This window comes from Camelus ferus, chromosome 13, assembly GCF_009834535.1.
Source record: "Camelus ferus isolate YT-003-E chromosome 13, BCGSAC_Cfer_1.0, whole genome shotgun sequence".
Classification (NCBI taxonomy): Eukaryota; Metazoa; Chordata; class Mammalia; order Artiodactyla; family Camelidae; genus Camelus; species Camelus ferus.
The window spans coordinates 28,505,030-28,747,600 of record NC_045708.1 but is presented as its reverse complement, the minus strand read 5'-3'; the positions used below and the strand labels follow the sequence as shown (position 1 = coordinate 28,747,600).

The window sequence follows — 242,571 nt, the reverse complement described above, 5'->3', positions numbered from 1 at the left end:
GATTCCACATATAAATGACATCATGTGGTATTTGTCTTTCTCTTTCTGACTTACTTCACTTGTTATGATAATCTCTAGGTCCATCCATGTTGCTGCAAATGGCATTATTTCATTCTTTATCATGACTGAGTAGTATTCCATTGTGTATATATACCACAACCTCTTTATCTAATCATCTGTCGATGGATATTTAGGTTGCTTCCATGTCTTGGCTATTGTAAATATTGCTGCTATGAACATTGGGGTACATGTATCTTTTTGAATTAGATAGTCTCCAGATATATGTCCAGGAGTGGGGTTGCTGGATCATATGGCAACTCTTTTTTTAGTTTTTTAAGGAACCTCCATACTGTCCTTCATAGTGGCTGCACCAGTTAATGTGTAGGATGGTTCCCTTTTCTCTACATCCTCTCCGGCATTTGTTATTTGCAGACTTTTTAATGATGGCCATTCTGATAGGTGTGATGTGATACCTCATTATAGTTTTGACCTGTGTTTTTTGAAAAGAACTTGCTAAATGGCAAATCTGGTTGAATCACTATCTCCTGCTTAAAAATCTTTTAGTGGCTCTCCAAGATCTATGATAGTACTTTTCAAAATTTCTCATCTAGAGAGAGATTGCCTAGTCTGGTAGTAAAGCTCACAGACTAGGGGACCCGAATGACTGAGTTTATGTTCTGAGCTTTACCATTTACTATCTGTATGACTTTTATCAGGTAACTTAACCTCTCTGTGCCTCAGTTATTTCATCTATGAAATGTAAATGATAGTGATATTAAACATAGTTATTTCATAGGATTTTTGTGCAGCTTAACTGAGATAATGCTTGTAATATATAAGAATAGTTCTAGGCACATAGTGAGTGGTAATTAATGCTCTTCACTAAATGTTTCTGGCTTTCTGCCCTCTGGGCACATGGTAGGATTTTATTTCCTGGCCCTGTCATGGTTTGGTATGGCCATTAAGTTTGAGCAGAAAGGATATGTGTCACTTCATGCCCGAAGCATTTATTTACTGCTTTGAGACAGATTCTCTTTCCCTCTAGCATGGAAACCATCAATGTTCAAGATGGTGATTGTCTTAGTTCAGAATATCATAAAGAAATACCATAGGCTGGGTGGCTTATAAAGAGAAATTTATTTCTCACAGTTCTGGAGACTGGGAAGTACAAGATCAAGGTGCTGAAAGATTCTGTGTCTGGAGTCCACTTCCTGATTCATAGCAGGTGATGTATCACTGTGTCCTCACATGGCGGAAGGGGCAATAGAACTCCCTGGGACCTCTTCTATAAGGGCACTAATCCCATTCATGAGGACTCCACCCTCATGACCCCATCACTTCCCAAAAGCTGAACTTCCTAACACAATCACCTTAAGGGGTAGGATCTCAACATACGAATTTTGGGAATTATGTTCTTAAACATTCAGACTGGAACAGTGGTTGCTCTATTATGCTAAATTCCTGAGTACTTAATAAGTGAGAGCCCTCTGCCAACACATAAAGGACCTGTAGCATGAGCAAGAAATAAGCCTTCTTTGTGTTAAGCTACTGAACTTTGTTTTTTTATCCCATGGCATAACATAGCCTATCCCAACTGATACATCAAGTATTAGCTATTATTATTATTATTATTATTATTATCATTATCATTATCATTATCATTATTATTATCATCATTCTTGCAAAAATATTCCCTCTATTTCACAGTGGGTCCAATACCCAGTACCTCTATTAAAAAAAATATTTAAAAAAAAAGAAAGCCGGATAATTATGTTCCTTATGTTACCGCTAGCTCTGTACTATTTGTGACATATAAATGAACTAAGGGCCTCAAACAAACTCATCATCTATTCAAAAGCTTTCTTTAGCCAACTCTCAAACTTTTTCTCAGTGCAGAGAAATCATGATGGTTAAAAAGCTTCCACTGTCTTGAAAACATATCTCTTCTCCATAAGCCAACCCTTTGAGCCCTGGGGCTGAGTGACCTGCCCCTCCTCTCCTGCTCCAGTTCCCATTTGTTCATTTCCATAGCCTGAGACTCTTGGAAGAGCCTGGGTTTTCCATTGCTGATGGAGGGCTCCAGGAGAAAACCAGTGTCTCTGTTAACAACACAATTTCTTGTGCTCACAGCACTTCTTGGGATTCCAGTGCTGGTCCCTTGCAAGGACAGAGAGAATGGCCTCTCCCCTACTCTGTCACACATTGTCGTTTGGGCCTCAAATTACTGGTATGCAGTCTCACAAAGGCAGCTTAGCTGGCTTTTGAACCTCTCCTACTAACTTGAGCCCCTACCTCTGGTCCCTTCTCCCCCTTAGTTTCACAAAAAAACCCTCCCATGACTATTAACTAGTACAAATCTGGGAGAGGAGGCAGAGTTGTCCATACTAGCAAGTATCTGAATCCCTGACTGACTCACTATCATTGCGATCTTGCTACGTTGCCCACAGGTGCGTAATAGTGCCCAGACATCATACATGAGCAGTTGCATTGCAACTCTGTAATGATGCAGGAGAGCGGGCACCTATATTCATATTTCTTGCATTTGCAGGACCTGAAAGGGATTGAGCAAGTATACCTGGCCTACTCTGGAGACCCTGTTGTAAAATGACAGAAACTAACCCCCCACCAAATAGCAGAACACTGAGGGAGAGACAAGATCCTAAGTTTCCAGAAAGGAAAAAACAAGTCACATAAAAAGGATCAAAAATCAGATGGGAAGGAAATAGCTTAGCAGTAAAGCTATTGCTTAGCATGTACCAGGTCCTGGCAGCAACACCATTTTAAAAAAAAGGAATTAGAATGGCACAGAGTTCTCAACAGTAACTCTGGGAGCCAGGGGACAATGAAAACTGCCTCCAAAATCCCGAGGAAAAAGAGTTGCTGGAGGAGGAGGGTACAGCTCAGTGGCAGAGTGTGTGCTTAGCATCCATAAGGTCCTGGATTCAATCCCCAGTACCTCCATTAAAAAATAAATAAATGAACCTAATTACCCCCTTAAAAAAACAAACAAAACAACAAAAAATAAACTTTGAGAAAAAGTTGCCAAACTAGAATTCTATACCAGCAGAACTATCGTTCTAGAAGCAGCAGTGAGTAAAGACACTTTCAGATATACCAGATTTCAAAAATGTACTTCCTATGCTGGCTGTGTTCTGTTGCTCTCCACATCCTCTCTCCACCCTTCACCCTGTTCTGTGCCCTGAGAGGCAACCTCTGTGCACGGTATCAATCCAGCTCCTCTGCACACTGGCCTCTGGTTGGATTCAGCCAGTTGGAGGCATAAGCGGGAAATCAGAGGGCAGGGGTGAACAGAAGTTGAGTTATTTACTTTCTCTGCTTTCTCCCTGCTAGCAGAACTACCACATTCTTAAGTGACAGCTAGAGCGCCTATGAGGTGGCCCTCTCCTCTGTCTGTGGCTCTCACCAGTTCTGGGAATACAGTCTCCTCTTGCCCCTTCAGGCTTTGAGGGTACAACTTCCCACTGTAGTTAGCCTCAGGGTACATCGTGCCTCTGGGTTTGTTTGTTTTTTTAAAAAATCCTGCCCACACTTTGTAAAATTCTCTAAATTCTCTTCAATTGCCCTTTTTGTGTTGGCCATATGCTTCCTGCTGGAACCCTAGCTGATTCACCTCCCATGCATACTTTGTCAAAAATGACAGAGTAAATCAAGAAAAAGGAAAACACCAAATCTCCAAAACAGAATATTCAACAGGAAAGAGATAGAGGTTATTCCCAGGCTGATGGCAAAGGGAAATTCCAGGGTGACAGTTAGGCAGCAGAATGACTACCCCAGGCGGGAGCAGTAGAACAGAAACATTAGAATGTCCAGTGCCAAGAATAATGAAATTTGTAGATTAGCTGATGTATTGGAACTAAGAGGAAATTCTCTTCTGTCAGAGAAGAAAGGTATGCATTAGTCATAGATTCATTGAAAACTAAGCAAATAACCTATAATGAAAAAGAATATGAAAACGAATATATGTATGTATACGTATGACTGAAACATTATACTGTACACCAGAAATCAACACATTGTAATTGACCATACTTCAACAAAGAAAAAGGAAAACTAAGCAAATAAAAAATGTGGCAATTATTGACTTTAGAGAAGAAAAAAATTTTAGCAGGAAAAAATGTAATCAATGAACACAAGGCTCAGCTGTCAATAATATTTAGTCACCATATTAGAGACATTGAATATTGACATAGTGGCTGTTCTGAGACCACTGACCAAACAGCCCATAAAAATGCCCTGTTTTGGCACACACCACGTTTGAGAACTGCTGAACCTGAGGGTGAATATTCAGTAGTCTGATAAGGGCAATGAAGAATGATAGAGTCTGGGTGCTGACGGCTTTGTCAGGTTGCTGAAGCAGTGTAAATAACTGCCCGGCCTCTGGAGTTCTTGTTCTGTGAGAAAATAAATCACTATTTGTTTAAGCTAGGGCGAGTTGGATTTCTTCTGACTCACATTCAAAAGCATTACGAATTTACAGAGAGCTGGACTCTGTAGGAAGGGCAGATGGAGAGAAAAATCCAGAAGGATGCTTATCTGAGGCTAACAGCATGGAGTAACAACTGCCTCAATGGGAAATATTTTGAAGCATCGCTTAGAGTCCATGGTGTTGATCATAGTAAAATTGTGTTTTTTTAAGATATTCGGTTAACTATTTTTTTATCAAAATAAGCCATGTATAGAGTTTAAAACGTCTAGTTATACGAGGCTTATAATGACAAAAGGTCACTATAAGCCCTGCCCCACCCCTCCCCACCCTGTTCCCTCCTCCTCTGAGGCAACCATTTTCAACTCTTGCTGTCTCTTGTGGAATTTACAAATTTACCTAAATGACATGCTTATACTACCATTATATACCTTTGGGGCTTTGTTTATTCATATGGAAGCATTCAGATTTCTTTTTCTGTATACGTCCCCCTCTCCACACCACATACTTCCTGTCCCACGTTTTCCCAATATAGTTAAATAACACTATTTTGTTTAATTAATACTCAGTGTCTCTACCATAGACATAGAATACAAACTTGTGGTTGCCAAGGGGGAGGGGGTGGGAAGGGATAGACTGGGAGTTCAAAATTTGTAGATACTGACAGGCATATGCAGAATAGATAAACAAGATTATACTGTATAGTACAGGGAAATATATACAAGATCTTGTGGTAGCTCACAGTGAAAAAAAAATGTGACAATGAATATATGTATGTTCATGTATAACTGAAAAAATCGTGCTGTACACTAGAATCTGACACAACATTGTAAAATGACTATAACTCAATAAAAATGTTTTAAAAAATACTCAGTGTCTCTAATATGATGAATAAATATTATTGACAGCCGAGCCTTGTATTCCTTGATTACATTTTCTGGCTAAACTGTTTTTTCTCTCTAAAGTCAATAATTGCTACATTTTTCATTCATCCAGGTAGACTCAACAGAACTCCAGGTAACTGTTAGCACCTCAATTAAGGTGGGAATTTCCCTTGATCCAGCTAGTTGGGACCCTATTACCCAAATATATTACACAACTAGTGGCTGAACAGAAAGTGACCCAGATTTGTAAATTGCCACACAGATTTACTTTTGCACCAATAATACAGTCTTGGGGGACGGGTGGTAATTAGGTTTGTTTGTTTATTTATTTATTTTAATGGCAGGACTGGGGATTGAACTCAGGACCTTGTGCATGCTAAGTACACACTCTACCACTGAGCTAAACCACCCTTCCTGGTGGTTTTATCTCTTACTAGGAAACAAATGTCTCACCCATTTCACCAGCCTACTTTCCCCTGCTCTTGAAGTCCTCACTGATTCCTGGACCTCTTCTGGTCATGCTGTTATGGTGCTATGGGGTAGAGACCTCAGATTTGCACACTGCTTCCTGTACCCTTTGCTAATCTCCAGCAGAGTATGATGGGTCTGATCTCATTCCTACCTGTCTGGTGCTGGTGTGCTCTGAAGTACAGCTGGTTCTGTCTGGGTCATGGCTGATTCTTGTTGAAGGTCATGGCTGGGGAAACCAGTGACTTCTCTGTTGGCTTCCCTGGTCACACACCTGCTCCTCCTCACTGATGGGGAATTTACTCCCACAGCCTTTGAGGGGGATGGAGGGAACCGTCTCCCCACCAACTTGACCCTATGGAAAGGCTGGAGACAGTCTCTGCCTTCTGACTCACCGGCCCTCTGCCATTTCCAGCAACTGCCTATGAGATCCAATATTGGACAAGGTACTCCTGTGAATGACCTTAGGAAGGATGGAAAAATGGTGCTTGGATTGCAGAGAAAACAACACCATAAAGGTTGTCATGAGGAGTAGAAATAATAAAGAGCTCTCCACTTACTCTCTGTGTGACCTTAGGCAACATATTTAATCTCTATGTGTTGTGGTGTCCTCATCTTTAACATGGGATTAAAAGGGTGGTTATGAAAACTTAAAATAATATATAAGAGGTATCTGGGATATTGCAGGTGTTTAACAAATGGTGCCTATCCTTAGTATTAACTACAAAATGCAGCCCTATTTTTGACCCCACTTTATCACTAAAGTCACAAAACTTTATGCGTTAAATAACACGGCATCAACAAGAGTCAAAAACAGTCATTTAAGAAAAATTCTCCCACAATTGTGAGAGAATTTAATAAATTAAACGTCCCTATAGAAAATAAGGGTAGATAATATGAGAGGCACCTTGACGAAAGAACGACAAAATGATTGATAAAACATGGAGAATGTTGCTCTCAATGGAAATAAATACAAATTAATAGAATAATAAAATCAGTTTCACCTATCATGTTAGCAAAGATTTAAAAAATGACAATACCCTCATTTGGGCTGGGAGATAGAAAACCAAGAATCTTGTATACTGTTATGGGCAGAGGTATGTGACTTGTTAACCCAATTCTGGAGAACAATTCAGAAATATATAGTAAATGTCTTAGAATATTGCATATTCAGTCATAATGACTCCACTTTCAGGAATTTATTCAAAAGCAATAATTATAGTTGAATGCAAGGATATTCTTTAAGCACTACTTATAACGCTGAAAAATTGAAGGCACATCAAAATCAGTTTTAAATGGTAACTACCTAGAGGCTATTACCACAGGATTTTCAAAGTATAAATACCATAGAAGAATTCACATGCACAAAAAATTTAATCTATATATTTTAAAAGTCATAAATTATATGTAAAAGCAAGCAACAAGCTGGAAAAAAATATATCACAAAATTGACAAGATGTTAATATCCTAACACTACACTGCAAATCAATAAAACCCCCTCCAAGTGGGAAAAAGAAGTGAGGTTTGAATAAATGATTTCTAAGCTAAAAAAAATTTTAAAATTAAAAAAAATGCCCTCTAATAGAAAAATGGACAAAGAATTACTTGAAGACAATTCACAGAAAAAGTATAAATGGTCAATAAACATAAGAAAAATATTTAGCCTTATTAGTAATGAAAAGAAAGCATATATAAATGAGATTTTTAAAACCTTATCAGGTTAGCCAAAGAAGTTTAATTATATTACCCAGCATTGTTGAAGGTATAGGGAATTATGCATTTTCACTTACAATCGTTGGAAGCTTAAATTGGTTTAAAAAATGTTTTTCTGGAAAAACACCAGCAGTATATTAAATATCTTTTTAAAAAATCAGAACTTGAGCTCCTATTCTAGCACTATACAAAGGATACAATCCAATAAATCCACAAAGAATTATGTCTAGTAACTTTGCAGCATTACTCATAGTTGTGCAAACATAGAGACTGGTTAAGTAACATATCTCCATAGGGGTGGAGGGTGAGGGCAGGGAGACCAATTGTATTAATCTCATTATCCAGCTCCTCGATGCGTATTCTGGTGGACACCACAGACATACGAGATACACAAATGATCTGATATAAAAATGATATGACAGATACAAAAATATACTAACATATAAAAATGAATTGAAAAGTATGACATGTGATAGAAATTACAGGATTGAAGACATTTTTCTAACGTAATAGGTAAGAGAGAAAGAAAAAATTCTGCTGTCAGGCTTTCCCCCTTTTCCCCTCCAGCCTCATGCAATTTTAGATTTTCTAAGTCAGGATTCTCCTCCCTCTGGGCTTCCTTTGGCTGTTCCCCTGACCGAAGACCACACCTTACTCCATTCCCCTCATCCCCATTTCATCCCTCCTCTTCACTTTGGCCAGCTCCCACACAGATTCAGACCCCAGATCATAAGAGGAAACCCTGGAAACATAAAGCCTGATTATATTTAAAAAACAAACAAAACAAACTTCTCTCAAGAATAACGTACATTACTGTTGGGTGGGATGGAGGGTTTGAGACCTCCAAGGGTTTGCTCCAGCAACTGCCTTAAAAGAGGGTGGGTGAGTCTGGTTAACAGTAGGGCTTTTATTTTGCAAGTCTGGGCCAGAGTTGAATTGCTTAGGACAATGGTGGAGTTCGAGAATACTTCCCTCAACAGGTCTCCCTCTCCAATCTTCCTTTATATAGTGTTCAGCAGTCTGCTAAATACATTTTGAGTAAATATTTAAAGCCTGTTGGTTTAAGTGGGTGCCAAGTTAGCGTCCTGCCCAAAACACTCCAGGGCTCATCTAGCATGTTTCAGCTCATCTGCAGGTTGCAGCCTAAACATCACTTTCATTGTTGTAGTCTCAGGAGTGAGCACTCAAAAAATATTATAGAATGAATAAATCAAATAGTGGAGTAAAATGGAGACAGGGCTGATTCTTTCAGAGAGGCTTAACACGAAACTCAGAACCTGAAAAAGAAGATGGTGAAATAAGCCCGTTTGTAACCTGGGGCTTTCTGTTCCCATCCAGTTGCTTCCTGCTGTGGTGGGTGGCCATGACCTAGAGAGAACAGCATGGAACTGGGATTCAAGAGAGCTGATTTCTAAACCTGGTTCTGCCACATGTGGTACAGCTTTGGGGAACTCATGGGAACACTGGAGGTACTGAAAGCATTAGGCTTGTGAAACAGTCAGTATGATTCTGATTAAAACATCTATATTCATAAATACGGAGTGAAAATGTCAACTGGATCAAAACGGTGTCATCAAAATGTCTGGCACAATCTCCCTACTAATGAAAAGAAAAGGAATTACTTGGCTATTGCATATTTTTCCTATCACAATTGCAAACACGTGAAAGATAGATAAGGTCTGGTGTTGGTGGAAAAATGGCGAGGCTCACCAACAATGGTGGGAACATAAAAGTAGTCTGATACCAGGGTGGTCTCTAAATGTACCTACAAACAACTCTTCTGGAGATGGACTCTATAGAAACAATAGCAAAAGTACTTTAAGCTTCACATTCAGTGGCATCCACTGTAGCATTTGTGCAATACAAACACATCCAAGCAGCCCAGTCTTTGCATGGAGTCACATTCAAAGATGTCCAGCAATCATGGATGGACCTAGAGATGATCATACTAAGTGAAGTAAGTCAGACAGAGAAAGACAAACATGATAGGATATCACTTACATGTGGGATCTGAAAAATTGTACAAATGAACTTATTGGAAAATAGAAACAGACTCCCAAACGTAGAAAATAAACTTATGGTTACCAAAGGGGAAAGGGGGACAGGGAGGGATAAACTTGGAGTAAGGGATTAGCAGATGCATGCTATCATATATAAAATTGATAAACCACAACTATATTCAATGTCTTGAAAAAAACTATAAGGAAAATTTTTTTAAGAATATATATATACACACACACACACATATAGACACACATGACCAAATCACTTTGCTGTACACCTGAAACTAACACAATATTGTAAATCCACTATGCTTCAATTAAAAAAAAAGGATGTTCAGCAATCAAAATCAAGTGTAAGTAGAAAGAAATTTCAGTCTTGTATCTCCCAAAGAGCATTGAAGGGAAACTGCAGCATTTCATAAGTTGCAGCAGCACCTCTGTTACTCTCCAGACTTCTTCCTGGCCAAACCTCCAAACGCTCCACGCTCCAATCTTCTGTTCCCTCCCCCTTTCCTCTGGCCTCTTCTGCCCCCTCTCTCTACCTGTTCCTGATTTGGCATCAAAAATCTGAGAAAGGACAGAACTTTGTGTACCAGGTAAGATAGTGGCAGAGGGAGGGGAGAAACTGAGCAAAACCAGACTTGAGTTCAGTTGGGGAGAGACTGTGCCTAAGGTTCAGATCGGAGAACATTAATAACTGCAAAAAATTGGAAGCAACATCAGTGTCCTTCACTAGCATGATACAATTTTAACACTATTGTTATACAAAAGAGATGAAGATATTTTAAAAACAGGAAAATATGTACTGATTAGGAAAGAAAAGCAGATTGTGTGTGTATGTGTGTGTGAGAGAGAGAAAGAGAGACCACTTGAGAGACCAAGCATTTTTAAGAGGTAACAGTCCGGGTGCTACTTACATACTATTTTGTTTTTCTCTCTCTCTCTCTCATGCACACACACCCCCAATAAGAAATAAAAGCAAATAAATGTTACCCTTTAGAGTTGAGGAGTCTCCTTTCCATGCTCGACTGCCCTGGGGTGTGACAGTTGGGGCTGGAAGTGTTGCTTTCTGAGCTGGGAATCAGCTGAAATCACCAGTCATTAGCGAGCCAACTGTCTGGCTGTTCAATGCTCTCACTCCTGCCTCTGTCATTCACAGCTCAGCATCCCCCCACGAGCATGATGATTGCCTTGGACACCTCTGACAAAATCCGTCAGCAAATCCTGCAGTGAGATTTCACAGAACAGAATGCGTGAGCTGGAAGGAATCGTGCCTATTACTTCTCAAAGCAAACTCACGAAGAGCCTATTTCATAGTGGACCCTCGCCGGGCACACACAGAGGACACAGCAGTGGGGAGGACACAGTCTCTGCCCTTGCGGAGTTTACAATCGAGTAGGGGAGACTGAACAGTCCACAGGTCTTCCAATGCCATGTGACACACCCTGACTTGGGAAAAGTGCTGGAGGATGTCGGAGGGGGACATCTAGCTGAGGGAAGGCTTCCAGAAGAGGATGATGCCTCGACTGGACCCAAAGAATGAGTAAGGGTGACCTGGATGAACAAAGACCTCGGTGGCAGCATGGGAACTGCGCGGGTGCAAGCCGCTCAGTGTGGCTGTATTGCGGGTGCTCCAGGCAGGACGGCGGGGGAAGGTGAGAGTGTCCCAAGGGTAAGGACAGCTGGATCACAAAAGTTGCTTTATAACAGCCACTGAAGGAATTTGGTCTGTATCCTGAAGTCCATTGGGAGCCATTTAAGAGTAATTTTTTTGATTTGTTGTTTTGGTTCTTTATTGAGGTATAATTGACACGTAACATTATATTAGTTTCAGGTATACAACATAATAATTTGATATTTGTATATATCATGAAATGATCACAAAAGAAGTCTAGTTAACATCTGTCACCATATGTAGTTACAAAAACAATTGTTTTTCTTGTGATGAAAACTATTTAAGATTTAATCTCTCAGCAGCTTTAAGTTATGCAATATAGTATTATTAACCATAGTCATCATTCTGTACATTACATCCCCGAGGCTTATTTATTTTATCGCTGGAAATTCATACCTTTAGACCCCCTTCACCCATTTTACCCACCTCCAAACCCCATGCCTCGAGCAATCACCAATCTGTTCTCTGTACCTATGAGGTTTTGTTGTTGTTGTGTGTGTTTTTCTTTTTTTAAGATTTCATATATAAGTGAGATCATACCATATATTCCTTTCTCTATCTGGCTTATTTCACTAGGCATAATGCTCCCAAGGTAAAACTCATTTAAGAATTTCAAGCAGGAGACTAACATGATTGGGTTTGTTTGGAAAGACCACACTGGCTAAAATTTGGAGGGCTGTGGTAGGCAGAGTAATGGCCTCCCAAAGATGTCCACATCTTAATCTCTGGAGCATGTGGGTATGTTACACTACATGGCAAAGGGGTTTTGCAGGCATGATTAAATCAAGGGTCTTAACATGAGGAGATAATCTATCCTAATTGCGGGTATCTTAGATTAACCAGATGGGCTCAGTGTAATCACGAGCATTCTTAAAAGCAGAAGTAGGAGGCAGGAGAGAGAGGCAGAGAAGCTATGGAAGGATGATACGAAAGATGTGTCATTGCTGGCTGTGAAAAATGGAAAGTGGGGGGACCATGAGCCAAGGAATGTGGGAAGCCTTTAGAAGGTGGAAGAGGAAAGTAAATAGACTCTCCCTAGAGTCTCCGGAAAGGAAGGCAGCCCTGCTCACATCTTGATTTTAGCCGAGTGTTAGATTTCTGACCCACAGAACTTTAAGATAACAAATTCGTATTGTTTTAGGCCACTACGTTTGTGGTGATTTGTTAGAACAGTGATAATGAACTAATCATATGACCTGGTAGTGCTGTAACAGACACCCAAACAACTGGAAATGACTTTGGAACTGGACAGTGGGAAGAGGCAGGAGGTACCGAGGAGCATGAAAGAAAAAACTTAGACCATCTTAAATAGACCTTAGTAGAAAGTGAGGGCTCAGAAGGAAGTGAGGAGCATGGCAGGGAAAACATAAGCCAACTTGGAGAATACCTACACAAGCGTGACCAGACTTGGTAGCAATGTGGGTGTCAGAGGCGCTGCCGCTGAGCGCTCAGACTCAGAAGGAGGAGAGGAACACGTTACTGAAAACTGGAGGAAAGGCTGTTTCATAGTCAGAGGGAAACGCTTAGCATTGTGTGTCCTGCAGTTCTGTGGAAAACAGAACTTACAAACAATGAACTTGGATATTTGGCTGAGGAGATTTCCAAGCAAAGAGTTGAAGGGTGCGGCCTGTTTTCTGGCTGCTTATGGTGAAATGACAGGGGAAATAGATACACTGAGAGAAGAGCTGACAAACAAAAACGAACCAGGACTTGATGATTTGGGGAAATCTCGGCCTATCTAACTGGCACATGATATTGAAAAGGAAGCGATTCACTGCCAGGAAAGCTGCTTTGAGAGAAAGAGCTGAGGGCGTGCTGGACAATCTTTTGTTAACATCTCTGAACGATGAAAAGATCTGAGTACTCAGTCACACAAAGGGCTGCTTGGGGCGATTAAGCATGTGACTCATAGATTCCCCTCAGCTCTCTCATCAGCAGCCAAAAAACAGAAATGAAATTATCTTGGGAAGATCTGCGGAGGAGCCTCCTGTCTGTTTGGCGTCTAATCTTTGGGATATACGTGAGAGACCCACACAGTTCTTGAGAATTTTACACCAGGGGAAACGATGGAACTTGGGCTGAAAGGGACTAAGAAAGGATGAAATGAAAGAAGGCTACATGACTCCCAAATTCCGCAGGCAAGAAACAGGCTGATAAAACTAGCCTTAAAACTGGAACTGTCTTTCATGCAAAAGGAAAAATGATTCAAAGGGCAGAGCTGTGGGCCCAGGGGGCTGAGCCTTGAGCTACAGAGTATTATTCCTAGGCCTTGAAGCTTCACGGAGTTAGTCCAACTTAATTTTGTTATTACTTGGGACCGGTGACTCCTTTGTCTCTTCCATTTTCTCTCTTTTTGCACAAGAACGCCTGTGATTGTTATCTTATGCCAGTACCACGGTTCTATTTCGGGAGCAGAGAACTTGTTTTCTAGCTTCACAAGTCCACAGATAGAGAGGAACTTGTAACCTATCCCCCAGGACACGTTATACTGAGTGTCGCCCCATACCTAATTTGGGTGATTTCCGTGATGAGGTTTGGGACTTTTGAGCTGATGAGATTTAAGACTTTGAGTTGATACTTTAATAAGCTGAGACTTTGGGGGAACTTTTTGGAAAGAGGTGAATGTAATTTTCACGTAAGATAGACATGAATATTTATCTGAGGGCAGAGAGAGGACTGTAGTAGACAGAATAAGAGATCTCCAAAGATGTCCACATCCCAGTCCCCAGAGCCTGTGAACCTGTTACAGTATGTGGCGAGAGGGTCTTTATAGATATAATTCAATTAAGGATTTTGAGATGGAGAGATTATCCTGGATTATAAGATTGGGTCCAGTGCAATCACAAGGAAGTGTAGTTTTTAAAAAGTGGAAGAGTAAAACAGAAGAGAGAAGCAGAGAGAAATTTGACTATGAAAGAATAGTCAGAGGGACATAACTTTTCTGGCTTTGAAGATGGAGGAAGAGGATCATGAACCAAGGAATGTGAGAAGCCTCTAGAAGGTGGAAAAGGCTAGGAAATTGACTCTCCCCCCCAGAGCCTCTAGAAGGGAACACGAGAAACAAACAAGAGGGAAAACAGAGGCAAAGAGTCAAGTTCAGTGGTGGTTGTCATAATCCAAGCAAAAGAGAATGGGGTCCAGAGTTGCAGCGGGGATAGATTAGATAAATATATATGAGGTATGGTGACTGGAGCATGGTGATGACACTTCTGGGGGAGAAGAGAGGGAAGAGTCAAGGCTGACACTCAGAGTTTTGGCTTAAGCAACAGGACAGAGGAACCATCGGCTGCGTGGGACACAGAAAGAAGAGCCAGCTTAGGGACAAGCAGATGATTTCATTTTGGACATATCAGGTTGAGGGTGCCGAGGAGCATCCAAGAGGCAGTTGGATAAGTGGTTGGAAACCCCCAGGGAAAACATAGGTGATAGTTCAAGTCAATGGAGTGGATTTGATGGCCCAGGAAGGACATGGGCAGTAAGAAGAGAAGGACAAGACAGGACCCTTTAGAGTGGTAAGTAAGGGTGCGCAGAGAAGAGAAACCCACGAAGGACCTGAGAAGGGACAGCTAGAGAAGCAGGAGGAAAACCAGGAGAATGTAGCTCGTGGAAGACAGCACTGTGGTTTATCAGTGTCATACCAGAACTGGGAAAGAATCAGTTGGAAGAATTAGGGGGACGTAAGGAACCAGGACCAGGACTGGGCAATTCACAGGAGTTCGGAGGAGCTCTGCTATAGCTGGAGAAGGAATTATGGTGGTCGGCATTTCCTGCCCAGGCATATGAGGGCAGCCAGAGTCCAGGGGAGCAAACCTGCTTAAGACTGGGGCTCAGCTGAGAATGGGCAGCTGGTTCCAGGAAGGGCTTCTAGCTCCTCTCACTGTGCTATGGTTAGGAGACCTGTGCCTCCCCACCCCCACCCCTCTCCACAGGACTGACCCTCTTCCCAGCAGAGAAGAGGGATCACGTCACCTACATTGTGTTCTGAATATTCGTCCTGCTCCCTGCCTTTGCTTACAAAGTTCCTTCTACCCAAAGCCTGATGGGCACTGTGCTGAGCCCTTCATAGACATCAAGAGGCATTGGTGTTCTCTCCACTCAACAAATGATTTCCTGGAAACTGAGGCTCAAAGTGGTGAAGTGACTTGCCCAAATCATACAATTAGTTTGTGGTAGACTCAGGACCCAAGTCTAGATGAATACAAATTCTAAGCTCTAATTCCCCAGTAGCTAGGATTCCCCCCTCATTGAATTCCCACAGTGTTTTCATCTCCTCTCCCCATTCCATCTCACTAGGAATTTTTCTCCCTGAAAAAAAAAAAAAAAAAAAAGCATTTATTTACCTTGTCGTCAGCATGGTGTGATGCAGCATAGGACCACCAGGTGGCACTAGAACACCAGACAGCCTGATTAAACTGCAGACCAGGAATTGAACTCTCCCAGGGAGGGAGGAGCGCGTCGGGAAGGGAGCCTGGCCTTTTCTTCTTGACTTTCATGCCCACACCTGTTTCCCATCAGAACTGCAGAGAAAGGATCAGGTGGTTGGAAGGTTAGAGATCAGAGGTCTGAGGATTGTGAACTGGGGTGACCCAGGTCTCAAGTCAAAGAGAAGATTCTAAGAATTCTCTTCTAAGAAGGGCTGGGAGCAGCAAAATAAAAGCTATGGCAAGCTTATGGCCAGGGCTGGATTTCAGTCCACGCCTTGCTCTGTCATTCATTTTTGTGCAGAACTCAAACTGCACAACCATATGCTGTGGTCTTAGTGGAAAAGGGAGGAAATACACATTACTGGTAACTACCATGAGCCAGAAACAGTGGAAACCCAGCTGAGCATCCTCGGGGAAATCACTTCACTCCTCTAAGCCTCAGTCTTCTTTACAATTTTAGAACATTTTCATCATCTCAAAAAAAGAAGCTCTGTACCTACTAACAGGCACTCGCCATTTCTCCCCAACTACTTCCCTCCCTCAGCTCTACAGTCATTTACTTTCTGCCTTTATAGATTTACCTATTAGGAACATTTCATGTAAGTTAAATAATAGAATATGTGATCCTTTGTGACTTCTTTTCCTTAGGATCTCTTCAAGGCTTATGCATGTTGTAGCATGTATCACTACTTCTTTTCTTTTTTATTGCCAAATAATATTACATTGTATGTCTTTGCTGCATTTTATTTATCCATTCACCAGTCAATGGATATTGGGGTTGTTTCCACTTTTTGGCTACCGTGAATAACGCTGCTGTGAACATTTGCGTACAAGTTTTTGTGTCGACATATGTTTTTATTTCTCTTGAATGGAAATTTCCACCTAGGAGTGGAAATTCTGGGTCATATGACAACTGTATGTTAAACATTTTGAGGAACTGCCAGGCTGTTTCCAAATCAGCAGTAACATTTTACATTCCTATTAGCACTGTGTGAGGGTTCCAATTTCTCATCCTTGCTAACTCTTGCTATTATCTGCTTTTTGATTATAGCCTCCTTCATGGGCGTGAAGTAGTATCTCAGTGTGGGTTTGATTTGCATTTCCCTAATGACTAAAGATGTTGACCATCCAGGCACTACCCATCCTTTGGGAGAGATTAGGCTGGTAGGGTGTGGGGTCAATGTTTCCTCCTGGACTAGTACCTGGCTTCTTGGGCTCCCATTTTCAGGTTTATTCTTGCAGAGGAAATTACTATGGTAGGTGGAAAGACAAGAGCAGACATTTGAGCTTCTTTTTTTGGCATTTTGAAGTGATCTTAAACTTTACTTCTTTAATAATGTGGTGAATTTCATTAATAGATTTTCTAATTTTAAAACCGGTATGAAACCAACTTGGTCATGATGTATCTTTTAATAGATTATTGTATTCAATCTGCTAATATTTTAAATAGGATTTTTCCATCTGTGTTCATAAGACAGATCGGCCTCCAATACTCCTTTCTCTTCCTGCCCGTCATTGGTTTGGATATCAAGGTTACATTAGCCCCATAAAATGTGTTTGAGAATGTTCTTTATTTTTCCATTCTCTAAAAAGCTTGTAGAAGATTCAGATTAGGTATTCCTTTGAAGTGTTTGATAAGGCTTCTTTTATTGAATTGTAAGAGTTCTTCATATGTTATCCATATTAATTCTTTGGTAATGTATATGGTGAATATTTCCTTTCTGTTGTTTAATTTTATCTATACATTTTTATTATAAAGACATCTTAAAAGTGTTATGAAGTCAAATTTAAACATCTTTTCATAGTTTTGTCTATTGCTCAGGAAAGTTTTCATTATCACAAAATTGACATTTTTTCTGAATTTATCCTTTAATATTTATTTACTAATTGATGCTTTCTTCAATTATTTTAAATTTAACCTTTTATCACAAACTAAATATATAGATACTTTTATAATAGGTTAAATATATGTGCTAAGTGTGTGTGTCTGTCTCCTCTCTCTCTGTCTCCCTCTGCTAGTTTTGGGGCTGATAAAACACTATTTGAATAACTTGCTTTATAGTATGGTTTGATCTCCTGTGGGGAAAGATGTATCTCATTTGCTTTTAAACATTTTCTTGGCTGTTTTCATACCATTTGTCTCCTAGAATCTCTTTATAATCAGTTTTTCAAATTTCATGAAAATTACATTCTGATTTTGATTGGGATTGCATGGAATTTATAGATTAGTTTGACATCTTTGCAACACTGAGTCTTCCTACCCAGGAATGTGGATATATGACTCTCCATATATCCAGGGTCTCCCTGCTCTTTAACAGCTATTGGCTGGACCCTCTAGTCTGTGTCTTGTGTCTAAGACTTCTGTTGATCAGCTCCTGCTTTGAGCTTATGCTTCCACTGAATTGGCTCAGTTTATAAGCACAGGTGTTGTAGATTGTATTTTCCAAAGATGGCTGCACCAATATATGTCCCATCCCCCATGCTTTTCTTGAAATGTGACATTGACACTCATTCATCAAGAGATGGGGTCCTTGTTCCCTCCCCTTGAAACTGGGCAAATCTTTGTAATTGCCCGGACCAAGAAGGCGGTGAGATTGATACTGTGACTTCTGAGTTCTGGGAGGCAATTCTTCTTCAGCCTGGCATTGTCTCGCTCTCTCTGAGCTGCCATATAAAAAGTTCAGCTACCTTGAAGCTGCCATGCTGGAGAGACACTGTGGAAAGTCCACAAAGGCGCAAAAGAGAGAGCTGCCCAAGAGATTCCACTTGTTCCAGCCCCAGCTATTGGCAACATCCCAGTACAGACACCAGACACGTGAATGTGGCAGCCTTCTGGATGACCCAACTCCAGCCACCATCTGACTACAATGTCATAACAGACCTCGAGTCAGAACCAGACAGCAGAGCCATTCCTGAATTCCTGATCCAAGAAATGGTTGTTTTAAGCCACTCAGTTTTTAGGTGGTTTGTTGCATTGTGAGACACAGTTATACTGACATGTGCTGTCCAGTTGTGAAGCTCATCCCCTTTCCCTAGTTTCTACACACAAAAAGGACATGTACTCCCTGGAAGCTAGTGTGTGTTTAGCCCACAAAGAGAGGAAGAAATGAACAACATAAAACTAACAACCTTAGACATCCCATTTCTTAGAAGTAATGTTTGCATTGACCCCACACACCCCCAGCAATGCCCATCACCCTCCTCTCATCTCCTCCTCCTCATCTTACTTCCTGCAAACTCCAACTTCCCTACTCTGTTAGGCAGAGCAGTTAGGTTCCCTCAAGCCCTATTCCCCAAACTCAGCTCCAGAACACCTTTCAGAGCCCTTTGCCAACATGCCCAATGGGAGGTGGACTTCCCTCAGTTCCAGAGAGTAGTCTTGACTATTTTAGCTGCTCTGCTTGTGGTCGTCTTCCCCACATTGGGTGCAGGACAGGGAAATGGAGTCCTCCACAAATCACAATGAAAGCTGAAATGTATGAAGCACCTACTATGTGCTGCTGCTAGGTCAGGTACTTCTTATGCATTATCCCATTCCATCATCACAAAAACCCTGTAAGATAAGGACTATTCTTATCCCCTTTTACAGATGAGCAAACAGAAGCTTCATATGGATTTAGGTCCTATGGTCAAACTTACAGTTAGTGATGGAGTCAGATTCCAAAGCCCTTTATCAACGTTGCTGAATTGAATGAAAGGGAAGGTAAGAGACTCTGGAGAGAGGCTATAACTGGACAGGTGGTTTTGGAAACTCTGGTAAATAAGGTGGTGGTTGTTTCCATGAACACAGAGGAGATCACCTGGAGTGAGAGAGATGGCCAGTCTTATAGACTTTGGTGCTTAAGGGAGCTGCAGAGAAGAAAAAGCAGTAGAAGGGCTGGGTGGTGGATGGCTGGACGGGGAAGATTTCAAGGACAGAATGGCCAAGGCAGACCCAGGTGCCAACAGCTTCCTGACTGGAGGACTCAGGAGGGGTTAAGCCTCACTGGTGACCTCCAGGAGACTGGTCTCTCAGCTGGGGCAGAAGCAGGGAGAGGGAGACACAGAAGTTTAGAACTGGGGTGCAGACAACCTGGCTAGTGTTAGCAGGGAAGCCAGAGGGAGGAGGCGGAAGGGGTATTCACAGGATGGCTGATGCAGGAAGGGTTTTTGGTATGTTTTAATGTGGAAGAGGCCTGATGGTATGTGGAGAGGAAGGAGGAGGGTGGGGAGCTGGGCAGAGCCTGCCACAACGTCTGAAGAACCTGAGCCAAGCCTGGGCCCTGGAGGAGAGCGAACTGACCCAGGCCAGGGTTCACAAGCAGAAGTGACTGAGAACTTGAAGCAAGTGACGGGGCGCTTGCTGCGGGTATGGGGGAGGAGGTTGGGCCCTGGAGATCAGGCTGGACAGGGACTTCGGACGGCTCTCGGTCTCCTTATAGAGCACCCGGACCTTGGTCTCCGTCCCGCACCCCGGTCGCTCCTCAGACTACCTGGCCGGAGCCTCCGGGAAGCACCGGGCGAGGATGGAGGGTGGAGGGTGGGTGCTGGCCGCTGGACGGAGCGGGGCGGAGCTGGGCCGAGGGACCCAGCCTCCATCCCCGGGTCCTCTCAGGTGACAAACCCCGCGGGCCCCCCGCCCCGCCCCCCGCATATTGAGGAGGCCGGGACCGCCCCGTCCGAGAGCAGCCTCTGCCGCGGCGCCGGGAGACTCAGCCGTCGGTGCGTGCGTGGAGCCGGCACCCGTCCTCCTCGAACCCGCTGCCCGCCATGGCCTCTGTGACTGCCCCCCTCAGCCTCCTGGTTCTCCTGCAGGTGCTCGGGCTCGCCCTGGCCCAGATCGTAAGTCCCGCGGCCACTCCCGCGCTGGGGTCCGGGGTTCAGGATCCTGGGGTCTGGTGAAGTGCTCCTTCCTGTCCCCCACCCTCTATTGACACTCCCTAGCCCGAAGGGCAGCCTCTGACAATCCCGTGGCGCAAGTCCCCTCAGATGAGACACAAATGGGATGTATCCCGGCACCGCGAAAGGAGATGGATGAGCCGGGGAGCCAGGGGGACCCTGTCCCGAGATGCTCGGCCCAGCCTGGGACAGGCAGCGTGGGGCAGGAGCTGGCGCCGGGTCCTGGCAGCCCGGAGAGCCCAGGTGGCGGGGGAGACAATGGTGCCCATTCACGGGGCTCCGGAGCCTCCGCCCCCGCCGCCTCCCAGGGGGCGCCGGCTCCAGCCTGACGCGGCTCCCGCTCGACTGCAGCCTCTCCGCCGGGCTCGCGCGCCGGCTTCTCACTTACGAGGGCGGGCTGGGGGCAGGGGGCCTAACGGGATGCGGGTGTAGAGGGACAGGGCGCAGGGGCCGTCTGTGTGGTTAGCAGCTCGCCTACCTGGCGCCAGTCTGGCACTTCTTGGCTAGGGGAGGCACCTCGCAAGCGCGGGACCCCTGCCTGGGCCTCAGACGGCCCCGGAAAGAAGACCACCCAAGGGAGGACGGCAGAGCGGCGCTGGGAGAGCTGGGTGTTGAGCGGGAGGAGAGAATAGGCTTCCTCCCTAGGTCCCCACCCTCCAATTCCCCGTCTCTCTTCGCCTCCCCCACTTTCCCTTCGGTCTTTACATGCACCAAGGGGAGAGGAAGGGATACCTACTCACCTTCAATATCAGTTCATCTAAAAGTAATCCGAGCAACCGTTCATTGAGGACCAAGCGTCTCTAGGCCCCATCTTGCTTACCATCTGTTACTTATTTGAGCCATCAGCATCTCCATTTATTCCCACCACGACAGCGCAAGGGCAGTACGGTACATTGAAAGCTGGTGGGCAGACATAGGACAGGATTCTGGCTCCACCACTTACTTCCTGCGATCATGAACCCCTTAATATTTTGAACCTGTGTCCTCAACTGCAAACTGGGGCTCGTTCGTTTTCGGAGCACTCAGTAAGATACTATATGTAACGGTACACAATATCTGGTACACAGTGGAATCTCAATAACGGGAGTTCACAACTCCCTGAGGAGCTCCTTTTCCCCAGGGGGAGGTGCACCTCTGGACGCAGTGTTCCCTGCACTGAGGGCTGTACCCCTGTGTGTGTTTTCAGAGAGGTCCGCCAGGAGAGCCGGGGCCTCCGGGCCCCCCGGGGCCGCCAGGAGTGCCGGGATCCGATGGAATCGACGTGAGTCTCTAACCTGGGACGGGAGGGGGGAGGGAGGGGGAGGGAGGGGAGGGAGGATGCGGACAAAGGGGAACTTTGTGAGCTCTGGGAGTGGTAGGGGGGTGGCGGCCGTGGGGTTGATGTCTGGAGATGCAGTGCCCCCTGCTGCCAGTAGGCGGCGCCGGCCCGCACCACAAGGAGCCCGTTTGTTCCACAAAAACCTCAAACCAGCACCCGAGATGCAGAGCCCGTTATAGCCGCCGGCGGACAAGGAGCTGCTGTTGCGTCTGCCCGCCACAGCTCACAGTGATTCCTTATCCCCCGTCCCTCCTCCTTTCTTTTTGGGGCAGATGACGCCTTAACCCCTCGTTCTGCCCCTGGCACTTCTGGATGCTTCTTCAGGGTAGTTGGGAGCCTTGCCAGACCGCTGACCAGCTGAGGTCAGACCCGTGTCTCTTCTCTTTGCAGTTTTCTCCCCGATTTAGAACCAGCTGGGCTTGTTCTCTGTTCTCCCTACCGTGGTGAGGGTTAAATATCTCATTCTGGACAGTCCCCCAGGAGGTCAGCCCCATGTTTACCCATCTGGACAGCCTTCTATTCAACTTGGTGCCCCCAACCCTCCAGACACAGGGCGCTGGGCTCCTGCCAGGCTCTCTGGCTGCCGCAGGCTTTGAAATGCCTGGAGGCCTCTCTTAGGGCTGAAAGTGACTGCACAGGCCCTGTCTGTCCTCCACCGAGGGTCCTTTGTCACAGGGGAAAGTGGTCCTTCCTGCCTTGGGGACAGATTGAATCTGTCCCCTTGGTCCTTGCCCCTGCCCCATCTCTCGTTTTCCTGACCCCAATTCAGAAGACAGCTGCTGCCCCTCCCCTTCGCTCACCTCTCCTTTGTGTTTTTCTAAAAGCCCCAAGTTTCTTCCCACACTTGCTCAAATCCAAGAGGCACCCGCTCTCTGAGGTAACTCAGAGCCCACAGCCGCGTGTGCAGGTCTCATAATGGGCATCTTACCGACACTGGTGTGTCTAGAACCCAGGCCTGCTGGTATCACCCTCTCCAGCCTGCCTGGGGTTGGTCTCAATCCACCTGTGTTTTGTTTGTTTGTTTGGGTTTTGTTTTTTTTTTTTTTTGAGGGAAAGGGAGCTGTTTTCCTAAAAAGTGCAAGGCTGAGGGGACCCAGGACAGAAGAGAAGAGAGTGAGGGGAGGGGCATGTGGGGTGGGCCAGTCAGGGCTTGTGTGCCTGTCTGGGGTAGCACAAGCCACAGCTGCTGTCTTACCAACTTGTATCTTGCAGGGTGACAAGGGGCCCCCTGGGAAAGCTGGCCCTCCGGTGAGTGCTTTTTCCTCTTTGACCTTTGACCCTTGACCCTTCTATGTCTTGCACTCCTGTGGCTAATATTTGCTCCACCTCTGTTTTCAAGGGACCTAAGGGAGAACCAGGCAAAGCAGGGCCAGATGGGCCGGATGGGAAGCCCGGGATTGATGTGAGTACCCACCTGGGTGTCCAGTAGGGCAGGTTAGGGCTCCACCCCCTGACTTCCAGAACCCAGTTCTGGCATCTTCTCTGATCTTCTGTTCAAAGCAGGATGGAGACGCTACAGCTGTGAGCCCCCCTCACCTTCAGATGACTTGTGATCTCACACTCACCCCTAAAGTATTGATTCATGAGCAAATGGGGCAGTAGTAGCCAGAATTTAGCCTTACATTTCTGGCCTCCTAATATCAAACTGAATAGTCTGGGCAGAGCTGTTCTTATGTGCCCTCTCCTTTCCTCCTCTTTTCCCTTCTCCCCTGACCCCCCTGGCCCTTTAGTCCCAGGTGCAGCTCAGGAGCAGAACATCATTTTACTAATACCGTGGAGCTTCCAGGGGCCCCAAGATCACAGGCTCCTGGACACAGCCGGGGGAATTAGGACAATCATCTGGTTGGGGGATACACTTGGGTTAGTCCCTAAAAGATGGGGGGAAGAAGAGGCCCCCATGAGTTGCCTTTGCTCTACTGGCTCAAGAGATGCCCACAGGGTGACCAGCCACCAAGGCCCTTGCAACTCGTCCAAGCCCTGAGAAGATTACAAAGCACATTGCCTTTCATCAGTTCTCACATCCACCTGGGGGGTGGGGGTGGGGCACAACGCATGATTATTAGCCCATTTTGCAGATGAGAAGACTAAGGCTCAGAAAAAGTTGTCAAGGGCAGACATCAAGAAAATGGTTAATCCAGGCTTATGTCTAGCTCTTCTAGAACTCCTAGACTGGGAGGCGTGAGGTCTGGGCTGACAAATCTTTGGGCCTTGGTTTCTCATATCTCAAAAGAAGATAACATTCTACCTGCCCACTTCCCAGAGCTAGTGTGGGAAGTGGGAGAAAAGAAAGTGAGGTGTTGAGACCCTCAGGCCTTCATGGAGTGTGCTGACAGACAGCCTGGGCCCACCCAGAAGAGACCTCTGGACCCCACGGTTGTACCTTTTCTTTCTTCCCCAGGGTCTAACTGGAGCCAAGGGGGAGCTTGGTCCCACAGGCATCCCTGGAGTCAAGGTTAGTGGCTTGCTAGGGACTCAGGATGGGAAATCTAGGGCCAGAGTTTGGGAGGGGCTGTGGCAGAGAGGAGCAGAGACCCAGGAGACCCCAGCCTCTGAGCCTCTCCCATTGCTTTTACAGGGCCAGCCTGGGCTCCCGGGTCCCCCTGGCCTGCCGGTGAGTATAACCTGCAAGGACTTTGAGGGACCCTTTGTGGGTAGAGGGGACTTGCCAAAGGAACCCTGAACCCAATCTTTCCTTCTGTTCCAGGGCCCTGGCTTCACCGGACCTCCTGTAAGTCCTCAGGGATGGGGCAGGGTCTCTGGGACTCTCAGGGAAGGAGGACACAAAAGGACTTCCAGAGGACTGGCCATAATAGGGAGGGGTCAGCATACTGTGATGGGGTTGGAAATGCGCAGACTTACCTGAGAACTCTGGGCTTATCCACTGGCTCTGGAATTCTCTGGTCCATAAAAGCCCTAATCTGTCAGCTTCCCTGGGGTTGGTCACAAAGTGAAAGTGGGGACGGGGCTCTGGGTACCTGCTCCTACCTTTGTGCCAGGGCTGGGCTAACCAACCCTCTGAGGCATCCTAGCCAGTGACATCTCTGTTCCTAGGGACCACCTGGACCTGTTGGCCTCCCTGGTGAGATTGGAATCACAGGCCCCAAGGTGAGCCCCAGCCACCGCTCTGCTCATCCGCCTCCTGCCCTCTGCCTTCAGGCTGGTGAGCTGAGTATCTCTCCAGGAGTTCCTGGGCCTGCTTCTGGCCACCAGGGAGCTCCTCCAGGTCTGGGGCAGAAACCCCTCCTGCTGAGCCCACCCTGTGGTAGGTCTTTCAGGGAGGCCAAGGGGTGGGGCCATCCTCTGCCAATCAGGCTTTGATCTCCCCCAGATCCCAGATCTCAGGAGGTGACCTGGAGGGCAGAGTGGACAGGACAGTAGCAGGAACTGGAGGAGGGGGCAGGGGTGACCTAGGCAGGGCTGGGCAAGGGTATGATTTGGGCCTCTCTTGCTTCCAGGGGGATCCTGGACCAGAGGGACCGGCAGGGCCCCCGGGGCCCCCTGGGAAACCGGTAAGTGTCCTAAGACCTCCCACATGGCGCTGTGTGGCTGGGGAAGGACAAGGGTCCTTGGCACAAGCCTGGGGTGAGGACGATTCAGATCAGACTCCATCGCCACACTTCTTTTCTCAGGGCCGCCCAGGAACCATCCAGGGCCTGGAAGGCAGCGCGGATTTCCTGGTGAGAAGTGGGGGGGCCTGGGCGGGGCTGATCTGTGGAAGAGGCGGGTCATCTTGAGAGGGGCGGGCGAGGAGATAGGTTAGGTCACAGAGGTAGGAAATGGGAAACGGGAAGGGGCTGCGGCAGTGAGGTTCAGCCAGGTGCAGTGGGAGGAAGGATCAGGAGTCGGCAAGATGTGGGAGCACCACCCGCTTGGCCTGGGGCAGGCCAGTGACCCCGGAGCCTTGCGGGATTTTCTTTCCAGTGTCCAACCAACTGTCCAGCGGGAGTGAAAGGCCCCCCAGGACTGCAGGGAGTGAAGGTGAGTTTCTTGGCCGTAGTCTTGGTAGGGGTGGAGAAGGCTGTAGGAGGGGGAACTACACTGAGCTCTCTCCTTCCTGGCAGGGGCATCCCGGCAAACGTGGGCTTCTGGGAGATTCCGGCCGCCAGGGGAAGCCAGTGAGTCTGAAGACTGAGTGCCATAGGAGGGGGTGTGTGGCCAAGGGCCTCCTGGCATCCTTCTCCCTTCCCCTTCCCCTGTGGGTCTCTGGGGACAGAGCCTTCAGCTGGGAGACAGGAGGCCTAGGTTCTACGTCAGCGAGTCTCTGTGCAAGTCCCTTCTTGCTGGGCCTCCATTTCTGACACATGGGTCTGCATTGGGTTCTAGGGAGCCTTCCTGTCTGCTTTTGCTGCGAACAGGAGAGTGTCTTTAGTTGTCTGTATATTTGCCTCTGCATCTGCCTGCCTGTCTGATTAGTTCTTCCTGCCCCTTAGGGTCCCAAGGGAGATGTGGGTGCCTCTGGAGAGCAAGGCATCCCTGGACCGCCGGTAAGAAGCACTTTCCCTGGGGCCCTCCTCTCCTTTCCTAGGCGAACTTAGTGGAGTCATTTCCCTGCTCTGGCCTCTAACTTGTGAAAGAGGCGCCTGTGTCCAGCTGGCATGTCTCTGGGTCGGGAGGGAGGCTGAGGCTGACTGTGAGAAACTGGGGGAAGGAACCATGGTTGCAGCCAGAAGGCTCAGCTGAGGCCCAGATTCTGATACTGTCCCTTTGAGTGACCCTGGTGAGTCCCTCCTCATCCCTAAGCCTCAGTGTCCATCTGTGACAGGGACTCTGTGGCTGCCTCAGGGGAGCATTGTGAAGACTGGGTGGGGATCAGCGAAGGTGTCACAAAGTGGGCCTTATAGCTGCCATCGCTGTCATTCTTCTGTCTCTACAGGGTCCTCAGGGCATCAGGGGCTATCCGGGCATGGAGGGACCCAAAGGAGAGACGGTGAGTGGGTCTGGGGGTGTGCTACAAGAGCTGCCGTGACCAGTCCTCTGGGCCTTGGGGTCCAGCCAGGACTGACCCTCGACCTCTCCTCTCCCCAGGGTCCTCACGGGTACAAAGGCATGGTGGGCTCCATCGGCGCTCCCGGGTCACCGGTGAGTCTGCTTCTGCTCACCTCCCACGCTCACCTCCTCTGGATGGCAGCTCCTAGGGCTACAGAGAGGTGCGGCTCCCCCTTGTCCTTGTAACCTGGACTTCTGTTTGTCCTTCTGACCAGGGTGAAGAAGGTCCTCGGGGGCCACCAGGCCGAGCCGGGGAGAAGGGTGATGTGGTGAGTCCTACGGCACCCCCGTCCAGTCAGGGCCCCTGGGGAGAACTGGGTGGACTCAGCTCCACCCCAGGCTCACATGCACGTGCATATGTGCACGTGTGTGTGCACGCATGTGCATTACTCTGTGTCTGTGTGCGGTCGGGAGGCACGTCTGTGCCCAGAGCCCAGTCAGCCCCACCAGCACCACCTCCTCCCCGGCCCCCTCCAAGCTCAGCCTGTTGCTGATCAAATTCAGACTTCGGGAGAACCGTGGAATCCAGTCCCACGGTCACTGGGGCCAGACAATGAAATTCCAGCAAATCAGTCATGGGGCTAATGGGATTTGGTCCACATCCCAGTTCTCTTAATTCTTTTTTTTTGAATTAATAGCCTTTATTTTTTTTGAGCAGTTTTGAGTTTACAGAAATATTGAGCAGAAAGTAAAGTTAGTTATTTACTTAGTTTTTTATTATGCAAGTTTCTAAATTTACACAAAAGGAGAGAGAATGGTATAGTGCCCTATGTACCCGTCTCCCCAAATAAACATTTTGCCACACTTACTTCATCCTTCTTCTTTCTCCCTTCCTTCCTTCCCTTTATTGCTTTGCTTGATATTTTCAAGCAAATTCTTAATGTTACGTCCTTGTATCCCTTTCACTTTTCTGTACGTATCCCTCAAAAATAAGGACTGTTTCCTCACATAATCACAATACCACGATCACACCAACAAAATTATCATTTCTTCCCGAACATCACCTAGTCATCAGTCTGTGTTCAGTTTTCCCCAGTGATCTCAAAAATGTCTTTTCAGGGTTCTTGTTCGAATCAAGACTCAAACCAGGTCCACACATTGTATTTGGTGGTTGTGTTTCTTTGCATTTAAGTGTCGCTCAGTGCCTTGGTGGGTCTCAGTGATGCTGGCTCCCCCTACCGTGGGTCCTGCTGCCACTCCTGCTAGGTCTGCTTGGTGCTGACCCCTAATCCCTTCCCCTGGGTCCAGGGATCTCTCTTCCAGCCCCTGCACAGCATGGCCTGTGCTACAGGGACGCTAGGATCCAGAGGTCACTGTTCTCAGCTGTCCCCTTCTCTGAACAGTCAGACAGGGTTCATCCTCCTAAAGGTGACCTGATGTCTATCTCCTTTGCAGGGCAGCCAAGGTGTTCGAGGACCCCAGGGAATAACAGGCCCAAAGGGAGCAACCGTAAGTAGACTGAGGGCAGGGTCCAGGCAGCTCTCCAAGCCTCCAGAGGATGAGGAGCCTAAAATTCTAGGCTGAACTCTGTTGCCGGTGGGCTGGCTCTGTTGCTTCAGGAAATGCCCTCTTTCTGTGCCTTAGTTTTCCACCTGTAGGAGAGGTTTGGGAAGCTTGAGGCAATCTGGGACACTTGCCACCCACACAAAGGAAGGACTGTGGTCCATCCCCTGAAATCCCCTTCCCACTTCCACTCCCCTTCCCCAGTTGGCTGGTGGGGCTTCCCAGGATGACCAGATCCACTTCCTACCTGCATACTGCTGCTGTCACAGAAAGACATGGGTGGGTGGCCTGACTCCAGGTCTCCCCATTGTGAATCTCCCTTCAACTTTCCTCCTGAGCAGGGCCCCCCAGGCATTGATGGCAAGGACGGGACCCCAGGCACACCTGGCATGAAGGTAGGAGTGGGGACTGCTGGTAGATTTGGGACAAGGGTCAGGGCTTCTCCCAGCTGAAGCTCTGAAACCCACCACACTGATCCTGGAGCCTAGGAGCCTAGAATCCTCAGGCATGTCATTGACACGTTCCTTCTTGCCTCTGGGCCTCAGTTTCCCTGCCCACACTTGAGTGAGAGCCAGGGACCCTCTGGCTGGGGCTCTCATTTGTGCCTCTGGGTCTCTGTCTGTTGCAGGGCAGTGCAGGACAGGCAGGGCGGCCAGGAAACCCAGGCCACCAGGGCCTAGCGGTGAGTATGGGGTGGAGCCCTGGGGGCTGCCACAAGACAAGTTGCTTATTTTCTGCCGAGACGCCAGGCACTCTGTCTCCCACCTCCCAAAGGTGGTGTGACTGGCTGATGAGATCGATATCACACACCCAGGGCTCTAGTCCTTGTCCCCACCCAGCCCAGGCCTCTTCACCATCTCTGCCTTTGACAGTTGCTCCAGCCTTCTCTTTGGCCAATCCAGTCCTCCACATTGGCTAAGTAGAATCTGACCATTTCCCTGCTAAAGTGCCTTCCATGGCCCGCCACTGCCTCCCCGTGGGAAAAGTCATTCTGTCCGGTCATTCAGTAGAGTTACTGAGGTACAGTAAGTGGCAGGGAAACAGTTATGAACAGGACAGCTACACTCCTTGTTCTAACAGCTCATCTTAGCATCCAAGGACCACCATAATCTGAGCCCAGCCCATCCCTGCTGCCTCATCAGCCACTGTCCTCTACGTCCTCTCCCTTCTCAACACTGCCTTGGCTTTTCAACCTCCACTCCTTCAGGCCTTTGCTGGTCCCTCTGTTTGGAATGCCCTTCCCATCTCTGCCATCTCACCATTCAGACCCACCCCAATCCCACACCTCCCAGGCACCCCCATCCCTCCCTGCCAGGGGTGCTCAGGCCGAGGCCTGCTAACATGTCCATGTGCAGACTGTGCTCCTGTGTGCACTCACGTGTGCTCTTCTCCCCGTGGGCCACAGGCCCTGGTAGGCAGGCCCCTCTGTACCCACTCCTCTCGCACCAGGGATTGGGGGCTGGGCACTGTCAAGATCCTGATGCTACGGCTGGGCCTTCTGCTGTTTAGCCCCTCCAAGGTGGAGGAGGAATCTAGGAGGCCAAGAAGCAAATACACAGGACTGCCCCCTGCCAGGGGAGAAACTGATGTCAACTTCCTTCTACAGGGTGTGCCGGGTCAGCCTGGAACAAAAGGAGGCCCTGGAGACAAGGTGAGGTGACCCCAAGCTGAAGTTGGTTTCATCTGAGAAAGGAAGCCTGGGGACAGGGACCGGGGCCATGGCTTGGCTTAAAGATGGCAAGACCTGGGCCTCAGCAACTCTGCCTAGACACAAGTCCCTTGGGCCTAAACATCTCCCTCCTGCCTCCTCCCCAAACCCCTCATCCCGGCTCAGGAGACAGGATGGCATGACTGCAAGTCCAGAGGAGAAAAACAGGAAAATCAGTGGAGTCCAGAGGACCTGACCAAGAACCCTCTCCCCTCCCCAACTCATTTGGTTCCAGAATCTGTTTAGGGTTCACTGGGCTTCTCCAAGGCCAAGGGCTTGACTGGGCTACACAGACTGAACCTTAGAACTGTGTTTTCCTGCAGGGTGAGCCAGGCCAGCAGGGCTTCCCGGGAGTCTCTGGTCCCCCCGGGAAGGAGGTAAGCACCCCCTCCTCTGACACAAGGGCTCTTGCTTTGCTCTCCCCACCCCACCCCCAGGCCTGAGGACCCTGCCCTCGGGGCGTATGGGGTCTGGGTGAGACTGTGGGGCAGAGCCCTACCCCAGGGTGCCAGCAGTGCCAGTCAGGACTCTGCCACTAACCCACTGTCCAGGGAAGCTCCCTTCTCTCTCTGGGCCCCCATTTCCCTATGTACAATGCAGAGAGGGTGGGGACTGCTTCTGTCCTGGAGTGTGACCTCTCCAGATGGCCCAGCTGACTGGGGCTGAGAATCCAGCAGGCAGAGTCATTCATTCATTCCATAGACAGTCACCAAATATCTGCAACTGTGCAAGACACTGAGATAGATGGTCTCTTACTCACATGGAGTTTACAGGTTTGTGGGAGAGACAGACATTAAATAAGTGATTACATGATGGCTACAATTGTAGTGGGTCCTATGAAGGAAAAGTACAGAGACCCAAAGAACAGGAAGGAAAGGAAATTTTTCCTGATGAAGCAAATTCGCTGAGCCCCAAGGGTGGGTAGGGGTTGGCCAGGTGTGGAAAGGAGGGATCCACCAGGCTTCTGCTCACCTCCAGTTTCTCTGTCCCCCAGGGAGAGCCAGGGCCTCGAGGAGAAATCGGTCCCCAGGGCATCATGGGGCAGAAGGTAAGGGCCTGGCACAGCAGCCTCCAGGGAGGACTGGCACAGCTGGCCCCAGGATCTGGGTCCTCTCACGGCTCCAGCACCTGCCCAGTCCTGCCAGCCTGTGTGAGGCCTCCCCAGCCAGGGCTTCAGTTTGCCTGTCTGTGAAGTGGAGACAAGGACCTCCATGCTGGTGACAGCAGGAATGGAGGGCACCCTGACCACCCAGGGTCTGGGATCTGGCAGGGAGAGGCTGTCCCTGCTGATAGCTTAGGTGTGACCCTCTCTTTCCATTTCAGGGCGACCACGGCGAGAGGGGGCCAGTGGGGCAGCCAGGCCCTCAAGGCCAGCAGGTAAGTGCGGGATGGCTGAGATGGGCAGTGGAGAGCGTGTCTGGGCACCTCACCTGATTTACTCCTCTGGTTTCTTTTCTCCTCAGGGCCCCAAGGGAGAACAGGGCCCCCCTGGAATTCCAGGGCCTCAAGGCTTGCCAGGCATCAAGGGAGACAAGGTACCCAACCCGGCTGAAAAATACTAGGAAAGAAGACCCTAAGACCCTGGGGGAGGGGTCGGTGGAGCAGTGAAATCCTTGAGCACCGCAAATCTCGGGAAAAACTACTCTCTGAGGGTCCCAGAGGGTTGGGGGGCGGTGAGGCGGAGCTGCAGAGGGGGCGTGGCCAGGAGCCGGGGCTGGGGAACCCTGTGGACCCAGCCTTTCCTGGAGGAAAGCTCACCGATCCCCCCCCTCGCTTTCTCCAGGGCTCCCCAGGGAAGACCGGGCCCCGCGGCGGAGCGGTGAGTGCCAGCGCCCCGGTGGGGGGGCGGGGTGTCACAGCCCAGGGCGGTCGCCTCGCCCCTGCACTCCACGCGGGGCCACTGCGGTCTGACTGGTTCTCAATTTTCAGGGTGACCCAGGGGTGGCAGGCCTCCCAGGAGAGAAAGGCGAGAAGGTGAGGGGGGTGCGCAGGGCAGCGCGGGGAGCTGCTGGGGGCCTCTGGAACCCCACCGCTCGTGACCGCAGTCCTTTGTGCCTGTAGGGTGAGTCCGGAGAGCCGGGACCCAAGGGACAGGTGAGTTCTGCCGCTGCGCCGCTGCCTTTCCCTTCTCCCGCCTCCTGGAACCCGGCCTGTGGCTCTCCAGGCGCGCACCCCTCCCCCGCCCCCCGCCGCGCCACATCCTCCCACAGCTCTCGTGCCCCCGCCCACCACCCCCACCCCCAACCCCGCCGCTGCCGCGTGCATCCTCTCACCCCTGCTCTGCACCCACCCCGCCTGCAGCAAGGTGTCCGCGGAGAACCCGGCTACCCCGGCCCCAGCGGCGATGCGGGCGCCCCAGGGGTGCAGGGCTACCCTGGCCTCCCCGGCCCTCGAGGACTGGTTGGAGACCGAGGCTTGCCTGGACAGCCCGGGAGACAGGGCGTGGCGGTGAGTTGGCCTCCAGGGGAGGTGTCTTCTAGGTAGGACATCTCTCTGGTTATCCCCCAAAGGGATAAGTGCTGCGTATCCCCCAAAGGCTGGGAGTTCTCAGAGGCAGCTGGCTTCCCTGTGGCTGGTTCCAAGCCCCAGGATCAGAGAGGATCAGGTGCAGCAGGAAGGATTTCAGCCAAATGCTGAAAATACTTCCGGTGAGAAAATGGGAGCAGGAGCAGTCAGCCCTGGCCACCAGGGGCTTCTTCCTGAAAGGCTCTCTTTTCTTTCAGGGCCGAGATGCCAGTGACCAGCACATCGTGGATGTGGTCCTGAAGATGCTGCAAGGTGAGGGGAGAGGGCAGCAACCCCTCCTCACAATGTTAAGGCATAGCCACCCTTCAGGAACCTCTCCAAGTGGCCTTGCTGGAGAGTCTGGAGCCCTGGGTGGTCATTCCAGCTCTGCCTCCAGGGGGCTGGGGACCTTAGATACAATCCTGCCCTCTCTGGCCCTTTGAAACCTGCAAAACAGCCTGAGGAAGGAGGAGGTTAGGTGCAGGCTGTTCTGTCTGCACACCTAGGGGCCAGGGGCCAGGATGCTCTCTCTTTTCCAGTTTTACTGAGATGACACCTATCTTAGATGTCTCTGTCTCTCTTCTTCCCGCCAGAGCAACTGGCAGAGATGGCTGTGAGTGGCAAGCGGGAAGCCCTGGGTGCAACCGGGATGATGGGTCCCCCAGGACCCCCCGGGCCTCCTGGGAATCCAGGCAAGCAGGGACCCCATGGACACCCTGGTCCTCGGGGCATTCCTGGCATCGTGGGAGCCATGGGTCAGATTGGCAACACGGGGCCCAAGGGTGAGTGCTGTTCTGTGGTGGTGGTGGGAGCCAGGCAATGGCGATTTGGCCAAGGCCAGTACCCTGGGGTCTCAGTGACATAGGCTGATTGCTCAGCCTCCTGTTTATCTTTCATCATTCCCCTTCTCAGGATGAGGTACAGATACTTCCCCCCATTTGTAACTCCTGGGCATGCTTTTTCAGTAACAAACTGATGGAAATAAATGTACTATTTTATAGCTTAGGGTTTATTTGGGGGGGCTGTTTTTGTTTTAAATTTACTTAGTGGTACCCCGTAAACATCCATCCATGTCTCTAGAAGTGGGGAGACAGATTAACAAAATAGTAAAGCAGGCAGGCTTGAGTCACAAGACAGGCATGAATCCAGACTCTGTCACTTTCTCGTAGCCCTTGAACAAGTTACCTGTTCATTTCCCTGGGCCTTAGATTTATTATCTATAAAATGGGGATATTAATAGCAACAACCTCCTAGTTGTCATGAGGATTACATTTAGAGGTAATCTACATAGAGCTGGCACATACTAAATGCTGACAACTGTTATTATTACACTTCCCTGTAATGAACTTTATCAGCTGTAGTCTTCCATCCTTTGGACTTTCCTTTATTTAACCAGTTCTGCAGTTGCTTTCAACTTTCCTCTATTATAAGCTAGCACAAAACAGGAATAAGTGTCATATGTGAAATAGAAATTAAATAGCAAGCCAAGCAGGAAAAAAAAAAACACATTTTCCCATTCTGAAAAACGAAAGCTCCCTTCTTTCTCTGCAGGAAAGCGTGGAGAGAAGGGTGATCAAGGAGAAGTCGGACGTGGGCATCCTGGGATGCCTGGGCCCCCAGGGATCCCAGGTAAGACCTTGGCCCTGCCTGGTGGCAGCTCTGTCCTCCAGCTCTGGGATTAATGACTCAAAGACAACTGGGTCTTTTCCATGGAGGCCTCATGCTCAGCCAACTTAGTACCACACATCTAATGTTTGCACCCCTTCTGAAGCACTCAGGAGCCTGTGGGTGGGGCCTGGCTGGGACCTGGACAGCTGGGATTCTGAGGACTTCCTGGGTTGCACCAAAATCTGCTTCATGGAGGGAAAAGAAAGGGTATTTTCTCCCCAGACTCAGCTTGGGAGTTGTGGGTAATGGGTAATCCCACATGACTCTCTCAGAATTTCTGTGTCTGGGGCAGAGTCCCTTCTTCCTGTGGTGTCCTTGGCTTCATTTTCCCCACCTGAAAAACGAGACTTAGGAGAAGCCCTGATGTCTTGACCTTCTCCCTTTCACAGGACTGCCTGGCCGGCCTGGCCAAGCAATCAACGGCAAAGATGGAGATCGAGGGGCCCCAGGGGCCCCAGGAGAGGCAGGCCGACCTGGCCTGCCAGGGCCTGTGGGGCTGCCAGGCTTCTGTGAGCCTGCAGCCTGCCTTGGAGCCTCAGCCTATGCCTCTGCCCGCCTCACGGAGCCTGGATCCATCAAGGGGCCATGAGCATCAGGCCAAGACAGAGCCCAGTGGGCATCCTGGGGAGAAAGGACTAGGTCCCCTCTGGGTGGACATGCATCCCATCCCTCAGCCCAGGAAACTAGCTTTCCTAGGACCTTCTGTCTGGGACCCAGGAATCCTGAGGAAAAGGAAATTCTAAAACACAGGGGAAGGGAAGGGAGGGCATCGGCATGGAAAGGTGAGGCCAACAGACAGGGCAAGTATCACTGGAGAGTCTGATCTCCAAAGAGGATAGGTGGCTTTCTTCCCAGATCACCGGTCGGATGTCACCAAAACAAATGTCTCCTTAATCTGCACCATCCTCTGCTGGCCATCTTGTGCTTGGGGCAAGTGGACTGAGGTTTCTGCTGGTGCCTGATCCCATTTTCATCCTCTGGGCTTACTGGGTGACTGCCCTGAGGTGGGCATCCTTAAGCCAGCCCACTACTTCCTCCCTGCCTTCGTCCCATCTGAATATTTAAACACCCATCTCCCTTCCCTTTCTGGCATCACCCTTTCTCACCAAACCCTTAGATCCACCCAGGCCTTTCTGTAAATAAAAGCCCCAAACTTGGGTACAAACCAGGTGAGTATTGGGCTTAATTTCTTATGGATTAGGGGTGGGCCTCCACTACCTGGGCAGGATGGTCAAGGGCTCTGGAAGGGGAGGGTGCCGGGTGGGGTACCTCCTGGGCACATCCTGATTGCGAGCAAGAGGATGGCACAGCATGTTTGAGGAACATCTGTGGGAAGAACCTGCAGGTAGAGTCAGGACAGGGACCTGCTGGGTGACTTTGAGCAGATCCCTTCTCAGCCTTTGTACAGGTGGGCATGAACTCATCCACACCTTGTTTATCCAGTAGAGCCCACCCACTGTCTTGCCAAGGCCTGGCACAAAGGAGGTCCTCTGTGAGTATTGGTACCTGCTGTGTGCTGGCTCTGGGGCAGGAGCTGGCAGCCAAGATTGGAAGACCTGGCTCTCACCTTCCAGGGGTTCCCAGGCCTGTGAGAAAACCAGACCTGGATCTGGAATGATAAGAGCAGAAGTGATCTTCACTCAGGCCACTTTCACTGAGGGGACACCTAGGAGAGACTGGCTCAGATCTGATCTGTACCTCTGGGACCTCTCAGTCTCATAGCTGTGTAGGCCAGCAAGGCTGCTCCAAGCAGCAGGAGCAGGGAAGGGCATGGCAGGTGCCTCTGGCCCATGCAATGATGGGAGCTTTTGAAATTCAGGGAGTAACCAGTCCCTCTGCTCCTTTATTGATTTGGGCATTTGTTCCTCTAAATGAAGCATTCTGCCAGCTCCAGCCCCTCCTGGAGACACAGGACTCCAGCTTGAGGTTCCAGCATTTGCTGAAGCTTAGGCCCTCCTACACCTCACCCTAAACTTGGCTGTCATCCCCACCTATACTGGAGCAGAGGCGGAGAACTCCCTTCAATAGGCTCCGCTGCTCCAGCATACACACACAGACACACCACACACCCACCCTCCACTGGTGACATCTCAGCCCCCTCACCCCAATCCAGGGCAGACAAGAAGGACAGGGTAGAGTAGCCCTGAGGGCTAAAGAGGAGGCTTTGCCCTCAGTGCTCTGGCAAATCCTGAATCACAGGATTCCAGCCTCCTCAGAAGGCCCCACTGCTGCTGTAGCTGCGGGGGGAGCCCTTGGAATGCAGAGAGAGTCTGGGGCTCAGTGGAGGGGAAGAGGCTGAGGGCTGCAGGGGCAGCTGAAGGCTGGGCCCCGAGTAGGCTCTCAGGCATTTCATACCCTGTGCGGAGGGGTCTTCCCCTTCCTGAGGCCAAGTCACTTCACTTGTCCTAGTGCCTGAAACCTCGCACGTGGAGAGCCAGTCCATTCCTTGAGGTTTCCTCATGCACTGACCCTGGCCTCTTTCCTGTCCTTCTCCGTGACTTGCTCTGAGACTAGGTCCACTGGAGGATCTGAATTACGATTCAAAGATCTTATATGGAGTTACACCTAATTCCTTCTGACTCGGGCATTTGAAGGAACCAAAAGGGGGCTGACTCCTAGGGACTAGTGGCTGGTAGTCCTTCTGACACTTCTGGAGGGTGCTTCACTAGGGAAACACCCACATCCCTGCCGTGATCCACAAGTCTACAGAAGCCTCTCTGACCTTGTGTGCCCCTCGGACCCTGGTGCATTTCATTCCAGCCACGCCGGCCCCTGAGCTGCTCCTCAGACACGCTGTGCCACACATGCTATTTATACTCTCTGCTTGGAATGTTCTCCAAAATATCATGGTCAGCGACCTCACGTCAGGTCTTCACTCAAAATTTACCTCATCCCTGACCCAATACTGATGCCCAGCTTGGGCTTTACTGTCTCTCCTCAGCACTTCCCACTATACGACATACAACATGTAACATACAACCCGTAAGCTCCATAAGGGAGGAACTTTGGTCTTGTTTGTGGGTAAGGATCTAATGTAAAACATAAGTGACTACAGCTCATTTTGCTAAGAGGGTAGAATTTAAATGTTTTATCAGAAACACACACATACATAGACATACATACTATATATATATATATACACACACACATATATATATGTATTTTTCCATATATATATATGGAAAAAATCATTTGAAAAAGGGAAAAATTAGGAAACAAGTTTCAAAAACAAAACACAAAACTCAAAACAGTGCCTGGCACATAGGAGGGACTCAATAAAATAGTTACTAAGTGAGTGAATAATATATTCAGGATGCTCAAAGAAGACCACACCAATCACCAAACCAGGAAGGAAGGGAGTTGGTCTCAGTCAGTGTTGTGACTGAGGCATTTTCCAAGATGGCCCAGAGCATCCAGGTAATTCCCTCCACTGCCAAGAGCGGGTATCAGTATGATGGCACTGGGTGGGCTTAGAAGCCTTCTGCCAGGTAGGCACTGGCAAGAGCAGTGGAGCAGCAGTAGAGAGGCTGCTGTAAAGGATCCTGGGAAGGGCAGAAATATCGCCAGGATAGATGGTGGGCTGGTTTCTTATCCATAAAGCAAGGCTTCCATCGGTGAAGGGCCCCACAGCCAGCTGCCTTGGTCAATAAGCCTCTGTCACGCTGTTCGTAGGCCACAACCAACTAAACTCAAGTGGTTGAGGCAAAATGTGTCCTCTGCCCCTTTGCATTCCCTCTCTGATAAGCACCTCAAACTCAACCTGCCCAAAACTGTAGTCAAAACTGAAATCACTCCCTGCCCCTAACTGGCTCCTTCAGGGTCCCCTATCTCATAACTAGTTCTACCATCTACCAAGTGCCCAGGCCTGAAATCTGCATCATCTTTTAACTCCTCCTGCCTTCAGCCCTCATCGCAAATTCATCTCCAACCTTGTCAATCTCCTTTTCACCCACTTGTTTAGCAAATATTCATTCATTCCATGAGTGCTATTCTTTCTCCCCTGGATTGGAAAGTAAGGTCTATGAAGCAAAGGATTTTGTCCTGTGCCCTGCTGTACCTTCAGAGCCTACAACAAAGCATGGTGTTTAGCAGGGACTTAATACATAATAGCTAAACGAATGACTGTATCACTCAGGATAACATCCACTTGCTTTATTGTGGCAGACAAGCCTGCCTTCCTCTCCAGTCTCATTTCTTACTCCTAACTTCTCATAATTCTTAAATTCCCCATGTTCTCATGGTTTTGTACCTCTGTCCCCGGCATACCACCCCCTCGCCCTTGTCTAGAGATTCCCACTCCCCTTTCACACCTTGATTATGTCCTCTAGCAATCCTCTTCTCACCCCAGCTGCCAGTGGGGTTAGGCACTTATGGTTTTTGTGCTTATTTACTTCATAGCCATTATGGTGAATTATTAATATCATTATTGATGATTATTATCATTATTATTAACCAGTTACTGAGCTCTTATTATCATCAGCCACTGTGCTAAACACCCTGCAAACATGATTTCATTCTATGCTTACAACAGCCCTTTGAAACAGGTATCCCCATTCATCATGTTAAAAAATAAAATCTATCAACCCCACTTCTGCCTACAGCTACCATCCCGTATTTTTGCCCTCTTTTATGGGAATAAACAGTTGTCTAATTTGGCTTCTAGCTCATCATCCTGTCCTACTCAGATTCCTTGGCTGGTTTCTCATCTCCCCAGCATCTGAAGTCGGAGCACCACATGAGTTGGTCCTTAGATGACATCTTTTTTTTACTCCTCTTGTGATCTCATTCAGTTTTGGGGCTTTATATTCGATCAATGCATCCCTAGCCCAGATCTCTCTCCTTAACTCAATTTATTTATCCAACTGCCTACAACATCTCCACTTAGATGTCTATACACCTCAATTTTGCATGTCCAAAACGTTCAAATGCTCTGCCCCTCCAAAATCCCCCATCTCCCTTCCCCCTTCCCCATTTCTGTTACTGGCAAAACCATCCTTTCTGTTGCTTTAAATATGCCAGAGGCATCCTCTACTTCCCCTTTTCTCTGGAGCCCCACATCTGATCCATCAGCAAATCCTGCTGGCTCAGCCTTCAAAATACTTCCAGAATCCAACCACTTCCCACCACTTCCCAGACTACCATCCCAGTCTCCATTTTTACTTCCTGCCAGAAGCATTCAAGAGCCTCCCAACCAATCCCCTGCTTGCATGCTTGCTCAACACAGTAGCTGGTGATCCTGTTAAAATTTAAATCAGATCATGTCACTCCCTGGCCCAAAACCCTCTGAGGGCTTCCACTGCAGTCTAGTAAAAGCTTGAGTTCCTCCAATGGCCTCCAAGGCCCTGCAAATTCTGCCGCATCCCTACCCCTCTGACTATCTCCCACCATTTCTTCTGAGCACACCTCAACCCAGCCACTCTGGCCTCCAGGTATTTCTCAAACACACCAGGCTCACTCCCACATCAAGGCCTTTACATCTGCTGTTTCCTCCTCCTGGAGGACTCTTCCCCAAACTACCTGCTCAGATCGCCCACTCACTTCTTCCAGGTCTTTGTTCAAACGTTACTCTCAGTGACACCTTTTTATGAGCACCCTGTTTAAATTCGCAACTCCCTTCCTCCCCTCCCCCATAACACCTCGGAGTCTCCTTTTTCTCTAAGACATGTATCATCACTTAGTATCTGTTTTACATACCATGATTGTCTGTCTCCCCACATTAGAGTGCAAACTCCACGAGTTGGGGCTTTTTCTATTGTTTATTTATGAATGTATTCCCCAGCACCTAGAGCAGAGCTGGGTGCAGCGTCGGGGCACAATATTTGCTGACCAAATAATAGAGGGAAAAATAAAGGCTCAGTCAAGTTTCTTACCCAAGGTCTTCCTAGTAAGTGATGTGTTGCATTCTAGAGCCCTGCCCTGGATCTCAACCCTTAAGTTAACCTTCCCTGTTTGTCAACCATCAGGCAGAGAGCCAGAGAGGAGCTCTGACCCGAAGGCCGAGGCTTTTCTCTGAGATGCTGGCTTCATCCCAGCTCACTGGGTGAGAAGAGTCGTGGTTTCACAGGTTTTTAGAACACATGGGGGTATCTTCATACCTGCCTCTGGTCAAATTGTTTGGGAAACTGTCCTCCCTGGAAACCATCCTGGATCATAAGAGAAGAGCAGAGGTGTCCCTATCCGTATTGCCTGAACAGAGCTATACCACCCTCCTCTATGGATGATTTCTGCCTTTCCACCAAACTGTTCATAGCGTAATGACAAACATCAATATAGTGTAAAATCAGGAGTTTTGGGAAAGAAGTTCTCTGTAACAGTCTTTGGGTAGCCCTTAGGACAGAACTTGAGGCCCTCAAGTGGTAACTGGTAAGCTTTCTGCTAATGATGACAGAACGCTCAAAACAGTCAAAGCTGTATAAAGTATATATGTACAAAAGAATCCAAAAGATTGATGACAACGACTGAGTGGAAGAAGGATTCTTCAGGGAGGGGAATGCTACATAAAGGACTAGGGGTGACAGTGAGAACATAAAAGTAAAGGACAAGCTGGGTCCATCAATGGTACTAAAATCATTTAATTAACCCCAGCTCCTATTCTAAAAACAGGTAAAATTTACCAGTAGCTCTGAAACTTCAGCAAAGGGCCAAGTCAGATTAAAAATAGTATAAACACACAACAAGGACTCTGCCTTCAATTCAGAGAGCAACCCTGCTAAGGTCATGCCATGTCACCCCAGGCCCTGATCTACGCCATTCTGCCCCCTGCATATCCGCCACGTATGAGGGTGCAGAGTACCACCTCTCTCCCTCCTTGGCTGGCCTCTCTACTCCTTCCCCTGACTGGCAGTACCTCAAGAATCTACCAGTATCCTCTGGCTATCCCTATGCCTTCCATAAACTGTAGGGGACTAGATCAAAACAATCACATATTAAAAACCTAGTCACTGTAGCCACATGTAAGGAAGACCAAAGAGGTAACTGGAGCACACCAGACAGGCCCACCACAACGTGAGGTTATGAAAATGGAGAAGGAATGGTTCTGAATGACGCTTCCGAGGAAACACCAGAAAGAACTGGTGAGGCTCCGGAGTGGAGCAGGAGGAAGGCCCCGAAGGGCACAGCGATGGTGCTTCCTTCATGTACTAGCACTCGGTTCCTCTATGGAATGAGAAAACATCTAGGTAACAAACGACAAGACACATTTTGTCCAATTAAAGACAAACTACATCAATCTGCATTGGCAAGTTTTAATGTTTCACTTGTGCAGAACTGAAATTTGTATTTAAAGGCACAGAAGGAAGGAAAGGCAGTTATCACAGCATGAAGTCACAGATAAAAGATGCTGGATAAAATCACAGGACTGTTCCTTTTTAGCCTTAGGAAAATAAATAATGCAATACTAAACTAATCTTTATTTTTATTATATTTCCATGTAAAGACACCACCCAAGTATCAGCTGAGCAAAAAACCTTCTGGCCAGATAACAAGTGTGCACGGTTGATCCCACTTTGGAATAAATGCCCAGAATCACCAGTGGGTGGGAGCTCTAGGCACAAAAGCAGTTCTCATTCAAAAACTGGACAGAGATTTGAAGCAGTCAAACACATAGCTTTGAAAACAGGAAATCTTTTGTGATATTTGTTTTGAAAATAAAAATTATTGGCACATCAAGAACTATAATTTCCTAAAATGGAACCAGGTCTGTTTAAATAGTACTTACTGATAAAAATTAGAAAAATAAAAACTACAACTTCTTGAAAGAGACAGGAAATTATATTTTTTTTCCTGTAACATCATAAGAGAATCCTCTGTATTTTAACCTCATGTCTCTTAAAATGTCATTTCTTCTTCTTTCCACATTCTCCCACTTTTAAAATAGCAAAACCTGTGCAACATGGCAATTTCTGCTAAGTAAAAGAAAGTACTATTTATTGAATAAAAGAATATGAATAAGAAAAAGCTGACTTTTTGGAAAAATACTAGCTTACTGTCAATGGACTCATATCCACCAGGTGGAAAAAAAGACAAAGACTGAGGTTTTCTTAAAAACAATAACAAAACTTAATGATTTAAAACATTCTGTACATAATTTCTAATTTCAAAGCACTACTGGAAACTCCTGATCAGTGTATAGCAAGAGAGAACAGAGAAATTCGGTAGAACAGTAAAGCATATTTATAACTATTTGCATTTACATAACATCAACCTTACCAATTATTATCTTTCTTCCTTATTTAAAACACTGATTGGCCAGGTTAAATCATAACAGCTTGAAAGTAAAAATAAGTCTCAAGTTAGGTATGAGCACAGTGATTCAGGACCACTGTTTCTGCCTTACAGAGAGGATTCAGAGGTGCTGCTCCCTTTTTAAACGTATGGCCCTCAACACCTTATATGCAATTTCCATATAAACATGTAAATAAAACAAGTTCTGTATTTTCTCAAATAATTTTACAAGTTGATGGTAAACTAGATTTTAAAGATAAAAGTATGCCTTTAAAAACATTAAGCCTCAAAATTTCATCCTGTGTTTTCTTTAAGAAATGAATTATTAAAATCATTTTTGAAATGAGATAGTAAATGTATTTAAACCTTGGCTTTTCTGTACTTAATAATTTTTCTTTAAAAAAAAAAAAGTTTAAAAACATCAAGAGCCGGAACATGCTGCCAGGACAGAAATAATCAGAAATGTCTTCAGTTGCAGAGCCTGGGCAACTCAGTCTTGTTTTGAATTTTTCAAAGCTTGGAGTCTCTCTAGTAGTGGAGGATGAGAATAATGCCACATGGAAAACAACCAGTCAGAAACAGGGAATCCCAAGTTATCTTTGTTTAGTTTGATTAAAGCAGAATATAAGTCTTTAGCCTTCCCAAGTTTCTTGGCAAATGCATCAGCTTGAAACTCAAATCTGCGGCTTAGGACCGTTAGGCAAAAAGAAAGAACCTGAAAAAGTAAATAAAAGCATTTTAACCACTGCTCACCTCTTTGTTGTCAAAGGTTTCATGAATCAAGACTGCAGAGGAAGTTCAGCTCAGGATAAGAGAAAGAGCAGGCCAAAAGAAAGCCTAGGGTCAGGGAATATTATAGAGTGAGCCTCCTCCACCATCAAGCAAGCAGACCAGAAACAGATATATATCCAAATAAATGTTAATCTTACCAAAGATACACTTATTTTTGAGAATCTGCCATGTGCCAGGCACTGAGTTGGCATTTTACACATTCCCCAACAATCCTGCTAGGTAATTACTCTTATTCGAGTTTTACAGATGAGGAAGGCGTATCTCAGAGAGGTGAGATAACCCATTCATGGTAACACAGCTAGAAGGTGGCAGTGCTGAAATTCTTGATGATTCCAAAGCCATGGACACCACCTTCCTCAGTCAGAGTTTAGATGTGTGATTTGTATTCAGACTTTCTCTTTTTTAAAAAAATTCTTGCTTACTTATCTATCTTTAAAGGATAATGACAGTCTTCACTGAGAACATCCCCCAAAACATATACTACAGCCTCTAATGACAATCTCAAAATAGAATTTTCTATAGTGTTCTGAGCTATGATAGCTTCATCAGAATAAATATTCAGTCTCTAAGGGTGACCACTCTGAAGCTGTCCCCTTCATAACGCTGTACACAAAATATAAAAACACAAGCAGATACTAACCTGCACCTCATCTGCTCTGCTATAGTTCCCAAACTCTTCTTGACAGGGTAGTTTTCCCCAGGAAAATATCTCTTTCCTATGATTATCTCTTAAATACTGTTATTAAACATAAGATCTTCTGTTTAAATATCTAGTCTTTTGGAAACCAGTCTCCTAAGCTCTCCAAGGTTTTTAAAACAGTTGCTAATATCTCTGTGAATTAATCACATTTCAAATTACTCTAATACCTCACATTTACTTAGACATTTTTTGAAGTGAACTCAACCTCTCAATATAAGGAAACAAAACCAAACCCTGAGAGACTAAATTAGATGCCCAAAGGATAACCACTAGCATTACTGGTGCCTTACTTATGAGAGGACACTGATACTCAGTCAGAGTCTAGTAACTCTTACTTAATGTGTTTAATTATCTGATTTCCCAGTCTATGGTAGATTGAAGAAGAAAATTAGAAACAGATAACGACCGTAACAGAAAGTTACATGGATGATATTAGCAAGGATTATCAGCCTGACAGTGAGGGAAGAGATAAGAAAATTAGTTAAATAGTAAAAAAATTGCACAACTGCTTAAAGAGTGGAGCAATCTGGGGCATTTAGTATACACAGCTCAGTGTCCTTAAGGCATTCCTGAATTGTGAGTAAAGACAGAAATGACAATATCACTTAAGGTGTTCTGTAAGCTCTTCAAGAAATACGAACTATATACAGCATTTTATAAATATTCTCAACAAAAGTTAAAATAAAAAATCAAGACATTCAGAGCTTAAAGATAATAAATCTCAGTTCTCCAGAAAATGCATTTAGATTCTGTGGACAATGCCAGACAAATACGGTTTATTCTTCCATTTTCTTTCCTGGTGCCCTACACCCTACACCCTACTGCCCCACCACCTTTTATGAAGAAATTGCTTATCTTCAAACCTTAACTCTATAACCTGTCCCAGGAAAGAAACCTTCTGAATGGAAATAGCTCAAGACCCTCAATATTACTTCTTGACTTAATTTGGAAGCCAAATCAATTAGTATCATGACATGTTGCCATCACCAGATTTACTAATACAGTCTCATTAATCAATGTCATCATATATATGGAGTCTCCCTACTGATCAATCATGGAGAACTGGTTTTTAAACTACACTTATCATAAAACACTCATTTCTGATTCAGAGGGTCTGGGGTGGGACCCTAAGGCTATTATGAAGCAGGTGGTCAGAGAACACAATTAGAGGAACACTGTCATACAGCCTCCCTTATCCAGTCCAGTCATACATACATTCAATGATTATTTGTTTTGTCCCCTCACACACAGATTTTCACTCAAGCACTGGGGAATATGTGGTCTAGGACACAGCATTCCAATAGTTAATCTCCATCTACCAAGTCTCTGAGGTACATGTTATATCAAGCTTTTCACCACTGAAGTCTAATTCTCCATTTTTTTTTTCCCTAACAGTATACAAGCACTTATTATTTGGGATTGGGTTTTTCTGCTACTTTCTTATACTGTCCAGCAAATCAAGGGACTAAAACTTTGTTTCACCTGCCTGTTAAAACTACAGTTTTGTCTTTCTTTTAAAAAAATTTTTTTTAAATACACATTTTATTTTTATTTCCTCCCCTTAACGGAGGCACTGGGGATTGAACCCAGGGGCTCCTGCATGTTGAGCACACACTCTACCACTGAGCTATGCCCCCACCCACTCCCTTGTCTGTTTCTTTTGTCACTACCTTAAAGGTTCTGGATTTGAAACTGGCAAGAGTATATGTGAGATAATTTTAAAGATTATACCTTACCTCATTATAGGGTGAAAAAATAAACTGGAAGATGATCAATAGTCCAATTAGGGTGGGCTGACTGTCATAAAAACCAAAGGCAACAAAAAGCTCCTTTCGACCAATTAATACAGCAAACAAGAAAAAACACAGGAAAGAATTCATCTAGAAGAAGGATACAAAAATTCTAAGTTATTACTAAGCTTATTTCACTGTGGGCTCAGTAGTACTAAGAAAGTAGAATAAGACATCCTAATGTGATTTTTAAGAATGATATTAGTGTGATCACAGAAAAAGTTATTTAGGTAGTTTCATAGTTACTTTTATTCTAGAAGAAGAGAGAGCCTGAGCTGAGGACATATATACTAACTCATTGTAAGTGGGCAAATAATGGTTTGGCTGGATGATCAGGGCCTTGGAACAAACTAGAAGATGGCTAATAAGATTTGGAAAAGAAGCACGTGGAAAAACTTCCAAGATTAGCCCAGAGTCTGACAACACTTTGGTCTAATGTGAATGCTCACCAAAACAGGCCCTCAACGAACAAGGAGAGAAGACAGCTGCTCTGTGGATGTTACCCAGTTTCTCTCCCCAGCCACCCCAGGACTTGGTCAAGGGGCTCATGGCCAAAGTGGCCAAAGTGCCAGGGATGAAGTCAGTGCATTAATCAACAGCACAGCATCCCTCTAGTGGCTCTTGCTGAGTGCCCAATCTATCAGAAGAGGCAATCAGTCCCAGTCCTGATAAGCTACCTCAGGAACCAGCCCATTACCTCATGGTCTGCTGATTCCACTGGACCCTTTCCTTCATACAAGGGGCAGTGGTCTTCCTTATTAAACCGAATACTTATGTTAAACTTGGATTTGGACTTATTTAATGTCTTAATCACTGCCGTGTATCCATACAATATAGCTTCAAGCCAAGGAACGCACATTTATACTTACAGATGCAAGGCAACAGGAAAGGGCCTATAGGGGTACACAAGTCTTCCCATGTAACCCATCACCCAGTGGCCTTTTAGAAAGATACAGAGACCCATTTAAGACTCAGTTAAGGCCATGTATGCTCAGAACCAGTCAACAAAATATAGTTCTATTTCACCCAGAGCCTGAAAACCGTGGTCATTCTGTTTGGTTAGTGGTATTAATACCCAGAGGAGGAATATTACAGGAATTATTTTCTTCTTCACCACCTTTTCCAATTTCTTTTCAGTGGGTGTGTAATACTTTCAAAAGGGCAAAAAATGTTTTAAAAAAAAAAAGCATTTTAATGCCCTACTTATCTAGGCTCACTCCTTTTGATCTTCACAGCTCCTATAGCTAAGCAACTCATGTCATTCTGATACCAGTTCTATGAGACATCACCACTCAATAAGGGAATGGAGGTAGAGAGAGGCTCAGGAATCTGCCTGGGGTCACACAGGCAGTAAGTCAGGGAGCCGGGATGTGAGGCCAGGTAGCCTGGAATAGAGTCTGCCTTAACTTCTCTACTATATGAACTCTCATGCCTGCTATATCTATATTTTGACTATCCTCCCATAAAAAGAGAATTGTCACTCCAAACTTACCTGGCTAATAATGATATTTTTGACTGTGTGTCCCAACTTCCAGTGCCCCAGTTCATGGCCTAGTACAGCAAGCACTTCCTCATTTTTACATCCTTGTTTCTTATTCTGAATCAAAGCAGAAATTGAAAATAAATTATCAGGAAGCTTCAAAAAGTTTGTATCTTTTAACCCCGTAAGAGTCTGTGTTAGAGTCTAGTTTAAGGAAACAATCAGACTTTTGTACAAAACTGTTCATCTGTTCATTCATTTAACAAAACATTCCCTGAACCACTCCATGTTAGACACTGGGTTAAGCTTGAACACAGAATCATAAACAAGACAGACGTATTCTGACTTCATGAAGCTTACAGTCTAATTTAGATTAGAAAAAAATTTTTTAAATCTTTATCAATAGGATAACAGTTAAATATATCATGACAAAATCATGTGACAGCCATATTGTAAGCCCATTAGAAATTTTGCTTTCAAAGATTATGTTGTGACATGGGAAAATGGTTTATTAGGTAAATTAAGCAGGAAACAGCTAAAAATATATACTATGATTCCAATTAATGAAAAATGTGAATGGGTATGTAAAAATACACAAACATAGAAAACAGACAAAGTATATCAAAATGTTAACAGTAGTTTTTCTCGATGGTAAAATACGGTGATATTTAACTATTTAATATCCTTCCTATTTTCCAAATTATCTATAAATAAGCACATATCATTTATGACCTCCAAAAATATCATGAATTGCCATTTTAAAAACTGAGACTTCCAATTTAAAATGGCAGAAGGAACAGTCACACCTAGTTTTATTCCTTACAAAACCCCCCATAAAACTAGTCAAGAGTTTTGTTTGTTTGTTTTTTAAGATATAAACTCACAAGGATAAGGAAACACAAGAGAGGTGGCAATAGTAGCAGCATTTTGCAAGCAGGAAAGCAGATGGACAAATGATAAAAGACTAGCCATGCCAAAGAAAGTTGAATTGTAAGCCAGCAGGGGAGATAACAGAACCAGCCTGATTTACACCACAGTCTTCAAAGGGCTTGAAACTAACAATATCATGTACTTCTGGAATTGGGGGAAGAAGATGTAGTGGCTAAAATAAGATTTGTGTGAGAGCCATTTGAGAAATGGTTAAAGCTCCAGATTCCTTCTCCAACTCCACTCATCCTCATTTTCTCTGGATAGGGCAAAAGAAAAGAACCTTTCAACTAGGAATTCGACACAGTTGAGGGCCAGGGTACACTAGCAAGAGACTATGTATTTGGTTGCATTTTAGTATGGTACACTGAATACTGAGAACTTCCTCTCCCAAACTAGCTCTCTCCCAACACCTGGCTGCCCAGAACACTACCTTCCAGGCAAAAGATTAAAAGAGTACTCCCTGGAAACTCCAACCACTAGACCAGGAAAGATCTGAAGATATTCTCTGACTAAAAGCCTACCCAAGTGAGGCTCATAGGTGATAAGCCTTATCTACAGGCTCAGAGATTTTAATCAGGTTTTTAGTACCATTCTCTTCCTAAGGAGTAAACAAACAAGGGTTATCAGATATACAAGGTAAGCTGTGATGGTGGAAAATCAGACCCAGAAAAAATGCAATATGGAAGAAATAGAAATCATGTAAGAAGATTCAGACAGATAAAATACTGAACTCACTGAAACAAAAGAGGATGCTCTAAAAATGGAAAATACAGAAAAAAATTATTATTGGAGATTAAAGCTTAATTGAATGACTGGAAGATGATGCAATCTCCCAGAAAGCAGAACAAAAAGAGATAAAGAAATGGAAAAGTATGGGAGAAAAGATAAGAAAGTTCAGTGTAAAAAATCCAACACTCAAATGACAGAAACTCTGAAAAGAGGGAATAGAAAAATGGAGAGAAGAAAAATCATCAACAAAAGTTCCAGAAAGTTTTCTAGAATCAAAGGATCTCAATTTCCAAATTAAGAGGATGCAATGCACACCCAGCACAATGGATAAAAATGGACCCACTATGTTGTACACCTGAAACTAATTATCAATTTAAAAAAAGATCCACACCAAGGTATATGAAATTTCAGAACACAGAGAAAGGATCCAAAAATCTTCCAGAAAAGCAAAATTAAAGTAACATACTAAGGATCAGTACCCTGAATGGTTTCAGACACCTCCCCAGCAGTGTTGGAGTCAAGAAGATGATGGAACAATGCCTTCACAATCTTGAAGGAAAAGTATCTCCAATCTAGAAATCTACACCCTAGCCAAAGTGACATAAAAATGAATACATTCTGATGCAAGAACTCAAAAACTTCATTAGGCAACCTTTCTCAGGAAAGTACTAGAGGAAGTTCTTTACCAAAATGAAGGAGTAAATTAAGGAATAGAAAGTCATGGAAGATAGAACACAGAAGATCCAATATAGGAGAGAAGTGAAGGAAATCTCTAATGGTAAAGGACAATGCCAGAATGAGAAGTATACACCAGATAGAGAGGATAACATGTCCAGATTTGAACAGTGTGACCCAAAAGACAAGCCACCATCATCACACTCCCTGAGTCACCATACCATCTTTTTAACCTGAAGAAACTAGTAGAAGGTATACATTATCAAGAGAACACAGTAAATCAACACTTTAGGATTCCAACCTAAAGAAAAGGAAAAGGAAAAGGATGACCACAAGGAAGTCCAGCATGAAAGCTGCAGAGCAGAACTTCAGAGAGACCACCTCAAAGATCTAAAGAGAACAGAGATCTCTTGTCACCGTGTGAGAGTGATGAGGGGGACTAAAACTAGTAAGGTTAATGATGCAATTAGCCTTGTAGAAAATTATATTGAGAGATAGCAGGAGTTATGAAAAGAATTAGCAAAAAGATACAAGGAAAATTAAGCACTTTTTTTTAAAAGAAATTATTAAGCAAGAGGGGAAAAAAGTAAGGCATGCTCAGCAGTGAATAGGCACAATACTGTTTTACAATAATGTTTACAATAATGTTTTCAATAATGTTTTGATATTAATTAAACCAAGAATTGTAACAGGAGTATACTGGAAGAACTGGGAGAAGGGAGAAGTTGAGCAGATGTTAGGACAAGAGCTAAATTCTCATCTACCATAATTGAAAGTCAATAGTGTCAATAGAAAATAAAATACATATATAGAAAAAGGAGATGTGTAATTGTCAGAAGACGCTAACAGCGTTGAAATATGTGGGAGGACAGGCGTGGCAGGGGGTGAGAAGCACAGAGAAGGGAGGAACATGAAACATATTTTATTATACACTTTTTTGTACTCTGAACTTTTAAACAATATGTTTACTACTTTAATAAAGTAACATTTCATGTTAAAATTTATTGGAGTTCTGCTCCCCTAATTTTTTGGGGGGAGGGTAATTAGGTTTGTTTGTTTGTTTATTATTTTTATGGCAGCACTAGGGACTGAACCCAGGACCCTATGTACGCTAAGCACTGCTCTACCACTGAGCTATACCCTCCTCACTCTGCTCCCCTAATTTTATTATAGCCTCTCAAACCAACATTACAAATATATATATACATATGTAAATACACACACACACACACACATATATATATATATATATATATAAAATGCATATATTTTTTTTTTCCTTCAACACACATGAAGAATAGGCCAGGAAAGAAAAAAAAAAAACAGCAAAAGTTGCTAACACTTACCAAACACTATGTACCAGAACCTCTGTGCTAAATATTGTATTACCTCATGTATACATTATAATCACCATATGAGAGAAGTATACTCATTATTACCACTTTACAGATGAGAACATCTACGCACAGAGAAGTTAGCTAATTTTCCTATGGCCACACAGCCAATAAATAGAAAACCTGGCATGTGAAGCTGATGTAGTCTGATGCCAGAGACCTGTGCTGTCAACTTTTATACAACAATGAATGTAAAAGAAAAATGTTCAACATTTATCAAATAAAATAGACAATTTTTCAGTTAATAGATATATAATCATTTGCATATTATTAGAGTTCTGGATTTTTTTATAGTACTGCTTTTAAAATAACTAAACATAAATGGCAGGTGGTCACATGAAAGATAAAATATAATGTGTACAAAGCCAAATAAAATTCTCTGTTTATAAACTTCCCAGATTCAATGTAAATAATGCCAAGACACAATGAACAATTTAATCTTATACACATTCACACGTGTGCACACCCACATTCACTCACCAACACACCTACTCTGGAAAACATCTAAAAATGCTTAGTAAGGTAAAATAAATATCCTTTTAAAATATAGTTTAGTTCATTTGAAAGTAAGAGAAAGTCAAAGGTGAGGAGTTGAAATTGAGATCCCTTGCATAAACCCATGAAGGGCTGTAACTCTGAGTCAAAGAATGAGCTAGGAAAAAATATGTTGGCAAAATAACCCAACTGTGTCAAGCTCATCTAACGTGGAAAAAAACAGTCTCTTACTAAAATTCAAAATCATTATCTGCATGGTCCAGAAAACCCCAAGCTGAGATATTAAAATGCTTCTGGCTTGGTAGCACTGGGGCCAACTGACAGAAACAAATGCAAATCCTCTGTTGAGAACTGTACCCTAAACCCAGACCCCTCAGGATTCCTGAAGATTAAGATCAACAACCTATTATGAACTCACAATAAAAATTACCAAAGACTTCAGAAAACAAGCCACAATGAGTAAGATTTAACAAAAACAATAAGGAGCAGCATTAGCCCCTTAAGACTTCAGAGAGTGGAATTATCAGACACAGGACATAAAATAAGCATGCTTTATATAAAAAAGGGAACTAAAAATATGAGGAAGTAATATGAGACTACAAGAAATGACCAACTTGAAAAATAACCAAATAGAACTTTAAAACACAATGGACTGGCTAAAGAACAGATTAAATATAGCTAAAGAAAGAATCCATGAACTGGAATGTAGAGCTGAAAAACTACAGAAAGCAGCCCCAAGAGACAAATAGAAGTGGTTAGCACCTGTGGGAGCCAGAATGAGATGGTATAACATACATCTAATTGGAATTCTAGAAAGACAGAGTGGAGAGAATGGGAAAGAAGCAATACTCAAAGGTATAATGGCAAAGAATTTTTAAAACTTCAGGAAAGACAAGAGTCCTTAGTTTTAGAAACCAAAATATATCCCAGGCAGGACTGGGATAAAGAAGTCCATACTTTCACAACACAAAAATCAAAGAGAAATCTTTAAAACAACCAGAAAGAACTAAAAAAAAAAAAAAAAAAAAAAGACAAGACAAGACAATAAGCTCAGAGCAGACTTTTTCAACAGGAACAAAGAAAACCAGAACAGAATAGAATGGTATTTTTAAAGTGCTAAGATAAATAGCTGTCAATCTTGAAGTGATATCCAAGAATAAGAGTGAACTAAAGCAAGCAGAATTTTGCAAAGAAATTTCTAAAGCATATACTTCTAGAAGAAGAAAAGTGATTTCTAAAAGGAAGATGTGAGATGAATAGGGAATGGTAAGCAAAGATACAGGTAAGCACATAGGTAAACTTAATGACTGTATAAAATAATAATAATGCTAATTTAAGGAGTAAAAAAAAATCACAATAAAACTAAGATATTATATGAAAGGGGTAATTGGATCAAAATGTTTATTTAAGGTCCCTGAATTATTCAGGAAGCAATGAAGATATTGTGTATTTTAAGATTTTAGGTTATGTGAGCATAAGTAATTTTAACAGCAATCATTAAAAGAATAATAATACAAGAATCTCCAAACCTGAATGACAACCCAAATGGAATTTTTAAAAACCTTAAATCAGTTCTAAAAATAAAACAGGAGGACGTATGTGGGTATATTTGGGCTGGGGAGACATGAAAAGGATAGAGGCAAAAAAGAGCATAAAATAATATGGTAGAAATAATTTCAAATGTATCAGTAATGACAATATATATGAACCAAAAAAGCTTGTCAAAAAAAAGACAGTGACTGTCAGTTTGGATTTAAAAGCAACCATAATGACAAAGTCTATCTATATGCTACATCTAAAATATAAAAACAGTAAGGGTAAAAGTCAAAGGATGAATGTGATAGTGATGATGGTTGAATGTTATGAATATATACTAAAACCTACTGAATTGTACACTTTAAAATGGTTCTTTTATTTCAATAATCTTTTAAAAAGTAAAAGGATGGCATTTAGCAAACAATCAAAAGAAAGCTGGTGTCGCTGTATTAATATTAGACAAAATCAACTTAAAGACAAAAAGCATTATTAAAGAAGGTCACAACAGAATGATAAAAGGTTCAATTTACTAGGAGGATACATAATTCAAAATCTGTATGTACTTAATACCAACGCCTCAGAATATATTCATTCAAAATTGTCAGATTTGCAAAGAAAACCTGACAAATCTATCATAATAGAGGATGTTAATATAGTACTATCAATAATTGAAACATCAAGCAAATAAAGTATCAATAAAGATTTGAACAAAAAAAAAGCTTGATCTATTGAACACATCCTGCAACAAATAATTAGAGAATATATTTCCTACAAAGTGAAAGCTAAAGGTTTTGAAATAAACTTCAGCTACTGAAAAGGGTGAAGTACAAAAAAATAGACAAACATAGAACTGACTTTGTTTTATACATCTTAGAAAAATGTTACCTAATGGAAACACAGGCAACAACATACTGGAATCTAGATGCGCTACCACTTCTCCCCTCCTTCACCAATTCCTCATTTTTAAGGAAAATAGCCACTTAAAGTGAGGCTGGGTAGATGCATAAGAAAGAAGGATAGATTAAAATGATTGGCAAGACAGCATTTATATTTATTAACTCTTTTCCTTTTAAACATTAAAATTTAGGTCAGAATACATTCAGTAGAGAAAGAAAATGAGGTAACTAGCCTGGTTTCTTAAACGGCTAAGAGATACATGTGTACCCGTACCTTCAGGGAATGGCCATTATGAGGGAATAAAGAACAAAGCACCAATTAATAGGCACTTATTCTAAGGGAGAAATTAAAAGGTGCGGCGAAGGATTTACATATAAAAATATTTACTGCAAGAATGACAGGAACAAAGTAGAAACAATCCATATATCCAATAAGAAAAAATGATTTAAAAAAGATGGTTTAAAAAGACTCGAAATATATATAGTAAGATGTTTATGGTTAGTTGGATTATTCATGTTTTCTAATTTCTCTGTTACTTTAGTAATAAGCAAAAATATGCTGTTTTGTTTAATCATAATGGTAACAGTTCCTACTCATTAACGGCCTACACACCAGACACTGGGCTACTAAATATTTTATATACAGTTCAGTAATCTCCACTACTATAAGGCAGCTCATTAGCCTTATTTTATATAAAGTAAGACAGTCTTTAGACTTCTATTTTTACTAGTTACCTGCTTTCAAATATCAGCTATGAATTCTTCTATAAAACAACCAGGTTTCATTAGATAGAACAGTTCTTGTCTCTTGGTTTGATGTCTGGGTTCAGGAAGCTATTCAGAACTGCATGGAGTCACATTCAAAGATATGGAGACTTGTCTATTTGTGGTAGATTCTTAGACAAAATTGGGCTTTCTTTTCCTCCCACACGAATTTCACATAAAAGAACAAAAATAAGTACCACATATCTTTCACTTTTCTATAGAACTTTCCTTCTTATAAAATTCAAATGCTGACTCATTTGATCCTCGCAACACCAAGATGGGCAGGATGGGAAGTGTAACCTTCATTTTAGAGACAAAGAAAAGGATGCCAAGAAGTTGAAATGTCCTGCTTACGATCACCTTGCTAGTAAGTAGTGGGTAAAAACCAAACCCACATCTCTGGATCCTGTGCCCTTTCCATTATACTTGTCAACTGGGATGACTCACTTGCTGGGGAAATACTTGTTTTCTTCTATAAAAGGACAGCTTTTATATATAGCTTTTATATATTTAAGATTTTCCTTTTATTTAAACTGCTTTTGAGACAGGTTGTTCCAATCACTGAATCTGTCTTCTGAAGGATAAAATTCCAGGGGGTAAGTTTCCTAGACATATTTTAAAATGTTAATAGCCAATATGGAGACACTCATCAAAATGTTAATAGCAGTTATCTCTAAGAGGAGGGATTTCAGATAACTTTAGTTTTCTTCTTTAAACATCTGTTGAAAATGAAGCACTTTATCCTCTCTACCTCACTCAGGCTTAAAACCATCTTTACATCCCCCACTGTGTTGTACACCGGCATCCAGTAGTGGTTGCTGAATAATCACTGATTCCTATACTTCTGCCACATCTGTGTATTCTCTATGCGATTATTTACTTAGTATCTTTCTTTAAATCAATTTACTTTTTAAAACTCAACCTTATCTTCAATGACAATATTCATGAAATCATGATATGCTAGTTTTATTTTTTCCTAATATACATTAATACATTCATAGATACTCAATTTTCAAATATTGATATACTACCTAAAATCACCTCACCTGGGTAAATGCGCTGGAAAACAATACAGTTAATGAGTATGAGTCAACCTTTGACCTTTTCCTTCGCTCCCCATAATAGCAATCATCCAAGTATTTTGAATCCATCTTTTATGATGACTCCGCATTTATTCTGACCTCTCACTCTAGTGTAGACCGTTGTTATTTCATGCTTGTCTTGGTTATCTTGATGCAACAGGCCCCTAGAAGTCCCCCTGCCTCTAATCTGCTCTATCATATTGCTGCCAAATTTTAATCTTCCTAAAACAAGATTTGGCCTCTACCCAAATCAATCTAAACTTTCCAGGCCACTGAAACAACCACTCAATCTCTTCAGGAAGAAGTATGTTACAAAATGGTCCTGGCCTACCTTTCTATTCCCATCTACAATAATTTATTTAGTCATTAGTCTCAGAATAGCTATTGTGTCATTTTTTTTGTCTTTATAACTTTATTTATGCCATATCATCAACCTGAAATGCTCCATCTCCAAGTCAAAATTCTGCCTCGTTCAAATATCCTTTTAAGAAACCTGCCTAACCATTAGAATCTGCATCAATTTTTTAATTTCTAAAAGTCACACAGTTTCAGCCACTCATGATATTTACTACCCTCTGCCTTAAACTATGGGCTATTTGTATATATATTGTCTACTATAGGTTCTCTAGGGTAGGAGTTACACATAGACATACACATAGAACTTAACGCATAGATGCTAAAATATTTGCAGTTATTAATTAAAGCAGCCTCTTCAAGAAGCCAGCAAAATAATTCAAACTCTGTTCAACACACTTCAAAGGACAACCCCATCTTTTTTTTTTTTTTTTTAAAGATTTAAGCCAAAGAATACTGTTCTCATAGACACTAAAGGTCAATAAATTCATTATACTGCTTGAATCAGTGGACCTCTATCTAACACCCAGGTTTGGCTACAAAGTAATCCACCGTGTATGTGGATACCTCTTCATGATTCCCCAGTGTTGTCACCAGGTTACCCTTTCTAGACTTCAGTTTTCCTGTCTTCCTAGATCTCTTCCTAGCTTAAAATCCTATGACCAAAGTGACTTTTACTTCAATACCCTGACAGGATAAACCCACTTTAAAAAATAAATACAATCAAAAGAGTTAACCCTCACGCAAAGCTATTTAACCTCTTCACTGAACTTTGTTCTATCTACATATTTATAACAGGCTGGGCACTTTATTAGACTATTTTTCTAGGGTAAAACAGATGCTCAAATGATAATAGTTATTTTCTGGTACTTAAAGTATATAGAATACAAGGTATTCCACATATATTATCTCATTTAATCTTCACAACCCTAAAAAGTATTTCAGTATTTTTCAACTAAGAGTGATCTTGCCCCCTTCCTCCAACCCCTAGGGACATCTGGCAATGTCTAAAGACATTTTTGGTTGTTACAATTGTTGGAAAAGGAAGAACTGATACTGGCATCTAGTGGGGAGAGGCCCAGGATGTTGCTAAACATCCTGTAATGCACAAGATAGCCTCCCACAGCGAAAAATTACCCGGTCCAAGATGTCAGTAGTGCCAAGGTGAGAAACCCCGCTGGCATCAACTTTCAGTTAAGAAATCAAGTCTTCAGAGAGCCTAACTTACTTGCCCAGAGTTACACAGATTCCCAAATCATCTCTGAATGACATCAAAGCCAATGGCACATTCCATCATACATACAACTACTAGAAACTGTTTCTATTAAATATATACTGTTTTCTTCTCATTGTTTCCTCTTCCCCATTGGTATACTTCAGATTTTGCTAATCAGCATCAGCTGACCTCATCCAGGAGCAGATGCAGAAAAAGCTTTCTCAGACTCTCAGGTCAGATTTAAGAAATGTATTCTCTTGTGCTCTCACTGCATCCAGTATATATTGCTTCACTGTAGCAATTACTATATTAGACTGTGATTGTATGACTTTCTCCCCTTTAGACTATAAGCTCCTTGAAAGCAAGGTTTCTCTCTTTATTTTTGTATTTCTAGTGCCAAGCACAGTGTCTCAGCACAGAGTTTACATTTCATAAATATTTGTTAAACAAACAAAAGAAAACTAACCAAGTTACATGGTATACCCCAGGATGCACAGCTACTAAATGACAGAACCAGGATTCAAATTCAAGTCTCTTCATTGTCAAAGCCTATAATTACTACATCTCAGTGAAGCTAAAAATTAGATGTTTATCTCCTCCTTATCCTGCCTGTGGGAATTCTTTGATCATAAACATATCAGGCATAAAGTCCCTGTTTTAAAGACAGCTTATAATCATACGAATTTTCCTACCTTATAATTTTAATGTGTACATTCTGTGAAAGCTTGCAAGGTAGTTAGCATGTAATGATAGTGATATTGTCTCCCAAAATACCAGAATTATAAATGGGCCGTTGTGTTTTTATTTGATAGTCTCCCTGAATTCAACACTCACTACATAGAAATTGATGTTATTTTAAGTTGTCACAGGAACTGTTTATAAAAACTAAGCCAGGGTCGCTGAGGAAAAGAAGAACTCACTTTAACTTTAGCTTTTATTTCTTCACTGTCCCCTTCTCCATCATTGCGGGGTTCCATGCCAGACTCCTCCTGGATGTCTTTGTTTAGTACAGAATACTCTTCTAGTAGAGTGTCAAACAAAACTATTCGCTTGTTCTTGAAGAAGCCATAAAAATAAGCATTGCTGTGGGAAGAGCGTTTAGATCCTAAGGAAAAGACAGTTCAAAGCATGGAAAATAATTAAAAAGTCTGGGGTCTTTGGAGAGACGAGTAGAAACTAAATTACTGGAAAGGACATTAACATTTGCAAATTGTTTAATACCTGAAGAATATTGTATCAACATACATCACCACAGGCAGTGGAAAGTATCTTGACAACAAATATATATGCTCATTGCAGCTTCACAGCAACAAGTAAATAAAATCTAAATATCCAATAGTTGTGAATGATTAAACTATGGTAAAGCTATGAAATGGAATTTTAAGCAGCCAGAAAAAAATTACACTTTTGAGGAATTTTAACAAGATAGGAAAAAGCTCACCAACAGACTGAGGATATAAAACTCCATGTATATAAGGTTCCATTATTGTTATGAAAAAAATGTACATGTAAATAGAAAAGCATAAACACAAGCCTATTAAGAAATATATTAAAATATTGAACTGTTTATCATTGGCTTTTAGAAATACAGATATTTGTTCCCTCTTTTGTACTTTTCTCTCTGCTCCAGGGCTTTTAAAGTAAGTATACTCATTTCTATAATCAGAAAAAAAAATTAAAGTTATTTTTAAAAAGACTGGAAAACAAATTCTGAATTTTTAACAGTGGCTAACAGTAGCTGAACTATGGTTGATTTTTATCATCTTTTTTATATTTTTTATTTACTTTCTAAATGTTCTACCATGTGCAGGGAATTTAGTAGTTAAGAACAGACTTTGGGTTTAAATCTTGGCTCTGCCATGTATTAGTTGTGTAAATGTAAGGGATTTTCTTAATTTCATTAAGCTTTATTTTCCTGGTTAGGATGTGAGGATAGCACTTTTTGGTTTGATTGCTGGGAAGTTAAGAGCCAAACACGTGGACCAATTTTGTCAACAATATAGGATCTTCAGATCTGGTAAGCTGTGTATCTGGATCTTACAATTCTATCTCATTTCTATCTGTTCTCACTCTAATTTTTAAATTAATTTTAAAATATTTCTTAGAAGCTGCCTGAAGTTATCTATGGAAGCAGTCAGATAAATAAAACTAATTAACATCTTAGTATCTCCCACTGCTCCAAGTATCTCAATGTGCAGCCCGAAGAATACCTACACCAAAACCACCTACGGGCACTGGTTAGAAGCAAATACTAGAAACACCCATTAAGTCAGAATGTCAGGAAATGGACATGAAGAATCTGTCTTTTAACAAACTCTCCAGCGAATTCTTATACTCACTAAAGTTTGAGTCCCTGCACTAGACCACAAGCTTTTTGTATCACTGTGTCTGGCATGTAAGATTTATTCAATAATGCTTGCTTACTGAATGAATTAATGGTACCAACTTGAGGTATGAAGTAATGTACCTGAGAACTCTGAAAACAAAAATGTTCTATGCAATTGTAAGGCACTGCCAGCTGTGTCTTCATCTTTCCTTTCTATTGTCTGATTTTAACCTCTCAGCAGCATTTGATACAGTTGACTGCTCCCTCCTTGAAACACTTTCTTCTCCTGTCTTAAAAGAAACACCATCTTCTCTTGGTCTTCTTCCTTCCTCAATGGTCTCTCCTGCTCAGCCTCCTTTAATGGCTCTTCCTCCTCTACTGACTCTGACCTGAGCCCCCTTCTCTTCTCTAAATACCCTCATCTAAGGCATCAAACACCATCTATGTGTCAGATACTCTCATATCAATATTTCTAGCCCTGACCTCTCCCTAGAACTCCGGATTTATGTATCCAGCTGCCTACATCTCTACATGGATGTCTATAGCGCACATTTGCTGTTTATATTCTTCCATGAAGTTTCTTCCCTGATCAGTACTTCCTCCTGCAGAGTTTACAGAATTTCACACCATGCAGGTCTTGTAACAGACTGCTTCTTGTTTGAGAAATCTAAAAAGCTAGATATCTGCTTCCCCAGTACTCCTGGCAGCTAGCCCAGTGCCCTGGCTCAGTCGATCAGATACACCCATTGGGGACTCTGAATAGTTAGCTAATTACACAAATAAGCAGGGCAGTGAGGAATTAATTCTGCAGGTGTTAGTGGAAGGGCTGTTACGGGTACAAGCTGCTGAATCCAACAGCAGAAGCCAACAGCAGTGTCCTCACAAGACTGGATCCTGCAGAGAGATTCTGAGAACCCAGTCTCCCCATGGAGAGCTCACTTCCCAAGTTTGGTGAACTTAACTTTCCTGGTGACTTTGTGAATTATCAAATAAGGAATTTTCTGATTAAATCAGCCACAATTGGTTTCTATGTCTGACCTGCAACCAACTTTGCTGGTAGAACACTAGAACAATGTTCAATAGGTATCTCAAAATTTAATACACCCAACAGAACTCAAACCCTCACAAACCTGCTCTTCTCCCAGTTGTTTTTTCCCCCCTCATCTCAGTAACCTACCATTTATCCAACTGCTTAGTCCAGAAATCTAGGTCTTTATTTTTGATGTCTCTTCTTTCTAACCCTTCTTCCTTTACATGCCATTTAGTAGCAAATTCCATCAACTCTACCTCTAAAATGTAGCCCTAATACATCTGCTTCTCCACATCAATTACTACTATCCTAGTCTAAGCCACCATTATCTTCTCCTGAACTGCACCAGCCTCTTGCCTTTCCTACTATCTGTTCTCTAAATAGCAACCCAAGGTATGTAAAAAGCACAAACCAGGCCAAGTTACTTTCCAGTCTAAAACCTTCCATAGCTTCCCCCCTGACTTAAAGTAAAATCCAAGCTCCTTACTCTGATTTACAAAGGCCTATGTGGGGTGACTCTTGCCTACGTCTCAGATTTCATGTTGTTAACAACTTCCTGCTATGTTGTAGCCACACTAGACTTTTTTCTGTTTATTGAAACAGAAAACATACAAAGCTCTGGAAGGTCTTCCCACTGATCTCAGCATGGATGGCTCATTTCTTCAGATCTCAGCTTAAATTCATTTGCTCAGAGAGGTCTTCTCTGATGACCTAAAGTCTCTACTCAGCCATTCCTCATCACTTCAGACTAGTTTAATACTCTGTGCAGTACTTGCTGTCTGATATTTTTTGAGAGCAGGCGTCTTGGTTTTTCACTTGGTTTTTCCCTTTCGATTTACAAATCCATAATGTGTGTTGTTATTGTTAGTAACAATATTCATTCATTCAAAATATTTTTGAGGATTGTTACCATTATTAACAACAACAAAAGAACATACATTACAGATGAGTAACTTCAGTTTAGCCGAGGTAAGTTGCCCAAAGTAACTCAGGTAATTTGTGCTAGAACTAGAATTTAAACCCAAGTCTACTGGCTCCACAGTCTGAACTCTAAAATGTTACCCTCCACCTGCACAAATCTTGACTTTCCATGAACTCCCAGCTCATGTTATCACCCTCCATAAAGCCTTCCCTGACTGTTTCACCTAAAACATGTAGCGTTGATGGTATATGTCACACAGCTTCTCAATTACCTCTATTGTCATAGCATTAGCATTCATGTTACCTGATTGTAACATTAGCAACTTAGGTTGCCCCTTCAGTAACAGCCCCTCGCAGAGTGCTCTACTATACTGATCAGTGTGCTATCAATTAAAAGAGAAGTGATATCAGAGGGTAAAGTAGTAGTATGAATTGGCTTATTTTTCTACCATTTCCCCACAGACATATTGCAATTGTGCCTTTAGTTGGCCATCAAATGTCTGAGATTTCTCTACTCTTCTAGTTGCTGTTAATTCATTCTCTCCAGTTGTGACCATCTCTGTTCTCCCCTGACCCTACAATTACTTCTCAGTTTCTATTCCTTCACCCACTATAGCTGCTTCTCAATGATAATTTTTTAGTTTAGAGAAGGGACAGGCAAAGTATGGCTTGCAGGTCAAATCAAACCAGCCACTTATTTTTATAAATAAAGTTTTATTAGAACACAGCCATGCTCATTTGTTTATATAATATCTATGGCTGCTTTTGTATTATCTCGGCAGAGTTGAATAGCTGCAGCAGGGACCATGTGACCTGCAAAGCCTAAAATATTGACTATCTAGCTCTTTAGAGAAAACATTTGCCATACTATTGTTTAGAGAAAGCAAAACTGAGACCCTGAGGGGCAAAGTGACTTGTCCAGGATTCCACAGCTGGTGAGTGGTGGAGGCAGAACCGGGCTCGTTCATTCACATGGGTTTTAATTTATAGATTCTGAAAGTCATGGTTCTGCACAGTTTTTCTTTGCATCTTTGTCAGCTTTCTTGAGACTTTAGGAGTCTCATGTAAGGGAACAGATAGCTTAACTCTCAAAAGCAATCATCACAAAAGCAGAGTATAACTAACCTGAAGTACCTAATGGTACTACAGTTTTGGTTTATCTGCAGGCGAAATCAGAGTCCTGCAGGACACTGGGAGTTTTCTTGGGGGAGACAAAGTCAATAGCATTGGTTCCGTTTTGAGTCCCCAAATCAGGGCCAAATGGAATCTGACTAAGCAAAAGTCCAACTCAGTTACCTAAAGGAGCCAGGCAGGTAACAGAAGTGAATAAATCAGTCTCATATGACATAACAGGGAGGCCTTGGCCCAGAGCTGAAAACAGTACTGTAATGCCAACCAAACACAGCTGCACACAAGAGCAGGATTTAGCATCAGGCCACCAGGTGCTATCCTGGGGCTATGTCATCAATTCTTATATATCTTAAAAAGCCAAAATATAAAATCCTAATCGTTAAATAACAACAACAAAAAAACCTCCCAAACCCAACTGATTTGTTCTTTTATTAAAGTTTTAAGAATAAAGCACTCAAATAAAACAAATCACTCAAATAAAATCTTCTTACCTCACGGAGCCTTACCTTCAACAACATACACCTTAGTCAAAGGGAAGTCAATACTCTTTGCCATGACTTCAATTTCTTGTTTGAGCTTTCCCTCAGGCAGAGGTGTGAATTTGTCAAATAAAGGGGCAATGTAATCAGCATAGATGGTGACAAGCACCTGAAAAGCAAATGTGAGAACAACCTATGAATATATTCTTACAGAGAAACTACTCATTATACAGATTCAATATTAAAACAGCTATGTGATCCCAGCCCTGAGAACAGGGACCTTACCTGATTTGCTCTGGTATTCCTATTCCTAAATAGTAACAGAGAGCAAGCACTCAATACCTGTTTGATGGACCAAATCAAAATAAGGAGTCCCTAGATGGTAATGACTGAAAAGCCAAATGGTCCATTCAAAACTACCTTGGGGATTTCTGACACTTCATAAGTCCATCATAACTTGGAATTCTGCCTTTTGGGGTAATCATAATAGGCCTGAAGACTTTGCTAAAAAAAGAATTACTAGATCTTGACTGTTTTGGTTTGTTTGCTAACACTGGTGACCTGGCGTTCACAACTGTACACTTGGGTTGAAACAGCACTTTAAGCATTTTGGGAGCATTTCCTCTGCTCTCTCTCCTCTCACTTCAATTTGCCATACAACATATATTTGTAAATCCAACTAGCAGCCATTTTCTGGTCATGTTCCCACCAGTGGGACGTGAAGCACACATGCTCACACCACGTGTAATTCAGACTAAAAGAAACCTCATAATCAGTGCAGTTGTAGAGCTGAGAGGTGGTATTTTCTAGGGGCTGTGAACAGACCATTTTGATTGTGTTGTAGAGTTTGTGTTGTGAAGCAGTTAAGAATATGGAAAAGAGGAGAGGAAAAGAAGATGTGAGGAAGGGATAATGAGGGAGCAGCTAGAAGCTAGTTTTTAGTTACTTTTAATGATGCAATTTTCAGGCAGTTTTGAACTATGCCTTTGTGAGTTGCCACCGGAATGATGACTAAGTTTGACATTTTGATGACTTTTAGCTTCTAGGATCTATAAGAGTCAGTATAAGAAGAAGAAAATCTATAGTCAGAGTCAACTCTCCTACTTCTATACCTAAAAGCAGAAATCAAAAGAGTAATTTATATAAGCTTCTATTTATATTTCTTCTGCTTCTTAAGAACTGTTTAGATGCTAATGAAGATTAAATCACAGTTATCTCACCAAGGAACTAAAAGAAAACTGAGACAAAGATTTCACTTACCAGAGATACAACTAACGTAAACAGCCAGGCATAAATAAAAAAATAGTCACCACCAATTTTAATAATGTAAAGTAGAAGTGAAGACACAGGTAATAAAATGCATTGAGTCACAATGAATTTCTTGATTGCATCTTTCATGAAGAACCCTAAAGTCTGAAGAAAGAAAAGATCATCATAAGAAACTGAGAAACTGAAAAAAAAAAAAAAGAAACTGAGAAACTGCTTTTAAAATAACAAATGAATAGAAAGGATACATTATTAAAGCAATTTTTAAAATTAAAAGGCAGTGAGATTATATGGCAACAAGTAGCCTAAGACAATAAGTAAAGGTCTTGCATTTTAGAATTTAAAATAAACTCATTTAAATGTTATTAGCTGAAGAAACACTAGACATTAATGCTAGAGGAGTTTATGGCAAGACTTTATAATTTTCACTGTATCTGCAGTTCATTTTCCTCGATCAGTTCATACTCTAAACTAGCAAATTTTGTTTTTATAATTTTTGATTTTTTTACTACCAGCAGAGGACAAAAGATCTTCACATATAAAACAGAACATTTGCATTCTCTATTTTACCTGTTGATTGAAACCATGTCTTTCTTCTATCACAAAAGTATTATAAAGACTCCATGGCAAACCAGTCAATGCACTGAAAAGTGTAGCCAACAGCAGAAACACCAAGGACTGAGTGATCTAAACACAGGAAGAAAATAGTAGTTTTTATAGTGTAATATTAATTCATTCTTCAAATGAATTATTAGGGAACAAGTCGATGAGTATTTGCTGAGTACTTACTATATATAATGCAAGCAATCCGTTTAATTCTGTGGGTAATAAGACAAGGTCTGAAACATCACCTCTACCCTCTGAGTTTATTTGCAAGATAGGGAGGCAATAAAACTTCCTCTTTTACCACACGGGCACTTTATGAAAGTTACCTGAAGTCATTTAGACAAAAAATGGTTAAAGAACTCAAAAATGAGAGACAGGCACATATGCTGGGGAATTCAAGGAAGGCTTACAACACTAGAGACCTGGGATGCCACACTGAAGAAAGAGCTAAATTAGTGAAACAGGAGAAAAGAGGCAAGGAGTAATTTCACCCAATTTGCAAAAGCAAGGAGAGAGAAAAGAGTGCCCTGAAAGTGGAAGATGACAAGATGATGGGCTGGTTGGGAACAGGCAGAGAAACTAAGAATGGAGCACCAAAAAAACTGGGTCAGCACAGGTGGGGCAGAGTGTGCTAAAATTTTCACAGAGCCAAAATACAATAGAGGAAATTATCCCCAAGAATTACTTTAATTTCCTGTATAACAGGTCCTTAGGAGATTAAAAGTCAAGAACTGCCTCACTTTTCCTTAGTTTTTCTATGATAGTGGAGGACAAGGACTAATTAGTATGAAGGGAGCTGTGGGGAGGGGGAAAGGGCAACAAGGCAAATAGAACCCTTCTCCCCACCCCTCACCACGCTGTCTCTCTCTCTCTCACTCCCCAGGGTAAAACTGAATTCTTTTAAGGTAAATGTGAGTACTCCACCAAAACATACTTGATTTGGTAGCAAAGATGCAGCCAATATGTTTCTAAATACAGGCAGAGGGAGAGGAGAAGAAGAAAGGAGATCTGTCTGGCTACAACATACAGGGTGTTTTCCAGCACTTGTCCCCAAATGGGAAATGAGAAACTTTTTAAAAAACAGAGTCCAGGACCTTCCTCAAGACTACTGAATTGGCATCCCATCTTCCAAAAACACAACCATATTGTACAGGCTGTTTGAATACCTGCTCGTCTCACATAACATATCATGAACATCTTTCCATATCAAGAAATACAGGTTTACTTCTTCACTGACTTCTAATGACTCTAGAGTATTGCACTGTATATGTGGACACCTAGGCTATTTCCATCAGAACATTCATTCCAATGCTATAACGAACCCCTTTCATTCACTCCCCACAAATTCATAAAACTGAAAGGTCTGGGGTCAAACTCTGTAAAGATTTTTTATACCTACTTCCAAGCTGCCCTCTAGAAAAACTATACTAGTTTTCAGTCTGCTAGGAGCATGAGACTATTTCCATATCCCTCACCAATTGTGTCCTATCATTCTTTTAATTTTTTTTCCCAATCTGACATGATAGGCCAAAACAAACAAGCACAACTCTGAGATACTTAACTGTTGTATTAAAAATACATTTCTTTGATTGTCACTACGGATTTCTATTTTTCATGTGTTCAGTAATTGTATGATTTTCTGCCTTTGCCCATTTTTCTATTGAGGTACTCAATTTTTTCTAAGGAGTTCTTTCTATAAAGAGTTCTTTATGAAATACATTAATTTTTTTAAAAAATATTTTGTTTATTTATCATTGTATTATTTAATTATTTCATTTTGGCAGGAGTAGGGGAGGTAATTAGGTTTAGTTATTTTTAGAGGAGGTGCTGGGGATTGAACCCAGAACCTCATGCATGCTAAGCATATGCTCTACCACTTGAGCTATACCCTCCCCCAAAATATATTAATTCTTAATCAGTCACATGTGGCAATTTTCCCTCAGTTTGTGCTTTGCCTTTTAAATTTGTTAATACCAGGTTTTCCCACAGAAAAACTTTAAATGTAAATCTACCAAATTTTATCTTCTTGGTTTCTACGTTTGGTGTTATGCTTTTAAAATTTCTACATTATTTTAAAATTTATGGTCTCTTTGTTTTAGTACTTTTGAGATTTCTTTGTTTATATTCAAATATTCAGTTCATCTAAGTCTTTCTTTTTCTTTTAGCTTTTTTTTTTTTTTTTTTTTTCCGGTAGAGGGAAGTAATTAGGCTTTTTTTTTTTCTTTTCTTAATGGAGGTACTGGGGATTAAACCCAGGATCTCATGCATGCTAAGCACACACTCTTCCATTGAGCTATACCCTCCCCACCCCCACCCCAAGTCTTTCTTTTTCTTAGAGGATATAAAATAGGAATTTATTTTTTCTCAGTTAGCCTAAGGAAAGTCATAACTTACACCTTCTTCACTGATCTGAAGTGTCACTTTTATCATATAACAAGATTACATATACTTAGGCCTATTTCTGGCACCAATACACTGTTTAAGCTTTAGAATACATTTTTAATATCTAAGAGTAAAAGTTACCACTCATTATTTTACATATTCAGAATTTTTCTGGCCATTCTTTCGTCTTTAGTCTTCAGATTAACTATAAAATGTTTTATCATGTGTCCCTCACAAACTGCTCTGGGATTATAACTGTGTTCTATTCTTCTTTTAAAAGTTCATAAATCTCTTCTTCAATAATTCACTGAAGGATTTTGATAAGGCAGTGATATCAAGTTTAGCATTCTGCACAGAATCTACCAGTTTCTCCTTTTGAAAATCTAGACTTCGCTCATCTGTAATCTTCTGAAATATTCTCCATGAGCACCACTATACGCAATTAAGAAAAACTGAACCAATCTAAATGTTCATTATTAGGACACTAGTTTTATAAAAAATCTATATGAATATTCACACACACTCTTATTTACTTATGTTGCTTCATAACTGACTTTTCCATTCAACAGTAAGTTATATGAAATAACAGCACATAATACTTTTTCCCTGTCCGGCTGGCAAAAACAAAAAGATCACAAATATAATAAATATTGGTGAGGATGTAGGAAAAGGGTATTGTAGTGCACTGTGAAAAACATAAAACAAAAAGGCTGTTTTAGGTGGGAATTTGGTCAGCTATTTCCTCTATACCATGTACATTAGATTTGAATTTCACTTCCAGTGTTATCATCGTTCATTTCTTTGCTATATTTTCATCTTTATTGGCAAATTCCCTCTTTCAGTGATCCATTTTTGTAAAATGTCATGTGGATTTATAGCTGGGAGACCAGAAGGGAGACAACTGCACATTCTGAATCACTGACTAGCAGATGTGCAGTCACCAATCACTGACAGACTTTGAAAAAGGTGACGCGATTGGTCACTGTATGAGCATCGGTTATTTACAGTGATATGTGGCCTGAAGAGCTAGCAAGGAAGTTTGTACTTCATACAGTTATTTACATAACATACCGTGATAACTGAAATGTGAACCATGTTGTTGAGGGACTGTTGTTATTTAACAAACCATGGCATCTGAAATCTGTGTCTGTCAGAACTGTGCCAATGAGGACTGCCAGTACATGCAGCCATCAAAGAAACCAGAAATCTATATAAACAGACAGCAAGAGAGCTCTAAAACATTGTTAAATGCAAACATGGTTTCTCAGAACTTTATATAAAATACGACCCATTAAGGTACGGAATATTTTGAATATGTATGTATACAGATTGGGTTCATCAGTTCAAAAAATATTTATGGAGTAACTACCCCATGACTAGCCTTGTTCCAGGCACAAGTGACATAGCAGTAAAGAAAATATATAAGGTCTCTGCCCCCTTAGAGCCTATCAGGGTGATAGATAAAAAGTAAACAAATAAATAAGATAAATACAGATAGTGATAAGTGCCTTAATAAAGAAAATAAGGTGATGTGCTTCACTAAAGAGTGACAGAGGTATGTTATTTTAAATGCGGGTGGTCAGGGAAGGCCTTTCTGAGAAAGTGACATTTAAGATGGGAACGGAAGTAGGAGCCAGACATAATGTTTATATGACATCACTTTAAATCGTTTATGAAACAATGCAGAGAACATGCAAGTAATATGTAACAGCGCATATGGCGGGTCAGGTCCAAGACCATGAAGACACAGAGATATCACAGGAAGAAGACGTCTTAAAAGAGTTTGGCTGCTTTAGAAAAAGATATACAGAAAAGAGACACAGGATGAGCTGAGTTAAAGCCCAAGGTGCCTATCAATATAGAAGAGATCCTTCATTTCAAATAATCAGGAAGGAGAGAAGAGACTTGGCAATTTCCAAGGAAAAGTCAAAAGCAGTGTCTCAGCATCCATTACAGGCGGGAAGTCTCAGGTCTAAGGCTTTGATTCCAACAGCTGGAACTCCTGGAAGACTGAGGAGTCAACTCAAGCAGCTCAGTGGAGACTCCAGGAGATACACTCTCTGTCTCTGTTTAAAGTATCTGCTAAGCACGTGTGGCACAAGGTATCTAATTAGCGTGGGTTCAACAAAATTCATTCTTCCCCTTTCATTGCATAGAGTTATTCCCAAGAAGCAGCTGCCTAACCAGAGACTACATTATCCAGTTCCCTTTCATCTGAGACTAAATGACTGGTTCACCAACAAAATGTGAATGCAAAGGACAGGTATCACTCCAAAGCCAAGGGAGTTAAGAAGAGGATGCACTTTTTCTACCCTCTCATTCCATCTGCCTATTGGATGCAGAGAACTTAGGGGCCCTTACAGGATGGCAGAGCTATAGAAGAAGAGACTGGGTCTCTGGCTTACCATGTAAAAGGATGTCACCTGCTGGCACCCAAAATACTCACACTGGGCTATTATGTAATTGAGAAATAAACTATTGTGATAAGCCACTGCAATTCTGGGGTTTGCTATAGTAACCTGCATTGTCCTAACACAGCATGGGTGGATAAGAACGGTGCAGACAAAGAAGCCTCATGACAGTAGGAGCCAAAAAATTAACTAGTATAAAGCTGGCCAAAGACCGACAAATATACACTAATGAATCACATACCTCATATTCTGGTCCAAAGCCAGCATAGCCACAGAATCGTCCAGAAAGTCTCCAGAGATAAGGGATTCCTCCAAAGAGAAGGATAAGCTATAAAACAAAGTACATATTGGTCACATCTGAGCAGTACTAGAAACTATTATATGAGAGTATGTTACTGGAAAAAAGAGAGACCTATCTTATTTAGGATAAAATATACACTTAGATGAATACAAGCCAATTGAGATACTAAGTTTAGACTGTTAAAAGGCTTTTCCTGTACATTTTATTTGGATGCATTGTATAGTATGTGAATTATAACTCAGTAAAGCTGTTTAGGGAAAAAAACACAACTTTTGCCAAAAGAACACGACAAAGGCTTTAAGAATCAGGAAATGAGCTTAGAAAGGCTAAGCAACTTGTCCAAAATTCCTCAGGTAATGACAGAAATGGATTTTGAGCCAGGATTTCTGGCTCCATAACTGGCTTTCCTTGAAAGGAAACAGCCCTCTCCAGTCAGGACAGAGTATTAGTATTGGTTTAAGTAAAGAGTCAAGCTATCTGAGCCTTCTTTGAGTAAGGAAAAAGTGAGTCTTGAGGTAGGAGTCAGGGTTTCATAGAAGACCCCTTTCTCAGCACCGTTGGGCAGATAAAGTGAACACAGATATTCACCAAACCAACAAGACAATGAGTAAGGGAGCAGCTCTTAAAATGTAAAAAGAATACATGCTTACAAAACACGACTTCCCACAACAGATACTAAGTTTGTAGAATCATTTTGCCAAGAGGAGTCAATGTATTGTTTCTTCACCTGTGGAGCCTAGGAACACAATGTCAGTCACACTACTTGGTTAGAAGCACAATGTTCCCATTGGTTCAGACGTGGGCCCTTGTGGCTTTTGGGCACTGTCATATATTTCATAGGTGTCCTTGCAATCTACTTTCCACTTTTATATGTGTACCCATAAATAATACAGTGGATTATACATGCTTTTAAAGAATATGTATAAATGGCATCATGTTGTATTTATCTTTCTACAGCTTGCTTTTTACACATCTCTGTAGATCCATACATGTGAGTTTTAACTTTATTTGGTAGTATCAGTTTGTTCTCTAAAGCATTTATACCAAATTACAGTCCTAACAGCAGTGCTTGAGCATTCCTGTTTCCTCACAGTCTCACCCACACTTGGTGCTATTCATCTTTTAGGTTTTTACCAGTATGCAGGGTGGATATAATACCATGGGTCTTAAATATGGTCTCTGTGGACAGCAGCGGCAGCATTGCCTGGGAATCTGTTAGAGGTGCAGAGCCTCAGGCTCCACCCCAGGACTACTAAATCAGAAACCGCAAGAGGGGCTGGCAGTCAGTCTCCAGTTAAATCTGATGCACATAAAGTTTGAAAATTGTTGTTTTAATAAACTGCTTTTTTAAAGTCCCCCCACCCCTTAACTCTACATCCTGCTATTTCAACTTTACTATACCTGGCTCAATCTTGGATGTGAACTGTTTTCCCAGTAGACATGCTTTGGCACCACTGTATGCGGTATATGCTCCACTTGTTGAACTAATTGACTTGGGATGGCATTTCCTTCATGCTATTCTCAATACTAATAAATAATGCAGAATTAAGGATTTATAATCCTTTTGGGGAAAGGCTGGAATACCTATTATTAAAAGTCCAGCTTTTAAGTAAGCATCAAGGGTAACTTTAATATGAACTCTGAGCACATTCATGAATGCATTTGGAAACTACTACTGTAAACTTTGTTTAGCATGCTTTGGGGAATAAAAAACAAAACACAGTGAACAGTAAAGTCTCTCTGTTGGATAGGATGTCCTGTAGAAGGAGCTAATGATGCCAACAAAAACAAGTCCAGTGCTTCTGCATATATTATTTTACTTGAAAAGCAGGCAGGTCAGGGAGCACAGTCATCTGTATTTTATAGATAAGGCGACTGAAACTCAGAGAAGTTAAAGTAACTTGCCCCAGAAGACCCAATGACTAAGTAATTGCTATGCACTGAGCACTGTACTAACCGCTTCACTTACATTATGTTATCACCTAGTCCTTGCCACAAACCATAAGAAATATAGTTTAACATCAATCTACCTCTCAGCTTACAGAGGAGATAAAAAGAGACTCAGAGAATCTAAACTGCTCACCCAGAAACCAGCAGAAATTGGAGAAGCTACAATTTGAACTTTTCTCCTCTGCTCTACTTTACTCTCCGGCCATTTCATTTCTTGAGAAGGCTCTTTATTGACACCTATGAGATATCAGGAAAGTCGGTCTCGGAGAGGGGGCACACTTTATCTCTGGGTGCTCTGTCACATCTGTGTGAACAGTGGCATCTGTAACTGGTCACACAGGCCTCTTATGTTCCCTCAGGTAGGAAGTACCATAGCAAAAAAAAAAAAAAGCCTAAATTAATCTTTGTACTTGTTCTTTGTGACCAAGACAGAGGAATTATAACAGAGCATTTTTTTCAAAAAGAATATATATAATCAAGTCATGAAAAGACCTGGAAGAATCTTAAATACATATTACTAAGTGAAAGAAGCTAATGTGAAAAGGCTATATATTGTATGATTCCAATTAACTTTAATGAATGAATTAATGAACTTGTTTTCAAATAGAAAAGGATTTCAAAGTAACACAAAATGCTTCCTAACTGATGGTAAATGTAGCTTACTAATTCCCAAGGATAAATCTAGCACATTCAGGTTGTAGTCCTTAGAGTTTCAAGAATGGTTTCTTCAATGTAATTTTGAAGACTCAGAAAAGCAGAGTTTGAACCCAGTTCTCCCATTTATTAGTGTCACCTGACCATTATACGGGCTCGTTATTTAATTCCTCTGAGCCTTTGCTTTCTCATCCATAAAAAGGAAATAATAATGCCTTTACTTTCTACCTCAGAGCACTGTTGTAAACATCAAAAAACAATAAATATAAAAACAACATATGACTCACAGACATAGAAAACAAATTTATGGTTATCTAAGGGGAAGGGGGGGAGGAACAAATTAGGAGTTTGGGACTAACAAATACACACTACTGTATATAAAATAGACAACAAGGGCCTATTATATACCACAGGGAACTACATTCAATATCTTCTAATAACCTATAATGGAAAAGAATTTGAAAAAAATGTCTATATATATACAGATATATGTATACCTAAATCATTTTTCTGTACACCTGAAACACAACACTGTAAATCAACTAAACTTCAATTAAAAAAAAAAACAATGCATGAAGGGAAAATCACTACCCATACAATTATCATGATGATGACCATTACTCTTCCTGACTTTAGCCCATCAGTACTGCTTCTAGTTTGAGCCACAACACATTACAAAGCTCCCATTCTCTACATGGACCCTGCCTACCTCCATCATCTCCTGCAAAAACTGAACCATTCTCATGGTCCCAATTGTAATAACCAAGCTATCACCCATCTTTCCTGGAACTGTTTACCAGAGACAACAAAGAAGACTGTAAATATTTCTCCTGCCATTTACAATGGCCTTGTGGGGGTAAGCAAAAGAACTTCAAAGAATCAAACATCAATGAAGAATGAGGACAGTGTCTGAATTCACCACCTCTACTTCCATCTCTCTCTGAAGGCTGATTTCCTATTTGGGCCCTGACTCTAATAGAAGAAATGTTTCAGATAAATTACCAAAGCCAAATATAATCCACATTAATGCTAACTTTCCTGGCTTGGCTGGAAGGCACAGAGTTTTAATACTAATCTTCAATATCTCAGGAACTAAACCTAGCTTGGACTAGTAAAAATATAATTTAAAAAATCAATATTGAAAAGACTAATTACCAGCAAACACTGTGTACCCCAAAAGGCAATGCAATTTTATTTTTCAAACCATTTATTAATTTTTCTAAAATACCAAGATTTAACACTTCCAGAATTTTTGCCATTTTCCATTACCTTGAGGAAATGAGAAAGGTTTCTAATAATTTGGTTCTAACCACACTAGTCTTACTAGTCAATGTAAATTTTGTGACTAGCTAAACAATTCTGTAATCACTTAACAAAAATAGCCAGTTTCTTCTCTTTAACTGATGAAACAATTATGGTAGCCGATCTCAATTATTTTCACCATATGCTTCTTCGCCTTAGACATGTCTGCTGCGAACATCTTCACAGCATAACTAAATAGCTGTAAGGCAATTTTGCTGTGAAAGATAAAATAACTGGTTGACAGTTTTTGGTTTGACAGTTTGGTTTCAACTGGCTGAAATTTATTTCCTCCAGTTAGTGATGTCACTGATGGCTTACTGAGCTGACAGATGATGTGCCCCAAGAGTTGGTTTCTTATTTTGAAGCACACTACTTTGGAGGAGAAAGAAGCCTCGAGGGCCTCAGAGGTGCAGAGTTGAATCCACACTTCCCATAGAACTCTCGAACATCTATCAGTGGACATATGACAACATACCAAGAACAAACAATGGTGTAGAGGCTTCCACAATGTGATACAAAGCTCACTTACAAATATGCACCCTAGTATTTGGAAACTGATCTCTCTCTTAATGAAGGAAGAAGTTTTAGTGAAAAGGGAAAAAGTGCAATGCTGAACAATGAGACACAGGAAAAAATATGTCAAATACTATAAACAAAAGACTTGGAAAATAAGTGCTTAGGCCTAGCCCACAAAATGCAATCAGACATTTGTGCAGTACTGGCGTCAATCTACATACATTTTACGTGTATTCAAATGTTTTGATTTTGCAAGTCTTTTTAATTTTGTTATTCCCTTTTCATGTTTCATTATGTCCTTTTCAGTGTCCCTTTTAAATTTTTCATTATTTTATCTTTTACGGCAAAACTGCCTTATGGTCAATTGGTTATGTGGTGAAAATGCTTGCAGCAAAGATGTCCAAGGCAAAGATGCTTATGCTGAAAGTACCTAAAACTTTATTTTCAATTTAGGAATCTTCCTCTTAGTGGTCCTGAGGGATCTAAAAGAGTTCTGGAGGAGTTAAAACAGAGTATTTTTTCAAAAAGAGTATATATAATCAAGTCATGAAAAGATCTGGAAGAATCTTAAATACATATTACTAAGTGAAAGAAGCTAATGTGAAAAGGCTATATATTGTATGATTCCAACTATATGACGTTGCGGAAAAGACAAAACTATGGGGATAGAAAAAAGATCAGTTGTTACCTAGGATTCGAGGGAAGGTAGGATGAGCAGGTGGAGCACAGAGGACTTTTAGGACAGTGAACCTATTCTGTATGGTACTGTAATGGTGAATACATGTCATTATACTTTTGTCCAAACCCACAGAATGTACAACACCAAGGGTGATGTTAATGTAAACTACAGATGTTGGGTGATAATGATGTGTCAGTGTAGGTTCATCCAGTGGAACAACTGTACCACTGTGATGGGAGATGCTGATAGTGGAAGAGTTCTGTGCACATGTTGGGGCATGGGGTGTTAAGGGAACACTCTGTACTTTCTGTTCAATTTTGCTGTGAAACTAAAACTGCTCTAAAAAGTAGTCGATTTTTCAAAAAGAATATATAACCATTTTTCATTAATATAAATTTCTGCATTCTATTCATGTGTATATCATTTTATGTTGTACTATTTTATAGCCCTTAAAAATTTCAACAAAATATAACAACTTATTTTTGTGCCTATTGAAGTAAGCACAGCATGGTGGTTAAATATATGACAGCTATGTAGAATTAGCTACATTTCAGAATGACAGGATGGTGCTGAATTTTAAATTAAGTACTATAAAAAAAGTAAATAAATAAAGTATTATAAATGAATAAGGAGTTTTAGATCTGTCTTTAAATGTTTATTACATATTCCAGTTATTTATTGCTATTAATAAACCACTACAAAACTTAAATAATAAATAAATAGTTTTGGAGGAATAGTGATGATAATCATGATTATGATGATAAAAAACATAATGGCCAACAGTCGTGGAGCACTTACAATGAATGGATCAGGCACTGTTCCAAGCATCTTACTTATATTAACTAATTTTAATCCTCTCAACAACACTATGAATGAGGAACTATTACTACCATACAATTTTACAGTTTTAATGGAAAAGTGAGGCACAGAAGTGTTGAGTGACTTGCTTGAGGTCACACAGCTAGTATTGTAGAGCTGAGATTCAAACTGAAGCCACGAAATTCAGAGTCAGGTCTTAACCTCAACACCATGCATTTTCAATTATTCTTAGAGGTAGAAAACCAAGAATTGGTTTGAGGGGAGAGGAGGTTGAAAAAAATCTTATTCATTTTATGTGTATAGCACAGATACAAAAAACAGACATACAGTATATCTGTGGTATAAAAATTTCATGAAGGGGCAATTAGGAAAAAAATGGCTAAAAAGGTACCAGGGTCAGGGGACACAGTGAAAAGAAGGCTGAGAAACCCAGGCCTGTACTTGACAGCCTCTCTTCGTTTAGCATGGGAGAAGGCTGGCCCTGTTTTACTAAGTAAAAATGATCTGTCACTCATCATTTCATTCAATTAATATGAATTATATGCTTATTATATGCCAGGTACTAGATATAAAATGATGAACAAGACCTTAAAGTACCCTGTCTTTAAGTCTGTCAGCTAAACAGGCCAATTTAATACAATGTGGTAAGTGCTCTGATAGGAACAATGAGGATGCTGCTTCATCCGGACTTGAGGCTTGGGGAAGTTCCAAACGGTTTCTTAGAAGAGAAGATGTCTCACTTGGATCCTAATAGGAGAGGAGGGATTAATCAGGCCCCAGTGAGAGAGGGGAGATGAACTGGGGTGGGGGGGTGGGGGGGTGCTCCAGGGAGAGATACCAGCATGTGAAAAGGCTCCAGATCATAAGAAACCAAGCTGGGTAGGAGATGGACAGAAAGAATTTGGAGGAGAGAATGAAAAGATGGGGCTCAAGTAAGCAATGGCTGGTCAAAAAGGACCTCATAAACCATGCCAAGAAATCTGGACTTCCCCCTGAAGGAAACAGAGAGACAGTGACAGGTTTTACATAGGAGAAAAACATGATCAGAATCTTGCTGCAGGAATCCCTTGGCTGCATGTGCAGGAGAGGTTACAGAGTTAAGACAGAGGTAGGAAGACAAATTGGGATTGCCACAAGAATAACTTATGACATAAGGTTCTTTTTTCACGCCTGGCCTCAGGGTAACAGTTACCATATTCTACAATTTTCAACTGACTAAACAGTTATGTTTCCGTGCCTTTTGTTCCACAGTCATTACTATCAATAACTAAGGTTAAGAAAGCATTCTGGGATCTGTAGGTATGGTACCCTCTTTAGTGTCACAAAAATACAAAAATGAAAAAAAAGAATCACAAAGTACTAAATAATTTGACAGATTCTCTCTCCAAGAAGTAAATTACTCACAGTGCCTTCAATCTCCGAATACAGTCCTGACCAGAAGCTGAAAGTACTTTTATCCAGCTGATACAGTCGAGATTTCTCGAATGTTTCTGAATCCATGATCTGTCCTAACTCCAGTGGTACATGAGTTGTTGTTTTATATATCCGTCTCTGAAATATTTTGAAGAAAACACCTTAAGGAAACAGTCAAACTAACTCATTACTTATTACAGTAGCCATTTAGGATAAAATTTTGAATGGTTTATAACATTACCTTGTCACCGAAGCCTTTGAATTTGCTTTATACATACAAAATACTGTATTTGATCAAGTACACTGACCATTAAAACAACTGGAAAGTAAAAGTAGAAACAGAGAATCTGAAACTAGCTGACTAGGTGAATTTAAAATCAAGGCTGTCATCACACTTCAGTTTACACATGTAAACCAAAATTGTAACATCACAAAGGGTACCACTCATTACAGGTATAACATACATCCTTCAATACAGAAAACAAACTCATGGACAGAAGAAAGAAGTAAATGCGCTAACCATGAGTATTAACAGATATTATGGCTAGTGATTTAATTTGGTCCTAGAAGCCAATTAAGGGAAATTCGAGGCATGAGAGAAATAGATCAGGTCTTCAAGAAAGACAAACTTTCTCATTATACTAAATTCCATAAAGTAATTTCAGCCCATGGGACACAATACAAGGAACATATGCCAAACAATATAATGGATAGCATCTTCTACAATGATTTCACAACAAATGACTTCTCTATGGTTGGGCACCTTACCAAACCCTTGGTAAGAGGCATTAAAACATAAATGAATAAAGAAGACATTATCGAAAAGTAGTTACTGTTACTAGGCTTGTTATCAAAGTAAGACAGATAGTTGTTTAATATTCCACCCCCAACTTAAGCACTACTTACTGTGTGTTTACATTATGCAAAGGATCTTCTCTAGGCCTACAAGATTCTGTACTAATGAAGCTATCCTAAAGAGCTAGTCAGAGAACCTAGTACTATACAGCTTAACACCTCTTTGAATATCCTGGACTAAAAAAAAAAAAAAAAGAGAGAGAGATCTAGATATAACCCAGACATTGACAAATATAGAAAAATTTAAAATTTCAATTTAAAGATTCATACAGAATGTAAACTGAGAGAAGAAACTGCAGAGGAAAAGGATTGTAATGCTCATGAAAAAGGTTCCAGCAGTTAAAAAGAGTTTCCTCACCATCATGGTTGAAATAATTCAGTGACAAAACAGAAGAACGTAGGTAAAGCAAACCAGCAGTGAAAGAATGTGACAAAGTGTTCAATTAAAATCTATCTCATTTAAAAGTTCAAATCTCTAATCTATCAAACTGTTAATTATGATTATCTTCAAGGAACTGTTATTAAGTAACTTTTACTTTCTACTTTACTGTTTGACCAAAAACAATAAAGACGCTTTTAAGAAAATATTGTTCTTTGGGCAAAAACAAATATACTTTTTTTTTTAAAGTAAAGAGTTCAGGTTCTTGGAAGGACTGCAAAATCTTTTATTTTCAGAAAGTGATTTCCTAGTCCTGTGGTTGAGCGTGACAAGAAATGTCGAAGTTGTGATTCTAAAATATTAGCATCTTCCTTCTGAAGGCTTATGGGTGCCAAATTTAAAAGAGGTTAAGTGTGGGCCCGAGAATCCCAAGGAAGCTATGGGGCAAGTACAGAGCTCAGGCCTGACAAGGCTGCAGCCCTGCCTTCCCTTTCATTAGGCCCTAAGCGGCCTGGGTCCCAAGATCACGTTGCGGAAAACGTCCTGAGGCACCAGATCCGCTCAAGGCCAACCCGGCCATCGGGCAAGTTAGGAGGCTCAGTAGGAACCCATAAAGTCGAGGCCGGTGCTGGGGCCGCAGCAATTCATCCAGGGACTTGGGGTCGAGACCGAGGCTGGCCTACAGCTAGCTGGTGTCGGAGGTCAGGTGGGCCCTGTCTAGGCTCACCTGCCGCTGTGCTAGGAAGGTCTCCCAAAGATACACTGTCCAGGAAAAGAGCAGCACGGCTCCGAAGATACGCTTCTCGGCCGGCATCTCCCACATCGCGTCCAGCGACGCCCACACCCCCATGGCCACCCGGTTCGGCCGGCTCCTTCAGCATGCACTGGTGCCACACCAACACCGGTCCCCTCAGAGTGTCCCCGCAGTGTCACAGCGTTATCCGTCCCTTCCGACCGCCACGGAACCGACACTCTCCCCATCCTACCCACTCCGCTCAGCCGGCAGTGTTACACAAACACTCTTCCCCAGGCTAACGCCCTCTAGGGCCGCCTAGAGTCCGGAACAGGGCAAGCCCCGCCTTCCTCACTTCCGGCCTGAGGAGGCCGGGCGCCCAAATGCAGAGTTCCGTCCTCCGCCAGCCTCTGCTCCCGCTCCTCGCCTGATCACGCTAAGTTGCGTTGCACCAACGTTCTTCCCCCTCCCCTTCACCCCTGGTTCCTCTGAGGGTTCCGCTTTCCCTCCTGGGCCTGGCAGCGCGGCGAAATTCTCCGATTTCTAGCCTAGCGAGTAGCAGTTTCTTCCTTTCGTTCCGGAGCTTGCACTGGCGGGTGCCTGTGCAATACTTTCCGCGGCCAGGACCAGCCCACTGATAGACGGGGCTAAGCGGGAACGGACGGAGTGGGCCCCACCCTGAGGTAGCTGGGAAGAACGGGAGAGGAGCCGGCTTCCCAGGCTCTAGAAATCATTCCCATGAACTGGTGCTACTCAGGCCGTAGTGTGTTCATGCCTGGGATACCTTAAGACTAAAGGGATAGTTAAGAGCGGGACTGGGCATTATAAGTGCAGTGTTTTGGCCTGTACTGAATTCAGGCATGTTAGAGAGTAGATGGTAGTAATGAGAATTTTCTTTTAAAGATCTCACCTCTTCCATCCCAAGTGAAGTCAGAGGAGGCATTTTGCCCAAAAGTGTATGCCCTGGGGAAAAGCAAGGATAGCGTAGGTTAGAAATACCTTAAGTGCAAGGGCTTTGCTTTATCTAGGAACAAACTCATGTCAGAGCTCCCGTGCCATGTTTGCCTTGAAATTCAGAAATGAAATGTGGTTACAGCAACGCCTGTTTACACGTTGATTTGACTTGAAATTTTTTCTGACCTAAGATAAGTCTTATTTAGTTGATTTGACGAAGACACTGGCGTTGCTAATTTGCATACTTACAGTAAGTTGAGCTAAATCTGGAGCTGCAACTTACATTTAAATTAAGGTGATTTTCCAGTGCTAAAGATGTGTTGCAATTAACAATATCTCGAATTTCTCAACTCTTCCTAAATGCCTCTCAGTGAGAGTAATTAGTATAATTAAAAGTCACTTGAGAAAGTGGGCTCTAATGATAGGACAACAAAAATTTTTTTGCAAGTAAGATGGTTTCCAGTTCTTTGCTTTGAACGAAATTAGTGGTGGATCTAATTGAACTGTCAGCTGATAAAGGAACACTATTGGATTCCTGGCGACTGAAAAAAATGCAAAACCTGAAAGTTGAGGATTATGTTTTATTCAAGGATGCTTCTGAGACCAAAGCCTGGGAAGGCAGCCTCTCAGATAGCTCTGAGGGACTGTTCCAAAGGGCTAAGGGAGGAGCCAGGATATTGAGTTTTTCCTGGAAAAAACAAAACAAAACAAAACAAAAAAAACATGTAGTTGAACACCAAAGAGTGCTAATCACAAAAAACAAACAAACAAACAAACAAACAAAAAACCCCCAAGCATCTCGGGCCAATAATTTTAGTTCTTATTTATGTATAGGAAGATGCAAGAGTCTAGGCTCATTGAAATTATTCCTTTGATAGGCATCTTAACAGTCCAGGGTTGGTATCCTGGTTTTCTCCATCCTGAGTTCCCCACAGGGCACACCGTGAGTGTGGCTGCAGTAGGTAATGGCTTGATGGTGGGCAACATTCTTTGTTTACTGAAATGATAAGTAACATTTTATTTTGTCCACAAAACCAAATAATTGAATATATTCTTCTAACAAAATTACCAGTATTACCATCAATTTATGTGAATAATACTTCTCAGAACTGTATCTATGAAGACAAAAAATAAATAAAATTGAAAGTGAACCCTGGTTATCTAGCAGTAAGAAACAAGTCATTCAGATACATGAATTAATTGGTGGGGAGGTTCCAGTCATCTCACTGAGAGATGCATTTCCAGTAGGATTTTACCTTTTACATTTATGTATTACCAAAGTTTCTAATAGTGTCATTTTGAGCAGCTAATAGTAATGATTACTCAGTTCAGAAGAATTCTTTCTAATACATGGAGCCATGCAATTTCAGGAAATTTTTAAAAATTTTACTTTTAACACAAACATTTTTTTATGCAAGGATGTGATCAACAAAATGTTTTTCAAAAATAAAAATTATTGCATTGGGATAACATTTTATGGGGGAGTAGAGCAAATATAAGTTATAAAAGAGCAGTATAGAATTAATGAATGTTAAAGAGCTCATTCGTGTAATTTTAAATGGATGTTGGTGATTATTCATTTGTTATGTGAAGTCTGTTGGATACATTATAAAAAGCGATTTAACAGTTTTATTTTTTATTGAAGTACAGTCAGTTACAATAACAGTTTTATTTTAAACTGTCATTATTTACAACTTGCCAGAATTTACATCCATTACTACTATTTAAATTTATGTTGAAAACTTTTAGATGTCAGCTTAAACATAGGAGGGGATAAACACTTTTTCCAAAATGCTCTCTTGGACCATCATTACTGTGCCCTCTTCAGTCTTGTCTTCACCTGTCTGGGTCTATTCAGCCTGCTGCAATTAGTCCAAAGCCTCACAGAAGTTCCTGCCACCCAAACTGTGTGGGTAAGAGCACAGGTTTAGAGTCAGGTTGCTTGAGTGCTAATCACAGCTGCACCACATATAAGCAACTTAACCCCTCAGTGCATCAGTTACTCATCAGTAAAACGAGAATAGAAGTATGTATACTCCCTCATATTGTGAGGATCAATGAGAAAAATCGTGTAAAGCTCTTAATCAGGTGTCTGGCTCTGAATAAGTGCCGAATAAAGATTAGCTACTGGTTCCCCAGACTTGGGAGAATTGCATCATAGTTGATCTGTCACCATGTATCTAAGGAGGTGGGGGATCAGGAAGCTGGTATGAGGTTTCTAAGAGCCAAAGGTGGAATTCACTCATTTATTCAACAAATATTGTGTGTCTGCTAAATACCAGTGTTCTAGGTGCTGGTGATATAACAGTGAACCAAACAAAGCTCCTTCCACTCCTGAAATTTACATCCTTAGTGGGCTGTGAAATAGCAGGACCCCATGGGGATCCTCCCTGACACAAATCCTTTCTGTGTGCCCCGTTTCTTGTTTGTTACAAAATCAACTGGCTCTGGATGTCCCGACCACCTCCAGGAGGGGGCTGGAACCTGTGTAGTCATTCACACTGAACGTTGTACTTTGATTCCAGATGAAGTGCCAGTAGCACAGCATTCCTCCAAGATATGAGAAGTCAGATTCACGTGGAGATGACTCCAGTGCCTACTCTGCTGAAGCCACGTCGAGAGTCTCAAATTGGTTCTCCAATCTGTTTTCCTGGATTCCCCAGAAACTAAGATCTATTTCTCAGGGATATTTCAGTTCCTTCTCTCCCTGTTGTTATGGTTCTAGGAGCCTATTTACTTTTTCGACTTATACTTTGTTGTATTCCTCTTCTCTGTAAAAGGGCCACTAAGACCCTTGTAAAAAACCTCCTAAGAATTGGTATGATCATGTTCGTTCCTTCCATTGGAAGAATCCCCAGGTGATGCCCCAGTTCAGCAGGAAGCAGCCAGAGAAGATCAGCACCCATTTACCTTTTTCCAAAGAAATGGAAGGGATGAACTGACAGTTGGGATTTGAAAGAGAAGAGAACTAACAAAATGGCTACTGAGTGGTTCAGGCCTGTACTTCTAGCTAAACTGATCTTAAGACTAACATGCTCTCCTCCCTGTGCACTCTTTTCTTAGAATAACTTACCCTTTTAGCCTAGGAAGGTCATGGACTGAACCTCAAGAAAATGGGCAGACCCTCCTAAGTTCCTCCATAACAACAGTAAGTTCTTATCAAGATGAAAGGAATGTAGCCCCTGCTTATACTCTGATTGTTATCACCCTCCTATTCCCATTTTTCCATAAAACCCCAGGACCCTCTCCCCAAGATGGGCTCACAGTCTTTACGGCATTAGCCTGCTGTGACTCCCTTTGCTTGGTAAAGTGATAAAGCTGTTCTTTTCTATCCTCGCAAAACTCTGCCCACAACTCTCAATTTGGCTATCGGAGTACAGAGGCTGGTTTTTCGACAACAGCTGGGGTGGGTGGAGGGGTTGATAGACAATAAGCATATAAGTAACAGTAAAAGCAAAGGTGGTGATAAGTGCTATGAAGAAAAAGCAGCAAAAGAGGGATGCAGTGTGTTGGAATGAGGAGCATTATTTTATATAAGATGGTCAAGGAAGCTCTCTCAGATTGTTACCCAAAAACTGAGTCACCTCTTAGTGGGTGTCAAACCAAGAGACACAACCAAGCCAACAGGTGGGAGAAGGAAGGATTTACCACTTGCAGCAAGTAGGGAGAGCACCAGGGATCTTTCCCAAAGCAGTGTCTCCTTGAAGAGCAAAACTGGGGAAGTTTCAGGCTAATGGGTACATGCATATTTATGAAGGAGCTTGAGCAGAGGAGAACTCAGCATAGAACTGAGGCAGAGGTCCGCAGAGTCCAAGCTTCAGTTGATTGAAGTCAGAAGGGTCAGAAAAAGTCACCATCACCATTTTTTAGGTTCCAACCAGTCTGGAATCTTAGCCTGTAGCTACCACTCTCCACCTGGGAGGGGGCCTTGGTTCTTGCAGAACTCAAAGATATGTATCAGATTGTTAGGTACATCCCTTGAGGAGGAATTAGGACTTTGTTTTATTGCTAAACTATTGTTTCTTGACTGTTTTTCCTTGGTTCCTTCCTTCTTTTGTTCCCTTAAGATCATTATTACTGAGACCTGTTCAAAGATAAGCACTGTGAGCAGGCTTAGCCCACAAAATGGCTTAAGCCTAAAATGTCTTCTCTTATGTCAAGAAAGCCATGCCTGGTTCTTTCTCCAGGGACCTCCACCCGATCTGCTTACAAGATTAGCTGACATTTGAGCACAGACCCCCCACCCCCCAAAAAAGTAAAAGAAGCCACATGGGTCTGAGGAATCTGTACCTTGCACAGTGAACAGCAAGTTCAAAGTCCCGAGGTCTGACAATGCCTAGCGTGTTTGAGAAATAGTGAGTGGGGAAGGAGTGAAAAAAATTAAGAAGGAGGGGGGTACAGATCATGCCATCATACACAGTCTTTTGGTTAAGAATCTGACTTTTACTCAGAGCAAAATAATAAGCCATTGAGAGGCTCTGAGCAGAGAAGTAATATGATCCCTTGAGCTACTGTTTAGAGAATAAATTGAGTGAGGACACAAATGGAAGCAGAGAGTCCATTTAGGAGGCCATTTCATGAATCCAGGTGAGAGATGGTGGCTTAGATTATGGTGGTAGGAAGGATGGAGGAGTGAATAATGGAACATGAATAATAATGTGTTCCCCTTTGCACAAAGATGGTGGTAGCAGATGGACTGTCTGGGTGGAGACTGCAATGGGAGCCCCAAAACAGGCTCTTGTCCTGTTTTGTCAAATGTGAGAGACTGAATTTGGCGGATAAGGATTCTCCTCCCTGGACTGGTGGACACTGGTGTGACATCCCATCCAACCTGAATGACAAAGGGGCTCTCAAGTCCTTTCCCTATTTTGCCTTGATTCAAGATGTCTTTTTTCATTTTTTTGAGGGGGAGGTAATTAGTTTTACTTATTTATTTTATTTTTAGAGGAGGGCTGGGGATTGAACCCAGGACCTTGTGTATGTTAAGCATGTGCTCTAATCTACCACTTGAGCTATATTGTCCCTCCTGATCCAAGATCTCTTAATTGATGCCCTGGACATAGTGCTTTGGTCCCCCACTAGGAACTAATACTTGGTATCAGTCTCTTATGATTGTGGTGTAAATCACCCATCTTTTTGGGGGAAATAAGAGCCAGGAAAAAGGTGACCCCCATTAGTTTCTACCCCACTGCATCCCAAGAGGAGCAGCCAGCCTGTTTTATCTTTTGCATTTAGCTCATTCTATTCTATGTCTCCCACCCAGATTACCAAACTTATGTTACTCCCCTGTTTAAAAGCCTACAATGGGCCATTCCCAACAGTATGGTTTGAATTTTAAGGCCCTTCTTCTGACACTTGTATCTGATATACCTCAGAGTGGTAACCAAGACAAGAAGACTGGAACTATGCAGGAAGGCACTGAAATTTAGCACAAAAAAATTAAGGCATTGACTTTAAAAGGTTGCGTGGCACTCCTTCAGCAGCGTAGTTAACAAACTTCCCACCTACACTGTCTTAATGCACATTGTCGATAACTCCCATCTGTTCTGTTCACTACATTGTGAATTAAAGCTGATTTGAGGATGAAGTTAGTGTGTCCTTCCCCGAAGCCAAAAATCCTTCATTGTAGCTCTGGAAATAGCCAGTTCTTCAGCCACCCTGAAACTCTCCTTGTTCTCCAGGCAAGCCATCCTCTTTTTTTATATGGCTCCTTGATGACCCCGCCAGCAGGAATAACTTTCATTTCACTGTCTACCTATATAACCGTTTATGGGACAACTCATCGTTACTTCCTCTGCAAGGTTTTTCCTGGCCCCACCCTGTATTCACCTGGCACAGTGCACTATACAGTAAAGTCTTATCTCTGTACGGGGGTTGCGTTTTAACTCCCATGCACTGGACAAAAATTATGATCAGAACTACCTGTGCAGGGGGAGGGTATAGCTTAAGTGGTAGAGTGCATGGCTTAGCATACCCAAGGTCCTGGGTTCAATCCCCAGTACCTCCTCCAAAAATAAGTAAATAAATAAACCTAATTACCTCCACCCCCCCGAATAATTTTAAAAAAGAATATTTTAAAAAAAGAATTACCTGTGTAAATAAGTTTACACTGTATAGCACAGGGAACTATAGTTAATATCTTGTAGTAACCTATAATGAAAAAGAACTATGAAAACAAATATATGTAAGTATATGTTTGACTGAACTATTATGCTGTACACCAAAAAATGACACAACATGGTAAACTGACTATACTTCAATTAAAAAAAATTTCTTTTAATTTTTTAAAATAAATAAAACTAACAAAAAATTTACCTGTGGAAATCCCTTAGGAAGATGCTACTTGGGAGACTGCTATATTGTCTCCTGTTGAACAGCATAGCCAGTTTTCCTCCCCTATGGCCATAAATTGCTGTTTATTTGCACACCAAATAAAATATTTCATTTAGGTTTCAGTTACAAAGTGTTTCATTGACTGTAATCATATTTATGGTGCAAAAATGCACACACAGTATAAGGGTTGTGCCATCTGAGACCCACTGAGAGGACCATCTACTACCATCTCCCCAGCAGGCCATCTTTCTCATGGCGGGGGGCAACCATTGAGTGGAATGGCAGGTAGGTGCCTCCTCCCTTCTTCCTTCCCTGCTAACCTGGGATTCAGACGAGGAGAATTCACCTAAGTTCAGATGATATGACCCTTGCTGTGTATTACAATTTTTAATTATCCACCTGTTCTTTTTTTTTTTTTCTTTTTTTTCTTACTAAAATCCTTATCAGTGTGATTTTTTTGGGCGGGGGAGGTGATTAGGTTTACTTATTTATTTATTTTAATGGGGGAACTGGGGCTTGAACCCAGGACCTGGATGCACGTTAAGCATGCGCTCTACCAATTGAGCTACACCCTCCCCCCTACAATTTTTATAATTCCTTGTTCTGAAATTACCTGTCCAACCTGTGCTCCTGAAGCACTCAGGACAGATTCCCAAGGATTATTATACTGTTTTCTTAGCAAAACAAAAACAAAACAAAAGAAACCCACAATACTTTCTTAGCACAGTAAGAATTCGTAAAAGTCCAATAATATTAAACAATGTCCTTTATGGCCAGCCTCACCCTTTCCTACTAAATAATTTAATGCAGGGAGACTTCAGACCACCTTTAGGTCAGAGACCAGCCCACGGGCTAGCCTACCTCCCCAGGACAGTCCACTGCACCTCCCTTAATAGCACTTTATTGCTGCTTTTATTGTGTCTAATGCAACCTCTGCAGCACGGAGTTCAAGACCACGTCTGCAACCACTCACCCTTCTTTTCCCACTCTCATGGGCTCCTTTTCTATGTGGCTGTTTCTGGTCTCCAGCCTGCCAAGTGGGCATCACAGTCTCAGACATTTTTAACTACCACCATCCCCTACATGACCCCACCACAGACACAAGTGGAAGCTGGGCCCTGTTGAATAGAGAGCCAGTCCTGGCCAAGTAATTTCAATATAGTTCTCTACCTTTATTGATATACCACTGCACACATGAGTGGGGGGAAAGTGCTTTTCTGGAAAAGATTGGAGTCCATCACAGTTCAGATGTAGATGTAAACCCTGATGTAGGCAAGGGGCTCTGGCAGTCCGAGCAGCTGCAGTAGGGCTCAGAGGAGCAGTCCCTCTTCGTGGCAGGTTTTTGGGAAATGATCATTCCCTCCAGGTCCTTCACTTTGTTTTCCACCGTCTGAAGTTTTTTCAGAATTTTCTCTTGCAGACCCAAGGATAGGAAGATATTTTTGTCTTGAACTGGGAAACCAGTCCCTTCTGGGTTGACCAGCAAAGCCTGAAAAAATTCTGAGCCCTGCTTGTAAAGTCTGTAGAGTGTGATTGCAAACAACGCTATTTTCTAAAATAAAACAACAGAAGTTGAACGTTACTTGTTTATTCATGTGACGTGACACAGCTTACTGTAGGTGCAAAACGAAACCCTAACAGTAACAATAATCCCTCATTCCTATGCCAAGCCTTGTGTTTAACAAAGCATCTTCACACCTATTTTCTTTTGATCTTCACCACAAAATGGAGTGGTAGGCAGGTCAGGATTATTTGCATTTAATTAATAAACTATAATAATAGACATCGTTTGCTGAAAGTTTGCCACGTGCAAAGCACTGTGCTAGGAATTTCCTTGCTTATGCATGACCTATTTATGTAGGAACAAACAGAACTGGATAACCATTTAGATACCTTCCAGTTTGGACTCTGTCATTGTCCAAGGTCATATACTTGGAAATGGCAGAGCCAGGACTGGAATCCAGGAATTCTGACTTCCATGTATATTCTCTCAGGACACAGCAGTCTGAAAAACTAGGCATGGAAAAAAAATGTTTTTAATGTGCTATGAGAGATTCCTGCCAGGATCAGGATAAGAAAAAACTTAAAAACAATCATCTTTTTCCTTATAATAAGTACTACTATTATGTATTGAGTTTGTACATGCAGTATCTCCTCTGCTCTTCACAAAAACCCCGAGGGAAGCACTATTAGCAAACCCATTTTACAGATAAGGAAACTGGGGCTGAGAAGCTAAGTGATGGCGCTCCAGTCACACAGCAAGTGGTGAAACCAAGAAGCCCAGTAGTGTGACTCCAGAGCCTATTAACCACTCTGTTATACTACCTCTTTTTCTTGGCTGAGATGTCCGGAGGGCTGCGAATTCATCTTTCTGACTGAGTTACATAAACATTAACCAAACAAGAGCAGAGCCCAGAATTATAGCTAAGAGTTTGGTGTTTTGCCTTATACTCTTAGCTAATTGAAATGCATATATGTGAATATGTTGACACACAGATCCGTTAGGGATTTAGTTCAGCTGGACTATATTAAGTGAGATTTTTGGAGAATTTAATTTGGAATCCTAAAAATTAGGTTCCAGTCTGTTTTGCTGGCTTTGACAAGCTATGTCAACTTGAGTCAGTGGTAACTGAGCTCCCTCACCTACAAAATGGAGACGATAATCCCTGCCCTGCCTACCATACAGGGTTTTGAAAGGTTAAGCGAATGCAGGTGGCTGATTTCTCAACAGTAGTGACATATGAAAATAAGTGAATGCTACAGAATGATCCAGTATTAACTCCCCGCAGCATTTACCAAGTAAGCCAGGCATTCTTTAAGAAAGCCCTCTTCAAATCCTGCCTCCTTATATTTAGGCTGAACCTCAATGTGCCTCAGTTTCCTTGTTTATCATATGAAAATAACCTCTACCCATTTCATGGACTTGTTGGGACTCTCAAAGCATTTTAACCATGTTGTAAATAGAGCTGTTATTATTGGTGATTAAACAGAAGTATGTAAAATCCTAAATATTTCTCATAATCCCAGGCAATTATATTCCTATCCCCCCCAAACTCCTGTATATTCATGGAGCCCTATTTTGTTAAAGCAAGGAAATAATGAAAACATTACGATGACTAAATAAATATACGTGTCTCCTTATTAGTTACAGAGCAATGGCACAGTAAGAACAGGAAGGCAAAACCCAAGATCCCACTTATATGTGTGGTGCCTGTTCTATAAAAAGTACCCCACACGGTGTCTGGCACATAGTCAGACACTCAAAGATGAATACATGATCAAATAAATTTAGGGGTAAGGCTGCCTTCTCAGGTTATGAACTTCTTTGATCTATTTTATTATAAGACAAGCCAAAGATCCTTGCAAGAAAGAGCATTTTCATACCAAAATCCTAACTGGTGGAACTTTTTAAGGATAACCTAATTTCAACCAACTTCAGAGACAAGGGTTCACTCTTGCTCATCTGCATGATCTTAAAACTGGGTGGCAGCAATATAGGAGAGAATTAATCAAATTTCAGTTTATGAACTATTTAAATTTTTCCATAACAAAGGAGTATAACCTGAATTGACTGAACACTTCGTTTCCATAAGGCATATATTCCTATTCCCAACAAAATCAAAAAGGAAATCCCTAGGACAACTTGCACAGCCGGAGCAAGATTATCCAGTAGCCCCAGATTTGTTTGCTGAGGCGCACTAGTCTCTCCCAGAAGAATTGCTTGTAGATAATTCCATATCGAGCTCAGAGAGAGAGAATCTATGATGATGTTCCAGATAGAGGATGAAAATAAAGATGACATTTTTAATAAAATAGCAGCTCTGGGAACTACATGTGCAGAGGCGTCAGGAAGCCAGATATGAGTTAGGGAGGGTGGTCTGGGAGTGTAGGTGTTCTGGAGCCATTGTGAGCTGTGCTTTGTGACGTCACTGTGCCAAAGGCCAGCTTGCTTCCCACTTACTCACTGACTCTTCTCACTCAAAACCTGCCAGACCCTGGCCTGGGTTTTCAGTTCCGTCATACTGCTCTCTCTGACCTTTGGCAAGTCCTAGCTTTAGCACAGCCCTGGCCAACAGAACTTTCTGCAATAATGGAAATGTTCTGTATCTGCTCTGTCCAACACGGTAGCCACTTGTCACTTGCAATGTGGCTGAGGAACTGAATTTTACATTTTATTTTATTTTAATTAAACATGTGGCTACTGGCTACCCTCTTGGACAGTGTATAGAATGTTTCCAACAATCCATGGAATGGACAGCAATTACTTTCACACTTCAACAGAGAAAACTGAGGTTAAGTGGAGGTACGAGAAGATAGGATTTAAAGAGGGCTTCCCCAAAGAGTGAATAGTTTACTTGGTAAATGTGGAGGGAGGTTATCACTGGATCATTTTGTAGCATTCTCTTTTTCATAACGTCACTATTGTTTAGAAGTTGTGATCTTTGGAAAGCTTTTGACATATTTGAGCCTCATTTTGCTCATCTGTTTACAGATGGGGATTCCACCTCCTTCACAAGATTTATATGAGGAACAAAAGATATAATTTCCTAAGTGCTTTGTAAACAGTAGCTTGCTGTGCCATAGCCTATGTGACATGTTATCAAACCCATTATTTGCTGACTGGTACCTGCTGACTAGTCAGCAAAGAGGTATGAAAATATAAAATGTATGGTCTGTTCCCCAAAAAGGTAGTTCACACACAAGAGTATAATATAAATTGTGAGATCAGTTACAAAGACAGTAAGAATCCAAAAGAAGGTTTGCACTGTGAGGAGGGGAGGGGCATAGTAAGGAAGGAGATAAAGGGTCAATTATGACAAATAATTTTTAGAAAAATATTGTCTAATGCTGTTTTGATTTGTTCATCTGATTGACTGAAAGAAAGAACATGAATAGGGAAGCCTGGTGGAGAAGGAATAACTGTTTTGTTCTTGCAGGGAGGGAAGGTATGGCAGGTGGCTTGAGGTGTCCGGGACACATCCAAAAATGGAGTCAAGAATGCTGTTGGGGATTTAGTACCATGTCAGGGCGAAATGACCTGCTGATTTAGGAGTGACTACTATTGATGTTAAGTCCATAACTGCTAGTGACTGATCACAACCAGAATCTTTTCTAGAAAGGATGAAATTTACTCAGGTAAGACTTGGGATTTTACTATAACAAGTTGAACATAGGTTAGAAACCATTAAAGCATGATAGCCGGAAACCTTTTGGAGAAAAATCTGGTTGTGACAACTAAATCATTACGCAAGACTTCCTGCATTAGATTAAATTCGCCTGTTACACGGAGCCTGCTACTTTACTTTCAAATCACTTCACACAATTAAGGTTATTTGTGCAATTTTTGGTTTAATATGTCTTCCCTGACTATTGTAAACTCAAGGAAGACAGGGACCATATCCATTTTACTGACGACTGTATCCCTGGTGCTTGGCACATAGTGGGAATTAGAATATTTTTAAGTAAATAAAATTTCCCTAGAAGGTTTCCAAATACCTTTAAAACCTAAACTGTTCAATCAAGTGCCTACTACCATATTTACGTACTTGTTTCTATAGAAGTTTACAGAATAGCTGTTAAGAGGAGAGGCCTTTGAGAGTCTAATGGATCTGGGTTCAAATTTTGGCGGGACTATTCACTAACTCTGTTACCTTGGGCAAGTTACTTCACTGGTTGAGAGTCATCCCTACCTTGTAGAGCTACTGTAATGAGAATTCAATAATTTATGTACAAGTATGGAAATAAGGACAACTATTATTTATAGCGACGTTTATGACCAAATGCAAAGTATTGTAAATCTCAATAGGACAAGGTCCCTCAAAGAGAATCTAGTCCAAAAGACCCATTTATTGTTTGACTGTACTCTTGGACACCTGAATACCTCCAACGATGAAGAATTTATCACTATGGAAGTTACAGCTCACCTTTAGATAAGTGTCATCCATCCATCCATCCCTTCCTCCCTCCCTCCCTCCTTTTCCACATTATGCCCTATTAGGACTTTTTGATTTACACACACTGCAACTTCTGATTTAAGCAATGCCTGCTTTCAAACCTTTAATAGGTTGTTCATTGTCTTGCAAACAAAATCCAAAATCTCGAACAGGGTAACAAGGCACGACCATACCTGGCTCCTGCTTACCGATCCAATCTTCTCCCCATCCCTTTTCCATTTATTCTCTCAACCCTAGCTTTCCTAGACTCGTCAGGTCACTAACACACCAAGCTGCTGCACCACAATGTCTGAGCGCATAATTGGATTATCCTAACTCCTGTTGTTTCTTCAGGTTTTAAACACTGCTTCCTTAAGGAAGCTTTTCCCTGTCCTCTATTTTGATTCTTTCACAGTAAGGGCTTCTTTTGTAGCACTTTTACTTAACTATTTGTAGTGTTTTGCTTAACATCTATCTTCCTGACAAGACTCTAATCTCCATGATGCAGGAAATTTACCATGTCATGTTCAGCACTCCTCCCCTCTTTGGCAGAAGGTTATGTGTTTAGTAAATATTTGGCTATGGCTTTCCTGTGACTCTTGTCTTCTCTGTTCCAGGCTAAACCTGCCAAATACAGGTTGGCAGGTTTTTAAATTTCCTGACCATCCTGGTTACCTTCCTAAGTGGTTCAGGCCTTCAAATACAGTCTGTCACAGAATATATTTCTGCAAGTGTACATCAAGCAGGCCACAGCAGGGTGGGCCACTCCTTCCAGACTCGGCTTTACCTAACAGGAGGCTGTGCCCCTGCATCAGCAGTATAAAGCCACGAGGCATCAGTCTACCATGGGGGTGAAGAGGGGATTGAGCAACTTTTCTGACTTTTGTTAAGTTTCTTTCAGAAAGCAAGACTGACTTTTTCATAGGTCACATGTTATTCATAGAAACAATATGCACCAGTTTCCCACCTCTTTCTCAAACGAGGAAATGTCAACACTGAACGTATGACTGGATTTGGATCTGCATGACCTGGCTTTTACCTACGCTTCAAACTTTATTTCCCACTGTTCACTTTCATGAAAAATACACTCAACTTAATTATAAAACTGTGGTATTTTTGGTACTTTAAATACCACCTGCAACTTTCCATCTTCCTTCCTCCACATTAAGTTCCCCTCCCTGATATTTTTCCAGTCAGAAGAGACTGGAAACTGGGCCCCATCGCTACCTAGCATTTATCACCTAAGCACGACACTTCTTCCCTCTCTTAAGTTTTTATCTGTCAAATAACAAAACTAACAGTACCGACTTGCTGGTGTTATGAAAATTCAACACGACAATTTTATGTAAAGTGCTTAAACACAAGTGTAATTATCCTGAATTCTTGTAGCACTTCTCACTTTGTATTCCAAGAACTTTTCTGTGTCTGTGAATCATCTGGAGATCTTATTAAAATGCAGATTTTGGTCCAGAAGGTGGGGAGCGGGGCCTGACATTCTACAACTCTAACAAGCACCTAGGTGATGTCCATGCTGCTGGCCCATGGCGACACCTTAAAATGTTAAAGCCACCTCAGCCATCATATTAAAGCTCTATGATGGCAGATGCCTGAACAAATTTGCTGTTATTCTCACCTCCCAAAGCATCGGGGATTATCTTTAAATATGCATGTACTAAAGTATTTGGTTAATGACTGTCTTCCATTGACCATGTCCTTGGCAGTGCAGCTCAGAAGTAGGCAACCTGGGACTGAGAGGATAGGTTGGGGATGAAATCCCCAGGAAGGCTAACCAGAACCTTTCTTCTCCATCATTCCCCACCTTCTCTCTTTCACACATGTGCTCATGAACATGGGGAAACAGGAAGCAAGAGAATTCTGGGTAAAAGGCAAGAATGAAAGTGTCTGGCATTCTTGATTTCTACCTATCACTTTAGGTAAGGCACAAACTCAATGCTTCCAGGTCTGTGTCAGGGTTTGGGGACAAGTCCCAAAGAGACATCAAGTAAAAATCGTACTAGAATCTTTGAAAATAACACCTTGACCTTCTCAAATATCACATAATCACACATGCTGTTTTTAAAATAAAACCTTGTCTTCAATAGAAAAATGATCATAGGATCATCAAAGCAAACTTTCAATCAGGTTCTGAAAATTAGGGTTTGGTTCCACTGCAAATGAACTCACTTGATCCAGGGAGTAGGAGTAAGGGGTGGTTGAATGGATATAGCTGAGTGTTAAACAAATTAGCAGCTTTCTCTTGGTCTGGTCTAAAAATTGCTACTACGAGGAATTTAAAAAATGAAGTCACTGGTTGTTTCTCATGCTTAGATCACAGAAAGGAGTATTTCAAGATGATCACCCACACCTCACTTCGTAAGTGAGGAAACTTAAGCCCACAGAAGTTAGCTCAAAATCCCACGGAGTCAGTAGTCACCTCAGCCTCCACGATGGTCCACTGTTTCTGCCACTTTTTCTTTCAACAGATTCTTATTTGAGACTCTGTTACCTACTGGGATCTGAGCCCAGTAACGATTTGGGCTTGGTGGGTGCTTTAGACTCTTAGGGTGAGGAGGTGGCAGAATAAAATTCCTGAAGAGCTGTCAAAACAAGGTTTAAAGATTTGAGAAAAGGTCTTAAAATCCTAACCAAAGGCATAAGAAAGGGATGCTAGGAGTGTTTGAGTCATTTCATTGCTAACTAATGGAAGTGGCTGAAAACTTCACAAGCAACCAAGAACAAAGCCACTATATTTAAAAAAACACACTGCTTTCCCTGTCATTAGACATGGATGTCCTGCAGTCCCCTCAAACTTAACACATCCAAGGACCAACTCACCTTGGCTTTCCACCCTCTTCCCCAAAACCCATTTCTTCCTTTTGAATTCTCATCTGAACTGGTTGCATCACTACTGAACCTTAAGTTTTCCTCAAAACATTTTTTTCACTCTCCAATGCCCAATAATCCTCTTAAATTTCTCAATTTCACCTATCTTCCCTCTGCTGCAGTTGTCATTACAGACTCTCACCAAGTTTGCCTCAGTTACTTCAACAACCTTATTATCTACTGCTTCCATTCTCAGCCCCTCAAATTACACTCATTTCAAGTGATCTATAGATTATTAATATGAATGTTTTGTTTAAAATCCTCCAAAGGCTCTCAACTGCCTACAGGCTCAATCCAAAGTCCTCAGCGTCCTCAGTGCTCCCCATTTACTGCCAGCCTATCAAATTACTTGTAGTTCCCCTAAATTTGCTATGCCCTTCACATCATGGTTGACATACCCTCTCTCTTCTACCTGCAACTCCTGGACGTCCTCCTCTGGGAGCTAGCTTTATTCTCAGAGCTAATTATTCTATCTCAGAGTTTTCTTTCAACAAAAACTTCAGTCATTCAAAAAGAAGCTTTGATCTGAATGGTTTGGTTAATAAGAAGCAAAAACAAACAAACAAACAAAAAAAAACTACTGGGGTAAAACATAAGTGCACATTCCAGAAAATACAAGTGCAATTCCAGTTTATGTGTGGCATGAAAACTCATTATGAGTAAACAAGAAATGGGTGAAAAATTGTAATTTATTGAAACTCAACTCAAAAAATATAAGATGCTGTAGTGTACAATATATTACACAAAGCACCCTCAGGTGCACATTCAAGTCAAGTAAGAACTCCATATCCCTTTCCCTAGCCCTCCCACCCTGGGATCTTAGTATTGGTTCCATATACAATCATGCACACGTAATCTGAAAAAGGAAGCCCCGATATATTTTGATGTATTAATTAGCACCAAACAAGAGTACAGTTCCATTTTTTTAATAAACAAAAAAACCCAATCAATAAACCAACTGGAGAGCTAATGGACTCAGCCAATACTGCTGACATAGATATTATACATTCATGTAAATACACAGCCTATTCTACCCTAAACAACAGTGTGGCTGGTTCTCAGCCTTTGTTCGAGTTGGCAATTGTCCCCATGTTGCAGTGTTGGAGCCAGTCTGTTGTTTCTAAAACAAAATCGCTATTTAGGAACTTCCTACACAAAGCTCATCTGTCTTTTTTGTTGGAAACAAGTCTAAAATTGGTGTGGAAAACTTAGATCTTTCAAGGACAACCACTGGCCGAAGATAATGAAGCTGTTTTAAGGCAAGTTCTCCACAGTCTGTTAATGCTTTGTCCAATACGACCCTCAGGTTTTCCAAGGAAGGAACTGTTGCTGTCTCAGCTACTATTAAAGGTGGGATTGCTGTCAGGTTCTCATGAATTGCAGAGTCACTGGAAGAATGAGGTATGTCAACTTCAGGGTTATTGTCATTTACTGTATTATTTGCCATAACACTCCCTGTTAAGTCATTACTGGGTTGTGAAGAATTACTTAATGTTAAGTGCTCTGAAGGTTCCCAATCATCAAAGTCATCATCTTTCTCTTCACTTTCCTGAATAAATTTCAGAAATGAAGATTCGAATCCCATAGGTTTGTAAGTCTTCAAATCAAATGACCGGGGCTGTGGATGCTTCCTAAAATTTTCTTTTGGGACATGGGTTGAAATTTTTACAGTGTTTTCTTGCCCTGAACTTTGCTGCCCAGTTTCTGGGTCTTTGATCCTTGGTAAAGGCAGCTGGAAACTTGTGAAGTAAGTCCCACTTTCAGTCCCACTGGGATTAGGTATGGAATTTTCTATTTTACAAGGAGGCGGCTGAACTATATTACATTGTTCCAAAGTGGTTTCTGAACTATGGTTGCATTTCAAAGTTCCTCTGTAGAGCAGAGTATTTGCATCAAAAACTGGGTTGCTTTCTGTACATCCTTTCTGACCTCCATCCCTTTCACCTGGATGAAGGGAATCAGCGGTCTGGACCGGTATGTTACTGTCACCTGGGGAATGGCTGTGCTTTGTGAGCTCTGATTCACAGCTTCTATCTTCTTCTTTCTTTATACAGGGCTCTGCTTCAGAAGGGGGCTCCTCCTTAATTTTGGTACCGTACTTAACACAAACGACAAGATTTTCCATCTGTTGTTCTAAGTAGGCACTACTCATCTGATGGGTACGTTTGTAATGCCTCACTATGCTGCTCTCCAACTTCACCACAGATAAGCATCCTTGGACCATGCAGGGGTATTGTGTGTGCTCAGAATGCTCCACACACATATGGAGAGCTTCAGCTCTTGTTTTAAAACTAATTGGAGCTTTCTTTTCTTTAATTAAGCCACACTTCTTAGCCTTAGCATTAAATGATCTCCTGGTAGTCTGATGTTCATGCCCCTGAGTGTGAGCTGTTTGACACACCTTTTCACTCCTTAGTAGCCTTTCATTTGCCACTTTCTGGCTTCTAAACAGATCATCGTAATAGTCCTTATGTCGGTAATATACATGTTGAGAATAATTACTTCGATGGGTGAAAATCTGGCCACAGCCATTAAGATCACAATGAATTTCATAATCTGAATGTATTTCTCCTTCAATATTATGCTGTTCCATCAAGTGGTGCTTCAACTTGCTGAACGTATAAAAAACAGCAGGGCACTGAGGCTGGTTACAGGAAAACCTGGCCACTGATTCAGCTTCAGAAAGCACTTTAGGCTCTTCAATGTGGTCTAAGTTGTGAGAGTCACTACAGTGCTTGGCAAGAGCTTTGGAACACAGGAAGCGTTTGTTACATTCCTTATATTTGCAAGCAAATATCTTTTTACATTTGACAAGTTCCCTTTTGGTTCTTGCTTTGTCTTTCTCTAAACATAACTGCTCTTTGTTGTACTGATGTACAGTTCTGTAATGGCGAATCAGGCCTTTTAGATTGGTGAAGGAGGAGTTGCAAGTTTTATGGATACAATGGAATGGTTTGTGGTATTTATTCAAAATATAGCAAAGATTTCCTTTAGCAACAGTTCTCCTGCTACCCCTCCCCTCTCTTCCTTCTCCTTCTTCTCTATGGCTACCTACTGGTGATGAAATATCAGATGTTTTACTCTCCGTTTCTTCACAAGATGACTCCAGATCTGTTTCTGAACTGCATTCGTCTTTTTTAGAATGACAGTGTGGCTTCTCAGAGTTACTGTTGGGGTCACCTCCAAGTTCTGCAGAACAGTCACCTTTCAACCTGTCTACTGAGCATGGGCCTTCGTGATCACATTTTTCATTATCTAACAGTTTTTGAGTTACTCTATCACTGCCAATCTGATGTTTATTTTTATAATGAATCCTAAGGTGTGTTTTTCTTGTAAATGACCTCTGGCAGATATGACACTGGAACGGGGAATATCGATGTTGAAACATGGTTAACTGAAGGACTTTTTCTTTTGAATAATTATGTTTTTTAAGGTAATGCATTAACAAAGCCTCTCTGGTCACAAATTCATATTTGCATCCTTGAAGCTCACAGAAAAAAGGCTTAGCTGCCAACTGCGCAAGGTACTGACTTGGCATATTTTCATCTTGATTCTGAAAATTAAGGTCTGAGATAGGTGACACCCCTTGAAGAGACTTAGCACCACTGGATGGGTACCCCTGCAATGACCCTGAGAAAGATCCATGTGTTATTGAGTTTTTCAAGCTTAAATGTTTCAAGCGTAACAGAAGTTCCAACATGGTATCCTCTGTACATGGCCTTTTAGAAGCACAAATGGAGGCTTCGGAGGAATAACCTTGATGCTCTCGTTTACATTTAGTATGAATATTGTGATCTAGACCTTCATCTGGGGAGTCACTGTTTGTATCTGAGCTGGGTTTTGGTTCTGCATCAAACTTTTCAGTTGTTTGATTATGTTCATTACCCAAACAGGGAAACAGATCTTTTGTCTTTATCTTTTTGGGTTTGAAATAGTACGGATGAACCTTCCTTAGATGCTTCTGCATCCCTTTTGCGTTTTTGTACGTGGAACCACAGCCATCGAAACCACACGTAAACTTAGTCCCATCAAAACACACTGCCACGTTGGAACATTTTTCTTTTAAACTGGAGGGCACAAAGACTTTCTCATGAGATAATAATATATCTTGCATGGTTTCAGAGTGATCCAGTGTGTCAATTAACTCTTCATTCATGGACGCTGAAGAGCTATGACTTAACTGATCACTAGAATTACTGTCGCTGTTTTCTTTCAGATTTTCTGCAGTTTCTATTTGAGAACTAGCTGATCCTGAACAGAAAAGAAGATCCTCTGGTAAATGTGATTTATCCGTTTGGTCAAGTAGGTGGGGCTGATCAGCACAATCTTGCTTTTCACCTGCTGCAGGCTCCTCAAGTTTCACTGATTTCTTCACGTCCCCATTTGAACTTGCAACATTATGCATGGAGAGGTGATTCTGGTATTCAATTTTGGAATAGTAGAACTTCTTACAGCCAACAAAGTTGCATGTGTAAGATGCATCCCTAAAGTGTTGTGCTTCATGGTGGTAAAGCTGTCCCAAGTCACTGAAAACAATATTGCAGCCATTTAATTCACATTTGTAACGCAGATCATCATGTTTCTGTTTGTGGTTAAGCAGTTCATTCACTGATCCAAACCTAGCATAGCAATCTATAGAGACACACATATAAGGCTGAGGACCACAATGTACTTGTTCATGCTCTCGCAGGTGAAAAGCGGACATGAAATGTCGTCGACAATAAGTACACTTCTCTCTTCTATTTTTCATATCCAAGTAGTGCTTGGCATTTTCATCATTATTTTGGTGTTCAGCTTTAAGATGCACACTTAAGTATTTAAACTGCTTAAACACACGGGAACAGTCTGTGCCAGGACATGGGTACAAATCTCGGTCTTGCAGGTGGCAGTCTTCTAATTTGCTGAATGTGACATATTCATGAGACTCTCCTTTGGCTTGTTCATTCAATGACTGACTCTGCTCCAGGGTTGCAGAAGGGCTCTTGGGACAAATTCCCTTTTGAGAACCTTTCAACAGCAATTTCTTTCTAGAGCGGTCCCTTCTGCTTGGTGGCATTTTCACATGTTCCATCACATGAGGAACAAATATTTCTTTTCTCTTGAACTTTTTAATACAAACTGGACAAGTGTAAATTCCATCTTCCATATGCATCTTAGAATGGTGAAGAATTCTGGCCTCTATACATTCCCGCTTACATAACAAACAGAAAAATTTATACTGAAGCCACCTCTGGTATCTTTCAGAAGAACCAATGGGTTTTTTGTCTCTTTTCTCCTTATGCTGATCTGTCAGATCTCTTCTTCTATATTGTTTATCTTCTTTACCTTCCTCATAGTCACTGAGAAACGACTCCAAAACATCTGTGTCGTTGATAGACATTTCATAGCCACTTAGATCATCATCAGAATCTGAGGCTTCTTGTCCCAGAAGTTGGTGGCAGTGTCGCTTTAAAGTTTTCCAGTCCCAAAATTCAGGATCAAAAGGCCAGTGGGCTTTTAAAGCTAATAAAAGCTCACATCGGAGAGAATTTGGAACTGGTGCATTTTCTTCATCAAATTTTTGATCTGGTTGTGAATACAGTTCTTCCAACATATTAAATCCATCCAAACTGGGCTCAATTAAGAATTCTGTGAGTTGACAGGCACGTCTAACTTCTAAATCTTCAGGTAAAAGACAAGCAATTGTTTTACAAACTGATGCCTTCATTTCTTCATCCTCACTTGATCTGAGTTGAAGAGCTCTGACACACAGTAAAATTGACACCCCGAGTCCAGCATCTTGTGCCTGTAAGAAAAATAGGGAAGAAAAGTTTTTTCCCCATTATGGAAACATTACATAACTATCACCGTTAAGGTACGCATGCACACGCACACATACACACAATCTTAAAACATTTAAAGTTCTTAAATTTTATCTTGTATTTTCCTTCCTGCAAGTTACATTTAGAAGATCCTTCTTGTCCCAACATGCAAACGACTGGATTAGATGCCACAACCGTGAACAACAATGTACATCTACAGAGCATCCAATTTTACAGGCACTGCATATTAAAGCAGTCTCTAACCCTCAAGGAATTTACCTATGTGCCAAATGTATAAATAATAAAGGCACAAGAATTCAAAGGAACTCAGGATAAATAAGCTCACTAAAGGATTGAAAAAAGAATTGTCTCAAGCTGGGTAGGAAGGACAGGGCTTAAATAAATGGGTGCAAGAGGACGCACATGTATAAAAACGAGTCTAACGTTGAATTCAATTTGAAAACCTAATGTGTCACGAACAATTGGGTGTTTTCAAAAGCTCAAGGATAAAATAAATTATTCTTTCATCCCTCCTAAAAGAATTAATACTTTATAGTTACAGGTGTACTGAGCTTCCCATGTTCAAACGGAAAGAAAATTTCTCTACAGCAGCAGGTTCTCAGAAACTAGTCAAAAATCAGAAAAAAGATCTAATCATGTGATAAAAGACGAGGGCGTACAAGATGATTCTTCCATGTGAAAGGCTGAGAGGGTGTGTGAAAATAATACGAACAAAGAAAAGCAGGATCATATGGCAGAGTGGCTTAAAATGCAGTACTTAAGAGCACAGAATTTTGAGTAAGACTTTGACTGCCTTGGAATCCCAGCTTCACAATGGTGTCAAGTTCTTATCTCTTCTATTCTCGTCTGTAAAATGGTAATAGTAGTGGCAGTACTAGATTTTCCTCCTAATGTTCTGAAAATGAAATAAGGTGGCATAAACTGATTACTACATTGTAGTAATCGGTATTCAAACACAATACCATGTAAAATACCTGAGGATAAATTCCACTGTTCAAACCAGTAATCAGTTTGCTAAGCAATTATTCTGTTAGGCACCGTTATAAATGCTGAGAACACAAAGAAATAACTGCTATCAATTTACAGAACCCTTACTACATCCTGGGCACTATTCTAAATAAACTTTGCATACATTATCTTCATGTTACAGATGAAGACACCAAGGCTCAGAAAGTTAGCTGCCCAATGTCTCCAGCTAGGGAGCAGAGCAGCAAGTATTTAAACTTAAAGCAATCTTTTTCCAGCACCTGAGTCTTAATCACTTTACAGTCTATACTGACTTCAAAGTTTAACTGACTTGGCTATATCCCACGTACCCTTAATACAATATGCCAAGCCACTTCTTCAGTTTTCTGATTTAAAACCTATCAAATTATTCATATCTGTCAGTTTCTTCAAAATTCAGCTCCACATTCCATGTCCTAATCCTAATTTATTCACCACTCCTTTAACAAGTAACTTCTTGGTATCTGTTCAGAATGTATAATGGTATTTCTAGTGGTTTGGTGTTTTTTTTTGAAAGTGTTCTTAGTGATTTAACAAATTTTATCATTTCAACCAGATTAGGCTGTTTAAGAAAGAATGAACACTCTCTGCTGTTTATCTCACAGAGTCTTCCAAAAAGGGTTACGTAATACATTGTCAAGAACCTATGAATTATTTTAAAACTTAACCAGACTTTCTCCAAGTCCTCTGCACTCTGACTTACAAATGATAACCTTATATCACATTATGCAATCTGTCAAGATACCCATGATCTATATCCTAACACATTCTAATTTTCAGCTTCTTTATTACTAAAGAGAACGGCTTAAACTAGACAAAGAAATGTTTTGCAAAATAGTACTACTGTATGTTCCACCAAAAAGGGCCCTATGGCCAAATAAACTGGATCCAAGATTATTCCTCTTTTCATACTTTCCACTCCACATATACCCACATCTACATTCATTTTGTGACACCATTTTTAAAGTCTTGAGAGAGACCCTGGATTCTCTAGTCATCTCTTCCACTATGACATTCTCAAGTCACAGTATCAAAGTTTAACAGTTCTGAGCACATTTAACTGATGACCTGGTGTAAGCTCTCTATTTATAGAAAACCAAAGCCCAGAAAATAAAGAAGTACTATTACAAGGCCCTCTCCATTATATACTACTGCCTTCTGTGAGAGACCCAAAGCCCACAAAAGCTTTCCAGCATCTTTAATCTTTTTGATCCCAAGGGCTATGTGACTGGTTGCTGGTTGTGCCAGGATCCTTTCACCTCTTCTTTTACAAAAATAGAACACCTGGTTTCATCTGGTTACAATGTCACTGGAATAATACATCTCCTAGCCTGCTCTGCAGCTAGGTGTGGTGCTGTGTGTGTGTGCGTGTGTTTTGAAGGAGTGGAGGAAAAGGTGTGTCATAGTGTGGTTTGCCCCTCACCTCTCTTCTTGCTATCTGGAATGGAGAGTATATTACATTATAGCTGGGATTGGAATAGTTAGGTCTTGGAACATGAGATGGATGCTATGTGTTAACAGCAAACAAAAGGAACCTAGGTTTCTGATATGTGGAGCCACTAAAGCAACCCTGGCCTTTCCCTGGATTATCTACCTGTACAAGAGAGGGAGAGATATCTATCTTCTTTACATCACTACCACTGTGGGATTATCTACCATTCACACCAGAACTAGATCCTAACTGATTTAGGTTAGATCACCTCTCTTTTAAAAAGCCAGAGGTGATATAAGTCTCTCAATTTGAAAGGGATTTCATACTTACTCCCTGTCCACCCCAGTCCTTATCTTTTCTACACTTCAGGACAAATATCATAAATAAGGATTATAGTGGAAAATATCCTAGACTGGGGTTAAGAAGAAATGGGTTCTCATTATACAGGTGAACAACAAATTTCTTGGTCTGTATCAGAAACCCACCTTCCCTCATCCTCTAGCAGTTCTCCCATTTTCTGTGGTTCCTCGTGGTAAGCAGAATTCTAAGATGACCCACATTTTTGTATAATCTCCTCACCTTGAATATAAGCGGAATCTGTAAATACGGTATCAGTCCCATGATTACATCATGTTATATGGCAAAAGGGACTTTGAAGACGTAATTAAGCCCCCAAATCTGTTATCTTAAGACAGGTGGATTACCTAGACCTGACCTAAACACTCGAGCCCTTTAAATCTAGTTGTAGAAGTCAGAGATGAAGGAAGTCATGTTCAAAGAATTCCTTGTGTCTCTGAGGGCTTGAAAATGAAGGCATGGGCGTGAGGGTGGCTTCTAGGAGCTGAAAATAGACTGTGGCTGACAGCCAGCAAGAAAATGAGGACTTTAGTCCTACAACTGAAAGGAACTGAATTCTGTCAACAATAAAAATGAGCTTAGAAGCGTTTTCCCCAGAGCCTCCAGATAAGAACTCAGCCTGGCTGACATGTCAATTTCAGTCCCGTGATAGTGAGCAGTGAACCGTGTCACACTGTGCTGAACTTCTGCCCTACAAAACTGTGAGCTAATAAATGATGTTGACTGAAATGCTAAGTTTGTGGTAATTTGTTACACAACAACAGAATACTAATACTTTCCCCTTAAAGATTAAGAAAACCCAAAACCCCAAAATCAAAACTTTATAAAAGAGACGGGAAGTATCAAAGATATAACTGCGCCTTGACATTAGTATAAACAATCTGTGGATGTTATGAAAGAAGTAACCCATAAAGTATAGCCATAAACCGACACAGACATGGGAGTATCACGATCTCAGTCTCGGGCAGATAAACCAGAGCATACATTGTAAGACTCACCCCAAGTCTCTAGGCTGGCAGTCTTAGCATACTTTTACAGGGCTGAACTTAAGAAACAAGTTCATGGCACTTCATTTTCTTTTAGGAAACATTTACTCCTTAAAATTATCTAACTTGTTTCTTAATTGCATGGAAGTTTATAATTTATATACAGTCTATTCTGGAACTGCTCTATTACTCCAAAACCTAGAGAATCTATCACTCCATCCTCAAGGAGCTGAAAAATAAAATTATACTTTCTCCATTTAAATTATTATGTTAATTTGCAAATAAACATGCCTGTATAAAACATAGAACACTGTTCCAGGAAAAGAAGATACAGGGTGGCTGAGGTGAAAATCAAGAAACATCACCTCTCCTTCCTCCTGTGGCCTGCCATGTCAAATCACTATTTTCCATGAAGAAAAATTGTGGATTCCTAGGAAGTAAATCTGCAGAAACAGATATGTCCAGTTCCATAATCTTATTAAACCCCATTATTTTTCATTTTCCCTTATCTGAAAGGAATTGCCTGAGAAGTTATCTCTCAACTCATTTCTTCCCTCAAGGACAATCAGCATAAAAAGCATAAATTACTCACTTCAGTTTGTATAACTCTAATCAGGCAAAATAAATGCTGCTGTGTTTTAGCTATGACACCAAACTGGCGACAGCGCTCCAAAAAAGTGTCTACAGAAGGGTCGATTCTTCTTTGCAGTTTACTCCAAAAGAGAGTCAATTCCCTATAAAAAGAAAGAGTACGGTAAAATGTTTAAAGCAACTGGGATTTGCTACTTACTTTCCCACCCCATTTTTTTTGGTTTGTGAAAACACGTTGATAGTAGAGTAAACAAAAACTAGAAGGAAAAACTGTCTATATCCCCTGTTGCTTCCTCCCAAACTGGTAAAATTGTTAAGAAGGCTCCTTGAATATTACCCTACTTCTTTTTTCTTTCTGTCTGGAGAAAAATAAAAACAACAAAAGATTACTTCCTTTACGCTGACATTTTTGAAGACTTATTTAGATCCCATCTTATTCCAAAAGGTTTTACCCTTTACACTGGTAGTGAACTGACAGAATTAAACCCTAGCCTAGTGGGCAGGGATCGTCAGACATCACTACACTGCCAACAGAGTGTATACAACTAACAAATGTTCTAACGGTATACTTCTCTACGTTAATCCCGTGGGCCCTTTCCGTCTCTAAAATGGCTAAAATACAAGAATCCCACAAGTCTTCATTATGCAAACAAAGAAAAGCTTGAAAATAATAAGCTAAATAAAAGTGCTGAATGGGTTAAGAGAAAACTCTCAAGGAAAAGCACTAGCAACTAAAAAAGTGCCCAGGATAGAAATGCTAATGTCAATACGAAACGTGAATGTCAAGGAAAGTTAGCAAAATGGAAGAGAATGTTACCACTAAAAAATGTGGCTCTTCTCTGTACAACCTCAATGAATACTGTGTACTTGTTAAATGACTTCCATAAAAAAAAAAATTACATTATTTTCTCAAGCCAGTTTTAGAACACTAATATCCTATTTTTGCTATTAACACAGACTATTCTGCGAAGCTGGGTACAAATTCAAATCTTAAGAAATGAATATACCTCTTTTTATAATAGATTTGAAAATAAATATATTTAATAGAACTTATTTTCTTATACTTTTAAGGAGGTAACTGGGATTCTCATCTGGTAAAATTCTTACATTAATATAAAACCTGCTTCTAAGATTGAAATGAATATATGTCTCAAAAGACATGATTAAAGCTTATAATATTTAATGATGGCAAATTTGAGCTGTAACAAATACAACTAACTTAAAATGCTGTTAAATATTTGTCTTTGGTTACTAGTGTTGCTTTCCTAACCAGAAGAAGTAAAAATTGAGATACACCAGCTTTGAAAATAGCTACCAGACAGGCAAGTAATTGGGATGACTGCTCATTTTTAAATTCAGAAAACTGCTGCATTTCACATGTAAGCATCTTACTAATAAAACTTTAAAGAATAATGCAAAATTCTGAATAACAAAGGAAATGGATAATTACATACGGTCAGAGATAAAAGGGAGGAGTATCTATCAAAATACACATATGTGAAATCTATGCTATTTGAAAAGAACAAAATTATCCAAGCTAGCAAAACCTGATTACAAAGATAAAAGGGTAAAGGATATCCACTATCTAAAACTCATCAACTAGCTGGAAGTGTAAAGTTAGGCAATCTGATAAAGTGATGAAAGGCAGGTTGAGAATTAAGGAGTCTTAAATAATTAAAAAAAAAAAACCACAATGTCTAGGGCTTCACGTATTCCAAATTAAATATTTCAAGCTCTAGTTATGTTAACTCCAAGTAACCATGATTAAACAGGGGCATTTTATCATGTACTGTGTAATCTGTACACATATTTGCAGTTAAAATTCAACAATTTAAAACTACTATTACCTACCCCAACATAAAAACACGCCTGAAACCACGACAACCAGTAGATTACTTGTGAGAATGCCAAGATGTCACTTTAATCATCCATTCAAATCTGCACAACAGAACAATGAAACCACCAACAGCAACTTACAGCCTGCTGGACCATATAAGCACTAGGACAATACTACCGCAATGACTACAATGATCTTTTTTTTTTTTAAATGGACAACCATTAAAGAATATATTGAAAATGATTCCACTGTATGGATGCTTCCAATGTTCAGATGATTTATTATACCCTCAAATTAGCCCACTGTCTACCTCAAGACAACAAAATGTATACAAACTCAGAAAAACTGGAAAGGAAATACAGTTCTATTAATAGCAGGAAACATATTTTAGTGGAGATCTAGCTCCCAAGCAAGAAATTTAAACTATACTGTGTTTCTGCAAAGCAGGAGGCCCACAATGTCACACTGTGATCTAGAATTCAGGCATTTTAGAAATGGGACAAAGAGCACTTTTTGGATTTAAGGAATGACCATCCCTTAAAGAAAGTCCATGCAAATATTGATTTTCATGACCTCTTTTTCCCTCCCTACAAAATTCAGTTAAACACTGGATCTGGTTTTTGCCAGGTGCTGGGGACTCAATTGTAAATTAGACAACCGGGCAACACTGGTATATCTCACAGTCTAGTTGAGAGAAAACAGACACGAAAATATATCTAAAGAAACACAAATACACAACATACAAGATTTAAACTCAGAGAGATTACAGAAAGCAAAGGTCAACCCATCAAATACACATTGAAAGCTTAGTGTGAAGGTTTAAAGTTCAACTGTATAATTTTATTTTTAACATAGCAGCAGTAATTACGCATCTGTATGTACACTGTCCCATTCAAAATGGTTATCTTTCTCACTTGCATGGCTACTCTAATTATGTTACCATTGCTAGGCATCTTGAGGGAACTCGTTCCTCCAGCACCTCTTTGACTTTTACAAACAGCCCAAAATCTTTAGGGGTCAAGTTTAATGAATAAGCTAAGTGATAATGCCTTTTGAGATCAATAATATGATGACTGCTATAAAATAGTAAGATATAGTTTACTGTAATTTGAAAATGTCTCTGAAGGAAATTTCTCTTTTAGGTGATAAGTATATAATTTACCTTTCAGATATCTTCAATAGTGACTAAATTCAAGAATGACACTTAATAAATTCCAATATATGTATTTAAAAGTAACTGACAGCTTTTATTATCATATTGCAACTTTACTGTCATATTTTTATAACTGTCATATCAAAAATACCACTTAATAAGTTTTTTTCCTTTTCTAGACAAAAAATCCATGTAGCCCACTATCCTCAACACAGGAAATCTCCAGTACAACAAAAGAATCTATTGTATTAGAACAGAATTCCTGAGATTCATTTTCCTTAGTAAAGTTCACTGTTTTATGCTATGGCTATTCTATCTCCAATATCCCACTACAAAAAAAAAAAAAAAAAAAAAAAAAAGCCTTTGGGAAATAATAGAAGAGCAAAAAAAACAAAAAACAAAACAAAAAAAAGTTTTCAAATTCTAAAATTTTATACTCTATTTCTCTTTGAATTGCAAGTGTGAAGTGATTAAAGATTTTCTTTCCTTTCCTTTACTCATTATAGCTCCTCAGGAGGCCAACAAGAGGGAAATCCCTGTTAATCCCTTCCTGCTGCAGGGGAACAGCATTAATCCTAGAGCCACTAAAAAAAGGGAAGCTGTACCAAGCATATTAAAAGAACTGCGTGACTATAGTTTTAAAAAACACTTCGTAATCTGTAACATCTCATATATGATTTCAGGTATTCTTTGCACTAAAAACCTAGCTATAACTAGCAGATATTTTTTCATTATAGGCAAAGAAAACTGTAAAAAGAAAAAGTGGAGTTGTTCCACAAGTATATACATCTGCTTTACTGAAGCTAAAACCTTTAATCTCTAATGCATGAAAAATGAATTCTTCTACTTGATTTAGTGATCAAAAACGTCACTGCTCTGCTAAAACTCTTTTTACTTATATTACCCTTTTTTCCCCCCTAACAAAATGTCCACAATGATTATTACAAAACATATTTAAGTTCCTATCCTACTATCTCCTTTCTCACAGGAGATGGAACTCTAGCACAGAGGACTTGGTGATAGAAGGCTGCAATTCTGAATTCTGGCCCTGTGCCAAGAAAACAACTGTATAGAAGAAAACAGCAATGAATTAGGAGTCAAAAACCCTGGGCTTTACTCTCAGCTCTATCACTCTAGCTTGAGACCTCAGGCAATCAAAAGACTTCAATCTCTCTCATCCTCCACTGCCTCATCTGTATGCACAATGATTATTACAAGGACTGGATGAGATAACTTACGGAACAAAATAATATTTCTACAAAAAAAAGTAAATGAAAAGAAATACAGTAACATAAAAACGCAAACTTTACAAATACATACAGATGCTCCAGAGGGAGATCAATAAGGGCTGAAGCATACGAAAGGCTTCACTAGGTTTTCCTGTAAATAAAATGCTCATTGCTCATTTCCAACTTCAAGCCACCCTCAGGTTCTGAAATACTCAAAGGTCCTCTAATCAAGATTATGCAAATCCAACCCATTCTTTAAATTAAAGCTCAAATACTATGTCCTCTCTGATATCTTTCTTAGCATTAATCCATACCACTAATCTGATACTTATTGACAGTGTCATGCATTTTAGAGGTTTCCTGTGTACCAGGTTTGTCCCTCTGGCCTAAATAGCTTCAATACAGGCAGAATGAAAGAACCATACATTACACTTACTATTTCCTTTTTAGCAACTAAGTACTCTGTGGGCAAACAGGATATAAACTGAATTAAAATCAAATAATGCAATTCTGCTAAACAGTATCAAAGTTGCAAAAAAGATTACTATTCAAATGGATTTCCTTCTCTACTGGAAGTTTAACCTAGAAACCTAGATAATTAGTGAGTTCCAAACAAGAGGAGGAAAGTGACTATCAGAAGATATGAAAAATGTAAAGGAAAACAAACTAACACCAATTTGGTTCATACTGCCATAATTTTATCTTCAAAGAATACATATATATTAAAGCTAACAGACAACACTCTATGGAATAATCAAGAGGAGCTCAAGCTTTTTGTTCTTTATTTTTGGACTCTTCTGGAAAAGATTAAACCAATAATATTTTAAATTACATAGTTTAGCTTATAAACAAGATTTAATTCTCATGTCATCCTTTAATCTGCTTAGACTTAAAGTTTTAAACAAACCAGTGTTTTATGTAAATCCTAAATGCTGTATAAAATGTACTAACAAATAAAGGGAATAAAAACTAAATATACTTACCAAGAACAATATACACTTGCAGTTTGGAGCTGCTGGGTAAGGTAAGTCGTACAAAGAACAAAGGCTGTGTTATCCTGACCCTCGGATTCCAGATTACATATGATGTCTAGTACTTCTTTGCAGTCGACCTTTGCAATCTATCAAAAATAAGATGACTAAGTCAAAAAGTAAATGGTGGCTTTTCTGTAAACTTTGTTATATAACATGAAGCTTCTTTATAACGTTTTCTATCCTTGATAGCTGATGAAGCAATAATTAGAGGGATTTAAACTTTCTTCTATCAACTAATATGGCTGAGTCTTCTGGAATGACTATTTCATATAACAAAATATTAAACCCAACACAGATAAAAACATTTTCTACAGTTAAAAAAAATTACTCATGAACACTATTACTCTATAAACAAATCAAATGTCACATAACTTCAGGCTATATTCACCTGAGATACTCTCATCTTTTTTCTTTCTTTTTCAATTTTATTCAAGCCACTCTAGTTACAGATAGAAAAATACAAAGCTTACCCTTACTCCCAGTAGGGCTAAAGGCCAGTTGAGAAACTGTTATAAACATAAATGCTATATTAATATATTTTCTCATATAATTAAGGAAAAAATCTTCTGAATAACTGACTTTTTCAAACTACTAAAACACTTTCAGAAATGTATCTTTTCCATTCATACTATTTATAGGCATCAGGGGGAAAAAAATCTCTGGGCAAATTAGAATTTTCTGTGGCTCTTTTTGTATACTAGCAAAATAAGACTTTTAAAGACCATTTCTCACTCTCTGTTATCACTTTCCTGTCTTAATAAACAGAATATGAAGAACATAATCTTGTTTCATGGGTGTGTCATCATTATAAATGTCAATTACACTAGACACCAAATATACAAAATAATAAGTTAGGTGTGTATTAGGGCAAAGTTTAGCTTATTTCTTCTAGAGTGCTATGCAGTTCCAATAGGTAGTTCAAAGTCTCTAATTTTAGTCATACCCTCAGGTAGGCACAACAAGGCTTCTTTCACAGCTTAGTTCAAGTACCATTTGTTCATGGAATCCTTCCCTAACTTCTAAGACCACGTTAGAATCCCCAGCAAAAACTCTCCTCTCAAATTCCTCCTTTACAGCATTTATCAAAATTGTAATTCAATCAGTCGAACAACTTATGAGCATGTCTTCTCTGCTAGAATATAAAATCCATGAAGTCAGGGGCTACACACATCTTGTTCAAAACTCAGCACTTATCACAGTGTCTGGAACACAGAAGACAGTAAATACATGCTGATGAATGGAATCAATGAATCAAGTTTAATCAGGGTAAAAAGTTTATGTTTACAAACGGAATCTTATTTAATTCTGTGTTTTCTAATCTTTACAAAGATAAAGTAATGACATAATAGGCAGTGTAGTGCAGTGGTTAAAAGCAATTTTTCTAGAACCAGACTGTGTATATTCTCTTCAGCTCTATAGCTAGTAGCTGTGTGACCCTGGATAAGCTACGTAACTTCTTAGCAATACAGTACCTCCGTCTCCTCATCTGTAAAGCGGGAATAACAGAAGCTCCCTCAAATACTGTAAGACTTTATAATGTTTTTGTACAGCATGATGACTGTAGTTAATAATACTGAACTGTGCATTTAAAAGTTGCTGAGAGCACATCATAAAAGCTCTCATCACAAGAAAGAAGATTTCTGGAACTATGTATGGTAACAGATGTTATCTAGACTTATTGTGATGATCATCTGACAATATATACAAATAGCGAATCATGTTGCACACCCGAAACTATTATAACGCTGTATATCAATTATACCTCAATTTTTTAAAATGTGATATGTGTGCCTGTTGAAGTTACAGTTAAGTCTTCAAAAAATACATTTTAAAAGGGACTGGCAACAAGGGAGCACTTTAAAAGTGCTGTTAAAAGTTGTTTTCATTACTGTAAATCAACTATACTTCAATAAAAATAAATAAAATGTTGGACAACAAATATTTTCATGAAATATATAAATTTTCAAAAGAGGAAAAAAGAAAAAAAAGAAAGTGAACCTTGAGAACACTAGGAAGTATTTCAAAAGATCACTCCCAGATGCAAAATCACTCTTAATGCAAATTTATATCTAACGAGTGTTAGGAGGGAAAGTTAAGTTGTTAAAACCTAAACATAATTAAAGTTAAATTCAGGCTTCAGAAAAAAAATTAAAAAGACCTCATTATACATCATGAAGACGGAATTTTACTGATGCCCTAAACAACTATGTCCTCATTCAGAGCTAAATGAATCTGAAGGGTCATCCAGAGAGGAAATACCCAACACATAACCACTTAACATTGCACTGACTGAAGGATCAAAGTGAGAATTCCACAGCAAGTAAAAACAGCTGTTCAGAGCAAACACCACCTACCATCCATACCATGTTAAAGCTCTTGCTGAAAACCAAGAATTCTAAAATCTGATTTTGGCAGGAATACAATATCTCCAAACTGAGAAATAGCACAAGAAGCTCTCTCAAGTCAGACATATAAATTAGAGCGGGAATAACATACAACGTGCATTTCTAGAACATTTTTTATCCTTTTCAAATAACTTATTATAGTATCTCATTTTACCAACACGATAAAATCTGTAAGATTGGTAAGGCAGGCAATATTACTTCTACTTCACAAATGAAAAATGAGCCTAAGAAGAGATTATTTCTTGTCTCAAGTCAACTGTGGTAAACAAAATAAAAACCTAATCTCGTGCCATTTTATTCCTACAGGGAAGCCCTTACATTTTAAAAGGTACATTTCAGATATACAGGCATTCATCTTTTGAAACCACTGTTAAAAAAGAGACAAAAATGAAGTAAATTAGAAATACACATTTTAAGAAAAAATTTAATAAAATGATAGGGGAGGAAGAAATGATATGAACAATATGGGTTAGTAATCTATAAGGCATATATAATTTTATTATTTCCATTTCCACTCTACAGATGAACACTCACAGTTAGCATATAACAGGCCTAAATAGTCTCGCTTCCTCTCACCTGCCTAGACAATCCTTCCAGCCTTCAATATCCAACTGACTCTTTTTCTCCTATCAAGTATTCATTTATATACTACTCTGACATCCAATGATCTCTTGCCCTGCTCTGAATTCACAACATGTTGTCAACATTTTTAATTGGGCAATTTTTTTATTCTACTTTGAGTCAACTACTGAACTAGTGGCTAATATTGATCTTTATCTTTTATTATTTTACCTTTGTGTGTGCTTTTACTCTGGCTCTCCAACTAGATTATAAACTCCCTGAGGACAAGAGCAGTCTTATAAATAATATCCAAAATCCTCTGTGCACAAAATCCCATAGGAAGGAGAATAGTCATGTTAAAATGCATTTGTCTGTCAGTCAAAGCAGTGTTATTTATTAAGTTGCCTCTGTGTACTGTGTTAAATATTGGGGATACAAACCAACCTAATTTTTGCCCTCATGGAACTCATGGTTTAGTCAGGGATAATAAATGAGGAAGCAGGTTTATAATGTATGTCAAATGCTACACTGGGGGAGTATAGAGTATTTTTCAAATACCTCAGGTCAGAAAAATCTAACCCAAGCTTGATGGGTTGAAAACAACTAATATGAGAAATAAAGGATGGACAGGAATAAGCCATGGGAAAGAGTAGAGAGAAATAAGAAAACTGTTCCAGACAGGAAGAAAAGCAAATGCAAGGGCCTAGAAGGGAAGAGTGAGCACAGGACTGAAGGCACAGAAACACTGGAATATAGCCAAGGGCAGCACAGCACTACTGCCGGAACATCAAGTCTAGAGAGTTCCTAGGAGTAGAAGCTTCTGTTATTCCAGTGCATCAGTGCCTTCTGAGCCTACCACAGGGAATTCTGGTAACCAGGCCCCTGCACAGGACTAATCTACCAACTTCTCAAACTTACCTTCAACTTTCTCCAATATTATACATTTTCTAGTAAACCTGAAATACTAACATTCTTCTAGTTCGTGCTTAATACTGCTGTTTGTTTACCTGACATTTGGAATACAATTGTATGCTTGATAATGAAGTTTCTGACTGTGAGGTCCATAACATCTAAGCATGGCACCTTACACACATTTTTAATATCTATTAACTTGATTGTTTTACTTCCATAAATAGGTTTCTACTGAGAAAGTAGGACGATTTTATGGTGGGGTTTTTTGTATAACCTTCTGATTAGGAACTCATTTGACCCACACTTATCTAGACTATTAACACAGGAATATCCTTCTAGACTTATTCAGCACTTTCATTTAACTAAGTAATAAAAAAAAAAAAAAAACCCTGATTGCTTTTACAAATAAAGAAACTGATGCCAGAGCCTCTTCAGTCTGTTATCTGTCCCTCCTTATAGACTCATCCCTTAAAACCTGATACCATACCTTATCTCATACTTTTATTCCCCGTCACTGCCTGCTTCAGATCATTGTATGACAAATAAGCACTCAGTTAACATTTTTTTAGTTGAAGAGAATCTTAGTATTTTGCCCCAAATACTTGTATTTTCTTGAATATAGAGGGAAAAGAGATACGATAAATAAAATAAACAGAAAAATTCAGGCAAATTATAATGACATACTTCTAACACCTCATTAATAATACAATATAGTTATACTACTGGATTCAATATATGACTACTGCAATTATGTACCTATTTAAAAGAAAGGTACAATTGTGTTGATTATATATTTGTTCTTTTACCCTAATGTTCTGCTGTGACTCAAGTAAGAGTTTTTATCAGCCCATGAGACAGACAAGAGAGGGCAAGCGGACTGTCGCGAAAGAGAGCAATAAGGAGATGTGAAGAAAAAAAAGCAATGGAAAATAATAATGATGATAATATTTCTAACTCTTATACAGCATTACTATATGCCAGGCACCGTTCTACAAATTTACATTAACTAAATTATTACATCTTCACAACAGCCCTACAATGTAGGTGAATTACTGTTATCCCCATTTGCAAATTATAAAACTCAAAGCACAGAGAAATTAAGCAACTTGCCAATGGTTATATAGGTAGTAAACATCCCAGGATCTAGCCCAGACAATCTGGCTCCAGGGTCCATACTCTTAGCCACTATGCTATGTTGAGATGCTTTAACAGTAGAAATGACAACACACTATGACTGCCTAGAAAGGAAACTGTATACCCATCTTTGTTCTCTTTGAAGACAAGGAATATGGTGATTGTTTTATTTCTAAGGGTAGTCAATGAACATTTACTAAATTGGAATTAATGGACTGTGAGCAGAACCAGCTAAGAACTTAGAAGCACCTGAAACACTATTCAGGATCATTCATTCCACACCATGCCCTCACCTTAAGCCTCTTCCAAGTCCTAACCTGTCACTTCAGATCTTTCCTTATCAAGATCTACTTCGTAACAAAAGTCTGACAAATTTAATGACACAAAAATATAGATCATGCATAAGCACTATCAATGGCGTTAGAATTTAGCAGTATCAAAATTTTTAGGATAAAGGCATAAAGTGGCTAATACTGGAAAACACAATTATCAAAAAATGAAAACATACCACCTTGCCCTATGAATTTAGTATATAATGGTTACATACTTTCCTGCCAGCCCTGGTGATGAGGAAGGAATAAAAACAAAGACCTGGACTTGATAAGAGTAATGTCTGAAAATGTTCCTGTGACAAAGCACTTAGAAATCCTGGATAAAACACAAGAAACATGTTTTATAAATACATAGCTAAACACTCAAGAAAGCAAAAAATATCAAAGGAAAAAGTGTTTAGGTGTGACTGGACAACTGCCTTAACTTGCTGGATTGCTGATAATTTCACTAAGAGGCTTGGATTTTACAAGTCGTAGTTAGGAGATGATAAAAGAAAGAACTCAAAGATAGGAAGCTGGCACCGAGCCCTTCTGCATAAAGTTGGAACCCCTGAAGAGCTAAAATCTCAGAGAAAAGTTGGACTTAAAAAATAAATAAATAAATAGAAAATAAAAAGATAGAGCCAGGAAAACATGTTTGTTTCACCTTGGGCTTTTGTGGGATTAAAAAAAACATTTTGAGAATTTGTAACCTGTCCTCCTTCAAACCTGGAGTCTGATATAACACCACTCTGTTGTCTAAAAACCCCAAACTGAGAAAAACAAAATAAAAAGAAGATACTGGCTGGTAACAGCTTTGAATCACCTGGCAGAAGCAAACATAAAAATGATTTATAGATATATATGCTAACTACAGACTATGAGAATTCTCAGACATGAAGAATTCCCTACCCCTGACCAAAACTCAGTCCCAAACTATAAAAAGCACAAATAAACAAGCCACTCCAGGAAATATCAGAGGCACAATAAACAGCAGACCAGACTCCTGAGAACTTGAGATAACAGAATGCATAGCACAAAGACTGACCCCTAACCATGGACTTTGTTGTTTAAAAAAATTAAATAAGGGCAATTTGAGTTTGACAATAACATTAAAAAAGAGAGAGACAGAAAGACATGGAGGAATCTTAAATGCATATTGCTAAGTGAAAGAAGCCAATCTGAAAAAACTATGCCCCGTATGATTCCAACTACATGATATTCTGGAAAAGGTAAAACTATGGAGGCAGTAAAAAAGATCAGTGGTTGCCAGGGGCATGGCAGGGGAGAGGGAGGGATGAATGAATAGGCAGAATATGGGAAATTTTTAGGGCAGGGACACCATTCTGCATGATGCTGTGATGGTAGATACATGTCATTTTAGGTTTGTCAAAACCTACAGAATGTACACCACCAAGAGCACAGCCTAATGTAAACTATGAATTTTAATAAGTAATAATGTACTGGCTCACCTACTGTAACAAATGTAACACACCAATGTCAAGATGTCAATAGGTGAAGCTGAGAGTAAGGGGATACGTACCAGAACTCTGTACTTTCCAATTTTACTGCTCAAAAAATTTCTAATGATTAAAAAAAATCCTTTCACCATTTAAAAAACTGGATTATTTGTTTTATTATTGATCTTTATTTCTCCATATATTCTGGATTCAAGCCCTTTATATACATATATATACACACTTCGCAAATATTTTCTCCCATTCTGTAGATGAACTCTTTACTTTTTGCCCTTGACTCACAAAGTTGGATGAAGTCCTATTTATTTTTCCTTCTGTCACCTGTGTTTTTAGTGTCAGATATAAGAAACAATCCATGCCTAATCCAAGGTCTTAAAAGATTTATTCCTGTATCTTCTTTAGCTATTACATTTAAGTCTATGATTCATTTGGAGTTAATTTTTGCATGTGGTATTAAGGATTCAACTTCATTCTTTTGCAAGTAGATACCCACTTGTTAAAGAACCATCCAATGAAAAGACTATTCTTTCCTCCATTGAATTATCCTGGCATCCATGTAGATAATCAATTGGCCATAAGTGTGAGGGCTTATTTCTGGACTTTCAATTCTAGTACACTGATCTTTTTGCCTACCTTTACCAGTACCACACTGCCTTGATTACTGAAAACTTTTTAGTAAACTAGCTCTGAAATAAAGAAGTGTGAGTCCTCCAATTTTGTTCTTTTACAAGATTGTTTTGGCCATCCAGGGTCCGCTGAATTCCCACATGTATTTTAAGATCAGCTTGTCAATTTCTGCAAATGAGGAAGGTGGAGTTTTGATTAGAAATAGCATTGAACCTGAAGATCAATTTGGAGAGTACTGCCATCTTAACAATATTAAGTCTTCTGATTTATGAATACGGGATGCTGTTCTATTTTAGAGCTTATTTCAACAAAAATTTTCAAGTCTTCCGTGTACAACTTTTGCGCTTTTTAAAATTTTTTTCCTAAATATTTTATTCTTTTTGATCCTATTGTACATGGAATTGTTTCCTTAATTTTATTTTCATATCGTTTATTGTTAGATGTATACAAATAAAAATGATTTTTGTATATTGGATTGTTTACATACAAGATCATGATATATGCAAACAGAAATACTTACACATCTTTCTTTCCAATGCAGACGCCTTTTCTTTTTATTTTCTTGCCTAACTGCTCTAAAACTTCTAGGACAATATCGAATACAAGTGGCAAGAAGAGATATTCTTGTGCTGTCCCTGATCTTAGGGGAAAACCACTCAATCTTTCATAATTAAATACAATGTCAACTCTGGGTTTTCACAGATGCTCTATATCAGGCTGAGGAAGTCAGTCTGTCTGCTATTCCTAGTTTGCTGAGTGTTTTCAACATGAAAGGGTGTAGGATCTTGTTAAATGCTTTTTCTGTCTCTCTTGTGATAAACATGTAACTTTTGTCCTTTATTCTATTAATATGGTATACTACATTGATTGATTTAAACCAGACTTGCATTCCTGTGATAAATTCTACACAGTCAAGGTGCAGACAGTCATCTCTAGGTATCAGAGGGGGACTGGTTCCAGGACCTCCTGTGGAAACCAGAAATCCATGGATGCTCAAGTCCCGTGTGTAAAATGGCATAGTATTTACATATAACCTATGCACAACCTTCTGTATACTTCAAATCATCTCTAGGTTATTTATAATACTTAATACAATGTAAATGCTATGTAAATAGTTGTCTGTGGTGGCAAATTCAAATTTTGCTTTTTGGAACTTTCTGGAAATTTTTTCTATTTTCAATTCACAATTGGTTGAAAAAAATCTGTGGATGCAGAATTCAGGGACACAGAGGGCCAACTGTACTTACATGCTACTAGATCTGCTGTGCTAGTTTTTGTTGAGGATTTTTGCACCTATATTCTTTAGTGATATTGGTCTGTAGCTTGCTTTCTTGTGATGTTTTAGTATATTCTGGTTATTAGGATAATGGGCACACTGCATGAGTCTGGAAGCAGTCCTTCCTCTTCCATCTTTTAGAAGACTGTGAAGGATTGGTATAAATTCTTCTGCATATGTTTTGTACAATTCACTAGTGAAGCCATGTGGGTACGGGCTTTTCTTTGTGGGAAGTTTTTAAGCTACAAATTCAATCTCTTTAATAGTCATAGGTATATTCAGAGTTTCTATTTCTTTGTGAGTGAGATTTAGTCATTTGTTTCATTCTAAGATTGTCCATTTATGTAAATCTAACTTTTTGGCATATAGTTGTTTATAGTATGTTCTTAAAATCCTTTTTATTCCTGTAACGTCAATACTGATGTCCTCTTTCATTCCTGATTTTAGTAATTTGAGTATTTTTTTGTTCAGTCCAACTAAAAATTTAATTTTGTTGATCTTTTCAATAAAATAACTTTTAAAAATTACTTTTCACTATTAATTTTGTATTCTCTACTTACACTCTAATCATTATTATCTCTTTTCTTGCTTGGGGTTTAGCTTGCTCTTCTTTTTCTAGTCTTTTAGGGTAGATGGTTAAGTTAATTAATTTGAGATCCTTCTTCTATTTTAAGATTGACATTTCATAACTATAAATTTCCCCCTAAGTGTTGCTTTAGCTGCAGCCCATAAATTTCATTGTCATGTTTTTATCATTCATCTCAATGTGTTTTCTAACTTCTTCTGTGTTTTTTCTTTGATCTATTGTTTATTTGAAGTGTTGTTTAATTTCACATATTTATTTTATATATATACACATGTACAGTCAGTTTCCAATGTTGCATAATTTCACACATTTCTGAATTTCCCAAATTCCCTTCTATTATGATTTCTAGAAATCAGAATTTCCATTGTGGCCAAAGAACATACTTTGTATGATTTCAGTCCTTTTCAATTTATCAAAGCTTGTTTTGTGGCCCAACAGCTGTCTGTCCTGGAGAATGTTCCATGTACATTTGAGAAGAATGTTTATTCTGCTGCTCTTGGATAGAGTATTCTCCATATGCCTGCTAGGTTTTTATAGTGTTGCTCAAGGCTTCCATTTCCTTATTGTCTAGTTGGTTTATCCACTATTGAAAGTGGAGTATTAAAATCTCCAACTATTGTATCTGAATGGTCTACTTCTACTTTTAACTCTGTCAGCTCATGTATTTGGGGGCTCTGTTGTTCCTCAGACTGAATAATCTCAACTGACTTCTTTCTTTCAGGTTTGCTGATTTTTTCTTCCACTAATTCAAATCTGATGTTGAGCTTCTCTAGCAAATTAATTTTAATTACTGTACTTTTCCACTCCAGAATCTATTCGGTTCTTTTTTCTATTTCTTTACTGCTATTGTCTACTTGAGACATTTTTCTCATACTTTATTTGGTTGCTTTAGTTCTTTGAATATACAAATCTTCATTATTTGAAGATTCTGTCTACCCTGCTCTCTATATTTTTAACCCCAAAATTCAACACTCACAGTGCTTTTGCAGTCATTCATGAACATGCACATAATGGCAAGGTGTCACTCTGTCTTTTTGTTTCAGTTCTCATACTGTAAACAAGCATCTTCTTCATGTTCTATTTAGTACCACTTTTTTTGCATTTTTGCATCTTTCATTGGTGATTTCACTGTTTAAAATAACCCAAGTGTAATGCTGAAGTACTGTCTAACGTTCCTAAGCGCAAGAGGCTGTGATGTGCCTTATGGAGAAAATACATGTGTCAAATAAGCTCCACTGAGGCATGAGTTACAATGCTGCTGGCTATGAGTTCAATGTTACTGAATCAACAATATAAATTAAATAAGTATCTTTAAACAGAAGTATACATAAAACTAGGTTATGTATTGAACAGTTGACAAAAATGATTGACCAGAGGCTTGTAGAAACCTAATCTTGTACTTCCCCTAGGAGCAACAGTTTAAGTATTAGCTAATCCAGTATTTGGGGTGACTGTATAGAATATAACTATCACAAATGACAAGAATTGAGTGTATTTAATGAAACAGGATAGAAAGCCCAGAAATAAACCCATGCACTTATGGTCAATTAATCTACAACAAAGGAGGCAAGAATACATGACAGAGAAAAGATAGTTTCTTCAATAAGTGGTGCTGGGAAAACTTGATAGCTACATGTAAAAGAATGAAATCAGAACATTCTCTAACACCATATATAAAAATAAATTCAAAATGTATTAAAGACCTAAATGTAAAACCAGATACTATTATACTCCTAAAGGAAAATAGGCAGAACACTCTTTGACATAAACAGCAGAAATTTTTTTTTTGGATCTATTTCCTAGAGTAATGGAAATAAAAACAAAATAAACAAATGGGACCTAATTAAACTTTAAAGCTTTTGCACAGCAAAGGAAACCATAAACAAAATGAAAAGAATGGGAGAAAATATTTGCAAACAATGCAACGGACAAGGGATTAATTTCCAAAATATACAAGCAGCTTACACAGCTCTGTATCAAAAAACAAACAACCCAATCAAAAAATGGGCAGAACTCTAAATAGGCATTTCTCCAAAGAAGACATGCAGATGACCAGCAGGCACACAAAAAGATGCTCAACATCACTAATTATTACAGAAATGCAAGACAAATCTATAATGAGGTACCTCACACTGGTCAGAATGGTCATCATCAAAAACTCAACAAATAATAAATGCTAGAGAAGATATGGAGAAAAAGGAACCCTCCTACACTGTTGGTGGGAATGTAAATTGGTGCAGCCACTATGGAGAAGAGTATGAAGGTTCCTTAAAAAACTAAAAACAGAGATACTGTATGATCCAGCAATCCCATCCCTGGGCATGTATCTGGAGAAAACTGTAACGTGAAAAGACACATGCACCCCAATGTTCACAGCAGCACTTAGACCTGGAAGCAACCTAAATGTGTATCAACAGATGAGTAAAGAAAATGAGGTAGGTAGATACATACATACATACATACATACATACACACACACACACACACACATCCATCCATAAAAAAGAAATTAAATAATGTCACTTGCAGCAACATGGATGGAGCTAAGTGAAGTAAGTCAGACAGAGAAAGACAAATATAGAATTTAAATGTGGAATCTAAAAAAAATGACACAAAAATTTATTTATAAAACAGAAAGAGACTCATAGACATACAAAACAAACTTATGGTTACCAGGGGGAAAGGAGGGTTTAAATTGGGAGTCTGGGATTGGCTGATACAAACTACTATGTACAGAATAAACAACAAGGTCCTACTGTATAGCACAGGGAACTATATTCAATGGCTTGTAGTACCTGTAATGAAAAAGAACATGAAAAGAATATATATATATATATATATATATTTTATATATATATATATATAAAACTGAATCACTATGCTGTACATCAGAAACTAATACATTGTAAATAAAAAATTAAAAAAGGAATTTTTAAAAAAAGAATTGAGTTATAATAGCTGATTTAAAGTCTCTTTCTTAAACTGATTATACCTCAATAAAAAATAATGTAAAAAAATAATAAAGTCTTTTTCTAATAAGTCAAACATCTGGTCATCCTAAGTTTCTGTTGGCTGCCTTTTTCCCTGTGTATGGACCATCATGTTTCTTTATAATGGTAAGTGGATATTTTAAATAACATAGTGGCAACTCTGGAAACCAGAATTTTCCACCTCTTTAGGGTTTTATTATTGTTACTAATTGTTTGTTTAGTGACTTTTCTGGAATAATTCTGTAAAAACTGTATTCTCTGTCATGTGTGGCCACTATAGTCTGCTTGGTTAACTTTATTCAAGATGCTGAATACATTGCTTAAACACCTTGAACAAGTAAGTCTCTCTGCTTCTGCCAAGCAGCTGTGTGTGTGTTGGGGCATGCTTTCCATATTTCAGTAGGCAGTTTACAACTCTGCCTTGCCCTCCATTTCCTACTTGTGTAGAGCCTCAAGGTAAACAAGAGGTGAGGGATTAGGACCTTCTCAGGTCATTCTTTGGCAGACATACAGCACTATATATGTGTGTTACTTTTCAGAGTACTAGGAATATATCAGAGATTTTCAAAGTCCTTTATGGACACCCCATATCCCAGTTTTTCTTTTCTTTTCTTTTTTTTTTTTTTTAACTTGTTTTGTCAGCTTTCTGTGAGCTTAACTGGTCATGTCACCTCGGACAACTATCATGTTAAACAGTTACCACTGATTGTTTTTGACAAATGCCCTGGGACAAAGCTGTTGGCAGAGTGAACTCTGAGTCAAATGAAGACAAATCCGGAGAACAGAGCTTTTCACAAAGTTGCCAAATAGGTCAAATAGTGACAGTTCTGTAAGGATGGGCTTTTGCACAGTTCCAAAATCATACTGCTTCCTTGAGTGGCTGCTAGCCTACTGGTTTTCAAAGTTACTGTGAAGCTGGGGAGAGGGAAGTGAGAAGTAGGGCAAGTTAAAATGCTACTAAGCTCACTGTTCTTAGGTTCAGCTGTTTTTCTTGAATAAAACCTTCTTGGATTGTGGTAAACCTTTAATTAATTTCCAGAGTTCTGAAAAAGTTAAGTCTCTTCCACTCTCTGGTTTCAAATACTGATGACTTGGAACTCAACTCCAGCACAGACCTTTCTTCAAGTCTCACATTGTATAAATACTGTCTGCTGTTGCTGTCCCTTGTGTCTTGTTCATCTTTTTATCTCTTGTGCCTAGTAGAGTCTCCAATGAATATATATTAAGTCACTGGAGGGCATGCCTGTATTATTTCTTACAATAACATGTAAACCTAAAATTATCTGAAAATAAAGTATCTAATACTGTTGAAAAAAGAAATTGTACAGTACCAAGGCTACTGCAGAAAATGAACTGTGGTGACAAGAACACATGTGATTGTAAGGCTTTCATAATAATCAGCAAATTAAACATCAATGACATGAGAGGTAGCAAACTGGCATAAAAGAAGGTAGGCAGAGATGCTGTATTTCTCTTACGTTATTTTCATGTTTAGGCTACCAAGGTAAACTAGTATTCTGGCCAGTGCCATTACTGGAATATTTTATCATTTACCTTTGTCTAGAATAGTGGTTTTCAATCCAGTAAATTTTCCTGATCAGTTTTGGGGTATAATGCAAATAATTTGTTTCTAATAATAGATTTTAAAAACAAGCTGGTAAATGTTTTTTCTAAAAGGAATCAAAGTGGATTTAAGGTTATTCATATATAAGACTTGTCTCATTTGCATCCCTGAGTAGGAGAAAGGGGTGAGTTACAGTTAACAAGCCTACATTTCAAGTAATCCTGGGTCTACCTTTGGGAGAATCATTCCTGTTAGGTTCATAGATATCACCTGGTCAAAAAGCTTTGCTTCTAAAAATCAGGCTTCTTTTAAAATGCAGCAATATCACAATAGTATGCAATAGTATGCTAGTGAGTAGTTACTTGTATGTTTCTTAAAGAAATAAATGGTCACTGATACTTCTAATTAAATCCTATGACTGAGAGTATCTGAGAGAAGCCTGAAATATCCTACTGAATTCTTGAAAATGATGTGTCTGACTAACTCTCCGTAAGGACTCCTCCAGTGTAATCATACATCAACCAAAATACCCACACATAACCCATGAAAGTGAGAATACAAGTGAGATCCAAATACATACTAAGTTCTGGGAAAATGTCTCTTCAATGTAAAAGAACTACTTAAAGAACTCTGCTTTAGAAGATAAAATATTTAAATAGGCAAATCCTCAACTTCTTCATACAGCCTTTCTACCTTTAGTGTATTTTCTGAGTGTACATCTCATTCTCCATATGACCATAAGGATAAATTTTAATTTAATTATACACTTTATTTTTGTCTTGTGCAGGATCCAGCCAGATCTTCTTATTTAAGCTATATCTGGAATTTCTGTGCTCTTGTTTACTGTTTCTTCTACTCCCAAATTGAATCCCCAATAGGTCCTGTTTAAATGTATTTGCTCTGTTTATCATTTATATACCTAGTGACTATGTCAATTCCCAACAGCGTCAGACTGGTGAGTAAATTAGATTCTGTTTGTCTTTTCCTTTCCCCATCAAGAGAAGAAACAAGCCTCTGTGACGGTGTCTGTTAACCACATTAGACACTAGTTCATTCAGGGATCAAAACTGAAATGAACCTCTACCTTAACTGTGCCAAGAACTCTGCAGACAGATTTCTTGGCTCTTCATAACAACAGAAATGCTTCATGTTTAAAAAACATCATTGTCCACTACATAATATGTGGATAAACTTGATCTCTGCCAAGATTTTCTCTTTCAATAACGAAAAAAATATAGGAAACATCCACTTGGGACAACAGACCATGGCTAAACTGTAACGTTCATTAAAGTCCTTTCATATGTAAAATTAATAGCACTGTCATCTCATTCAATTCTAAATGGAGTTATTTACAACCTAGAAACCCTGGATTCCATGGAGTTCTGAATTCTGGCTTTCAAGCTGACCCTGTCAATTAATCTTAATTGTATGTGTCTGGCTAAATCTTCCCCAGCAGAGGTTTCCCATTACACACACCCATTATTGTGATACCCACAGGTGCCAACATACAAGTACTTTTATTCCCAGCTGTTGCTCAAGTTAATTTGACCCTTCTCCTGAACTCAGCTGAAGTAGATGGCAAATGTGTGTATCTGCTAGGGTAGAACATGCTGATTTTAAAATCCAATTAATGAACATCTAGTGATTCTTTGGTATTCCAAAGCAAATCTTAAAGATCTCTTTAATTCTGTTCTTATTTGCAAAAGAAAGCATTACTGAATAAGAGGCTAATTATGATGGTAAGAATGTTGCTTTTAAAACAACTTTATAATGTATACCAAATGTTTCGTGTTGATATATTTAACAAATTAATTCCAATCAGTATAAAAATGTTTTAAATCACACCTAGATAAAACTATGAATAGAATGATATACTGCCAAGATATTTCCTATTAGAATATGACTCATCAGTGTTTACCAATTAGAAATAAGTTGCAAAGTGGAAAGAGGGCTGGCTAAGGAGCCAGGAGATGTGTGCCAGCCTGGGATTGACTTAATAATTAGCTTAATGAAGGTAGGGCCCTGGAAACATTACCATGTTGGCCTCAGTCTCATCACTGGTAAAACATAGAAAGTTCAACTAAATGATATTTAATGGTTATAATACACTGGAAAATCTGAATCTTGTATAGCAAAGGTTGGCAAACATTTGCATCAAATCTAAGTTCTAATGCACTGGAGTTTACAAGGCTGTCCTTTTTCCTACCCAGCAGGTCTTATCTCTCACAAGACCTTACCACCCACTCTCTGCCCCAGGCAAGGTGTTCTCTAGTGGTTCCGTATGAAGTACACATTCATTTGTGCCTTTACTGCCAAAGTCTGTTATTCCAAAACCATTCTTTCTATCTATCCAAACTTCACCATTATTTCAAGGTCCAAATCAAGGATCAATTTTTACAAAGCCAAATGTACCAGTCTACAAAGATATTTTCTATTTCTACACTTCTACTGAATTTAGAGGCACTATCATATAGCTTAGTACTTATCTTCCTATTACTGTGTCTGGTAACCAAATTAAGCCATATACGCTCTGATGTATTTGCCAATGCCTGATACAATGCTAAAAATAAAATAGGTTTTAAATAAACAAACTGAGAGATTAAAGGAAAAGTTGTTACATGTTATAGGATGATGAGGAATCAAATCCAAGGTTTTTGCTTCTGAATTCTTTTGGTACATATCAAGTGCTGAGAATAACCATTACTACATCTTAGTCTGATTAAGTTTCCCAAACACATAATATTGTGGCTGTTATTAGAGGTAAACAGTCTCCCATCTCTTCGCTCTTCCCAGCACTGCAAATAAATAAATAAGCATATAGGGCTTATATTTTAGCCCCTTATGCCTGCCTACTATGTGGCTACATATTCTTCAAGAATGTAGCACTACAACAGTGAACAAACCTATGTCCTTTTCCTTACAAGGTTTTCAATCTAGTGGGAGGAAACAGAGAATAAGCAAATATGATGGCCAGAAGTAGTGACATGAACTATAAAGAAAAAACAGGTAGGTAAGGGAACAGACAGTGATGGAGGCCATTTCAGATGGATCTGTGAATGTTTACAACAATGACAGGCAATAAGAAAAATAGGACAGAGTAGGGGGATAGGGTAGGGAATATGCTTGGCTTGTTCAAAAGACCACCGAGGGAATACGCGTAGGTAGAAAAGCGAGCATACACAAAGAGCCCTAAAGTATGACATTCAATCATCAGAGAGATGAAGAGGAAGAACAAGCAGAAATAAGAAAGAGCAACCAGCCAAACAGACAGAAAACTAAGAGTGTGTACCTTAGAAGCCAAGTGGAAAAATCTGTTAAAAGTTTAAAAGACAAAGAATTCAGATGGATAAAGATGAGAATTGAGAAATCATCATTGGATTTATTTCTTCTTCCAGTTTTATTGAGATAATATTGAAATACAGCACTGTATAAGTTTACGATGTAAAGCATAATGATCTCGCTTATGTACATCATGAAGTGATTATCACAGTTAAGTTTAGTAAATATCCCTCCTCTCATTTAGATCCAAATTTAAGTATTTTTTCTTGTGATGAGAACTCTTAGGTCTTACTCTCTCAACAAGTTTCATATACAACATATAGCAGTGTTGATTATCATATTGTACATTAAACCTCTAGTACTTATTTATCTTATAGCTGGAAGTTTATACTTTCTGACTGCCTTCATCCAATCCCCCACCCCTACCCCCCAACCTCTGGTAACCACAAATCTGATCTCTTTTTCTATGAGTTTATTTTTGAAGTATAATTGGCCTAAAACACTATGTTAGTTCCTGTTACACAACATAGTGATTCACTATTTCTATATATTTCAAGCTGATCATCACAGTAAGTCTAATTATGATACATCCTATACAAAGATTTTTTTCTCCCTCAGAGAATAAGAAAAAAGTTCATCAGCAGAGTGAGAGATGGGCGAGAAGGTACTGTACAGTAGGTTTAAAGAGAAAGGAAAAAGTATGAGATAGTAATCTAAGAGAGTGGGAGAGGGACTGGACTAAAGAAATACAGTGTAACTGAATTAAAGTAAAAACATTTGGCAGGTTCTTCTCCAAACAAGTATGGCCCCACTGGTGCAGGTAAAGATATAGAGTAGGTGCAGATGTAGGGATAATGAGGATACAGGTTAGTCAAATAACTACAAGTAAGGAAGAGACCAGCAGAGGGATTGAGGGTCTATGCAAGGGAGTGATAATAATGATTGACTTTGAAAAAGCAGAGTAAGGAGGGATGTGAGTACTTGGGGAAGATGAAGGAAAGGAGAGTGAAAAGCTAGTAAGATCGATAGATTCTTGGTTCTGGTAGAGTCTGTATATTAAAGGGAGTGAAGTGGAAAGATGGAGAGTTTCATTTGGAGAGTAAGAATATTTATAGTCGAAACTGTCTTAAAATTTTAAGAATTACTCCAGCATAGAACCATATCCTGGGAATTCCTACATCTAAAGTACAGAGGTAAAATGAGGATCTGTAAGTAAGAGCTGAATGGCAGGTAAAAGAATCAAAGGTACATGATGGAACACAGCCTAGGAATTACTCATTTTTCTCTGTATAATTTATCAAAAGCTATTAGAGAAAGCTAATTCTAACTTTTCTAAGGAAAACAATGATTGGGTTTATTTTAAAAAGGATGCAATCTGACTAATAAAATAGTTTAAGGTCTTAATCACTTTATTATATTTTCCATAGGATCTTATTTGTCCGTTTAATTGCTGATCAAAATGTATTCCTGAGTTCTAAAGTGCTACATGTCTCTGCTTAGAATTAAATACATAAAGTAACAAGCTAAAGTTAAGTGCCACTCTCCTTAGTTTATCCCTTGACACCACTATTAACAATTTCTGCATTTTCCAAACAGAGAGAAATCATTACTTTAAGAAAAAATGGCTTTCACATTTAAAGATTTCTAAGCAAACCGTCACCTAAATACATAAACATCCATCTGCATATTCTTTAATTATCTACTTTTCAAATCCACCCACAAGCCATAACTTTATATTCAATCTGTTCAACAGTTAAATATACAATTAAAATGATACTTTTCAGTAGCCTGGGAAAGAAAAAAGAGTCTTGGTTTTCATCCTACCATCCAACAATTACTAAAATCTATTAAATTCATAGTGTCAGTGACAACAGCAGTTATGTGCTTTACTCACCTCCTTAATAGCATCTTCATTAGGAAGAATGGAACATAAGCATGTAATATAGGCTTGCTGAAAAGATGACACATTTGAAATTTCTTTAGATTCTGCACATAGTTTTGATAAAGCAGTAGCCTGGGGAATGCAGTTAGATTTCAACAAATGTTTTATTCGCATTTGTAGAAAGAAAGGTCCTTCTTGTGCAATCAACTTATTGACTAGAAAAAAGGAAAAATAAAATACTTTGATAACATAACATGTCAAAGCAGTAAAGATGAAAGTTTGGTATCTTTTGTTGTTGTTTGTTTTTAGTGGATAAAAAGTCAGTTGATTTAACTGGGAAATTCATTCTGATCTCAATACTCATTAATAGAGCAAAGAACAAAATAAGTTAATTTTGCTAATCATTCCCACATTACTTAGTAGTTTTATTTTGAACACTAAACCTTCAATAAAGATATAAACATTTCATCAAAATTCATTATTTGATCTTCTCTTCCCTCATTTTCTGATAAGGACAGTAAGGAATAGTAAAATGAACTATTATCATAAGTACAGGGAAGAAGGCAAGTATCCTGTGTAGTATAACAACTACCACGTGACCACTTATGAGACACCAAGCTCTAAGCTGAATGTTTTTATATACCTCTCATTTATTCTTCACACCACCACCAAGGCAAGTATTATTATCCCCAGTAAGGTTAGGAAAATTAATACTCAGAGAAATTAGGTAACTTGCCAAGGATTCCAAAGCCAGTGGTGGTCTTTCCTCTAAACCAGGCATTTCTCAAAGTGTGTTCCACCGACCAAAAGACCTGAGAGATAGCCCTAGAAAAAAAAAGGATTCCTTGGTCAAATCTCTGAACAGTCCTGCAATAAAGAAAACTGTTCACTTTTATTTAACCCAATGTTTCCCAAACTGATTTGACCAGAGAACCCTTTTACACACATCATTAGTACAATGTAAAATCCATGTTCCTGGTTCAGTACACACTTTGGAAAATGCTGCTCTGAGCAGTACGGAATATCAAGTACCTGAACACTGATGGGTACAGAGGTCTGGACAAGTCCTCAATTTATGACTAGTAAATACTTAACAAGCTTGTGGTATCATTACATAGTAATATATAAAGAACAGAGGTGGGAACATACATGTCAAGACGAACGGCAAGTGAACAAACTACTTTAGGTGGTTCACCTAAATGTCGTTTCTCAAACTTGAAAGTGCCTTCCAGATCACTTGGGGAATCTTATTAAAATGCAGATTCTAATTCTGTAGGTCTGGGATGGGATCTGAGACTGTGCTTTGCTAACAAGCCTCTCAGGTGACAGCCATGCTGTTAGGTCTACAGGCCACAAGTGGAATAGAACTCATTATTACTAATAATAAACCATGAGGAGAGGAGCAGAGAGAGGCAACCACTGGCCCAATCTTAACTACATATCAGAATCAACTGAAAGAAATTTTTAAATTCTCTTTAAAAAAATAAGCAACACCATATATGCACGTAACACAAAATTCAAAAGACACACAAAAAGGTATACAGGTAAAAGTTGTCTCCCTTTTACCCTGACTCCAGGCTCCTAGTCTCTCTCCCTAAGAAACAACAACCATTTCCAATTTCTTGTTTATCCTTCCAGAACATTCTGAGTACAGAAGACATATTTCTTTTCCCACTTAATATATCATATAGGTCATTCTATCACATCACTATACATTCAGAGCTACTTCAATACTTTTAACAACTGATTTTTATTCCACTGTATGGATGTACTATAATTAACTTAACCAATTCCCTCCCAATACACTTGCAAGTTGTTTCCAATCTCTAGCAATAATCAATAACACTACAATTTATGGCCTTGTACAGAGGCCATTTCACACATGTACACATTTCACACCTATAGAAAAAATTCCTAGACATGAAACTGCTACCAAACTCATCTCCAGAGACTGTATCAATTTATACTCCCAGCATTTACAGGTGAAAGGTGCCTGCTTCCTGTGGCACTTCAAAAAGGTCAGCATTCCAGAGCTCCAACTCTGCAGATTTTGATTTATCAGGTGGAGCTTGGACTTTGGTGTGTGTGTGTGTGCATGTGCACGTGCTGGTTTTAAATTCCATAGATACTCTTAACACACAGTCAAGGTCAAAAAGAAAACCGATCACTTGCACTTAGGCTTTTCCATTTTAGTCCCAAAAGCACTAAATTCCACCAAATGAACTCACAATCATATTTCCCACTCAAATAGCTCCTCCTCAGTCTCCACTTCTAATTCAGTAATGGTATTCTCTTAATCAGAAAGAAATGAAATTCTGGCATTATCCTTCCTTGCCAACTCCTTTTTTCCAAGGAAATCAACTTAGTTACTGTGCCCCAGCAATTCTTTTTAAAATTCTCTCCAATTTAATTCCTCTATATTATTTCCTCCCACATCTGTCACCCTACATCCTAGTCAGCCTAACATCAGATTCTGCTGTTTATCTGCTCTACCAGGTTGTATGCATTTCCACAAATCCCGCACTTGAAAAAAAGGCATGTAATCTACACAACCCATCCCCTTCTAAATTCTTCTAAAAGAAGTACTTCTTTTACACGCTTAGTTTCTCTTTAAGTACAGTAATAAAGGATTTGAGTGTACAAAGGTTAAGATCTTAGATTCTGGAATCACCAAATCTGAGGTTGAATTATGACTCACATATGCTAGCTGTGAGACCCTGGGACAAATTAACTGACCTTTCTGAGCTTTCAAGTTTCTTCATCTGTGAAAAGTTTAGTAACAGCTACCTCACAGAGATGAAAGAATCATAAATGCAATACTAGTAGTGCAGGTAAGACACTGAGCACAGGGCCAGGCAGAGTAAACACTCAATACTAGTCACTATTATTTGTCTGCTATTTCCCTTATTACACTGTCAGCAATTTGTGAGCCAATATCATGTCTTAATTTTCGTATTCCCTACAGCACTAATCGCAATGCCTTATATATTACAGATGTTTAATAAAAACACATATTTAGCAACCAAAAGGTTGCTTTTAATCAATCAAAAACTTTTAAATATCTCATCATCTGGGCTCAAATTCTGCATCCACAATTTTAACTACGTGGCCTTAGGCATGTGTTATCTCTCACCTGTTTAATGGATTAAATGAGATGGAAAGTACTAATACAGTGCTCAGCATATAACAGGCAGTCTATAAATCATAGCTATTATTTTTATGATAAAACTATTTTATTCAACATATTACAACCACAGTTAAACTACTGTATCAATTTTTAACACATAGATCAGTCTTGCATTTTAAAAAGCATTTTAAGTTAAAATCAGTCTTAACTATACTTTTAAAAAGGAAATCATCCATACACTTCAATATTTAAAATGATACAATAAAGTGTACACCGAGAAATCTACCAATTGTGATCCTTTATTTACTTTTTAAAACATTTTAATACACAAAAAAATTTTAATCATATATCCTCTCCATCTAGATTCAACAATTGAACTGGTCCACCATATTTGTCTAGCTTTTCTTTTTCTGAGCCATTTAAAAGTAAGTTGCAAACATCATGACAGTTTGCCTCTTGTGTATTTCATTGTGTAAAAAATGGTAGGTAACATTTAAGGTCCAGCTTTAAAAGTTTGCTTTTTTCCTTTTTAACAGAAAAGACTTTTTGTTTTTACTAAAGGCTCAGATAGCATATGACAGACAATTCATAAAATGGCTACAGAGGTAGGTAGTAGAAGGGAACCAAAAAATAAATTGGGGTGGGAAAGAAAACCAACCAGAAAGAGGTAATAGCTGGCTGGTTCCTTCTTAGCTTGATTTAGGGAAGGAAGTTAGTGCCTCTGAACAATTAGGATGATTCCTTCCTTCAACCCTTGGTAGGGGAGAGAGGGGGAAAAAAGCAAAAGGTTGTTGCTTTGGCCCTCCAGAGTCTCAAGGAAAGTGCAGAAAAGTCAGTGTTTTAGTGTCATGAATTATGGGAAAGGGAGCAGGAAGGTGCTGGGTAAGGTACAGGTCAGATGGAAAAACTGGCAGATACCAGATGGTAGCTCTGAGTATCCTCTGAATTGGAATCACTCCATTACAGTGGAAGGAGGGTCTACAGGGTTTATGGGCCTGAGGTCTCTGGGGCTGTGGGCCACTGCCATTGCCGCTGGGGCAGTTTTGTGAGCACTGGGGCTCAGGCCAGGAACCATCAGTGGGAACTTGGCTGGGTTTAGTCTCACCATCCCTGCCTTCTGTGGTGGGCTGATAGGGGGTACTGGGGTAGAAAGCCCTTTGATACCTGGGTGGGAGGGCTCACTCATTTCCTTGCTGATCATGACAGGCAGAAGTGTCAACAACCGGTACTTATTACATACTTCAGTAATAAACTGCTTTTTATTTTTTATTTGGTGGGGGGGGGATACAAAATTCAAGAATTCACAGCAGGAAAAATTATAAAGTCCACCTAATAGACTTTTTTTTACTTCAAAAAACTAAGAGTTACCTGGAGGTTAAAAAATCTGTACTTTTATGCTTCTGATTACTACGTTACTGAAAAAAGGCAAGCAATGAAATGATAGTCTCTGCTTTCTAGCATCAAATATACTAACATCTGGGCTGCAGGGCCAGTGGAACTATAAAGGAGGTTTTCTAATCTTTGACCAGAAATTGTTAAGGGCCAACTGAGAAAGGAAGCAGGCCTACCACTTACACTGTAGTTCTCAGAATAATTTCTTACATGTGTTGGTATCCTACACCCCATTCAGAGTTTTACAGATAGTGAGTGCTTAATCTTTACTGAATATATAGGATACCATGGGATATTAGGTAAACAGTGCTTCTCCCTATTTCCTGATTTTTCTCTACGTGAAAAGAAATTAAGTGCTGTTAACCCCTGAGGTGAAGTGATATATTTGATTAGTGCACTGGGGAAGATAAATTGGGGACATTTAATGTAACTGCATCCTTTTTCCTCTTGGGCTCAGGCCTGTCTACAGGGACCATATGTTTTCTACTCTTGTCAAGCCTTATCTGGACTAGGATCCGCCTAATTCTGGGATCCTTCTGCAACTATTTGGTTCTGTCCTCTAACAACTTTTACTACTAATAAAGATGATATTTTGCCTCCATCTGCCTATGTTTACAAAAGGATGCCATTTTTATTGGGAACCTCAATAGAAAACAATAAATACCAGTCTCTTTTCTCTTTAACAGTTCTTTTCCTTATTCATTTCTTTTCTTGTCAGTATAACTAATAAGCAGTAGAATTATCAGAGAAAAGGGATCAAAAGAAAATGAGAATTCTTATTGCCAATCTTCTCACTATACAGAAAAACCCAAACAGCATGTATACAGTAGGCTGTTAAACCTGAAGGAATAAGCTAACTAGGACATTTTAAGACATCAGCATTCAAATGGGCTGTCTGAGACTTGAACTAAAGATGTAACAAAAGTGTAAATAAAATCGTTCTGAAACTCATTTTTATTCCAGAAACATACTTAGCAGAATGTGATCCTTTTAAATTTTTCACTAACTTCAAGCAAATGAAATCCTAATTGTTGGTCATGTAAAATGAGATATTTTGTGTGTCTAAAGTACAAATGTTAACTCAAATTCATAAATCTGGTTTTAAACTGACAACTTTACAAACAAAAATCTTTCTCTGCATTTCTTTACAAACACTTAAGTTCCAAAATTTCATAAATTTAAAATAAAAAGCAATTTTTTTCATAGTCCTTAGCTATAGTAACCAGGAAACAAAATATAAGCAAACCTATACTATAGATCAAAGACTGGAAGCAGATTATTCATTTCTATCTCAGGAACTCTGTATATTGCTATTCAATGCAACATTTTAAAATAAGTACAAATGGATACTTTTAAAACACTGATTAAAACTAGAACTCAATAAAAAAAAGTTTTAAAAACTGATTAAAAATTCAAGAATCCTTAGGCAAAACATTAAATGCTAATGGTATAATAGTAATACCATTATATATATATATAAAATACCACATATATATATAAATAATACCATAATAGTAATAGCAATAGTTTTTTAGTATTCAAAGGAGAACAGAATGACTGGGTATAGATACACAGGTGAAATTCACAAAATTTTAATCCATAAATAAATTTTGTTTCTCTTAGAACCTCCTTCAATAGTTAGTATAGTTTTAGCTTACCTTCCTCTGTTTCTACTGGCTGTTGAGACAGAATTTTAAGAAGAATAGGGTTTTTCCACACCCCCTCCTTGGTAACATGAACCAATATTTGCAGGTTATTATTCCCAAATTCCAATAATGCATCATGTGACTCCTAAAAAAAAAACCAACACACAGCATACCTAGAAAACAGGCTCATAAGCAATATAAAAAGTAGTTTTGCCTTCTCAATATATCTGGAAGTCCATGAAAAGACCTGTATCTTGGATTTTCTAAAAATAAATAAGTAGGAAAAAACTATCCTCAAAGCTTTGTGAAATTGTTGCTGCTTTTTTAAACTGAAACTAGGGGATTTTCACTAAGTTAAAAAGCACCTGTAAAATGTTTTCCTAAATTCCCCTTAGGTAAAATTATCACAATTCAACTTACATCCTTAAATTACTAAATTATTTTAAGGCCACTGATTGGTACAGCTTTCTTTTAAAGGATTCTGCAGTATTCACACAGGCAACTTATTCCTTCTAATAGAAATATGACTTAATGACATCTATTGTTATATATATTTTTAATTATTTAAGTTCTTCTATCAAATGGCTTTTTAAATGACAGTGGCTCTAGATAAAATGTCATGGAAAGTCTAGGTTATTAGCTATCATTCCATCTCCTCAGAAAACAAAATGTAACTGCTAGTTTGTTCTTTAAAATACTTTATAAACACAAAGGGTGGGGAGGAAAGGGGGCAAAAATTTAACTTGACATAAATGGTTAAGTATATATGTCTCACTGTCCTCCATTACTAGTGAGGATTATTGGTTGTTCTCATAGTCTAAAATTTTAACTTGTTTTCCCTGATTTTAGGCTGCTAAAATTCTCAAAGAACATAAGCTTTCATTGATAGCAGTATTCCTTTGGAAATACAGGTTAAAAATCCTCACAGACCTAAGAATATAATCTTATATTCACTTAAGTGGAATATAAAAACTAACTTTATTTTCCCCCCTTAACTTTCATGTCAGAATGATAGGGTTTTAACACACACACACCCTCTCTCTCAATCCTTTTCCTCCCAATATGCTGAGTTTTTCTGCTGAGAAAGAGTTTAAAATATATAATTGACACAGAAGTGGTATTTCCAATTAACAGTTAACTAACTGCAATGTTTAAATACTGCAATTTTCCTTTAATGGCCTGAACTGTCCTCAGGCTTCATTTTGCTTTATTTAGGACAACAGGCATTTACATTGCAATGAAGATTCCACGTGAAATTTCAGAATTTGCTGTATTTGGTTACCATTATTTGTAATATCTAACAGACCATACCATTACACCTTAGCAGAATACTCTCACCTACCATGATACACAGGAACTAAAATAAAAGACCATAGTTTGTGGTAAAAACAAAAAGTTTTCTAAATTTTTCATCTGTTCAATATATAGTTTATTCTGAGTAAGAATGATGTGCGTAATTCTTTATTACCAATAGATATATATTTATTATACCAAAATTACTTTTTAAAAGTAGCACTGAATACTCTTTTAGAACTACAATGGAATTTTTAAAATAATTTTAAAACTTAGAATTCTTTATCTTTTAAGGTAAAACTATCCTGAGTCCACATCTTGAAATCTACAATACAGAAATATTACCACAAGATGTTCACTATTTATAATAAACAGCAAAGAGATTTGGCCAAATAATTTATGGTGCAATCATGTAACAGAATAACAGGAATCATCAAGGAAGATCTACATATGCAATCCTAGACAAATGTCCATGACAAAATTAAGTTTTTTAAAAGCTGCAAAAAACAGGATCTCATTTTTGTTTATTAAAAAATCCATATCAGAGTATATTTTTATATCCATAAAGAAAAGGTCTGGAAATATTACACAGCTGTAAACAGCAGTTGAAAATGTCCCATCTATACCCTGCTCTAGTAAAACTATTCTCTTAGCAAAAGTATCCTCAAAACCGTCTGCTGCCTTGTCCATTTATCACCTAAAATAAGAAAACTTCAGGGTTTTATCTCTCAGATTTCAACAGGAACCATGTCATATTTATCTGTACCTCTACTGGATTTATTTTATTGCAGACACATTCAAAAACGTATCCTAAATGTCTGATAAACACTGGGAAAAGCTACACAGGTGGGAGAAAAAAGGTACATATTTTACTCAGGCATATAATCTAAGAAAAGAATGAAAAAATATGAGAAATACTCTCTCTGCAAAGGATACTAATACAAATAATAGTAAAAGCCCTAATAAGAATTAGTACATTTGACCTACTAGACGGTCTTATGCCAGGACAATACTACTAGCAGGCCTGAAAACACAGAGTGACAAAATCAATGTGGTATGTATGAAAGATACTTTTAACAGTTGTATGAATATGTGAAGAATTAGGACCACATTATAGGGATTTAAAAAGGCCAAGAACATGACAAAGAATTCTCCCAAAGAGAAAATGGATTTAGATTAACATTACATCATTTCATTTTGGGTTACATATCCCAAAGGAAAGAAATTTCCAGATAATGAGGTGTGTCTGTTAACATGCAAATCTTTACCCATGCCTACATGAAACAGGTCCAGGCTACGAAGGAGTCTGTGTTCAAGAAATCAGTTAAACAAAGCAAGCTCTAGGTATGAGGCTAGGTGTAACTTTGGGCAAACTAACCTCACTATGCCTGTCTCCCCATTTGTAAATGGAGATTCAAATGATCTCTATGTTATAAGGTCTGCAATTTGATTGAAAGATACAAAACGTAAAACTTAATGTAGATCAGTGTTTGGGACATAATTAATGATAATAAATAAATGGTAGCTATTTTACTTATTATGTCTATTTTCTTTAAATAGTCTTTCTATCTCTACCAGTACCAGGCAAATTTGCTTCCTGTTGCTGGCAGTGCACTTGCTTGTCCTCCTACCTCACTCTCTCCTCCCCAACTTGCTACTTTCTGACCTGCTCATCTAAGAACGCTGATAATCAAGCTAACAGGAGAGCCAGCGTAGCTCTCCTGTAAATAAAATCGATGAATAGAATCTCTGATGACTATTCTGGTTGTTTAAGAGATTTAGCATTATAAGTCCCTGAAAGGTTAGGGGGAAATTACCAGATAAGTGTACTATGAATGATCCAAATACCTTATAACCATATACAATTTGATATTTTTAATAGTTTTATTCTAAAACATTGTTTTTGAAGAATGAAAACTTTTTTGTTGATTTCTAACTATGTAAAGGCTAACAAAACCAAATGAAAGAAAAAAAACATTTTTAACACATTCCCTTCATATGGAAGGCTTCTTTCTCACAAATTAGAACTTATTTTTGTTCTCATTTCCAATTTTAGTTTGCTGGAAAAAATTAACTAGGTATTTTGGACAACTAAATAGAATACTTTTTTGAGCCCAAACCAACTCACCTGTAGAGACTGAAGGAAGAGTACCCAGGTTTCACACGGCAGTTCACTTTCAGACACTGAAAGCAGTAATTCAAAACAACTCCTACAATATAAATAAGTCAGTCAGTATGTAAAGGTGGTTATAGTCATAGTCAAGTACAGTATGACAGTAATACTAAATATACATTTTCTGTTTATTTAGACCATTTTAAATTTGCTTCTCACTCTTTAAAATTTTTCTTCAACAGTTACATTAACTTTTCAACTTTAAAAAAGAAAAGAAAACTTTAAGTCTTTGTAATTATACTGTCGCTTTGGTACACTGCTAAAAATATAAACCTTTTAGAAATCACATTCTCAACAGTTTTTATTTAGTTTATTAGGTTGTAGGGAGGGTACCCATATAGGAATCATTCTGATTCTAGAAGGCAAAAACAAGGACCACACAGACTAAAATTTATCCTACCAAACAATCTGTAAATTGAATCAAGCTGATTCTCCAACTAAAAACTAGTATCTGTTGTATTTTTCCAATTAGCAAATAAAATTATAATAAAAGTATAATTTTGTCTGCTTTTAGACGGCCAAATATTAAAACAGCAGCTAAATTATCATGGATTTTTGGGAGGGTGAAAATCTTATACTGTACCCTGTATTTTCTGCTAGTAAAATTCTTAGTTCGAATTATATAATTGAACTGCAGAATTTCACAGTGTTTCCCCACCAAAGTGTTCCTCAAAGATCCCTACAGTTTCCAGATGCTCTGTCACTTAAACTGACCTATACCTAAGGACAGAGAGAAAATGCATCATTCTTGAATTCTAAGTGTTGAGTAGGAAAAAAGACTCTAGGGGCAACTAACGATTACACTGCTTGGCTGGAACTTCACTTATACCTTATCTTCTGAAAATGTGAATATGAAGGCTCAGAGCAAAGGAAATTTCATTCCAAATGAATGATGGTGCTTTGAAAAATGTGATGCCATAGTAAAGAGAAGTCAGGCAAACATTACAACCAAAAATACTCAATTTTAAGAATGATTTAAGTTCTTAAACTTACAGTACTAATCTGCCAAGCACTAAGAGGACATCTTCACACTCAGTAGTTAAATACGGGCGAGCACTGGCAAAGCTTTGGATGGCAAGTCGATATACCTCCAGAAGATACACAATATGTTCTGATGCATTCTTGTTGCTTGCATATTGCAATAAGGTCTGAAAAATAAAGATAAAGTTTTAATTATTAAAAAAAATAAAGACAGTGAAGCAAACAGACTTTGTTCTCAAATGCACTACCCCTTCCTTTGTTTCTAACAGATACATATACCTTTTATTTGTCTTTTTAGGCTCTGGTTTGTTTAGAGGATTCTATTTTCATCACTTAATGAATTGTTTCTGATGAGTTACAGAAAAGGCAGAACTGCTCTTCTGACATGAGAATAAATCTAAGAATAGAGCCACAAAATGCCTATAATTATTCTCACTAGAGGTCTGGAGTTACCATCTCTGAAATTCAACAATGAGTTTCATTAATACAACATTAAATAGAGCACCAATACTACATGCCAAACACTAGCTATACAAGAATTAGACTATGATCCCTGCCTTATACAAGAAAAGACTTATTCCTGAATATGGCCCTCAGCTCTACAGCTCCATAAAATCCATTTTTTTTCTAGACACAGAGAACTGATTGGCTTAATTTACACTTACCAATTTATAAAAGATTGAGGTTATATTTTTATTTTTAATGAAGTTTATTTCAAAAAGTCAACATATATGCCAAATGCCAGTTTGTTTATAATGGGGGATAGTCATAGTACTACCTAGGGTACCCTATTCTCCATACTTTGATATCTAAGAGGTTATCCGGTGAGTTCAAAATCTAAAACAAAAGAAAATGGAGCCACAATAAAGCCTTATAAATTACCTGTGTCTAACAGTAAGAATATATTCAAATTATAATGGAAAGTAAGATCATGTTCTCTCTGGACAGTGTGGAAAATCTGCCTCTAACAACTGAATAGGTTTTGCTTTGCTTAATTGATATATCTTGTTAAGACTTGAATTATGCAAGGTTTTTTCCCCTCTAGAATATACATTCTCACTGGGCTAGAGAGTTAGGGCTACTTCAGAGGGCAACTTTTTCTTCAGTGAATTACATATGATTTGAATTAATTGCCCCTAGAATAGTCTCTTCAAGGATTCTTATAACCTCCTGTCTTCTGATTTTTCTGCCTAGCAAACTACAAACAGCTGTGGTGGCACTGCAGCATTCCACTGATTTTCTGCAATTTCTACAATAATAGCCCCTCTATCAGCTCTGATAATAAAGAACTGACCGGTCTTGATTACTCAGAAAAAAAATTACAGGGACATCTATGATAAACTATTTTTACCATATACAGTAAAAGCTCTCGTAATACATTGGAATATCTGATCTTTACATATTTGAATGATTAAGCCAGTTAAGCTATTTTAGTACACCTATTCAATTAAATATCTTGCTGCTTTATCAGTCACTTTAGAGAAGTGGGCTCTTTTCAGAAGTGGGCTGTATTTTCAGAAGAGTGCTTGTCCTGATTTAACCAAACCCCAAATTTTAATAAAATAAGAAAAAAACTGAGTAACAGAGGATCACAAAACTGACCCCATAACAATCTTTTCTAGCTAAATGACTAGAGAGAAGGAATGTAGACTTGTGTGCTTATTTATTATGTAAATAATATTTCACATAATCTCTCTTAAGAAATTTATTAAAATCTATGTCAGAAAGAAATTCGTTTTGGGTAACAAACTACCTATTGTCTGCACTGGTTAATCTGAAAACCAGAGAGCTTTAAAATTTATATTCAGTACCAGATTTTATGCTCCTTGAGGTCAGATATTATCTTATCAATCTTTATAGGCCTAACACTCCTCCACCTGCTTCCACCCCCATAGGATATTCTCAAGTTTCACTAAATGTTTACTGAATACATTTACCACTTTACTGAGTAAATTCACCATTTTATTCATTTGACAAATATTTAATGATAGCCTAAGGTGCGGGGGGGCAGGGGAAGATATGGGGGCCTATCCTGGTGGATCTTTCAGAATGAGTCAACACAACATGATAGTTGAAACCACACATGCAAATTAACCAACTGCAGACTAAAGTATGCAAAGAGAAGGGAGTGCAAACAGATGAGGTTGTTCTTTCCACAGTCCACCTTCCCACTCAGAAGCTGCTGCCACCAATCTAATATCTTCTGACACAGACATTCCATTAAGACTCCCAACAAGTTACATAATTTCAAAGATTCAAAATCCCATAGGTTTTATGTTTACAGTTTGCCCTATACTGATTTATATATTTTTTTATATTCCTAAATCATTTTCCCCTTGTGCGTTAACTGAATTAAATAGTGAGGTCTCCTTAACATATCCACTATGCACATACTCTGGACATATGAAGAATTACTGGAATAATCATCTTCACTACCACCTTTTTTAAAAATGCAAGAGTAAGCTGAATGAATTATAGCCATCCAAATAACATTTTAAGTACCTCATGTAATCCATCAGAAGCCATAAAGAAAAATGGAGGTCTCTTATTTCTCTTTAGAAATTTAAATTTTAGACATCAGCAAAACAGAACAACAAAGGGGCAATAAATGACAAACCCTCAACTTCACTGGCATTCTTCAGAGGCCAAATTAATGGCCTCTTTATTTTTGTTTCCATAAACTCACTTATTCTACAAAGCTTACTATGCGGCAATACTGTGCTGGGTACTGGAGATGGAGACTATTCCTGCCGTTAAAGAAGTAGGTATATGGAGAGGTGAAATAAATTAGCCCAATAAGGCACTTTGATGATTTTAAATATTTTTACTGGGGTGCTCTCATACGTATCCCAAACCCTCAAGTCCTTTCTACATACTTCAACTTCCTGTTAGACATTTCCATCTGGATGTTCTATTCAAATCTAAAATTCAAGATGTTGAAAACAAACATCTTTCCCAGCAAATATGCTCTTTCTTCTATGTTCCATCTGCCTCTTTTCAGGAGCCAGAGCTAAAAAAAACTATCTTTGAAACCACCACACCAAAGTTGGATTCAACCTCAGAAATACCTTTGTCTCCTGATCTTATGCTTTACTTCTACAGCGAATGACATATATCAGGCCCCCAACATCCCTCACCTGGAATATTACAATAGTTTACTTCTCTAGGCTAACTACCCTCCAGTTTTGTATATGTGCTATAATCAGAACTTATTCGTACATAATAAATTAATGCACAGAAAAAAAACGAAGTAACTCAGCTAATATGATTACTAGCACTGGGGCAATAGTAGGATTACAAAGAATTTTTTAATATATTTTTGAACTTCTCTCTAAATTTTCTTTAATAAGTCTTACTACATTTACAATGAAGGAAAGAATACCTCCCCTCACCCCAATTCTATCTGCATTCCTCACTACATAGTTTCAAAGAGGCTAGCAGCAGCCAGACTATTCTCTGAAACTACTGAGAAGGGAGCATTTTTTTCAGGATGGTCATATTTCATGCAGGGATGCATTTCAATTTAAAACTCAAATAGTTCAGCACTAATTCTCCCAGTGGTATAATATATATAATCACAGTTATTATTTCAGAGCACACAGTATGTGCTAGACATTTTCCTAAGAGCTTTACATGCTACTAAACACTTGACACAGCAACCCTACGAGCTAAGTGATTTATCATCAGCCCATTTAAAAAATGAAGAAACAAAAGCACAACTATTTTACGTGTGTGTTTAAATTCTGCTCTTCCCCCCTAAGCATTACCTTTCATCTTTTGCAGCAAGTAGTATCATGGTCATCATTTGGCCTTCTTCCTAAGAGTTTACAGCATCTAATCTCCATTTAAAGTGACTGCTGTGGAAAGTTTTCCAGCAATGGTGCTGATTAACACCTCATACTTTAGAATGCTGGTAATTCACAAAGAAATGACAAAAGGTATCTGGTACTTATTGTCAAAGCTGCATGTCCTATGGTAATAGGAAATTATATGATTTAACAGAGGAGGATTTACATTATTTCAAATCTTGCATATAAAGTGAGAAACTGTACTGATTTTAATTCTTCAACATATGAAATTCCCAGAATTAAATAGATTTGAGTAAAATGTGATTGCACAATGGCAGACAGATTTCCAGCAGAGGAATTCTGAAGTACGGGTCAAGTTTGAAAATGCAAAAATGAGGGCAACAGGACTCTAAGTAGACAGCAACTTGAACAAAGTCAGAAAAAACTACTAGAACAAAAATAGGGCAAATGATGACAAGACTTAACATCACTCAGTGAGGAAACACAAGAGGTTCCCCTCAAAGAGACTAAGCTGGGTGTGAGATGAAATGGAATGCGAAAAGAACAGCTGGCTGCTTGGGAAAGTAGCTAAAGTAAAACTTTAAAGTCTTTTATATATGTTGCTATTAGGCCCCACCTCACACTTCCTATATTGGTTACAGTTGGTTTCTTAAACCCAGAACTATGACTTACTTATTATTACTCTATTTACCTACCTATTCATCTATCCTGATTTAATTCCACTGGAATTCAATGGCATATTAAAATGGATTACACAACATGACCAAGTGGGATTTATTTCTTCAATTCAAGGATGGTTCAACATATGAAAATTCATCAGGGTAGTATACCACATTTAGAGAACGAAAAGAAAAACCTCACATGATCATCTCAACTGATTCAGAAAGGGTATGTGAAAAATTCAACAACTTTTCATGATAAAAAAAAAAAAAACTCAACAAACTAGGAACAGAAAAAAACTACATCAACATAATATAGACCATAAATAGAAAATCCTAACATTATACTAAATGGTGAAAGACCAAAGCTTTTCCTTTAAGATCAGGAACAAGAATGCCAACATTCACCACTTCTATTCAACATAGTACTGGAAGTCCTAGTGAGAGCAATTAGGCAAGAAAAAGAAATAAAAGGCATCCAAATTGGAAAGAAAGGTAAAAGTATCACTGTTTGTAGATGACATGATTTTCTATGCAGAAAATGCCAAAGACTCCACACACACAAAAGTATTCAAATAACCAAATTCAGCCAAGTTGTAGGATACAAAATCAACACACAAAAATCAGCTGTGTTTTTATACACCAACAATGAATAATATGGAAAGAAAGTCAACTATTCCACTTACAACCACATCGGAAATACAGTTAGGAATAAACTTAACCAAGGAAGTAAAAGACCTGCACACTGCAAACTACAAAAACTTGATGAAAAAAATTAAAGACACAAACAAATGGCAAGACATGACGTGGAAATGTTCATGGATTGAAAGATTTAATACTGTTAAGAGGTCAATATTACACAAAGCAATCCGCAGATTCAATGCAATTCCTATCAAAATTCCAAAGACCCTCCCCCAATACACCCTTTTTAAGCCAAAACAGAAAAAACCCATCCTAAGGTCAATACAGAATCTCAAGGGACACTGAATTGCCAAAACAAGCTTGAATAAGGACAAAGTTGTAGATTTCACACTTCCTGACTTCAAAATTTACTACGAAGCTACAGTAATCAAAGCAGTGTGTACTGGTTGTAAAGACAGACATACCAAACAACAAAAAAGAACAGTTTCAAAATAAACCCTTGCATATATGACCAAATGATTTTCCACAAGGGTGCCAAGACCATTTAATGGAGGAGAGGATCATCTTTTCAAAAATGGTGTTGGGAAAACTGGATATCCATATGCAAAAAAATGAATTAAATCTAAGATCAGTCTCCCAAGGCAAAAAAAATAAGAGAAAAAATAAACAAATAGGACCTATTAAGCTTAAACGCTTTTGTGCAACAGAGGAAACCATTAACAAGATGAAAAGACAACCTATGGAATGGGAGAAAATATGTGCAAATGATGCAACCAAAAAGGGATTTATATCCAAAACATACAAACAGCTCATACAACTCAATATTAAAAAACAAACCAATCAAAAAGTCTAAATAGACATCTCTCAAAAAAAAAAAAGACATAAGATGGCCAATAGACATGAAAAGATACTCAACATCACTAATTATTAGAGAAATGCAAATCAAAACCACAATGAGATATCACCTCACACCAGTGAGAATGGCCATATCAAAAAGTTTACAAATAATAAATGCTGGAGAGAGTATGGAGAAAAGGGAACCCTCCTACACTGTTGGCAGGAATATAAATTGTGGAAAATAGTATAGAGGTTCCTCAAAAAACTAAAAGTAGAGCTATCATATGATCCAGCAATCCCACTCCTGGGCATATACCTGGAAAAGACAAAAAACCCCTCAAATTCAAAAAGATACATGCACTGCAATGTTCATAGCACTATTTACAATACCCAAGACATGAAAATAACCCAACTGCCCATCAAAAGACAACTGGCTTAAGAAGATGTGGTGTACATGTATGTACAAACACACACAGAGGAATATTACTTAGCCATAAAAAAGAATGAATTATTGCCATCTGCAACAACATGAACAGACCTAAAGAATATCATACTAGGCAAAGTCAATCAGACAAAGAAAGACAAATATATGACATTACTTATATGAGGAATCTAGAAAATAATACAGATGAATCTATATACAAAGCAGAAACAGATCCACAGACATAGAAAACAAACTTATGGTTACCAAAGGGACAACAGGAGGGAGAGGAGGAATAAATTAGGAGTATGGAATTAATAGATACAAACTACTATATATGTAATAGATTGTAGCAACAAAGATTTACTATATAGCTCAGGCCATAGTCAATAGCTTGTAATAACCTACAGTGAAATACATAAAAAACTGAATCACTTTGCTATACACCTGAAACTAACACAGTATTGTAAATCAGCTATACTTCAATTTAAAGAAAAAGAAAGAGCGAAAGAAAGAGCAAACCTAAGAGCTAAAACCCTAAAACTCTTGGAAGAAATGGGGAAGGCTGCATATTGGACTCTAAAGTGATTTCTTAGACATGATATGAAAAGCACAGGTAACAAAAGTAAAAACAGATAAACTGAACTATATAAAAATTTAAAACTTTGTACACCAAAGGACACCATCCATATGGTACGGTAAAAAGATAAACTGCAGAACAGGAGAAAATATTTGCCAATCGTCTATCTTTTAATGGATTAATATCGAGGATATACAAATAAGTCTTAAAACTCAACAACAAAAAAACAAATAACCCAATTAATAATGGGCAAAGGACTTGAACAGCCATCTCTCCAAAGAAAATATATAGTCAACAAACACAGGAAAAGCTGTTTAACATCAGTAAGTAGAAAATACAAACCAAAATTACAATGAGATACCATTTCACACTCATCAGGATGATTATTATTAAAAACAAACAGAAAATAACAACTGTTGGCAAGGACATGGAGAATTTGGAACCCCTGTGTACTGTTGGTGGCAATGTAAAATGGTGCATCCACTGTGCAAAATGTATGGTGGTTCCTCCAAAAATTAAATAGAATTATCATATGATCCAGTCATTTCACCACTCGATACATACCCAAACGAAAGCAGGGCCTTTAAGAGATATTTGTACCCATGTTTATAGTAGCATTTTTTACAACAGGTGTAAGCAACCCAAGAATTCATCAAGAGATGAATGGATAAACAGACTGTGGTATATAAACACAATGGAATATTATTCAGCCTTAAAAAGGAAATTTGACACATGCTACAAAAATGGATGAATCCTGAGGCCACTATGCTATGTGAAATAAGAAAATCACAAAGAGACGTATGTTTCCACTTATATGATGGTCATAGTCAAATTCATAGAGACAGAAAGAATGGTCAATACCAGAGTGTCTAATGGGTTCAGAGATTCAGTTTGGGAAGACAAAAACGTTCTGAAGATGAACGGTGGTGATGGTTGCATAACAACGGGATATACTTAACGCCACTGACTGTATACTTAAAATGGTTAATATGGCAAATTTTATATTATACATAAATTACCACAATATAAAAAAATACAAAAAAAGTTAACTTTATGTCTCAAGATTTAAGACTAGCAATTTTCAAGAAACAGATGTGGGTGAGCATACAATAGTAAGACTGGGGAAAGAGAGGAGGATAAATTCAGTATCTCCCATTTCTATTTTAGTATATCACTATTACTAAAGTGACTGATCTACAATACTTCTTACATCTGGAGATTTTAAAATCCAAGATTTATTACACTGGGAAAATGGATTAGAATTCCGAGGCAGTTGTGTAGGACAGTGAAATAACAAGCCTTTTGGCTGTGGATTCAAACCTCTACCCTCATCATTTGCCAACTAATCTCTCTGGGTCTTTTTTTTTTTTAATCACTTAACTGAACTAAGTACTCATTTTGCACCAGACATTGTGCAATACAGCTTAAAAATAAACTGTAGTAAAAACACATTAAAAAATTTACCATCTTAACCATTTTTAAGAGTACAGTTCTGTGGCATTAAGTTTATTTATACTGCTGTGCTACCATCACCAATATCCATCCACAGAACCCATCTCATCTTGCAAAACGGAAACTGAACCTATTAAACAATGACTCCTCATTCCCTCTTCCCTCCAGCCCCTGGCAAACACAATTCTTCTGCTGGTCCCTATGTGTAATATAGTGTTCATAATATATTTTCTGTTTGAAAAAGCAACACAAGAGTGAATAATGGTGAGAAGAGGGTATAGCTCAGTGGTAGAGTGTGTGCTCAGCATGCACAAGGTCCTGGGTTCAATCCCCAGTACCTCCATTAAAAAAAATTAGTAAATAAATAAAAACCTAATTACTTCCTCCCCCCGCCTTAAAAAGAGTGAATAATGGCGTCAGGGTATGCAAATAGACCAATGGAACAGAAGAGAGTCCAGAACTAGACCCACATACATATGGCTAATTGATTTTCAGTAAGGTACAAAGGCAATTTCTTAATTCAAGGATGAAGTACTCCTTTCAACAAATGATGCTAGAACATTTAGATATTCATATTTTTGAAAAAAAAATTCCACCCATCCCTCACACAATACACAAAAATTAACTCCAAATGGATCATAGATCTAAATGTAAAACCTAAAAGACTAACATTTCTAGAAGAGAACACAGAAAAAACTTTGTGCTCTTGGGTTAGGTAGATTTCTCAGATATAACATGAAAAACATAACTGATAAAAGAACAAGTTTATAAATTGAACTTACCAAAATCAACAATTCATATTCTTCAAAAGACACTGTTAAGAGAATAAAAAGGCAAACCACAGCCTAGGTGAACACATGCCAACAAGCCATGGCTCAGCTGCCTTTTTGCCCATTTAGTAATGTAGGACTTTTCTTTCTTGTTAATGTCTCACCCAGTTTTTCCTTGAAGTTCTTGATGGATCTCACATGAGCTCACCAACAGTTCTGTTCAGAATGTGTGACAGCCAGCATGTTGTTCTGCCTCAGTTCATCTTTTTGTGATCTGCACTCTTTAAGCTGGTGGAGAGCACCTCAGGCTTTCCCCATGCCCACATCACCACAATGGAATGTTTCACAGCCAAAGGTGTTCCCACCAGAGACCCCAAGTGAACCAGAGGCAAAATGTGCATAACTTAAAAGTGATACAAATCACCATTCCCAATCTGTCTACCCCTTGCGGTCTAAGCCACATTTAAAAAAGAAAAAAAAAATACATTCAGTAAAGAGCTAGGGTTCAGAAATACACACACACCCCTCTCAAAAGTCAACAATAAGAAAACAAGCTATCTATTTCTTTAAATGGGCAAAAGAGTTGAAAAGATACTTTCCCAAAGAAGATACACGCTTGGTAAATAAGCACATGAAAAAATACTCAATATAGTAAGTCATTAGGGAAATGCAAATGAGAATCACCATGAGCTGCCACTAGTTTTAGAATGGCTAAAATTAAAAAGACTGGCCAACTCAGCCATAAAAAAGAATAAAATTATGCCATTTGCTGCAACATGGATGGACCTAGAGATCATCATCCTAAGTAAGCCAGAAAGAGAAAACATGTATGTACCATATATCACTTATATGTGGAATCTTTAAAAAAAAAAAAAAAGATACAAATAAACTTATTTACAAAACAGAAACAGACTCACAGACATAGAAAACAAACTTATGGTTACCAGGAGGGAAGGGGGGTGCAGTAGATAAATTGGGAGTTTGAGATCTGCAGATACTAACTGCTATATATATAGTAGATAATCAACAAGTTTATACTGTTTAGTACACGGAACTATATTCAATATCTTGTAGTAAGCGATAATGAAAAAGAATATGCAAAAGAACATATGTATGTATACGTATGACTGAAACTTTATGCTGTACATAAGAAATTGATGCAACATTGTAAACTGACTTTACTTCCATTAAAAAAAGACTGGCCACACCAAGTGTTATCAGAAGGTGGAAAATTAGAACTCTCATATATTGTTGGTAGGAATGTAAAATGATACAATTACTCTGAAAAACCGGACATGTGACCCACCCATTTCACCTAAATATTTACCCAAGAGAAAGAGAAAGCATTTGTTCACACAAAGACCCATACATGAATGTTCGCTGCAGCTTTGTCTGCATAAGACAAAAACTGGAAACAAGCCAAATCTATCAACAGGTGAATGAACAAATTATTACATAACCATACAATGAATAATCATCAATAAAAGGAATTGTTAGTAAATATAACAACATAAATGAATTTCAAAATAATTATACTGAGTAAAAGAAACCAAAAAGAGACAGTAGTATTATTTAGGTAGAATTCTAAAAACTGCAATCTAATCTATAGAGATAGAAGGACAGCTGAATGAGGATAGGACATGTAGGAGGAAATACAATAGGGTAGGAAGAAACTTCAAGGAGTGATGGATATACATCCTGATTATGGTTTCATGGGTATGCCCAAGCTTATCAAATTATTCATTTCAAATATGAGCAGTTTATTGTATGTCAATTATATCTCAATAAAGCTTTTTTAAAGACAAATGGGCCACAAAATCATAAAGAGAACTTTAATAAATTTTATCTTTCAAATGTCAGATTTATTTTTACAGAAAAAAAATGTAAAGTTTCTATGCATAACGATAACATAAAAAGTGAAAGGATAAACTGATGAGACGATAATTCTAAAGTAATGACCAACAAATAATTCATATCTAGAATACATAATTTCATTAAAACTATTAAGAAAAAGACAACCCAGTTTTTCCGGTCAAGATGGCAGAGTAGTAGGACCACGAGCTCTCCTTTCCTTGCGACCACAACTGACTGCTAAACAACCATCCAAAAAAGAGACTGGAAACCTACCAAAAAGGATCTTCAACTGGAAACATAAACAGGGAATCACAGCTGGACAACAGGAGGGGGGTGCTTGTGATATGATCAGGTCCCATACCCCCAGAGGTGGGGGACCCACAAGCTGAAGAACAATTAAGTCACAGAGGCCTTCCCACAGGAGTGAGAGTTCTAAGCCCCACATCAGGCTCCCCAGCCCGGGGTTCTGCTCCAGCACTGGGAGGAGGACGAGACCCCAGGACATCTGGTTTTGAAGACCAGTGGGGCATAACTCCAGGTGCCCCGTGGGACTGGGAGAAACAGACTTCATTCTTTTGGGAAGCCTATACAGAATTTCGCATGCACCAGGTTCAAGGGCAGAGACAGTGATTTCATAGGAACCTGGGCCAGACTTGGCAGCTGGTTTTGGAGGACCTGGGGACAACTGAGGCTCACCTAGGGGACATAAAAGCTGTGGTGAACATCCCGGGAGTGTTCGTCTACATGAGCTTTCCTGGAGGCTGATACCTTGATTGGATCACTAGCACCAGGACCTAGCCCGACCAAATAGCCTGTAGGCTTAAGGACTGGGAAGCCTCAAGCCAAACAACAAACTGGGTGGGAACACAGTCCCTCCCATCAGCAGACATCCTAAGCCACAAACACCTCTAGACAGGGCCCTACCCACCAGAGATCCAGGACCAAGCTTCACCCAGCAGTGGGCAGGCACCGGCTCCTCCTGCCAGGAAACCCGCATAAGTCTCTAGTCCAGTCTCATCCACCAGGGACAGATAACAGAAATAAGAAAACAACAATCCCAAACCTGTGGAAGGAATCCACAAATACAGGCCAGACTCTACACTGGAACCGGCTGGACCCCGGCTCTTGGATGACAAGAGAGGAGTGTACTCCTGGGACGCTCAGGATGTCTCCTACAGAGGACCACTTTTTCAAGGTCGAAAACGTAACTAATCTACCTAAAAATACAAATAGAAAGACAGACAATATGAAGTGGCAAAGGAGTATCTTCCAGACAAAACCTCAGAAGAAGAAATAAGTGATGAAGAGATAGGCAACTTATCCAAGAGTTTAAAGTAATGATGGCAAAGATGTTCAGAGAACTCAACAGGAGTATAGATGCACAAAGCAAAGTTTTTAGCAAAGAGATGGAAAATGTAAAGAATACCCAGAGTTGAAGAATAAAATCACTGAAATAAGTAACACACTAGAAGGAACCAAGAATAGACTAAATGAGGCTGAAGAACGGATCAGTGAGCTAGAAGACAGATTAGTGGAAATCACTATGGCAGAAGAGAAGAAAAAAGAATGAAAAGAAATGAGGATAGTTTAAGAGAACTCTGGGACAATATGAAATGCACTAATAGTCGCATTACAGGGGTCCCAGAAAGAGAAAGGACCTGAGAAAATTTTTGAAGAGATGATAACCAAAAACTTCCCCAACTTGGGAAAAACAGTTCCCCAGGTCCAGGAAGCAGAGTTCCAGACAGGGTCAACCCAAAGAGGAACACACCAAGGCACAAAGTATTGACAAAAATGAAGGATAAGGAGAAAATATTAAAATTAGCAAGAGAAAGGCAACAAGTAACATACAAGGGAACTCCCATAAGATTATCAGCTAATTTTTTTCAGCACTAACTCTACAGGCCAGAAGAGAGTGGCACAATATATTTAAAGTGACGAAAGGGAACAACTTACAACCAAGAATACTCTATCCAGCAAGGCTCTCCTTCAGATTTGATGGAGAAGTCAAAAGCTTCACAGATAAACAAAAACTAAAAGAATTCAGCACCACCAAACCAACTTTACAACAAATGCTAAACGAACTCTCTAGTCATCAAATCATAAGAAAAGAGAACAAAAATAAGAAAGAGAGAAAGAAGACCTACAAAAGAATGCTTTGGCAATTCAGGGTCTTTTATGGTTCCATTAATTTTGGAATTGTTTGTTATAGTTCTGTGAAAAATGTCACGATTATTTTGACAGGGGTTGCAATGGATCTGTAACTTGCTTTGGGTCGTACAGCCATTTTGATAATGTTGATTCTTTCAACCCAAGAGCACAAGATAGCTTTCCACTTCTTTGTATTGTCTTCAGTTTCCTTCATCAATGTTTTACAGTTTTCAGAGTACAGGTAATCAATCTCCTTGGTTAAGTTTATTTCTAGGTATTTTGTTGTTTTCGATGCAATGGAAATGTTTATGCCAGTTACAAAATTCTGGCTTTTGAAATTTAAAAAAAAAGTGAACAAAGGGTCACAAATGACAAAATATTCTTTTTTATGGGTGAGTTGTATTCCACTGCATATACATGCTACATCTTCTTTATCCATTCATCTATTGATGTGCACTTAGGATGCCTTTATATCTTGGCAATTATAATGTTGCTGTTAATAGTGGGGTGTGTGTATCTTTTTGAATTAACATTTCTGTTTTTCTCAGATATTTGCCCAGGATGGAATTGCTGGGCCATACGGTGGTTCTATTTTTAGGTTTCTGAGAAACCTCCATATTGTTTTCCATAGTGGCTGCACCAATTTACATTCCCACCAACAATGTACAAGGGTTCCCTTTTCTCTACATCCTCACCAATATTTGTTATTTGTGTTCTTTTTGACGATGGCCATTCCGACAGGTGTGAGATGATATCTCATTGTGATTTTGATCTGCATTTCCCTGATATTAGTGATGTTGAGCAACTTTTCATGTTCCTGCTGGCCATCTGTATTTCCCCTTTTGGAGAAATGTCTGTTCAGTTCTTCTGCCTGTATTTTAAATGGGTTGGATCATTGTTTCCTTTTTGATTAAAGTACAGTTGATTTAAAATGTAGTAGTTTCTGGTGTACAGCATGGATGGACTTGGAGGGCATAATGCTAAGTGAAATAAGTCATACAGAGAAAGACAAATACTGTAAGATATCACTTACATGTGGAATCTAAAAAAACACAACTAGTGAATAACAGAAAAGAAACAGACTCACAGATGTAGAGAAGGAACTTACCGGTTACCAGTGGGGAGAGGGAAGGAGGAGGGGCAAGATGGAGGTGGAGGATTAACAGGTACAAACTATTGGGTATAAAGTAAGCCACATTTTATAATAACTATAAATGGAGTATAACCTTTAAAACTTGTGAATCACTATATTGTATACCTGTAACATAATATTGTACATCAACTATACTTCCACTTAAATAATATGATACTGTAAAATAAATATATAAATTAAAAAAAAAGAAAACCCAAATGAAAAATGAGAAAGAAATAAGAAAAGGCAATTCACAAGAGGATATTTGAATAACAATAAATATAACCAAAAAGATAAACAACTCCTCACAAGTAAACAAAAAAAAAAAATTAAAACCACAATGAGATACCACAGTCCACCCACAAAATGGCTAAAATTAAATTGTCTGACTACATGAGTATTGGGCAAGAATGTGGGGCAATGGTAACTTTAAGACACTGATAAATGGCATTAACTGCTACAAATACTTTGGAGAATAATTTGACAGTATTTATTATAGCTGAAGACAGGCCTATATAAGAATCCAGCAATACCACTGTAAGCATATACCCTAAAGAAATCCTTACACCCATGTATAAAGATATACTGGAAAGCTATCCACCCCGGTAGTTTATATGAATGTCTCTAAATCCATCAATAAAAGAATGGACAAATGTACTCTGATATATTTGCATAATGAAATACTATACACCAGTGAAAATGAGTGCATCAAAGCTATACATACCAAAATAGATAAATCTTAGAAAACACTATGTTGAATTCAAAAAGTTTCAGAACAATACATACAGTATACCATTTAAGCTGGAAAACACACAAAATAATACTACACATTATATTAAATACACAAAATACAAAATAGAGAGATGCAGGAGAATGATTAATTACCAAAGTCAGGATGGTGGCAGGAGGTAGACAGTATCTGTGAAAAGGTACGTAGGTAGTTTCAATCATTTTATTTCTTAGGTTGTGTTCATTTTAGTATGTTCTTTACAACTTGTATGTTAGAAATATTTGATTTTTTTTTTTAAGTAACATACTTCAAAGTTCTGAGCAAAAGTGATTTTCAACCCAGATTACTATACCTAGCCTAACTAACACAATCAAGAGAGAAGAGAGCCCTCCTCAGGAAGCTACTAGAGGGTGTTCCCCCACACCCAAAACAGGGCAGTAAAATAAGACAAAAACATGAGGGCCAGGAAACAGGCTCTAACAAAGGAAAGAAGCAAAGACAAGTACTGGAGCACAAGCTGATAAAATGAAAATTAATTTAAAAGGGTAACATGAGTACAACCATACAAAAACACAAGAAACATAAAGTGATAATGTCCCACTTATTCTTCACTGAAATTCAACAAATGATAACACTTTAGTGACTGCCTTTCAAAACTGTTTCTATACACTGTTTTGTAAAATGGGATACTATAGTTTTCTAACTTCTCTTTAAACAACAGGTCTTGGATATCCTTTCATATCAATACATATAGCACTATCTTTTTGCCTATTTAAATTTTATTTGAAAAAATACAGAAATACAAAAAAAGTAAAATTCACACATAATTCTACCATTTTAAAATTTTATATGCAATAAAGAAGTGAAAATCACATCTGTGTTCCATCTAATTCTACTACCAATACCTATTCCCAAATAACCCCGATAAATACAATTTGGTACATATGCCTTAAATACATCAACAAAAGCTTTCTAATTCTTTGTAATAATCTCCTACGCTCAAATGTTTTATGGCTCTGAAATGTTCAAGGGATACTTATTTTTTGGCATTTCCAAACCTAAATTATCTTATAAAAGCCCTCATCCAATACAAGATGGATTCCTGGCATTCCTGCTCTCCTTAAATTACTACGGTCTTCCCTTCTTAATCACACACTTGCTTCAAATTTTTAGCTTGGCAACCAACACCAATGAAGCTGATTATAGGAAAGTTGCATGGAAAATCATTTCTCTGTAATCAATACCAACTGGAAAGAGTATTAATGCTGCTTATTCAAAACCATTTATGTTAGACCTCAAAATTATAATGCAGTAGTCAGACATGGGAATTGTTTTCCTTATGTTCCTGTTAACCAAGGATAAACTAGTTGGAAGGTGAATAAATACACATGATCATCAAACACTGACTACTGCTCTATTGTGTCAATAATGAATGTAATAGGAAAAATTGCTTAATATTTATCTTTTCCATTAGATAATAAACTCAGAGGGCAAGAACCACATGTTCTTTCATCACTGTTAACCAGAACCTAGCACACTGAGTAGCACACAGGAGGTATCCTCTCATTATTTGCTTTTGATTATTTGCACTAATAGATTTGCTGACTTATTTTTGAAGTTTAATTTTTCAGATACATATCTTTGATTACAGCGAATATACCTGTATACTAAAACAAATTCAACTAACTAGATTTGACTCCAAGTTCTCACTGCTTCATTCAAACCCTGTAAAGAAGGAGAACAGCATAATGTTGACCAAACTGCACTTGTGGGAATTTTGAAAAAGAAATGCTTAGATAGTATTTTTTTTACAAGGGTGTTCACATCAGATTACAATGATAACACTAGTCCTGAATTTTGTTTGACAGTAAATAGGTATGTCAAAGTTCAGCACTTTACTGATATTATAGCTATCATATAATATCCCATAATATTGGTATTATAATTACTCTGATCCTAGGCTAACATCCTCGACTGTGAGGGAGTTTCCACCCTACAAGTTTTAAGCTGGAAAGGGAATGGGCTAGATAACCTTCAAAGTTCTTCCCCCAAACATAAGATTCTACAATTTTATGAAAACATGGCCACCTTTTTCCCAAGGACTCAAATCCAATGTGTTGCAAATTCAAATCACTTTTGATAAGCATATCTTAATAAAACATGTAATTTAAATGCCAAACAATAAATCAAGTTAAAGCCAGCGTTCAAACTAATTAAAAAAAATTCATATAGAATAAGCTGATGGTTGCAACAGGTGAAATCCATTATACCTACTATAAACCACAAAAGGAATCTATATTGCTTCAATGTAATTTACTGTAAAATACACTTCCAGTCTACAAAGCTCATCACAGACTCTCTGAATCTAAAACTATAATAACAAATGCTTTGTAAGCATTTAGGAAACTTACCTTTTTCTTTCAAAGAGCTGTACATTGACAGAAAAATGGAAAGCTTTGCTACATTAAGTATTTTTTTAAAAACAATATTCAAGATAGGAAATAAAGAAACTGGCATACTGGGTACCTATCTGCAGCTACCAAAAATTATGCTAAGTGTTATACTATCCCATTTGATCCTCACAGCCACCTATGGGGGTAAACTTTCTATTAACCTCAATTCTATAGACAAAAATATAAACCCAAGGCAAGGTTTAAGGTCACGAGAGTGTTTAAGGTCACAAGAGTAAACGAAGATTTGAAGTGAAACCTCCTAACTTCAAATCTACTTTCTATTGCATATGTTCTCCATTTCTTAGGACAATAAAACATATGACTGACCAAACATGATGTTTATCCACATTTAATGTTAGAAATTCCTGGGATCATTTGCTCTAGATTTAACATTTTCATTTACCAAGTCCTTTACACACTGAAATCAAGATTTCACTATGAAGGAAAAAGCCAAGTAAGGATAGTGAGCATAACAACTAATGTAAACAAATAATTTCAGCTCAGATAAGCAGACAGGTCTCCACCAGGAAAGGCATTTACCCTAGAAGGGTAAATGATAACTCATCAAGGGGCAGAAATATAATACTGAAACTTTTATTTACATTAGTTTTCAAAAGTCTCATCTCTTTTATATCTGTGTTTGCTTATAATCTATACATCAGTACTGCATAAATAAAACATTTAATATTCATTTATTTCAATAAGGATGCACAAGGCAAATGTCTGGAGATGACTCAGAAAATAATCCTTAGCATATGTTTCTCAATAGAATTATAAAATTTTTGGAAGAGAATCACATCTTAAAGGTCACCTCACTTAAGCAATAATTTGAGGATCCATGATAAACTGATTTGGCCCAAGGTAATACATCCATTCAGTGACACTTAATTTGAAAACTTACAAAGATAACAACATAAGAAAAAAATAACTAATGGAAAGCACTAAGGTCTTTCCAGTGATTCTGCTATGACTTAGTCTTCCCAAAGATTCCCAAATCTCCCCAAAGTAGCAACAATCAATAAATGTTTGTTGGAAATAAGTACACTGACAAATCTCACACAGCAACAATCAATCACTAAATTGTATTACACATTCCAATGGCTTCAGGTTAGGCTGCAACGAACTCTCCACAGTACGTTCTGCTTCTGGAGAACCTCAAGCGCATGGAATCAAAGTTACAAAGTCATATTCAATGCTGAGACACAATCAAATTTTTACGACTTTTAACTAGTAATGTTTTAAAAAAGAAGTATGTTTAAAAAGTAGACAAACCTCACAGGGAAAGCAGTAAACTAATACACATGAAAAAATACACAATTGCTGTTAAAGTGCAAGTTAATATAATAGTATGATAGAAATTTCTTGCCGCTATCAGACTGGCAGATATTAAGAAGTTTAGTAACACTAGGGTTGGCAAGGATATAGTGAAACAGGGACTTCATTACACTTATGGTAGAAGTACATATACAATTTTTTGTAGACCAATATCTATCAAAATTTCAAAAAACATTCTCTTTAATTTGGTAATTTCAATTCCAGAAATTTAAGCTATGGGTATAAATAACCAATGCTTAATGTTTAAGGTTATTCACTGCAACACTGTGATAACAATAAAAAAAGAACACAGATTATTTAATTATGGTAATGTCCAACATGTATTGATAAAGAAAATTGTCCTCAATATATTAAATTAAAATGTAAATTGCAGAAGAATGTGTATTTGAGTTTCTAAGAATACACAAGACACTATTAACTCCTCTGCGGAGTGACTGGAGGGAATGAAGGCAGAAAAGGGCTTTTACTTTTCCCTTGAAACTTCCTGTAGCTTTATATATTTTGCCTTGAGCATTGCTTTTATAGTTTAAAAAAATCTTTAAATGAAGAGTGTTGAAGAAAGTTTTGTTACTTGCAGAATTTAAAATCAATGCAGTTTTCAATGGAACACTATGCAGTTTTTAAAATATAGTAACTGTGTGTGTATTCCACATGAAAAATATTAAGTGAAAGAAGCAAGTTTTACTATATAAGCTTGACACTATTCTTCCAAAACCAGTACATACCATATAGAAAAATTCCGTAAGTATACATTCCCAAACCGTTAACCCAGGAAAACGTAGTACTGAAGTACAGGGCATGTGAGACAGTTTCCATCTTTTGCTCTCTCTTCTTTTGCACTGTTCTAATTTTTCACAATTAGAATGTATTCATGAGTTGCTTGGACGATTACATCGTCAAGCTTCTAGAATGAGCATGTATCAGTTTGGAGTCACAAACAAACAAAAGTACATATGTACTTTTATTACTTTAAAATATCATATATTTTAAACACACATATGAAAAAGCAAATTAAAGAAAAGGAAATCACAAACTAAAATATGCCTATTTTATACAATCATATATCATAAAAATACAATTCCCAAGCTAGGCCATTCATTCTATTGTATCTGATAATAATTCTTGTAAGTGTCCATATTAAAAGGCATTATTGTTGTTGGCCAATGTGACAAACTCAGGTTATTTCCTTAGGAGTAAAAACATTATGAAATCGGACATCAGCACAAAAAACTACTAGATCTCCCAAAAAAGGACAAGGAAGGCCTTCAAAAAAACACATTAGAGAAATCAGGCGTAACATAAAAGTGAGGGGAAACAGACAAATACATTAATAGATCCCAAGCTAACTACGTTGCAGAAATAAAGATAAACGTAGATGAACAAACTTGAACACAAAATATGTCTAAAATATAATTCATTCTCAACTTCCAAAAAATTACAATACATTAAAATATTTTTCATTTGGGACAGTATTTAATTTAAAACCTGCAAAAATTTTGGCGGGAAGATTTTTTAATAAAAAGCTCACAGTCAGGGAGAGTATAGGTCAAGTGGTAGAGTGTATGCTTAGCATGCACAAGGCCCTGGGTTCAATCCCCAGTACCTCTTCCAAAAACAAACAAACAAACCTAACTACCTCCCCCTACCAAAAAAAAAAAAAAAAAAAAACAAAACAAACAAACAAAAAAAACCCACAAAATATCATAGTCATATTCAGGCTGAAACCAGAGAATCAAAACGCAGTGGTGTGCAGAAACATAAGGCAATCAACCCTTCATCATAGTGATTAGCTTTACTATAATGAAAAAAAGCATGTGATTTTGACTCTAATATAAGGTTTAGAACATGGCGAAATGTTAAATGTTTCAGACATGCTAAGTTTAGCTAATGCTGCACAACACAATGTCTCTCCAGGAGATTCCCAATGTGTCTTTTATTTTAAAAAGTCACCCCAGCATTACTCCAACTTATCTGAACATACAATCCTTATTTCAAGAAGTGCTTACAAATACATATAGCTCATGGAACAAAACACAGTTTAGGAAATGCTGATACAAGAAAAACAGCATGGGCTCTGGAATCAAAGACTTCACTGCAGCTTACTAGCTGTGTGATCCTGGGAAAGTTCCCTCATTACCCTGTGCCTCAGTTTTCTATCTTTAAAAGGAAAATTACCATTACCTACCCAAGTGCTTGATACATAAAAGATGCTCAACAAATTTAACAGCCTCTCTAATTTTTCATATGGTTTCTACATTGGCTTATGTCAGCAATGAAAGTTTAAGGAATCTATTTTTTTTTACACCATCTTGAAATCGATGTTCAGGTTTTACAGTATGGTATCAGTCATATCCAAAATAAGAACTTCAATCTGGCTAAGCAAACCTTGTTGAAAAAGTTGTTACTTTAAATATTTGTGGAATATAAGGAATCAGGAGACATTCTTAGAAAGCATAAATAAAATTAAAATGAGGTTCTACTCTTAGTTAATTAACATACAAAGAACAGTAACACCCCACCCCTATTAGGAAGCAGTATAAACTGGTTGACCAAAAAGTCCTTATTTTTTGACATAGGTAAGACTAGACTTCTTACTCTCAAGAAGTCTAGTCAGGGATTCAGAAAGGAGGAGATAAAAGATCAACAACTACTGACTGAGTAGCCATTTAAGCGTGAGGGACTAGTCTAGGCCCTGGGTAAATAAAACAATCAACACCCTCGTGATGCCTATACTTCAGATGGGGATACAGACAGACATACCAGACAGTAGTCAGTAATGAAAATAAATATAAAGCCGTGGTAAGGAGTTGGAAAAAGATGGGGAAGTGCTGTTTTAGATAAAATAGTCAAGGAAGGCCTCTGGGAGAGGTGACAAGTGTCTAGAACTGAATGAAAACAAAGCACATTTTAGCTAACCAGTGCCTCTGCAGGCTTGAAATAAATGGTATTTTCTATTTTAATTTTATACGAACACTGTTCAGAAGAGCATGTGACAAGTGTCTAGAACTGAATGAAAACAAAGCACATTTTAGCTAACCAGTGCCTCTGCAGGCTTGAAATAAATGGTATTTTCTATTTTAATTTTATACGAACACTGTTCAGAAGAGCATGATCCACAGGTAGACACAGAAATCACTAGGGGTCATAGTATGCAACAAGAGACTGGGTGGTACCACAGTAAATGACAGCACCCAAAGTTCCCACTGCTTCACAGGTCACATTTATAATATGTTTTGGTCATATGCACTAAGAAGTTAGCTTTTGCTATTACAATTACCTGCCATCTAGGTTCAATTTAGACATCTCCCAAGAGAAGGCAGCACAAGAAGAAAAGGTAATGCATTTAATAAAAACTCTTTAAAAGAAATAAATGAAAGTGGTAATGCTCAAGAGTCTTCATGGCCACCAACCTCAGGGAGTTAGGAAAACTGATCCTCCCTATCTCAACATCTCCAAACTATGGTCCTATTAGACCATTAACTCTTCCTCAATACTATATAATGCCTCCTATTTTCTCCCTCCAACAACACTACCACACATTCCAATATGTAAAAGTGTATCTTATTACATGAATGTAAGCTAAGTTGGTAAGTAATGTCTCTAAGAAATGACCAAAATCTCCCAAACTGTTTCTTTACAGTAATTTCTTATAGTAAAATTGCTTCTTAACATACTAGGTTTTACATTAGGTGTTCCTTTTGAAATACTCGTCTCTTGAGTGTATCATTCAGTTCCCAAAATACAATTCATTCAACAAATTGGTTTTGTGGGCCAAGCATTGCATTAATTGCCAGGTATCAAGAATATGGAAAGACTAAACAAGCTCTTTTTGGCTAGTCAATACAAGAGACAAACATGGAAATAAACATTCAGGTACCATGCACATGTACAGAGTGCTATTGTTGTACATATTCTAAGTGAAAGAATCATCTCATTCCATCTTCTGGAATCAGAAACTGCTCTAAGAGACTTAATATTAGAGCCAGCTCTTAAAGGACAAAGAAGCAGATGGGGAAGGGAGGACCCTGGGGTTAACCAGGTAGACTGAGAGATGAATAATGGGGTGAAGGTAGATTCCCCCCCAAAAAAAGTGGGAAGTTGGGCATGTCCAGACACAAAAAGGCTTTACATGCCAGATTAATTAGTCTGAATTTTATCTTGCCTTTGAAGATCACTGAAGAATTTTAGGGAATAAAGGGAATAACAAGATTATAATTTAGAATGAAGATCAAAATGGATTGTAGTTAAGACCAGTCAGAAGGCAAGAGAGATTAGTGAAGAGTTGCTGCAACAGGACATTATGAAGCCTGAACCAAGACAGTAACAAGAAAAACAGTTAAAACCATAGGTTATGTGCAAGGTGTCAAAAGAACACAAACAACTAAGAGGTAATCTATCCAGTAAAATCAAAGAAAGCTTCACAGACAAGGTGACATTTGCCCTGGACTCTAAAGAAGGAAAATCTGCCATACAGAAAATGAGAGAAAAGGACAGAACGGCACAATGAAAGGGAAAAACATTGATCTTGTTAAAGCAGTAATTCTACCCTTTTGGAGATCAGTCACTTGGGAAATATTTACTGAAAACCTAACATGTGCCTTCAATCTTGAAGAATCAAATGAAAATTAAGATCATCTTTCCCAAAATAATGCACCTGGAAATTCAAAGGCAAAATTTTAATCACAAGAGTAAGTGATGTCACATTTTGTTCCATGGACTCCAAGTAAAGTATTCCTGGATAAGTAAGAGGAGGAGGAGTGGGGTGATCGGATTGGCTAGGTAAGAGCTGAAAAGCAACCTGGGGGCAAGGCTGTGAAGACTTTTTATTCAAAGAAATCTGGATAACTCAGACAATTCTGGGGGCTTTGTTTTTTACAGAGATTGTTTCATTTAGTCCACACAACAATGTATTTACATAGAGAACAGTAAGTACTATTATTATTACATTTGCAAATGGAAAACTAAGGTTTAAAGAAAGTAACAAGCTCATCAAGGTCAGATAGTTGGTTTAAATGGTGAAGTCAGTATGCCTATCTGACTTAACCCTTTGTACTCACAATCACTAATCTAGTGAGAACTGATATACATGCAGTATTTACCTATTTTAACATTTAAAAATCTACAAAGTCACCGTCAGTCCAGAACTAAAAGTGTTTCATAAACAAGGTTTATTCATAAAACTACTTTGCCTGGTATTCCCAAAGTATAATCATTCACCCAATAATTTCAAATTTGTTAATGAAGTCTACTTAAAAAGTCTTCAAAATTTGTGTTACAAATGGAACCACCAGTTGGAAAACTTCAGAAATCTTGGTTCCCAAAATACAGCAATAACTTGAGAGGATATCATTAATCTTTCAGTAAAACAAAGAAAGACTGTTTTCTGGAGTTAATCTTATCCACACTGTCTGGCAGACAATGTTTTTAGAAAAGGAACTGAGGGAGAGGAAAAAAAAAAAAAAAACCGAAACCCATATCCCATAGTCAATGAATACAAATCTTCCCTGAATACAATTTGATCTAAATATCATTTTCTTGGTAACTGTTACTTATGAAGTTTCATTTTGATCATCTTCACAAACTTCTGAAAATTGAAAACATGCCCAGAATGAAACAAGCTTCTCTATCCTTTCATATGTTAGTTTATTTCTTGACTTGGTGCAATTCCAAAGGCAGAACCATTTCTTTTAAGTGCTACAAGAGATGGAGAGAATATGGTCCCAGCCTGCTGCAGGATCTAGTTGGCACAACGTAAGTCTCTAAGACAATAGCTCTACAATAAACACATGATGAAAATACTTTTGTGGCAGTTAAGCATCCCAGAGAGCACAGGTCAGGCCTTTATGACAATATAATACCACTATCTCTCTTGACACATTCATTAGGTGCTCCTAGAGGGCAGGTTCCCATCTCCGGCACTCAGCGCAATGTCAAGCACAGACACAATCAGTAGATGAATAACTTATTCTGCCTTGCAAATGTGAAACCAAAAGCTGTTCAATCAAATTTGGATGGTGAAATACCCGTACCTCATCACAAAATTTAAACATTTTTTCCTGTGTCTGGTGTATCTGGGCTACAAGAAAAATATGACAAAAATATTGTGAAAAATATTGTGAAGAGTTGAATATAAACTTTCGGTTCTACCGTTCACATAAAGCCTTACAAGATAAAGGTCAGAAAACAAAATATAATCTCACGGTCACAGTTTGCCCAAGGTTATCAGCTAATAAGTTGTAGTCACAATTAGGACCCAACTAACTCCCAATCCAATGTGCTTTCTATTACAACATACTGTCACAAGTACTCATTTTATTTCATTTATTAGTGCAAAAAATGTTTTGGGAAATTTTTAGGCCAAAAAAACTTCATAAAACAGACAAATTACAAATGTACTTTCTTTTTAAAATATTTCAGTGCTCTCACATCTACAGGTGTCACTAAGACTAAGACATCAAAATAAAATTGGAGCTGCAAGCACTAAGCATAAAGCAGGATATATATATAAGGTATCCTCTGACAAGCTTCAAGTTGACTGGTTATAACCATTCTTTTCATCCTTCTTAGGAAGACAACTCAGGCTTAAAAGGCTTACCCAAAACCCATGGTTCTGTTCTCCTCCCTCACTAATCCTGGTCCAATCAGCTCCCTCTTCTCCCAAAGCACTGTTTTCCTTTTCATCTCTACCTTGGGCACTGGAATGCCCCCTCCCTCCCCGAAATTTCCGACTCATTTTTAACCCTTCAGCCTTCAGCAGCAGGGCCTTCCCAGACCACCCAATCTAAAGTGCCCTCTCCCAGTTACTTCTAAGTATATATTACAACCTATAGTTAACCTTTAAATTTATTTTTACTAGTTAACAGTGGTTCCCATTAGGCGTCCCCTCACCAGTGTCTCTACAACGTCGCCCTTCCCATCATTACCAAAACTGCATTGGCAATCCTGTTATTTCTACTATCCCCTCCCAACTGTATGCTCATCAAGGGTAAGTGCCATCTTATTCATGTTTCCTCAGCACTTTATACTGTCTGGCACCATCCTATGAAGTCAGTAAAAGTTTGTAGAATAAATACATGTAGCAAGTGTTCACTGCTAGTGAAGACGCAAAGAACACCTTAGCACTTCATAGGGCAGGGAAAGGTTGCAGGTTGTAGACACAAAAAAAAAAAAACTGGAGTGATACAATGTTATGGAAAAGATCAGCAAGGACAAAATTCATTCAAAGAGACTGCTTCTGGCTCAGCAGAGAAGAGGGAGAAGAGCAATCAATCAAGTCAATTTTTGATTCTCCTCAGGACCAACACAACAAATTGTCCCCCAAAATTGTAACTTTGGAACACCGCAATTTATTCAGAACACTCAACTACTCATTAAGGCTCAAGTGCCAACACACTACGATTGTTTTGCACTAAGGTGCACCAGGTGAGAAGCAAAGGGGTGGCTCCAACACCTGATTAGAACAAACAAGCAGACGTAGAAATAATAATGGCACATCTTTAAATTTATAAAGAAAAATCTCGGAGTGATCAGGGAAACTAAACATACCAAGAAATATATAATCATAGGTTAGGACCCACTATGGCACAGAAATGGTCACAGAACTGCCAAAAGAGACCACACTCCACATCTTTCCCAATCCTCTTCTACTCAAAGACCCTAATAACCACCACAAGGATCATAAGCCTTATTTCTGGCAGCACAATTCTCAAAGGAATAGAGAAGAGGCGAAAGAACAGCTTAAATGTCGGGGCGGGGGGGGGGGGGGAGGCAGCAACAACCAACCAACCAGCTTCACAATTCTTAAACAGAAAGCCCTAGACGTCTTTCAAAGCCAACTGTCACATCTTCTAGAGGCCCAGAAGACGTTGACTCCGAAGATAAGTCTCTGGCCCCATCATATATCTCCGAATTATTCAGGAAAACGCAAGCTCTCCCATTTAGAGATCTGCATTCTACTCAAAAAAGGATCATCTGGCAGGAACGAGCAATAAATCCCTCAGGAGGCAATGGCGCTCCTACCACCCGGCCGAGGGGACAGGCAACGACGAGAGGGCATGGCCCCTCCAGGGAGCCGCCGGCGCCCTGCGAGCTTTCAGTCTGACCCAGCGCAACCTGCTCTGGCGGTGGCCAAAGTCGGGCAGTGGCGAAGGGGGGCCAGCGGTCGAGCTTCCGAGCTGGGCCTTCCCGGGCCGGGGGCGCGGCGAGACACAGAGGTGGCGCCTTGCAGTCCGGCCCCGGCTGCAGCAACGGATCCGGGGCCTCTTCCCTGACTTCCCCGCCCCGCCGCCCTCAGCCAGCCAGTCCGCCCCTCACCTGGCAGAAGCTCCGGCAGTAGTTCAAAGATGAGACCTCCGACACCTCCTGCTCCCTCAGCTCTGTCTCCAGCTGCCACAGACACGGTCGCAGTCCCGAGGCTCCCGGCGCCGGAGATGAGGGGCTGTGACCCCGAGCCATGGACTCAGTCTCAGGTCCGTCTGCGGCTCCGGCGGGAGCCGGAGCCTCAGCCCCAGCCCCGGCGGCGGCGGCGGCGTCTCCCTTTCCGTCCGCCATCTTCCCACGGCCCAGCAGCGCGTAGGCAACCAAGCCACGTGACTCAGTCCTGGCCCCGCCCCCGGTCGACCGCGCGTGGTGACGCACAACTGGGCGACGCTGGCGCCCGCCGGAATCTGTCATTGGGACTCGGGATGCTCCTCCCCTCCGCGGCCTCCCGGGCGGCCGCCCTGGCAACAACCTGGCAACAAGCTGGCCAGAGTTTCCTTCCCAGTGCAGTCCTTCCAGGCCTTTTAAAGTCGTGAGGGTCACCTAGTCGAACATACCTGCAGACACAATCTGAATATGAGGGAATAACATTTGAGCTGCGATATGAAGAACGAGAGAAATGTAGCCCTGAGAAGAGCCATCCCCAGTAGAAGGAAAATAAGCAAGTGTTGTGAGGCCGAAATGAAGACTAGCTCCATGGGAACGTGGTTTATAACAGAGAGGGCATTACAAGTCAGTAGGAAAAGGATGGACTCTTCCGTAAATGGCGCAGGAACATTTTTTTTTCCTTGTGGATTGGATTTTTACTTCAAACCTTATCCAAAAATAAATGCTGGATGGATTAAGGAAAATATAAAATGTCTTTACGGTATCAGAATAAAGAATTTCTTAAATAAGACCCAAAAAGCACAAACAATAAGGCAAAATTTAGGCAAAGCAGATTTACTGCATTAAAATTTAATTCTCTGATAACAAGTTTTTTTTTAAATTTAAGTACAGTCAGTTACAATGTGTCAATTTCTGATGTACAGCATACTATCCCAGTCATGCATATATATACATATATTTGTTTTCATATTCTTTTTCATTAAAGATTACAAGCTGTTGAATATAGTTCCCCATTCTATACAGAAGAAATTTGTTTTTTACCTATTTTTATATTTAGTGGTTAACATCTGCAAATCTCAAACTCACAGATTTATCCCTTCCCACCCCTTTCCCCTGGTAACCATAGGATTATTTACTATGTCTGCAAGTCTGTTCCTGTTTTGTAGATGAGTCCATTAGTGTCCTTTTTTAATATCTATTCCACATATGAGTGACATCATATGATATTTTTCTTTCTCTTTCTTGCTCACTTCACTTAGTATGGTCCATCCATGTCTAATAGCAGAAGTTTTAAAAGATGGAACACAAAGACAAGACGAAGACCAGGCAATATTCACCATATGTAACCATCAAGGAATTAATATCTCCCAAAGTTCCCAAAGTCAAAAGGAAAAAAGCAAACACTCTAATAGGAAAGTAGAGAAAGGATATAAAGAGGTAGCTCACCGAAAAAGAAACTGGAACGACCAAAAAGCCCATGACAAGATATTTAACTTCACTGTAACTATCAAAGTACAAATTAAAATAACAATGAGATATAATTTCATATAATTTCATACCCATCAGATTGGCAGAAATTTTAAATTAGTACCATGTGTTGGGATTTAGAAAACTGGAATTTATATATTGTTAGTGGAAGTATCAACTGCTACATCACTTAGGAGAAAAATGGGTAATATATAATAAAATTAAAGATGCACTTGTCCTGTAACTCAGCAATTCCTAATAATAATAATAGTAATCATCATCATCATGTGCTAGGTTCTTCTCTAAATTCTTTATGTATATTAATTCATTTAATCCTACTAAACAATACTATGAAAAAATACTATTATTATCCTCATTTTACAATTAAGGAAACAGAGGCACAGAGAATTTGAGTAACTTGCCTAAAGTGACAGAGTTAGTAAGTGATGTGCCCAGAATTCAATCCCAGGTAGTTGGCTCCAGAATCTGAACTTTTTTAATTTAGTTTTTTAAGTATAGTTGATTTACAATGTTGTGTTAGTTTCTGGTGTACAGCAGAGTGATTCAGTTATACATATATATATTATTTTTTATATAGTAAATTTTATTTAGATTTATGCATATATTTCCACTTTATTTGCCCTTAATTTCTTCTTGCAGTTCAAACTTTCTACCTGGGATAATTTTTCTCTATATGACTTATTTTTTTAATTGAAGGACAGTCAGTTACAATGTGTTAATTACTGGTATACAACGCAACGTTCCAGTTATGACAATATATGTTCTTTTTCATCTGAATCTGAACTCTTAGCCACTATGTTGCTGATATTCATTGCAACACTTTATAATGATAAAATATTGGGAACAACCTAAATGTTCAACAGTAGAGAGATGAATAAACAAATTATAGTTTGATCACAGACTGAAATATTGTACAGCTAGTGAGTGACTGAATTAAAACTGCATATATTAACATAATAAGTATAGAAAACATAAAGCATGATAAAAGAAAATTGCAAAGGATATATATTATTCCATACTAAAAGTTTTAAAAACACAGAAAACAAATGCTGAAGTAGTAAAAATATTAAAATAAGGGACTGCATAAGAATGGCACGTATCACCTTTAGAATAGCAGTTCCCTGGGGAATGAAGGAGTAAGGGAGGTGTAAGAAGCATTCACTGTATTTGTAATTTTTTTTAATTCAAAGCAGATATTCAGTCAATCAATCATATCAGTTGCATTGAGCACCTATTATCTGCTGAGTACCTTCCCAGATAACAGAGATTCAGAGGAGAACATGTAGTTTACATTTGAATGGACAAATGTGGCTAAATATTAATGTATTAGAGCTGGGTAATGCACACATAGTTGTAATATTATTCTCTGTGCTTTTTAAAAAATCTTTACAATACAAATAATTAGGTTTTAAAAAATTAAAGAGGGTCAGTGTGTCTGGAACATGGTGCAAGAGAGGGAAAGCGGTGGAGATGAGGCTGGAGAAGGAGAAAAGGGCCAGATAAGGTAAGCAGTGGAGATTTTAAGTGTGAAAGGTGACCACTGGAAAGCATTAAGTGGTGTTATGACATCATCTGATTTACATGCTTGGCTGCAGTATGCAGAGTAAGTGGTGGAAGGCAGGAATGAAAACAGAGAAGCTATTGCAGCAGTTTGGATGATAAAAGTGAACAGATTTAGGATACATTTTGGAAGTACAACCAACAGGCTGATGAGTTGGTTGTGAGAAGTGAGGGAAAGGGAGGAACCTGGAATGGCTACATGGCTATTGGTTTAAATGACTGGCAATGAAGCTTACGGAGGAAAAAAAAAAACTTCAGAAAAGAACAGATTGGGGAAAGAGGGGCAGGCAAACAAAGAGTTCTGTTTGGGACAGGTAAAGTTTGATTCTCCTAAAAGAGAATCACAGGTGGGAATGTAAACTGGTACAGCCATTGTGGAAAATCATAATGGAGGTTCCTCAAAAAACTAAAAATATCACCTAGCAATTCCAGTCCTGGGCATATATCCAAAGACAACGAAAGCACTAATTTGAAAAGATACATGCACCCCAGTGTTCATAGCAGCATTATGCAACAGCCAAGATCTGGAAGCAACCTAAGTGTTCATCAACAGATGAACAGATAATTAAGATGTGGTATATATGTACAATGGAATACTACTCAGCCACAAGAAAGAATGAAACTGTGTCATTTGCAACAACATGGATGGATCTGGAGGGTATCATGCTTAGTGAAATAAGAGAAAGGCAAATACTGTATGCTATTACTTACATTTGGAATCTAAAAAATAAAACAGAGGGATGAATATTAAAAAAAAGGAAACAGAGTCACAAATCTAGAGAACAAACTAGTGGTTACCAGTGGGGAGAGGGAAGGAAGAGAGGCAAAATAGGGGTAATGGATTAAGAGGTACAAACTACTGTGTATAAAGTAAATAAGCTATAAGGATATATTATATGGCACAGGGAATATAGCCAATATTTTATAAGTATAAACGGAGTATAATCTGTAAAAATTTGAATCACTATGTTGTACCCCTGAAACTAATATAATATTGTAAATCAACTATACCTCATTTAAAAAAAAAAAAGTTTGATTCTCCTGTGAGACATCCAAATGGAGATACCAGACAAGCACTTGGGTATATGATTGTGCAGCTTCAGAGAGGGCGGGCTGAAGATGCAGAACCATCAGTTGTTATGTCCCCTGTTATTAGACCAAAATTCTTTCTTTGACTTCACCACATCCTCTTCTAGTTTCCGTCCCACTTCTTTGCTCTCTTTTATAGAAAAACTCCTCTAAAGAGCTGACCAAACCCTCTGTTTTCACTTATTCTCTTCTCATTCTCTTTTGAACCCTTTTCTGCCAGGCTTTCATTCCCCACTCCTCACTGAAACTGCTCTTTTTAACATCACCAGTAATGACTACTTTTGCTGTGTTACCTAGTGAATTCAGTCCTCATTTATCCAGTCTCTTAGCAGTATTTGGCATGGTTGATCATTCCCCAACATTTGATTTCACTTGGTTTCCAAGTCTCCACATTCTCCTGGTGTTTTTTCTGGGTTTCTTTTCTCGTTTTTACTTCTCTTTCTGATTTATAAATCTCCAGGCACAGTTGTTCAGTCCTTTCTTTTTTGATCTATACTCATTAATATATTCATCCAGCCTAATACCGTTCGTATATCATTTACATAGTATGACCTCAGTACCACTCTCAGCCCAGAAAAGAAAGACCCTGCCCTGGCACAAATTTCATTCTCTCTGTCTCTCTCTCTCTCATACACCATATAACCATATTAAAGAACACATAGGTGCTTCTATCATTCGAGAGCTAGTGTTCACCACAAAGTATGACTCTAAATATTTGTTTTTATAACTAACACCATTCAGGCCCCAGGAAACCTCTCCTCCACATCTCCTGTTGTGTCCTCAAAACTAAATACACCAAGTGAATTGAAAGTAGGGACTTAAATAGATATTTGTATACTCATTCACAGCAGTATTGTTCATACATGGAAACAACCAAATGTCCACTACAGATGAAGGGATAAACAAAATATGGTACATACAATGGAATATTATCAGCCTTATCAAGGAAGGAAATTCTGACACATGCTTCACCATATTTGAACCTTGAAGACATTATGCTAAGTGAAATAAATAAGTCACAAAGAGGCAAATACTGTATGATTCCACCATATGAGTTACCTAGAGTAGTCAAAATCATAGAGATGGAAAGTAGAAGGGTGGGTGCCAGCGACTGAAGGGAGAGGAGAATTGGGAGTTAGTATTCAATAGTTTCAATTTGGGAAGATAAAAAAAGTTCTAGAGATGGATGGTGGTGATGGCTGCACAACAGTATGAATGTCCTTAATTCTACTGAACTATGTACCTAAAAATGGCAAATTTTAGCACAATATTTGAAAAATGAATGGTAATTGCATTGTGATGCCTTTAAGGTTTTGTGTCATGCCACGTAAGAGAAACAGGCACTGCTTTGAAGTGCCAAGAGAATTTGAACAGCAGAAGCACTTAGGTGAGAGAAAACACAAACTGACTTGTCATTTTGACCCTTTTGTGACTTGTTTCCATGACTGGAGGTTTGTACCTTTTGGCCACCTCTGTTCATTTCATCCACTTCCCGACCCCCTGCCTCTGGCAGCCACTGGTCTCTTCTCTGTATCTATGAGTTCTTTTTGATTCCACATATAAGTGAGGTCATACAGCTTAAAAAAAAAAATGACCCTTCCTCTCAGATAGCACCAACGCAATATATTCTTGCACAACCAAGGATTGTTTCTTAATGGTAGTGAATGTTCCTTTTTTTAATTGCCTCTCTTCATGTCCTGATGCATGGTTCCAATTCATGTGCTGATGAATTAGCACAATGTCTCATGGTGGCTGAGGAAAATTTTGCAATATTGAACAATTTCCTCAAATTATATATATATATATAGACATATATATGTGTGTGTGTCTAGATGTGATGTGAGTGGGAAAAAAAGACTGATCCTTTATATTGCCAATAGATAAACAATGAATGTTAGCCTTGGGAATAATTTGATTTATATAAAAATATTTAATGATACTTTAATTTTTAAAAACTAAATTTCTGTTTCCAGTATTATTTATATAATTTTGAAAATTTTGTATTTTGTTATTTTGCATTTTAATTTTGATGGAGAATGTGAATGTTTTAAGAGAAAAATAACTTTTTTGAAAACACATGAAAACAATTTTTTGACATTTGACATTTTTCACTCTTTATCAAAATATATTTAAATTTTATACATTTTGAATGCAATTGCATGTTATTTTTAATCCTTTTTAGTTCATTATTACCATAGACACAAGTTTGAAAAAATTTTCATAACAATATAATTAGTGATTTTGCTAAGGCAAGAAAAAATAATAGTAGGGACTAAGTATGTAGTAATAAGTTAATATGCATGTATTTTATAATTTATCTAAAAATCCCTGACCCACCAATAGAACACCCAGAAATGTACTATAATAATTAAATTCAGTCATCTTTGATATTTTGCCAACCAATATTCAGGCACCAAAAAAAAAATCACAGTTTTATAATGTGTCTTTTATATTTTATGGTTGTAAGGTATATTTATTAAGGTGGAAAGGTAGAACAGGATTTATCTAACTGTGTGTTGTTAGCTTGGTTATAACTTCTAGATAGTTAGACATATGGTGTGTGGGCCTCCATTTATGCTCATGCTCCCAGGTCCTACAAGTAATAAGAGTGAACCTTGCAGCACCACTGCCCTGAAATCCAGGCTCTGCCTCTAAGTCCTTTGGAGACCTAGTTGGCATCTCACAACAGAACTGCTCCTCTCTCAGTAAGTGACCCCTCTATTCATTCAGGTATTTAAGCCAAAGATGTTGGATTCGTGCTCAACTCCATTCATTTTCTCACACTCCATATCTAATCTCTGCTCTAGATTGAAAATATAGTCTCAAATCTGCCCCTTTCACACCTCCTCAAGATCCACCACCGTAGACCCCTTCACTAACACCTCTCATCTAAATTAAGTAATAACCCTTTTAGTGAACTAGCTACTTCTATTCTTGTTCGCCTGCACTCAGTTCTCCACAGGACAGCCATATTAATCCTTTTGAAACATAATTCAGATCGCGTCACTCCAGCCTGCTCAAAACATTCCAGTGCCTCCCCATCACCCTTACCAGAGCCTACAAAGTCCTATCTGTATTTGCTCTGTTACCTCTCCACATGCACTTCTCACCGCTTCATTTCACTCACTGGGCTCCAGCCACACTGACTTTGCCAATCTTAAACAAGACAGACAAGCTCCAGACTTTTGCACCTACCATTCTTTCTGTCTGGGAGACCCTTCCTTTTTTCATTTCATTCGGATTCAAGTACCACCACATAGTGGCTAATGACCTTGTCTAAAATAACCTTCTCTATCCCTTTGCTTTCTCTTTTTTTTTCATATTAATTGGCTTTACATTATCACTATTTTGTGTGTCTCACCTGCTAGAAGCTAAGTTCTTTGAAAGTAGAATGATTCATTTTACTCAGTGCTGTATCTCTAGTGTCTGGTATGGTAGTTCCTGGCATATTGTGGGCACTCAATATTTGTTAAACAAAAGAAGAAAACGTAAAAGTTCATGGTATTTAAATGGGACTATATGAGATCACCTGGAGAAAGTGTAAATCAGGAGTCATAAACTCATAATCTTCCATGACTAAGACAGGTGACCTAAGTGAGTAAAGCAGCTTGGATATCAGATGTTCGGAAGTAGGGAACTGATTAAGAAATGACCCAGGCAGAAGGTACTCAGCTCCAGCAAATTATAGCAATGTGAGAATGCAAACACCATTTTGCTAGAAATTGGAAATCTGGACATTGGTTTTTTGTTTTGGTTTGGTTTTTGTTGTTTGTTTTTTTAATGGAGGTACTGGGGATTGAACTCAGGACCTCATGTATGCTGAGCATGCACTCTACCACTGAGCTATACCCCTCCCCCTGTTTGTTTGTTTTTTTTTTAACATAATTCCCCATTTAAAAAACTGCAGGACATAAATAATACCCACCTGTGAGTTCGGTTTGCATAATGAGCTGATAGTTGGTGACCTCAAACAGAAAAAAAGGAGAGTCCTGAATCTCGCCAACATGGATATGTCAAAAGAGTAGGCTCCAGCCAACAAAGAACATTGAGAAGGAGCCACCAAAGAGGTGAGGGAGACCCAGGAGAATGTGATATTTCTGAGGACAAAAGAAGAAAGTGGCAGGAAAAGAATAGCAGCATAGACTGCTAACAAGGGTTTGGGTTGAGGGGAGATATAGCTCAAGCCCTAGAGCACATGCTTAGCATGCACGAGGCCCTGGATTCAATATCCAGTACCTCCTCTAAAAATAAGTAAGTAAACCTCATTACCTACCCGCCCTCCCGGCAAATTAAATAAGTAGTTTTTTTGTTTTAAGGAGTTTGGGTAAGATGAGGACAGAAAGTGGGTAAGCATCTCATATGACATCATGAGTACTGTTGATAACCTTGACCACAGAAGTTTCTGTGGCTGTCTGGTATGGGACCCTGACTGGAGAGGGTTGAAGAATTAATTCAAGATGAGGAATTGAAAAGAAAAGAGGTCAGGTGAGGGGAATAAATCCCTTTGAGAAGCTTTTTTGGGAAAAGGGGACATAAAAATGGGACTGATATAAGGGGATGTGAGGTTTTAGAAGGAATTCTTTTTGGGGTGGTGGGAGATAATTAGGTTTATTTATTTATTTATTTGGATGGAGGTACTGGGAATTGAACTCAGGACCTTGTGCATGCTAAGCATGCAGTCTACCACTAAGCTATACATTTACAAGTGATGACTTAAGGTAGTTTCATTTTGCAGATTCACTTATTCAGATTCAAAAAGCATTGGGGATGCCTACTATCATAGTAATTAGGACTTCTTAAACATAAGGAAATTCTAGAGTATGGTTGTATGCATATGGAAATGATATAGCAAAAATTATGGTGCAGAAAAGGGAGGAGGAAAGCTGCAAGAAAAAAGTCCTTGAGAAAGCAAGGGGAGATGTCATCCAGAATACAAGAAAAAGTTGACCTAGGATAGAAATTACAAACTTTTTTTTAAACAGGAGGGAAGAGAGGCAATGTTGAACTCTTGAAGAGAGAGAAAAGCTTTGTTAGAGTGATTTCAGAGTGGATAGGAAAGAATACTTACTAGATACGTGGGAGAAGATTGTAGGGCAGGGTTGAGTGGCATTCATTCATTTGTTTAACAAATAGGCATTGACAGACTACTATGTTTCAGGTATGTCCTAGGGGGTGCAGAAATATATCATGAATAAAAGAAGTCCCTGGGTATTGTATTCTTCCCCCCCCCCCCCAGAAGTTACAATATAGTTAATTTATTTGCAACTTTCTTTATTCATATTTCAATTTCATGGATACACCCAGTTCCCCTTGATTGAAGCTGAGGGTTCCTGGATACACCATCAGTCACACATTTACAAGTGATGACTTAAGGCAGTTTCATTCTGCAGATTCACCTATTCAGATTCAAATAGCATTGTGGATGCCTACCATCATAGTGATAATTTCACTGCAATCTTGGTAAAAAGCGGAGGGTTCTAGGGTCAAGTTTGCTGGGTTTGAATCTTGTTTCCATTGCTTGTTAGTTGTGTACCTTTAGATCATTTAATTTCTTTGAATCTCGGGTTCTTCATTTTAAGATGGGCATAATAATAGCCTGTCATAAGAATGTCATGAAGTCTAATAAGATGTATCTAAAGTGCACCTTAGGATAGATACATAGAAAGCACTCAGTAGACTTGCAGACATAGTAAATAATCTTATGGCTAACAGGGAGAGGGGGTGGGAAGGGATAAATATGAGAGTTTTAGATTTACAAATTTTAGCAACTATATATAAAACTAGATTTTAAAAAGTTTATTCTGGATAGCATAGGAAACTATGTTCAGTATCTTGTAATAATCTTTAATAAGAAAGAATATGAAAACAAATATATGTATGTATATGCATGACTGGGACATTGTGCTGTACACCAGAAACTGACACATTGTAATTGACTGTACTTCAATTAAAAAATTACTTTTAACACAACATTGCCAATCAACTATACTTCAATAAAAAAAAATTACTGGTATGGTTTAAAAAAATAAAGAAAGCACTCAGTAAATATTACTATTACTTCTCTGAGGTTCTGTCTCAGAGAATAACTTTAGACATACACCCCCCTACTGACTGTAGAAATGGTTTATTTTCATGATTGTCCTGTAAGTGACAAAATGATCCGACCCATATTGTGGATCATTTAAGGAGCTGTCGGCTAGAATTTGTGACTACAAGTTCAAGAACTTGATTCTATCATTTCACTGAGGTGGTAATTAAGTCACAAGAGCCCAATTTACTAATTTATTCTGAGAAATATAATGGCATCCCTATAGAAAATTTGGCTTGGGAACAAAATTAGTATCAGAAGATTGCTTAGGGAGAATCTTTGTAAAGGTAACTAGAACTTAAATCACCCCTATTCCAACACCCAGGCTTCTCTCATAATTATTTTCTATTCTCTCTCTTTCCTTTCCTCAAAATCTAATCGGATTAGATGCCAAATGCTGTCAATTTGCCCTTAGGAAATTTCTTCCATCCATCTTTTTTCTGACTTAGGTGTTTGTTCGTGCCCAAGGAATGAGAGCATAACCTCTAAAGATCTGAAAGACCTTTAGAGCTTGGAGCTTTTAGCTTTAGAGTTAAAGAGCTTGGAGAGTGAGAGAAAATGCCAGGTGAGGGAGCAGCCTTTATACTCTAGAACCTCCTTTTGAATGATCATCCCTGTGACTGTCACCACTCCCTGCCAGACACTCTATCTTGGACTTGCTGTTGTCAGCTCACTGGAACCCTGGGAGCTTAGATGTTTCTTTCTGGGAGGCTTTGTTGCTGTGTTTTGATGAAGGGTCAGGGCCTTCAAAAGCAAAGAATCCCCCAAAGGAAGGGAAAACTCTGAACCCCATCCCCACCCCCACCAGAGCTGTTTCAGCCTTTCCCCTCCTGCCAGAGATTCCCCCGGAGAATTCATCTTTGCTCTTCCTTTTGGGGGATTTTACATTTGTTGTATACAAGGAAGCGGTGATCCCTTCATTGTACGACCACCCTTAGGCAAGTCTTACTTTTCCCTTGCTTGGGTTGTTGTAAGACCATCCCAGCAGGTATCACTGCAGGCATCACACTTACCCCTGATTCATCTTCCTAAATTTACCTCCATTGCTTAACAATGTTCAGCCCCTTCTTGCTGCAAATAGAATAAAAATCTTCAGCCTGGCTTTGAAGTCCAAACAACTCCCTAGAGCACAGAGTTGCTAGCTCCCCAAACCTGTCACAACTCCACCCTACATAGTAGTTTTCCCACCTTTGTGCCTTTGCTCAATCTGTCACCTCTTCCTGGAACTCCCTCCCACTTGTACTCAGTGGAACTGAGAGATAGTATCATCCAGTCATGGTCGAGTTACCCCAGCTCCACTGGCCTTCCTTCAGCCCCTCAAACCCTCATTTTTTTCTTACCTCAGGGCCTTTGTACTTGCTGTTCTCTTTGTGGAACATTCTTTACATGTCCAGGGCCTTCTCAATCTTCAGGGTTCTTCTCTGAAAGTAGCTTCCTTTCTCTTCTCTCTTCTAGCAACCTGCTTTTTTCCCCTTCATAGCACTTGCCACAATCTGTAATCATACATTTAAGTGTTCATTTATCTGTTTACCCCACCCTGACATGAAATTGTAAACTCACAGTGTTCATGTCTGTTGGTTCCCCACTCCATTTCAGTGCCTAACACAGTGCCAGGCTATTGTAAGCATGAATATTTCCTGAATGCATGAGTGAGTGAATGGATTACTATGCATGGAACCTGTGATCAATCATCAGCAAAAATGCCTATATCATCAATTTCTACTCTGCCTTAACTTAGACCTGGTTCTTCCCAAAGAACATTTGTCTTCCCAAGCTCTATCTTTTCTATTTCGTTCACTTTCTAGATTTGAACCTGGCACAGAGTAGTTGCTCCATATATATTCATTTAATTATTTCTTACTTTCTCTTTTCCCCTTTAGTCTAATGAATGGTCAGGAAAGATAGCCCAACCAAGTCATTGTTCGGGAAGTCAGACAAACTGAAATTGAATCCTAATTCTGCTGCTGACTAGCTGGTGATCTTGACCAAGATTTTTAACTTCTCCAAGTCTCAAAGTTTATCTTTTATTTGTAAATCGAATTTTAACCTGGGCAGAGCTACCAGGTCAGGTTGGCCCAAGGAGTTAATCTACCCTGCCCCCTAGAGGACCTTTGTTTCTGGGATAAAGGACTTGGAATCCCAGAACTGTTGGAGAATCTTGGTGAGCTCCTCTGACCCCCTGGAGAGAGAGGAGGGCTCCAACACAGCCCTGTCGGAGTTGACTCCAGCCTAGACCACGGGCCATAGGTGAAACATTCACTGGTCAAGGAGAAGGCAGCACAGACTTTGACAAAATCAACAATCCCTGAGCAGCAGAGTGGTAGTTATGGTTATTTCTGAGAACTAGGGAGGGGACCTGGTTCAAACACTGGATTTACTGCTACTTAAGTATGTGGTGGGTTGTTTAGAGCTTGGTGATTGGGGTGTTTGCTAAATGTGTGATACATTTGTGTTAACCAGACTTAGGTGAGGTCAGGAGTACTTCTGAGCCATGGATAAAGTGAAGATATAATAATGAATACCCAGCTGTCAGGGTAGTTGTGAGGATCAAATGAGAAAATGAATTCATGTAAAGTGTGAACATGGTGCCTGGCACATATTAGATGCTTAATAAATGGCAACTGCTCTTGAAAATAAGGCAGCCTTTCTACCTTTCTTTCTTATGCTACATGAAAATTTACTCTCTAATAAAGAATCAGAAAAAAATGGGTTGAAACAAGAACATGGTCAAACTATGCATTTTTTTGGAGGCCATCTTTTACTTTTTGGTTTAATAATAAAATACAGATTTTCTGTTAATAAATTGTGTGTTGTTAAATACATCTAAAACCCATTAAGAGATGGTAATGTGATTATGAAGTAGTTGCTAGTGGCCAAGGGTGAGAGATAGACATGGATGAAGAAGGGGCACCCAGAACTTTTTGGGGTAACAGAAATTTTCTGTCTTGATGGTGGATGACCACAGTTCATGTGTATATACACTTGTCAAAATTCATCAAACCCACTTAAATGGGTGTTTATTGTTTGTATACTATACCTCAGTGGAGCAAATTTTTTAAAAATTCCAATGTTTTTATAGGCTTTATTATTTTAATAGTTATTTCATTTAAAATTAACTTATGTAATAATTGAATTGGAAATTTATTATTTTTATTCATTAATTTTATGCTTCACATTAAATAATTAAATACATTTTAATTTACCTTAAATAATATCAGTAATAACAATGGAAGTGAATCAGTAGGGGGAAATGCTGTTTTTGTATATATCTAAAGAGCCAAGATTATGACTCAGACCTGGACACAGTGCTGGGCTCCTGGAGTACAGATTGAAGTAGACGTGCTCCCTGACCTCAGGCAGTAGCCTACTGTCTAATGAGGGGCACAGCCACGTAAGCAGATAATTTCTCCTTTAAAAAATTACATTTTTGAGTAATTAAAATATGCAATGTTAAAATATTGTTTTTTAAAAGTCTGTACAAAAGAATAGATAATAAAAATAAGTCTCCTTACCATCTGTGTCTCTCAGTCCCATAGTTTCCCTCCTGAAAATTAGTACATTTTTATCCTTTCAGAAATAGTCTATTCATATCACAAGCATGTTTGTATATGGTAGGTATATACGTATGTACATATATATGGTAGCTTTGTATAAAGTAGCTTTACTCTCTCTTAATTCTAGTTCTTCTCATTGCTTTTTTTTTAACTGAACATTCTACTCTGGAAATAATTCCACAGCAAAATATATCAAATAGATAGTTTTCAATATAAGAAGTGACGACGAATTGAAATTATAATGGGGTAATCACAGTTCAGGCATACAAAAATGGAGTCGGCATCTGGTCTCAGACACTTTTCTGTACCACTGAAAACCTGACTTTCCTTTGAACCAAACCCAAGGACATATGGAAAATCGCTGTACCTTCCCTCAATTTTGCTGTGAACTTAAAATTGGTCTAAAAATTAAATTCCACTAAATTTTTAAAAAATAAAATAAAGTTCCACATGTGGCTCACATGTTATTTCTACTGGACAATGCTGCCTTGTAGGGTAACAATCTGTGATTATCTGCTCAAGTCACAACCACAGCTTTAAGCTAGACTTCTCATAATTTGGCTTATTCAAGAAATAATATTTCCAAATGTTTATAAAGACACATTAATAATTTACTTCTACATTGCCATTATATTTTAACCATACTTCATGTTAATATTTCTTTTTTTCCATATTCTCCTGGATTCAAAGCATTTTTATGGATTCAATTTGTTCCACCTGATTATAGTCACTGATTTTCAATATTCAGCTTGTTGAGCTTCACTGTCCCTGGATGTGAAAAACTCCCTTCTCAAACTGGCCTCTCTGCCTCCTCCGACACTATAATCCCTGAAAGAATTGCCACTTCCCATTAGTAACAAGATGTGCCAGGATTTCCTCTGCCTGGAGATGTGGTACTGGCTGCCCTCTTGGAAGCCCTGGTTCCTTTTAGTGAAGGTTAAGTGTGAAGGATTGAGACACCAGGGCTGCATTTGTATCATTCTCAGTGACTGTTGGGTGTCAGCTGGCCCAGAACAAAGCAAACGTTATCCATTTCACTGGCTGAGTGGAAGCCTTGCAGAGTCATGAGTTCAATCCAACTCTAACCTTGTAATTTTTATCTTCGTCTAACACAAATAATAATTCTCAATAAAAAATTTAAATCTACATAAAATTCTAATCATTTAACAGTGCGGTTCCCTCTCTCCCACATTCCTGATTCCTCTTATCCTGTTCTAGTTTTACCATGGCTTTTGTAATTTCCAACATACCTCTCTCAATTGTCATTTATTTTCTTATCTAAATTTAACATTTTTAATACGTGATATATTCATATCATACACATTCTTAACATCATGGGAAAGAGAAATGCAGCCCCTGACTGCTTTCTGGCATTGTCCTGGCACTCACATCTGGGCCTTAGCTTAGCTAGGTGCTAACCTGGTACTCACAGCTCTGCCGTGGTGTTCCTTTTTTAATCCTCATTTTTTAAAATTGAAGTATAGTTGATGTGCAATGTTGTACTAGTTTCTGGTGTACAACACAGTGATTCAGTTATACATATATACATATTCTTTTCCATATTCTTTTTCATTATAAATTACTACAGGCTGTTGACTACAGTTCTCTGCGCTACACAGTAGGACCTTGTTATCGCCATGATATTTTCCTGTTGAACACAAAACATTTTACAGGTCACAAACATCAGATAAGGCCACTCTGAATGTGACAGAGGCAGACAAAGCAAGACCACTGGATAATCATGGCTGAGCAGACAAAACCAACAATGTTGTCTAAACCACAAAAATATATGGTCTTTACCTGGATAATATGAGTGACTAATGCTTCTTTACCAAGTACAGCTTTAACTCCGTGTTAGTCCTCCTGCTTTTTGGATAAAAACCTCAAGAAAGAAAATGTAATTTATATAAATTAGAATTTATGATATGGCTTTGCTCTGAAGAGTCAAGACAATAGAAGTATTATGTTGTTGATTTCAACTTTTGGAATTCAGTTATGAACAAAGCACAACAGACTGGATGTTAATATTTCCCATCTTGATCCTGTAAAGGTAAAAATACAGATGACAGCAGCTGGGGCAGGGTGAATGTGGGGAAGATGCTGTGGGGTAGAGGTTTGTGACCAGAGTCAGAGGGAAGGAGGGTTTTGTTCCAGGGGATATTTGACATTATCTGGAGACATTGTTGGTCGTCTCACCGGCAGGGTGCTACTGGCATCTAGTGGGGAGAAGCCCAGGAGGCTGCACAGCATCTTACAATGCACAGGACAGTCCTCCAAAACAAAGAAATATCCAGTCTAAAATGTCGCTAGTTCTGAGATCGAATTGCCTTGATCCGAGTAAAAAGCAAGGTCCTTACCGAGGCCGATAAAGCTCTACCTGATGTGGTGCTGGCTGCCTCTATTGTCAGCTCGCGCTTCTCTCCTTCGGTCACAGTGGCCTATTCCTCTTTCTCAAACTTACCAGGCACACTTCTCCCTGGGAGGCTTTGCAGGTTTTAGTCCCTTTGATGAAGAGCCTCTTCCCCCAATAATCACATGGCTAAATCCCCCCTCCTTTTACAAGTCTTTGAACAAATGTCCCTTTTCAACGAGACCTCCCTTGACCAACCTATTTGAAATAATAACACCCCAACAGGCACTAGCAATTCTTGCCTGGCTCTATTTTTTTCTTAATTCCATTTTACTTGCTGCCTTCTGACATATTATTTACATTGCTTATTTACTGTATTTATTGCTATTGTCAGTCTTTCCTATGATAAGCACTACAATGATCTTTGTGCAGTTTGCTCATTGACCCCCCAAGTGCCTGGAACAGTGCCTGGCATAAAGTGGCTGTCAATAAGTGTTAATTGCATGAATTAAATGAATGGACTCAATACTTACCAAAGCCTTTAAAAGCATATAGGTATTCTCTATTGACTACTAATTTCAAACTTCTGAAAGACTCTTCAAAATCAAGAATTTTTAAAATTACATAATACAGATTATACCTAACAATATACTCACACCTGCAGTCAGACTTCTATGAAAGTCCATAGATTATTCTCTGTGTGGGTCTCTGGGAGGTAAATTGCACAGCCAGTTAAACTCTGACTGGGTTCCCAGAATCTCATTGCTTCCATATTGAGGATTCAAGATAAAATTGCATTCTGGTAAAGCATCGGACCAACCTGCTTATTCCAGCTCTGTCCATTGCATTTTGATAAATGCATTGCATTTAGAAATGAACAAAATTAATTAATCTCTATTCATTTTTTACTTTACCCCTAAGTTTTCCAAATAATTTCAGGTACAGAAAACACTCCCCCCCATATAAACATACATGCACATGCACACAAATTATAGGGAAATGTTATCATAAAAGCAGTAGCATATTTCTGTTCATAAAATTTGGAAAACTCCCAAATTATTTCCATGAGTCAGACAGCTCTTACTTGGCAGTTAACAACTCCACCACAGAAAGTCAAATAATTCTTAATCTTTAACCCATAATAATTTAAAAATTGGTCAGGAAGACAGTGCTTCCATTAATTACCCAGTTTGGACATTTGTATTGTCTTGAACTGAACTTTAAGAGTATTCCATTTTCAATATCTAAACATGGAGCTGTAGCCTACAACTTTTACTTTAAGTTCTTAGATGTGGTACTGTTTTCTTTGCTCTCTTCTTGGTGTTCTTTAAAAAAAATGAAATGGGAAAGCATCCAATTAAGTTCTACTGATAAATCTGACACCACAGAAGCACAGAATCTTGGAGCTGAAAGAATTAAACAATAACTTAGTCCATCACATCCCACTCCCAGTTTTATAAGTGGAAAAACTGGTAAGAGATGTCTGGCTCTTCCTCTCAGTCTCTTTGTACCACATCCACCTCTCATAAGTGGAAAAGGAGTTTATCAACAATGTATGACTTATTAAATAGATTTCTTTGGTTCAAACTCATACAAAATAAAAACCTTTGAAAAAACTTAAAGTAAGAACATATGCAATAAACTAGAAATTGAAAAGAAGCACCATATTCTTTGAGAAAACCAGTCACCCAGGTTTGGGGGCAAAGTCTTGTGGCCTGGACATCTTTTTTTTTTTTTTTTTTTTTGGTTATTTAATGTATTCTTTCAAAAAATTGGGGGGGGCGGAATTAGGTTTATTTACTTATTTTTTTAATAGAGGTACTGTGGATTGAACCTAGGACCTTGTGCATGCTAGACATGCCCTCTATCACTGAGCCATACCCTCCCCAAGTCCTTGGATATCTTCACCTGATATCGCTTCCTTCGTTTGTTTGTTTGTTTCTCTTTTAACAGTATGTTTTACAATTGCCTTTGGAGTATGGAGAATGGTCACAAATATGTTCTCAGAATTTATCTTCTCTTGTTATTTTGCTACATATTGGGGAAGGAATAGACTTATTACAGAGGTATCTGGCATTCTTTGCGGGGGGTCCTTTGAGGGCTTTACTAAAGCCAATGGAAAGGTGCTATATGTTGCAACATTCCAAGATGCCACAAGAAGATAAGGGACCAAGAACCCAGCTCTTAATCTGAGCCTAATAGCTTCCTCTTTCTATTTCTTCTGGTCAAAAATCTCCTCCATCCACCACCGCTTATATGCTACTAGTATATAGGACTTGATTGAGATGGATGAGAATGGGGCTGGACTTGGAGGGAACGGTTTAGCATATGCCAGCTTAGACCACATAAAAGCCTTTGTAAATTAATTAGATAATCTCCTTAAACCTCCATGAACTAATGGAAAAAAATATATACTTTTCTCTGCCCCTGTTACTGGCACAGAGCTCCTAAAACCTTTGTAATTTCTCAAGTGATAAAAGCAGTAGAAGCATCTTTTGTTCTAATATTTGGTCTTTGACCCTGGCTCCTAACACAGAGATCCCAAATCCCTTGTAATTCTGTGGGCAATAGGACTGTTATTCGTTCTTATGAGGCAACTCTTGTTCAGCTCCTGGATGAGGCTGGTGACCAGAAAGACCAAGCCATCATTGGATGTTTGGAACTTTCAGCCCCACCCACCCCCATCCTCTGGGAAGGAGAATGGGGCTGGAGACTGAGTTAAGATCAATCATGCCTACACAATGAAACCTCCACAAAACCCCCAAATGTATGGGGTTTGGAGAGCTTCTGGATTAGTGAACACATTTACATGCCAGGAGTGTGTCACACCCCTTCTCCATGGACCTGACCCTACATATATTTTCATCTCACTGTTCATTCATATCCTTTATTATAACTTTTACAATAAACCTTTATAATAAACCAGTAAACAGTGTTTCCCTGAGTTCTGTAAGCCATTCTAGCAAATTATTGAACCCAAGGAGGGGGTCATGGGAACCCGCATTTTTACAGCCAGTGGGAACAATGAAGTGACAACTTGAGATTTGTGATTAGCCTCTGAAGGGGGCAGGCAGTCTTGTGAGACTGAGCTCTTGACTTGTGGGATCTGACAAGACAGTGTCAGAATTGAGTTAAGTTGTAGGACATCCAGCTGGTGTCAGAGAATTGCTGGACATGTGGAAAACTCACACATCGGGTGTCAGAAGCAAAGTGTCCTAGTAGTGTGAGAGTAAAGGAGAAAGACACAGGAGGAGTGTAGATTTTCCTTTATGATCTTTAACAAAGTTCATGACTCACAGTAAGTATGCAATAAATGTTAATGATGTCAACCTTAGAAATAAAACAGTTATTTTACCAGCAAACGGGTTTATTCGGGAATAGCAAGAGAATGGCAATTGGGACAAACAACTTATAGCAAAAGTCATAGGCAAGCCCAATAACCAAAGGAGAGGAATGTTATTTTATAGAAAAAAAGGGGGAAGATGGAAAGGGTTGTTTTGAATGAAAGTCCATTAGAGAAAAGTGAGAGTTCAGGGTTATGATGGCTTCTCATTGACTGAGTTTGCTGAGGTTAACTGGTTTCTTGTAGGAGATGCAATGTACATCTTTTCCTGTTGGGCTTGTAATGGATAGTTCTTTCCTGTTGATTCTTCCAGCGGGTATGTAATTGACAACTCTTCTTGTAATTGACCTGGAGTGGTACTGTAGTGAGAGCTCCCCCTTCTGGCCTCCCGACTCCATTTGATGAGGTTTCCCTTCTCTAATTTTCAGAGATCACTATTGGGCTTTGTCTTCTCTCTGGGCCTCCAAGGAGGCTATGGCTACTAACAAATACACAGCCTTCAGGTGGTTTCCATCTGACCCACAGATGGTGTTAAGAGTACCTCCATGAGGGAGAGATTCTACACTTGCTCCTTTCACAGCACCTCCTTTATCGGCCTAAAATGTTCCCCTGTTCATCTCCAACTCCAGTTTTGCAAAGTAAACCTATCTTTCATATCACAGGCCAAGTGTGACTCCCATGAGAAAAGATTCACTGACCTACCTGTCTAGGTCAAATCTCTTTTCTAGAACTGATAGAACTGATGGGAAGTGTAATTTTGTATTGTTGTACAGTTTTTTCATTTGTACCCCCATTAAATTGCAGGTCCCATGAGGGCAAGGCCGACTCCTTCTTGCTCTCCTCTGTATCCCCAGGACCGAATATACTGCCTGGCATATAGCACGCATTCAAAAAAATATGTTTTAAAGAATGTGTGTCCCTCATGTAATCATCCAAAAATACAAGTTCTTCTTGTTAGAACTTAATTTTTTAAATGATTTTTGTAGTTGACAAATACTTTTTGCTCTTATTATAATAGACTTTTAACGGGTGTTTGTAGCATAGAGTTGAAGCTTGTGTTCTCTGGTAAAACCCTAACACACTGACTTTCTGATTTGCCGGCAGAGGTGACTTTAAAACAAATAAGATCTATTTGAGACAAGTTACACTGCCTAAAATTTTCCTGCTGTGGTATTTTTGCATAACCTGATTAAAAACTTAATGTACTTATCTAATTCATTCTTACCTGTAGTTTTTTTTCCAATGGCTATAATCATATTATTCTACCAAGGGCCACTGATCATTGTAATTCAGTTTATCTATTACAAATTGCCATTCAACTGTTACTAATAGTTGAGTTATCACATTTTGGCAGCTGGCATCAAAATAGCTCTGAGGACAACCAGAAAGCAACCAGGGATTGCTGATCTCTATATGGTTCAATTATCTTGTGTAGTCTGCAAGTTTCGGTAATTGCTCATATGACAAAATAATCTTGTGTGCATTTTCTATTTTGCTTTGGTAAGAGCTTTTATTTGTTTTAAGCAAATAAATGACCACATCCCCTTGAATAAACTCTGTTTACCCTGATAGCTTAGTGTTTCTGGCTAATATCCAATAAAGCTGAGCTTCAAGCACCTCAGTGCTTTTCAGGGCTAAACTGCTATCTTTTATTTTGCTTCTCAGCAGACAAGAACATCTCATCAAAGAGGATATTTATTAATAAATTGGCATCTTTTAGTTCTGAATGGCTCCCAAGTGAGCCCGGAGAATTAAGGATAGAAGAAATTCATGTATAAAATATGCTACAAGGATATATTGTACAACATGGGGAATATAGCCAATATTTTATAATACTATAAATGGAGTGTAATGTTTAAAATATACATATAAAGAAAGAAAAAAATATTGAAAAAAAAGGATAGAATAAATTCCAATTCTTCCTAATCCATCTGCAAGAGGCAACTGAATGGGTCCCTCTTAACGTGAGACTATTAATAGTGGGGAAAAGGGTGCTTGTTTATTAGGTACCAGTAGACAGGGGAATAAGTAATGGCACCAATAATCTCATTCTTCCTTAACTGCCCCTAGTGGCCCCTCCTGCACCAAGACTATTCCTGAGCCAACAATAAGTTGTGTATTCAGAAGGAAAAAGCCACTGAGTCATCTGTGATCTCAGGATATCATCCGAGTAAGCAGGATGCCTCCAGCAGGAAGCCTATGCCCAGAGCACTCGGTCCTCTTAGGAAGTTTCCAATCCTCTCTGGCACTGAACTGTCTCCCTCTTTGCCTCACGAACAGACTAAAACACTTGTACTCCTTTCCTCATCGCTCAGCACATGACTGTCACAAGCAATAGTTTCACAACTCCTTTATGATGGTTTAAACTCTGGAGTCAGGCTCCGTCTGACTTATACCCACTTAGTTGGTTCTACTCTAAGAACAAGCTTTGTGGATATTAAGGGGACACAGCGTGGTTCAGGTGAGCATAGGATAAGCTGGGAGTGCGGAAGGGAAGAGTTACAGCCCTTCATCCTAGGCATTCAAAAGCAAAGCTATCTTCCACCTTATCTAAAGACTCATTCATTCACTCATTCATTCCCTCAACAAGTATCAGTTGTCTGCTTGTGCTATGACTTACTTTAGGTGTTAGGGATAAACAAGACGAAGTTCTCACTCTTATGTAGCTCACAAAGCAAGTAACAAACCAATGGATGTATAGTATAATAGGTGGAAAATTAAACAGGAAAGGAGATAATTATAACAGTGTATTACATACATTGACTGTTTAAAGCTCTACACAGGTGACCACTGAACAGAGATGACAATGAAAGGAGGATGTCAGCCATGCAGACACTTGGGGGAAGAGCATTTCAGGAAGAAGGATATCTTGAGGTGGGAGTCTGCTTGGTGGGCTCCTGGAGTAGCAGAAGGCCAGTGTGCTGGAGCTCAGGGAATGACAGTGAGAGGGGTGAGAGTAGCAGGCAGGGACGCGAGGCTGGAGGTTGGGTACAGATAATGTAAGGCCTTGCAGGCCATCATAAGGATACTGGGTTTTACTCTAAGTGTGGTGAGACCTTATTGGAAACTTGAGAGGAAGGAGTAATATGATCTGATTCACATTTTCAAAGAATCACTCTGGCTGCTGGTGGAGAACAAATTGCAAGGGCCAAAGTAATGAGACTCATTACAAGGCCTTTGCAGTAGCTCAGGGGAGAAATGACAGACAAGAATGGTCATAAGATAAGACCCACATATGTCTGTGTATAAGAGATATCCCTTTTACTTAAATGAGAAAAATAAGTTAAAATTAAAAGGATTGTTTTTTAAAAGAATCACCATGCAAATACTAATCATAACCAGCTGAAGTGGTTATATTAATCTCAAACAGAATAGATTTTAGGACAAGGTGATCAGGTGGTGAGAAGTTGCCAGATTCCTAATGTATTTTGCTGATGAGGTTGGATGTGGATTATAAAAGAAAGAGAGGAGTGAAAGATGACTCCAAAGCTTTTGGTCTGAGAAACTCAGTGAATGTAATGTCATTTACAGAGAAAGTAAACCCTTGGAGAGGAATAGGGTTTTGAGGGTGGAGTGAGGAGGGTTGTAGTGGAGACAAGGATGATCAGAGTTCATTCCAGGCATGTTGAGTTTGAGATGACTGTTAAACAATCAGGTAGAAATGTTGAATAGCCAGTTGAAAAATACATGTCTACATGGAAGCAAGCTAAATGCACATCGACAGATGAATGGATAAAGAAGATGTGGGGTGTGTGTGGGTGTGTGTGTATATATATACATATAACACAATGGAATATTACTCAGCCATAAAAAGAAATGAAATAATGCCATTTGCAGCAACATAGATGGACCTAGAGATTATCATACTAAGTGAAATAAGTTAGAGAAAGACAAATATCATATGGTATCACTTATAAGTGGAATCTTAAAAAATGATACAAAAGGACTTGTTTACAAAACAGAAGTAGAATCACAGACATAGAGAACAGAGTTGTGGTTACCAAAGAGGAAAGGAGGGAGGGATAAATTAGGAGTTTGAAATTAACACATATAAAATAGATAACCAACAAGGGCCAACTATGTAGCACAAGGAGCTATACTCAATGTCTTGTAATAACCTATGATGGAAAGGAACCTGAAAAAGAATAGATCAATCGATTGATCCATCAATCTAAGTATGTATGTATGTATGTATGTATGTATGTATGTATGTATGTATAACTGAATCACTTTGCTGTACATCTGAAACTAAAACACTGTAAATCAACTATACATCAATAAAAAAAAATTTTTTTTAAAGAAAGAAAATACATACCTGGAGTTTGAGGAAAAAAAGTCAGGACTGGAAGCATAATTACAGAAGTGTTCCATATATAGATTGCACTTTTATTTATTTATATTACAGAGAAAATTTACACATATACAAAAGTAGAGAGAATAACATAATGAATATCCATGTAACTGTCACCTAGCTTCATCAATTATTAATATTTTGTTTGTCTTGTCCCATCCTCCCCTGCTTCTCCCTGGGCTGGAGTGTTTTAAAGCAAATTCTGGATATGTATTGCTTTTCTTGTAAATACTTCTGTATGTAATAGATTGTTTTTAAGCAAATTACATTACCCAGGGAGTGTGTGTAAATAGAGATGAGATTAGAGTACTGATTTGTGATTCTACCTTTACAGGCTGGGATCCAGAGGAACCAGCTGAGGGAACTGAGAAGGCGCAGCAAGGGAGATAGGAGGGAAAGTGTGGAAGTGGGGTCTTGGAAGCCAAGTGAAAATGGATTTCAAGAAGGAGAGAATGATCACTTTTTGCCAAATGTGGTTGAGAAGCTGAGAATGGTGAAGATTGAAAAATAAACCTTGGATTTAGCAAAGCGGTGATCAAGAGTGACCTTGATGAGAGCAGTTTAGTGGAATTACAAGCATAAGAACTTGATTAAAATGGGTTTAAGAGAAAATGAGAGGAGAGGCAATACAGACTTCTCGTGTACACAACTTTAAAAGGGATCTTCTTTGTCTGTAAAGAGAAGCTGGGAAATGGGGTAATACCCAGAAGACGGTGTGAGAGTCAAGGGAGGTACATGTTTAAGATAGGCGGTATTACAGCAGGTTCGTATGCTCAGGGAAACTATCAAGTAGAGAGGGAAATTCTGATGATGTGGAAGTGAGAGAGAATAAATTACTGAGCTAATTCCTGGAGTAGTAAAAGGAAGTGGGGTCTAGAGTTTTAGATCACTCACTTCAGTAGCTACAGGAAATTCTGAAGACCAGGCCTTGCCTCTTGTGGGTCAGATGCTAGGGCAGGGGCAGGTCCCATTCCTTATCAGCACTGTATCCAGGGAATGAACATCTTTGCTCAGAGACTGGCTGAGGCTTGTCACTGAGACAGATGATATCCTCTCTCACTAAGTGGAGTCATTTGGATGTATCTTACCCATTGTAAAATCCACCTCTATTCAGTGACTCCCACTGCAGGTAGTTCCTGTGCCCAGCCTCAGCTATACAGAGATGTGGGTGCTTCCAAGAATTGGCAACAAAGTTGAGCAGACCAGATATTAAGAACGGAAGACATTTTTGTCTCATCTCATAGCATTCATTTTGTCCAGGGAAGCTGACTCTAACGCAGGGGTGGAGCAGATCCAGGCACACTTGACCACAATGACAGGTCCAAGGGTGGGCATGTAATCTAATCCAGTCCAATCATATCTTCTTTAGGAATGCTAGGATAAAGACCCCATGTTTTCTATAAGATGTGATAGAGAAAGTATGTAACCCTGGCGCTATGGGCATCAATCAATCAAAAAAGAAGTTAGTCTTATGAGGAAGCCAACATTTTAGAAGGCAGAGCTAAGGCATGAAGATAAATTAGATCTTTCTTGAGCTACTAGATCAAGGATTGCCTGAAATTTTGATACCAAGTTTCAGCAAAGCTCTGAAAAATGTTCAGTTATGTGGAATAGTAAATTCCCTTTATTGCTTAAGCCAGTTTGAGTTGGATTTTCTATTATTTGCAACCAAAAGCAGCCTAACTGAAACACAAAGAAAGGCACAGTTCTTTACTGGGTTATGCATTTACTAAATGCCTTTACCGTACACCAATTCTGTGTCAAGCCTGTACTGTGCACTAGGGATATAGTAGTAAACAAAGATGTGTCCCCACAGTTTAAAAGCAACCCTCCCTGTCACCTTCTTCTTGAAGGGCTCTTGAGCTCTTTGTTCTTTGCTGTGAGCCCTAGTGATTCAATCCTTTCTTCTCTCTCTCAGAGCTGCCACCTCCAGCCTTCACCACATGGGACCTTCTCTAGCCAATTTTGTCTTAAGACATGTTTATTTTCCCAGCTCTCCTTGGCTTTGTCACTGTGCCAGTTGGGGATCAGTCAGGGAAACAGAAACCATTTTAAATATTTCAAGCAGGAAGGAATTTATTTCAGAGACATAGCTATTTTACCAAACCATCAGAAGGGCTGGAGGATTGAAGGTCAGGGAAATTCATCCTTTCCTCTCGGACTTGCCACTAGCCTTCAAAGAGTCAGAAGTTTTAGGAACTGCAATGATTACTCCTGCACACAGCACCAAGGCAGGCAGTTTGTGGGGAACTACTTGGAGGCTACTGCAAAACTTCTTGTCTTCCTGCTGCTGCCCAAGGAGCAATAATATATAGCTTCTGCTTCTCATTTGCTTTCCAAATCTCATCTGAATGTCTTTCATTGCCTGGCAGTAACCTGAACCCCACTGGTGAATTTCCAGACAATCTACACAGTCATCCATCAAAGGAAGAACTTCCTAACCACTTCCTTTTAAGGGATTGTCTGCTAATCACAGCATAGATGCTCTTTGAAGACAGTGGGGATTTGCCTGGAGCAGGCTCCTAGAGAGAATATTTAGCCTAACAAAAAGCAGATCAGACTTGTATAAAAGAAAGGGGAGTGAGATAGAAGCTTTACTCGAAAGATTCACATAATGCACTCCACCCTCCTGATGGAGTCAGTTATAGAGGTCACTAGACTGTCACCCTACTCCCCATGTGCCCCACAAAGAAGGCTGACTGATGATATGATATTCACTTCCTGCTCATACAGAGCTCAACGTTAAGGTACACTCCTACTAGAAAAACACACATGCAGAGGAAACTCAAGCTAGGCCCCTATATAGGAATATGAGGGCAACCTGGCATTCAAATAAGAAAAAAGGCAAGCAAACAAAACAGCTTCTCTTATGAAGGAATGAGATGTCATCATTTGCAACAAATGTCTTCAAAGTTACGAGGGAGGAATTATTTAAACCTAGAGTAGTTAAAGAGAAACAGAGCCAGACACTAGTTAAAGACAGTGAAGACAGGTTTCATTTAGTACTTTTGCAACATGGGAGAGAGGCTGTGGTAAAATGGAGCTCAACTCCAAATACAGCAAAGACAGGGGGGCGAAAAGCAGAGTGGGTGGGGCAGTCAGTGGATGAAAATTACTAAGAGGAGAGACATCAGGGTAGGGGGAGTCTTGATAAACTTGTCTAACAAGATTCTTGCTAAAAAAGCAGACCAAGGACTTAGATATCAAGGGTGAGGAATGAGTAACTTCATCAGATATCAATGGTGATCAGATATGAAGAATAGGGGAATTCTTGCTAAACTGACTTAGCAGGATTCTTGCTAAAATTGGACTAGGCAAGTTGAGGTCAGAGCCCAAAGATGAGGCATAGTCAAAAAGAGGGCTCAGAGTAGCCTTAAGTTTGATCAAAGAGTCTTTGTCAGAATTCTATATACATAGCCAACCTGCCAACTGAATGTGAGAGCAAAACAACAGGTAAGAACTCAAAATGTTTAATACCGTATATTCTATGTGGAAAAATTGCTCACAGATATACTTCAGCAAAACTGAAAATGGACTCTAACAAAGAGGACCATATGGGATGTAAGTAATAGAGGTATAAGATTGAACAAAGTGAAAAAAACCTGAAAAAAAATTGAAGATTCCCAACATTCTGATACATACAAAACTCTGCAACCCTTCAAAGTTACAGAGTTTGGTGATATGGGAATATATTTCCATCACTAAGGATCTAATCACACTACTTGGTTCTACAGTTAATATTTATAGAATTTTACTATGTGGTCACTTGGCGAAATTTCTGTTTATTTTATTGGAAAGCCAGTAGGTATCTAGATCTTGATTCTCAATAAGCATGTGTTTTAATACCACGCAACTTTATTAAAGTTTTTAATCTGTAAAAACGTGTTTTCATTTCTTGTGTGCAAAAAAGAAAACTGAAACCTACGAGCGTTCAGACACTGCTCGATGTTCCCATTGTTCCCTGCCTCCTCAGGGGTGGATGTGTATCTTTTAACTTTCAGTTCTCTTTGAACTTACAAAGAAATTGGGACTTGGCCAGTTCCCACTTCTATTATAATATTAGTAAGTGTCAGAAGCTACTTATTAAAATAACAACCTAGAATTGACTTAAATTGAGAGAACTTTGCTTGTCTCACACTAAATGTTCCTCTTAAAACCAAATCCAGAGGAAGTAAGAATCCTGTTGGCATTTCCTACCCAGATAATTTTAACTAATTGATTAGAAAATGCCTGGGCAGGGGGTGAGCTCTGAAGAGGTCCATGGAAGAAATAGAGCAGAGGTTGAGCTTTGTTCGATGGGTTGTATTGGTCTAGGTGGAATAAAGATGGTGAGCCCATTCAAGATGGCATAAACAATTTAGGAAAAGGAGCAGAGAGGGCTTTTCAAGGGACATCTCTTACAGATCAGCCCTGTTAATGTGGGAGTAAAGGGAGATAGATTTGGGAAAATAGTTGGGGTTTTTATTTTGAATACAAATGCTTCGAGCATATCCTGAAGATGGGGGAAAAGTGCTGAAAGTTTTTCATTTTGCTTTGTTTTAACAAAAAACAGATCATTGTTCTTAAAAAAAATTAAACAATTTCATTATAAAGAATTTAAGCAATGCAAAAAAAAAAAAAGCACATATAAAAAATTTTAAAACCCCTAAAACCCACTATCTAAAAATAACCATTATTTACATTTGGGTAACATCACTCTAAATATCTTTTCATGACTTTATACAGATAGGAAGATAGATAAATAGGTAGGTAGATCTAGCTAATTTTTAAAATGGCATATGTGTTATTTAAAAGTTCAAAAGTATTAAATTCAAGCTGACTTGAATTTAGCAGAATAAAAAGAAACGAAAAGAAAAGCTGGACGTCAAATAAGGGTTTATTCCCTGCAAGAGCTATTATTTCTCTCTCTCTTTTTATTTTAATGGAGGTACTGGGGATTGAAGCCAGGACCTTATACATGCTAAGCACTCACTCTACCACTGAGCTCTACCCACCCCTCCATTATTTCTTAAAATATCAATTTAAGATAAGAAAAAGTGGTTTTGATATATGTTGTTCTTGTTGTTTTAAAAAAAAAAAACATGTTTTAAGTTAAAATCAGTTGACCCTGCTATAGAAGATGAAGATATCAGCACATTCACCCTATTTTTCCATAACCCCTTCCTGTAGGACCCAATATTTCTTAGTCATTATTTTACACTGTTAATCTGCATAACAAGTATATGCTCTAAAACAATAATTCACACAAGTGTTCAGTATTATTTCTGTATTCAGATGGATTCAATGATCATCACACCTCCTTTTACCAGGACTTCTCAATTCTTAAAATCTTACTTTTGCCCTTTTTCTTAATTGGCTGAATTTCACTTTCAAGTATTTCTCTTTTCTGTGAGTAACTTTATATTTGTGGGGACTGCCTAGTGCCTTTGTTTTTGAATGACTTCTTGGCTAGGTATATTACTCTTGGATCACACTTCTGTTCTTTTAGAACTCTACAGACAATGCTCCATTGTCTTCTGTCTCTGAATGTTGCTGCTGAGAAATCTGAGGACGGCCTGACTTTTTTTCTTCTTACAGGCGATTTGCTTTTTCTACCTGGATGGCTGAATTTCAAGAAATTAATTAAAATATGTCTCAGGGTTAAATATTTTGTATCAAAATGTCTTGTTTTGACCTTTCAAGCTACAGATTAATTCATGATTTTAGAGGAACTTCTGTACTTATATTTTGAATACTTCTGTTCCATTTAAGAATCTCAACTCCAGGAACACTAACAATGTCTGACTTCTGTATCTGTTAGCTTCTCTCAGATTGTTTTAATCTCTTTGTGCTTTTCATTTGCCTTTATGGTGATTATTTCAAGCCTTTCCCCACATCAATAATTCAATTTCCATACATGTCTATTGTGTCCCTTACTGTTTTGATGTATTTATTAGTTCTTTAATGACACTGGTTTGGTCTGTGCTTTATCAGATGTGCGATTTCCCTATGCATCTCTTTCAGTTGTTTTATTATCTCATTTCTAAGTTTAGTCTACTGAGCTTTTTTTTTTTTTTTTTTAGGTTATTCTAGTGCTCAAATCACTTGGGGTGAATTTTCTCTACTTGCTTCCTGACTTCCTTCCCACTTGATCTGAAACTGGTTTGGTTTTCCTAACGAACAGCAGTTTGAGGGCTATTTTATGCTGTATGCAATTCTTCTATGACTTATAAGCTTGTCTGGAGAAGGGGACAGGCAGAACTCAGGGGAATTCAAATATTCTGCAATTACTTCTCATGTTCTGTGTCTATTCCAGAATTCACTCTACTGGGTGTATCCCATTCCAACGGGAAAGAGCCTCAATCCTCGGAGCCTCTCCCAACTCAGTATGCCTTTCTGGAATCTTCACTGTGACTGAAAGACAGTCAGTTCTTCACTTTTCACTTCACCTTCTTCTCCCCAGTAGCCATTTTCACTTTTCCAGAGAGAAGAGATAAAAGATAAGGAAACTACTTAATTTTCTTTTCTCTTGGAATATATGTGCATATGTATGTGTTAATTTCCAGGATTTTGTGGACCTGACAGTATGAGTGTTGAAGGAATGGAAGCAGGATTCAAAGCTGTGACATGTTCCAGACCAGAATCTTCTATTTCTTACCCTGACTGCCACTCGTTGACATTCAAAATACTGAGCTGTTACCTGTTGTTTGCTCTGGATGAAATTTTAACTCTTAAAACTTTCTTAGATATTGGTGGAAACAGAGTCTATGAGGAAGTTTTATTACATTATCTCAAGCTAGAAGTACAATAATTTTTGGTGTATATATATGTATATATTTTTTCTGATTATAAAAGTTATGTAACTATACATGTATTATTCATTATGTTGTATACCTTAAACTAATATAATGTTGTAATTCTATCTCAATGAAACTGGTTGGGGGGAGACCTGGGAAAAATAAAGTAAAAATTATGTATCCTTGCTGTAAAAATTCAAACCATACAGAAGCGTATAAAGTAAAAAATGAAATTCCTTATAATTGCCAACTAAAAATTGTCACTCACCATTTGGCACTACAAGAATGAAGTCACCTGCCACTGCAGTCACTGACCTTCAACAGACCCTGAAAGGAGTTCAGAGTGGAGATCAGGAATAAGGCGCTCTGTGCTTTGGGAAAAACTGGCAGAACAGGACTCCAGATAGTTAGATATTTTCAGGAGAAGATTTTATGTACCTAGAAAATTAGCAGAGACATTGGCTCCTTGTGACTGGCAACTACCTTCTTGTGACTAGCAGCAACCTTCTGCCAAAATGTGTGTTTGAATGCACAGATCCCCCTTCACCAAAATCACATATATGCTGACCTCCCCCCTTACCTCTTCAGAGCAGTTCCTCAGAACTATCTGAGAGGCTGTCACCAGCTATTGCCCTCATTTTCCCTCCCAATAAAACTGAATTCACAACTCTCATACTGTGCTTTTTTTTTTCAGTCAACTTAATACAGCCACAAGAATATCACTTTTAACAGTCCCCTGATATTTTTATATATTTATTTTCTTTCTTTTTTCTTATCAATGCTTCAGCTTTTCAGTCAAAATCACTAGAAATACATGAATACACAGCTGTTTAAAGAACAGCTTTAGTAAGGTAAGTTTTATATACTGTAAAATTCACCCATTTCATATGTACACTCCAATGATTCTTAGTAAATATAATTATAGTGGTGTAACTATCACTACAACATACATAATTTTTGCAAAAATATATAGTTACTCTCTAGTTCCTATTTAATGGACTCTTCCAAGTCCTGTGGGGGATGGGGGTGGCAGGGGAGAAGGGGTAGAGTAGAGCTCAGTGGTAGAGCACATGCTTAGCATGCACGGGGTCCTCAGTTCAATCCCCAGGACCTCCATTTAAAACAAACAAACAAACAAATCTAATTCCACCCCCCCAAAAAAAGTACTTACTGATACCCACGGCATGCTAAACTTGGCTAGGAGGCTATTTTTGAGAGCTTCTGGGTAGTTTTGTTTCTGCCAACTGAGCTACCTACCAAATGTCAATTGGGTTCATTCCACTTATTTATACAATTGATGTTTTTTATTACAATTTAGTTACATTTTGAAAATTTATGAAATACGAGTATAAAGATAAAAGAGATGTTTAGGTGCAGCCATTATGGAAAACAGTATGGAGATTCCTCAAAAAGCTAAAAATAGACTTACCATATGATCCAGCAATCCCAGTCCTGGGCATGTATCCAGAGGAAACTCTAATTTGAAAAGACACGTGCTCCCCAGTGTCCATAGCAGCACTATATATAGTAGCCAAGACATAGAAGCAACCTAAATGTCCATTGACAGATGACTGGATAAAGAAGTTGTGGTGTATTTATATGATGGAATACTACTCAGCTATAAAAAAAAGAAAAAAATAATGCCATTTGCAGCAACATGGATGGACCTAGAGATCGTCATTCTAAGTAAAGTAAGCCAGAAAGAGAAAGAAAATACCATATGATATCACTCATATGTGGAATCTGCAAAAAAGAAAAAAGAGAACAAGAACTTATCTACAAAACAAGAAACAAATTCTCATAGTAAACAATCTTATGGTTACGGGGGAAAGGCGGTGGGAAGAGATAAATTAGGGAGTTTGAGATTTGCAAATGTTAACCACTATAAATAAAAATAGATTTTAAAAAGTTCCTTCTGTATTAAAAAAATGAGATGTTTATATGAAAACTAAGTTGAATGCCTTGGAAAAGCTTGTTAAAGGCAAGTTGCTAAAAAATTGTTAAATTAGGTATGGGTGAGAAATCTGTGATTGTAAAAATTACATACACTGAGAAAAATTTTGCATTCAGATTGCTTCAGAAGTGTCTTCCAGTTATTGCTCCACTTTAAGGAAACATTTAAGAGAAATTATAGATGATTTGCTAAAAGCAGGATGCACAAATCACTCCAAGAAGCACTTCAACAAGAGGCCCTATAATCACAGAAAAATCCTGAAGCTATCTCAAAAGACTGAAGGAATTAACATTTATAAGTCTTAAATTTAAAAAAATGCTTATAATATACAATAAACTTATTTTTAAAAAACAAAAACCAAACCATGCATTGTATAATCGAATTTTTCAGTTAACAACTAACCACCAGTTCCAAAAGCATCAGATAAAAGGGCTTCCGGTTTGTAACTAGCTTTTCCTTGACAATATATTGAGGACATTTGTAGAGTCACTATATATAAATCTACCTTATCCTTTATAAAACTCACGTCATGGTAGTCCATTGTACGATGGATACAGTTTAATTCACTTAACAAATTCTCCATTTAAACAATTTTGATGCTTTTCTGAAAAAAAATTTTTTGAGCAGGAAACTAAAATGGTGAAAGTGGACTGAAATAATGAATCTGGAGGTAGAACAGAAAAGGGGGAGATGGTGGATGAGAGAGGTTTCTGCAATAATTCAGCTCTGAGATTAGACCAGGAAGCGGAAGCGGCTTTTCCCATCGCTCTTACATACAACAGAAGCTCCTGTCAGTCTGGAAGCTCTGCCATCTCTAGAAAACACGTACCTTTCCCTCTGCCTTAGCTCATACTAGTCCTTCTCCCGAATTTCGTCTTTGTCTGTTGAAATCCTACCTTTCCTTCCCAATCCAGAACAAATACCACACAGCCTGCCATGATTAGCCCTGGAAATGATCCCTTTCCTTCCATTTCTGATAGAGAGCGGAGTCCTTCCTTTCTTCCTTCCTTCCACAAAGTACTTTTCTTCCAAAGGCAATACAGTGCAGAGGTTAAGGGCAACGACTTTGGATCCACCAATTTGCTATTTCTATGACCTTGGTTCCTAATACAAATGGTGTGCCTCAATGTCCTGACCTGTAAAATGGGGAGAAGTGTATTCGGCCTTGTTGAGAGGATTCAATCAGTTAACAGACGTAAACCACCTAAAATACTGACTGAAGCGTAGTAAGGCCTGAATAAACGTTGGCCGTGCATTTGATTTACAGCGGCGGACTGTCTACCAGAGAAACAAGCCAGGCCCTACGGCCATCTGCGCAGCAGCCCCGGCGGAGGCGTAGAGGGAGCGGCCCGCCCCCGCCCCCGCCGGCGCCAGGCCGGGGAGAGGGGAGCGCCGTCACGTGATTGAGTCAAGATGGCGTCGCCCAGCTGCTTGTGGCTCTTGGTCCTCGCTCTGTTGCCGGGGTTCTGCGCTGCCATAGCGCTGGGGCATCTCGACCCGCCCGCGCCGCTGCCGCTGGTGATCTGGCATGGGATGGGTGAGTGAGGGAGGGAGGGAGAGGAGGGTCAAAAGGATTTGGCTCCTCTTTCTCCTAGCCTGGCTTCGTGTCTGCAGAGTGAGAGTGTGAAGGGCGAGGATCATGGTCCCACAGCACCCGCCTGTCCCGCGACGTTTTAGGATTTGGGGGTTACACTGCATTGGAAAGAGAGATGCGGAATGAGCTGCCTTTGGTGAGCGCTCGCAGAGGACTGTGCACTGCGGTAGGGTTTTATGTGCCTGTTTAATCTCCATGGCGGTGGCGTCAGGAAGCGGCATCTGACACTTGCTCGGGAGAGCTGGGCTGTGGCTGCATGACCGCCGCATCCATCCTTTTATTCAGTCACATGTTGAGCAGAGATTTGTTAGGCACCTATAATTCATTTATACACTTAACGCATAGTTATTGAGCACCTGCTGGATGTTGAGGATACAGCAGTGAACTAAACAGACTAAATTCATTGCTCTTTTGGAACTGACTTTCCAGTGGGAGAGATAGACTATAAAGAAATAAAAAAGTAAAACACATAAGTGCAATGGAGAAAAATAAAGCAGGAAGGCGGATAGAGCCTGGAGGTGGAGGCTTGCAACTTTATAGAACAAGGTCAGGAAAGGATTCACTGATAAAGTGACTTTTGAGCAAAGACCTGAAGTGGATAAGGGAAGATGCCATGTGGATATCTGGTAGGAGTAGCAAATGGAAAGGCCCTGAGGCAGAAATATGTCTGGTGAGCATGTTCAAGGAATAACATCCAGGTCAGTGTAGCTGGAACTGGGTGAGGAAGGAGAAGAAAATAGGGATTTAGTTCAGGGCTGGGAGTGGAGGTTGGGCATGACACGGTAGCCTGCGGATGTTACTGAGCCTGCTAAGTCTACTGTAGGGACTTTGGCTAGAATGAGATGGGAAGTTCTTGTGGGGGTTTTGAGCAGATGAGTAACATGATCTTATCGGCATTTTAAAAGCACTCTGGTTGCTACCTTGAGAATAGATTGTAGAGGGTCATGGACAGTCACAGGAAGAAAAGTTAGGAAGATTTTGCAGTAATTGAAGTAAGAGATGATGGTGGCTTGAAACAGTATACTAATACAGGAGATTGTGAGAAATGGTTAAAGTTTAGATGCAGTTTGAAGGTGGAATGGATGAGATTTGCTAGCAGATTAGATCTGGGATGAAGGAGAAAGAAAGGAGTCAAGGATTTTTCCACGACTTTTGTCCTGGACAACGAGAAGGATGTTGTCGTTTTACCAAAATGGGGAAGCCTGTAGGATGACCAAATGTGAGGTGGAGAGAAAATCGAGAGTCTGCTTTTTAATGTACTAAATTTGAGATGTTTGTTACATATCCAGGGGTTGTAGAAGGTGTTTGGAGTGTGGAGTCCAAGACAGATACACATTGGAGATTTAAGCTGGGAGCCTTTACCATGTGGCTGCTATTTAAAGCCATGAGATCAGATGAGCTCACCCAGGGAGTGAGTGTACACAAGGGAGGGAAGAGGTCTAAAGACCAAGCCCTGAGGCACTCCCAACATTTGGAGGCTGAGGAGATGAGGAGAAATTAACAAAGGAGACAGTGATAGAATAACTAGGGAGGTGGTGGAGTCAGGAGAGTGCAGTGTCCTAGAAGCCAAGTGAAAATGTTTCTAGAAGGAGTCATCAGCTGCGAAATGTTGACAGGTCCAGTAAGATAAGGGCTGAAAATTGGTTATTGGATTTAGCGATATGAAGATGGCTAATGACCTTTTGAGGGGAGGGATGAGAGTGAGAGCCTTATTGGAATGGATTTTAAAAAAATGTTCAGAGAGGAATTAGAGTCAGTAAGTAGAGACAGTTCTTTCAAGGTTCTGTGCCAGGCCCCCGGGCTGCTACAGCAGAGTTAAAAGAGAACATAAGACAATCTGTCCCCTCCCAGAGCAGAGTCAGTCTGTAGGGGAGGCAGTTGAGTAACCAACAATTATAGTTCTGCCCCAGAAATACAAGATGCTCAAGGCCTTCTCCGTCTTTAAAAATGAATTCTTTTTTTTTTTAAACGAATTCTTAAGCTTACTCTCAGGTTGAAAATGGGATGATTAAGTTCAAAATGGAAAATGATTTCTGCCCACTTTTCCCACTTAGTGACCGCTTTGCTCCCTGTTCTTAGTTCTGTTTCCTTGAAACAGTGGGCGGGGGTTGGGGGGGAGACCAGGGCTGGGACTAGGGTAACTCAAGGAAGCCCTTAGTATACAAAATGTAAGTTAGAGGTCAGCTCTTGCATAAACCCGAGCGTGAGCGCCTCCTTAATTTTGTATTCTAGGCCCTTAATTTCTCTTACCCTAGTCCTGGCCCTGAAGAGAAATCAGATCCCAAATTACTTTAGAATCTATTAACCCCAAATATTCTGTATGATAAGGGAGAGGCCTATGCACCTCTGCTTATTTTTCAGTTGTCCCAATTATATTGTATGGGCTTTTGATGTTACCATGTTGATAAACATGAGCTGAGCAAAAAATGTTCTTTTTTTTTTTTTTGAGATGAAATTCGTAGAATGTACAATTAACCATATGAAAGTATACAATTCAGTGGCATTTAATGTATTCACGTTGTGCAACCACCACTTCTCTCTAGTTTCAAAACTTTTTCATCACCTCTGAAAACACCTGAACCCATTAAATAATCACTCTTCATTCCACCTATCCCCCCCAAGAAATGTTCAGTCTGCTTTCTGTCTCTACAGAGTTGTCTATTCTGGATGTATCATATAAAAGGAATTATACAATATGTGACCTTTCGTTTCTGGCTTATTTCACTTGTAAGAATGTTTTCAAGGTCCATCCATTTTGTAGCATGTGTCAGTACTTCGTTCCTTTTTATGGCTGAGTAATATTCCATTATATGTATATACCACAATTTGTTTGTCTATTCAACCATTGACGGACATTTGGGTGTTTTCCACCTTTTGGCTATTACAAATCATGCTGCTTTAAACATTCTTGAACAAGTCTCTGTAGGGACGTATGTTTCCATTTCTCTTGGGTATATATCTAGAAGTGAGATTCCTGGGTCATATGGTCATTGTGGCATTCAACTTTTTGAGGTACCATCAAACTGTTTTCATAGTGGCTGTATCATATTGCATTTCCACCAGCAATGTAAAGGGTTCCTATTTCTCCATATTTTTACCTATACTTGTTATTTTCCAATTTTTAAATAAATTTTTAAAAAAATTAAAGCCATCCTAGTAGGTGTGCAGTGGTGTCTCATTGTGATTTTGATTTGCATTTCCTTAATGACCAATATTGTTGAACATACATTCATGTGCTTATTGGTTATTTGCATATCTTCTTTGGAGAGATGTCCGTTCAAGTCCTTTCCCCATTTTTTAATTATGTTATCTTCTTGTTGAGTTGTAAGAATTCTTTTTATGTTTTGGATATTATCAGATATATAAAATCTGCAATTTTTTGGCAAATATTTGCTCTTATTCTATATGTTGTCTTTTCGTATTTTTGATGGTACCTTTTGAAGCACAAACTTTTTAAAAAAATAAATGATATTTTGATTTATGAGTTTCCTTGATTGTCTGTTGTCTAGGAGACAGCTGTTGTAATCCCTTAAGCATGGGTGCTATTAAAAAAATGGTTGAGAAGAAAATACCTGGAATTTACGTTCTATCTTTAGAGATTGGGAAGACCCTGATAGAGGTAAGGCCCTTCACGGCTCCGTTCCTGTGAAGGTTTGCTGATTGATTTCATGGAATGTACTCTTAAAATGCTTTACCTTGTATTTTTAGCAGCAAGTCATACACTGATACTTTAGTTTTTGAGTGGCTTGTGTGAGAGTACCAACCTAAACAAGTGTGCCTCCTAGAGAAGGTGCCAGTGGTTGTTTTCAGCCCCATCCTTTCACTTCTCTTTGGCCCATCTTTTAGGATGTGGAGAACAGCTTCTTCTTGAATGTCAACTCCCAAGTAAAGACAGTGTGTCAGATTCTTGCTAAGGATCCTAAATTGCAACAAGGCTACAATGCTATGGGATTCTCCCAGGGAGGCCAATTTCTGTAAGTCCCCTTCTATCACACCACTTACATGGAACTGATTTTTTGCCTTCAATTCAGATAAATCTGCTCCTCCAATTCTTTTGGAATCTCCGTCTCTCTTGAATGGAAAACTATTCTAAAATATTCCCATAGAAGAAGCTCTGTGGAGCTTAATTTATCCTCTATGAAGGAATAAAGATTTATGTTTGGCCATATCAGAGGAAAATCCTGAAACTTTGTGGCTGTGGGGCACCACAGAGGATTAAGTAGCCTCCTCTGGGCAGTTGATTGTTGATACATTTCCATCTTGACAGAACGGATAATCCTTATTTTTTCCCCAGGAGGGCAGTGGCTCAGAGATGCCCATCACCTCCCATGATCAACCTCATCTCCATTGGGGGACAACATCAAGGTAACTTTGGCCCTCTTTGCCAAAAAAATTCTAGCGGTTCTATTTGTACAAGAAGTCAGCCAACCTTGCAAAAATCCTATTTTTCTAGTTTATAAAATCTAGCCAGCAATGATGAAGAAATAGGATTCCAGAGGCCTAGAACACAAGTAAATTGTTAAGTTAGCATCTCCTTCTCTCCAGTCTAATTGACATGATTTTCTGAAGGTGAGATGGTTGCAGCCACGTAGCAGGTGGTGGTTGAGGAGCTAGGAAAGTCCAACAACCTTTCCTGTCTTCTAACATGGGTGCAGTCCTATTGGCTTTAGATTTAGGCAGAGAATACTGTCTAGGCCTTTTTTGTCTGGAAGTTTAACAGACAAGGTTAAATCCTTCAAAAAACAACAGGTTTGCTATTTAGACAGAATTACATACTTTGTGGGGGAAGATGTGTCTTTGGAATAGAACTTTATCTCTGTTCTGATGGATGTAGCTGTTACTGGTGTAGTGTAGGTGCAGAAAGCTTCTCCTTATAACCTGGAAACTGGATTCAGCCAATTAACTGTTCCTGATGGGCAAGTAATTTGGTATCATAGGTCCCTTTCACAGATAAGGGAAACTAAGACCCTGCCTACCTTGTGGGACATTTTCAGGGGATGCAATAAAATAATAGGAAGGAAAATGCTTTTTTAAAGTACATGTAAAAAAAAAAAAAAACAAAGAAAAAAGTACATGTAGTATTCAGATGCAAGCTGGTAAAAACAGCTTATTCATTCATTGATTCAACAAATATTTATTGAAAACCTAGAAACAAGACAAAGTTTCTGCCTTCATGAAACTTCCATTCTAAATTGGGGGAGAATAAACATAAAACAAGTAAACAAACAAAAATAAATACAGATAGTGGTAAATATGATAAAGAAAAATAGGATAATACTTGAGGGAAGAATAGTGGTTGTATTGGTGAAAGGTGTGGACTCTGGAGCCAAGCTGCCCTTTTCATATCCTGGCTCCATCACTTACTAACCTTGAACAAGGCATCTAACCTCTCTGTTTGAAAATTTCCTATCTGCAATATGGTACAAATAATGATTTCTACTCCACAGGGTGGTTGTGAGGATTAAATTAATTATTGCCAATACATGCTTAGAACTGGCATGCCTGGTACCCCAAAAATGTTATTGATGAGGAAGATGAGGATGGAGGTATAACTGGGGGAGGTGGGGGAAATGGGGTTGGACACTGCTTGAGTTAGGGTATCCAGATGTGACTTCTCTAAGATCCAAGAGATAAGAATGAGGCCAGTCATTGAAGCAGTAAGAGAGGGAAGTACATTCTCCATGGAGGAGAAGGTGCAAAGGTCCTGAGGCAGAAAAGAGTGTGAGAGCACCAGGAAGAAGCTAGTTATAGTATTAATTCTCAATACATTCTTTTCTTGAGGAATAAATGAGTAAGATCAGGGTCCAGCTCTGGTTTTTGTTTCTCACGATGCCCTGCACACAGTAGGTATTTAGTACATGATTACTGAAGGCGTGGATGTTTGTCTTCTACTACTGTAGGTGTTTTTGGACTCCCTCGATGCCCAGGAGAGAGCTCTCACATCTGTGACTTGATCAGAAAAACACTGAATGCTGGGGCTTACAACAAAGCTGTCCAAGAACGGTAGGTATCGTTAGCTGAAAAGGATACCAAACTGTCACTGCATGAAAATATCATGCTCACTTTCATGCTAACCGTGATTCTAGGCTTAGGTGCTAGTGATATTCAAATGAAATAGGTTTTTTTTTGTAAATATCTCTATACTATCTGCTTCATTTTATGGTAAGCCTAAAACTGCTCTAATATTAATTTAAAGAAAGGGAGGCCATTTTTCTATATAAGAAGAATGTAATTGCACCAATAAATTTTCATCTTAAAAAACAAACAAAAAAGCCTTTAGAAAATACTAGGCCCAAGGAATAATTGTTAATATTTGAAGGACAGATTTTTCTTTTTAAAGATCATTGTTTTATTTTATTTTTCTTAATGGAGGTGCTGGGGATTGAACCCAGGACCTCGTGCATGCCAAGCATGGACCCTACCACTAAGCTATAGCCCCCCACCAGTACAGATTCTTTATGTTGTTAGCATCGAGGGGTTAGTCTCCTACATCAGTGTCCTCAACTCCTCAGATGTATTTGGATGTTTAAAAATACATAGAATCACTTTCAGAGTGTGTTCTCCTTAAGTTGTTTCCAAACTTTTAAACATCAGACTCCCTGGGGAATTCATTAAATATAAATTTCAGGGCTCCATCCCTAGAAATTCAGATTCAGTAGGTCTACAGTATTCTGGGTGATGACTGAGATTTGAGATCAACTCAGATGATTGTGGCATCTATCCTACTGGTCTTCCAAGTGAATGATTCTTGTCTGATAGCAGCTCTTCAATACAGCACTTCCCTGAAGCCCTGTCCAACGTACAGCCTTGTGGATGACTGGCCTATAGAAGCTACCTGCAGCCAGCTCTTTTCCTTTCCTACCCATTGGCTGCATGCATAGTAACAAAGCTGTCTTGGGTCAACAGCACCACCTGATGGTCAGTGAGGGAAACTAAGAGACTGTCTCTCCACCTCCTTTCCTCAGGCAACTCCAACCACTGCTAAGCTTACCTCTTCCCTGGTTTGACTAGTCACAGCTGGGTTATTTATGTCCTGCCTTTTTTTTAAGTGAGTGTAGAGGCGCAGTCAGCTGTGGCGGTGGGGACAGCGACTCCTAAATCCTGGTTAAAAGTGGTACATAAATGGGTTTAAATCTTCTCTTTCTCTTTAACCTTTAATAAACTGGTAGTAAAAGAACAAAGAGTGATGAGCCCACACAGCAAAGAGAACAGGAGAGGAGAAAAGAAATAGAAGACGTCAACGTGTTTTTTTTCAGAGGCAGAAAGCAGGTGAATGAATGAGTGATCACTATTTTAGCCGAGCAGAAAAAGCTGAAACATTTCTGTCTGTGGAGGGATACACAGACAAGAAGGGACTAGCTTCACTTTTTGTAATTCCAGAAAGATTCGGGAAATAGACGCATGAGATACTTTGGAAGGTAGAGTATGTGTGTGGGACTAAAAGCAGGACTTTTTGTTGAAAATCTATATAAACGATGATCAAACTCCCCGATTCCCTTAAATGCACGTCCGAATGACTGATTCTCTCCCACCCTGAAAAGAGAAGCCAAATTTATCTTCTGGAGCCATTTAACTGGAGAAGTACCAGGCTTCGAGATAACAAGCACCAGGTGGTGGTAAATGCCTCAGTAAAAACCCATCCCCGCCCATCTAGCCCCCAGAATGGTAGCAGCCAGGCTCATTACCTGCTCAGCAGAAGTTTGACGGATCCCTCCCTGAGAAAACTCACTGGCCTCAGAGAAAAGCCCTTCAAGTTGATGGTTTGGAATCCTCCAGCAAATCTGGATGACTCCTGACTACCGTGTAGTGAACCCACCGTAGATAAGCTCTGTTCTTGTGCAGAGAGCTTTCGGTCAGCTCTGTAGTACCTTGTAGCCAAGGACCCCTCGTCAGACATCTGAGGAAACCTTCCAACATGAAAGACAGACCAAAGCAAACAAAAAGTAAAAAGGAACGTGAAAAAGACAGATGGCAATTCAAGATGCTGAAGAAAACCTAAAAAGAAAACCAACCAAACAAAAAAACAAATAAACCTATATTACTATCTTCAAAGACAAGAGGTCATCCATGACACTAGAAAAGAATACAGATGAAACTAGCAATCAGAGGGAGTAAGAGAAAGCTCCTGGAAATTAAAAGTATAACCAAAATTTAAAAAATGTGTTAGAGGTATGGGAATATAAGGTTGAGGAAATCTCCTGGAATTTAAAACAAAACTCAATGAGGTAGAAAAAAACAGGAAACATACTCTCATGAGGTGACATCCTAGGGGAGGAAAGAGGTCTCCAAGTGAACAGATGCACTAGATAACCTCTAACGGTGCAAAGGCCATGGCCGAAATAAACAGGATGCAGTGATGGAGAGTAATGGAGGAGGTACCTAATTTGGACAGAATGGTCTTGGAAGAAGAGATATTTAAGCTGGGATCTGAAGGATAATAAAGGAGCAGAGGAGATGATAAGAAAAGAGGAATCAGGCAGAGGGACCTTGAGCTGGGGACAAGTTTGTCTCATTCTAGACCAGGTGACTAGAGTTTAGTGATAGACAGGAGACTTGAACAGGGAAGCAAGGGCTACATCATCCAAGGACCCATAGGCTGCAAAGGAGTTTAGATTTCTTCTGAACGTCATGGGAAGCTATTGGGAGGTTTTAAACAAAGGAATAACATGGCCCGATTGATGTTTTTGGAAGATCTCCCCTTTGTGGAGAGTGGATTGTAAAGGAGGTAGGGGAGAAGCAGGCAGACCACTTAGGGGGCTGTTGCCAAGGCCTAGATAAGAGGTGATGGTAGCTTAGACACCAGGTGGCCACAGTGGGATGGAGGGAAGTGAGAGGACTTGAGATATGTTCCCTAACATTGTAGCTGAACTGGACTTGTCAGCCAGCCTACAGCTCACCATTTATAACAGTTTTCCTGGGAAATGCTTTCTGAGTTCTCAACAGCTCACTTACAGATTGGCTTTGAGGATCTTTTTCTAATTTAATACAGTTGTTTGCTTTTTCTTTTTAAAGTTTCTTGATACAGGTAAAATTTCCTTTTAACAAATGGCCAGTATGAGACTGAAAGAGGCAAATAGTCTTAAGTAGAGGGCTGTAGAGGGAGATGGTAAGAGCTGAAAGTGACAAAAGGAAATAGCTTTCTCTGCAGAATTGTCCTCGGCTGCCCTCTGCATCAGGGAAGATTCTGCTTGCAAGAGAGAAACCAGATCACAGAACAGGACAGCATGTGCCACCATGGTCTGGAGGCATGATTAGAGTGAGAAAGCTCAATGCCATAGGGAAGCCAATATTAATGAGGCCGCTTCCTAAATCTTTAGGACTTCCTGGACTGTGCTAAATAAATAGCACATGTGTGCCTCGGGTGTCTTGTTGATGAACTGTTTTGCAAGCAGAAGTCTTGTCTTTCCTATTAGAGGGTGAGGCATGGGACTTGTAGACTCTGGTCTTAATGTCCTTTTGAAGTCTCTTCGTGGCCTGTGCTCAGGGGCAGGTGCCAGACATGCTGACCAACGTGCATCTTGCTCACCTTCCTTTCTTTTCCTCCCATAGCCTGGTGCAAGCAGAATACTGGCATGACCCCATAAAGGAGGACGTATACCGCAACCACAGCATCTTCTTGGCAGATATTAACCAAGAGAGAGTAAGCACCCAACCCAGGCCACCGTAGTTGTGCATTCTTTTTTTTTTTTTTAATTGGGGGCATTGTAAATAGATTAGCAGTGACTGTTTACCCAAAATATCCCAGACAGAACCCAGGAAACAAGAAGTTCTGTTTTGGGGGGAGGTGGTGCTTATGAGATTCAGTTCCTTTTAAGAAGGCTGAAATTCACTTGGCTTTCTTCCCTTGGGTTCTTTCCCTTTGCTAGTGTTGAAGTAGCAAGATGAGTCAGTAGGTTGCTGGCTGGTGTACGTGTAACTTCATAGCTGCTGTCTTACCAAGGGGAGCCTTCCTAGTGGATCCCTTTGGGGTCATATTTTCTCAGAAGAGTGATTTGCTTACGAGAGAGACTGCAGAAGGGACTGAGTGTGCCCCAAGTTCGGGAGATTCTGGTTTGGGAGATTCTGGTAAACTAGATGGCTCGGTTTATAGTGGGCTTATCTGGAAGTTTTAAAAAAACAGTGAAATTTGAAGTAGGGAGTGGTGGGAGCAGGATAGTATAGCTGAACCACTCAGAATTTGCAGTTTCTTATTTTGCCTTGGCTTTTTCTGGCTAGAAGCCTTTAAGCTACATGATTGAGTCCTATGGAGTGCAGTGACAGATGCACGGTGGCACCTGTATGCTGTGGTTGGTTGGGGCATCGTCAGTCAATCAGATAGGATGATAAGACTGTACCAGGTATATTCTGGGCAGAAAGCTAGAAAAGCAGCTCATATCATGAAGAAACATGGTGGCCCAGGGTCAGGGAGACCAGAGCACTGAAAGGTTTTAATTCCTCTGCTGGAACCTGATGGCAGTGTCCCTCAGGTACTTACTACTGGCCCTTCCTCCAGGGTGTCAATGAGTCCTACAAGAAAAACCTGATGGCCCTGAAAAAGTTTGTGATGGTGAAATTCCTCAATGATTCCATTGTGGACCCTGTGGATTCTGAGGTGAGACACTGCTAAGGCCATAATGCCAGGAGCCCATCAGAGTGAATAGCATTAAAGTCCAGAGTAATTGCCCATTGGGGAAGACCTTCAGTCCCTTCCACCAGTCTTTGTGGAGAGCAGGGGTTCTTTCTGGAGGTCTGTAAATAGAACACTGAGGAGGGTTATAACCCCCCCACTGCCCAAAATTGTATGTTAAGTTGTGTACAGTTGACCCTTGAACAACATGGGGGTTAAGGGCGCTGACCCTTTGCACAGTCAGAAATCCGTGTATAATTATCGTAAGCCCTCTCAGCATCCACGGTATTGAAAAAACCCAGATAGAGGTTGACTCGAATAGTTCAAACCTGTGTCATTTAAGGGTCAATTGTAGTTGTATTCTCAGAGGGAGAGTCTATAATTTTTATCAGATTTTCAGAGATCTGTGATCCAAAAGAGATTCAGAATCACCAGCCCAAAGTCTAAATCTCTGGGGTTCACATTCAAGGGCTGCCTTGACCTGGCTTCGATTTGTCTTTCCAGCCTAATCTTGCTTCACGACCACTCAGTATCCTCTCTGATCCAGCCGTATTGTTCTACTGATGTGCCCCAGACTTGCCATGTGCTTTTTCTTTTGTGTGTTTTTGTTCATGCTTTTCAGTCTCCAGAATGCCCTTCCTTGGGCTCCTCCACCTGACAAGCTGTGTTCAGCTGTCAAGGCCAAACCCAGATGTCACTTCCTCCATCCAGGAGACCATCCCTCTTCCAAGCAGAATTTGCTCCCCCTTTTAAAGACTCATCAGCCTCTGTTATATCAGCACTTATCACACTGGGTCAGACCACCAGGGACTAGCAAACTACAGCCTGTGGGCTAAATCCAGCCTGCCACCTGCTTTTGTGTGGCCCACAAACTAAAAATGGTTTTTGCATTTTTAAATGGTAGGAAAAAATCAAAAGAATATTTGATGATGTGAAAATTTGAAATTCAGATTTCAGTGTCTATAAATAAAGTTTCATTAGAATGCAGCCATATTCATTTTTTAAAATATTGTCTGTGGTTGCTTTTGCATTACAATAGCAGCATTGAGTAGTTGAAACCACGTGGTCCTTAAAGCCTGAAATATTTTGTATCTGGTCTTTATAGAAAAGTCTGCTGACCTCCACACTAAACAATTAGTTGTTTCTGTGCATCAGACTAGAGCTTCTTGAAAACAGGGACTGTATACATATTCATCTTTTAATGTCTAGAGGTCAGCATAAGGCTTTTCATGGGGCAGGTGCTCAGTAATTGTAGGAAGCAGTGATTCTGGAAAATTGGAAAGCTCTTTGGATAGATCAACTCACCCGTCTGAATCCACCCTTAAAAAGAGAGGGCTTAAGACATGCTTTATTTCCCCTACTTGCTGCAGCTTTAGAATCTTCAGCGGGTTGGTAGTCTTAGCTACTAGCGAGTCTTAAATTTGTTTGGCAGTGTGTGCATTTGTCTGATCTGACCTCATTTCTTCCTCTCTCCAGTGGTTTGGATTTTATAGAAGTGGCCAAGCCAAGGAAACCATTCCCTTACAGGAGAGCACCTTGTACACACAGGTAACTGGGGAGGAGAGAGGCACGGCCCTTTTCAGCACCTGGCTCCTGAAGCTGCTAGGTGCTTTGGTGATGGACCTTGTCCCGTACATCCCCGCCCAGCAGGTGCTCATGAGGCGACTGACTCATGTCTGATCTGAGCAAGGCTTGTTAGGCTGATTGTTGCACTACCGCAGTCTACTTCCTGAAGATTGAAGGACCTGTACCTCATGGTTTTCAAGCAGATAAGAGAGACACATCTGTAACTCCGTCCTTCTGATAACAAGGTTTAGAACTGGCTTCCTTTGCTGAGGTACACTCTGCTACAAATCCAGGAAGCCCCCAAGCATGACAAAAACAGAGGAGAGGGCTGTTACTTTGAAACATTCACAGATGCGGAAGTCCTGTTTGTAAACCAGGCATTGACACAGGGAGCTCCTCCTGCAGGAGGCTGAGAGCAATGGAGTGTGAATTTTGTACAGCAGTAGGTCCTGTTCCTCACCACTGCTGGTTCTGGGACCTTCCACACTCTGAGGGTTTTATATTGGAGATACTCTCCCCCGAATGCACAAGTGCTACATCTGAGCCACTCTCCTTCTACTAGAATTCCTTTAAGTAATTTCACATGCCAGCTGTCTCCTCGGTTTTTCTCCTGCACCTGGCACCCCAACTTAGGTGACGTGAAAGGAAAGGGAAGCTGGGGTCTCTAAAGAGTTTTGGAAATTACAACTAGGAACTTATCATGAAGCTCAAATTGATGGTAGCTATAGCAGAAGCAATGTTCTGGCACCATCCTTAACCGCTCATCTTCCCAGCCACCCTTGTTCTGCGGCATCCTGGCTGTGGGCAGACTATGAACATGTCTGAGTTTTGTTATCCAAGTGTTGGATATGTTTTAAGTTACCTGGCTAATGTTCTCCTATCTTTGGCTCAGTCCCACTTAACTTGACATTTTGAGGCAGTTTTGTCCGTGTGGTCCTCCAGAAGCCTTGGGAAACTTCAGAAAGCAGAATATGAAACTCTGTATACAATGATCTCAATTGCTCATTTTTAATGCTTAAGAAAAAAAAAACTGGAGGGAAGTATCCTTTTTGGCATTTTCAACAATACACCTACATTTTAATACTCTGGGAAAGGATTGCATTTTGAGAATATATCTCAAGTTGACAGTCTATTTCTTTACTGTTTTACTATAAAACTTTTCATTAAGCCTCTGGATTATGGCCTGTCTCTCTGCAGGACCGCCTGGGACTAAAGGAAATGGACAATGCAGGACAACTGGTGTTCCTAGCTGTGGAAGGGGACCACCTTCAACTGTCTGAAGAATGGTTTTATACCCACATCATACCCTTCCTTGAGTGAAACCCTGGAGTTTGCACCAGAGCTCAGGGAACCCCTCACACTTCCAAACCAGTTCCCTACACGCCCATGCCTGAGCTCAGATCCAGCTTGCAACTAATCCTCTCTAGTCATCCTCTTACACACCGTGCCCGGAAAGATCTAAGATATGAATCTTATTGTTTGCCTCATCCTATCAGCATATGGTGTTAAATACAAGTTTAATCAGCTAATAACCATGGAGATTGTTTTACCACACTCTGATGTGGTCAGACCGTTTTCAGGAATCGGGAGTTTGCTGCAGGTCAGTGGCAGAAATGTGCCCAGGCCCAGAAAAGATGGAGCAAACTAAACCAATGAGATAAGACCCTTAAGACAGATGCCGTTTTCAGGAAAATCTAGCCACGTCTCAAGCCAAGAGGCCAGTACCCAGACCTGAGGTAGTCACATAAATGCTCTCAGTTGTGCTGGTAGAGGTTTAACCAGTGCTTAGAAAAGTAAAGTATTGCTTGAATGTGTCCCCATAATTTCTCTGAGGCTGCCCTCCCCTCTGAGTATGTTGCTTTCTGTGGTGTCTCAGCTGTTACTAGACAGATTCTGCCAGCCCACCATCTTGCCTCCGTAGTACTTTTTGTCTCCTCAGGTAGTGAATTAGTTGCTCTGTCACAGAAGGAGGGAAGTAGCGCCCAACTGGATTGCTTAAGTGAGGAAGTGTACGTATTGCTTAACTTAGATGGGGGGAGGCGGGGAGAGGAGGTCAAAGGAAAATGTAGACATTAAAATGAAAAAGAGGTAGCTGGTTCTTTCCATTCCATCCTTGATGAACCTGTCCTTTATATGACGAGTGGTCTGGATTCTAGAGTCACTGTCGCTAGCATCAGCAAAGAATGGGAGGGAAAATGTGGAGATCAGGCCTTCTAACTGCCATGTCAAAAATTCTTATTTATCAGCACGCTCCAAACTGCTTCTGATGTGTTCTGTGAAAAAAAGATTGCTCAAAAAGCTTAGGGAATATTCCATATCCTTTTTCTGCTCTTGGAGATCAGCCCATATTAGAATATTAAGGACTCTGAAAATTCCTGTTACAGTAAAGAGAATTAACCTTACCCTGCTGCTTCCCACAGTATTTGAGCATGGCTGTCTTAGCTCCTACTCCCTCATCCCATGAAAACCGAGCGACTTTTTGGAAGACTGTTCTGCAGAACGCCAGTTTGGGGAAATGAGTAACCACATTTGAGGGAAGCATCTTGTTAGGGCTGCAGAGTTTACCTTTTATGATCTTTCCTTCACCTCTCTTAAGACTTCTCTCTAAACTAAAAGAAGAGAGGATGAAAGGCAAGAAGTGGGGGGATGTGAAAATAATTTTTTGAAGTTGTCTAAAATAAAGAGTAGTTTCTTATCCTTGGTGTCATTTTTTCTTATCTCTGTGCAGCAAATATCATAGGTAAATACTACGCGAGTTTGGTATTAATTTTATTCTATTTTCTGTATAACTTTAAGTACATAAAGGTTTATTTCCACAGGCCTCAGGAAATGGGTGGAAGTCACAGGACAATCTCTCTTCCCACCAAGAAAAGTTGCATATTTTGGTAAAGTGTTTGTCCTAGAGGGAAAAACTGAAATTTACATTAGCAATGCTGTGCAAGATTCTTAGATAAGACCTCAAACCAACCTGCAGTGGAGATTTTAGTCCTCTGTTCAGGTGCCCAGATAAGCCAAAAGCTGTTGAGCACGACAGGGCAGAGGAGACAGAGAAGATGGAGGACAGGCACCTAGCGTGGAAGGAGAGAAGGCAGGCAGGTGCCTAGGAATGGTGTGTTTTTCCTTTTTCTTCTCTCTCAAGTCATCCCTGAAGGAAGGTGCTGAGCAGGGACCACAGAGAGAGAAAGGATTCAGGACTCCTCTAACTGGCCTGGGTGCAGGGCACCGCCACAGCAGCTGACGCAGGAGAAGCTACTGTCTCAGATTTGGGCAGATGCAGGATGGAGGAGGAGGAAAGGAATGCTCAGAGGAAACTGTTTTGCTTGGAATGCTGGGTGGCCAAGCTTCAGCTTTTGGTCCTGTGCAACCGTTGCCTCATTTGTCAATGGTAAAAATTAGTTTAGTTAGAAGAACCAACTAGAATCACAGCAGATTCTGCTACCTTCATGCTCATTGTTAGAAAAAGATTGGTTTTTGTTAGCTTGTGTGAACATCCTGACCTGTTAATTCCTGGGGACTGCTTTATTCTTCTCAAAAGACTATTTGTTGGTCAAAGGCTGAAAGTGAAAACACACCTGTCCTGGTCTGCAGTTCTTTAAGAATGGACTGGTGATGTGGTTGAGCTGATATGGAAAAGCTGTACCTTCCTGCGGAAGATCAACTGACCTGCTATCCCACCCCAAATCTCAGCCTGAGGTATATTTCAGTGAAGGCAGGTAGCTGTGCTTCTCAAAGCAGAGAAGCAGTTTAAGAGCAGAAAGGTAGAGGAAATCTAGAAAAGAACTGTCTCAATACAGATTTATCCCACTGTAAGAGGGCAAAGAACCCAGTGGCACTTCGCTTATCCAGCAATTTCTGTCACTGTGGTGACCAACTTCTGCCCATTCCATAGGGTCTTGAACTGCTCAGGGACTGGGAACTCATTCTGTAAATAAAGAAACAACAGGTTTAATTTAAACCTGAGCTAAATGATATGTTGGAGTGAAAGATCTTACACTTTGCTCCCAATGCTTGCTTGCACTAAACCCTGAGAACAAGTAGGATGTGAATGAGAGAAGCTGAAGCCAGCTGGAGAAGCACTCCTCTGTAACTGGCAGCACACCAGCAGTGCCACATCTCATACACCAGGACCCCCACCACTGACACAGCGAAGGAGCCCCACAGTGTAGGAATGAGAACGGCTCCAAAGCTAGACAGACGTAGGTGATCCTGGACAGACTTAAAACCTATGAGGCATACATGGGAACGTGTATGGCTGCACAACACCAGCTCAACTGGGTACTGTGACTCAGTCCCATTCCTTTTTACTCCCCTGCACATCTGCTCAGCCTAAGAAAGGCAGAAACCGCCCTCCTTCGGGGGTCTGCTTCATGGGACTCCCTCACACTTCTGTGTGCTTGAGGTGTGCATTGCTGGGTCTGACCCACTTGGTGTAGAATGTCCACCTAGCTTTCTCCAAGGCAAGAAGTCTTCAGTTCCTTCTGTTTTTAGATCATCCTACTAAAGAGATCGAGAAACTTACAAAGTCACCGCCATCTGTAGGAATGAGGACATTCATCTCAGAAGATTTGGCACTGACTATCTCACAATCCAGGGAATTCTTGCTCAGGTAAACGTGGCAGCCATCTGTTTTGTTGATGGAAATGGTTGGCACTTTACCCATTACCTGCAGGGGAAACCAAGAGCACTGAGTCCCAGCAGCTGGGAGAACAGTAAGCTGTGGGAAAGCTTTCACTGTTCCACGTGATTCAGCAACTACGTGCAAACTCAGGTGTACAGCAGATACTGGATCCCAGGGGCAGGTGGGGACAGGGGCTGGAAAGAGCTCACTATAAGGGCCAGTTCCTTTCCTGCCACATCCAAAGCAGCTCAGCTTACAGACTCTGTAGAGTCAGATTCCCACCACAGCAACATCTGTGGGTCGGCTATGTCTCTTTCAATTAATTGCTCAGGGACCAAAGGAAGGAGCCAAAATATCAAGTTACCTGAACTTTGACATCCTTACTATTGATTATCTCCACAATGCCCACCACGTCATCGAACACCAGCCCAAGTTTCTTACAATTATCTAGGAGAAGAAAGGGAGCAGGTCAGCAGTATAACTTTAAAGGAAAGTAATATATTTAAGAATCTCAAGGAATAGGGTAGGCATGGTTCCAGCCCTCTCAAGCCCTAGGACAGAGCCTGCCTAGGCCAACAACAAGAACTCACCTACTGTAATGGAGTTAATTTTGCCCTTGATTTGCAATGTCGAGTTGACACACTTGAATATGTAAGCCACCTGTTTCAGCTCCGTGCCATCTATCACCAGGTTGGAAACATTCTCCTGATTTTCCTGTTAAAGAGATACCCCTTTTAGGAATCTTATCACTAAGTACACACCACCCCCAAAAACAGACGATCCCAAATTTTCATTCTTGCAGTCTAAGCCAGAACCCTGCGCTCATTTGGCTGTGCTACATTTAACCACTTTGTCCCCACTCCTTGTTCCCCCAGTCCTGACATTTTAAACTTACCACTCTCCACTTTTTGCCCTCCAGTTCAAGTAGGGCTGGCTCCTTCTTTGTGGGTGGTTTGGGAGATGGGCTGATTCCTGGTTTAGATGCAGAGAATGGTTTGGGGCCACTTCGTACTGGACCACTCTGAGCCTTCAAGGCAGGGTTCTTGTGAGTCTTCATGTCATCAGATACATGTTTCAGGGCTGTAAAAACAACAGCTGCCTTGTTCCTGCCCTTCATACCAGGGCTTTGGGCTGAGGTAATGCACGACCTCTGCTATCAGAAGTTAAACTGACCCTTAACAAAAAATTCAAAGCTAAAAACCAGAGCCTTTAAGATTTCTCTCACATGCAGCTTTGAAGAAGCACTTTTATTTCTCTTCTACCCCAAGGTTAAATTATAAAGTTCTACTAAAAAAAAATAAAACGTGGGATATGTGTGTATGGAGGGGGATGAGTATGTAAATACAAGAGAAAGATCTACAAAGATACACACCAAATATATACTCACAAAATAGGTGTGCAGTTTATAAAGCAACAGAGGAAGAAAAATAGGTGATAATACAGAAAATTTGGTAAAAGAAAAAAACCTCACTCACAGCTAACCTACCACCTCCAATCAGTGTTAGCATTTGAAACTTTCCTCCAAGTAATTTTTCTATTCATAGTTGTTTTTTATTTAGATATAAGCATACACAGTGAAGAAATGTGCTTTAACCAATTAACACAAATAAAAATTTTCTCATGTTAACTTAGTTTCTAAAAATATCTTTTTTTTAGGGAAAACATTCCATAATTGCCCTCAGCAGGCTGACACACACCTTGCTCTGGAACACGGCCCAATCTTTACAACCAATGCTGGCCTTTCAGCTCTACCACTCCTTGTGGTTATAGTTTTTTTCCCCCCTAAACACTGCATAGTTCACTGCAGAAAAAGATTTAATGGCTGCACAATATTCTGTCAGGAGGAACATGCCACAGTTAACCACTTCTTAAAGTGGGATATATGTTGTTACACCATTTTTAGCTACTATAAATAACAAGGTATAAAGCTTGTTCTTTCAGTATTTTTATAGGTAGATTCCTAGAAGAGTGCTGTATAATTTAGACTTCTACTTACTGTGTATAAGGAAGGGTGTCTACTTTCTCTATACCAACATTAGGTCATTCTTATGCAAATTTTCCATGACTAAGATACATCCTCTGAGGAAGCTGACCACCCCCTCCACGATGACTTCCCAAAGAGACTATGTGGTAACATGGAAAAAGCTCTGGGGAAAAGTGCTGGTACCATGCCTTGGCACAAGAGGGTGCATGCCCCTTAACAGTAAATCACTTTCCTATGGGAGGAGGGCTTCCCCCAGTTATAATCACGTATTTTCAAATTGCATTTCAGCCAGCTTTGCTGTCCCTTTAGGCAACCTGAAGGAACGTGACACTCCAAATGAATTCTCCCATATACAAACCATGGTTCTGGTTTACAGACTGGTAAGTTCTTGCCAAAACAACTTACTGTACCAACTCTTCTTGCTAAAGTATTTACTTACCATGTGTGATGCTCTCCCCCTGATTAATCTGCGCAAACAGTGCTGAGCGTGAAGCAGAGTCATCTGAGCCTGAACTGGTGGGGACTGGGGGGGGAGGTGGGCCTGGTGGTGGGGGAGGAGGACCCGATCCAGCAGAGGGTCCAGACGGCAGTCCACTGAGTTCTTTTGCCACAGGCCCCTGGAACAATAAGCGAAGGTAACAGCCTTTCCTCCCCTCTATACTAGCCCTAACAGGGTCCTAAATGTGTCCAAGATAATGGGGTACCCACTCCAGCCCTTGATGCAATGATGAATGCTCCCTAGCCACACCCAATTTGGCCTCATTCCTTTTCAGCCTTTCTAAGGATCCAACTCAGCTCCGTTTTTCAACCTTCACATTTTTCCCGTGACCTTTACCTAATTCCAGCTCTAAACCTATAGTTCTAAAAATCTACTTAGTTTGTTACCAGTACCTCAGACTCACCAAGTCCAAGATTGATTTCACCATCCCCACCTGCTCCCCCACCTGTACAATCACCCCCATGTCTCTATTTCAGTGAGACCATCCAAACTTGACTGTTCAGTCTTCCTTGCATCTTTCAAGCCCCTCAATCTCATTAAATCAATCTCATTAAATCATTCTATGATTTTGGTTACACCTCCTGTAAACTCTTTTGTACTGGCCCCTAGCACCATGAGCACTTTCATACTCTGAGCATAAACCCTTACCCTAAACCTATATACTAAGATTCTTTTAAGGACAAATCTGATCATTATCACTGTCTTGCTCAAATACCTATGATAGTTACTTATTACCTATTACAAAGTCTAAAAGTCTTCCTTTCCAGCCTTTCCTCCTAAAAATGTGACTCTCTCTCCTTACTGAAGCCAGATAACCAATCTCTACATTTATTCTGCATTTACTTTGTTTAAACTTTGCTGTTTGCTAGTCAATCCCATTTCTCCCACCTCTGTTCTATTCCTGAAAAGTTTTAGATCAGAGTATACCTCCTTGAAAGTACAGACTCTCCCAGTGAGCATCATTCTTCTCTTCTTCATACTCTGTAGTGTGTCTCTTTATTGTATAGCATTTAGCTTGGTGATTTGTATTGGGGTTTTGTATCTATTATGTTTAAGCTTCTTGAGGGTTGGGATAATAATGTAACTCATTCATATATCTCCCCTCCAGCCCAGTCACTGTTCCTGACCCATGCTGACTGACACTGAATAGAAGTATTTCTTTTCTGACCCTTGTTTTTTTATTCTTTTCTTTTTTCCCCTTTCCTTCTCTCATTTTTGTTTTCTATCCTCCACTGAAAAGACCAGCATTCCTTCTTGGACCTTGGTAGCACTAAAGTCTAAGAAACCTGTAGATCCAATCCTAGAGGGGTAGAGGGAGGGAAGGAGGACTCACTAACCGTTTTGCTCCAGGCCAGTCCAGTGGTATGGAACTCCTTAATGTAAGCCTGCAGCTCTGTCCATATACTCAAGTAAGCTTTGACCCAGTCCACATGCTTCTTATCCCTGTGAGAATTAAAGAAGAGCTCATCACAGGCAGTCAGGTACATTACTAGAGTGATTCCAGAAACCCTCCTATCTGTCAGCGCACATCCTCCTGCCTGTGGTGTTTCTTAGGCTCTGCTCAGTGGCAGTTTTTCTATCATAATTGAGTTTTTCTTTTCTTTTTTTTTTTTTTAACCAATCCCCTACCCTAATTAGACCAAAGTCCATTCACATAAGGACTCTATGTTATATTTCTTTCTATCTCTTATAACAGCATTCTTCAAACTTTTTAAGTAGCAAAACTTTTTTCAAAATAGAAAAGTTCTTAGACAGAACCTAATATATAAAACTGATAAAAGCAAACATTCTATACATGAAGCCATGGTAGAGATCTCTTGAGCATCACTGAGGAACTCTAGAACTCCAAGAAATTCAACTGCCTTATAGCATAGTGCCTTATGTCAAACATGCCCTCCACCTGAAAAACTAAAAAAACTTCCCTTTAGGAGGAAATAATCTGTATTAAATTATAGAAACAGCACTGCACTATGGTTCAAGTCTCCTCTCTTCTTATATATTATTAGCTAGAAGACTATATGGTTATTTAGCATTAAACCTAATTTCCTCAAGTAAATTATGTAATATAATCAAAATACTGTGATGCTTAATTCCAGGTTACTGGAAGGATCAAGGAGCTCCTTCATGTTCTGGGACATATTTCACCCACATGAAGGTTTATTCCTTCACAGAGTAGTTACTCAACAAATGTTGGTTGACTGGTAACGGACGGGGTGAATAAAGGTTCTAGATAGTTATGCAGCTGAGTAATGGCTGCTTGCAGTCACTCCAGCTCAAAACCAGTAACGGAGAAGTCAGCCCTGGTGGACACGTGTAGTTGGATGTACAATGACCTCCCTGATGCAATACCTGTACTGGCCAGGCAGCATTCCTCTTGCTTTCCCTGACCACATGAACAGTCAAGGTTATTTCCAAGTGAATCTTACCAAATCTTTTGCCACTAGGCCAGGTAGAAGTTTTCAATAAAGCAATAAAATCTTGTCTACACAGGCAAATTAAAGGGCATTCATCCATTTTTATCTCCAGCAAAATCTCCTAAACCTGGGAGGGTAAGGATTAGAAGACTTTTCAAAAGGCCTCTACCAACGCTGGAGAATAAGCAGAAGTGGAAGCAGAAACACTTCCTGCTTGCAAATGCAGCTTCTATGAGACAATATCTATCAAATTTTCCAAAAATCAGCCTTAAGAGAGTAGAACCAACATAGCAGCCAAGGACAGCCTTAACTTAACCCAAAGCGCTTCTCCAGCAAGTAACCAGCTGGGTGCTTCCTTTACCCCTTGCAGACAGGCTGGACTTACACATCTCTGTACTCCTTGAGGACTCGGTTTGTATAAAACATGGCAGTGTCATTCATTTCCTTCACATAGGGACCAGGCGTGGGAGCCTAGAAAAAGAGAAGTGACAGTGACAGTGACCTGGGGCCTCTCCAGTCATACCTCCTGACCTCTTTCATTCTGTCCCTTCCTTCCCATGGAAGCTGCTCTGCTCACCATAGCCACCCAACCCAGGGCCTGGATACTTTCGCTGATCGCTGACAGGTGATTGAACAACTTGCTGTCTCGGTTCTTCTCCCGAAAGGTTATCACTTCTTGGATCTGCTCAGAGATGGGTGCCAGCAAGTCAGAAAGTTTATTCTAGAAAAAGATGCAGGAAAAGAGTCAGGTTAGCGTCTTTCTATAAAAGCTTTATGTGTTGCCCAACTCTGATCCTGAAGGCAAGAATTCTTCATGAACTACAATGAGAACTCGAACCCTACACTCGTTTGGCACAGATGCATATGCTACAATACTGCTCATCATCTCACTCTCCTCACAGAGTTCCAACTCCTCAGGCTGGATTTTGTGATTCTTCCTGATCAAGACCCCTACTCCAGCTGTACCACACAATTCCACCACTTCAGCCACTAGTTTCTTCTCTGTCCCACTAACAGGAGATACCAGTTCACTGCTGAGCCTTAACTCATGATGGGCTCCTTTTTTCATATATCCATGTGCCCCTCTGCTTCATGAGGAACAGCCTTCCAACCCCAGTACAGGGGCCTCCTACAGCATTTATCGTCAGCATAACCAATTTTGGAACCTTATTACACCCGGCACGATTTATTAATGGGCCCATGTAAACATGTTTTACTTTCTTATTAACTCTTCAAAGACAAGGGCTTTGTCTTAGCCCTCTTTTATAATCCTCCAGCCCTCAACACATTGCTAGCCCACATAGCAGCTGCTGAGAAGATATCTGCTGAATCAAATGCAATTACGAGGCTTGGCATTTGAGCAAACAGCTTAGCAAAATGGATGAATTTTATGTTTCTGTTTTCATCCTTCGTCCGGAAACTCAGTTTCCTGAAAATCTCAATTCTCAGATCTTAGCATGAGAATAGTCTACAGCAGGAATTGGCAAACTTCCTGTAAAGTCAGAGTCAGACCATAAACATTTCAGGCTCTGTAGGCCATACAGTCTGTGTTGCTACTTCTCAGCCCTGCCATTGCAGCGCACAAAGCAGCAACAGACAGTACTTAAAACAATGGGCATGGCTGTGTTCCAAAAAAACTTCATTTACAAAATAGGTGGTGGGCCAGATTTGCCCTGTAGGCTGCAGTCTGCCAATCCCCGATCTAAGCAAGGGGAATATAATAGTGACTCAGCTGCCTGATTTGTTGTGGAAAGTGTGAGGTTGAAAAAAACGTTAAGACAAAATGCTTTAACCTTTCAAGACAGCTTAAGAATTAGAGTTTAACATATTTAACATTACCTTACGCTATTTTTACATTATTTAGGCATGCTGAGGGTTCAAAGGTTTTTGTTTTTGTTTTTTTGAGGGGTTATTAGGTTTTTATTTCTTCTTTTTTTTTTTTTTTTAGTAGAAGTGCTGGGGATTGAACCCAGGACCTTGTGCATGCTAGGCACACACTCTACCACTAAGGAATTATACCCTCCCACTAAGCTATGCTCTCCCACCCCATGGGTTTTAACACGGCGTTAGCAGGAAGACTTATTGTATTATCCCCCTGCCTAGGAAAAAAACAAAAGAAGAAACAGAACTAAAATGTTTGGCTCCAAGAAAAATCTAAATTTTCTCTAATTCATTTTCATACTTTGGCAGCATAAAATTCTGAGGTAGGAGTAAAGTTAAAGAGAGATCCTAAACCTCTGAAAGGTGAGGAGAGAAGCAGTACTGCAGGAGTCTCAGGATCTCCCCAGCAGCCTTACTAAGCCCACCCACAGTGGAGCAAGAGAACCTCTCACTGTGACCCAAAGGGCTTAGGGGACAATATGATGAATTTGGTCTTAGCCAAGAGGCTAAAAAATTTTTTAAAAGATTGTCTATTGAGAGAAGCAGCAAAGACCCAAAGTAACCATAGTCCTGAGTAAAATGACAGGGGGAAAAAAAAAGCCAGTAGAGCCCAATAAATAAATACTCAATGGCACATTCCCAGAGTGGCGCTTAAAATCTGACTCACCCTGTAGGACTTGATGTGAACGTACATAAGCCTGGTAGGGCTATCTTAGCCTGTTGTGATAGCCTAGCACAAAGCACTCAACTTGTCCGGCACATCAAACCAAAATGAAACCCACTAGTAGTGAACTTACGCCTGCTGGCTGCTGGCACTGAGAGGCTGTAACCAAGAGAGCTCTCTCCAACTTCAGACCTGTGTGGACCATCTCTGCCTGGAAAGGAGAGGAACAGAGAAGAATCAGCTATCGATGTCACTTTACAACTGGAGAAGTCTTGATAAGAATAATATGAAACCTCCACTTCTATGTACTCTGGTAGCAACCCACGCACTTCATGTAGATTTCAAGTATTCCAGATTCCAGGCACTGATAGCAGAATTACACATACCACTGTTCCTGTTGGAAATAATCAGGGATATATATCCAGAATTGGCAATGAAGATAATTCGGGCTAGCTTTTGATGAAGTAAAGTTAGCAACTGCACGTGCAGTGCAATATGAAGTGCATTGAAAAATCCCTCCTACCTCTCATCACAAAACAAACAAAAAAACTGTTCTCAAAAACTAGAGGCAGGAGTAAAAGCAAAAGCCTAAATTTATGCCTCAAATTCTCAAGGCATTTACTACTTTTGGTTAAAGCTAATTTTCAAATGTTGGACTAGGACACAGATAATTGTATCAACTTTGCCACCCTGTAAACAACCCTTTATTAAGTGAATAGAAAAAAATAAAACAATGAGTACAGTACATCAACTTGAAATTATCCATCCCCCGTCCAAAGTGCAATGTAAGTAGCATGGTAGTATTTTGTGGAACTTTTATCTTAGTTACATATATGTATTTCTTACTGAGGGTCATGGTCAAAAGAGGCTAAGAAATATGAAGCTATAAGCACTACCAAATACAAAAATTCCAATTGAAGTCATGTTTTTTCTGAATTTGTATTTTTAAAATATAACAGTGATACATGTTTTAGAACCTTTTCAAATGTTATGTACTATATAAAGTAAAACTGCAAGCCCCCACACTCTTACTTAAGTCCCAGTCCCACTCTCTAGAGTTAACACCAATGCCAACAGATGGTACGTAAGAAGCTCCAAATAGATCTTCCAAAGATCAAGAAATCAGTTTTGCTGAAGGGTCAGGAAAATCCTAATTATGGTTATTGCTTACAAAAGATCACTTAGAAGATTAGCAGGAAGGTTTTGAGTCCTAAAGAGGGAGGCAAAGTGTGGGGTGCCAGTGACAACGTGGGTAGCAGCACATGAAGGGAGGTGGGTGGAGAGGCACCTGTCATCGCCTACTTCATATTCTCACTGTGGGCTAAGTGTGAAAATAACTCACATTAGCATAGTTCTAGCATTACTGCCAAGCATAGTTTTATAATGCTAAGTCATAATAATGATTCCTTTGAATAAGCCAGCCCAGGCTTGGTTATGTAACATGCTGGGATCAGACTGGTAGCATGTTCTCACTACAAAGATGAATCGAGCCATGTTTTATGCACCAAGCCAGCTATCTGTATAAAAGAAGCCCATGTAGAATACATGATAAAAGCAGCGGGCCTGGAAAAATCTGAGAAGCCGTTCCAGTGCAAGAACTGAGCTCCTCAGTACAGGTAAAAGAGAAGGAGCCAGGAGCCCCTCAAGGGGATCTTATACCAAGGATGAGTAGGATTTGAAGAAAGCAACTAGTCCTTGAAAGAGGCAAAAAAGGGTAAAATTTCCTTACGTGTTTCTGCACATCTCCCCCAATCTCTTTGCTGATCCTGAGGTACTCTGCTACAGGACCGGCCAGCAGTGAGTCAAAAGCTTGCACATAAGGAGCCGCTCCTGCTAAAGACAGACATACCACAAAGAATCAGTGACACGTCAGAAAGGTGATTTGTTTATTATGTCTGCTAGTCTATTTCTGTTTTATAGATGAGTTCCTTAGAGTCCTTGCTTTTCCTTTTTTTTTTTTAAGATTCCACATATAAGTGATATCACATGGTATTTTTCTTTCTCTTACTGGGTTATGGTTACTGGGAAAAGGGGGTGGGAAGGGATAAATTTGGGAGTCTGAGATTTGCAAACGTTAGCCACTATACATAAAAATATATTAAAAAAATAAGTTTCTTCTGTATAGCACAGGGATCTATATTCAATATCTTGTAATAACCTTTAATGAAAAAGAATATGAAAAAATATGTATGCATATGCATGACTCAGACATTATGCTGTACACCAGAAACTGACACATTGTTACTGACTGTACTTCAACTGGAAAAAAAGAAAAAGAAAAAACAACAAAAAAAAGAAAGGTGACTTGTTAAAGGCTCTTCCATATGAACTCAAAAAGGCAAGGTAACACAGTAAACAGAAGGCTGGGGTCAGGAGCTTGCATTCTAGTTCTAGCACCACCACTGGTGCTTGTGTGACACTGGCTAAGTCTCCTTTTCTCTCTGAATTTAATTTTTTTTATCAATAGAATGAAAATAAACAAAATGAGCCCTAAAGGTTCCTTTTAGCACCAACATTCTATGATTCAATTGGTATACATGCAAAATGGCCAATTTGCCAATCATCTGGAGAGAGGAATTTTAATATCACTTATCATCTGACTTTAAGTCATTCTGCTAAAGAAAGAACAGGAAATATCACACAAGCAGGAAGTTCTAGTGTTAAAATAACCACAAACCTCCCTGCACAAGTCACTTCCTCCTTTATCTGTTCAAAGCAATGTGAATTACAGGCGATGAACTTTCTAGATTAAACATTTAAAGAAGTTAGCTCCAAAGTAGAGAATAAACTGTGATGGAAAAACATCAGGCCAAGGCACCAAGTCTTCACTCAAAGTATTCTGCTGGCTTGTATACTGCTTACCTTTTGCAGCACTGTCTCCATACCCACAGTGCATGTCAGAGGCACTGGACACTGCCTCCAGCCGGCCCACCACTCTCTCCAATCTTTCTACCAGATTTTGCATGTCAGCCATAATGTAGCACCTGCTGAAACAGATCAATGTCATTTGTTGTTTTAATATTACATAGGACCTAAGGAGAAAAATCAGAATGCCCTGGAGGTGAAGGGGATACCAATCCTGAGAAACAGAATCACTTTATAGTAAAATGAAATGGAAAATAATCTAGCATATTTGCAAAATCATAGAGACCTCATCAAGCAAAAGAACCATCCTGAAAACAGTGTTCACTGAAAGCAAATGCTTACTCATTCAAATACTTACTGAATATTTACTATGATATCACCGAATAAATACTAGTGTAAGAATTTAGAATTTGCCAAGTACAGTCACATATATTATCTCAGTTTGAGCCTCTCAACAACTATTTAGGAATGGACGGATAATTACTAGACTCTCAAAGATAGGAAACAATTTCAGTGAAGTTAAATGATTCGCCTATAGTTACAGTTAGCTAGTAGGGAAGGCAGCATTCAAATTCAAGCCTTCTGGCTCTAAGTTCAGTGTTTTCTCCTATAACATCTCACTACCTACATGTGGCATGCCCAAAACCAAGATGAGCAGGAAATTTATCCTGCCCCCTATAACTTATAGTCTAATGGAAGAGACTTTACATGTGTACTAACAACTATAAAACAAGTAGAAAAAAAGTTAAGTGACGTAAGTTGCAGACAGAATAACAAAGCCTTTCAGAGAGGGGAAGAATATGTCAGCTGGAAGAATCAGATAAGGATATCATGGAGAAGCTGCCAACTGAGCCAGGCTTCAAATGAGGCTAAGCAGGATCTGGATATGTACAAAGAAGAACAGACACATCCAGGAGAGCTTGTTATAGCTCTATCGCAGGCACTAACTTATCTGAATAGCCTCATTCAATGGCTAATATCCTAAAGAAAGTAAGGTACAAAAGAGAAGGGACCTTCTCTGGCCTGTTCCCTATTACACTCGACCATCTAGACCCCTACCTGGCAGGTAGAAGGTGTTCAATAAATATTTATGAAGTTAATGAACCTGAAGTATAGTATCCCACAACTCTAGAGGGACAAGGGTTCTGAACATTACCCACAAATACACATAAATAAGTGTTAATGTTATCAATATACATTGACATAAAGTGCTTAAGACTATAAGCAATCTCATAAAAATCACTCAGTGAAGTTTCAATCAAAGACTTGACTTGGAGAGATTTCATCTCAAAGCATTAATTAGTTCAGGTAACTGAAGTCAAATGAACTTAACTTCCTTGAAGCCACCTAAAATGACCACAGCAATTATAATTCCCCCAAAGATGATGACATGCCAGAATATCTCAATTTAACACGTTGTCTTCCATGTGGAAGAGATAAGCAACTCACAAAATAAAGTAAGGAAGACAATATAATTCCTGTCCATTCTATTCTGTGTACAGACTCTCAGGGCCTGATCTCTCTACCAGAGAATGTTGTTTAAAAGACAATCAAAGGGAAAACAGAGAATGTGAACCAAATAAACCTTTCCATTCCGTGGCCTGGAGAAGTAGCAGAAGCCTCCAAATCTCCGCTCACATATGGAACAGACTATGGAGCAGACTAGAAGCATCCAATATACTCTCCCTCATATTAGGGCATGATCGCCTGAGTATCCAAACTGCTGTCCTGTTCTTTCTGGGTTCTATCCCGGGACAGACTCATATAATCCAACAGTTCTGTAAATCCCAGGGAACAAGGCAGTGAACGCAATAAACTCCCAAGCTACCTCCCATTAACAGATACCACCCATTCTGTTATAAAACATGTTCCTTCATACATAATGGATGCTACAGTTTGAGGCCAGTGTTAACATGGTAACACAGTACAAGTGTCTCTAAAGGCTGCCAGGGTTGGTGAACACTTACCAATCATAAAAGCTTAATAATACAGCTTCATGGGATTTTGGTTCCTTTTTTTCCCATCTTTCACTTGTACTTGTAACCTATCAATGCTAAAACAAGATACAGTTCTGCTATTTAACTTTAGCAGAATGAAAAAGGACAATGTAGCTATCAGAGCTAATCTCATTCTACCACTAATCAAATATAGGTGAACAGAATCTAGTTTTTTGTTTTCGGTGGGGGTGGAGTGAAATATGAGATGCTGTGAGAAAGAATGCCTGAAGGGACCAAAGGACACACTTTGGCTTACTCTCTGTGTACGTATATTCATCCTTTAGGTGGTCATGTCCACTCCAAAGCTGTCAACTGCCATTATCGCATTGCCATCCAGTCCACTTACTGAGTGATACCACCACAACCACCTACAGACTAACAACTCCCAGAGCAGTATATTCCAACTCATGCCATTCTTCTGGGATTCAGAATTTCAGATCCAGCTTCCATCTAGGTATCTCTACCTGGATGTCCCCAAACCATCTCTAACTGTAATGTCCAAAACAGAACTCATCTCTCCTGATACGGCTCCCCCTCACTGTCTCAGTAATCCAGCACTACCAGCAATCACCTGATTGATCAAGATAGTAACGTGGAAAGAGTCAAGCAGAACAGCACAGCGGTTAAGAGCGTTGTTGTTTAGAGAAGTCAGATAGATTGGGAGTTTGAATAATGACACTCACTGGCTCTGTGACCGAGTGTTACCAAACTTTCTGAACCTCAGCTTCCTTATTTGTAAGAGACAACAACAATGTAAAATTCAAAAGGCTATAGTGAGAATAAATAAGGAAATACATGTAGAAGTGCTTGGTTCAGTCCTGAAAAATAGTTAGGATTCTATAAACATTAACTAAATTATCTTATTAACCTCATCAGCCATCAAAATAGGCTCTACCTTGCACATCTCATAAATAGATGCCCCTTGTCTTCATCCGGATTGATAAAACTTCGCTCATCATGACTTTGCCTAGATTACTGCAATAACCTTTTCACTTGTCTCCTTTAATTCCAGTAATACACCCTCTTTATCTATTCTCCATTATTACCACAGTGATTCAGAGTAAAGTCCAAACAAGGGTTTCCATGATAGGGCCCTGCTTTATTTTCCACCATTCCGCCAGTTTTATTTCTTACCATACCTTTGCTCAACACACTACAACAACCCAGAAATACTTGCATTTTCCAGAAAGAGTTATGCTTTCTCTCACTTTTGAGCCTTTACAATGCTACCACTCTGCTTGGCTCCTTTCCCTTCCCAATCTGCTCCTTGTTTCATAACTCCTACAGCCTTTTTTCAGGTTCAGCTAAGGTATCACCTCTCCTAGGAAGCTTTTCCAGTTTAGTATGCTTTTCCTTCTCAATCTGCCCCCTCTTCAGAATTCCTATTGTTCATTGAGTCTCAACTAAGGTATCACCCCTACCCCTCACGAGAAGCATTTCCAGTATGTGCGCCCAAAACATTTCATTTTGTACTTATCTCTACCACACATTTAACATACTGGTTTAAAATCTTTTAATAGCCAATAGGCAATTTGTCACCCTAAGGCAAAGACAGTGTCCTGCCTTTGTAATTCCAGTACTATCAATGTGGTAGGTACTATAAATACGGTAGATCAATAAGGGTCCTTGAAAAAATTAATAAATAAGGGCCTTTACCCTCTCCCCTCAACACAAGTCTGGCTGCCCCTGTGTCAAATTTGGGGGAAAGTGTGGGGGTTTTTTTCCTTTCTTAAACAATTTCTTTTTGCTTGTTTTTGGATCTAACAAACATTCCCATCTTTCAAATAAATGCTGCCTTCTTGGACACAAATTACATTGACACAGAGATCTTCAAACCAAGTACCATAAGGAAGATAATACTGTTTATTAGATGATATAATATTAATTAAAAACAAAACTCCCTTATAGTTGTAAGTGCACCACATTATCGAACTGTTGCTTCTTTTGGGAATTAAAATAATTCTGTGAGGTATATTATAAAGATACTGATCCCCATGTTTAGAATGAAGAAACTGACAGAAGTTTAAAAGCTTGCCAGGTATCAAACAACCAATGCGGAGAGAACCTATGCCTTGAGCACAAATTTTCTGAGGCTCTTCCCATCACTCCGCATGGCTTTTAAGCAATTAAGTGACTAGAGGTTCATCACAGCATCCAGCATCCACTGTTTGCTGAGCACAGCACTGTGGGTTTGAGGCCTCTTTATGGTGTCTTTAGTCACATTATTAGCAGCTTTCGATTTCTCTGCTCTCAATTTTCTCCACGGGAGCCAATATTTTTTCACATTCAGGATAGATGGCTGATATTTAAAATAAGGCTTTTCCCAAGAATACAGAATTGCCAGAGCAGAAAACTATAGCTCTAATCTTGCCTAATCTTGCTCCTTGTCATTTCTGATTGACAACAGCCAAGAACTACATGCAAGCCTCCATAAATGAATGTACAGATTCCCAACTATGTAAGCATTCATCATAAAGGCTTCAGAAAGAGAGGTAGTCCTAATTATCCAAGCCTAAATAAAACTAGGATTCAGGAGACCAAGGTCTGAGTCCCAACTCTGCCACGTATTAACTGTGTAACTTTAGGATAATCACCTAGCACGCAGAGATGGAGGGATCAATGAAGTTGATTTTACAGATGAGTAGTCACTTTGGGAACCTTAAAATGCAGTTCAAATGTAAAATGTTATCACTGCATACTGTGTGCTAGGTTCTAGGAGCATAGGAATTTATCCATTCTCCCTGTCCCACTCCCCCAACCACCCCACTATACACACACACAAACACACAGATACAACGTGCAGCACCTGGAAAAACCTGGCACACAGAAGATGCTCATAACATGATAGTGCTCAGTATTGTGTCAGCTACTAAAGAAATAAAAGACCCATGGTCTCTACCCTCCAGAAGCTTTCACTGTTACTGGGAAGGCCAACACAACACAAATGAAATGCCAATGTAATAAATATTAAATACTTTTTTAAAAAAGTCCTGTTAGAGATTACATAACTTCATTTGGATTGTGGAAAGTTAAAGTATCAAACAGTATGTTGGGAGTTTTTATTTTGCGGAATGCAGTATGGTCCTGAATTATACAATATAAATGACTACATGCTTGGAGAGTTCAGAAGAAATCAATGAGGACTAGAGATTGTCTCGGGAGGTTTCAGGAGGGAACTGAGGCATTTTGATGGAAAAGGTAAAAGAAAAAACAGAAAGAGATTCCAGAGCAATCAAAAGCAAAGAGAGACCACGAAGGCTATGTACAGAACATGTGAGTAGGTTACCCCACACGGTATCACGGGAAATAAGCAAGCTGGGTTAAAAGTTATGGAGGGCACTGAAAGCCAGGCAGTATTTGAATTTGATGTTGTGATAAATGTGAAGCTATTAAAGGGTTCTGAGTGAAGGCATAATATGATAAAAGCAAAATTTTTACAAGTACTGTCTGACAGAATGGGATTCGGGAAAAGAGGGGCAATATCAGGGTCTAGGTTATGTTGAAAGCTGTTCATCTAGCTGTAAAGTAAGTGCTGTGACAAAAAATATTTCTGATATTGCAAAGAAAAAAATAATCACTTTGAGGTAACAAGTACATGAATTAATAATAGTGAAACAGTTTTTCTGCCGAGGGAGTCTAGCAGGAGAGACAGAGCTACCTTCCACTGAATTACTGGCTCTCAGGATTAGGAAGAGTCTAGAAATCACCTTGTAAAATCACAATCTGACACCAGAACAGACCTTTGTACGTTCTCAGCAATTAGTCAGATAGCCTCTGTTCAAATATCTTCAGTGTAGAGAACCCAAGATTTCTAGAGGCAGCCCATTCCAGTCACACAGCTCAAAGTATTTAAAAGTTCTTCCTTATATGGAGGCAAAATCAGTCTCCCTGCAACTTCCACCCACTGGTCTTGGTTCTGCCCTTGGAGGTCACACAAAACAAGTGAGCATTAAATACAGAACAAGTATTAACTGTGTGGTACTGACTTCTGAGTACAGTAGCATTCAGAGAAGGGAGTGAAAGATGATTCCAGAGTTGCAAATCCAGGGGTGTAAGAGAATAATGACACCATAGCCAAAATAGGTTTCTGGCATGTTCTAGTTAAGGCAAGATGAGGTCAGTTTTGAATACACAGTTTGAATAGAAGATGAAGCTTCCAAGTGGAAATGTACAGTAAATAGAAATAAAGTGTGGGGAAGGATCAAGGCTGGAGAGCGATGTTTACAAGTCATCAGCAAGGAAATGTCATAGTCATGAGCACAGATAGGCTTTTGGAGGGATATCATGCAGAGCAAAAAAAAACCATGAGCTTGATTCTCCAGCAATTTCTTTTGTGGTTTGAAACCAAGAAAAATCAGAAATGGTCAGTGATTCCTGCCAAAGCTGCTTCATAGGCTCATCATTCTAACAACTCAAACAACCCAATTCTTCCTGCCTGTCATTCAGATGTAAATGGAACCAGGTTACTCCTGCAGTTCTTGCCTCTTCTCACTAGGCAATGAAGGCAGAGGAATGAATTTCCACTCTAGGAAGTCACTATGATTGAAATGTTTTCTACTTTGGTAGTTGTTCCTCTAAGTCATACCCTTAAGTAAAATTGGAAAAAAAAAAAAAAAAGTAACCATACAAGTCACCCTGTATACTATGGTAGCCCAAACTAATCTGCTTTAAAATGCTTCATTGGTCTTTACTTTGTAATTCTGTTCCTGAAAAGTTATTCTAAGAAAGCAGTCCTGACTCGGGAAAAGTGATAGGCATGAAGCTGTTCACTTGCAATGTTAATTTACACTTCTAAGTAAAGGAGAATAGCTAAATGCACTGTAGGAAGAGACTCGAAAAGAACACAAAATTTACAGTATTTGTCACATTCAAGGGATGGAGTTTTGAATAATTTCCCGCTGTTTTCCAAACGTTTTTTAAACACAGTTATATAATTTCTTTATAATAAAAAACAAACAAAACAGTTCCACTTGGATATCTCACCTAAGCTATCACTAAACTAACAATACAAATTCTTATCACTAGGCTCTAACATGTTACAAAGCAAAACTTAGACATGCTAACAGGATACTTACAAGTTGGCTAATATGACACAGAAACCAAAGAACAGTACTTTGCCCCAGTAAAGATGTCATCTAAATCTAACCCAAATCAGGAGCCACTGTTCTTCCCCAAGCATTTGGTTTCGCTGACGAAACCAATGACATTTAGTGCCTGAGTCACTGACACCTGAGGTTTAGATTAAAAGAGAATGAAAGGCCTGTTTATAGGGAGGGAAAGAATCCAACCCAATATTAGCACTTGTCTCCTGTTGCCTCCTTAAACATGGTCCTCTATCTGAAACTCCAGGAATATAATGAAGACTAACAACAGCATAAGAACATTCAGCAGGCATCTTTTACATTGTATAAGGATTGATTTAAATTGGTAGCAGCTTTAAACAGAACGGCAGTTCCCATTCTCATACATAAAGATAGATTCAAGGATGCCATTTGTCCCTAGCCATGATTCAGCTACAGCTAGAGATATGAAAAGATCCGTGACTGTAAGTCTATAATTAGCTTAAGTATAGGAATTTTAATAACCTCAGGAGGAAAAAACCCAAAAAACAAACAAAAAAGCAAACTCATTTCTTCCATTAAACATTTCAACTATAACTATTTTCCAGTCAAATGGAAAAATTTGACACCACAAGTCTGGTAATACAAGGCAAACAAAGCTGCATTGTAGCTGAGGAGTATTTTTTGAGCTTTGATAATTTTTATTAGGTTTACATGATGGTATATCAAGAAGAAATAGTTTCATGGTGAATGCTATAGCTGCATTAATTTAAAGATGTGATGAAACTACAGTCAATCCTTGAACAATGCAGTGGTATGAGCACTGGCCCTCAGTGCAGTGGGAGATCCTAGAATAACTTTACAGTCAGCCCTCCACATCTGCCTGTATAAGTGGACCCGTGCAGTTCAAATCCATGTTATTCAAAGGTCGATTGCATAACAATTTTATCAGTCAAAATAAACGTTGAGTACTAATATCATAAACTGTATGCAATTTAAAATACATGATAATCACACAACATTGTAAATCAACTACACTTCAATAAAAAAAAAAACTCAGTCCTTAGTTACTTGGGAAAAAAAAAAAGTAATAATACCTGCCCACTAAACCAAGCTGTCTAAATATAAGCAAACAAAACAGGAATTTAAATATCCCCAGTATAGGGGAAATATAAATCTGCTGACTTGCACAGTCAACTAACAGAAACCTTGCTTCCAGTAAGTGCCTAAGCAATGGCCTTTCTCTATTATGATCACATCCTCTGAGGAGAAAAAAAAAGGCAAGTCCTCCTCCTTCAAGGACCACCCAGGAATTCCCTGAATGAACAATAATTCTTGATGTCTCAATGAAACCCAGGATTCATTCACTGTAAGGTACCCAGTGCTTATTACATGCCATCTGCCATGCTAGCGACGGCCGTGCGACGGCCGTGGCACCTGCCCTCAGAGAACTGAGTTGGAGAGAGAAGATACTGCACAATCATAGATACGATACTTTCTTATGCACTGTTCTCGATCAGGGCAATTTTGTCCTTTAGGAGACATCAGGCAATGCCTGAAGACATTTTTGGTTCTCACAACTGAGGGAGTGCCACTGGCATCTAAAGGGTAGAGGCCAGGGATACTGCTGAAATCCTATAATGCACAGGACAACACAAAGAATTATCTGGCCCAAAATGTCAATTATGTCCAGGTTGAAAAACCCTGTTCTAATGTAATAATGAGCAAAAGGTAAGTACAAGAGGTACAAATAAAATGCTAATGTAATAGTTTAGGGCTTTCTAAATTAGAATGTCAAGCTGTACCACCCAACGAAAACTAAGATAAGGATCTGATGTGGAGAACTTTGTAAATTGGATAATAGAGTTTAGACTTGATTCTTTAGGAAAATGAAGCCACTGAAGGGTTAACAAGATGAAAATGGTTCTTTACAAAAGACTAGTCCGATTGTGGTAGAGAAGCTCAAGTATAGGTATGAAAGCCAGCTTAGTAGAAAGCAAAGAAAGAAACAAATGATGACAAGTCAAAGGAATAATCACTAAGACTGGCTAAGATATGGCTTGATGATCCTCAGATTTCAAATCTCAGGATTAAATTTCAAGCCAGAGGGTTCAACTTCCAGTGACACTGCATTTGCTTGTTTAAGTAAAATGCATCTTTGACTCACCACGCTTCACAGAAAACTGAAAGGAGGAAGTCACTTTTTAAAGGCTCAGTCCCTAGTTAAAAAAATACAGCAACTAAACAAATGTATCTCTAATCAAGAAAAAAAGTGAAAAAAAGATCACTCTTCATGTTGGAAACATTTTACAAACTAAACAGCTAACTTCCTCAAAGCAAAAATACACTCGCTGAATCTTAACAATACGACCACTTTTGGTTTGCATGACAGGTTGTCCTTGACAAAAGTATTTTCACTGCTACCATTTAATTTAAACTCCTCCAAAACATAAATTATGTCCATCTGATTGATGAAGTATTTCTGGGGAAGAAAAAGGTGGGAAATTCCTACAGAAATTTCTTTATGCTGGATGGCAGCAACTCAATTAACAAACTGCCAACCACAGAATAAAAGCCAAAGGCATTCAAACAAGGCATCAAAAGCATCGTTACAACCTGGTAGCATCTACCTTTCTTTCTGGTCTTACCTTCTGCTATAAAATCCAAGCCCCAGTACTTCACTGAACAATACAAGTGCTCTCCTGCCTCCCCATCTTTGCTCTTGCTGTTTCTTCTAGTTGGGATACTTTATTAGACATCTTTGCCTGGGTGTGCTGCAAACAACTCAAACTAAGTATGTCCAGAATTCACTTTCTTTCTATGTCGCCTCTCCAACTTAACCCTTCTATCACATTACCTGTCTTAGTGAATGGTACTACCTAGTTCCCTAAACCAGAAAACCAGACAATTGTCCTAGACTACTCCTAGTTTTTCATACCCATAAACAATCAGCCTCCAACTCTACGGATTCCAGCTTTTTAATATTGCTCAAATCTGATCCCTCCCCTCCTTCCCATTCTCATTGTCTTGGTTCAAGCCACATTCAAGCTTCCAAACACTGATATACTTACCCCATTATATTCCTTTCCACTTGACAGACTAAACTAAAACTTAACTGACCACATCATTTTTCTACATAAGGGCCTTCAAAGCCTCCCCACAGCTTTCGGGGTAAGCTCCAAATTCCTCAGCATGGTTTACAAGGTCCTTCACATTTGATCCCACCACTACCCACTTCCTCCACTTCTCCAAACATTACTGGAATTCCAGTCATGGTCTTTCACATGACCAGATCTCCATGTCCTTGCATTTGGACTCTCTGGCTAGAAATCCCTTTTCCAGATTCATCATCTAGCTAAATAAATCCTGCAAGACTTAGCCTCCCATTTCCTCCCCAAAGCCTGGAAAAGTGGCCCAGGTATTCCACCTCTCATATCCCTGTGCTCACACAGTGCACTATGACACTGTAAGCCACCCCCGATTTACTTGTCTGCCACCTCCTCCACTCTGTAAGAACTACTGTATTCTTAGCCACCAGGGCCAAGTGCCTCATTTAATATATGCCTCACATATTAAGGACTCAATAAGTGATTGGTAAATGATGAATGTGCTGGGCTGCCCCCTATTTTTTACTTGAACAGGGATCCCTACAAAGAGCTTCAACTGACAACCTTTGCCTTAAAAGTTTCTCATCCTCTCATTGAGCTAGCCATCCTGCAAAATTCATCTTAAACTCTGCTCCTGCAGAAGAGATTTTCCTGAGCCCCTGGTTACACACTTCCACAGCACCCTGTGCTTTCCTAACACTCATCACATTTACAATGACTTAAAACTCCCTGCAAACACCGTCAGCTCCATGAGGGCAGGGTTTGTCTTGTTCTGTTTCTGCATTCCCTGGATGTGGCAGGAGTGCCTGACACAAAATAAACACAATTTGTTACACTGAATTTAATCCTGCCAGGTAAGCAGAGATCCTCACTTCAAAGATGAGAAAAATGAGGCTCAAGGAAGTTAAATAAAGCACCTATGGCTACCGATGCTTAGCAGTGTGGGGCCAGGCCAAACTGAGCCAACTGGTATCACGTCCAGAAGTACGCAACACCTTCAAAAAAGTTAACCCAGCTTTTCAGGTTAAGAGCTACCGTCTAGGAGAAAGGGGAGGCTATCTGATTGCAAATAAAAAGATTTGCCCCTCTCTTAAAAAACAAAAACAAAAATAAAAACTCCCCAGGCATTCCGAAAAGGCTGTATTTTTTAAAAAAGCTTCACGCAGCGGGTAGCCCTGCGATAGCCCTGGAGATGACACCTACCGAAGACCACTCCAAGGTAGAGAGAGAGGTTCCTGGGAAATGAACGGGGGTAGGATCTGGGACTGGTAAATTAAGGAACTGAGGTCTAGATGCCAATTGTTTCCCTCACTCGCTGTAAGATCTTAGACAAGCCTCGTCTCTCCAGGATCAATTTACCCATCCGAGCAGTGGGGGCGAGACTAGGGATAGGAAAGACTCTTAAGGTCTCAAAGGTTCCTTTCAGTCAGGGCACCTTAGGAATCAGGCCTCCGTTTAGGCTGAAGCCAGAACCGTGAAATCCAGTGGAGGGGAACTCCTTAGTGGAGCCGGGCTCAGCTTGCTCACCCTGGCCCCACCTCAAAAGACCGCGCCCAGGATCCGGGGTCGGCCTGAGGGCCTTTGCGCCGGCCCCCTCGGGAGGGCTTACCGCACGCGCCTAGGCCAAAGAGACACTAACAACGCCAGGGGCCAGTGGGCCGCGAAGCGGACCCCAGTCCCTATCCAGCCCCGCACACTCACCTCAGAGTTCTGCCTCACCTCCGGACAGCGAACAGCCGCCCTCCACTTCCGGCAAGAACCGCCCAGCAATCTTCGCGCGACCCACTTCCGGGCCCTCACTGGGCGCGGCACCCCCACCGGAAATGAAAGGCCGGCTGAAGCGCCGGGCCAGAGTAGGGAAGGGGAGGAAGTCTGGACGCCCCACTCGTAACTCCGCCCCCTAGTCACCTCCCCGGAGAGAGAGAATCCCCGCGGGAGAGAAGCACCTGGGAAAGAGCCCCGCCCCCAAGGCGGGAGCGACAGTGGGGCGTGCTCAAAGCTAGGCCGCGCCCCTCTGCCAACTGTAGGAGCCGGAATCGCCTGGGCCAATGAAGGGCCGAAATTACTGGCTAAGCTCCACCCCCGCAGAAGGAGGACAGATGAGTGGCTAATTCTCCCATCAGTTTGGCCGCAGTGGCAAAGGCCGGTCCCTTTTCATAGCCGTCAGGAAGGGGTCCTAGAGGGACTAGGGGGTCGGATTTTGAGGGTGGGAAGCCCGGGCGGCAATCCACTCTCCGTGGGGATCAAAGCTAAGCTCCGCCTCCCTCTGGGCGTGCATACCTCGGTTTCCCCGTTTGTGACGTGGGAGGCCATTGGTCTGGACTACTTTCCGGGAGGACCTGCGGCGGCTGAGTGTGGGGAGGGCGTCGGCAGTGGTGCGTCGGCCCAGACCCGGCTTCCGGGCCTGCCTGCCGCCGCCTTGCTTGCTCTGCCCGGGGGCTGGGAAGGTGGAAGCTCGCCCCACTTCCTGTTTGTTCGGTGAACTCTGTGACCATAGATGGTCAGGTCTAGGGCCGCGCGGAAGCCTCCGCCCCGCGGTAGCCTCCGCCTTGCGGTTTGGGAGTCCTTCCTCCCGGCGTGCAGGGTGTGGTCCCCAAGAATAAGATGAGCATAATTAAAAGAGATCGTGCTCCACTCGACTGAAACCCGACTTTGGAGGCAGCGTCGGCGGGGGCTGGGTGTGCCCAGCCGGCTGGCACTCAGTACAGGGAAGGTTCCGCACAGGATCCGCTGTGCGCAGGGAAGACTTTGCTTCCGTGCTCTTCAGGCCTGGGGATCAGAGCTTTGTTTTCTCAAGGCTCACACTTTCCAACTAATGATTATCCTCCCACAAAGATTTATTTCCAGAAAAAAATTGGCAAGTGCTGCGGTTCCCACCCCTTCAGCTGAACGACTGTGACAGCTCCAAGCTTCAAGTTGAATGCCGGCGTTATATGCCAGAGTCACTCATTCAACAAATACAGTTCTTATAATAACAGCTACCATTTACTGCGCGCTGACTTCATGCCAGGACTGTGCTGAATGCTTCAATAGTATTTTTATTTAATTTTAATTGGAACTCTCTGTGGTAGGTACCATTATGGCCTCCAGTTTTCAAATGAGGAAGCTCAATTACTTGCCAGGTTCACAAAGTGATTTTGAAGGGAACACATCTATCTGGCTAAATCTCTTGAACTTAACCGTTATGGTAGACATGCTGGAATCATTTGTGGCAGTTTGGAGGCAGTGATGCCTTTGGGTGGAGCGACATCCTGGGTTCCAATCCTGGCATAGGTGTTTTACAAAGTCTGATCCAAGACTTTGGTCTGGTTATCTGACTTCTCTGAACCTGGGCCTCTTCTCAATTTTATCACTCAGAATGTTTGAAAGAAAATGACCACATGGCAAAATATGGTACAAAAATTGTAGTATATCTTAA

The 242,571-nt window shown here is 39.7% G+C and overlaps 6 protein-coding genes and 1 long non-coding RNA gene across 15 annotated transcripts; 2 read left to right on the top strand and 5 right to left on the bottom strand.

Annotated features, from left to right (window-relative positions):
- Nucleotides 1-20,234: 20,234 nt before the first annotated feature.
- Nucleotides 20,235-35,345, top strand: COL9A2 (collagen type IX alpha 2 chain). Of its 2 annotated transcripts, none has more exons than XM_032493930.1 (32): nucleotides 20,235-20,432; nucleotides 21,676-21,750; nucleotides 23,020-23,055; nucleotides 23,147-23,209; nucleotides 24,206-24,259; nucleotides 24,383-24,418; nucleotides 24,512-24,535; nucleotides 24,859-24,912; nucleotides 25,263-25,316; nucleotides 25,437-25,484; nucleotides 25,729-25,785; nucleotides 25,869-25,922; nucleotides 26,238-26,291; nucleotides 26,681-26,734; nucleotides 26,833-26,886; nucleotides 27,009-27,062; nucleotides 28,189-28,242; nucleotides 28,638-28,691; nucleotides 28,925-28,978; nucleotides 29,903-29,947; nucleotides 30,328-30,381; nucleotides 30,999-31,052; nucleotides 31,328-31,381; nucleotides 31,468-31,539; nucleotides 31,788-31,823; nucleotides 31,934-31,978; nucleotides 32,066-32,098; nucleotides 32,306-32,452; nucleotides 32,728-32,782; nucleotides 33,103-33,291; nucleotides 34,061-34,138; nucleotides 34,567-35,345. In XM_032493930.1, the coding sequence occupies exons 1-32, from the start codon at nucleotides 20,361-20,363 to the stop codon at nucleotides 34,764-34,766; spliced, it is 2,067 nt and encodes a 688-aa protein (XP_032349821.1). In that variant the 5' UTR covers nucleotides 20,235-20,360; the 3' UTR covers nucleotides 34,767-35,345. The 2 variants fall into 2 exon arrangements, with proteins under 2 accessions (XP_032349821.1, XP_032349822.1); XM_032493931.1 differs by having other exon boundaries at nucleotides 20,236-20,405.
- A 6,060-nt stretch (nucleotides 35,346-41,405) lies between these two features.
- On the bottom strand, nucleotides 41,406-79,657 carry ZMPSTE24 (zinc metallopeptidase STE24). The gene is made up of 10 exons (XM_006188043.2): nucleotides 79,382-79,657; nucleotides 77,412-77,558; nucleotides 70,028-70,114; nucleotides 64,958-65,074; nucleotides 64,382-64,534; nucleotides 63,149-63,290; nucleotides 58,155-58,339; nucleotides 47,175-47,279; nucleotides 45,629-45,772; nucleotides 41,406-43,115 (listed from the first exon to the last, which is right to left on the bottom strand). The coding sequence occupies exons 1-10, from the start codon at nucleotides 79,502-79,504 to the stop codon at nucleotides 42,891-42,893; spliced, it is 1,428 nt and encodes a 475-aa protein (XP_006188105.1). The 5' UTR covers nucleotides 79,505-79,657; the 3' UTR covers nucleotides 41,406-42,890.
- Nucleotides 79,658-87,825: 8,168 nt separating this feature from the next.
- TMCO2 (transmembrane and coiled-coil domains 2) lies at nucleotides 87,826-92,208 on the bottom strand. Its single transcript, XM_006188042.2, has 2 exons — nucleotides 90,237-92,208; nucleotides 87,826-88,226 (listed from the first exon to the last, which is right to left on the bottom strand). The coding sequence occupies exons 1-2, from the start codon at nucleotides 90,474-90,476 to the stop codon at nucleotides 87,912-87,914; spliced, it is 555 nt and encodes a 184-aa protein (XP_006188104.1). The 5' UTR covers nucleotides 90,477-92,208; the 3' UTR covers nucleotides 87,826-87,911.
- A 3,953-nt stretch (nucleotides 92,209-96,161) lies between these two features.
- RLF (RLF zinc finger) lies at nucleotides 96,162-167,962 on the bottom strand. Its single transcript, XM_006188041.2, has 8 exons — nucleotides 167,692-167,962; nucleotides 140,566-140,720; nucleotides 139,528-139,609; nucleotides 136,119-136,251; nucleotides 129,954-130,156; nucleotides 110,886-111,022; nucleotides 105,685-105,826; nucleotides 96,162-101,275 (listed from the first exon to the last, which is right to left on the bottom strand). Exons 1-8 carry the CDS (start codon nucleotides 167,926-167,928, stop codon nucleotides 96,629-96,631), a joined length of 5,736 nt encoding a protein of 1,911 aa, XP_006188103.2. The 5' UTR covers nucleotides 167,929-167,962; the 3' UTR covers nucleotides 96,162-96,628.
- Nucleotides 167,963-171,640: 3,678 nt separating this feature from the next.
- LOC116668169 lies at nucleotides 171,641-191,343 on the bottom strand. The gene is made up of 3 exons (XR_004325237.1): nucleotides 191,266-191,343; nucleotides 182,775-182,778; nucleotides 171,641-171,652 (listed from the first exon to the last, which is right to left on the bottom strand). It is a non-coding gene; the product is annotated as an uncharacterized LOC116668169 (long non-coding RNA).
- A 10,338-nt stretch (nucleotides 191,344-201,681) lies between these two features.
- PPT1 (palmitoyl-protein thioesterase 1) lies at nucleotides 201,682-216,759 on the top strand. Its single transcript, XM_006188039.3, has 9 exons — nucleotides 201,682-201,835; nucleotides 205,402-205,511; nucleotides 205,739-205,866; nucleotides 206,187-206,257; nucleotides 207,793-207,895; nucleotides 211,442-211,532; nucleotides 212,385-212,483; nucleotides 213,975-214,046; nucleotides 215,262-216,759. The coding sequence occupies exons 1-9, from the start codon at nucleotides 201,712-201,714 to the stop codon at nucleotides 215,382-215,384; spliced, it is 921 nt and encodes a 306-aa protein (XP_006188101.1). The 5' UTR covers nucleotides 201,682-201,711; the 3' UTR covers nucleotides 215,385-216,759.
- A 57-nt stretch (nucleotides 216,760-216,816) lies between these two features.
- CAP1 (cyclase associated actin cytoskeleton regulatory protein 1) lies at nucleotides 216,817-241,597 on the bottom strand. 8 transcript variants are annotated; one of them, XM_014562043.2, is made up of 13 exons: nucleotides 241,434-241,597; nucleotides 228,987-229,111; nucleotides 227,854-227,957; nucleotides 226,258-226,335; nucleotides 224,157-224,300; nucleotides 223,965-224,050; nucleotides 222,503-222,608; nucleotides 221,106-221,283; nucleotides 219,578-219,762; nucleotides 219,273-219,396; nucleotides 219,047-219,129; nucleotides 218,584-218,727; nucleotides 216,817-217,986 (listed from the first exon to the last, which is right to left on the bottom strand). In XM_014562043.2, exons 2-13 carry the CDS (start codon nucleotides 229,096-229,098, stop codon nucleotides 217,903-217,905), a joined length of 1,428 nt encoding a protein of 475 aa, XP_014417529.1. In that variant the 5' UTR covers nucleotides 229,099-229,111; nucleotides 241,434-241,597; the 3' UTR covers nucleotides 216,817-217,902. The 8 variants fall into 8 exon arrangements, with proteins under 8 accessions (XP_014417529.1, XP_032349817.1, XP_014417528.1 ...); XM_032493926.1 differs by having other exon boundaries at nucleotides 227,854-227,954; nucleotides 241,434-241,596; XM_014562042.2 differs by having other exon boundaries at nucleotides 228,987-229,108; nucleotides 241,434-241,596.
- Nucleotides 241,598-242,571: the final 974 nt, after the last annotated feature.

Excerpts from the sequence above, each read along its gene's own strand:
- CAP1 (XM_014562043.2), bottom strand. The coding sequence starts at position 229,098 with ATGGCTGACATGCAAAATCTGGTAGAAAGATTGGAGAGAGTGGTGGGC. Across the intron at positions 221,284-222,502 it reads GACTGGCCTGGAGCAAAACG|GGGCCTGTGGCAAAAGAACT; the intron begins GTTAGTGAGTCC and ends TTATTGTTCCAG. Across the intron at positions 219,397-219,577 it reads AGGGCAAAAAGTGGAGAGTG|GAAAATCAGGAGAATGTTTC; the intron begins GTAAGTTTAAAA and ends TCTCTTTAACAG.
- PPT1 (XM_006188039.3), top strand. The coding sequence starts at position 201,712 with ATGGCGTCGCCCAGCTGCTTGTGGCTCTTGGTCCTCGCTCTGTTGCCG. Across the intron at positions 206,258-207,792 it reads CATTGGGGGACAACATCAAG|GTGTTTTTGGACTCCCTCGA; the intron begins GTAACTTTGGCC and ends CTACTACTGTAG. Across the intron at positions 212,484-213,974 it reads TGGACCCTGTGGATTCTGAG|TGGTTTGGATTTTATAGAAG; the intron begins GTGAGACACTGC and ends TCCTCTCTCCAG.
- ZMPSTE24 (XM_006188043.2), bottom strand. The coding sequence starts at position 79,504 with ATGGGGGTGTGGGCGTCGCTGGACGCGATGTGGGAGATGCCGGCCGAG. Across the intron at positions 58,340-63,148 it reads TAAGGTGTATGTTGTTGAAG|GATCTAAACGCTCTTCCCAC; the intron begins GTAAGGCTCCGT and ends TCTTTTCCTTAG. Across the intron at positions 47,280-58,154 it reads AAATAAAAGCTAAAGTTAAA|AATAAGAAACAAGGATGTAA; the intron begins GTGAGTTCTTCT and ends GCTTTGATTCAG.
- TMCO2 (XM_006188042.2), bottom strand. The coding sequence starts at position 90,476 with ATGTCATCTTTATTTTCATCCTCTATCTGGAACATCATCATAGATTCT. Across the intron at positions 88,227-90,236 it reads GAAGTGTTCAGTCAATTCAG|AAAATAGCGTTGTTTGCAAT; the intron begins GTTATACTCCTT and ends GTTTTATTTTAG.
- COL9A2 (XM_032493930.1), top strand. The coding sequence starts at position 20,361 with ATGGCCTCTGTGACTGCCCCCCTCAGCCTCCTGGTTCTCCTGCAGGTG. Across the intron at positions 26,292-26,680 it reads AAGGCATCCCTGGACCGCCG|GGTCCTCAGGGCATCAGGGG; the intron begins GTAAGAAGCACT and ends CTGTCTCTACAG. Across the intron at positions 33,292-34,060 it reads TGGCAACACGGGGCCCAAGG|GAAAGCGTGGAGAGAAGGGT; the intron begins GTGAGTGCTGTT and ends CTTTCTCTGCAG.
- RLF (XM_006188041.2), bottom strand. The coding sequence starts at position 167,928 with ATGGCGGACGGAAAGGGAGACGCCGCCGCCGCCGCCGGGGCTGGGGCT. Across the intron at positions 136,252-139,527 it reads TCTTCCTTCAGTCTCTACAG|GAGTCACATGATGCATTATT; the intron begins GTGAGTTGGTTT and ends TTTTTTTTTTAG. Across the intron at positions 130,157-136,118 it reads GCCAGTAGAAACAGAGGAAG|TCAATAAGTTGATTGCACAA; the intron begins GTAAGCTAAAAC and ends CCTTTTTTCTAG.